Source organism: Anser cygnoides, chromosome 3, assembly GCF_040182565.1.
Source record: "Anser cygnoides isolate HZ-2024a breed goose chromosome 3, Taihu_goose_T2T_genome, whole genome shotgun sequence".
Classification (NCBI taxonomy): domain Eukaryota; kingdom Metazoa; phylum Chordata; class Aves; order Anseriformes; family Anatidae; genus Anser; species Anser cygnoides.
Genome location: NC_089875.1, coordinates 26645781 through 26934138, shown reverse-complemented (window position 1 = coordinate 26934138; position 288358 = coordinate 26645781). Strand labels below are relative to the sequence as shown.

The following is a 288358-nucleotide window of genomic DNA, read 5'->3' as shown; positions in this document are numbered from 1 at the left end:
TATATGTATATACACACAAAACATATATTTAGGGACATGTAAATAATTTGCCTTAGAAGAACAAAACCAATTATTTTAATAGACCATCCCTAGGCATAAAATTATGTTCAAAATGAGACTGAAGGTTTATGTCTTGATTTTATTTGCTGAACAAAGGCTTGAAGGACATCAGCCATGAAGTCTGTAGCTGAAAAAGTTAGTCTAAAAGTGTTCTTTGAGATAAAATACAATTCATCTCAGGGACATAGAAGAAGATTCCTAAATTCTCAAGTCTTGCTCTTGTAATCTGAGGAAGAAAAATTACTATTTCTAATAGACATCCCTGTAAGTCAGTGGGAAATTCATTCTAATTCCATTTCATGTATTTTATGCCACAGAGAATAATTACAAAAGGTTTGATACTCAGGTATTTTGAAATACCAATAGTTCTTGCCCATTGCTTAAAAAAAGTCTTCTGTACCTCTTCACTTTAATTCATCCATTTAATCTTTAAAATCAATTTAACTTTGATGTTTTTATTATTTTGCTGTCATTTTAGTAATTCAGATCTTCAAAGGTAAGAACACATTAGCCATTCAAAGCCAAAAATCAAATAAAGCTACGCTCCCTACTCTCTAATCAGAGCTTTCATCTGCACATTTATGATCTCAGGAAGAAGCCAAATTAGTCCTAATTGCCTCTAATTTAACTTGGCCACTCAAATAGGATATGAGATCACATTTTATCATACTGTAGATATTTTAATCGCTAGTGTACACAGACTGGAGAGTTTGCTGTGCACTGAAAAAAAAGCCTATTTTTTCACATGCAATTTTTCAGCGTGGCTTAACATCTATGTAGAAACAGACCCAATCTCTTTCATTTTAAAACTGTAGACTTTAGACAAAAAGCATTCTTCTGTTTGACTTGCATGTGAGGTTTTAGGTTGACTTACAATTGTGGGCATTTGTTTATTTAAAACATTTAGTTTTTTTAAGCCTCAAGTGGCCTAACTCACCAGTTGCAACTACTTCAGCATGGTGCAGCTTTACACGAGGAGAAGACCTTAGAGACCTTCAGAAAAGGGAAGTGCTGGGAGAAGAGGCACCTGGGAGCTGCTGAGGCAGACCCAACCTGTGCTCCTGGTTGCAACCAGCTGGTAGGAGGGTGAAGCCATAAAGTCCCTACAGCAGCAGATATTCAGGTCTGTCTGCAAGGCCATGTCCATCTGTCTGTCATCTCCTGCTTTGGCTACCACTACAGTTTTGTAGGAGAACTTCGGAATACTTGGGTGTAGTCAAAGGGCTGAAGGAAGGATATTTGCATCAATATGCTGGATCAGCATGAATCAGAAATTCTCTAATTTTGCTTAGCATATGTTAGTTTTGATTTTCAACTCCAAGTGAAATACCTAATTATCACTTCATCACCCTTTTCCTTTTGCTTAATTATCTACCAGCTTACATCTGCTGATAGTATCTTTCATTTGAACTGAGATGATCAAATGTAGTTAAACACTTTTAAAGAATATTCTTTCAAACAGTTTAATGCATTTTGCTTGGCTGTGTTGGTGCTCCTTAGGGAGCCTATGAAGACTGTGGCAAATCAGGAGTGTTCCTGACTACAAACTAGAGAGGGAGCAAATGTTACACATTTACTTTATAAAGCAGAAGAGATGGGTAAGATAAATTTTGTAATCAGAAACCCTGGAACTGGCAAGCCTATTTCAAAGAGTTATGTGTAACTGGAGAACGTGGATGCCATGTAACCTCTGTGTTTAATAAATGTTCAAAAGTCAAGTTTTTATTACTGGAAATTATTGGAAAATCTACAGACCACGCATTATTCATAGCAGTTAGTTGGCAAGTAAATTTGGATAATGGAAGTGTCGAGAAGCAAAGGAGTCACAGTTGTTAGTTATGGGCTATAAGTTATTTTCCTCCCCTACATGGAGGAGCTCAAGCTATTTCACTGGCATTTGTTAAGAAGGACATTTTCAGCAATATAGCATAGCAGTTCAGAGCTTGGTCCTGTGGAAATCTAATTCTCTCCTACTTTTGGACACGTGCCCCTAAATCAACCCACGTCTCTACTGGGTAGTTAAACTGCTTTGGGAGGGGGGAAGAGAAAAACAGGCATATGTGTGAGCAGCAAACTCTCTTCCACCATCCACCTGGATTGATGACTGGTAATTCTCCTCTACTGTGAAATTGAAAGCACAGCACATGGGCATTCTGGGTGGTTTTCTTCAACCAAATCAAGGAAATCTCTTCCATGGCTTCATGGGGAGCCATGGAGAAGAGGAACTATCTAGAACAGGACAAGTTTTACTTATTTTTTCAGGGACCAGGGAGAGGAAGTGACAGAAGCTACAAAATTAACTTCAAAAGTGCTTCCTAGATGAGATTGAACACAGAAATGTTTTCCACTGAAGGCCCTCATGCCCCTTGGCTCTCCAAGGGTGAGAACATCTCCCATTTTAGTTCCACACTTCAAAATTCATTAATGCACACAGCAGCAACGGCGGATAGCTCTAGGTATAAATATAGCATTCCAGCACCACAGCCTCCCACCCTCATCTGTGCTGTTCCAACTTTTATTTCACACAGCAGCAGCCTGAGAAAAACACACCTAAATCTGCGTTAGAACTAATAAATAAGGCATTCCAGCATTGTAAAAGCCATTCTTTAGAAACAGAAAACTGCCAGAGCAGGTCAGAGCTGGGGTTTGCTATCTGGTCTGACAGGAGCCTCCCAGAGAAGGAGGCCAAGCAGCTGCCGTGCTGCAGCAGCCAACTTATTCATTTGGCACCAGAACCTTAGGCAGGTATTTGTGAGAACTTTTGAGACGCCAGGTGGAATACTGCCACAGCATTCAGCCACTGAGTTATAGACTATATGGACCAGCATTTAACGAGTATGCTCTATCGGCATTCTTTTTAAAATACCTGTATTTGCTTAGTACTATTTGGAACCCTTATTCTTGTACACTAGGAGTTAATTGGTTGCAGTTTTGCTAGCAGAGGAGATTGTTCAGTGTTATTGTTTTTAACACCAGCAAGGATAAAAGAAGGAATATTCTTTAAGGAAGACTTACAAAATTTTTAGGGAAATAGATAGAAGTAGTCAGTATTACAGCCTTGGATGGGCCAAGTAGGAGCTTAGTCATGGCTTGATAACTCTGGGATGAAGACAAGACAGCTCAGCCAAATCAAGACTTTTCTGATGGTCACATCTGTCTGAGGTAATATATCAAATGGGAAAAGTGTGCCCAGAATACAACAAGTGGTTCTCCCTTTCCCACCCTCCCCCATGGTTCAAGTGAATAGCCAGGTGCAGGTTTTCCACTCAGAGGATTCTTGGCTCACAAAAAGATCTCTGGATGATTAACTAATAGTTTCCCTAGAGAGGGGAATACTTGGGAACAGGATGAGAGAAAGTTGCAGTTGCAAGGCTCACAGCTCAACTGCTCGCATTTGGAGCTTATGGGATAGCAAATGGGAAGCAAAGGCAGCGGTCAGAACACCTTCCATCTGCTTCTCTCATCTTAGGGAAACAAACAAAAATACCCAGTGACACTCAGATCTGCCAGCACTAAGGACAACCTAAGAATCTCAGGTTTCCAGACTTTAAAGGAATTTGGATTCTTGTTTTAAAATGTAATTCAGTAAGAAGCATTTGGATGTTTCTTTGTAGTTTAACAAGAAATATGATCTTTTGATTCCAAATTATCCTGAGAAAGTTGGGTATTTTGGAAGCAGAAAATTTTCTTGCTGAACTCCTTCAGAAAAGTGGTTTTGTATCAGATTTAACCCATAGAGTCCTCACAACCAAACAGAGTTAAGATTGATATTCACCATTTTGACTAGCTGATAATAGGCATAACTTCTCCTTGTCGTACAGCCTGTTTTGCATGTGTTGGCCATTTGAATATATTAAACATGATTTAGATACAGTTCTGTTATCATATTTCTTACAGCTCTCACTGTTTTGTGCTACCATCATTGCTCTATTGTAGAAGATGTGTTATTACTTGACAGGCTGTGTTGGTGTAAGTCAGTTTATTTTCCCCTTATTTTGTTTACTGCCTTGTGTGGGAAGACAATCAAGCACCAGATACGGAGAAACATACATGGAGGAATAGCACAGAGTAAGAGCAACAGGACTACTCCTGTCCAGATCACAAGCCTCTCTCTCCCCTACTTGAGATTTCAGAATGATTAAATGTTTTTCTCAGGTGAATCTGAGACTCCACCACACATTCAGATTTTTAGTTGCTAGTTCATGACAGAAAGCATTACAGCTAAGTCTGTAACAACTTGGCAAATTTCACCTCCTTACTGCTCAGAGCATCAGACTGCTGGCACCAATTAGTTGCTTGCATCTTATTTGTTTCATGAGTCAGATATACATGTTCATCCTGACCTGCAGGGGATGCTCTCCATCACAAGCCTGCAAGGTGGCACTGCTGACCTCCTTGCTTTCTCTACAGGAACCCAAGGCATAAAGACCTGAAGGGCGCAATGAAGTCCTGCCAGCTGAAAAACTGCTGACCTCAGACCTGGGATTTTTTTAAGCTGAGTTCCTAACCACTCACTGACAGTTGGCCAGTAAAACTGATTAGAAAAATCATCATGATGGTCGTGCCATCTGAATGCCCATCAACAGTTATGTAGGCATTTGGTTTCCAAGTTAAGTAAACTCTTGAGCTACAGGAGAACAAAACAGTACTGGAACAGTGGTTGGACATACAATAGAGCATTAACATCACCATTTCTAAGGCTACACTCCTTTTGTCCAAACTAAGCTTGTATTATTCCTAGTGAAAATCAAATCCTCCTACCCCAGCCTATTCAATACTCAAGTGCTCATCTCTGCTGCTCTTCATGCTAGCATGCCTTTCATACACTGTATACTAAGCTGGTAGCCAAACAAGATGAAAAACTCATGGCTTTTTTTTTTTTTCCCCTTAGCTTTTATTTGGGCTTGGGAAGAACAATCTAACTGTAACAAAATTTCTGCTACATAAAGAAGCCAGCTGGAAAATAGTGAGATATATATAGAGAGAGAGGGATGGGAGCAGAGCCACCCCATGGGCATCTGTATGAACTTTATGAACTTTCTCAGATTTAAGCTATTTTGTAAACCCCCAGAAAAATGTAACCTAGAAGGTTTTGAAAGACAGAAATTCTGCATTTGCCTGCACACCCCAGATGACTTGATTGGGGATTTTAAAAAAGTTTTGACATTCTAGCACTAGAAAAGTTTAGGATCCTTTGTTTAGTGAAGGCTAGATAATTGGCTCCATGTGCCTTTTGAAGTCTTATCTATGGTTGTGCCTAAATCTGTGACAGTCAAGAGCTGAAACATTTCCCGTGATCAAATCAAAGTATGGTAATTACATTAAGAAATAGCATGAACATGCACATTACCAACAACTGGTTAAGGAGGCAGTGTGTTTATTATAAAGGTAGAAGATTACTTTCCACTTGAGAATTTTCCTCTTCTCTTATGTATCTTTGCAAATTTGTCATAACTACACAGACAGTTTTCCTACCTTACAAGGTTGTGTCTGTTTAATGAAGTAAAGCTAAATACGTTAATGGCACAGCTGAGATGTGACTAAAAATGATATTATCTATACACCATTATCTCAATTGCATTAGTCAGGATAATTCATATTTTCTCTGTTTGGCAATAGAGTGTAAAATATTAATTAAAAGAATTGCATACAATGTAAGGATGAACTCAACTATGTTTCAGGTTTAAAGAAGAGTGATGGAAGTATAAATCATCCTTTCAAATAAGCATAAAGTATAATAAAATGTGTTAGCAGATCTCTTTAGTTCCAAATGTGTTCTTTTGTTACAGATATGGAGAAAAACTCACACAATATATATAGTGTTAGATAGACAGATATAGATAGTATTTCATATGAAAAAACTCAGACTAAGAGACAAAGCTCCAGGTTAAGATTCTCAGATCCAAAGTATTATTTGCAAGGTTGTTCTCTGGTCAGAATGCACCAAAGCCATGGATGTCATCACACACATGTTGATGTCATGCATTTATCCTTTAACCGAATCAAACAGTTTCTTAAAATACATCATAGGAGAACTTGCCCTGTATAACTGCCATGTTTTTAGTTCTCTGTCTTAGAAATGTGCGATAAGCAGGACTTCAGTATCTCACAATTGCTTTCTCAAAACAACAATTGTTTAGCTGAGGAAGAAAGCATAATAGAAATATTATTCATTTCTTTACAATATTTAAACCTTGTGTGATGTTTTAAATACATCATTATGGAGTCTGATTGCTCCTGAATTCTTCAGGGACTACACATGAACACACACACACCAACCCCCCCACTTGTATTCATTTTCATTCCGGATCACTTATTTTTTCTCTGCAAATTTTTTACTCATTCTTTACTTGTCACTTACTACCACTCTTAGGGGAACCCAGCTGGCAAGACCAGTAGAGAGGTCAAACTGGGGCTTCAAGCTGACTGCTTCTGAAATTCTCTTGTAATAGTTATGAAATTAAATTTTAGCTGAAGCCAGTAAGATCTGAAGTTTAATTCTAGTGGAAATTTTGGCACTATATAGATTAAAACTTGTTTAAAAGTGCCATTTAGTGTTATTAAGCCAAACGATAATAAAAATATTATTTCCATGTGCTTATATAAAATTTTAGTTTACTAATAGTATCAGAGAATGATCAGAGTATCAGAGAAGTATCAGAGTATGAGAGACAAGGGTCTAGGCAGGAGAGATTAAGGATCATATCAAAGAAGTTGTAAGAGTCAGGAAATCAGGAGTTTAAAGGAAGATTAATTTAACAGCTGCATTTTGAAAGAAACAATGTTTTACAACAGGTGGGGAAATAATGAAGTCAGAAGGGCGAAGATGTGGAGTTATCTATATGCGAGGGAAATGACCCCAGCCCTGATCTGAATGCTGTTGAAGAGGAAAAGGGAGAAAAGGCATGAAGGAACAGGACATTTTTGGTACAGAGCTAAATCAGTAGTACTGACATGCAGAAGATAAGTTCAGAATGGTAGCCCTTCAAGGAAATTCATGCTTGGGTGTTAAGTGATTAGATTTTACTTTAGCCTTATTTTCTCTGTACCCTTCCTTTAGAAAGTCTTGTGTGGTCCCAGTTTTCTTCAGTTCCAGGCAGGAAGAATAGTTGTTTGGAGTCAACCTGCTGATTAGGTGACAAAAAGATGAAGAACAGATAAGGTAAAGAACTGTGAAACTCAAACCTTGCCCAAGACTTAAGGCTGCAACAAAATAATGACATGAAAGAAATCTAAACAGCATCCAAATCTAGGGGGCATAAAGCAAACCTTCAAAATCCAGTTGACTGCTGCCAAACTCATACATACAAAAAAAGTACAGTGAGAGGACTGGTAAAGACTCCATTGCCAACATTCCTTGTTCTGGTAAAACCATGTAGGCATATGTCATGGCAGTGAATGAAATCTGAGTTCAAGGGAGTTAAATCAATTTTGCTTAAAGTACCTATCACTTTATCCTTCCATAGGGTCTCACACTGAATTCTGTTATTTCAATAAGCACACAGCTGTCACATAACAGGTTTGCAGAGCAGAGGTACCACCCCACATAAGGTGTCCACAACTCTTGCCACTGCTCCTAAATGGCTGATACCTTCTCTTACTTGACACCACATACTTTGTGGAGAACTAGGTCCAAACAATAGTTACAACAAGAACAAAAAAATCCTTTTGTACCACCAGCTGCCCAATAGGTTTTTTTTCATTGTGTTTTTCTTCTCACTACCAAGCCAATGAACAGTGAATTCTGTTTTAAAGTGCTAACTTTTTAAAAGTGTTAAAAACAACTCAGACTACACCATGCCTATTATACTACAAGGAGCTGTGAGGAGTAGAGTTGTAAAATGAATGGCTCCGCAGTGGTGGAGCAGAGACCAATTAATGTAACTGTACAGCCCTTTATATGACAGTAGAGCTTGGAGATACCACCTTATGCCACAGCTGCAATTCCAGAAAGTTTTATGGACTACAACTGAAAGTAGGTAAGAAGTCTGTGCTAGTTTTCAAATGATAAAAGCAAGCAATTGGAAAAGATTCACCTAACATAATTATAATCCAAGCACTACAGTAAGGGAGTTTTCAAATACATGCAAATCCCATCACACCTAATACATTAAAGCACATTTTACTGGGCAACCCTAAGCTGCTATAGTGTAGGACATGAGAAGTGAAAAAATAAAACCCCGGTATGCAGCACAGCTATAGTCTATTTCCATACCAGTTGATGTTCATGGAGAAATTGTTTGCTGAAATACTTGGCTGGTTGTTACAGCAATCTCACAGAATGCTTTGGGTCAGAAGGGACCTTAAAGATCATCAAATTCCAGCACCCATGCCATAGGCAGGGACACCTCCCACCACACCAGGTTGCCCAAAGCCCCATCCAACCTGGCTTTGAACACTTCCAGGGAAGGGGCATCCACAGCTTCTCTGGGAAACCTGTTCCAGTGCCTCACCATCCTAGTAAAGACTCTTCTCCTTAGATCTAGTCTGAATCTCCCCTCTTTTAGTTCAAATCCATCACTCCTTGTCCTGTCACTCCACCCCATGACAAAGAGTCCCTCCCCGGCTCTCCTGTAGCCCCCCCTTTAGGCACAGGAAGGTCGCTGTAAGGTCTCCCCAGAGCCTTCTCTTCTCCAGCCTCTACAACACCAACTCCCTCAGCCTTTTCTTCATAGGAGAGGTGCTCCAGCCTCTTGATCATCTTCGTGGGCCTCCTCTGGACTTGTTCTAATACTCCCATGTCCTTCTTGTGCTGGGGGCCCCAGATCTGAATGCAGGACTCCAGGTGGGGTCTCACAAGAGCAGGGCAGAGGGGAAGAATCACATGTGTTGCCCTGCTGGCCACACTGCTTTTGATGCAGCCCAGGACATGGCTGGCTTTCTGGGCTCCAAGCACATATTGCTGGCTCATGTTGAGTTTCTCATCCACCAACACCCCCAGGTTCTTCCCCTCAGGGCTTAGGTACTAATGGTACTAATCACTCAATAATTTTAGTATTTTCCTTTTTGACGCAGGATCAAGGGGTTTCAGTTGAGTCCATTAGGAGAAAGAGTTGAAGAACAGGGGTGTAATTCTGCTCATTTACAAATTCTACCCCCCCCCCCCCACACACACACACACTTTGCTGAGGGCAACAACAAGCAACAGCAGCATGTTCACATCTCCAGGCAGGAGCTGACAAAAGATTGTGAAGTACTTTCTAAGACCTATTGAAGCTCCTTACTTACTGACTACCCCACAGCTCTCCCATTCTGTCTGGGTTTCTCACCAACACAACAATTTTCACTGACCAGCAATGGCTTCACATTTAACTTACAGCATCTTTGCTCTGATCAACAGCATGTGTTTTAGATGAGGTTTCAGAAGTGAGAAGGTGACCTTTATGAAGCTGACATCATGTTCAAATGGGGAAAATGAATTAGAGTGAATTCTGGCCAGTTAGATGTAAAAACATAGCAAGGCAGGCCAAAATAGTTTAAGGAACAACTTAGAGAATGCATAAAGAATAATAAATCATTTTTACAAAACCATCAAAAACCAAAAGTCTGCCAGCAAGCCTGTAGAATAAGTGGTCCAGACACAAAAGAGCCATTCAGAGAAGATAAGGCCAGAACAGATAAATGAAATTAATTTTTATACATAATAAGCATGGAAGAGTTTAGAAAATTCTCCCACCAAAAGCTTCCCCTGACACACATACATTTTTGTTTTAATGGAAAGTACCTCAAAGGTTCTGCATTCACCTGAACTTCAGAAGAGACCATAAAATAGGTTCATCAGGACCAGAGGGTATTTATCCAAGAGCTCAGAAGGAAATGAAGCATGAAATAGCTTAAGTAGTAGGTGCAGTGTATGATTTCTTATTTAAACTGCCCAGGTACAAAAACAGATGGAAAATGGGACAGAATTTTAAAAAGCCAGGTGAAAACAAACAAAACCCAACCCACACTGTCCTTTCTATTGTGTTAAGTGGTTTGAACCATAAGAACAGAAATTGTGGATGTATGTTAAACGGTATATCAAAGAATCAGCACAGCTTTCTGGAAAGTCATGATACCTGAGGAGTTTGAAGATGCCAGGAGCTATGTAAACAGAAAATGAAGTTGATGCAGTCTCTTGATTTTCAAAAAGCACCAGCCCCTCAAAGGCTCCAAAATGAAGCTGGGAGAAGCAAGTGGTCATCACTTGAAAAAATACCTGGTTAAGATTTTCTAAATCTGAACACTAATTATCTGTTAGCTTTTTGGTGGAGGATGACAATTTGTGGTCCCACAAGAATTACAACTCTGGAGCAGGACATTATGACAGTGTCTGTTTGCTCAGAGACAGCAGATACTCTTATCTGTTTTGTAATAGGTCCTCATAGTATTCATGTCATTCATTTTTATGTTTAAAGGAATCTAAGCAGAGCTGCATGGCCAGGGGGGCTATGCTAAAAGAGGATGCACCTTCTCCAGGGCACAGCAGAGCATATTTGAGAGGCTGCAGGGTTGTAGCAGGTCAAAGGTGCAAACAGGCCAAAGGTCCAAAGAGGGGACATTTGTCTAGGTAAAACTTTGCTCTGACTTGACCTCAGTGCCCCCTTTTGTCCCTTCAGACACCACAGATTCTCCAGCTCTATCAATTCTTAAAGAAACATAACTGTTCCTCATAAGCTATCCTAAATGAAAAGCCAAGATGTGAAAAAACATTCCTATAAACATTTACTTTTTAACATTTCTTCTCTTCATATATAGCATATATTAAAACCATTACAATAAACCAATGATTTCTGAAAGGGCAGGTGACACTGATCTTGTACAAAGTGAGCTCTATTCTCTATTTTCATAGTGGGTAACACAATTTTGTTTTGAAGCGTTCATTACTCATTGCTCTCATGAGAACCCACCTGGAGCCCTGCGTTCAGATCTGGGTCCCTTGGCAGAAGAAGGACATGGGATTATTAGAATGAGTCCAGAGGAGGCCACGAGGATAATCAGAGGGCTGGAGCACCTCTCCTATGAAGACAGGCTGAAGGAGTTGGTGTTGTACAGGCTGGAGAAGAGAAGGCTCTGGGGAGACCATACAGCGACCTTCCGCTAACTAAAGGGGGCCTGCAGGACAGCTGGGGAGAGACTCTTTGTCAAGGGGTGTAGTGATAGACATGGAGTTATGGCTTTGAACTAATGTGGAGATTCAGACTAGATATAAGGAGAAAATTCTTTACAAGGAGGGTGGTGAGGCACAGGCTGCCCAGAGAAGCTGTGGATGCCCCATCCCTGGAGGTGATCAAGGACAGGTTGGATGAGGTTTGGGCAGCCTGGTCTGGTGGGAGGTGTCCCTGCCCATGGCAGGGAGTTAGAACTAGAAGGTCTTTATGGTCCCTTCCAACCAAAACCATTCTGTGATTCTATGATTACCTATGTGTTATAACATTTACAGTCTCACTTCTACTTACCAGCAAATAACCTAAAAGATGCATGCCTGTATGAAAAGCTGTTTTCCCAGTCCATTATCACTATATAGAAGTTATCTTTTTTGATCTATAGTGACCATAAAAATCTTCTAGAAGCTATTGTTTTTCCCATGACTCTCAGAAAAAAAATATTTGAATTGCACCTGAAAGCACTAACAATTTAGCCCTAAATAATGTTATCCCTCTGTGGCCAAATTTCACTGCCTTTCAGACGAGGCATCTCCAGTGCTTGCAGTTCAGCCTCAGGTTCTCATACCTTCTGGTCTTTATTCTTCCTTATTATTTCTGTAACTCTAGCAGCACATTAGGTACTCCACAGACAAACATGAATAACAGTCAGATGTTTCTTTATGGCCTAGCATCTGTGCAGTCACTTCACATGCTCAGGGTAAAGCCTAAATGGGACCATTATGTTTAAATGGTAATTTATACCTAGTTTACATTAGTACAATCAGATTCATACCCCAAACACAAAACAGAGTAGCACAATATTGCTTATATCTTGCTGGTATGATGAGCAAGTGAAAATAATTAGTGTGCCTTTCACCCAGCTCTCTCAAATGAAGCATTTACAGGATATATTTACATATTCTGAGCTAGAACATCACCACAGCTGGCACAACTTGCCTGGCTCCAATACAGTAATTTGTGCCAGTTGAGTAACCAGCCAAAGTGACTGGCCAAGCTGATGTAGAAGACACTAATGCACTCTTATCACTCTGCAAATATATTACAGCTAGTGGTGAGCGTTTACCAAAATGAGCCTTTGCCTTCATCAGAAAAAAAAAAAAAGTAATTCTACATCCTGTTTGGTCTGTACAGCATCTAGAACAAAGCCAAGCCAACAATTCTTTGTTACTGCTTGTAAAAAAAGAGGAAAAAGAACATTGTAATGGTTCGGTGATACTAAATAAGGATATGATTGATGGAGTTGTTTGATTCACTTTCTGCAAGTATGTTACAAAGCTTAGATGCAACTCAAGGGAATGCTCTCATTCTTCAAGAAGTGGTAATATCTTTCATGAGAGAAAGCAGGTGCGACATTTTCCTTAGAAAACTGAATTTACTGTAGCTGTAAGTCATTCTTTCATTTTCCTCTATGAGAAAATAGAAATACAAACAACAGTGAACCCAAAACATCCCTCTTGTGATTCTGTAAAATGTTTAAAAGAAGCCATCGTCACCCTTGATTTAGATCCAGCCATAGGTACTTTTTGCCTTTCTCCTGAGGCATCTGAAAGATTAGTACACAGTTGTAGTTAAACATCACAAGAATCACTATCTCAGCAGTCAGAGCCCAGTGGTCAACTCTCAGTTTGTAGCTGGGGAATGCTGTAAGAGGAGCTCAGAATGGATTTCCTGCAGTTCTGTACTAGTTCACTAGATGGGGAAAATGATCATTCTCCAGTGGATGCAACATTTCCTGAAATGTCCTGTTGGTGAATGCCAAGATCTTCTAGCAGAAATTAATATTCAAAGGGCTACTTATTTACATAGCATTTAGAGGAGCAGCACAGATGCCACTGTAACTACAGAAGCACGTAATGCTGCCCTTGTTTCCACGAGCTCTCCAAATCAGTTCTCTTTTAGAGACCTCCCTGTGATCACCTACAAGTTGTGACTTGCTATGTTGTTGTGATCAAAAGAGAGTAGTAGTATAGAACTTGCAGTCAATAAAAATAAATTCAGAAGTGAATTCAAGAGAGTCGTCTCTATCTGGCTCATGAGATTACAGTGAAAAACCGTCCCTAATACAGGTCACTACTAAACCCATTTGCTGTTCTACTTGCTATGCAACTGCTTTCAAAACACAACGAATGGCAAACAGGTTTTAAAACAAGGTTGCTCAGTAGCAGTGAAGTGAAAACCAAGATAAAAGCTTCCCAATAACACATTTTAGAATTCCTCCTCGAAAGCCCATTCAAATTGTGCATCTTCCTCCAAAAGTCTGTGGCAAACATTCTGATCCTAGCAGAGACATTCAGGACTTCAGACTCCTATTGCTACTTCTAGAACCCACCTACATTTTGGCTTGAGGAAACTCACTCCAATGTTTTGTCCATTTGTTTTCCAACCAAGGAGAGGGGAAAAAAACAGAGGAGTGGAGGGAAGAAATTCCTTTAATTGAGAACATCTACACTTACTACTCAGCAAGTGATCTGCATCAGCCCTAGATGATTTGGAAGATGCATGCCCTTGTGTTCTAGAAGTAATGCTTTTGAAAAGGAAGCCATTAATGCTCAATTCCAGCCCTTAGAAGGTTGTATATAACTTGTGTGGGTCAACTACTTCTCAAGAGATGCTTGGTTCCCACAAAAACATTCACACAAACCTCACTAAATCACAGCTACATGCATAAGGTAAGATTTGCTTGAGATTGCTAGCTTTGTTCAGACTTCAACCTCAGTACAAAATTCAGAGTAGGAATGTACCGGGACCATATACAAAACTAAAACATCTCCCAGACTACAGTGATAGTGGAAGTTTGTTTCTTTAGTGACCTTATTCTATGCACAATCCTGAAATACCCTTCCCCAGAATCACCAAGAAGTTGAATATTTTCCTTATGCAAAGACCTTGCCAGTGCGAAAGTCTTAGTATTCCTCTTGTGGTGAGCTATGAAGGGTTAAAGTGTCCAGCAAAAAGTAAAGGGTCACAGAAGAATACCTACCTGCCAATTACTGACAAATCGGAGTAATAGCCACCTTTTAAAAGATGTGCTGGAAGTTAGGAAACCTCCAAGCAGAAGCAAAGTTCCTTTCTAAAACCAGGGGGAATTTCCTACAGACCAAAGGCAAATCAAACATCAGCACATAAACTGCATATCCATTAACAGCTTGCTCTCTAGTCTTCTTTTACCTAGTGTGCCTCTGAGAGGGGCTTGGGGGATGCCCACAGCCAGCCTTGTGACAGAGCGGTGATGGCCTCCAGGGGACAGCTTGACTCAGTGACCTTAAATAAATGCATGCATCAGAAATCATCAGTTTGTATCCTGCCCCTTTAGTGCATCTGTCAGGACAGTTCTTGATCACATAGCTCTTAAACAAGTTAATAAATGCACAAGTCAGGGCAGTCAGGGGGATGTACAAGTACAGCCATCCTTTGTGCGAGATTACATATTCCCTCATGCTCTGAGGAGCAACAATCTTAAAGCTGTGACTCTGTGCTGTAAACAATTTAGAGGGATGCCATAACCATGTGGGCTCTGGCTGAGAAAGGAACTAGATTTGACTGCCCATCTCTGGGCAACTGCTCAGGCTGCAGCAGTGTTGACAGGAAGGTTTCACCCCCCTCTGGTTTCTGTGCAGAGATTGTGCTCTGGAAGATCATGAGGAAGCCCCAGCAAAAGAGGATTGGGAAACGGATTTGGAATGGGCAGAAGCATAGCATACTTGTAGAGTCATATACATATAACTTAGTGTAATTAATATGCTATATAAAGTTAACACATATGTATGCCAGAAAATGTATGACAAATGTATAAACATTCGAAATAATAAATCAATTGCATATAATTTAAATATAAAATCCAACTTTAATGTTAGTTCTACTTTATGGAGTAGGCTGTCCTAGATGACCTCCAGAAGTTCATTTCATCCTATGCTATTCTCTTATTAGCTCTAGAAGTCACTCACTACTTTAAGGTCCCTGCTGTAATTACATGCTGGTTATATAAAAGTGGCTAGTGGAGCCAATGGCTTTTTAAACAAACTAACAAACCCGTATTTAGTGAAAGAAAGATTGTCATAGCAAAAGAAAACAAGTCATAAACACTAACCGTAAGAATATATAAAAACATCTTCACCTGTCACTTTGAATTCTCTCCTTTCTGAGTGAATTCAGATTCACCAAACATGAATTTAGTCACATTTTGTGAGTAAATCTACACACCATCCACCCACCTGAACTTTTTGCCAGCCTGGATACCACATTCATAAAAAGCAACTTGAACGATCAGATGGAATAGGTTTGACACAGCATACAGAAGGCATTTAATTTCAGTAACATTCAAAATCCTTACAGGGTAACGTTTCAGTGGTTGAACAATCACTTTTCATAGACACAGGCAAGGCTAGAGTGGGCTGAAAAGGAAATTCAGTGATTTAAGGTGATTACTCAAGTAGGCATCTCCCCCAGTCTGGAATCCTACCCTTTAAGTCCTCTTCTGGAGTTAATTCTGGAGTAATATTCTGCATACCAGAGAAAAACAACATTGCAAATTCAATAGCAGACATTTATCTTGGAAGCCCAAGAGGCAAAAAATAAGGCACAACCAGACCACTAGCAAATTGCTTCACAAGCCCTCATCATGCATAACCCTATTGCTTCAATACGGTGATACCATCACAGCTGTACTGTTCTCCACAGAGCAACCCAAGAACAAGTATGATTGAAGCAGGAGACTACAAAACTTGTATGCAACCTTTGCACTGGCTTGCACTTGGCATCAATACTCAATGCTCACAGTAGAGAAAGGAGCACATCTGCCATGGAGGCAAAAGCTGTCAGGTTTAGGATTATATATAGTGACGGATGACACTGCACAAGGACTAAAACTTACAGGTGTCAGCTGGCTTAAAGGAAAATGCCTGGAGTTCATGGATCATTTCACAACCACTTAAAGCTTTACTTTCATTAGACTGTGAGCATTACAGTTTTTGCACATTAGAGAGGAGTAATCTGTAAAATGATCCATTTCTGTCCTTGTATTCCTGAGGCTAAGACTATTTGTTTTACATTACATTTGACAATCTTTAAGTTGTTACCAACCTGATAAACAGACTAGAGGAAACAAACCCAGAGTGCAAAGGAAGCTTTAATTTCTTCTTTGCCCCATATGCAAACCGAATGCTGATTCTGGTAAGGGGAAGTAGTAAAAGTTTTATATGGAAAAGGGCTGCAGCTAAGTTAATAGTTAACATATTTGGTCACTCATAATTGCAAATAATTAATAATTTAGTGATTAGCTTACAGTAAATCAAACACTGACATGCAACACAGAGCAGCACAGCATATATAAGAGAAATGAACAGTGGCCTTAGAAACGACAGTATTAATGATAAATTTGGGACTACCACGGAGAGCTCGCTTACCCTTCTTTAGTAGAAAAGGAAGGCGACATGGTTGACATAGTACACAAAAATCTTGCACTAATGCAATATTTTAACATAATTACATATGTACATAGGTACATAGTTACTTCCCTAGACTATAACATTTTCCAGTAGAAAATGGTCCAAGAAAGAATAAGTACTTCTACTGATAACTTTTGAAATACAGTTATTTAGTCAGGAAAAAAATATACAATAAGATAGGTACGTTAAAAAATGTTAGACTAACACAAAAGCTGTAAGGTTGTTTAAATTGATTAAATATCTGGCCTCCAAATAACATGTTTCTATCTCCATTCTGACTTTGATCTAATGATCTAAACTGTTTTAACTAATAAAAAACAGAAAATCCTCAAAACAAGGTACATCAAACTTGTTACGAATAACAAATTATTTCCAACATCTGATAAGAAAACTAGTAAAAATTATAGAAACTAAGGAACTATTCTCAAGGCCAGCAAAACTTCAGAAGTCTTCAAAGGAGCAATACATCAACACCCAGAGGAGCAGTCAGCTTGAGGAATCTGGGTCCTGCATAGCAGCTCTCCTGTCCTGCAGCCAGCCTGGCTGCTTTAACATTCCACTTAACAAAAACCATGTTACACAAGCTGTGATTAAAGCATTTCTTCCTAAACACTAATGCTTCCTAAATTCTTCTTGTGCTTTGCCATTAGGACAGGTCCTTTGAAGGTTCCTGTAAGGTTATGGTCCAGGTCCTCTGGACCATCATCCCTGCACCAGAGGACAGCAGCGCTCAGGAGCAGGGAAGGGCATTGTTGAAGGCAGATGACTTTGTTGACCACCAAGTCCAAAATACCCACATGGCAGTTTTATATGACATAACAAGATGACTATGGGAAATACTGTATTCAAAAGTCAATTATCCTAATATTTCTCTTCTAAATGACAGCTGTATCATAGGATCCAGAAATAGTAAATTATGTGATAATTAGTCACTGGATTGCCTGATCATTTCCATTATAAATTATTCCAAGGAAGCAACCACTTAAAACATGCATCTATTTATTATATATTTGCTTATAATTTAATAGATAGCAACTGAGATACTTTTCAATTATTTGTAAGAGTCAAATGGCATTGAAGAATTGCTTATAGAGTTATCCATCAACCTCTGGTAAACCTGGTAATAAACTGTATTTCTTTATTCAAAAATGTACTCAGGCTTTTGAATGGAGCTCACTCTTAAATTGTTGAAGAACTTCAACAGAACACAGTCTGGAAATATTAGTCTTTCTTTGAAGTTGCACCCGTGGTAGCTTGCTATGGTTTCAGTGCAGCATGCCCAGCATTTATTCATTTGAAAAGAGCTTAGATGTAAACAGTTGAAAAAGCACTTTCAAAATAGATGCGGAACTATGAAACAGAGGGTCAAGCTTAACACTAGTGTGAATTGATATATTTTTACTGATTGCCACATAAAACAATCAAAAATTGCCATGACAAGACTGTTTTTATAAGATGGTATTTACTTGCAGTTTTATTCATTTACTTCAATCTTTCCCCCCATCAGTAAAGACCTGATTTGAGAACAAGTGAGGTTAATACAGAGGTCTGTTCTCTGCCTTTGTGCAATGGGAACAAAGACAGCATGCAATTCTTTGCCAAATTACAAGCTCCTACAATATATTTACCAGGAAAATAATTTTCGTCTTGAAAACAGAGATCCAAAATTAAATCAGTGAAGTGTATTATTCTAATTATAATGATCTAATCTAATCTAAATGTAGATAAAACATCAATCTGTCAATGCTAAGACACTTGCAAAGAAAGCGGTGAGGAATTTCTGACCAAAGAGATCGAACATGGCCACGCTGTGCTTGCTCCTAGCCAAATTCTGTGTCCCTCCTCCCTGACCATCTCAAACAGGCTGCAAACACGGTCTGCAAATGCAAATGGCAGGACAGAAAAAACATTCCTGTCAGCATCACAGAGACATGAGAACTCAGATGTTGCAGAGCAGAACTATTTTACAACCTCCATGAATGTAAGCTAAGGAGGAATACCTCTCTGAGTCAATTTTTAATGCCTGAAAACATGCATTACTTTTCATTCTATAACAGAGAAATGAGCCACCATAAAATTTATATATTAAGAGAGTTAATTTCTGGGTGTAATATAAGACTGAGATACTTGTATTAGAATGCAGAATCCATGAAGTCACACTTCTGCCAATATTAATTCATATTAAGCTTCCTTAATACTCATCACAGAAACACCAATGTATGCCTATCTCTATTAAACCTGTCCTGCTCTCTTTAGAAATATATTTTTTAAAACCAAAAGATTTATTCAATGTTAAGTAGACGTGAGAGTTTATTCACCCTCATCCAAGAGGGATTCACCCTGTTATCAGGCAGAGCATGCCAACATGCCAGCCCAAGCAGAAAAAGCCAACATCACTGTTCTTTTTAAAACCCTTTATATAAGAATGTAGCAGTATCAGAAAGTAAGCCAAAGTAAATAAGCATCTGTTCCCACAGACCATAAAGAACAGCAGCATCTTATTGGTCATGCATGGGAAAAAGAATTAAATTCTTCTTTCAGTTTGGTAGACAAAAACCTAGAAGTCCCAAGTCACAGCATTTTTTTTTCTTTAATTAGTTTGAATCTCTCTTTTCCTAAGTAATTTCCACAACGCTATTCATAATTCTATGTGTTTCCATACATCACAATTAATTATTTAAAATAGCACATTAAAAAGTATGAATAGCAATACACAAATGCCCTTACCCGATTTTCTACTTGTAATCTACTCTAAACATCCAATGAAAACAGCCACTTTCAATTATCAAAACAAAAAGTAACAAAAAATAACTCTAGCCCTCCTTGAGCAAACAATTACTGCTTAAGAGCAGCCCCCAAGGCCCTTACGTCTCCTGCCTCTTTTCACACTTCTCCTGTATTTTTGTACAGGGTTACTTACTTTTTGCTAATGTCCAGTGGCTGATTTCAAAAATCCTGGTCATAGAAACATAGAATATCCCGAGTTGGAAGGGACCCATAAGGATCATCAAGTCCAACTCCTGGCACCGCACAGGTCTGCCCAAAAGTTTAGACCATGTGACTAAGTGCACAGTCCAATCTCTTCTTAAACTCCAACAGGCTTGGTGCAATAACTACTTCCCTAGGGAGCCTGCTCCAGTGTGCAGCCACCCTTTCGGTGAAGAACCTCTTCCTGATGTCCAGCCAAAACTTCCCCTGCCTCAGCTTAACACCGTTCCCGTTGGTCCTGTCACTGGTGATAACAGAGAATAGGTCACCTGCCTATTGGCCATCATCTCCAAGCACAGGACAGCTACACTCCCACCTTTCTAGCCATACCACTCCTATTTGTAATCTGGGGTGTGTGGGATGTGTGTGGAGGGGTGTTGATTCAAGGGAGGAACAGAGCAGGTGGGACTGATGATGAAGGTGATGTCCTCCACCTGTTATATTCATGTCTTTTCTGAATCTTTCCCTGACAAAGGGAGGAAATGAAAGGGAAAAGGGGATTTTTACTTGTATGTTTGTGGTTCAGAGTGCTGGTTTCACAGTAAGGGTTTGAAGACCTTGCATACCAATGACCGTGATAGACAATGCAACATTATAGAGATGGTCTTATAAATTTTGGCATACTTTTCCTTATTATTAACTATTTAAAGGGAAATTCCTTTGTATTTCTCCCTCTGGTCAAACCTCAGGCTCCTGTAAGGGACAAGGAGTAGAGTCCAACTGTAAATCTCTCAACTCAGTGTGAGACTTCTGGACACCTCATACCTGAGGTATGCACAAGAAACTGCAGCAAGGTGGCAGTCTCTCAGACTTGTCTGACAGCCCTATCCTTCCCAGAGGCTTCCAGGTGACTTCTGGTCTCAGAGGACCAGAGAACCTACTCTACCCAGAGGAATAATAGATTAATCTGTGAACTTTAGCTAATTTTGACTACAGCCAATGACCTTAGTTTCAACACATTGATTCTACATAAACAAACAGAAGTACCACCAGGATCATGGAATAGTTTGGGTTAGAAGGAACCATAAAGACCATTCAGTTCCAACCCCCCTGCCATGGGCAGGGTCACCTCCCACCAGACCAGGTTGCTCAAAGCCCCATCCAACCTGGCCTTGAACACCTCCAGGGATGGGGCATCCACAGCTTCTCTGGGAAACCTGTTCCGGTGCCTCACCACCCTCCTAGTAAAGAATTTCTTCCTTATATCTAATCTGAATTACCTCTCTTTTAGTTTAAAGCCATTACTCCTTGCCTTATCACTCCACCCTATGACAAAGAGTCCCTCCCCAGCTTTTCTGTAGCCCCCCTTTAGGTACTGGAAGGTCGCTGTAAGGTCTCCCCAGAGCCTTCTCTTCTCCAGCCTCTACAACACCAACTCCCTCAGCTTGTCTTCATAGGAGAGGTGCTCCAGCCATCTGGTCATCTTTGTGGCCCTCTGGACTAGTTCTAATACTCCCATGTCCTTCTTGTGCTGAGGGCTCCAGATCTGAACGCAGGACACCAGGTGGGGTCTCACAAGGGCAGAGCAGAGGGGAAGAATCACATGTGTTGCCCTGCTAGCCACACTGCTTTTGATGCAGCCCAGGACACAGCTGGCTTTCTGGGCTCCAAGCACACATAGCGGCTAATAGAATCATAGAATCATTAAGACTGGAAAAGACCTCCAAGATCACCTGGTCCAAGCAACCCCCTACCACCAGTATCACCCATTAAACTATGTCCCTAAGCACCATGTCCAACCTTTCCTTGAACACCCCTGGGGATGGTGACTCCACCACCTCCCTGGGCAACCCGTCCCAATGCCTGACTGCTCTTTCTGAGAAGAAATGTCTCCTCATTTCCAACCTAAATCTCCCCTGGTGCAACTTGAGGCCTTTCTCTCTAGTTCTATCACTAGTTACCTGTGAGAAGAGGCTGACCTCCAGCTCCCCACAGCTTCCTTTCAGGGTAGCTGTAGAGAGCAATAAGGTCTCCTCTGAGCCTCCTCTTCTCCAGACTAAACAACCCCAGTTCTCTCAGCCGCTCCTCACAGGACTTGTGTTCCAGGCCCTTCACCAGCTTTATGGCCCATTGAGTTTCTCATCCACCAACACCCCTAGGTTCTTCCCCTCAGAGCTGTTCTCAATCCTATCTCTGCCTGGCCTGCATTTGTGCTGGGGATTGCCCAGGCCCAGATGAAGAACCTTGCATTTGGCCTTGTTGAATTTCATGAGCTTCACAGAGGCCCACTTCTCAAGCCTGTTCAGGTCCCTCTGAATGGCATCACTCCAGTGTGTTGACATCACCACTCAGGGTATAAAATTGCATACTTCTGTAGATGATTTTAATGTTAGGCCTGAAAAACTACATGTGAGTTGAACAATGACAAATCTAGATTCATGCTATGTTTGCATGTGTGCTGCATGCTGCATAGTCTGCACAATCAAAATGATTAACTGGTAACAGACTTTCTGGTTCTATTTGCATAAGATTCTATTTGCTAAAAGTTTGTCTTCATAGTAAATGAATAATTTTATACTTATTGTCACACTAAAATTAAATCCTCTATAATAATGTTAGTCTCAAGTGCAGAGGTGTTGCTATTCTTTATGTTCCATGCTGACCAATTAACGGGTTTGATTATGGCCATAAATTAATTTAACTGAAACTATAAACTGATTTAATAGTTCAGATGACAGATTGTTGTGTTCCTTACAGAGCACTCTGTACGACACAGTAGCATAGAGTGTTGGCAGTAATCAACTCTAATACATACTTTCAGGCCATTCTACAACTCTTGTTTTCTTCTTTATGTATTTCTGTCTGTTACTGTCTGTATTTTAAGGTCTCATCGTCAACTCTTAGCTCTGTTAGAAACTATGATGCAGCTTATGCATTGTGCTTTTCTCCCAAAGCACATAAAATAGATGAAAGACTCCCTCAGAGGACTTCGTTTGACCTTGACTTTAATGAGCAGGGGCAAGAAGGGATTACTTTGATAAACAAGCTTTATTGTGATGGTTTAAATAGACTTCTTTGGCTCAGTACTTTGTAAGACTCCTTTGAATTTGTAGTGTGTCAGCAATGTATTAGCTGTTGTTTATATCTCCTCTGTCTTGTTGGAAGGATATATGGAGATTGATGCTTTTTTATTATTATTTTAAACATTTTTTCAGTAATGTAACTATACTTATGACAGGAAAAGCTAAGCTCAGAAAAATCTAAATCAGATTATCAATCATAAAAAAATAAATTAAAACTCTAGTGGAGCCTGGGGGATTGAGAAATCTCTGAATATGTTACATTGCTGCTTTACGTATATTATGATAACAGTGTCAGCTCTATTCCAGACTTAGACAAGTAACAGAAGCCTTTGTTTGAACTGAACACTAAATTCTCTTGTGAAAAAGATCATTTTCTTTTGTTGTACGGTCTTGTTTTCATGGATTTATTTGCACTGTTAAGCTGCAGGGTTTCTGTCGAAGAATATTGGCAAACCAAATAATTATCTTTTTTGCATTTCTTGGTAGCTGACACATGCTCTTAGAATCCATTTCTTGCTCCAAAGACCCAATACAAACCCATCTGAACTGGCACAAGCTCTTGAGCATTTGTTAACCTTGAGGCACTTTTGAGCATATGGTATTGCTGTTTATATTCAAGACATTAAAAGTAATTTAGTAGACTGCCATAAAGCATGGTAACATCCATCTGTCTAATGGTATCTGTACTCAAAACAGAACTAAAAACAAAAAAATGTACTTAATAATATCAGATCCTTTTAAAAAAAAAAAAAAAAAAAGAACCCACAGAACATTTCACTTAATCCTGATCTCTTTTCTACAGTTGTTTAAAAACACTCACTATTAGCTCTTCATTTTGACAGTAAAAACATTTTCTAAAGCCTTGCTGTCAACAAAAAGATGTTAAAAATATGTAGGTTCAGCAGGATACATACTGATACACACTCCTAAGAGTCCTTATTTAGTCAACTAATGGTCCTATTTCTGACCCCTGTATTCAACAAGTGACAATAAAGTATGTTCAAGCAAGATTTATCTTCACATGTGATAATCCATTGCTGTACCCAGGTAAAGCCTGATGATTTTCAATCCTTACCCACCTGAACAAGAAAGAGTATGTATATGGTATAAATGCCTTAGATGGTATGCATATCTCCCTTAATGAGTTTCTGAACTTAGGATTTTCAGATGAAAGATTTGATTAAGAGTTATTAATTTATTTAAAATTGTGTTAAGTGTTAGAAAATTTCTTGGGACTTTATTTGCCATATTGGCACATTATTCTTTCATTTAATAATTTAAATGTTTAGTAAAATGACAGTCTGTGTCAGAAGTAGTATATGATAACCTCAAGTCTGTCTTGATAATGAATCAGAATGACTTCTATGCATATAAATAAGAGGTTGATGGCTACATGTGTTATAAACTCTGATTGAGATCATAATTAGAGCTAGCTGAAAAAGCTGACATGGACTAATTTTAATATGGGGCTAGTTTGAGCACACTTCATAGTGATACAGCACACATACAAGTGATACAAGAAAAAAAAAAGTGTGAAGAATAGAAAAGCGCAGGCCAAGGGAAGCCACACTCTCCTTCCTCATTCTGCTAATGCAAGAGTAAAGTGAGGGTATCCTAGTTTTTAAAGACTATTTCAAATCTTTTTACAACTGTATTCAGGAAAAATTCCTATTGCGAGAGTAAAGAAAGAACACGTGGAAAACTCATACGAAGAGTTAGCCCATGCCAGTCTGTCTCAGTGTTCTGCACCATCTGCAGAAATAGGCAGGCATCGCTGCCTACCGTGTTGGTAAGGGGCTTGTTTATCTTACCCTCCATTTCTTTGTCTCTATTCTCACAAGATTAGGTGACTAATTTTTCATTATGCATAAAGCTGAAAACCTGGAGTGCAAAGTACAGCAAATAAGGGAAAAATTACTGGCACAAAGACTTGCAAGTTGGTCCAGTAAGAACACCCTCCAAGTGTGAGTCAAGATCTCCCTTTGCCATGTATTGGACCTAAAAGCCTTTGTGTTTGAGCTGGAGCCCCAGAAGATTTGAATAGAGGTTAGTACTTGCTCATAGTATTTCTTAGAAATCCAGTGACCTGCAAGAGAATGGAAAGAAGAAAACAACCACACACATACTAATTAATTCAATGAGCTTTATACATTGTGTTGAAAAAATAGAGAAGACCTGTAATCTTCATCTTGAGTTTGGCAACAGAAGCCTCTGTGGTGGAGCCAAAAGTCAGCATTGCTGATGGAGCACAGCAGCAAAGGTTCCAGTTTCATAAAGCATTGGAGGAGAAGAGCATCTTGTCTGAGCCGAACAGTAACTTCCAGGGAGAGAGGAAGTGAGGCTGCTGGATCTTGGTTAGATTAAATTTCTGCTGTTAAAAGGAGGAAATTTGGTGCTAATCTTTTTAAAGCAATCTCTGCTGTAATTGACTCTTTGTGAAAGCAAGAATCTAATAACGAGGACAGCTCAGGCAAAAACCAGGCAGCCCTCCTCACATCTGACTGCCAGCCTGCTTAGGGTGAGGAGCGGCTGCATTCCAGGGCAGCCACTTCATCACAGCCATCCCGACAGGTACGCCTGGCCAAGCACTCCCATCTTGTGGCAAAGCACTCACCGCCAAAACCCATGTTATCGCATCCACCTGCACAGCGAAGGGAAATAATGCCACCTGATCCTATGCTAGTAACAAGTCTCCTCTGCTGAAGGCAGGTTCTCATGCTTAGTTTAGATAGTCATTGGTAAAATATTTACTGCAGATGACTAACATTAAGAATAAGGGGAAGCAGGAAGGAGCTTCACATCGTTGGGAACATATTTAATGACTTGCAAAATATTCCATCATATTATCTCATTTTATGAGGCCATGAATCCCAGTAAACACAGTGACACTTGAATGATACCTTTGCTCTCTAAGCTTCTTGGCACGCAACAGTAATACTTTCTTTTTCCCAGAGATGAAGATACTGCATCGTTTGCCTTTTCACAAATCAAGATGAAGTCTGAAGTAATTTTCCACACTGCAGGATAGAGACATCTGTTATCTCATCCTTACTTCTTCAGGGACATGTCCACTTTGATAAGAAGAATAATGGAGACTGAAATGTGTGGGTACTATAATCAGTATAGTGGAAGTAGTTATTTGCTGAACACAGTTCTTATCTTGGAAAAAAGGATGACTGACTAAGATGGATGACTCTTAAGTACAATGCATGGTTTAAGCCAAGATGTTTTAACCCCCTACAAAGCTTCACATTCACAATAGTTTCACTACAACAATAAACACATTAAACCAACTTTTGGTTAATAGTATTAAATTGTAATAGTACACAAAAATGTTGTCTAACATCCATTTCCTGTTGTTCTTGTTCTTTTGCATTTAAAGCTAGAGCCTGGAATACATACAAAAGTGTTATACACTTAAGGGAAAAATCACTGAATATTCCTACAGCTTTTTTGTTGTGAATATTTTTTAATTGCATATTCTTCTATTTTATGGATCCAGGTCATATTTTGTGTTACAAATCTAAACAGTATTTAAGCTGTGTTGTTCACATTTCAGACTACTGAATGCCATGGTTTAGCTGGGACTCTTAACCTAACACTGACCTTGTGGAGCAGAGTCCCTGGTAGCGGAAATCACTACAGTTCCATTGATCTCAAAAAGAGCTATATTCAGTTGTACAGGTTTAGAGTATTTTCACAGAATCACAGAATCATCTAGGTTGGAAGAGACCTCCAAGATCATCCAGTCCAACCTCTTACCTAATACTAACAAGTCCTCCACTAAACCATATCACTAAGCTCAACACCTAAACGTCTCTTAAGGACCTCCAGGGATGGTGACTCAACCACTTCCCTGGACAGCCCATTCCAATGCCTAACAACCCTTTCAGTAAAGAAGTACTTCCTAACATCCAACCTAAACCTCCCCTGGCGCAACTTTAGTCCATTCCCCCTTGTCCTGTCACCAGGCACGTGGGAGAATAGACCAACCCCCACCTCTCTACAGCCTCCTTTAAGGTACCTGTAGAGAGCGATAAGGTCACCCCTGAGCCTCCTCTTCTCCAGGCTGAACAATCCCAGCTCCCTCAGCCGCTCCTTGTAAGACTTGTTCTCCAGACCCCTCACCAGCCTTGTCGCCCTTCTCTGGACTCTCTTGAGCACCTCCATGTCCTTCTTGTAGCGAGAGGCCCAAAACTGAACACAGTACTTGAGGTGCGGCCTCACCAGAGCCGAGTACAGAGAGACAATCACTTCCCTAGACCTGCTGGCCACGCTGCTTCTTGCACAAGCTAGGATGCTGTTGGCTTTCTTGGCCACCTGAGCACACTGCAAGCTCATATTCAGCCGACTATCAACCAGTATTCCCAGGTCCTTCTCTGCCAGGCAGCTTTCCAACCACTCATCTCCCAGCCTGTAGCGCTGCTTGGGGTTGTTACGCCCCAGGTGCAGGACCCGGCACTTGGCCTTGTTGAACTTCATACAGTTGACCTCAGCCCATCGGTCTTATCTTAAAACATCAGCTATTTAAGAACTCCAATTTCCTTCCTTCATTATTAATTGAATAGAAGATACATATGCTAATCCCATAAAATGTGAATTATCACCTATCACTCCTAACTAGTTAAACTGTCACATAATGATGCTGAAGTTAATAATGCTATGCTGGCTGAAAGACACAGTCTTTACCATGGTATGTAAACTTGTTTCTACTACCCATGGTCTAAATAAGAGCTGATCCGTCACTGAAAAACAAGGCACAATGAAGTAATTTCTACAATAGGCTAGATGCATATGAAATATGAAAAATGTCCTAAGGAAAGAATCTAATTACTTAGAAAGACATTCCTTTTAGAAAAAAAATGGAGAACTGGCCAAGTTCCATATTGAAATCAAAATCGGAGCCTACATTAATATGCTAAGTATGCTTTACAAGGCTGTTGTAGAAGAAAATACTGTGCATACAGAACAATTGTATCTTCACATTTTTTTAAAAATAGTATAAATTATCACACAGATATATTCCTTTTGCCAAGATTCATTTTTTTAACTATTTTTTTTTAAAGAAGCCAAGCTAATAAAACCATGCTTATAGCTTCAGTATGAAGTCCTCCTGCCTTTCCCTAGGTCAAAAATGTCTGTCAGATGTCTTTAGAATATGAGTGTCCAGAAATGTACAGAGATTCATGAAGGTTTGACCATTTGGTCTCAAGTACATAAAAAATTTTCCAAACACATTTTTAACTCTTTTAAAGAAATCCCAGGATTTAGTAACGCAAGAATACACTGTTTAGATAGAGAAAAGCAATTATGTCATATTATAGAACTAAAACTCCCCGAGGTTGTACAAATATATCAAAAGCAAAATTCATGATGACATGTCACTTTATCGACACATTTAAAATTCTTTGCCCAACACAGTTATGCCGCTACCAATGAATAGTGTGAATATTCCTAACTCACAATAAAATATTTACATAATAATATATAAGAAGCTGTCATCAGATGGTTAATATTATAAAGCTGCTATGTGAAGCCCAGATAAAAGGATAGTAAGGTGATTACAATTTTATTTTTTTTCCTGGCAAATCTTCACGGAAATAGAACTTCAAAAAGCTAGTATATCAATAACATCTTCGGGAGACATCTGCCAGCTTCCACAAAACCCAAGATTTTCAAATCTGAGAGAAGTCTGATGAAGACCTTCAATTCACTTAAGAGAAGGCAGACTGGTTTAAAGGCGCACATGTTGTTGTAGCAAAGCTACCCATCTGCTACCCATCCCTTTCCAGCTCTGCCCACCCAGCTCCCATATGCTTTATCTTCTTTCTTATTTCCAGACTCTTTTCCTTGCTAGTTTATTCTCTACAGGGTTCTTTTAAATTACCGTCTAGACCCTTTCTTTTCATTCCCCATGCCTATCTTCTCCTCCCTTGAATTTCTTGTTTTTCCACCTAGATGTTACCGCTCAAGTCTCAGCAAAACTCCAAAAGGCTAGTTGTCCTTTGAGGTGCTTTTTGGGTCCATCTGGATTTCAGCCGTCTTCTTCAGACTATTCTTCCCTTTCAATAGCTATTCTTTCTTTCTCTTTGTTTTTCTCCCCACTTTCCTCTGTCATAATTTGGTCTTGGTTATCTTCTAGTGTTTCTTGATGGAAAGAGTGTCGGCACCATACCATTTAGTCCATTGTCCAGAAGAAATATTTAACTCCTTTGCTGTAAGGGCCAGACAGAAGAAATGCTTTTATTCCAAGGTTGCCATACAGGCTTGGACACAGAAGACCACAGACTCAAACACATGGCAGCAGAGGAACTGGTCAGCCCTGTGGATGCCCACTACACTATCTAATACAACCCCAACAGAAAGATCCCAACACATCCTTTATTAAGTGTCTTTTTTTTTTTTTCTCTCTCAACTTCTCTCAGTTTGGCTGAGCAGCCAGTACTTTTTTGAGAAATAATAATTGAACTGCTATGGAAAGAGGAATGTTCTCACACTAACATTACTCCTTTCCCTTCTCTTGATGGAGGGACCTGCTAGGTCAGAGGGTAATCTCCTGCACAGGCACACGTCCATCCCCTCTCTGAACATGAATAAGATTTTATAATCTTGTTCTACATGATAATTCTCTGTCTTGAAGTTATCAAGATCAAATTCAATTATTCACTGATCAACTTCCAAAAAGGCGTAAGTTAAATTACGGGAACATTTTATATGTTCCCCCTGAACTAGGAAAAGTTAAACAGCCTCTACAGTCCCTTTATGGAGGTGGTTGTTTTTAGCAATTGCACAATGACATCTGGTGTATATTTACAGAGACTGTACTAATGTAAACAGAAGACAAATAACACCTCTTTCTTAGACAGATGTTAAAATGACTACGAATTATTATTATGAATTGACTTTGTAATTTATTTTCGAATCCAAAAAATGTTCACTGTGAGGTTTGCTTTTCCCACTGAGTACTAAACTCTGACTGGACAAGTAACTTGTTCTGTTTCTGTGAAAAGAGGACTTTTAAAGACACCCATCATGGATAATTGCCACTTGTATGAGGCCACCAATTTCTCTGAAGTTTGGTCTCCTCCATTAGGAGAACAGTACTTTTTCATGGGATGGCCGAGGAGGGGAGCAGCCCCTTTCCACAGAGACTTTGTGAGACGCACTTGATATCAGTCAGTGCTCTTGAGAACCAAACCTTTTTCCTAAGAAGCCCTTTCAGATAGACTCAATTACACAAATATCTGCTTATACATAGAAAGGTTTTTAAAGAGAGAAGTTTTCTCCATTTCACAAATGAAAACCCACTAGAATTAATTATAATTTTTATGGAGCTAAGAACCAAGTCCTCACAAATACAAATCTCCAAAGTCCCAAGTAGCCAGAACCATGGTTTTGATTAAGAATAAGCTACTAATTAAACTCAGCCAATTTTAAAAACTCTTCACTGTATGTGAAATTCAATCTGCAGGGAAGAAATCCCATGTAAAATGGTTTAAGGAAATATGTAATTTCTAGATGAAATTGTCCAGGCAATATAACAAGAGATATCTTTATCCCTCCCAGCCTTTCTGCTTCATACTCTGTTTATTCTGTTACCCAAACACTGCTCTTGATGGTAAACTCCAAGAAACTAGGTGCAGAAATGCCAGTCATCTACTATTAGAATATAAAAGGCAGCTGTTAATGCTAAAATAAATCATTTGTTGTTTTGTTTGAATAATTTTTATGCATTAAATATCTCTGAAACAGAGATTAGATTGATTATCTAGTGCTCATCACTGAGTAAAACACAATTGTACCAAAAAAGATTTCACAAGAAGGTATTTTATTAGAGTGCAATATGAAATCTATTTTTCCCCTCTGGCTTCAATATTTGCCTTGATTGGAGGAATTTGTTTAATTTATTCCTGCACAGCAATAGCTAGTATGGAGGTTTAGTAAAGAAGTTTTGAAATATATCAAAGGAATCTTATAGAAGATCAAGAAGAAAAATGTTTTTGTTGTCTTGTGTAACACAAGTGGGCTATCAAAAGCAGACATTTCTATTCAGTGCACTGCATAAATTTAAAGTAGCATGTGCACCCTTCAGCGTTTTTCCTCCTCTTAGTTTAAATAAAGTCCATCTCAATCTAGATTAAAGAATAAAACTTTTTGACTATTTAACAAAATTGCCACTGTTCAGATTTACTACCGTGGAAGGTGACAATTCCAGCAGGTAACAGAAATTTTCAAAAATCTATAACGTTTCCCCAGTGAATATACTTTTTACAACTTAAAATTTAGGGAAGACCTGCGTTTTTATTATGGGCAAATAATAATAAAAGAACTCCACACGTTTCATCCTTTTAGTCTCCTAACTTACATGGAATGTAATGAAAAATTATTATCAGCAGGGTTTTAGAAGTGGGCTGTATGATTCGATAGAGAATTTAAACTCTGCCAGAGGTGTTCACGGGCCATTAAAAATTTAAAAGAATGTAATTCCATACTCTGCAGGAATAGATCAGCTCCAGCTTCAGGTTCTCACTGGAACTGTTTACATTTTGCTTTTCACCTGAAAAATGTGTGAACTGGATAGTCATCAGCTCTGGTTTCAATCACTGACTTTCCCCTGCAGTGAAACGTAGCTGAAACAGTGTACCTGTCATGCATTGCACAGCACTGAATCAAATGATTTATGAGTGTCTGACAGTGATCTGATGCTTCTAATTTGTCAATCAAAAGTGTCAGCTGTGACAAAAATCAGATAGCTTTTGTTATTTGCAAACACACCTGGGGAAGATCAGTCTTACTTAATTTCCCCACATACCCAGTAATGTGCCCAGAAACGTGTAAGGCAAATGGAAAACTATTCCTGCTCAGCCTTAATGGTTACCTGAAATTATTCTACATGATTTACACATATGCAGAATCCTTGTCTGAATACTATACGTGTAATGAAGCTGCTTCCTGCTAGGCTTATGAAGAACCCTGGGGATGTGCATGCATGCATGTTCTTGCCCTCCCTTGCTAAGCTGTCCCAGGGGTGCCAGAACCACCAAGGAACCTCCGCAGGTCCCGGCTCCGGGCACTGGGGCTGCAATGTGGTGTGAAGTCCCACAAGGCTGGAGACTCTCACCACCAGACTCAGCTGGGAAGTTTTGCACAGGTAACCTTTACAAAGGAAAAATAATGTTTCTCCACTTCTGCAGTCAGTAAATCTATATATGCTGCTTTGCTCCTATATACCTAGAATTTTGTTTTTGTTTTCCCCTCCATCTTGATTTCAGAAAGACCAAGTAAAATGTTAAAACTGTGATAAAAATCTTATTTTTCTTTTGCCCTGTATTTCCAGTGCTTTCCCTGTCCTCTCCATGGTGCTTTTCCAGTGTAGTAACTGTATGACATATTGCTTAAACTGGACTCTGTGGATTACTGAAGTATTTCTTTCTCTTAATGAGAGAAATTGGGCATTTGTTTACCATAAGTCCTTCCTTATTCATTTCAGACTGTGGTAAATGTTTCTTCAGTGTCCCCTAACAGCTACTAACAGTAATAACACATATTCTTGGGGGAACACAATGTCTTGCTATTAAGACAAATGTTCTTTTTCTGAAATACTATTATTTACAAAGCAATTTACTTTCTGTATATTATCAGTGCAGCTGCAAAGGACTAAAGGGCCACAATTCATGCAATTTGTACTCCATCTACAATTCCAAAATTCAAGAGAAGAAATCAAATTTATATAGAAAACAATGTCTCTGAAGATTCACCCTGGAGCAATCATAGCTTAACCTAGAAAATTAGTTTCTCTGAAGCAGCATGTGGAACAGCAAAAGGATGAATAACCTGGATGGGCTTTCCTACTCACCAAAGAGTGTGGCCTGCTGCAACATTTTCCACAGCCATAAAGTATGGATCTGGCCATATCCTTACAGCCAGCTCTGCACTGAGCATAGAAATTTCTTTTTTTGTTCTGCTGGTGAAAACTTGCTGTGTTGATAGCTTAATGTATTTTAAATGTCTTTGTCTGCAGCTTGCTCGAGTTTGCTCGAGTTGTTTCAATGACAGGAATACTTTGCCTAAAAGTTACATGTGGTTTCATAAGTTAATTTGAACTTCATTTTCTTCTTGCAAATAAATATTGATTTAAGACTTCTGCACTTAACTCACAGTTAACCAATATAAAACCATAAGGCTTAGATTCATTAGTTCACGTTAGAAAAATCCTAATGACCATTCGCATTTTTCACAGGATTCTTATCTCACTCACACAGCCTGCTTGGACATCATTTTACAAAGCAGTTAGTAATAGATACCTTGCCATACTGCTGAGGCAAACTGTTGTGTTCGGTACTAAAAATGACAATGCTGTAAGTTAGAGTGAAAAAAGAACAGACATTAAATCTGCTGTACAGCCTTTGGAGACACAGTCATGACTTTTTTCTGGTATTCCAAGTAGCTGGACTCAACACAATCACAGTCTCATTTTAACCCATAACTTAATGGATTTCTCCTTGGCAAGTCCCGGCTCATGGACTCACTGATATGCAGCAATGCTCAGTAAACAGTACTCCAATTTCCTTTCAGACCAACATGTTGTAGAAATGTAAATAAATAAATAAAATGTTTGAACCACTGGGATGATTTTAAGTTAGGTTGACTAAGGCTCTGCCAGAACATTTTTTAGCTTCTTAAACCCTTTTGATTGTGGACTTTAACTTTTATGCCTTAAAATTCTCTGATTATCCTTCAGTCTGATAGTGTTTTCTTTCAAAATTCTCAAATGTTTTCTTAGAGAAGGAGAAGTTCTAGTGCTTATATCTTCAGAAAACATCTCAAAAACATGACTATAAAGACTCAGAAAACAAGGGAAAAGAAAAATTGCATCACTTTTTTTTTTTTTCTTCCCCCTTTTTTTTTTTCAGTTATATGATTTGGAAGGTAGAAAGTTAGTCATGATTTCTGAAGAACAGCAAATCATCCCTCACGATCTGTTATTGTTTTGTTGTGTGTTCCAGATGAGTAAAGTTTTCCTACTGTATCCGGAATTTACGCTAACAAATCTAATAAGAATAACTACAAATTTACTACGCTTCTTTAAAATAAACAAACAGAAATGTGCCAAATTCCTAGCATTGTCTTAGTGAATTAAGTTTTCTGATGAATAACTAGTTCAGGAAAAGACAGAGTCCCAACGACATGTTCGTCCAAAGACTAATCAGAACACAGGCTCTTTCCTGAAAGGTTAACATCAGAAACTTCCTTGTCACATGCCATAAGCACATGCACACACTCTTGGAAATATCTCTGTCAATCTGTCATCAGATCTTGCACCTTCTACTCCAGCAGGATCTTGCCTTCAGTTTTCATATGTTCAGAGGGATGTCACCACCTTCCCTAGTCCTTCTCGCTGCTTCGCTAGACTCTTGTGACCCTCTGCACTTGAGAGATCATCCTTCACTTGCTTCTTACTCAACTCAAGGAACCTCACCCTGGCTCCCTTCTAATGTCCAGATCTTCTCCACCTTGGGCCAGAAGCCTTAATATATACTCCTAAGCAGTATATCCACAGAGTCCTTCCACTTCCTGCTTCTTTCTCTTGCTAAGCCTCTTCCCTTCAGCCTGACTTCTTATAATTTCTCTAGCTGTTTGATACTTTCTCCCCACAAAGTTTACTAGGGAATGTCTGTACTGCTTTAGAACATATAGGCCTGATTTAAACTTAAAATATCTAATTTAGGTATCAGTAGCAGTTTACTTGTACCAATATCATGTGCTATGCCTAGGATAATTGACCAAATTACCTCACTGTCAAGGCATCTAATTATCCTATGTGATGTTCCATGTGACTGGACTACAACATATACTGGAGATAGATAATTGTAAGCAAAATCAGGCAAATCTGCATGAACAGTGTTAAGTAAAAATGACATAGCAGTAACCACAGTATAGGCAGACCCTTGGGACCAGGACTTTGCATTATCTATCCAGATAATTGTAAGATGCTGCAGTCATCACATCCTGCACTTATCCTCATGGCTAATGAGCCAAAGAGTGCATTTGAGGTCGGACTGCAAGTACGAGCCAAATCCAGCCATTGCTCAGCCCTTGCTGTGTGGGAACGAAATACCAAATACTGGAGTCTTTCACTGGAGGAAACTGTTTTGATTTAACCTGCAGATTCCCTCTCCACATATTATTCCAGACAGCACTCTCTGGATACTGCAGTATTTTTCCTATTTTTAAACAGTGTGAGGCACTTGGCTGGGAATTCTCCGTGCTCTAATGTGTGTTTGATCAAAAATTTAACTACCTCTTATAATTTAATTGTAAAATGAACACTTCCTTCTCCTGCAAATGAAGTTTCCATGGAAACTGCTCATGGTACTGTTGCTACAAAATGGAGGGGTTTTATTAATGGGTCTTTCTATTTTTTTCTGGATTTACAAAACAGCTCTAGCTCAGAGTCTTGAGGCTTCCACATTTCCCATTTTTTACAGAAAAATATATTCAGAGAATGAGGTATGTAAACAGGTCATAATACTATGGTAGAGTAAGAGAGCCTAAATTTTAGCTCCATAGAGCCCAGGCTGAGAAGGGGCAGTTGAGGTGGAGGTGGAATTACATTTTCTATTAAAATTGTTCATGCAGATTGATAAAAGATACTTATTATGGGATCATATATTTGTGATTTCAGAAGACAGTCGTAGGCGTCACTGATCAGGGATATTTTGAGTTCAGTGGGAGACTCCTGAAAAACAAGTAATTTATTTAATCAATATCATCAATATAATCCTCTCTGTAGGAAATGCTATTCTATTCTCTCCTTAAAAGCACTCTTAGCATGCGGGAACCATCCAAGACAACTTCCGATAGTTCTGGTCCAGCTTGTAGACAACTGGTATGTTGAACAACACCTTTCTACAAATACCCATGTGAATACCTGGACCACAGGCAGATCCTATTTTATGACACCAAATTATATCATGTTGTGTCCACAGACATTGGGAGTAAGTGGACTCTGAATTTTTCACACCGTGAACCTTCCACACAGGACAAGGAGCTTTTTGACAAATGAAACCTGATTTGCATCTGTTTCAGTAAGGCAAGACTTCATAGAATCATAGAATGCCTTAGGTTGGAAGGGACCTCAAAGATCACCTAGTTCCAACATCCCTGCCATAGGCAGGGATGCCACCCATTAGATCAGGTTGCTCAGGGACTCATCCAGCCTGGCCTTGAACACCTCCAGGGACGGGGCATCCACGGCTTCTCTGGGCAACCTGTGCCAGTGCCTCACCACCCTCTGAGTGAAGAATTTCCTCCTAGCCTCTAATCTAAATCTCCCCTCTTTTAGTTTAAAACCATTCCCCCTCATCCTGGCAATATCTGATTAAGCAAAGAGTTCTTTTTTTTTTTTTTTTTTTTTTTATAAGTCCCTTTCAAGTACTGAAAGGTTGCAAAGAGGTCACCCCAGAGCCTTCTCTTCTGTAGGCTGAACAGCCCCAGCTCTCTCAGCCTACCTTTGTAGGAGAGGTGCTCCAGCCCTCTGATCATCCTCATAGCCCTCCTCTGGACCCACTAACAGATCAACACCGTTTCTGTGCTGGGGGCTCCAGACCTGGATGCACTACTGCAAGTGGGGTCTCAATTCAGTTGGAGACCAAATGCCTCACTTCAGGCCTCCAACTAGGAAAAATCTAATGCAAAGTCTCTTTCTTTTCTATCTGGCACCATACAAAGTTGGTGTTGTGGTATTAAGAGCCATTCACAGACAAGAAATTTGGCATGTCAACTCCATCCACTATTAACTGATTTTACTGTATAAAGCAGACTTTTGCGCTCACCTAACAAATACCTCTCTGAGGTTCACACAAGGAGACATCAGCTGTGGGTACTGCTCCCCACCTGAAGGTCACCTGCAGTGTCAGGTGGCAAAGCCACATATGTTTATGGTTAAACTATTTCTCAAAGGTTTCATCTACCACCACTAGGAATAAAGAAATATTTTCTAAAAGAAAGACCATGAAAGGGCAGGAATGATACGATGTTCATGATCTCCTTGAAATCTGTGTAGACTTCTAGTTGGTAAGTCCTGGACAATAAGCAAAGAAACCTTTGCATAAAACCTGTTTTGCTGATACAATTTCACGTCCAAAAGAGAAAGAGAAAGTCCTTGTCCAGAAGTTAAACTAGTATTTAAAAAGTAAATATATCTATGTTGCAGAATGCATACATGACAATTTTACTCATCAGCTACTGAATGCAAAATAGTCTTTGTCATCCAATTCCTTTGCATTCTTGCTGTTAATTAGCAAGTCTAGAGAAGAGAAAGCATATTAAAAGGAGTCAACAGGAGACAACTCTCTAATGACATAAGAAGATGTCATGTCATCTGTTAAAGAAATCCCACCACAACTTAGCTAATTATATCTAGAGGTCTCAATTTGTTACTTTTGATCTAGGATTACATGACTTGCTTTCCTCTTGTTAATTGACTAGTTCAGAATTTCCTGAACATTATATGATCTTTGATGCAGCTGCCCTCAGTCCCTTTCAGCTGTCTGTAGATCTCCATATAACAACACTAGCAGAAGTTAATGACAGCTGAAGTCTTGATATCTGTGAGAATGCCAAAGTCATTTTTGACACTGACAATCAATTATGGCAGCTTCTGCTGAAAGATAAAGCTTTCCCTGTTGGTCTTGATGTTTTTGGAAATGTTGGAGATGAGATATCTCATGTTTTCTTGACCCTGAAGTCTGATTTTCACCAGGTAACAAATGGCTTACAATGAGAGAACTCCTGTAGTGTGCAGCTAGGATGAGTCAAAGGTTGGTAATACTAGATGATGGGTACAAATGACTAGTATCACTTGAATTAAATGACATGGAAAGAGCATCTTTAGATATTGCTGCCTCTGTTCTTACCTACCAGTAAATAAACATCATGTTTTCCAAGGCCTTTCCTCTTAGATTCTTTCCTGGGCAATGACATGGGTTTGAAGTGCTTGCCATGCAAACCAGTTTGGGGTTAATTTGTTATCTGGGGATCTTAAGAGATAAATGTCTATAGCATCTGCATCATTTGCTGTGTAGTGTTGCTTGACTACTTGGAAACCATGTCAAAAAAAAAGTATTGCTAAATTTCAGGAAGAATATTCTTGTTTTATATTGATTTTATTTTATGGAGCAGTTTTTTCAGCCTACCTTGCTGATTTGGAAATGAGGAGAGTTAGCAGCACTTTGCCAATATCACAGACTTTAATAATACACTTGCTAGATGAGGAATTCAAATACCTTTCCTGTGGCCTCCTGAATTTTACATCTTTTAAGCCTGAAAAAGAACCTACACCTGTCTGTAAAAGCTATTTCCGTAACACCACATAGAAGAAGGATTACTAGGTTTTATAGCCCAGCAAAGAGAGATTTAAACTGGTCTTCCCTGCTGCTGATTTCAGATATTCACCTTTTCTTGAATACCACTCTACTTTTTTTTTGCAGTGCAATCCTTTCCTTTGCAGGATGTAAAGACAGAACTTGCTTCCACAATCACTAGATATTACCAGTCACCTGTTAAATTAAAAAATGCCAGAGTATGTACCGTATCCTCCCTGTCCTTTTCATGGCCATTCCCGTGCTTGACCCCCCACAGTAGTGGAAATGATACAATTACATACACAGGTGGGTCTGATTCTGACAATTAACTGTAGTCTCCACTGGAAGTGTTTCGATAGGCTGTCTCCCAGCTATAGCACTGCTGTGATTCTGTTCTGTGACCATTTATATTCCTGAGGAGAAGGACCTGGGGGTGTTGGTTGATGACAGGCTCAACATGAGTAAGCAATGTGTGCTTGCAGCCCAGAAAGCCAACCATATCTTGGGCTGTATCAAAAGCAACGTGGCCAGCAGAGCAAGGGAGGTGATTCTCCCCCTCTGCTCTGCTCTGCTTTTGTGAGACCCCACCTGGAGTCCTGCATTCAGCTCTAGGGTGCCCAGCACAAGTAGGACATGGACCTGTTAGAATGAGTCCAGAGGAGGGCTGCAAAGATGATCAAGGGCCAGGAGCACCTCTCCTATGAAGACAGGCTAAGGGGGTTGGGGTTGTTCAGCCTGGAGAAGAGAAGGCTTTGGGGAGACCTCATTGCAGCCTTCCAGTACCTAAAGGGGGCCTACAAGAAGGCGGGAGAGATTCTTTTTAAAAGGGCATGTAATGATAGGACAAGGAATAACGTTTCTAAGCTAAAGAAGGGTAGATTTGGATTAGATATTAGGAAGAAATGCTTTACTCAGACAGAGGGTGGTGAGGCACTGGCACAGGTTGCCCAGAGAAGCTGTGGATGCCCCATCCCTGGAGGTGCTCAAGGCCAGGCTGGATGGGGCTTTGGGCAGCCTGGTCTGGTGGGAGGTGTCCCTGCCCATGCCCATGGCAGGGGGGTTGGAACTGTGTGGTCTTTAAGGTCCCTTCCAACCCAAAACATTCTGTGATTCTATAAAACCAAGCCCACTACTAACACTGCATACAAGAAAATATTCAGAGGCAGGTATAGGGATTTGATGGATTTTCAATTAACCTAGGTGTTTTTTGGGGTGCCAGCCTGCAAGACCTATGTTTTCATGTATTGTTTCTGTCATTATCTTAAGATACAGTGTCATAACTTAGATATTGACAGACTAAAAGCTTCTAAAACTCATTTTATAATAAACAAAGGAAAGAAAGGAAAGGAAAGATTTGCAACACTTTCCTTAGATGGATAACAGAGCTCAATCCATTCTATTTTTCCTATTTTTATATGCTATTTGGACCAATACACCTTGTTTTAGTTCTTTTTGTTGTAATTGGGCAGTAAAAACCTCCCTCATCATGCTTTCCCATCTCAGGTACACTATGGGTAATAAATATATTGTTAATGTTAAGAATTAGTTAATGCTTAGAGAGCTCACTGGAGTCTGGATTATCTCTGTCTCATTACATGTGCCATGGTGGCCATCTGTCTCCAAGACCTAGGCAATGCAAAACAGTAAAGATAGCACATGGGATTCCTGTGAAATAGCAGGTAACAAAGGGATGATATTTCTCCTGAGCCAACAGAAGCTGCTTCTGTGATATTCCTTGAGGGCCAGGACACAAGAATATTTTTTTTTTCTGAAGCTCTAACTCTGTCAGTGCTTACTCCACCTGATGAATGTCTGTTTCTCAGTCTTTTTGGTCTTTTTGTAGTTGTTCTGCCGTTTGCTTTGCTCTTCCTGTCTTAATATCCTCCTTTTTTTCTTTTTTTTTCTTTTTTTTTTTTTTTCCCTTTGGATTTGCATAAAGTATTAGGCAGATATTGTACAAGGTTAGGAAATTCCTTCTTCTTTTAACATTGTAATCACAGTTACTAATTTTGTAAACATTACTTAAAGCACTCTTCTCAAAAGAAGGCAAGATTAGTGAGAACAGTTTTAACAACTTTGAGAGAGATCTTATACCAACAAGGAGCGTAATACCTGTAGAAGCATACTTTTCCCATTTAGAACAGAACTGAGAATGAAGACAGAAGCTGTGCACAAACAAGCAGAGCATTGTAGCTTTGGAGTCTACCAGAAGCAGTGCTTCTAGCATCAGAAATTGCAATCTGCTGTCTTATCCATAAATATTTTATGATATATAATCCACACATTTCTCTTAAAAATATCGAATAGGCCTTTTTTACAAAACAAAACATCCATGACATTTCAGTGTTAAAACACAGATCATTTTTACTTAAAGCCTTGCAACAAAGAAAGATCTTTAAAGCAGCTAAATAAAGTAGCCACCCCATTTTGTCTAATGCATGGATATTGTGACTCAGATCTGCTGGCAACAGCTACCTTCAGAAGGCTGAGTTAATTTATAGCTTCATAAAGAACAACTTATAATGACCTGTGCTTATATGCTGTTTCTGATATTTTATTGATCAGTGTAGGTGTCCGAATGGTGATTTCCTGCTGCCAGCTCCACTGAGTAATAGCTTGTAAGTGCTTTAAATATTAAATATAGCTGGAAGATTTGTTTTCCACAAGCAAGGGGAATCCCATTGTTCAAGCCCTTGCAGGGTTATTGTATTATGAATAATTGAAAAGACTGAATTGAAAGGTTAAGGCTCCAAGCAACTCTCCCACAGCTCTGAGAAGAGCTGGCTAAAAACAAATGGAAAATCACCCAAAGTTTGGCTGTTTGTTTCATTAGCTTTTAAAAATTGGTATTATTCTCATAAGCAAATTATAGTTTGCAATAATCAAATCATGAAAACTGATCTGGAGACATTCCACATACTGATGTCATCAAGATTTCCAATAGTCTGTTTAGTTTTCTTGGCAGGAATCGTAGGAACATAAATCATTCTGATCATAAAGGGCAGGAGCATAGGTGCTGGGAGATTAGAGAAACAAGGTTTTCTAAGGACAAAAAAAAAGCACCTCAGACCTCAGTCTCAGCTCTTCTAACTGGATTAGAAATAAAGATTTCCAAATATTTCCTGATTAACTTGTGGCTGTTGGCTACAAGCTAGGCTATGTTTTCCTCAGTCTAGAATACTTGGTGCCTGTGCTCAGATTTGTTCCACCATAAACAAGGATGTGTTTACAATACCTTTAAAGAAATAGATCCTATGTTTGTCTGAAGATAAGCATGCTTGTCTGAAGAAACATATTTTTCATTCATGGAGTTGTCAAACTACTGAAAGAAAAACACATGAAGGTAAGGTGTCATCTCTGTTGTACCATATGTAAAATGTCTGTGAAACAGAGATGGCTGGAGGGATGAGCTTAGAAGTAGTATATTTTCCAATACTAAAATGGCAGAAAGTCCTCTCCTTCTTATGCAAGAGACCAAGGAGTTTTAAGATTCAAATCAACATTAAAAAAGCAAACACTTTTGTTTAACTGTCTTTAAGCTATGCAGATGAGACTTAATTTCACTGTGAACAATTTTTATTCATTGAATTTCCTTTCTTCCAGCCAAGTTCTATTACTTACTAGAACAAGAAAACAACATTGGCATACTAGCCATTTCTTGAAAATAGAGTCATATTAAGAATGCATTACAGACTCCTAACATCCATATGCACTCATCTTCTTTAAGGAGCAAATAGGCAAGTGTTTAAAAATATCTTGTTTATCCTGTTGCTGCTGAATTTTAAGAACTAAACAGTACCGTGTACACCAAACTGATCTGAATTCCAGTCAGAAATTTCTTATAAGGCACCATGGCCATCATTAAGAAGTTTAGTGCACCGTTAATAGGCCGGAGCTCAACAGCTAAGGAAAGCATCATCCTGGAACGAACCATGAGGTCTCAGTCTGCTTGCCTTTGATTTTTTCATATGAAGATTTTTGCTATTGGCTTTTTATGCATAAATGAAATATTCACATAGATGATCATTGCCACTTTTACCTAATGCAAGATCTTAAACTTTAATCTTGGTTTTATTTATAGGATTTGATAAGGTTCCTCTGAGGAGAGTATTGAGTAAAGCTTCATTTGTAAAAATCAAATTAAATCACTCTGGTAGTCTACAAAAAAAACTTCACTTTTTTTCCACCAGCTGATTTACTATTATATCTTTTCTTTAAACATGCAAGGAATGTTTACATAATGTTGTCTATGCTGAAAAAAATCTGGTAGCACTCACAATAGGTTATGAGGATTTTAACAGCATACAACTCTCGGCAAAATCCAACAAACTACAGAGCAATTAGAAAGGTTTATCACACATGAGTTAAACTGTAAGGAAAATCAAAACAATAATAATAAAAAAGAAAATCAACAAAAATCCCCCCCCCCCTTTTTTTTTTCCTAAAAGAACAAAGAACAATGTTTTTTTACAAGACCGTTCCTGTCCAGAAGTAAGATCAGGAGCAGCACTGTGATTGCTGGCCTATTGTTGTCCACTCTCATGTGTTCTTTCTGCTTTTTTGTGGAATAACCTGAAAGGATGAAGGGACAAATTAGTAACATATCAGTCAAACTCAGTCATCCACCACTTCTGCTTTTGTGGGCCAGTGCATGCAGTAATTTTTTTTTTTTTTTGCAGTCCATGGATATTTTGGAGTAAGATTTGGTGCTTCAGTAGTACAAACTGGCATCCTATAGAACAACCCTGCTCCGCACAGCAGTTCCAGAGCTGCCCCTGTGAATTCAATTCTCCCAATATGTCTTGTGATGGAGGAAATTAGATGGGCTACAATACTCATCAACAGAGATCACCTCTGTTTTTCTCTGGATACTTCAGAGTACTTCAGAGATTTGACAAAGTTGGCGACATCCACAGAAAAATGACCCCAGGCCATGAGAGCAAATGAGCATTACTAAATGTGATTCTATTAATTTTAGTTAATGTACTGAACTCATGCAAATAATTTGCTGTGACACTGTGAGGGCTAAGGAGTAACTCAGACAGGGAACAGTTCTGTTTGAATAACAACTGTCTTCTTTTCATCTTAATCTCTGAAAATATTGATGAAGTAGACCCTGCAGGCAAACCATGGTTGATAGGGTGCCCATGAGACTGATGGGATGTCATTAAGCTAAGTCTTTGCATTAATGTTTAAAGAGCCAATGAATCTGTTGTTTTGTTTAGATCTATGAACTGTTTTTCACATGACAGCTGTTGGATACTGAGCTTAATTGATGGATTATTATGTGTCCTCACAGCTTCATGTATATTAACCTTGAGTAGCCTTTTACAGTTAATCTCAGCTGAAAAGAAATATTTCACTAAAATTTCTGAGAAAATCAATTTTCTCCTCCTTCCCTAGCAGCATTTATCAGACAATAAATTAGAAAAGAATGATATTTAAAGGTTATTTTCCCAGAATTACAATCTTTTTTTTTTTTTTTCCTTTCTTTTAATTCCACTGACAGGTAAAGCTGACCAAGTTGTGAACAGCTTCATTTTTATCAAGAAGAGATTTATTTTAGAGAATGCAGCAACTGTAACAACACAGATCAACTATGCACATATACTGCCTAACTACTGGCTCTGCTGTTATATCACTGATTACATTCTGAATTTTCTTCCACGTGTTGATCCCCAACAAAACATGAAGGGCCCTCCACAGAACAGAAATGCAGCTATTCTTGCTGTGCAGAACACCATGCAGTCACAAATGGCAGAGAAGTAAACCAAGCAGTTCCACCATCCATTATGGGAAGAAGAAAGACCAGAAAAAAATCATTTACCATTACCACTCTGAGCTTAATGTTTTCCACTTACCCATTGTTTTTACCCAAATATGTAGCATGAAATACTAGCTTGGTGCTTTCTTCTGTCTCGTTTGTTATAGGGACTGAATATGACTTCTGCTAAATGGAGTCTGTAAAAATACACTGTGCATGATGTAGGTCTCAGGTGTTCCTCGCCAGGGAGTTCAGAGACTGAGTGCTGCTGGAAGGACAAGTAAACCTCATCAAGTTTCCCAGCACTGTGCTGCAGGGAGCTCCCAGTGTTAAATCCTGCCATCAGGCCAAAGCTTGCTTTCATGACTTATTTCTGTGCCCTGGTCTGGAGTCACCTTCATTTCAGGCACTGTAAAATCATTTTTGTCCGATAAAGACATAATCCTTTCTTTTCTGTCTTGCATGATTGTAATAATACATATCATATGCAAGATGATTTACACCTGAGAGGAGAAAAACATGCTTTAAAAAGCTTTTTTTTTTAAAAAAACATATTTTTTTTAACTTTGAGAAATAAAGAGAACAGTGTGCTTTGATCATGTTAATTCCACCAGCTCCCTCCTCCAGACACAACTCAATCAGAGAGTGGTGAACAAGGTCTGAACATTTTTTTCCATAGAACACATTTCATTGCTTTGCCAGTTATGTTGTTCCCTACCATAGCAAGACAGAAATTTTACTTTACATAGGAAAATTATTCTCCAAGAAAGATTTTTGGTCCTTTATATGTTCATTGGAGATATGCATGTGTTTCACCACGAGGCATCCTTTTTTCTTATGACTGTGTTCCCTATAAGCATAGTCTTTTTCTTCAGTAAGGCATTTCTTTTCTATATCTGATTGCTTCCTCTGAAATCTCTCTTTATTTGGAGACAAAATTCAGCTACCTAGAGAGTCACCTTAGAGCTTGTATTATCTTTCTCAAGCCAGTGAAATTAGTCTCTAAAGACATACCCCAGATATTCTCCTTTTAATTCTGTGTACTGCTAGCAGATATTTTCTAAATACGTGACACTTACAACAAATGTAATGACCTTTTTGTAAAAAATACAGAATTTGCTTGACTTTTAGTACCATAGAAGGACAAAAGACTGCAGGATATAACTATCAAAAGTAAACTGATAGGGCTCTGGATGTGTAGCTTTCTTGTTGTTCATTAAGATTGTAACTGCAGTTCTGTCCTTTCTGACAGTTAGTAAAAAAACATCAAAAACAAATTTGTGGGAAGCTGTTCTCAACTGAAAATGCATCCTGAAGAAAAAAAATAACAATTTATGCAAACATTTATATTGTCCAATAACATTCTCTATCATACCTCAGGAACAAAAAGAGAAGCTCCTCATAAAACTTACACGCAAGTTATGTGACAAGCATGGGTGAGAGGACATAAAGAGGTGATTTATCCACAACTTCTTCTCCCTAGGAACTTTAAGCACTTCATAAAGAGAGAGACAAGTACTATTTCAGAGCTGAAAGGCAAGAAGAGATGAAGCGTTTGGTCCACAGTCTCATAAGTCGATGATGGAAACATAAACGGACATTAGGTCTTCTAGGAATGCCTTCCTTGAGAAACAGCCAGAGGACTGAAGGCTGTGGTCTCTATGTGCTCTCACACAATTGCTTCTTTAAGCTTTGCTTACACTTCACTGTTTCCTGTAAGTTTATTTTATTTAAAAATACTTTTGGATGTTCAGAGCTTTATAGATGGGTGCTAGTGATAGTGTCTGCCCTTCTGTAACTATAAATTATATTTAAAGTCTCGTAGGCATAGGTGAAAATGCACTTGATGAGGAAATGTTGTCTATGAGGCCGTCCAGAAATTTAATCACATACTACATGCCCATTTCCATCTCCTACCATACCTACCTACAAGCAAGGGACTCCGCGTTTATCTATACATTCATAAGAGTTACCTGTCCATTTAAGTGAAAGTAAAGAAAGCAGAGAACAGTAGGTGGAAGCCAGCAATGAGACAAGAAAAAAGCAGAACCACCTGATAGCAGTATTCCACGAAAAGAGCACAAAGGTGGTATACAATATTATGAGTGCTAGCCAACATTTAAGGACCCACCAAATAATTTGCAGAATTATTTTTAGCATATCCTTTCATGAGTGTGGGACCTCAGACAGGGTCAAAATATTCCAAAGATGAAAAACAACTGCACAAAAATGCAGCAGTGTCATTTTACACCAACAAAGTTATTTTTGAAAATGTGGCTTCCAAAAAGGAGTCCAGATTTCATAGGAATAGACCAGGTGAGTAAAATATACTAGTTTTGTCGTGTTGGTTTCCTTGTGGGAAGACTAATTTTGTTTAAGGTGTGTAACTTGGCCATCAGAGTTGTAAAACCAGCAACTGTAAACCTCTTGCATACATACCACTGGTCCAGTTCTGAAAAAAAACAAATTTTTCCTCTCTTTTTGAGGAGTTACATTTTCTTTGAAGTAAAAGGAAAGAGGAAAATGTACCACTGAGCTGAATGCAATACAATCAGAGCCAGCTCCCACACTGAATCCAGACTGGTTTAGAACCTCATTTATAAAATGCTATTGACACTTTCACCTGAATACTCTGTATACCAAACACCCCACTAGATAATGTAGGGAAGATGTATACAGTGTCAGCACAAGGGCTCTTGTAAATCATTAGGAGATTGTCTCTGCAGGATCTGAGAAAGGACACAGAAATTACTGGCCAAGAAATGACATCAGAATACACTTAAAAGAAAATTGAAAAAGGTAGATTGGTCTGCTGTCTTTTATTTATTTATTTAATTTTTTTTTTACTGATCTGGGAAAACCAATGGGGCCTTTATCTGCTATAGTATAGCTAATATAACTGCATTAGAGAAATACATTTTTCTTGTGTAGTAGAACTCAGAAATAATGTCTTACCATCATTTTTCACAAAGCCAGTTACTAACTCTTAAGTTGCCACCATGCTCTTTAAATGCAATTCACTTAAGCTGTGTGAACAGGGTGACACAGCAGGATGGAATAACTGTAAGGATGAGGCTAACTGGAGGCAGCATCCCTGTGGAAATCACCTGGGCTGTGTGGTTTGTGCCCAGGCAGCTCAGGGATGAGGTAGCTGTTTTTGTGCACGTGCTCGTGTATTCCATCTGCCACTCTGCATCTCTGGAACAGATTTGCTTTCACGGCACCATCTGCACATGGACATTTCTAGGAACTGGTTTGCATTTTGGGACAACTTGGCATCTCTTTGTCTCCCCAATTAAAAAATAATAATTAAACAAATAAACAAACAAACAAAAAAAAGAAGAAGCAGTTACTGAATGCCTTTCCTTCACACTGTGTGGAAACCTTCTCTCTGTTCATGCTTGTGAGATAAGCTGCAAATAAATTAAATTAAATGCTCCTGAGTGCTGGTTAACTATGTGACCTAAGCCCACATGGTTGGCACTTTCAGAGATCTTGACAGCTTTTCCAGGTCTTTCTAAAATGTGAGAGGTTTCTGAATACAGGAGGTAAGAAAGTCAGCTGCAGAAGGTGTAATTCAGTTGTTTTTACAAAAGTATTCTGTTTCTGTTAAACAAATTTTCTTTCTGTTAAAGAAAATGAGTCTCAAAGGACATGGTCATCAATGGTACATCATTACTTCATTTTCTTTGCCGCCACCAAAGCATACATAAAGTGTGTAAAGCAGGCCTAAGAAATACCTTGTGCACCATTGCCGTAGGGTCAGATGCAGCCTGGGGAGCAACTCCTGCACTACGCGGATGCCGGCATGTCCATACCATTCATGAGCTGGGAGCCCGCTGGGTGCTGCCAGGGAGGCAGTGGGCAGCTTTTCTCAGCAGATGGAAGTAACACGCTGGTTTCCTAAGCTCGGTCCGACAACCTGAAAGTGAACCCATCAGCACAGGCACAAATTCAAGGTAGGCAAGGGGGATAAGGGATACTCATGCACTGTTGATCACCAGCTGACCAGAAGGATGTGAAAATTACTTAGATTTGACCAGGTGGTTTGCTGTATCCATTTTTGGGGTACCTGTTTATGTTGCAGGCTTTAAACGTAAAATATCCATGTACAAGCTTTTTGTTTCAAGGTACCTGAGTCTTTTTGGTTTATTAACGATTTAATACTATGTTAAAAAAATCCTTTCCACCTGACTACGGACAGTTATGCCTTGAAATTATTTTTCAAATCAGGAAAACTTATGTTGAAGAAGTGTACCTAACTTCAGGAGAAATCTACTTACCATTACAAACAGACCACACAGCTTGTCTGAAAACTGAAAAGTGTAGTTTCTAAATGTGCATAAATAAGGCTAATGCTAGAGTGTGCTAGCATGTGATGGCATTGGGTATTACACATTCAGAATGAAAACCCTGTTAAACTGAAGTAAAAATCCAAAGACAGCAAAATTTGCCGAGAACTGGCAAACATCATTATTTAAAGCACAGTTGCCATCATGATGTAGAAATAGCACACAGGGCTCTTGCACATGACTGAATTCCAACAGGGCTGATGAACAATTCAAATCCACTCTCTACTCCATTAAATCCATTTTATGCCCATGCAATGCCATTATTGTGAATAATGAATAGTAAATAGGCAAATCCATTTGGAAACAACTTATTGATGAAACTGAGTGTAAGTCAAGCAGTTAATATCCTCATTATAAATAAAAGTACTTTGAAGGAAAATCAGTATTCTATTAAAGAGATTTTTGTTCATAATGATCTCTATCACAGTTGTACCCTGAGATCCCTCCTACATGCTGTAAGCATAAAATAACAACCCTTGTCTCAGAAAGTATGCAATCAAAGCTGAAGGATGAAACAAAGATCCATGAAAGTGAGGTGACTTGAATGAAAATGCCACATAGGCCATAGAGATAAGCTTGGAAAGAAGACAACTCTCTTGACACGGTGCCTGGCTGGGCGCCTCTTCATCCTCAGGACTAGCCACCTCCCAGGTAAATAGATGATGCCAGGCACTTCAGGCTAAACCTTCCTGTGCAATAAGAACCTGTTTTCTTCTGTATCTGTAAGCCAGATGGACCACATGACTCCTATTGATCTCTAGCCTAAAGCTGAGGTTGCCTAAAACCCTGTAATAGACTCTCACCAGTAAAGTTTCTGCAGTGTCTGAAGATGCTCTAAGCATCAAAAAGTCTTACTTGTACCTGACTTGGATACCAGTGTATCTGCCAGGCCAAATCCAGTAAGGTTTTCAGATCTTCATGAGTACATTTGCAACAGAAGAGGAGAGGAAGAAAAGGAAATAAGCATGTGCAGCAAGCATTAAAATGGAGAGATTTTAACTGATGCTCTTCATTTGCAGCCTTCCAGTGTAATAATGTTAAGGCAATTAGCTATTCATTCACAGGATGTCCACAAATGTGAAGTGCTAAATTCACTTAAAAAATTGAGACAATCTAACAGGGTCATAAAGGACCCATAATGTGCTTTGTCTTCATCAGCATATCTGGAATTTCCTTGGTAAGTACTACAGTGGGGATGCTGCCATTTGCATTAACATACAAAAAAATAACTAAATCTACAAAGGAAAATGTGAGATATTCTGACACGTAGAAATTAATAAAACTTCTAGATGGGATTATGGATGCTGTTGAACAGGCTGCTAATGTATTTGGATTAATTTCAGAGAGATTCATTATCTCTGGGCAGAGAACAGTAAACTACATTTAAACTGATTTTTATTTCACAAGCAGTAAAATGTTATGGAAAGATAATAAAATGTGATTGTTTAGACTAACATTTCAGATAAGTCCCACAAAGGCAATGAACATTTGTAAAACATTTTCTTTTGGCAAGATGTTAATTTTAAGTTAAATTAATTCACTTGAATGCTTGAAAGACAGTTGAATGGAGTAACCGAGAGGGGATCTAATAATGCAAGTGTCTTGGAGAAGAAGAAACAGGCCATGGATCACCACTGCTCAGGTGCAGGGTTAGATAAAGAGCAAGAGGGGAGGGGATTCACCACAGAGGGACACCTGTGAACTGCAAAGTGGTTTATAATCCTCTCAAAGGACAGGAGAAAATTATGGCAGTTTTTTCCTGTCTTCTCTTTCAATCTGTTGCTATAACTCCCCCCGTCACACTTCAGCAGTAAAAAAGGTGAAATTCCACTATTTTGTTTTGCACCTTCATCCAGGGTTACAGTTTGCATTTTTTGCACTATCATTTTGTTATTGTTTAAATTCTCCTCTCCCTCCACTGTTTCAAAAATGTAATTTATATTTGATTTAGTATCTCCATAATACCACTATGCTTTTAGTCAGCTGATGTCTCTACCAGTCAAAAAAAGAACAACATAGGTCTGAGAGTAAACAAGAATCTGCTGTGTGTTTGAGAGTTCATGCAATTGACCTGAAGCTAAAAGCAATAATATAATATTTGGGCTTGCATTGCTTCTGACAGAAAAGAAGTAAACCTCCCTGCAAAAGTACAGTGAAATTTCTTCAGGCTTCACAAGCCAGAGACTGAAATATATTCTGAGCAGCACTAGGGGACATTCCTAAACACAGGGTGTGCTTTAATTGTACATCCCCTTCCACAAAGGTGTTACTTTCAAGATTATCAGCTTAGGAACTAAGAGACCTAGTTTATCTCTTCTCCACGGCAGTAAAATAAATAAATAAATAAATAATCTTACAAAACTTTATTATGCCTAGTATGGCATAAGGCAGATAGTTGCTTTTGCTTTATTAGCCAGAAATCCGAGAATTTGCTTGTATTTCCTTAGCAGGATGTTGGTTTCTGTAATGAGCAAGTCATCAAGGTTTTGTAATATATTTCTGGAAAATCTATTTTTTGAAGACAACCTATTTAACACTTTCATTTATCTGTCTCTAGAAGAATAATACAATATAAGCCTTTTAATTAGCTTTAAGAGAGTCTATTCAAAATGTTTTATCTGAGAAGACATAAATCTAATGTTTATATTTTAGTAATTTTTATGTTGAATGTCACTTTTCTAAAGATAGCAAAAGCTCTCAAGGACAGGTTCTCTTAATAAGGAGAGGCTTGAGCTAACCTGAGAGCTGCAGGAAAGGTAGCACAACAGGACACAGATGATTTGACTATGTGTTTATTTATGATTTAAGTTAGAAGAAATGGCTGCATGGGCAGCTATTTTGTATTCAAGACTGACAAATAAGGGTGAAATACCCAAGATCCTAAAGGCAGAAGACTCTTTGGATGCAGTATTATGGTGAGCAACAGCACTCAGTGCCATGGATGGAAAGAAAGGCAGGTAAGGTAGGGTGGTGACATTCCTGAAGAAGGGCCAGGGGGGAGGACAGGAGACGCTGTGGGCTGCTGTGGAGGGAGCAAGACCACTTGCACATAACAGATGACACAGAGAAGACCAAGCTGCTTTTTTGTATTAGTGTTCACAAAATTTGTGGCATGCTAAATACAGCATAATATTAGCAGGTAGGTAGAAAGGCAGGCCAGAACAGTTAAAGAGCTTGATAAAGAGAGGATAAATTAATTGTAGTCAAGTCAGCAGGGCATACTGAGATATACCTTAAAGCCGAAAGAATCTCTTGTGAATCATTATCCTCAAGATGTCATGGAAAGCTGGTGAAAGGCAAGCACTGTGCTTCTCTTAACATGGAAAGGATCCAGGGAATTAATATATCAGCTTGTTTCATACCCTGAAAGGGGCCAGAGCAAATGTTAAATGAACAATTTGTAAGTATGAAGATGACAGTAAGTTGATCCAGTGGATATAGCCGTTTTCATGTATACTGTAAATAGTTAAAAAGAATATAGTAGTTAATTATCCTCAAAGGTTATTGTGGATGAAATGAAGAATAATTAGGTTGTTTCACGGCAGGGAAATGTTGGCGGTTAGAGCAACTTTCTACTTAATAACAAGGACAGCGAAGTGCCACAAGTACCTGAAAAGGTTATGAAAACTAAGCTGAAGATTTCCAGAAGCATGTTGGGTAAATACCTGCTAAAGAGCATTTAAAAGAGACTTCCCCTACTTCAAAGCAAGAAGATGAAATAGAAGACTATGATATATCTTCAAGCTCTTTATTCCTCAGATTCTGTGTTTCATATGTAGTAGGTGTGTATCTTCCTTATAGGTTCCAATACATCTGTATTTTTCTTTCAGATTTTCATATATTGATTTTCAAAGGCACTGCCAGATGCCTATAAATCTTGCTAGCTCAGAGCTTTATGGAAACCTTCAAGGTATTCAATGACTTTTAACTCATCATAAGATTTTATAAGAACACTAGTTCTCTCTCTCTGTTTCAAAATACAACTCCCCTCAATATTTATAGTCTTTACAGCTATAAAGAAAGACTTGCCAATATGACCAAAACGTAGGCTAAGACAGAAATCAAAGAGAATGAGATTCTTGTTTTTTAACATTGATTTTTGGAAGCTAGATGGATTTTGAAACATTCATGATTTGTCATGAGACGAAGAGCAATAGATGCTTTCTCGTAGTATCAGAAAGAGTTTCAAGTAAAAAACAAAAACAAATTTAAATTTACTCCTCTTTGCTGGGTTTGAAAGCATCCTATTCTCATATTGCCTTGTTTAATGACTTAAGTATGTATTTCATCAGCAAGATAGAAGGAACAAAGTAACAGGAAATTATTACGCACATAACTCAAGTCTTAGGTTCCTAATGAACTACTTTTGCACTACTGAAAGAATAGAAATAATAATAACAATAAAAAATTAGACCTCCTCTTCTAGGTCATCCTGAATTAAACTTTGTAATTTAGAACACTCTTACATGGGAGCAGGTAGCATAACACGAGCCTGTTTCTAACACAATCATTATTTTTTTTTTCCATTATCTATGTGTAAACCCAGAATAACTGTAAAGTATGCTACATACAACAGCAAGATTGAAAAAAGTGTTATTTGTGATTGTGGTGCTCTTGACATAGTGCTCAGGTAAGTTTTACATGTCACTCCCACCCTGACAGGCACCATTTCATATCTCAGACATGATAGGAGTCTAATTCTGTCACTATGCTCTTACCATAGTTATGCTACTACATGCTAGCTACTACTCAACATACATTTTTTTTCTGCTCTCACTAAAGTCATACAAAAGCTATAAAATCTATGTCAATTTTACCTATTTAGTATTTCTCTTTCACTGTTAATTACTTTTTACATCACAACGATACATTTTCTTTTTTTGTGTGTGATTTTTTTTCCATTTTCTATTTGCTATTTAAATTGTATTTGGGTTTCAATCTTTCAATACCTAAGCCCAGATTTACAAAATACATCCTCTCACTCCACTGACCTTGTTTTGCATATACACCTATGTGTGCAAATTTATTGGTTTGACTGAAATCAAGATAATCTCCTAAACACCATTTGGTTAATCCTTTATGTAGATGTGTATCCTGAACACAAATACAAAAGGTGCAAAACCTGACTTTACAGATAATGATTTAACAAAGCATTTGGGTGCATGATCATCTATAGCGTAAGAATACCACTGTCTGTTTAATGTCCAGTGTTTTGCAAGACTATGCCCTAATGAGCAATTTAAATGATGAGATATGTGTCTGCAATTAATTTTTTCCACAAAAGAAAAAAAAAAAGCAACAACAACAAAAAAAAACACAGGCATGTATTATACAAGCCCAAAGCAAATCTGTGAGCTGGAGGAAGCTGGGCAGAAATATACTAAAAAAATGAGGTTCTGTTGTTCATATGTTTATAAAGCACCCCTTGTCAAACCCCACATTGTTTGTCAGGTGTAAAACTGTTTCAGTCCTAAACCAACGCTTACCCTGGAGAAACTGAAGAACTGGCACACAGGAACCAATATGGCATGTATCTAAGACAACCTGTTAAGGTCGTACAAGAACAATAGTATAATTCCCTAAGTATATAAAATCTATAATTTGAGCACTGCATTTTAGGCAGCTTGATTAGCATAGGAGATTAATTGAGAACACTTTTTTTTTTTTTTAGCATACCAATCCCTCAGAATCAATAACCTTATATTAATTCTGCGCATACAGTTGAAATCTACCATCACCAGTTTATTTTAAACATAACATTTTGCCTTCAGAAAAGGAATGAAGGCAAGGTGTCTTGGTTGTTTGTTCTCCATTGAGCTTCATCCATGCTCACCACCTCCTGGTTCCCTATTTAAGATAAATTATCTTCATTGATTGAAATGAAATAGAAAGAATCTTTGACTGGGAAATGAAGTGATGAAGATAGATGCTTTTACCTCTTCACTTTAAAACAAATACTTTAAAGTGTTTTAGAAAAAAAACAGGACTGCTACAGCAAAATGTAGGTTAGGTACCTGAGAAGTATCATGCAAACTGACAGGAAGATGCTGCATGATGCTGAAATGTAGCTTTTGATTCACCAGCTTTCATAACACTGAAACGATGTTGAAGGACTGCTGAACTAATCAATTACTGTGTGTAACGGTCTCAGAGGAACAGCTGCACAAATAGACTGAACGTTACAGAGATCACAGGTGCTGGGATTTTAAGTCTATCATCTGTGCAAGCATAAACATTTAAGGCCAGCGTCTCACATAACACCCTCTCAGACAGTGTGGAAACAGGCTTATCACAGTCATTTTAGCCATTTCTTACACCAGCAACCAATACTTTCTAAAAGTCTTATCTGCAGAGCCAGAGTTTAGTGCTAACAAATCTCTCTCAAAATCAATTAGATTAGATCCCAATGTTGGAAGATTTATTTGTGGAGAAAGGCAACAACTGTAGAAACAGGAAACATTCTTATTTTTGAACACCTTTTCCTTTCCTTTTTTTTTTTCTTTTCTTTCCTTTAAAAAAAAAAACTTGAAAAATAATACTATATAGGTGCTATATTTCTATCACAAAACTGTAAAAAAAGTCAGTTGAATACTCAATGGCAGTATATTTATGGTACCTGCCATAGAAATGATAATGACCCCTTTTACACTTATAATCAGTGAATATTTCATGTTAAATAATGAAATTAGTAAATAAATTATGAAAATATGATTTATTTTTACACAAAGTGGGAAAGCAGAAAAAAAAATCCAGCTCAGAAAAAGAAAGAGCATTGAAAAGCCATCGTAAGCCAGAGTACCTTGCTCCTCAAAGTATCCTGTTTGGTTCAGAGGAAAAGGTTATCAAAGCCTGCATCTTGTATGTGACATTCTGCAGAATAATTTGTACCATTTAGAAATTAGAAGAATAAGGATATGTATAAAATGAGATAGAATAACATTTAGAGCAAGCCAGTGTTAATCCTAACAAGACACATCAACACTTTCAAAGTGGTTGCTGCCTGCCGAGATGCTCCATTGCTCTGTTTTCTGCTGTAATGCAAAGGATGTGTGAGCTGTTGCAAAAAGTAAGACAAGGCAAATCGCTGTGTGTTATCTGGGTCTCACTGCAATGTCCAGACAAAGTGAAGGAACACAGACTGAGGCCCTAAGCAACTCACTCTAAAAACTAGCAGAACTGGGGTAACTTTCTCTGCGGACATAAAAGCAGGCAGTAAAATCTTAAATGCCACTGCTCTTGAAAACACCTTGATGTATCTTCTGTGAACTTAAGAAGCAGATTGAGCATTATTTATATTCCAGAATATGAAGAACTCTCCACAAAGGCCTGAATTTCATTTACATGTAGCTTAAATTAAACAGGATATATCATATTATTTCACAAGACTGCCAGTGACTGGGACTAATCTGGAGCAATGTTCTGATACCGCTGAAATCAAAGACTAAAATCCTATTAATTTCACTGTAGCCATGCTTTTATCCAGCTGCACACAACAGGAATCCGCTGGGGAAGCTGCAGCGCATCCCAAGAAGAGGTAACTAAAATGCAATCATTCATAGTTTTGTTTGAAGGCTAGAGGGATGTCCAGATGTAAGGGATATCTATGAACATAGGGGAAAACATGCTGCAAGCCAGTCATCAGGGCTTTCCTAATTGAATCTGGGTCTCTTACGAAACTGAGCTTAGATTTATGTTTGTTATGACTAATTAGCTGGTAAATACCATAAATAAAGGAAATGGTGCAAAGGTTGCAAAATGAAAATAAGCTATAAAAGTGCTGCACTGTCAGAAAAACACAGAGTTTGAGGAAGAAAGCTGATGTGTTGCTCTCTCATGGAGTTTCTTTTGTCTACAGCTTTTGTAACTTGTCAGAATTGTAATTCTGAATCTAAACTCCATTATTAGTAGAAATGAGGTTGATATTTTCAGTGTTTGTGGAGTTAACGAGAGGGTTAAACGAGATGATTTTCTCTCTTTAGTCCTGAGGCTGTACTCAAGTGTTCTGCATCTCATAGAATCATAGAATATCCCGAGTTGGAAGGGACCCATAAGGATCATCGAGTCCAACTCCTGGCACCACACAGGTCTACCCAAAAATTCAGACCATGTGACTAAGTGCACAGTCCAAACGCTTTTTAAACTCCGACAGGCTTGGTGCAATGACTACTTCCCTGGGGAGCCTGTTCCAGTGTGCAACCACCCTCTCAGTGAAGAACCTCTTCCTGATGTCCAGCCTGAACCTCCCCTGCCTCAGCTTGACATCATTCCCATGGGTCCTACCACTGGTGACTAAAGAGAATAGATCGGCGCCTGCCTCTCCACTTCCCCTGTCCTTCTTTCTCACTCTTTTGTGCTATGCTTGGGCAGCTACACTAGGAGACAGACTGGGGCAGATTCATGTGGAAAAAAATTATTCTCCGACTGTATTTTTTCATAATTCTCAAGGTAGGATATAAAACTGTACTGGAAAACCTAAGTGGAGGCAGGAGCAAAGTGCATCTGCTTCAATGACGTTGCAGTAAAAGTTATTTGTTGTACTCACATGGCTCATTAAAAGAAGATGAGGTAGACACTGTACTAGATTAGGTAAGTGGAATGCAATTATTGATGACAGTTTTACCCGGTACATCTAATAGCATCCAGCTCCACATATAACCTAGAGCAATCTGAAGGCTGCCCTATATTTCATTTTTAATGCTCTCAGATACTTTTTCCAAATAGCCATGATTTGAGAAGATCTTTTCTTCCTAAGAGTTTGTTTGATTGATCGATTTTTAACAGAAACAGAGAAGATGGGGTGCTGGGGTAGCGGTTCTTCCTATCCCATAGGAATCCTCCTTGGGCAAAAGTGTTTCAAGTAGGACAGCAAAACCAGATTTTGCAAGTTTACTGAAGGAAAATACCTGCCAAACCACAGATGAAAATCAGAGCTTGTATGCTTTCAGAAACACTGTATGAAGTAAAACCACAGTAAGTGATTCTTGGACACTGAATTGTTGAAATATTGTCATCTTACCAGATGAGGACTTGTACTTTCCTTTAGTGCTGCTTGAGTTACCAGTCTCACTGGATTGTTGTGGCAGGTCCATTTGCACTGCAAAATGGAAATTCTTCCCATGTCTGCAGGATTAGAAGCAACAAAATAAAAATAAATGTCTGAGAGGAATCACTATGTATGTAAAAGCAAAGAATGCTAGAAAATTCAGCTGATGCAATTTGATTGTGATTTCTCTGTATGACCTGACTATTTATTTAGTTTATAAAATCAGAAGAATCCCCTCTAAATTTTCTAAGAATATCTGGATTAAGATTTTTCTTACTGATATTCAATAAAATCTTAACTATTTTATTTTTACTCTGATCAGTGAAAGATTTTTCCAAACCATCCACCCACTATATCTTCACGTGCAGACTCGTGATAAACTAACTCATTAGCTGAGACATGGTAGCTCTCCAAAGACAAGATTAATCTCATGACCTTATACAATTATATTCGAGCTAATTGTGTAGGCTCATTTTAGAGTCAGTGGAGTAGGATTCATCTGCTCATTAAACAGCTATCCCAAGATGAGATGAAGCTCACCCCAGACACACCTGTTTGTTTCCGCTGACTTTAACACGAACTTAGACAACTAGCTTAGATGTAGACATCTCTGACACAGATTTCTAAATTTAGAGTAGTGAACCCTACCCAATGTGCACTCCTAACCCATGGCACACTGGGAGAAATTTGATGCAATGAAAGAGAGTTAACTAATACTACTTCACATTTTATGTGTCGACCCCCGACATGAACAATTCCTACTGTTCAGCTGATACACATCGACAACTTCACTTATTGAGCTGCAATAACTTGCTGTTGAGAGTGAGCTGTTAATCATGCAATGTATTCCAGCTCCTCAGTTATGTGCGAAGACTGGGAGAAACAAAAATGTATTTATTTTTTCTTTTTTAGCATATAGATATGCTGATATTATCATGGGTTTGGCAGGACGGATTGTGATACACTGGCCATAAAATAATCACCCTTTTCATGGAACAATATTACATTGTCTTTTTTTTTTTTTTCCTATAACATCTGAGCCAGCACCAGCTATCCAAACTCTCAGCACTTCTTAATTTTTCTCTCTTGGGTATGCAAAGAGAGAAGAAGATCAGGTAGCTGACTGATGTTGATTATGGCTGAGTAGCCAAAGTTTGGATTCCTAGCCCTGAGCAGGATATCATATGTCCAGTTTGTTTTCATGTCATAGTGTCTCTGTGGATTTTTTCTTCTGGGATTTTGCAGCTGTCTTATTGTATCAGCTTTTAAAGTATTCTCTACTTCACTTTGCAGTCTTGTACATACTGGCAAAGTGAATGACATTCAGACTGAAATTTTTCCCCTCAGAAGGCACATCAGTCACAGTGAATACAAAAATGTCCACCTATTTTCTCAATACCAATTTGTTCTGTGGCATGAGAAATGTTTCCTAGATAATTGCCTTACCTGGCACTCTAACAACTGGACTTTGTATTGTCTATGGTTATCTTTCATGGCACAGTAGGGAATGTTGAATTTAAAGTAAAGCTAACACTAAAAAAAAAAAAAAAAAAAAAAAAGGCATACCCTCCCTGGTCTTACAATACCTTTTATTTTTTTTTTCTTATGAATTCTCAGCTTTCCTTTCAATTCCTTTCTACTGAATTCATCCAAAACCTTCATAAATTTATAGATAAGGATGTAATACCTTGTAATATATATACATACATGTGTATCTATATTAATGTCCTCAAATTCAAGTGCAGAAATGGCCAGTTTGGGTCTAAACACCAGCCGATGTATATGAACGAGGCCTGTCATAGCATTTTCTTTAACAACTTTTGCCAGACCAAAACTTCAGATGTCAGAGACTGAAGCAGGATCAGCATAAAATGCTGAAGTTACACTGAGGTCATAGAAGCTATGCCAATTTAAGCCTGAAGGACACACAGAGCTCTTTCAGGTATACCTGAAGAGTCCTCAAGAGTTCTTCATGCTGAGAGAAGTGGTAATTTACTGGGAATCATAAACCCAGCCCAAGTGGGCTTAACTCATTCAGGTTATTCACTGCAAGGCACCTAAACCCTGGAAACAAAGCTGGTTGGAGGGAAACTGGTATGGTGAACAAAGACCTTAATGTAAGCCTGTTTTGCAGCAGTTTATTTTGTCTTTTCAGTGTGTTGGGAATAGCCTAGGGCAGGGAGGATGAGGGAAAACAGTTCGCATGGCAGCATAAGTTCTGCTTAAGTCTCAGGTATTAATGTGGATGGGATAATGAGTCAACACACCTCAGCTGTGACACTCTGCTACACAGCTACTCCAAAAGCAGGCCTGTGTTCCCTATTGCTGCTATGACACTGCAAGCACACCAAGCAGTGATGCAAGGGAGACTGTTGTCCCCTAAGCCCTCTGCCTCCTCTCCTCATGCCTCCTCAGTAAATCCACCTGAGAAGGGAATGAACTGTGACGGGCATCTTCATAAAAGCTTGATTTAGTGAAAACTCAAATTCAGTTAGCCTTGTCACACATAGTAAGGCAAAAATCCCTCTCCCTTTGTTGTAGTCAGCATCTGTTTGCAGAGCTCCAGGGTAAACTTCCCAAAGTGGCCATTAGGCAAAGTGCTCACTTCAGAGCATCAGATGGAAAGTTCAGCAACTTTTGTCCAAAACCTGATTCCCTTGAGCATGCCCCACACCTCTTCTGACACGCAAGCAAAATGAGTTTGCTCTACCAAATCTCTGTGCATGCTCATCACTTTGTGCACTTGTGCTGTCCTCCCACCGCCCCTGCTGGTCTCTCTTGGGGAAAACTATCTATCAAAGTAAAAGCACAAAAGGGATGTGATAAAAGCCAAAATTCCCCAGACTTCTGAAGGTGGTCTTCTGTTACAGGTAATAATGAAAGGAGCAAAGGATTATAACTGTCAAAACCTCAACTTCTGCAAAAGAACAAAATTAATCGCTTTCCACATAGGTGCCACAAGCTCTATCTTCAGCTGATTCAGGTTGAAGCATAGGAGTTTAGGGACTGAAAGCCAAAGAACAGAAAAAAATAACATTTTGTGATATCAGATACCAACTCAACAAATTTATCTGAATGCACATTTCTAACCTCCTGGCTATGAAACACAAAAAGGAATTTAATTTAAACTAGATTCAAGAACTCTACAAACTCATCCTTCTCTTGCTAAAACAGCCAGAAATAGATTTTCAAATGTCATTTGTCAGAAAAAGAAAGGTGAACAGGACAAAATAGAGCCACTGAATTCCAAATTTTTCTGACCTATGCCCAAAGCTGTGTATACCACTTTAGCTTAATACAGACAGGTCCAATCCAAAAGATAGTTTTATGAAAATACGATTTTTTGAAAATGTTAGTCCTTCTCCTCCAGGGCCTTAACAGATACGAGCTTTTTAACCTCATATTCAACTTTCAAGTTCAATTACAATGAAACAATTTCTGTGCTAATGGTAATTCTTCATGAATCTTGGTTAAGGTGTTAATGAGCTACTATTCAGTGCTAACAGGAACTGCATGCAAATTGTTTTTCACTAAACAATTTTAAAATACTCTTATTTTAAACTTTTTCATAATCATGCATCTCACATGTTTTGCAGCAGAAGCCAGCTAACTCCTGAATTAGATGCTTCAGTTTTCCTGAAGTTGGATGGTTAAATATTTTAGTGTTGTACCTGGGTAATGCCAAGTAGGGCTTATGTCAATATCTGAGTAAAAGGCAGAGAAATGAAGGCATATCGCCTTTAAATGCATATAACATCCTAATAGATTCAGTGCTGGTCCTCATATTTATGACATTCTCTGTCCACACATGAATAATGTTGTAGTGAATCTTTGGCAGAAATTGCATGTGTCTCAGCGTTGATGAAGTTGCAGCAGAGGGGTGGCAACAAAAAAGTGCATATGAGTGTGATTAAATCATTGTCACTGGTGACACTTAGTGGAAAAGGGGAGATCTTTGCAAGTACAGTGGAACCATTTAAATTGAAATATTAGGATGTTATATTAAAAATACTAGGTTATTATATTGAATACTTGGTAAATACTCACCAAGAACGAAATATAGCAGCTGACATACATACCATACAACTTTAACAGTTCCCAAGAGACCATCTTGGACAATAAGATTGCTTTCCAGATTAAAGACCCATTGCTTTCACGTCTGGAGGCAAAGAACAGCGTCTTGGGCTGAGGACCTCATTACTGAGCAGGGCTTCATCTGAGAAAAGAGATCATTGATCAATGCAATTATGTTAAAAATAAACTAAACTAAGTGCTGAGAAACAATGATAAGGAGAGAAATTCTCAATATGCTGCCTGCAGAAAAGGTAATAGATTAAGCCGCGATAAATAAAGGAATTTAATAGCCATGTCCTTTCACCAGAAAGCAAATGTATGTCTTTATTACTAAGTGTAAAGATACTTTAAAGAAATGAGCAGATTTAGATGCACCTCACAAAAGGCCTCATTTTGCCCTCTCTTCCTTCAGGAAGAATGGCCTCGCACAGGGGAAAACATTGTCTCTGTTTGCGAGGAGGGCATGGAGGTGTTGGCCTCAGAAGCATTTCACACAGCTCTTTTGCTCTTCAATATCAAGGCACCTGGGGAATACCCTGGATTTGGAGGTTGCAAATTAGGGCAGTGGAAAATGCAGTCACTGCAACTGCTTTTGAATTCCAATTCACCTGGCAAATAGCTTTAACTCCACAGAGCTTTACTAAAGCACCTTGATATTTTCCAGCTTTATTCTAAAACAGATTGCCTTTAAAAAAACTAAACAGTTTCACTGAGTTTTCAGCTTAGCAAAAGATTTCTCTGGATTTTCAAACAGTTTCTATAATTCAGAAAACACTCCACATAAACCCAGATTATAACCAGATTATACTGCAGCCATACAACAGTAATTCTTTGCACACATTTTCTGTTTGATAGTTGAGGGTTTGGTGATACTTCCTATTGCAAGAACAATAGATAAGCTTCCAAAAATTTGGCATATGTTTAAAGAAATTTTCCTTGTTTAGTTTTTCATAGCCATTTTCATATTTTCATAGCCATTTTTCATATTTTTTTCATAGCCATCATTTAATATTTTCTTGTCCAGTATGTTTGCATCAGTTATTCAGTAAAAGAATCAAACAACACATATTTCTACAACATGAAAGTTTACCATCTATTGACTGACCCCTAGTGGAAATAAAGTGAAAATTAGAATAATTTTTAATTGGTATTGTATGATATATTATGGAGACTATGGGGCTATGGGGGCTATGAATAAATTTAATTTGCATTTTAGAAAAATATAAAACAAATCTGAGTGCATGTGATTTTTCTTCTCAAATTATATTCAAGTATGTTATTGAAATGATAAAACCTGAAACCAGACCCCGTAAAAACAACAGTTGATCACAATGATTGTTGCACTGGACATTGAGAAATTAGTTCATAAGTTTCATTCAAGCTAAGTAACTCATTTAAAAATGCTAGTGTGTAAAAAATATGACAAAAGTACAGACCCAGTGTAATGCTGCTCTGCAACAGGGAACAGACCCTGCTACTTTCTCTGTGCGAGTCAAAATCGGTCATAAATAACGACAAATTTTAACTCAGAAGTCATAGAATCATGGAATCATAGCACATCCTGAGTTGGAAGGGACCCACAAGGATCATGGAGACCAAATTCTGGCTCCACACAGGACCACCCAAAAATCAGTCTCTGTATCTGAGAGCATTGTCCAGACACTTGAACTCTGGCAGGCTTGGTGCCATGACCACTTCCCCACGGAGCCTGTTCCAGTGCCTGACCACCCTCTGACCAGGGTTGAGGCATCACTGAAAAACATTCTTACTATTTTTTTCCCCTTTTCTTCACTGTGTTCCTTAACTGAATCTCTCCTGTAACAATTGCTAGTTGGTACATGAAGGAATAAGGAGTGAATGTATATGTGTATGTGAGATATCAGTTTCTGTCCCTTTTTTCTAGGACCTGGAAGTAATTGAAAACTTGCCCAACAAGCAAGAATGCTGAGGGTATTTCTTCACTACTTATCCATCTTGCCTGTGCCCTCTTGCCTGATTACCAATGAAATTCCACCTCCTCTCCCCTGACTCTGCTGGATTTCAGATACATCTTTGCAATTAAGCCTTTGGTTCTGTAACATATGGCTGTTGATGGTTTTGAATGAGGAGAACACAGTAGCATCTGGAGGGCTTTGATTAAAAAATAAATTGAATGTAAAATAAGCCAAAACAGTTTTTTGTAAAGATGCCTCTTTCAGTCAAATCTCTCTGTTATTAGAGAAAATATTAATGGGTATCACAGAATCATAGAATTGTAGGGGTTGGAAGGGACCTCAAGAGATCATTGGGTCCAAACCCCTGCCAAAGCAGGTTCCTTAGAGCAGGTTGCCCAGGTAGGCGTCCAGATGGGCCTTGAATATCTCCAGAGAAGGAGACTCCACAACCTCCCTGCACAGCCTGTTCCAGTGCTCCGTCACCCTCGCCGTGAAGAAGTTCTTTCGCATGTTGGTGCGGAACTTCCTGTGCTACATTTTGTGGCCATTGCCCCTCGTCCTGTCCCCACAAACCACTGAAAAGAGGTTGACCAAATGCCCCTGTCTCCCACACTTCAGGTATTTATAAACATTAATAAGATCCCCTCTCAGTCTTCTTTTCTCCAGGCTGAACAGACCCAGGTCTCTCAGCCTTTCCTCATAGGGAAGATGCTCCAGGCCCCGTATCATCTTTGTGGCCCTCCGCTGGACTCTTTCCAGGAGATCCCTCTCTTTTTTGTACGGGGGAGCCCAGAACTGGACACAGTACTCCAGGTGAGGCCTGCCCAGGGCAGAGTAGAGGGGGAGGATCACCTCCCTTGACCTGCTGGCCACGCTCCTTTTAATGCATGCTGGGATCCCGTTGGCCCTCTTTGCCATGAGGGCACACTGCTGGCTCATGGTCAACCTGTCATCCACCAGGACCCCCAGGTCCTTCTCCTCAGAGCTCCTCTCCAGCAGGTCATCCCCCAGCCTGTACTGATATGTGTGGTTGTTCCTTCCCTGGTGCAGGACTCTACACTTGCTCTTATTAAACCTCATTTGGTTTCTTCCTGCCCATCTCTCCAGCCAGCCAGGTCTTGCTGAATGGCAGCACAGCCTTCTGGTGTGTCGGCCATTCCTCCCAGCTATGTGTCATCGATGTACTTGCTGAGGGCAGACACTATTCCCTCATCAAGGTCGTCAATGAAGATGTTGAACAAGACTGGACCCAGTACCGACCCCTGGGGGACGCTGCTAGTCACAGGTCTCCAGCCGGACTCTGTGCCACGGATCACCACCCTCTGAGCTCGGCCAGTCAGCCAGTTCTCAACCCACCTTACTGTCCGCTCCTCTATCCCACACTTTCTCAGCTTTGCTAGCAGGATGTCGTGGGAGACAGTATCAAAAGCCTTGCTAAAGTCAAGATAGATGACATCCACTGCTCTCCCCCACATCTACCTAGCTGGTAATGCCATCATAGAAGGCAACAAGGTTGGTCGAGCACGACTTCCCCTTGGTGAATCCATGTTGACTACTTCTCATAACATTCTTCTCTTCAAATTGCTTGGAGATGGTATCCAGAACAAGCTGTTCCAACACCTTTCCAGGGACAGAGGTGAGACTGACTGGCCTGTAGTTTCCCAGATCCTCCTTCTTGCCCTTCTTGAAGACCGGAGTGACATTGGCTATCCTCCAGTCTTCAGGCACCTCTTCTGTTCCAGGTCTCCAGGACCTTTCAAAGATGATATAGAGCAGTTCAGCGATCACCTTTGCCAACTCCCTTAGCACATATGGATGCATCCCATCAGGGTGCCCATAGATTTGTGTGCGTTGAGCCCACTCAGACACTCCTCACCACTCTCTCGTCAACCACGGGGGAGCCTGACTCTTTCAGTCAAATCTCTCTGTTATTAGAGAAAATATTAATGGGTATTTTTTAAGGTTGTTGCATCTGAAAAATTGGTACTTGCTATCTACTCGGGTCAGCCAGACTTTTCTTGTTCCATTATTTGCCATCTTTTTGAAGCTTGGAGAAGCAAACTTGCACTGCTGTATGATGGGACTAGAAGAAAGTCAGGGTGTCTGTGTACTGGGAATAGTACAGCAAGACTGTAGTATGTAAATATTTGACTTGAGAGAGCTATTCTGGCTTTACATATGTGCAGTCCTCCAGCGTTATTACCCAGCAACCTAGAATACACACCACCTTCCAGTTCATCTGTATTCCTTTCTCAGAGCTTACCTTTGTAACTATCACCATGGACTATACCTTGTTTTCTCCACATCCCTTCTGTAACATGTCCCACTCCCCTAAACTGAATCTGTGCCTCTTCTCTTCGCACCCATTTTTCTTATGAGGGGCACCCTCTTTGATTCCCATTTACCCAAGTCAGCTTCACCATCCTGACATCACTACTGACATCTCCACTTCTTTCCCCTAACTTTTTGATTAATACAAAAGACATAACGAAATTACCATGAGAAGGAGCACTGAGAAAAACTGTTAATTGATATTGCATTGGGCTTTCCAAGTACACTTGTTTAGGGTATAAAATGAAAATTATAAAATGAAGATGATTCATACTTTGAGGTTGGATGAGACACCATAATTTTATAATTAATTTAGTTCACATATTTTTCATCACTGTTTTTGATTACATTTATTTTCTAAGAAGTTTTTTTGGTAGTTTTTTAAAGGAAACATTTTGTAGAAGATGACAGAAATAGAGAAATTTATAGCAGCTCATTCACTGAGGATCTTGTAATCACGCATTGTACTACAGACATTGACAAATATATATATTTATATATACAAGGAGAATAAACTGTTTTGTTGACTTTAATAGAGAGATTTTATAACTGTTCCTGGAATTGCAATCACATTTCTGATGGTTTCTCCACTTTTTTTTTTTTTTTTACTTCTTTTTTTTTTTTTAATATTGGCTACCCTCCCCATTAGCAATAACGTGAAACTGTAAAAACTGGAATGTCCCCATTTTTAGTAAAGATTTTAATGATGCAGTGAGAGGAAGAAAAGTACAGTTTTAATCATGGTCGGAGAATGGTGCTTTATATGATGCCATTTCATTCCTTTCATTGTTCACAGATTACATAACAAAGAGCATGAGAATGAACATTCATTTAAATGGACTGTTCTGTAACTTCTTAGTTCTGATTCAGACCTTTCCCAAAATTAGATTTGCAACAGGCATTTATCTCCATTCTTTCTGCCCTTGCTGTAATGATTGTTCCACACTCTACCTACTATTACGGATCTCTTAGTATTTTTTCCATTTTTGTACTGCAAGAGGTCAGATTTCAGACTGTTGAGTACTTTTGACTCCTAAAGACCTAAGTGAATATTAAACGTTTACCTGTCAGATTAAAAAAAAAAAGACAAACAAACCTATTTTGAGGTTATTTTATCACCAGAAACAATATCACATAGGACTACCTTAGGTGTTAACAGTGTAAAAGTGCTGATTATTTCATAAAAAGTCATTACAGACCTTCAGCTGAAATAGGGATCTATCTCATTATCACTTAGGAAAAATGCATCATCTCACAAAATTCCCCTTAATAACAATGTGTACTATGGGGAGAAAAACAAACAAACAAAAAAAGCATTGAACACCAACTATTTCAAACTATCACAAGCTATTTCAAAGCTGTCATCTTCACCTGGATTAACTTTTGCCTTCTTCATCCAGCAGTGATACCCACATGCAGTCTGGGAGATGTGCAAAAACCCTTTGAGAATAGAGACGGGATGGTCTCCAGCAACAGAGCAGCAACCTGCTCTCCTGCCAAGATCTTACATGTGGACCTGATAATCAGGATGCCTCCTTTGGGCTTGAAATAATTATGACAACAACAAAACACTACCACAGCACAAGAACAGAACAGTGTGAGTTCATCAAACTTGCAGCTTTAAGAGCAGAACTACAGTTTGGGCTATGGAGTCACATAGGGATTTTAAGTTTCCAAAAAGCAATAGAAGCCCTGAAAACCTTCCAGGCAAAGTGATTTCTCACAGTACTTGTAGAAATTAAATGACAAACCTAGGCAGGAACAATACAAAGAATGGAAAATTTATACACAGTGATTTATTGTAGCCTTTTTAGAGACAGTTGTTATTTTTCCTACAAGTTTTCTCAGATATCTCACAATGAAATTAAAATATCTGTAGGGCAATTCTGTCTTCTGATTTGCTCTCAGACAATTGTTCATAGTTTTCTAAAAATACTTTGCAAGAATTTACACAACTCTGATTTTGCTAGTAGAATGTGCATCATATGATCAGAAAGACTATGCCAAAATCATAGTTGTTTAATGACTTGGCAGCTAGTATTTGTATTTTTTTTCTCTCTTCTTAGACTACCAAAGGCTGGCTGACTTTAGGAAGATCTGACCTCATTAACACTTTGCAACCTCATTTTCACTTTGCTTCTTCTGAAAAATACATATATTTTATAAATCCACAATATGAGCTACCGTTTCATACAAAAATGAACTACTTCAGCCTGTGATTTAATACTGCTGCCAGCTTTGCCTTTCTCAAGTCTTTGCCATGTTTCCCCCTCTAACTTCTCCAGCATATGCATAAAATCAATGTTACTCTTGGGAATTTTCTTTTCCTCTTCAACCAGAATATTCTCATAATTTGCCACTGAGTCATTAGAATCTTAATATAGGTTTACTTAAGATTTAAAAACTAGTTTTTCTACTTTTTTTGACTTATGTATAGCATTTCTCACATTTACACGGTATTTCTAAAGAGTATATGGATATTTTTATACAGTTTAGCTATTGGGGGTGAACACAGAAATAAGGAGATGCAAGTTAATGCACAAACCAAAAATATGTGCTCGTTTACTGGTTTGAATACAATCTATACAACATCAGATGCATCAGATTTTCTGTATGAAATCAATTTCCTGTAATTTGCAGTATGTCCATGGAAATTGCATGCAGTAAAAACAAAACAAAATAAAAAATTCTTCCACTGTAATGTACAGATTTGAATGAAACAGTAGATTTGTAAATTTTAGTTTCCCACTAAAATGTTTTTTTTCCTCCTCTTTCTTTTTTTCTTTCTTTTCTTTCCTTTTTCCTTTTTTTTTTTTTTTTTTTTAAATTCCTAATCTGAGCTTTATACAAGCAACTTAATCATTCTTCATATAAAACCTGGTCTCCAATTCTATTTGGCTGAAAACCCAAAGGATTACTAGCTGCAAGATTAGCTCTCTAGAGACCATCCTTTCTTCTACTTATCTATCAGTCTTGTAGGCAGTTCAGAAGACTGTGGGCAATTTAAAACTTGATATTAGCTATTTTTTTAAAAAATAAAAATGTGTGGCAGTCCTTTTAGAACTATTTGGGTTTTCTAATGTGAGCTCTGCTATTTTCTACAGCCAGAAAGTATCAGACATTGCTGGAGCTAAGTATAAGAGAGCATTTGAGAGAAAACGTTGTTTTTGTTTTTGTTTGTTTTGTGTTTGTTGTTTTTTTGTTTGTTTGTTTGTTTTAATTTCAAATACAGTCTGTAAAATGTATCCAAAGCTGACTAAAATGACATGCAAGATATTTACACCAGCCAAACCATGCTTTGAATGTTACCTGTTTTTTTTGCACTACTGTCATCTTTGTCCAGACATGTCACCTCTCAGTCTCTGCTTGGTAGGTTGTGCCTTCTCCTCCTTCTCAAGTCTCTTCCACAAGCTTTTGGTGAACCTGAGAGCTTTCAGTGAAGCTGGGTAGCTCTTTTCTGCTGGTCACCATCTGCTGAACCAGATGTTATTAAAAGTCCTGTACAACTCTGGATTTACATACGTGCTCATACGTTCATAGGCATAAAAACTACATGCCTTTTTCCAACAGCCTCTTGGAGGATTTAAGTCCCTTTTTATTAAAACAAAGCAACACAAAACCAAACTAAAAACCCCACAACTTTTGTCTGAGGGTGGTTACATTCTGAAGATAAAGATGGTGGATGTGACCGTATATAAACAAAAGTTTTCGTTATAGAGTTCATTGGATTTTTACCTTTTAGAGAGAATATTTTTGAAGTTTATGGCCAGACAGAAGAGAAATTTTTGGCACCTGGTTCTTCCCATGTCGCATATGTATGTCTGGAATTGTTTCACTGTACAGTAGGGACTCATTACACTTTAAGGGCTGCAGCTATATATTTGAGTCTGTCATATGCTGAGCTACCATGGAATCCAGGGGTTTCAGACAGGCTCTTCCTCAAGAAGAATCACACACTCCCTGAGAGTGGAAAAATGTTATCATCTGGCTCCAACTTGCTTCGTTCATCCCCGGCACGTGTCCCAGCTGTTGATACAATCACACACTGTGCAATGGCAAGGGCTACAAAAGAAAAGAAAGAATAGAATTGATTTTCTTTTCTCTTAAAATATGAGCATGAGAAAGTGTGTCAGTCAACTGCTGCATTATCTTAGATCTTGGGAAACGTATCTACTAGACAGTAATAAACAAAACAATAGGGAGTTAAGGAGCAGTGCAAAATTGATTCATCAGCAGCATGGCTTGAATGTCTGCAAATCCATCCCAAATCAATACCAGACTTCTATTTTGTGTGGCAATTAAAATCTATATTTTAAAAACAGAACAGATTCCATATTTCTGTTAAAAACAAGTAGTGAAAACATGGACCTGTGTGGTCCTTTTATCCCAAGAGTTACCCTCTGTCTGCCAAATGCCAGCAGTTGTAATTCGTGCACTGTTAATTAACAAAGTAACACCGGGAAAAAATGGACATAGTCCTTTTAAAGGACTATTTATATTAGCCTATAACATGAAGGGAAGTTCTTAGATTAGTCTATAAGCTCCTAGCAATATGCTATTATACTAAGCATGATTAATTCAGTTATCTCTTCTTTGTTAGTTTATCCATCTACAGTAATCAACAATTTTAATAGAAAAGGCAACCAGGATTTTTATTTTTTTTTTAATTCAGGAAAAGGTCATCTAGACCAAAAACATAATTGCATTTACTATAAGTCTCTTTTGTTCAGCGAAATATTTAGCTAGTTTAATCAAAATGCAAATTATATCACAACTGAGGAAAAAAAAAAAGACTAAAGAGCTAAATATTACAGGATTGCACAGAACTTGCTGCTAACAATTTATTTTGGAAGATCTCACTCTTAGAGATCAGCCTTATAAATCACGGACTACATTGCTGTGTGCTTTTCACGGCAACATCTCATGTCTGGAAGCAAACCTTTCCAAAGCTTCAGTGCTTGGCATATTGAATGCATGGGCCCCATAATTTTCCTGTACTCCTTGAGCACTGACCAAACAGTAATTCTCTCTGAATTTCTCTCTGGTGATGGTCATAGCATAAGAACACAGTAGAAGTGTTTAAATACAAGCAGTCTCCTTACCCAGAAGCTGATGGCTTCCATCTTGCAGTGGTGGCGTTGGCATCTGCTTGCCACAAAACATAGGTCATGATTTTTCACCTGTGCTTTCCTTGGTAGCTCCACATCGTCTCCCCTCTGCTTTTGTTAGTCATTGGATGAGTGTTCCGTTTTGTGTCCCAGCTGGTGTTTGTTCTGCCCTGTGTAACCAGACCATGGACTTGACAGCAGCTCAATTCTGTGTGTCCCATTGCATTTCATCACTTGTCACACAGAATCCCATCAGCACATCAGAGAGGCAGAATCTGGTCTTTACTTGGGTTCCTGCAGTGATCTCACAGCTTTTCCTGGAGAAATCAGTTCCACATGATTAGTTTCAACATATTTGTCTTGTTTCTGTATACTTTTACCAAAGTAAATAAAAGAATGAGGGAGGAAATATATGTTTCTGTGAATGTTAGACGCCCTTCTTCATTTTAACTCCAAGCCCTTCAGGCTTTCAAATGCTTGAGAGGTGAGGTTATGCTTGACAACAGAGCAATGTCTTTCTCTCTATTCTGGGCTCTTTCATTTTACAACTGAACTTTGGCATCTTAAAGCAAGATAGAAAAAAAAAATCTTTACAATCTGCATTAATAGTTCAAAAGAGTGGGAACACGAACAGGACTATTTGCCTGCCAAATCTACAATCAGGCTAACTGCCAAGGTAGGAATTTAAGGCAGGAATTTGAGGAATTTCATTCCTCAAGACCCATAACTGCTCCCAGAGGTCTGTGGCACTTGGACTGTGATGCCCTGGAAGGCGAGAGGGTGTAGGGTTTGCTTCTGGGGATGCACAGAGTGCCTACAATATGACAAGCCAGAGCTACAAAACTTGTAGTTCCTCAAGCCCTTCTGGGAACTCATTATTGCTCTGGCTCATCGGTGAGGCCTGATCTGATGGACTCAATGTACATCTGCTGTGTTGGACCTTGCAAGGAAAATGAACATGGTGTTCTGCTTTTATGAACTGGCTTCCATGCCAACAACTCCTCCACCTCCTTGCACCTCCATTTCTGTCATTCATCCTTGCCATCTCCTTTTTCTCTCTCTTGATTTTGCACCTCAGATATTAGCTCCAGCACGTCTGTGGTGAGCCACACCTGTAAGCAGTTTACTACATTTATTAGTCTCTTTTCTGGAGGTGGTTCAGCTTCACAGAGAGTATTTAAGTACGTCTTTGGACAGAGAATGATCTTGAGCGTGGTTAAAAGGCGAGAAAATTTATCTTTGGTCAGGAACCTGTCTCCCTGTTACTGCTCCACAGTCTTTTGTATTTTTACTCCTGTATCATTTAGATATTTTTTTAAGCCTGCACTGGAAAAGAAACTGAAATCCAGCCCTTGCTCTCCACATGCCCTGTAGTTTTCAGTCTGTGTTTACTCCATCTAAACTATTAAGAAGTCAGTCCACAGAAAGGGGAATCACATAAGTGAATCTCGATGAGCATCAGCTCAGAAATACAAACAGCCTAGCAGCTATTTTAGTCTGACAGGAACTGGGGATTTAAACCCACTCAGGCAGAAGTTCAGCTAGGAAGCCACCAGCGACCAGCCTCCACAGCATGCAGCTGGGTGAAGCTTTGCCATGAATTCAGCCTTCACTGAGTTACAGAGTGACCATGAAGTTACTAAGCCTGGCCTGAGTTCCGAGGGTGACAAAACCAAAATGCTGCTTTATACAGAGAAATTTTAGCTCAAGTAAAGACATTGGATGTTGTGGGACTATTGCCTTTATTGATTATATAAATGAGGTTTGCTATTGTATCTCCTACAAATAAAAATATATTTCGTTGTGCTAGGTACTCTAAAATGACCGTAGTCAACATTTTTGGTTCTGGTGGGTGTGCTTACATTTCAGTAAAGTAATTTTAAAACACCATGAATTTCACCTTTCTTCAGTAAAGCGTCACCTTTTGCTCTTGCAAGATTACTCAGAGCAAAAACTAGATTTTATCCCAAAAAATCACAACCTGATCACAATGCTTTGTCATATGTTTACTGCAGCACTAAGACAATTTAAACGTGACCACTTTCTCTTATGACGGTGATGCTTTGTGGTGATTTATAATTCATCATCTCTAATGGCAAGTAAATGTGTCTGTCACACTTTGTGTTCTGCCCCATTGGGACTGTAGGCAGGCAGGGTTTAAAACAGATCACTTGCGAAATATATGAGAAGGTCCAAATTCTGAAACTGTTCAAACTGGCTTCAAATAACTGCACCTGAAAGGAATGAAAAGTTTTTACCTTTGGTGTTTCCAGTTCTTCTTTTTTCTTCCTAGTAAACATTACTTAATTGGACTAAAGGGAGTGAAAAATGATTAATGTACACAGGTATCAGGTATTCTTATGCACTTGAAACCCAGTTTGCTCAAGAATGAGTTCCAATGGATGTTGTGTCTGTTCCAAGGGATCCAGCTGAACTCCTACTTACGTCGTTTAGCTTTGTCAAATCAAGCAAAAATACACAGTTTTATCAACAAAGAATCCTTGATCATAGATAGCCAAGGTTCTGAGCTGCTGTGATGATCTCTCACACATGGACTAACAATATGTCTCATTGTATAATTATAATATTTATAAAATTATTAATTTTGTTCAAGATCTAGGCTAACATTTCCCATGGTCCTGAGGGCAAAGACTTCATGCAAGGACAGCACTACAAGAGCTACAGACAGAGCACCCACAAGAAGCAGAGTAAGCAAAGAATACCTTCAGTAATTGTGTATTTGGGGGGATTGTATTCTCACTGACCCCATACAGAACGTTACCATGATAAGTCAAGGTTAACAGCAATATTTACATCCAAAATAGCAGTGTGGAAGATGATTCCATTTGCAAGGAACAAGAATGAACAAATGCAGCCATCAAAAACAATCTCTGGATGTAAACTTATACACTGGTTTGTAGGAAAGGACATTTGGACTGAATCCAGTGTAGTCTGCAAATATTTGAGCACATCTAGGGAATGAAAATATTATTTAGATATCAATTTAAAACACATTTAATACACAATTTTGGTGTAGAATAACATTTACCTTGGCAAATTAACAACATCTTTTTTTTATTATTATTATTATTAAGGATGAAGAGAGCTCTTTGCACTCAGTACAGAATGCATTCACCTGACAAACAGTTTTATCCTGACTGTCTCCTTTATTGTAGCAAAAGACCAGCCCCTGTTTTAGCTAACATTTAGAGAGTTGTATGTGATGGAAACTGGCCTCTTTTATAAATATCCTATTAGTAATAATTCTGGATTTAGTTTTAAGATTTGTTTCTCTGGCATATTTAGCTAATTTCAGTTGAAACCAATGGAAATTGAAAATCAGATCCTAAATAGGGAATGACAAAATGGAGTTGTAGGAAACATTGACTGCACATGAACCTGGAAGTGACATTGGCATATGAAACACATCTGCCAAATTTCCTCATTGAAATATTATGTTTGATAAGGATCATTTATGACAAATTTGTCATATTGCTGAAATTCTCCTTTGCAGCATAAATCCAAGAATGACAATTTAGTCAGATATAGCAATTTTGTAACATATACAATAACATATACATATACAATTCTGGAATCTTTAATATAATCTGAGGTTTTTTTCATCCTCAGGCATAACTTTTGACCATAACTCTTTGTAGGCCCCAGTTCTCTTGAGGTTCAAAATAACAAATAATCATAAAATAATATTCAACCACCTCAAATGTACCAGTCCATCAGGCCTAACACAGTTGTCATCTGGACATTAAAAGAGAATGATGAGTAGGAAATGATGTTCTCACTGCAAAACCAAAATCACAAAGCAGTCCTGTGCAGAGATGCCTGAGCTGGCTGAGCTCTCAGGAGATGCTATAGCTGCCAAGGGTTCTGCCTGATCCAAAACATTAGCTGTGCAGAGAAGGTCAGCAGAAAGGTTGGAGACTGTACGACACATGAGCTGATTGAACTAACACTGCATTTTGCCACCTAGACAAACAGAAGGATTCAAAAAGAAAGGCATCATGGCAAAACAAAGGAAACCTTTAAAATTGCGTTAGAATTTCCAGTAAAACGGATTCCTAATTCTTTTTCCATTGAAGGAGGACAATAATTGGACAAGCTAACTAAAGAGCTGAGCAAGAATTTTTAAAACGGATAGTTTTCTGGTTTTGTTTAGAGTCTGATAACAACTGGAGTGCTGTTGTATCTCAAAATTATGAACACAAATAAAATTGTTGGCATGAAAAGACCTGTGTCAGTATTTGAAAAATTGTAGGTGATATAGGCAGTCTTTCCTGACTTCAAGTAACAGGAAGGGTAGGGCTATTTGTTATTTTAAATCAACACCGTTACCAAAAATGTGCTGCCAGTTATTTCAAGTACTCTATAGTCACGTCAGAAACAAATCAGATTATTTGTTGGCAGCAATGTTCATTGAGCTTTATCTCCTTGTAATCCAGCTTGCAAATGGCTGTCAACAGCTTTGATTGTGCATATCTGATTGTTTTATGTAGCATTTGGCAAATCTAATTTAAAACCACAGATTGCTTGTAAGCCCTGTTTTCTTCAGATGTCATTGAGTAACACAATAACATCTGAAATTAAGTCTTATCTTTTCTTTAATGCTGCCTTCTGGGAACTGACAGAATATTATTGTAAAAATTGGACAAAAGAAAAAATCTGTAATTTGATTGGCCTTAAAAATGAAGACAGTTATTCTGCAAAGCCGCTACCATCTCTCATAGAAGCTACATCTATGAGTTGCACTGATGCTTGCTTCTCCTGTGCAGCTCCCTGGTCAAACTACATCAGAGAGTCTTGTCTGTCCTGCTTAAATAGTGACTTTATTACTGTTGTTGCATTTAAACCTTTCTAACTTCTGGGCCAAGTAAATGCTTGGGACGGCTGATGCACAGTTTCTTCATCTCAGTCTTATTACACCATAAAACCATTGGGTAACCTTCCTTCAACATAAGAAAAATCCCTTTACTAACTCAAGCAGGAGGAAAAAAATTCCTAAATCAAAATCATTTGCAGTGTTGCCTTGCCTATGCAATCTCTAGCATCCCAGTCTCCAGAACACAAGCGTGTGCCGGGGGTCTCCAGGACAGACACAGGAACAAAGCCTGGACAGTAAGAAATCTTGTTTTCATCCCAATTTATCTCAGCAGGCTTTTGGTGAATCAAATTATTTTCTCTAAATTTTACTAAGATTTTTACATTAGCTGTATCTTAAGTACATTCTATATTTTTATATTCATTGTGAATTAAGCTGATAAATAGGAATTTAGCTAACAGAAAATAGTAAGCCTTTGTGAGGACACAAGTAGGCACTGTGCAGTTTTAACATAACTAAATTTATGTAGATTACTATCCATATAGGTCAACTTTTTCAGTTAAACATTTACAAAGCTGTAGCCTATTGAAAGCAGTTTTTATTGATAGCCAGTTCTGAATGACAGTTGCTCTCTAGACTTAACATTTTACTTTGCTATTTCTTTCACACTTTGATTTGTTAAAATTCAAACTCAGCCCCCAGAACAGAAAATTAAAGTTTTCAAAGAAAACCCTTGAAGAGCCTTAAAATCCAAAGATATTAAAAATCCTGTTCATAAGGCCACTGGCAAGATTGCAGCTCTCGTTCCCAAATGTTTTCTTTATTCTAGAACTTCTAATTTAGCAAAAGCTCTGATAGTACAAAGTAAAATCTCTCCAGAATAGTTTATACCGTGACTAAACCTATGCAACACTATTTCTGGTGAACACAGAAAAAAATACACACCCTTGTTTATTCACTGCTACTTCTTCAAGATTTACACGCAAATGGGAACCAATAATAGGTACAGCCCATTGTTTTGACCTGTTGGGAGGTTTCATATACAGCCTGAGCAGTGCATGAATGCATTCACGATGTCTCTGGCTCGCTCCCAGCTCACATCCTGAGGGGATTCCTGCCTACATTTGTGTTGTGCAGACATATATTCCTCTACTCCTCCTCCCCACAGCACATCTGCCACCTGCTGTAATGCACACAAAAGAACAAGCAGTGGCCCACTCTAAGTAAAGCTTATGGCTTGTGTCCTTGACCTTGCTTGCTTTCCTAATAACAAAAACAATAATAATAAATTCATCTTGAACATTCCAGAACCTTCAGTTCAGTTACAAAAGTGAAATTGTTGTCTTTAAAATTTTCTCTATTTTTCCTTTTGTTTTAACCAGCCTTGCAGAACTCATCATAAAAAAAGACAAGGCACATGGGAAGCAGTTATTCCCTAGATAGAGTGGCACCTGGGACTTGTTTCGTACATCCAAATTCCCTTTGCATGTGTGTTTACAAACAGAATGAACCAACTTTTCAGTGTGGACTTTAGAACAAGTGTTTTCTCTATTGTATTCTAAAGATGAACGAGATCTTCTAGCCACATTTTATGATCTGTATTATTAACCTCAGAAACAATTTGTTAAGAACGATTTCAACTACCTGAATCTACCTCGATATGAAACTCAGCTTTGTACTTCAGAGAAAGAAAAGAATAAAATGTAATATGAACTCTTCTTATAACCCCTCCTATCTTCCCATATATCCATAATGTTTTCCTACAGACGCTTCAATATGGTAGCTGTTAGTCCATTTTACCTTAAAAACCTTGCCTCCCACCAGGCATTAAGGCTCTTTTCCAAGTATCTGATGCATAATTTTTTCCACGTCCGCTACCACCTCAGAGCTGTCTTTTCCTTAATATGTCCTCTGGAGGTGCTGCTGAATGCTCTGAGCTGAACCACAGCTCCTCAGGAACTGGCATTACCAAATCTGACAAGGTAAGGCTGTGGGAGAGGGAGAAAGGTCTCAGGTGGTGGCAAAGTACTTCAGCAAACAGATTTTGATCCTGATGAAACATGTGATGTTACAGATGTTACACCTCACAGTCACTGAGCACAAACCACTGAGCAGTTTCCTAAAGCAGCTCTGGGGATGAACACCCGTTCCCAAAGTCCTGTGGTGCACGATCAGCATTTTCACACAGATTTTAGCACAGTACATTCATCATAGGGTAGGAACCCCCACAAGTGCAATAGAGGGTCAAACGCTGCTTACTGTTACACTGACGTGATGATTAATACCTGCAATGACCACAGTCGATTCACACTTAATTTACAAATAAAAAAATAGCTGAAGACATGGCCAGCAGGATTTAATCCTGCTGGAGCATAACAGCTTTGGCAGGTTTGTACTGATGTCAGCAGGAGCATGCAGCATTTGGGACCTCACTCTTTTAATAATGTCTGCAGGTCCCTGGAAAGTTTGCTTTAAAAAAAAAAAGAAGTGTCTTCATTTACTGACTGTGGTATTTTCTTAACCACCCACACAGTGGCTAAAACTATGTATCAGCACTGAGAGGCAGAAAATAACATGCTTTTCTGAAAACCTTGTCTTTTTTTTTTTTTTTTCACTCTACTACAAGATCTGTTTGTAATCTCAGTCTTTTTTTACATAAGCTACTGAAGTTGGGGTTCTTGGATTTATCTCCTAATTCACATAGCCTCTGAAGTCTCCTTTTACCTGTGCTTCTGACCCACCTGATCTCTCTGATCAAGATGAGCTGGGCTCTCAGCCCTACCCAGTCCTCTGGGCTGATTTTGCATATGTCTTCCACCTTCAGCCTGTTGCAACCACCCATGGCAGAAAACCTGGACATCAGTAAAACCTTTGTGCCTCTGTCTTGTAAATGTTGACCTGAATTTTCTTCTGAGAAGTTGTGATGTTTTTGCACTGCTTCTTCCTTGGTCTTTATCTGTTAGATCAATGCATTCTTTAAGAAAATCTTCCTTTCACTTCCTAGATGACATACAGAGTTCATAAAGTTGTTATATCTGACAATCCTTATTTCAGCTTTTACACACTGGCAACCTTTCTGGCACAGAAAAGACTCAGGAGACTTTTTTCTGCCTCAGAAACCTTCCAACAAGAGGAGGAATGTACTTAAGTGTGTTTTCTAGAAGTCTCTACTTTGTACAAAGATGAAGCCATACCTCATTCCTCACATTCCCTTAGTTTTATTGTAATTGTGAATAAAGTGGGCTGCAAATGTCTTTACAATTGTTTTATATTACTTGGATAGATAATTTTCTGGTCGTGCCAACAAATGCATGCTTAGCCTTCAACCAGGGAAAAAATAATACACATTTCTAGCCATAATTGTGTGCAGGTGAAAGAACAAGAATAAAATTTTGATAGCCAAACTGAGTTCCCTGGAAAATCGAGACCTTAACTCTTCTCACCCTGAAAAATAAAAAGAGAAGTTTCAGATGTCACTTTCAGGATGAAATAAATATATTTTCATTTTCTGTATGACTCAAGAAATTTTTGTTTGGGACTGAGAACTCCACAGTTAGCAGGGAAGGAAAAACTTCTAGTCCACATTGTTCAGGGCTGTAGCTTAGCCCTTTGGAAACAGTGCATCTTGCCCTTGCCACAGTACAAGGAACATTGCCCTTGTCCTTGGAAATGCCAGCCAAGTTCCCAAGACATGTACAAAGAAGAAAGCACCCTAGAGTTGCTTATTCTGCCCGAGCACCTTCTGTAGCACTGATCTGCTGAGGTCTTGCCTAGACTGTATGCACATGGGATCATTTCTGTCTATCTCACAGTAATTGCTGTGGTATGTTGGAATAAGAACTCATCATATGGTTAAGTTCAGATGTCCTGGTCTTAGATTTCCATACATTCCAATACTCATGTCTCAGCACTGCAGGGGAGAGAAAAAAAGGTCAAAAAATCACAGTCTCTGATGTGCTAAATGTCAGCATACAGTTAAAGTATGTCCCCAGGTGCTCATAGTTTGCAAACTTGGAAATGTCCCTTATTGGCACCACAGTGGCAACATTACAGGATAATTCTCAATAATATTCATCATTCCACTAGTCTATCACTGAATTATATCTCCATATGTATCTCTGTTTTATCTGTGAATAACAGTAAAACTGTTCATGGGACTTATGTCCACAGTTCTGACACTTAAAAATACCTAATATTACTATCACTATAATTGCTGCAAAATGCACTATATTTTTTTAAATGAAAATGGATAGACATGTAGATGTTCCTTTTCTGTTGGAATAATCATCATCATATCCAAATGCTCATTTATCTTTTTAATCATTAATAAAAGGAATCTATGTAGAAAGCTTCTTATGAAATGTCTTTAGAGTCTTATATCTAAAGAGAGAGAGATATCATCTTCATCTGCACTATATTGACACTTTCTGGTTCTGGCAAAAAAAAAAAAAAATGTACAGCAAATGAAAATAGAATTTAGTTTAAAATATTTCAGTGACCAAATCAAACCTTAGGAGATTAATGTTTCTATGTAATGACATATGGATATTCCCTCAAATGGATATGACATTTGGGTACACTAGATATTATTTGAATAAAAACAACAACAACAACAAAACATTATATTTAAATCTTATTTCTTGACTGGTTGCCCTTAAGGGGAAAAAAAAGTACATAAAAAAAGGTAGTTCTAAAATTTCATTATACTCAAAATACAGTTTCCTAGCTGGAGAGAATGAAAAAAGATAAATAATTTCCAGCCCATGATTTATTCTGTGCTTATCAGTAGAGTAAGAGAGAGATGGGGCTCATTCCAAGGCAGGGCTGCCTAATTAACACCTCTCACCTCTGACAGTCACTGCCTGGGAGCTGACATCCCTAAACACTTCTCCCGCTGTCCCTTGTAACAGAAACAGAACACGCCTTTTCCCCACTGCCTTGGGTAAAGTGCAGATTTTCTGTGTCACTTAGCTATTCCTTCCTCCCCAGAGTCTGCATTTGAGGTGTTTATAAAACAGAAGTTCCTGCTGCATACAGTGAGGATATATGACTAAAATTGGGCTACTTTGCTCCCAGGCACGGAAAAAATACCTTTACCTTTCAACCCCCTGAACTACAGAGCAGCAAAGCCAGGTTCTAGGAAGGAGGCAAGAGATGCAACTTATGTGCGTTAGTGCCTCTTCGTGTTTACTGAAATCATAAAGGTTCTCTTTCCATTTTTATGTTTAACATGAAAATTATCTTATGCTTATTGTGTTACCAGTAATCTGAAAAAAATAAAAATAAAAATAAAAATAAAAATAAAAATTACTTAGGGCATATTTTAAGAATATCTAAATCAAGGTTACCTAATAGTGGTGCTTTTTTTTTTTTTTTTTAAAAAAAAGTTTAAAAGGGTGGGGTTTTTGTTTGTTGTTGTTGTGCACTAAAGACAAGAAAGACAGAGAGTGACAAAAACATAGACCATAGTTCAATAAAGGTGGAAATCCCATCATTACCTCTCTCTCTATAACCTGGCATACAACTGAGAGGGGGATAATTGTTGCCCTTTGACTTCTGTGCTGGATGGTCTAGAAAGTTTAGTTGTGATTACCAGATGTGACATACACAGTGTCATCTATGTGGGTGTATATGCAAACATATGTTAGTAACCATTCCTTTAAAGCTCTTTGAACTCATAAAATGTAGGATACTGGTACAAAATATTAATATGTTCCATGCAAAGTAAAAATGCTATAAGTATGTCATTCAGGAGTTTTTTTCAGCTTTAGTAGAAATTAATATAGTTTAATTAAGCTGTGACTATGAGAGGAAATCACGAACATTCTTGAAATATGGTGTCTTTGCATCAATCCATTAGAGCACACAACCAAGGTAAATTCTGAGTGTCGCAGTGTAATTAACAAATCGTGGTGCTGCAATGTCCAAACAGGACAATCACGCAAATGAAATCATTGGCTGTCCCTGTTAGCAGTCAGTGTAAAACAGAATGAGATTACATTGGAAAACCACCAGAGATTGCACAATCCAGATTCTTCTACTTTGTATCACAACATGCTTTGGCTGCGCTGTGGGGTATATAAAATCATAGAATCGTAATCGTTAGAAAGATCATCTGGTCCAACCATTCCCCTACCACCAGTATCACCCACTAAACCACATCCCTAAGCATCACATCCAACCCTTCCTTAAACACCCCCAGGGACGGTGACTCCACCACCTCCCTGGGCGACCCGTTCCAATGTCTAATACGTGCATCCTTCACATTGCTCCAGTCACACTAGTGAAATTATTACAAGGATGAATTTATACTGATACATCTAATGCAAGAGGAAGTCAAAAGGGATGGAAAAAATAAACAATGTCCATTATTATGTGAAGTATTGTTTTAGTTATTAAATTATCTCTGTTAAAGAAATATCATTGACATAATGAAAAGCTTGAGTTCAGGAGTCTTGCAAGGACTTCTCTTAATTCCTCATCATTGCTCTCAGCAACTGTGTGTAATATATCAATTTTATCCCACATGGGGAATCATTACCCTTTGACTCTGAATTTGCAGAACAGAATTTAAGAGCTGCAGTCTGTTTCCCACATGATAGAAGACTAAATATTTCCATGAGGATTGCCTAGTCTGAGTGATATTTTTTGTCACTGCATTATAAAACTTTAAAAATATTGGGAACTTTTAATGTTCCACTGTGCTGAAGGCATCCCTTATGGATTTACTGAGGCGCCCCAGATCCTTTCATAGTCTTCCAGTCACACAACACAAAATAGTCAGTCTTCCTGTGCACGTCTAAAAATATTATTCACAGCTGTGTTTGGACACACATTTCAGGACTGTTATAACTGGGGCTGAATGTAGCTGCTGGTGGCTGCGACGTGGGTGGGAGGCTGTGCAGTAACGTAGCAATTTTCATCAGTAGACACGGGCAATACTTACGATAGACCCAACCCCATCTCATCCTGGTACGTCTGTGCTCAGCCACAAACGCCTTTATCGTAAGGGGAAATTCTCCCCTTCTCTTTCATCTTTATTTTTATTTTTTTCCCTAGGAAAATATGTATGGGATATAAGAAAGGTGCTCAAGTTAAAACATCTTCAGTCTTCAAAACCCAAGCAACACCAAGTGTGTCGACATCTAATAGCCTCAGAAACACACCCCAGCTCCTGCCCTCAGGCTGGGCTCTGTACTGTGCAGCACAATTCAAAACAGCAGTTTCCTCCAGTTCCCAAGACCCTTGGCCAATGGCCTCAAGATATCCTCATAAATACTTGAGAAAAATGAAAATAACTAAACAAAAATACATGAAGTCTAATGGTAAACTAATCAACTACTAGATCTCTGTAATTGATATTTTTTGAAGACTGCTTGCAATCAACACCAGAAGGTTGGAGGATTTTCCATACACAAGCTGAAAGTCCCATATAATAGGTTGTGTAGCCATTTTGTACCCCATTGCAAAGCATCTCATAACCTCTGCTGGAATCGACCATAACCATCAGGTTCTGAGGCCAGGTAGAGTACCTGAGCATGTGCTTACACTAGGCTAGAAAATTACACATTTCACTGCCTTGGGCTGTATGTCTTTTTCCTGGGCTTTACTACCAGAAACACTACCACAAATAAACTGCATAATGAACCAGACCAAGAGGCACATATAGGAACCAAAAGCAGCAGAGGTATAGGACACATCTTACCAAACCAGGAAAAAAATTCTTCAGATTTCAGACAGAGATCTAAGGACAGGAAGAAATCCCTTAAAGGGATATGTATGCCAAAGCTGCTACACGGTAGTCATCACCCCTTAGAAACCCTGGCCTTCATCAGACTTCCATGGGAGTTTCAAGTCCCTTCTTGGACTTAATTTTCCAACAATCACTAGCTACCTTTGTACAGACATCAGCATTATCAGCAGAGAGCTGATCTTCGGTATCAGTAATGCAATGCACTACCCCAATAATGGGAGGACAAAGATGTATTAGAGAGCATTTAGCATTTGTTTATGGAAGGCTCAGTTTCCTGAAAGCTGTAACTTAGCTGCTGGCAACTCTTTGTTGCTTTTTTTGACATCTACTGCGTATAGAAGTATTTCCTCCTCAAGAGAGATCTTAGGCCATAGAAACAAAAGTGATAGATAAATGGGAAAAAATAGCTGTAACATCGGAAGTTGAAACTATTGTATCACTTGTAACAATGTCCATAAAAAAAAAAAAAAGAAAAAAGAAAAAAAAAGCTTTTTATCATATACCCATTATTAAAATAAAAAAAAATAATCTGGGATCTATTTGATATCAGTTATGGGTGTCTGCCTGCTGGATTTCTACCCCATCATGTTTCCTGCTTGCTTTGCTTCCATGGAAGGGAAGGAAAAAAACTCTGTGAGCCCAGGGGAAATTCTGTGTATTCTCCAGACAGCTCTGCAAACACATTTAAATCCTGATCTACAGACGGAGTATAGGAGCACCTGAAAATGGAAAGGTTAACCAGATGTTCATTGTATTAGATTTTTTGTTTCTCTCTGTTTTTTTTTGTTTGTTTGTTTGTTTGTTTGTTTTTGTCAAATGGCTCGGGACAACCACTGCAAGCACAAAGGAAGCAGACCCCTCTCCCCACCCTCCCTTTTGGGGCACGCTGCAGAAAGATGTCCCCAGCCACAGCGTGGTTTCCCTGCATTCTGCCGCTGTGCCCTCTCTCCCACAGAAGGCAGCACCATTTCAGCCTGCTTGCTCTTTGATATCCAGTGGCATGCTCTCACACTAGATTGGTAGGCATCCCTTTTCATAATGAGCAGGTATGAAAAATAAAGTGACCTGGAACTTGCCTGACAAAAATGAATCAATAAATAGTTGTACTTGCATTGGAAAGGAAGCAATTAATCTACTCCACCACATACATTTATCTACGAAGGTAGGTCATAAAAGCGAATCAAACTTAGGATTTGCTTTCCGACCTTCTGTTCGGCTTTAGACTTACCTGTGTGCATTTCAAAACGTTGCCAGCCATGGTAGTAAAAACAGCAAGTGAGAGGTGATTGAAAAAGGTGTCACAGGACAGTCCTTTAAGACGGACATTGATGGGTGAAGTTACAGTCCATACATGGCATGTGAGCCTCTCATGCAGAACTTCCTCATCTTCCATCCCTCGGGTTCAGCATGTCCTGAGGAAAAGGACCTGAGATAAATAAGGGCTTCGAGTTCCTGCATGAGAGCCCTGGGGTCCCCACCTGCTTGCCAAAGGCAGGAGGCAGGGAGGGAGGGATCTTGGGGTACCTGAGACAGGCAGCACGAAGGTCTGGAAAGCCCAGAGGAGACATTCTTTTCCACAGCAAGGCATAACTCTGTAGAGGAAGCAACTGTTGGTTTTGCATAAGTGCAGACTAGTAACAATGCTTAAACCCAGTTTATGAATTTTGCATCACCATCAAAAGCAACTTTCATGAACCGTTACTATCAAGCAAGCCAAAGATACTCAGCATCTGTCCAACTGACTTCCAATATCTATGGTGTTGTACGTTTGGTTCCTTTTATAAATATACTTATTTCTGCTGCCTTTTGGACTTTGATTACGGACTAAATTATTTCCAGACATTGTCTCATAACCTTAATTGTGTGGTAACAGAACAATTAAGTTTATCTGTGACCCTCTTCCTTCTGACAGAAGCAAACTGTGGAGAGCTCAGGCTTCCCAGAATTCAACCTCAGCACAGAGGTTCTTTGCCAGATCCATGTCTGACATGATGAAAGATGATCTCTTCTAAAGCATCCAGCTCAGACAGTGGAAGAACAGCAAGATACAATAAAATATGAAAGTTTTTTTTTTCCTCATCTAGAGGCAAAAATGTAGACGAGGCACAATTCTAGCCACTCTTTACATTAATTTCATGCTCTTTTAGCTTGTCTTTCATAGAACAAATGCCTGTAAAATACAGAACACATACTTGTAAAAGCAATGGTTGTTAAAAGGGTAACATGACATGAGCCTAATCTGTCCTCTTTAATCAGCAGACAGAGCAAATGGGATATAACATGACTGTTTGCATCCTCTGTGGCTTGAGCTCAGAGAGAAAGCTGATACAGAACATTTTGCAGGGAAAAAAAAATTAAAACACAAAAAAACAAGACTTTTTATACACAAAGCATAGTTCTGTTATCAGGATGATTAAAGCCATTTACTGTAAAATAACAGCTTTCCAGATCCTCTCAGCATCCTGAACTCATTCTGCTGTTCTGTGGTAATTAGATGTGTTTCAAATGTTGTAAAATATAAGGCTGTTTATGGAAAGATGCTCTGCTAATCAAGATGTCTCAGAGTATTTGGTACAAGTTTTCACCTCTATTCCTTTTAACATGTGTCATGTAGGGGAGGTAATGGAGCTTTGCAAAAACATAACTAATACTTCTGCAACTGTAATTTGCTAGAGCTTAAACCAAAACATTTAACAGAAAATTCCATAAGAAAAAAAAGTAAAGATGGTTTGGTTGCCAAGAAAGTAAGAGGTCTGTATAAATTCTGATTGCAGGGACGTGCCTCTGTGTGTTTCTGAGTTCTGGTCCTCTGGGACATGTTGAGGAATGAGCACAAGTCTCCCACAGCCCAGAGAACAGTTCTGACCCAGCTCTTGGTATATACGTATATTAAAAAAGAGATAGAGAGAGAGCAGAGCTACCAGAATCAACAGTTTGTGATCTCACCCTTCATTTCTGTTGCTTTCCTGGCAAGTCAGAGTTTGCAAAGGGAGCTTTCTGGGGACTAAGTGGTCACCTGGTTTTTATTTAATTTCTCTATCAATTTTCTTTTTCCAGGGTTTCCTAGTTTGTGGGGCATCTAATTCTTGGTGCAAATGTAGTCATTGGTTATTGACTACATTTTATTTACTCTGCCCTTCATTTCATTGCCCTGATTCTCCCTACTAATGTAATCACAGTTGTTTTTCTGAAATGTGTTAAGGAGACAAGACATCCCCTTCCAAAACCTCTGCTTCCCAGCCCTTACCAGCTAGCTGTGTTGTCGCCTTGGAGCATACAGCATGACGGACTTTTGCTGCAGGGCCATGTCATCACCCAGGCCGTATTTCAGTCACTTTCTCAGATCATTGAATTCTTTTGGGAAGTTTCCATCTGCAGCTCAGAATTGCAGGTACATCTCCAGCCTCAGAAATGTGAGTTTTCGTTCTTGAGTTTTGACGATGCTTTTTGATAACCTTAATATTTTTAGACTATTTTTAAACATATACACATACACCCAACACTAAAACCCAAACTGATGATTTGGGCATTGATGTCAGAGCACTAAGGGCCCTCTCACTCCATGCCCAGCCTCCCCAAGTCCTCCTGCCAACCTGCCCGTGGACCAGGAGTCCTCTTTCGGCTCAGCTCAAGGCTGTGAGTCCCTGCCCTAGTGACACCACAGCAGTGCCTGACCCACCTCTGGCCCTGCCTCTCAGGTGGACCTCAGTCCTATACTGTGGGTAACCCGTCTCCAAGATGGACCCCTTCAACATACCCTATGGACGTGTTCCCCACTTTGTCGCTGGCTTGTCTCTCCTTTTGCTCCTGGCTGGGCTCCCTGCTCTAGACACCAGAGCGAGTTCATTCCCTCACCATGTCCAGGACAGCTGACAGACCTTATTACAGCAGTACCCTGTTGTTCTTGGATGTGGTGGGACTGCACCCAAGCGGTGATGGCATGGCTGTGCCATGGTCGACCTCAGCTTCTAGCTCCTCATGGTGCCTCGAGACACAAGCTGCAAGAGAAGGGAATGAAACCTGGAAATGACTTGGCATAAACATATGCATCACAGAAGGAGCTAATCAGTGGAGAAGAGCTAGGGACTGAAATATACCTTTTGAAGAGGCAAGACTTGATTAGCAGGGTGTACAAGCAGAAACTTCTCCAGAGGGTTTTTAATGGCACAATATAGATGTACATACATCCATGTACATGTACATGGTGGTTCTGCCTTCTCTAGAAATGAACAAAGCTATAAGTTTCAATGAAGTTTAGAGTTCTCTAAACCCAGTTAAGAGATGAATCTTTTCTGTGACAATTTCTGTGACAATTCTGTAGAAGTTTCTGCACAAACTCAAGGAGCACAAACTCAACCTGCAGGCATTGACCTGCTCTGTGGCCAAACCTGAGCATAGTCGACTGCCAGGCAAGAGAGGTACCTTCACAGTGAGAGCCAATTGAGAAAAAAACTGAGCACCTGCAGCAAACTACACAGTGTAGACAGCTCAAGCAAGATGACCTCAACAAGTCCCCTCTCCTCTTCACACGGCCATTAATCGACCTGGGTAGCATCCCATCAGAGACAGCTCGAGGAAGCTAGCAGTCGTGTCCAAGTGTCGCTGGAAGCTCTGAGTCCAGTTACATTAGGTATTTTATGAGTGAAGAAATCCATGGAATGGGCCTGCCAAAATAAATATCCACACCACATCCCAGGGCTTAAAAACAGATTTGTTCACAGTGACCATTTCTCTCAAGACTGAACAGAAAATTGCTGCCTTACAGTTCTCACCACATTAATGGCAAAAGGGAACAAATAGATACACAAGCAGGGAGAAAGTGGCTGATTAAAATTTTCAGCACTGTAAATAAGACATGCCTATAGAGGACGTGTTGAATTTGTAAAAGTGCATCACTTTCAGGTTTTCTGAATTACAAAGAGCTTGCATCAAGTAGATTAAGTCCATATTAGCAATAATCAATATTAAACTTGTAGGGTTGAGGCTACCATTGACAAAGGAATATCCTGTTCACATCTGAACATCAGAGTGGTTTGGAATATGATATATAAATTACTTACTGTTTTCTTTAGGTAATGCTGTAAATGTTGTTTCCCATAATATTTTGAGCTGACTTCTGTAAACTACTAATTTTTGTGCATCCTCTGGGTGGTAACATAAACATGAAGCCTTGGTTTTCTACAGTTTCAGGAAGTTACCAGCCAGATTTTCTAGGCTGAAGGCATGATAGGCATATCACTCAGTTCCTCCTTTGTTCTTATACCTTTTCTGAAGCATTAGCTACCAGTTACTTCAATAATACTGCACTGCATTTGATGGAGCTTGGCCTGATACATCTGTTCTAGCGTTTGAGTAATTTAAGGAAAATTAATTTCTGAAACAGGTATGTTATTCGGTCAGAAGAAGAGAGTTTTGAACATAATTTCTATGAAAGTGGAAAGCTTATAGTTTTTCTTCTAATTCAAAAGTTTACTTACCTTGACATTTTCACCAGAACAAGTATTTTTAACATGTCAGCATGGATTGAGACTATACAGCAATCTTAAACAGATATCTGAGAAAGAATGAAAAGAGAGCCAGAAAAGAAAGTCACAGAGGTGCATACATTTTCTAAAACAAAAATAAGTGGGGGGTGGGGGGAGGGAAGTTGGGGGTGATGGAAATGAGCTACAGGGACCATATTGTGGTTTCAGAAATACCAATATTGGCAATGTCTTCCCAATATGTTCCATTTGAGGGGGAAATATCATTGAAAGAACTATTTTGGGAATGGTTGCTGTTGTGATTTAGATAGAGATACTTTGATAGACTGGTGGCAAAAACATAAAAAAACACACTCGAGTTTGTTCATAATTAGAACTTCAGCTGATACACAGCTTGGACTGGGGTTTCAGCATGTATGTGCAGATGGACACTATATTCAGAGGGAGGAAATTCAAGCACAAAAAACTGTAGGAGGGTTAGTGTCATAGTGAGACAGCTTACATCAATGCTTTTTTCCTTTTTGCTGCCAAGACACACACACACTAATTTTACTGTTGCCCATATGGATAATTTCCTCTTTGAAAACCAAAATTAGTTCAGAGCAAAGAATAACAAACAATTTCAGGTAGCACACTAGAGATCTGCACCAAGAATATCAATGGATCAATACCATTTATCAATGACTATTGGGACATAAATGGCTCTGTCACATGGTCACAGAGGAAATCATGACCCAGAGTCTGTGTCAGTGAAACAAAATTATTTGTATTTAAACTAAATTATTTCTTCCACATCTATGATATTTGCAAGAGACAAACAGTGATCGTATCACCTTCCAGCTATATGGGAGTTGGGAAATTTCTCTACTTCTTTTTAAATGTTCTAGTGATGAAAAAAGGTTGATGAAAAAACACATTAAGTTACTTTGGTATTTTGGCAGACTGGTTTGGAACTTTCATAAGTCTTTTTATTTGATAAAATATTACTTTTTTTTTTTTTTTTTTTTTTAAACCTGGCATGTATAGTGCAGGAATGAGGGGCCTAACAACCTTCTATTTGTTCCATCACACATATCAGCTCTCTATTCTTATATGACTTTAATTTACCCATCAGTACAAAATGTTTGATTAAAATAGACATGGGTGGGTGGCACAAATTGTACTTAAAACAGCAATCTAAAATGGAGTTAAGAAAAATGATGTCCTTATGATTAATTGCAGTACTTCTTATTTGATGTGAACTACAAGTTAATGACTGCTTTTAAGATATTCTTATTACTTCTTCTTTACTTATTTGTCCACAAAGGCATTTGATTTTTTTTTTTAATCCTATTGAGTAACTGCTGTGAGTGGGACTTTATATAAACATACTTGACAAAAATAGAAGAATAGGATTTCTGTAGGAATGGGTTTCTTGAAGTGACAGATTCTGGCAGTGGTAGTCCAGCAAAGCAACCAAATGAGTACCTCAGCCTTTAATCGTTCTGCACTTTCACATAACTGATATTGGCACAAAAGCTCCATTCTGCAGACAGTGAGTGTTTAAATCATGGGACAATAGAGTTCAGTCAGTACTTTACATGAAAATGTACAAGCAAGCCGTTAACTAGATCTTCCAACATCTGTTTCCATCCCATGTCACTTTAAACACTTCTCTCCTCTGAATGATGCACAAATTAAATTAAGAGGTTTTTTTTTGGTTTTTTTTTTTTTTGGGGGGGGGGGGGGAGGTGAGGAGGAAGGAGGAGGGGAGCGGACAGAAATGGGGTGGTAGCCTGCCCATCAGCATCACATGGTATGGCAAAATTTATCTCACACCTTTTAATGCCAGGGCTGTCTGCAATGCCAGTGCTGTCTGCAAGCCTAGTACATGCTACCAGCAACACCAGGAGTGACTGTTGTTGAACACAAACAACAACACTCCTTCACTTTCCCAGGCACAAACAAACAAGCCAAATCATAATAAATCATATCTATGTTTCACCCTCAATAGTAACAAAAGTAACATGAATAATAGGTAGACAAAACAAGACGACCCAAGTTGTGTTTCTCTCCTGTTGTCCACAGACTGTTGGGAATCTCTGAAATACTTCTACAGAGGCTACAAATTAACTAAGAATAGCAAATTGCTTGTCCACAAGCTTACACCATTTGCATGGAGTCCACATATTTGCTTGAAAACTTTAGGAAAAGTGTTTGAAAACCACACCGGTAAGGCTTTTTCTTTTATGAGAGAGAGAGAGATCAGACAAGAAATATATATGTAAGGATAAATATAGGGGATTATGATATAGGGAAAAAATGGCTATCAAAACAATAGCATGTTGATCTTTATACAATTTATCTTCTTATCTTCTTAAGTCTGGGAAACCTAAAGCTGGGAACTTCTAGCCACAAAATTCTAGTCACAGAAGTCGTACATACTGGTGTAAAATAGATTAAATGTTGAAAAATGGTTTTAGAATCACTCCTTTGTGCAAGAAAGATTATTTTCTTCTCTCCTAAATTGATAAAATACAATTGTGTTTCCTTTCTGAGAATCAGTTTTGACTTCCATGTAACAAAATTTCACAGGAGACCTCCCACGCAAGATAAAGCACATGCCACATTGACCTCAGTGCTGCTCAGCAGCAAAATCCTGCCCACAAAATAGGAAAATATTGTGCACATTCCGTGCTGGAGCATCAGAGGTGTTTAGATTTAAGCCACACACTGAACTGTCAAAGAACAGCCAGGACTACATTTGTGCGATGCTGAAAGTTTGATGCCTAAACTCACACACCAGCCCTGCAGGATTCAGAAGCGCAGAAGCACACTGTTCATACCAGACATCAGTTCTGGCTGCTCTTTCTGGAGGTCTTATGCTGGGCTTGTGTTTGGCAGGTCCTGTGTTTGCATTGGGAAGCCACAGTAGAACCTGTGCTGGGACTGGTGTATTATCTACCTCAGAGTCAGTCAAGGGACATAGACCAATCAGTAGGAAATTCAGATTAGCCCTATTAACTCAGAACACGTTCAGGCCATCTCTTTTCTGTGCTCTAGCATCTGTAGACATGATAACATTTAACAGTTTCTGGGGGAAAGAATTCGCTGTATTAGGAGCAGCAATGAGAGGTAGGAGCTATTCCAAAGAGAAAAGTTGCAACTCCTAGAAGGTGAATGGGTAAACTGAGAAAATACTGGAGAAAGTACTTGAGGCTGACCATCAGCTGGTGGATTTTTCTGAATAAGAGAGGGGAAACAAGTAGTCTGAAGTGTAGAGGCCATGTGAGACAGAATTGATGTGGCAGGGTTCTAGATAGATAAGCAGAGAAATAAATAATGTAGAGATGGGAAGGAGCAAGGAAAACTGTTGAAGAGACTGCAGATGTCAGCAACTAGTTGAGTAGGAAAAAATGACAGAAAACATGACTCCAGATTGTAAAGGAAAGAAAAGGGGCCATAAGATATAGGAAACACGATAAGGACCACGGAGAGAAAGCAGTCTTCTCCTGTCCTCTGTTCAGATATTCGTGTTCTGCATTAGGAGCAGGAGAATGTCATCTCATTCAGCTCTCACCAAAGTCCTGTCTATTTGGCTTACACACACCCCTACCTTCTCTGTCTCTCTCTCATTTCTGTTGAATCACTGGTAATGGAAAAGCGCATCTTACTCTGGTATGTCCGATAAAGCTAAATCGAAAGAGTTGCTTTCTTCCTTCTTTTCAGAGATTAATATTCCCTAGTGAATAAGCCTGTATCCTGTTAGTGTTCAGTTCAGTTCAATATCGGATGGCACAGCAGGTTATATATGCTGTCCTTCAAGTCCTGCCTAAAGCTTCTGTCATTATCTGCCCTCTGAGCAACATCACTGCCCTTCAGGGGCCCCTTCATTCTTCACCCACTCCTGAAGAGAAATCACACTTTTAGCAAATCTTGCAAACACCATGAAATGGCAGCAAAAGGACTTGCATACACATTTTAAAAATAAATAGAATTGCTTGACCATAATTAAACACATCGCGGTGTATAGTCTTCCTCTTGTTCACCGAGCTTGTATTTTTTGAGTCTGAAATAAATTCACCACTCTTCAGTTTGCAAGAAAATTGGTGGCAGTTTTCAATATAATGCTCTGCTCTTGTGACCTGCATGTCACAGTCATTTGTGAAATTCTTCCCTTTGCCAGAATTTTAATCCATAACACTTTATTCATTATTAAATCATCCTAAAAAATATCATCAGCTAAAATTAAGCTTTGGGAAGCAGAAGAAATGGCTGCAAGTCTCCACATTTTATCAGTCTTAATTTTCTTCCCTCCCAGTCTCACAATCCTCCTTCCATTTGTTCCAGTAGTTCACTTATCAGCTCCCTGAGGGGACCACAGACTAGGCACTGCTTATCTCTTTACCACAAATGTGACATTACTTAAAGTACAAGCCTGAACAATGATATCAGTCACTTTGTTTTCCTCTCCCTTTCTTTGCTAATCCACAGTACTAATTCAGCCCACTTGCTTGCACTTGATATTCACTGAAATAAACAGTTAACAAATACAAGCTGTTTTCTGTGCTTTTTTAATAACCAGAATAAGTATCTCCTGCTAGATCATGATGAATTTCAAACTATTTGGCTATGTAAGAGAAGAGAGTTTAAATATTTTTTAATCATCTTTCATGGCAAATGCAGCATTTGACCAGTAAACTTGAGAGCAAAGGCTGACAGCTGGGCTTGTGGCAGAGTAACCTCTTCTCCACTGGGATTACTGGCAGGGCTGCTGAAGAGGCCAAGTTAGAAAACACTCCCACACTGAATATCTGCCCCAGGATGCTAAATCAGAATGCTTACTCCCAAACATAATGCTTTCTGCCAAGATTAGGCAGATGATTTCAACTTACAAGGTCAGGTTAGTAAGTCATCATCAGTAAAGGACTACAACACCCTGACTTCAAGGACCAGATGGTAAAATAGAGAAAAGTTTGGAAGATCATGATTACTCACCACCAAAAATTATGAGGTAAGTATTTACAAAAAGTATAGATTTTGATTAAACTGTTATACTGCAGCTTGCAATGAAGAAAAAAAAAATCTGTCTACTGAGAAATGCTGTCAATGAAGAGCATGTTGAAAAAGAGCTGATCAATACTCAGGTGTTTTATCTTCAGATCCCTAGAAAAATTGTTTTGTCCAATCACTGTACTTTGAGTCATGCACTTAGAAGGCATGTTTAAATAGCTAATCCTTAACAGATTAAATATTTTCTATTGTGACTCACCTGATGTTTGCAGAGGACCTGTAAAAAATAATCATGTTCCTTCAGAGCCCCTGATGAAACACTTTTCACGTGGGAGATAGGTCGCTGATAAGTGCATCCTACCTGGAGCAAAAACCAGAATATATACGGAAATGAAGGCCTTTGAAATATGTTCAACACAGCATCTACCCTCAGTAACAAATTTTACGTTGGGTCTTCTGATTCTTAGCTTTCTGGGTAAGGGATAATACCTCTTCTCTGTGGTTGTAGCAGTCAGCACAAACAACTTATTTGACATCAAAATTGGCGTTGAGAGCTAACACAAGAAAGTATTTATTATTATTGAGTAACCTGGAAAACACAGCTACAAAACAATAAAATTCCGGGTGAGCAGGGGAGAAAGTGCCTGCCTACACCCACTTACAGAACACTTCAGAAGTGATCAAATTTTTAATCCATTCCTGAAAAACAGTTGGAAACAACAGTTATCAGCCCAGAAGAAGGCTTCAGCTTGCCCTGACAGCCCTTGTCCAAGGCTGGAGCTGTGGATGCTGGATGCACCCTGCTGCTACCTCACTAGCAGAAGATATAGGGAAAGGCAGCGTGGTTCCTGATGATGAAAATGAAGGCCAACAGCAAACCTAAGAAGCTACCAATGTTTAGAAGAACCACATCAGCTGCCCAGATCAGTCTAGGAACTCTTACAGCTCTGAAGACCTGGATTACCAGATTTCTTGCATACATCTTAGTTTTTGACCCCAGATTTCATATCTTAATGTCTTTTTCCACATTTCCCTGAAATACATGCTATTTTCAAAAAGTTTAGGACTGATTTGTGAATTTATCAAATAATATTTTAATAACAATAATTGTTAAATGTAATTTCAATATAAAAATTAATTTTAAATGTAAAATAAATATTAATTTTAATATTTGAAAATAATATTTTTGAACTGTAAGAGAGTTCAGAATGAGTCAACTGCTCACAGTTACCAATACAGTATAAACAACCACATAAATATGTATTTTAAAATAGCTTACTGGAATTATATATGACTGGACTAAGTCCTCACTATAATTCTAACTGCATCAATCAAGGCATATGTGTCACTGCAGTTTAGTGAACTGCTTACACTGAAACCTGACTGAATTTTAAGTAGATCAGGAGGATGGTCTGCCTGTGACATATTATCCAATGCAACATATGCGAAGGAGGAAGAGAAGCCCTAAGATTTTTATAATGTATTTATTTATTTATTTAGCTTGGTCAGTTTGTCTAGACCAAGTAAAGAAAAGGTTCTCAATAAACAATTTACTGTGTTACTCATTGAAAAAATTCATCTGGATTTGTTATCTGGCAACTTGGACAGAATTACATGCTTATGTTTCTTTAGGATTATTTAACACTTTTTATCCATGATTACGTAACTGTGCTTTACTCCAAGATAAATTGCAAGAGTGCAGCAGCTAACCCAAGAACCTCAAGAGTTATGATTTTTAGATCCTGTTTGGCCTAAAGGCACCCTCTGCTCTTAGACTGAATCAGTAGAAGCCTTTAGATCTCAGCTGAAGCCATGACCAATGTAGTACTGTTTGAGGCATACCCCAGAAAAAAAAAAAAAGAAAAAAAAAACAGCATTTATTCTGTGCATGGTTATGAAGTTTGGTCAGTTCAGAGTGATTGCACCCTTACACACACTTAAACACTATTTTGTTGTTTAGTGGGACCCTTTTACAGAATTAAATGTGAATACAGGTGAATTATAATCAATCTAGTGTACCAGCAGACCCCAAGATTCACTGCAAAACTCTATGTACTTTGTCCAAAATTGCTGAAATTTTACCCAGTACCACCACCATTTGCAAAATGAAGTTGCTCCTTTGTCATTGTTTCGTTCTTATTGCTCATCTGTATGTCTGGTGTCTTCTAACCATCTCCTCAGAGCTGAACAGTCCCTTTTTATTTGCACAGGCAACAAACAAAGCTGCTCTAGTAATTTTCCCATACTGCAAATACCATATATCCGGCTTTTAGTTACTTTAACTCCTACAGCTGACATGAATAATACTGAACAAATACATTTTAAATAAATTTAAAAAAATCATAAATTCATAAAAAAAATAATTCATAAAGGAAAATAGAGGATATGATTAGGGAAAACTCTAGATATTCAGCACTTCTTTCAAAAAGTTAGTTAGATATATCCATAAAATGACAGTAATTGGAGACAATGATATAGATATTTTTTAGTTTCTCTATAATTATTACAGAAGAGGTGAGCAGTGCCTTAATCAAATTCACAGACATCAAAATTTGCTGAGGCTAGAGTTCTGCCTGCAAATGAGTTTTATGCCCAAGAAAAAGGAAGGCTTAAAAGCCAGAGAGTAGGTACATAGCAGACACCTTCCAGTTCAGCTGGCCTTGCCTAAGACTGCACGAAAAAGACAAGAAAGTGTCACATACACCAGTGTTTTTTTCACAGTTCCTATTCAGAATAAAATGTGATCCATCACACCAATGCTTTGTGATAAGAGACCTCCAATCAATCATCATTATGGTGACAAATGTAAAGCACTATTCACCTGAGCTAAATGTAAATTAGAGACTGCACTATAATAAATCCTGGCTAAAATATTAAACTCAATGAAATTACATTCATTAATTCAAGAAATAAATTATCCCCTGACATGTGAAAAGCTCTATATTGTTATGTGAGAGAAACTGAAGTCTTTGGGGATGGTTAATGGAGAACAATAGAATTTCTTCATGGAAAAAAGCAGGGAAAGTCTGCCAAGTGCAGACGTTCTCTTAGGACACACTTGACAATATGAACAAATACTTTTATATTCATAATTTACAGAATGTTTTTAAATAAAAATAGATTTTATTTTGTGAAGTTCTATCTCCTCATAAAGAAGGGAGAGGAGTTGATTGAAAGAGCATGTTGATTCCCAGGGGTATTAATGAGATATTCCCAGTAAAGACTGCAATTCATTGCAAACCGTATCTTTATCATTTGTTCCCTTGCACGATATTCTCTCCTTTGAGTACTCCTGTTTCGTGCTAGTTTTTGACCTTGCAGCCACTCAAGAAATGTCATGCTAGAGATGAAACTAAAAAGGAGGCTCACTTCTCTCCTGTTTACTTACTCTTCAGTTCATCACCTCGAACCCCAGGACATGTGTCAGTTGGGCCTATCAGCAGTTTATTTCTCTCTCGAGGAAGCAGTCGGTTTTCTGAGGCCAAGTCCCTGATTGCAGCTTCTTTCCAACTTTCCTGATCTGAGAACATGAACTACTTGGCTGTTACTTATCAGACACATTTGGACATATTTTTGGACCATCTGAGCTGGTCGCAAAGACTGAAAAGAATTGTGTGTAAAACACAAGAAAAGGTGAGCACTGTGTCCAGCCTGTAAAAGGCAAGGCAAAGAGTTCACAATGACAGCCAAAATATTTAGAAGACTTCTACAAAAAGGGATGCAAATTCTCTGTTTTCTGTAACAACAAAAACCTTGCTGGATGAGTTGGGTACGAACAAACAATTCTAGAAATTATGGTGGAATAACAGCCGAGAAGATTAACAAAATGGAATTTAAATTCCTAGTCAGGAGGGATTTTAAGACCAGGGCATAACCCAGGCAAAGAAAGGACAATGCAGATGTGAGGTAGTTTTCTCCAGGCCACCAATATCTGGAAGGAGGAGACCAATTTGCAGGATCAGTTTGTTTGCCCTGCCAACCCTACCCAGTACAGGCTTCGTTAAGTGTAAAGAAATCAAATAAACTGGAAATGCAGATGGTCTCTGAGCACCAGTGGCCTACAAACACCGGAGACTGTCCCTCTTACACACCTCACTTTACTCCCGCGCTGCTCAAGAGCACCATCTCCCAGCTGCCTCACCACGGCCATCTGTCCTGCACAGCTCATGAAGTGGAGGGTTTACAAGAAATCAAGCACCGTGGGTTCCTGTGGACTTTCATTTCCTATTTCATAATACTGCTCGTTATCCGCACTGGAATGCGTGATGAATACATCCATACGAGCCTAGTGGAAAAAACATACTGGGCATTATCCACTTTATACTTTTCAAAGGCTCAGAAAGTTGGCCAAATCAAACTCAATTTCCACTGAAACTCTCCAAAGTCCTTCCCAATGAAAGCTATAATCCCTGCCAAATGTCAGTTTTCAACTTTTTGTTGCAGAGCTATTCAAATATTCATTTTTAAATGTTTTCATAAGGGGCAGAAATATTCTTTTTTCTTCTTTTTCTTCTTCCATTTACAAACAGAATACAAGTATCTCATCAAAATTTATTGAACAATGAGAAAAAAGCTGTCTTTCCTAAGCAATATTTTGGCTTCAGAAGGGAAAGACTCTGCCTGAAAGAAAAGAGGCAACTTCAGTGGCCATCTTTGCTACCTGCATCATATGATAAGTCTCCATTTTTGCAAGATCACTGGACTAAGTTCATAATCAACAACATTAATGCTGTCTGCTTTGCAGAATAACAACCGTGCCACACTGCTATATCATACCCTGACCAAAGCTTTTCTCTTTAGAGGTGGGTAAAGCATCACCACTAGCATCCCAAGTGGCTGCCCTGCACCTGCCCTCACATCTGCTGGGCTCACAAGGTCTCAAAAGTTGAAGCAATGAACTGCCAAATTGCATTAAAAAATTCAGCACTTAATCATACAGGAAAGACAGACAACTAGCAAGAACTTGATGAGTAACACACATTTATGTATTCGGTTTTGCAGGCTCCTTAAAACCTACCAATAGGTTGCTGTGTATAGGAGTATACTAAACTTCACAAAGTATGTGCAAAGCACAGTGTAATTTATCATTTTCACTGGTATGCTGACAAAACCTTTATTAAGCCAGAAAAGTAGATCTTTCATGGCTTCATTTCATGAAAAGAAAGCAAGTATTTGGTATATTTACATTGTTGTTTTGTTGCACTGAGGTACAAATTCCAACTTGTCAGTTTTTAGAGGGCCCAGGCTTTACATTAAAAGAAAAAAAAAAATACTTCTGACTCAAACTTCCTTAATAAATCTTTCTGACTATCTCGGAGTAAATTTTCTTTAGTGTTCTGGTTCAACTCAAGCTTTCACCTGCTGGTTGAAGGATCTTATATCATTAGCCCGTGGGAGGAACAAGATTAACAGCTGATATTCTGGGGGAGGAAAGGGAAAATGATCATGATTCATTTTGTGCCTTTTTTAAAAATGACTTGTTATTAGTTACTATTTTTATGTGCTTCACTGGAGTGTACAACAGCAAGGGAACTTCCATCTACTTGTGCTTGATGTTTTCGTGGTTTTATGCACAAAATCAAAGCCAAAAGACAGAAGAAGGGGGAGAGAACTGTCCTAGAACAGAAGTTGGAGTCCCTCTCTTTCTGGGTGACAAAGTCCCCAACTGACCTCCTACGTGGCCATGAGTGGCTGCCTCTCCAGGATGCCAATATCTGCAGGAACCAAAGGCATACCACAAACCTGGCCTCACCAGCCCACACCAAAAAGACTGAAATGCTGCAATTTGGAGGGCAGATCTTCAGCTGTAGAAAGCTATTTAGAGAGGGTGAAAATACAATGAAGAGAAAAGTATAGCAAGAAAGTATAGCTAAATCTAATCCCAAGCCCTTCAGCTTTTCCTTTTTTATTTTTATTTTTTACCGAGCAGAGTAGGCAGTATTTTAATGTTCACACTCCATTACCATCTTGTGACTGAGTTTAAAATCTCCTTGACAAAAGCCCTCATATCTGTATTTTACTTTGTTTCCACACTGACATGACATTTCCAACTATGTCAATCCTAAAAGCCAGAGAAAAATTATGTCTTAGCTCATTTAAAACTGTAGTCAAACTCCAAAACAGCTAGATATTTAAGTATGGGATCTTGGCCAATCCTAAAAATACATTTGTGTAGCTTGGGTTGGAGAATGATTGGAGCTGGCATCAGACTTATTTCATAGGAGATTCTCTCTAAACATGCCACCACATTGTCATCACAGTTATCCCAATGGTCTCTAGCAGAGCTGGCAAATTTGGTATGGAAAAAATATAGTGGTAGCTGTGGAAATCTAGGAGATGTATTTTATTCATTATTTCCATCATTACATGCAGCAAAAGGAAAGCAAAAACTAGGGAAGACTGGAGATAATGTTTGCAACTAAGTTGCATATAAGAAAATGTCCCTCAAAGCAAATGCAGGGTCCCCCTCCAATGTCCAAACATCATTCCCTTTCCATTCTACTCAGCAATATGCCATCCCCAATGTCACATCCTTTGGCCATGGATGATCATTTCTCTCCTTCCCTGAGCCTCCAGCACTGTGTAATGTAAGTTTATAAGTATATATAATTTCCAGTATTAGAAATACCTCTCATCTAGGAATTGCTATGCTAAATAATGCTTAGTGCAGATTTTTTAAGTAGTCCCTACTGTTAAATATAGTTTATAGCCACCTGATCTGCATTGTTTTCTTCCAAAACCTCAGTAGATTCCGCTGACAGTCACCCTCTCTATTTCATGTGAGTGCTCTTCTCTACCATATTTCCAGCAGACCAAAATCTAAGGGTTCACTCAGCTCACAGAAAGCAGAGGCTGGTTATTGGACTGAATTACCACCTTGTAATAAAGATTCCCATTCTGAAAACATCTCTCTGCTGTTTACTGAGGCATTTGATAAAATTCACATTGTTTTCAGCTACTGCAGAAAATGTCTAAATAAATCTAGAATCAATTTTAATACTAATTTATTTAAATTAATTAGATAGACATGCATATTAATTGTGTTTTCATTTTTCTTTCAGATATTTTTGGTCAATGGTGAAAGCAGAAGGGAAAACATTTGTTCCAGGTGAATGATGTACATAAAAGCCATCAACAGGAATATTATACGAAAGCTGGCTGAGCCACTAACATTTCTCCACAAGTGGTGTCTAATGCATCTTAATAGCATAAGCCTAGAAACCATAAGAAAGCCTTTGTTTTTGAACAGTTATGTTAATTGAGGTTAAATATACATAATCGGATACAAAAGATAATCTGACAGCAAAGAAAACCAAGTGGATCAAAGATATGAAATTCTAATGAGGCGTTTAAAAAAATAAATGCCAGCTTCCACTTTTAACTCTGTGGTGCACTTGTTTCAGTGTTACTACTCCAGATTTAAAGCAGCATAGCTGAGATCAGAATCTGGTCTGATCTAAGCATTGGTTGAGAATTAAATGGTATCCCAGCAAAGGGTATGCATTTACCCTGATACCTTACTTTTAAAAGTAGTATTAAAACTTTAACTTTTCAAAGCTTCTAGAACTATTTCAGTGCTCTCAAGAACTGGGTGTAAATTTTGAGAGGATTAAATACAGACTCAATTAATGTTTTCCAGAAGCAGAAGTCATAGTAAAAGAGAGGTCAAAGGATATAGGTGTATTATGTGAAAAGCAGTTACTTTTGAAAAATGTGCTAGCTAGTCAGGATAACAAGATATTTAAATTATATTTAAATGACGTATTAAATGAAAAAGTTTTGTTTTTTAAACACAGGTTCGTTTAACCCACTTACTAGTGATATGTGCTCACCATTATGCTAAAAAAATAATAAAAATAAATTAAGGATGCCCAACCATTTTGCTTGCTCTTGCACGTTGCAGGTAGGAGTGATCATTAAGGAGGGTTGCTTTATACTTGCCTCACTTCCCTACAACTGCGATATTGTTAAAAGGAGAGAATGTGCACAGCAAACAAGACTTATCAGCAAACAAAGCACTTTCATTATACAGGTGCCCTTTTATCCCGACCTAATTATTTCCATAAAGCTTTACTTTTTATTCTGGTTTCCACTGCCGCCATTAGGCCAGATCTTAAGCTGGCACAATAGACAGAGGAATATATGTTGAGTTAATTACAAGCTCTGGAGAGCAGCCAAGAAGATATACTGCTATGAAACATTTACTTACATTCCAGAGGTCATGCAAACAACGTTAATGGGATTCCCAGCTTCAAGACCGTGTGGAAATGAAAAGGGGGAACCTCCCATAGGAATATTGAAATGTAAGCTAAAAAATGGAAAGTCAGACAATAGGGAAGGAAGCTTTAAGACTTATTAATGCAAGGAACTAAGCTGTAGTAAGTGAACACACACCTTTTTTTTTCCTTTCTTTTTTTTTTTTTTTTTTTTTATGCAAAGGGTAGATTTTAAGATCTAGCCTGAAAGTCTGCAATGTTAAAATAAAGGAAAAGCATGCTGCCAGTAGGTGAGCCTCCTCTCTCTGGTTTTCTGGCTTTGAGAGAAGTGCTCGGATAGTAAATAGGGAATATCAGACAGAGTTGTTCCAGTCTTCCTTTCTGACTCCTTTCACATTCATTTGATACTTTGAAATGTGTAGCCAAGTTCCAAAATATCTCATTTTGGATTCCCTTTAAAGGAATCCCTGCCTCTAAAATCCCCTATTTCTCTACAGTCAAGCTGCAGGCAACAGGGTTGCTTGGCCGTGATTCCCCAGATCACCAGCAGGACAGACTGACTGATGCACAGACACGAAGAGAGTTAAGATTTCTAGGTACAGTTATACCAGAAGGAGGGACAGGATAAACTGTCCCTATCTCCTGGGGTCAAGAGACCAATCTTGAAGTAAATCTCCCAGTTGATCCCCCTTGCACTGCATTATTTGTGTCACAAGAATATCTCGGACTGCACAAAATTCCTTTAGCATTAAACTCAACTGGAAGATGCACTCCAGGAGTGCACATACTGTGCTAATGGACAGCAAGTCCACAGGATCAGACTACAGTTATTCATAAATAAGTTCCCCCAAAATATACACTGCAGACATCAGAAACCCCAGCAATAATGGTTTTATGTTGCAGATTATCTCCTACTATGCAGCAATTTTTGTTAATGTCAGCATAACCTGAGATGATTCATTAGTTCATTCAAGCCACCCTAAAAAGGAATCAAGTGGGACCTTAAAAAGTTTTATTCTGCCTTGTGTTGTATCTATCTTCCTAACTACACTTTTTTTTTTTTTTTTTTACTGTTTTTCCACCTGTAACATCTCACCTAGAAAAAACTATTTCTTTCATAACTTCTCAATATTTGTCATTGTCTTAGCAAATCCTGCTGACTGCTATGAGAGCGGTTGGGTCTGTCGGCCTCAGACAGTGTACAAACCTAATCTCAGGAAGTACCTTCTGTCCCATGTCCTGACAAAGATGCTGTCAAAGGCACGAGTGTGTTGTGGAATTCACTAATACAGCTTCTAAGAAAGAGATCACCCATCCACAGATTCACTTTTTATACTTGGAAACACTTTTGCCAACATCTGGTCAATGCATATCTAATTCAGCTTACTCAAAGGCTGGTCTGCAGTGAATTGAGAAATTTTATATTAAAAAGAGGAGTCGCATCACAAATCAACGTCTGATTCAATAATTCTGTGTGGAGGAGTTAGAAAAATTAATTTCAGTACTACAAAACATTAAATTGCTATAAAAGTTCCTCTTTGAAGAATAAGCTTGGATCATCTGTTTTGAATACCGCGTTACCTAACTCATATAATTTCACTTCTTCAGAACATTATCTGATCCATCAAAGAAAAAGAGTACATCACAAAGTGATGAACCTACTTATACCCCAGGTAGAATATGCCTTCCTGTGTTCAGCAAAATACTGATGGGCAGGATGACAGTTTACACTTTCCCTGTTCCAGGTGCTTTTGCCTTATCAGTGTTTTCCAGGAAATCATAATTCATGCTTAGGGAGTAATTAACAGTCTACACACACAAAAACACTCACACACACAGAAAAAAAAGAAAAGAAAAAAAAGAAAAAAAAAAAAAAGACTACTTCAGCCTTGTGTCTTCTTGGGGTCCTACTGCCAGGCTCTGGATATTAGTGTTCTCTTTGTTGGTGTTTTTCCTCGAGCCTCTTTCAGAAATCAGCAACTTTTGGGAAGATTCTTGCTTTCACCTCTTGGTCTTTTTTTTTTTTTTTTTTTTAAAGCAAGTGTCTAGTCGTGGTAGCTGTAAAGGAAAGATTGTGAGCCAGTAAAAAAAAAAAAACAAATCTTAAACAAGAAAATAAATTCTCTTTACTGAAATTTAAATGGGGAAAGAGGGAAAGAAAAGAGAGAAGGGACTAAAGCTTAAGCTGTGAATTCTTGTGGTTGACAACTGTTTCATCCAACCCACACGCTGACACAGCCCAGTTACAGTATTTGCAAACACTGTGTGCAAAGTGAAACCTGCACACTCTACATGCAAACCACAGTGTTCTCTCTACCTGCACCAAACTCAGAAGCAGTTCGGGTGTTTTTTCAACACCAAGCACCTGCATGGAGATGCACAGAAACCTTATCCCTCTTCAGATACCACAGCCTGCAAAGCAGCAAAACATTTCTCATTTTCCCGAGCTGCTGCGTGAGTTCTGAATGAGCTAAATTCTCCAGTGTGAAAACTAACAGCAGCTGGTAAGTTCAGTGGCTTCTTAGAAGGTTTACAGCTCCATGTACAAAAGCTTAAAGCAACACAAAAGCAAGGAATTGCTTTGGTTCAAATACTTAAGCATGCAGAAGCTTTTCACGTGCACTGCAGCACATGAACACTGCTGACTTCAACAAAGTTGCTGCTGCGTTAATACACGAAAGATGCAAAACTGGCCTTTAACCTTAAAATGTCTGAATCTTTCTTTTGTCGTTCAGCCAGTGGTACTTTAAATCTGTCTTGCTGACGTCCCGTAGCCACAAAGTACATGCACGCTGTATCGTGCTTTCCAATCAGACATATATATGTGGGATGCAACTGTATCCTTAATGCAGGCCTCCAACAGAAATGTACAGACTATTAAAAGCATTCGTTCCAATTTTAAACAGGATTCTGCCAAAATACTTAAGTATAGCCGGTCAGCAGACTGCACAGTGGTTACTGTGATTAAGTGAGACACCAGCTTAAGCTCTGTCTGCACCACAAATTTAACCAAGCTGGTAACTGGTCAGTGGTACAGTCTGTTGATCTGGGCTCATCTCTCAGTATAATACATCCTCAGTCATACTTGCTTCCATCAACAGAATATCTGAATGCGTCTGTGGCTCCGAGGAAGCATGTGTGTGGGTGTGTGCTATTCACAGATGTGATGCTACAAGACCTTCAGGAATGTGACAGAAGAGCTTGCTGAAGGTTGTTTATCTTCTAATTTAACACCAGTCTTTTAAAGGTGAAAAAATGAAAGACTGGCTCCCAGCACCACGTTGCAATTTGAGACAAGACGAGTTTGTCTTCAAACACTTGGATGATTTACTTTCTGAATTATATCCCTGGATACTACCCTCTCCTTTCTCTTGCAATGCTGACGCAAAATCACTAAAACAACACAAGAGCCAAACGGTAATTAAAACTTTCCATCACATTGCACTGACATTATCAAGTCGTGGGTGGATTCACTGACACAGTAGTGGAAGTACGAAATCAACATTGGTTCCATTCTTTAGAGATGCTGTGCTGCTGGCACTCATACAGAAACGCCTACGAGTCTTGTGAGAATATGATAGTTGACCTAAAATATTTGTATACACTAGGTTATTCAAACAGTTTTAAAGATATTTCTGAGAGAGAGCCTTATTTCAGCTTGATCTCTGGCTCTGTGCTCGAGAAACATCTTGCACTTCACTGAGAATTTGCTGGGAATCTAGATTATATCCCAGTGCTGAATGCTTCGCCAAAGAGGTCTAGGGTCTCTGCCAGCAGAAATATACACTGGAAGACAGGCTGCCTCAGTGTATTTTACCAGTACTCCACCACATATTGGACTGATTTGAAACAACCAATTGCAGTTGTACTCTACCACAAAGAACAGTTAAACCGGGCACATTTCACAACGAACCACCTCAGATGGATTTGAATTTATATGGAAATTTTTGTAATGTAATCTTTGCAGAGAGAGAAGCCATAGCTCATACAAATATTAAAGAAAATAATAACCTTTACACATCAAGCCTTGTACGGATAACCATTTATTTTCATTTATATTTATCTTTCTTTGCAAGCAATCCTCTGGAAAGGAGCACAGAAGTTTTGAGCTTTCTTTCTCTTAAAAAAAAAATAAATCTACAAAATATGCCTGTCTTTCTGCCATTAAAATAACAATAATAATAATAATAATAAAAAGACCAACAGAAGACATGCTATGGAATAGAAATTCAAGTTAATTATTTGCATGTATTTACAGGAAAGAAAATAATAAAGGCAATCCAAAATATCAGAACTGTCTTAAAGCATAAAACAGACCTGGGTTAAAATTAAGGAGAAATAACAACAATTGTAAATTGAGTATTGAGAGAAAATAACTAAATAAATGATATGTATAGATAGCCAAGGAAAATGGCACCAGTCACTTGGGCTTACATGGAGCACAAAAGCTATTTCAGGAATGAGCCTTCAGCGTTAGGAACAGGACCCAAATCACAAACATCATAGACCAACATTAAAAATTCAGCATTCACCAGCAAAACACGTATAGGCACACCACCACTTCATACAAATCACATTTGCCCTGCAGAGGCACCTGCTGTGGGCCCTTCCTTCCCTGCTTTGGGTGGCTGCTCCTCATCTCGGTGTTTCCTCCAGCCCACCACCCCTGCTCTGAAGGGGAGGTGGAAGCACTGCGTATCCTGCAGCCAGGTTCCATGGGTGCCCTGGAGCCTTCCTCTGACAAGTAGGAAGTTTGGACATGCACTTCTATGCGACAAGGAAGAAACTGAACCTTGGGCCCCCAAGATATCTGGCTGAGACATCTAAAACCTAAAAAATTTGGTGCCCGTCTCCTCCTCTGCCAGCCCCATTTTCAAGGAAAAAGAGACAAGCTCTGATCATCTCTTTTAGAAAAAGCTTTTGGCTGCCTTCCCTCTGGTAGGACACCAATCTCTGGTTCCCAAGGGGATGGATACCCTCCAGCAGCCTCAGACATGCTTTTAAAGCTCTGCTGAACATAAGAAATTTCCCCACTTGCCCCAGCTTAACCTATAACTCTCCATCTTCTTCAGTCATCAGCAGAGATGTGTTTGCCCATCTCAGGTCCTAACTCAGCACATGTTGGTTGCAGCATCTCAGTTCCTAATCTACATGAATTAAGGGGTGAGTTAGGCTGAAGTAGCTGAGTGTTTGACTGAATCCAGCCTTTGGTGTTCATGGTCACACAGGAAGTCTGTAACATCAGACTTCAACATCAAAGCAGTAATCCCAGGGCTGGGTTTGTGTCCTGAGCAATAGGTCACCCTTCCTCTCTCCAGAAATAACAGTGACGTAAGATCAATATTTGACAGTCATTTTCCAAGTCACATATTTTTCTTAACAGCATTCACAAGCTGAGTTTTTCTAAGACTCTCCATTTCTCCCTGACGAGCCACACACATACAAACTATCCCATCCATGAATAAAATGGTTCTGAGCATATGCAGTCAGCATAGACGGCATACATGCTACTCTTTCCAGGCCCAAGTGCTGATACAGGGTGAAGGTCTGCCAAGGGCAGCTCAGCTAAGAGCTGGGCTGCATTACTTCTTAACATACACAGAACTTCTGTTAACGCAAATCAGGGAACCTGATTCAGTCCCTGAAATACTTATTTACAGAGGATTTTCACTCGGTCATATTCTAGGAAATTGTTTTACTGCCCATATTTAGCCACATGAGACAGAATGTCAGTACTCACTCTCAGGTGTGTGGTGATTGAGCCCCTCCTCTTCCATTTGTCACATCACTGATGTCATTAGAGCTTGAACAGCATTCCCAGGCAACACCTCTTCCTGGAATTAGGGCTCAGATGGATCACAGCACCTCACTCCAAAGTCTCCGGATTACTCTTTATCACTAGAAATTAATAGAATTGAGTTCCAGAGCTCAATCCTACAACCACCACCCCCATTGCCTCCTCTAATGATTCACCCTGCAGACAGCTCCCAATTGTTAGCCACTACCAGAACCCTGTCCTCCCCCATAGTAAGTTCAACACCCATCCAGGCAATATTTGTCCCAGAAATACACCTCTCTGTTAAGTCTTCACATGCACCATACATTCAGTCCATTAAAAATAACAACAAAAACAACAACAAAAAAAACCGTGGCAATGCAAAGTTATTAAAATTGCAAATTCCTATGTCCTAGTCTTCATTACTCAAAATGCACTATGAACATATAGGGCAGAATGGACATTTTTTTTGGTAAGCTTTCCTAAAATGCCCATCATGTTCTCTACTGTTGTTGCCTTGAATTATTTTAGGTTGTAGCACTTTCCCAAAGGGCACCATAATATTTACCCCACTACAGACCATACCCTTTTCTCAGCAGTAGGTACAAGGAAAAGCACTATTACAATGGATCTAATTTCCTTCCTGCTCCCTCATCCAGTGGGCATTAGAGAGGCTCAGGCAGGCTTATGATCTAGTTAGATTTCCCCTCTTATCACAACATGTGTGCCTATCCTGGTAACTTACTGATAAACCCAATCTCTTTTTGTTGTTCCCATTGCTAAAATGTTTACCAAACTTCAAAACTAAGACAAACTAATTTAGATTATAGCAGACTGCCACCTAGTGCTAAGCAGGTTTGAATTCAAAGGACATGCTCTTATCTGTAAGAAATTCTTGACCAAAAATTCATTTCTTCAGATATATTAGCAGTATAAACTTATGCTCTCTGAGAGGGTGTATGGGAAGTATGAAAAAATAACAGAGGGAAAGACTATAAAAGAGCCTGAACTAATTACTTTCTTTGTGAACCTGACAAGACTCTGCCATTACCTATGCTCTGCAGTTCTAGGTGAGCGCATTTAGACTGTTACACCTGCTCTGGACTTTAGCATAGAACATGATGTACGTAAAATGGAAGAAGAAAACACAACTGAATACTTTCAGACTACTCTGGAAATGCTTAAGGACAAAGGAGAAATAAAAGTCATGCTTACTTCAACCTTTGCTTTATACGATATTTTTTTTCCATGAAAAAGAAAATCCAAATGTCTTACTGAAGCGATCATGTCACATAGGGCAAGGAACATCTTCTGTATTTTGGATGAAAGGCACCTATTGACCCCAGAATACATTAGCTGAAATTCTTATATGCCCCACAGCTCCCTAAAGAGATATGAGGTGAAAACTTTGCTTATGGGCTCTGCAAATGGCCTTGGACATGAACACAGACTAGAGACAGAAAAGTTTCCACTCCCTAAATGATTTTACCAATGTTCTAAGGGAGATTTTGGGCTGGCAGAGGGTGGGGACAGGAAGTTGTTCCTTGACAGTGCAAGCAGAGATTAAGAATTTCCTAGTATTAAGCTGGGGAAAGTATTTCCCTAAGTAGGATGATGTTCCCATGCTGTAGATGTTCTTCTCTGAGACCAACAAAGTTAAAACTGAGAAGCATTTTTTTTTTTTTAATTTCTTAAACATTCAACACACCCAACAGGTGTTTTGTAAAAGAAAATTTCCCAGAAAATGATACCCAGACTCCAGAAACTTCACTCTTGTCTCTTCGTGAGAGCTACAAGTGGTTACTAACAACTGGCTCACACAGACTGTCAGGGTGGAGCACAGATATTCGCAGCAAAACACGATCTGAGGTAAAGTCTATTTGCTGCTTGTTGCAGTCTTCTTCCTTGGGTGTGTTTGAGAGAAAGCTGAGATTAATTGCCATTTATTATGAAAAACACAATTTATCTTTAGGCTAGTATTACTGGGCAGAGTGAATCAAAAAATAATTCAATGAATAAGCTGAGTTTCTGATTTGTGTCTCATCCTGTTTAGTGCTTTCAGACTGCAGCAAAGCCACAAAACACCACTTTAATTGTTTGCATTTGGAACCTGTTATTATTTACAAGTACGGACTGAACCATAAAAGTTATAAAATTCTTCCACTTTGGAGGACAAACAACGTTTCATAAGGGCTTACTAATTTTTTTCCAAATATGGCAATTACTTCCTTGCCATGAGAGAAATTAGCACAATTCATGGGTTGTTTTTTCTTTTCTTTTTTGGTAAAAACAGAGTTTGAGATAGATGAAACGCAAAGGTGCAGCAATTTGAACCCTCTGTCTGCTGTGCAGCTACTACACAAGCAAAAATAGCCTGAACTACTTTCCTTGTGTTACAACCACAAGTCATCAGCTCTGACCCAGAAATCTTATCTTGAAGGCTGAGAGAGGTGCGACTCTGCTGCGACTGTGCCTATTTGCAGCCATTTATACCATGAGGAATGAATTTGGTGGAAGTCCAGTGAGATACTAGCAGCCAGGGTATGGAGGTGCCTCTGTAAGCTAGATGCCTTGGGAAGACTTGCACATGACCACCCATTTGAAGCACCAGCTCATCCCACCACACAGTTTCCCTTTCTGCAAAGCTTGGGATGGGTGGCTCTGGGCAGTATGAATGTTGCACACCTGCCCCCAGCTTCATACCATACTCTTCTCAAAAGCTACAAGTAAGCAAAAGTGCCCTGATTTTTAAACCTCAATAAAAAACTAAAATAATTATCACGACAAAATTGAACGTGAACTGTAACTGAATAAATAAAAATAACAACAACAATATTAACAACGATAATAATAATAAATAAAAGGATGCATTCCCACCCCTTTGTCAGGACCATCCTGGCTTCCCGCAGATAACCTCTGTCTTTCATTAATCTCAGAACCCAACCATCTACAGCCTGCAGCAAGAAATTGAACCTCCACAGCTGGCCCAGCTCTCTGGTCCTGCAAACCTTCTTGCTTGGAGCTAAGAGAAAGGATTAACTCCATCCTGGTTAGTCTTTTGCAAAAGGTTGCTTTGCTCCTTTGCTCTTACAGATGAAACAAACATGCAGACAGATGCAAGGGGAAGAACTGCTGTCCCTCACATTTCCCCTTTTACCAAAAAGGGTTTCTCTCTCCACATAGAGCTGAACCTACTTCAGCCCAAGTACAAGTGGTTCAATGTGCTTTTTCATCACTTAAGTTCCTGGCCTACATGTTGGCTTCTCATGGATATATTTGTTCATTTTTTGTAAATAAATATAATCACCACAACACATATTATTGTATGTACTAAATGCCTATTATTAAATACATATTATTAAATAGTTATCCTATTGATATGATAAAATTCTAGCATGGCAGCACACCCCAGTTTTACAGAAGCGAGATTTCCTCGTTCTATGCACAGGGAAACTGAAAGAAAAGGGTGAAGCCCTTTGGCAACGGCTCCCCATTGAGCTGGGAGCAGAGAACTCGGGCTTCTCGAGCCACCATCTGAGGTATCTCCACCCAGCTGCACTTCTTCACACCAATGCTCCTGAGGCACCATCTGCACAAGGTCAGCCACCTATCCAGGACTCAGGTTTAAAAGACAGGTCTCCATTGGAAAACTGCTGTATCAACCAAGGACCTTCAAATCAAATCCAACAAACAAGTCCTGCCTTACAGAACTGCTCAAACAAAACAAAAGAGCCAAGTCCGAACGAGCCGCGTGATCCTGCACAACGGAATCCTCTTTTGGTTACTGCATTTGAACTGTTCAGACTGAAACGCAATGCTCAGCTGTAAAAAATTTTCTTTTTGGCAGCTCACAATCTTGTTCCAAAGGCACATGTGAAATACATTCCTGGGTAATCTTGGAGTGAAGCGGGCCAGATGGTAGCAGTCAGATGTGACCCAGTTCTTCTTAAGCTCTCATATTTTCAAAGATGTGTGCTTAAAAACCTCATGCTTCTCTCCCACAACAGATATATTTCAGGCAGGGCTTTTGAGGCAGCTGCAGGTACATACAGGGCCATCACCTTTCAGCTGCCTGTGTCCTGGGGATAAGGAGCTGTGCATGTGTGTAAACTAACAAGTCATCCCATCACGATTTTCACTCTGCTTCCTGAAGGAGAGTGGATCAAGGGGATATCAGGCAGCCTCCTGGTTTAAGGAGGGTGAAGGAGTGGAAATACTTTCTTAAGACTTCACTGAAGGGAAACAGATAAAAGAGAGATGGGAGTGGAAAGCTTTTCTAGTTGTTATATCAGCTGGAGGAGTGGGAACAGCTTTCAAAATGGCCATAGAGCATTTTAGTTTACGGTTTAGACTTGTTTTTCTCAGAAAGACTTTACAATGCCTGATTCTTGTTCAATTAAACATGCACACAGCCCTCCTTCAGGAGGGTTCATTCTTTGTTCTTGTTTTCTTTTCATGCATTTGGCATAGGCATCTGAATAACATCCCCAGTGTGTAAATGTTTCAACATCCCTTTAATATTGTGGTACTCAGAGTAAGCTCATGTAGCTAACACAGCAAAACCCATCACAGTAGCAGGGCCAAGCAGGGGAACGAAAAGCCCCACCAGCCTGGATGGCCACTAAAACTGACAGATGCCAGAGCAGGCATAGAGTGGTTCCTGATCCTCCAACATGTGGGACTCCTCACCCACCTCACGGTAGTCAGACTTCAAACTTGTATGCAGAGAGCCCTCTCCATAAAATTTTTCTCCATTAAACTTATCTTTTCATTGGTGTTCTCCCTGATGAGAAACTTGTTAGAATGCAATCATCACTACATCACATAAGAGTGGTCCTTTCAGAAATATAAACCCAGTCTGATAATATATTTCTAATATTCAGAAATATAAACCCAGTAATTCACTACCAAGTCTGTCTTTCCCAGATTCAAAGAGGTAGGCAGAGATGCCCATCAAAATGTCTTTTCTCCCCACCAGGACAGTTCATCAGAACAAATCAAAATGTGCATCACTCCAAAAGCCTCTGCCAAAAATTTCAAAGGTGCAGCACACTAAGAAGAAAACATAACTGATGTTCAAAAGTACCCACAGCCCGCCACGGCAAACACATTTTTGGGATTAAATGTCATGGAGAAAGGAAGAGCAGAGCTCATATATACCCTTTCCGGTGCTCTGCAGCAGCATGGCACTCCCTGCTCAGACTCCCCTGCATGAAGAACAGCACCACCATCATGCTCCAGCCTCATCTGGAGCTGGCACAAACCATTGTGGTTTCACATAGGCACATGAACATCTCACTCGATTTCAAAGTTATACTTCCTCCTTCAGCAGAAAAGCTGGAATAAAGTAATTTATACATTAGACGCTCTATTGGGTTTATATGCAAGGTTTTGGTAGCAGGGGTGGCCTCTGTGAGAAGAATGCAGAAGCTGCCCCATGTTAGATAAGGGCCAATTTCATCTGGCTCCAAAGGGGACCCGCTGCTGACCAGAGCTCTGCCAATAAGTGACGTTGTTTGCACCTCTGGGAGAACATATTTAAGAAAGGGAAAAAACCATGCTGCACAACAGCAGCTGGGAGTGCAAGGAGTGAGAAACAGCCCTGCAGACCCCAAGGTCAATGCAGCCAGGCACGCAGCAGAAGTTCCCCTGCGGCCTGTGGAGAGGCCCCTGGTGGAGCAGGCTGTCCCCCTGCAGCCCATGGGTCCCACACGGAGCAGATCTCCACGCTGCAGCCCGTGGAGGAGCCCCCGGTGGAGCAGGTGGATGTGGCCTGGAGGAGGCTGCGGCCCATGGAGAGCCCCCGCAGGAGCAGGCCCCGGGCCGGAGCTGCAGCCCGTGGAGAGGAGCCCACGCAGGAGCAGGGGGCCTGGGGGGAGCTGCCGCCCGTGGGGGACCCGTGCTGGAGCAGTTTGCTCCTGGGGGATGGATGGACCCCGTGGTACGGAGTCATGTGGGAGCAGTTCTTGAAGAGCTGCTGCCTGTGGGCAGCCCCCTCAAGATCAGTTTGGGAAGGACGGCATCCTGTGGGAGGGACCCCACCTGGAGCAGGGGCAGAGAGTGACTGTGAAGATGTGGTGGAGATGAAGCGTCAAGGACTGACCGCAGCCCCCATTCCCCATTCCCTGCACAGCTTGGGGGGAGGATATAGAAGAGGGAGGATAGGGAGGAAGGTGTTGCTCACTGCTCTAGTCTGCTGGTGATAGGAAATAAATTATATTAATTTGCCTATGCTGAGTCTGTTTTGCCCATGACGATAATTGCTGAGTGATCTCCCTGTCCTTATCTCAACCCTTGAGCCCTTTTCATCACATTTTCTCCCCCCTTCCTTTGAGAAGGAGTGAGAGAACGGTTGTTGTGGAGCTCAGCTGCTCAGCTGGGTAAAACCACCACAGAAGCATAACATGTAACCAAAGTTTCAAACTGATACAAATATTTTATTCTATGTTGTGGCTTATCAGATTGAGCAGCAATGGGACCTTTGGGATCGGGAAGTAGGTGTGCTGGTTGCGTTAGTGCTCCCGAAGCTGGTAACTTCTAGCATCACAGGCACCTAGTGTCAGTGATGGTTATCAAAGTATATGAAGAGCACTAAAGAAAAAAAAAAATGCAGGACTCCAGAGAAAAGCTTTCCTTATTTCCATTGAAACAAAATAAAGGACAAGACTTGAAGCAAACAAACAGTTGGACTTGAATGTCGACCCTTCTCAGCTGAATTTCATTGACAAGACAGAGTTTAGCCTCCCTGCTGACCAGCTGGTGCTGCTGCTTACCGTAAAAGAACTTAGATCCACACAGCACATGTAGAAGCAGACCTGGAGGCAAGAAATCCAATCCACATTTCACCAGTGTGATGGCTTTTCATTATCTGCAGAGATCAATACCTTTGATTTAGTATTTTGCTGAAGGTGTTTTTGTGGAATTTCACTTGCCTTTCATAGTTTCTCAGAGTAGCTGTTTGTGACATGGAGACTGAGTTGGAGAAAAGTGCTCACAAGACAGTGTGGCAACAAACCATTGACAGTGCTAAAGGCTACCTATGGAGTTCCTAGAAAGTGAACAGCTTAAATCTGAGCCATGTAGACTGGCTACATCAAAATACAACCTGGTAATTAAGAAAAAAAAAATCTCTAAATGTACTGTTGAGGCAAAATCCTATTTCTGCAAACTCACAGTCTACTCTGTTGGGAGAAAAAAAAAAAAAAAAAAAAAAAAAAGGAAGCACCTTTTTTTTTGGCCATTGTCCAGACTAGATATCCTTATGATTATACCATTCACTTTGGGGTCAAAGTTTTGTCAGAGAGGTTAAATGATTAGTTTTTACCTGAAGCAAAGAAAAATACCAGATGTTCTGAAAGTGGAAAGTGAATGGGAAAGTAAAAATAAACAACATGAAAAATATATCCAGGCAGAGATATTTTTGGGAAACATTTCCAACACTGAAAAGCAACTGTACAGCACTGTTTAGTTTCAGTCTTAACACAAGCCCACACAGAGCCAACTTAGACAATCATGGCTTTAACAAAGGTACTGTAAACTAATCAAAATAATTCTTAAAAAATAAAAGGGGGGGGGGGGAGTGAATCTACAAAAATGGCTTGAAAGGCTTTGTAGAAATTTCAGCAAAGCACTTCGATTTCCCAAGGTGCACTTTAGCTCCATCATGAGAAACAAAACTGTCTCATTGCACATCACCCTGTACTCACTGGATCTATGATTTTTACAGGTTTAAGTTGGGATGTATGAGCGTTTTTCCACCCAGACAGATTTTCACCTGTTGGTGAGAAAGACAAAAAACTACTGATATCTAGCTCTAACACACTGAAATGGTGAACAGAGACGAGTAAGGTGACCTACAACACAACCTGCAACAGGACTGGCCATTGCTACAAAAGAGTATAACCCAAGTTCTTGTAGGCAAAACTCTAGACTTTCAGATTATAGTGACCAAATGTTTTACTTCTTCAACAGGCAAAGAAAAAAACAAACAAACAAACAAACAAAAAAGAATAGGGGTAGTACACTCTGATACAGCCTATATAATACATGGACTGTCCAGAGGAAACTTGGAGGACAAAGTTTAATAGCTTCAGCTTGAATTTGTAATTCCTCAATGCAGTTCCTCAACTGCAGTGTGTTTCCTTGAAGGACAAACGTCAAATTAACTATATCAGTTTCTCTGTGTTAAGGAAAGTGCTAATACAGAGCCACAGAATACGTGTTGGAGGGGAGATATTCATAACTTGCTTGGGTTGAAAAGCAAAATAATAAAATCCAAATCTCCTGAAGGGTGGAGTGGATGGTGAGGGCATGATTTCTGAAAGGCAAGCTTATATCCAGATTCCATCTTTTTTTTTTTTTAATAAAATAACAACTCAGGATTAATACAAATATCGGAAAATGAGAATTATAAACAAATGCTAAGATCACTATCAAAAGTACATCTAATTCCAGTGTCCCTAGAAAAAGGGAGCACTGAAAAAGTTTGGCTGAGAACTACCAGTGAGGAAAACACTTTACGAAAGTGTGCTTTGTAACAAGTTTTGACAAAACATTGCACAACATACTTCCCATTGCCTTTTGTCTACTAGAATATCAAAGGCCCTTTTAAAGATGGTGAAATTCTTGTAGCTTAAAGAATGAGAATCAGAAAACCAATATTTAATCTGCAATGCACTGTAGGGGTGAGCATACTCTTAGCAAAGTAGGATGACCCATCCATACAAAATCCCCTTTTTACAGCTTTCTCCTTCCTTTCAGCTATCAAATTACTAAGATACATAGAATCATTTCCTTGAATACATTCATTCCTGAACCAACTCAGCAACCCATACCATTGTTTGGAAACCATTTGCCTGTTATGGTTAAGAAAACTCCATGGTGCAATCCCATTCTTTTGTTATTTGTGTCAGTCATCTGAGAACACATTTCCTTTCCATAATTAGCTTTCAGAATCACCTTTCCATTTCAGATCTTCAGTGTGGATCTGTGAAATTTCTTACGTGGATATTTGTTAATGTTTGCTTAAAATTTGCCCAGTATGAAATTGCCTTCCCATGACGAGGCTCATTGGGCTACTCCAAGAGGAAATGCAAGGTGGATGCAACTTTTACAGCATGAGTGAAAATACGCACCTGAACGATCTCTAATGAATATTCACTTGCAAATCTCAGTCAAGACAGGCTGCTTTATTATTATTATTATTATTACTATTACTACTAGTATTATTATTATTTTAAACTGTGGCAGCAGGACCAAGCAAACTTTTTTATGAATTATTTGGTACCTATAAATATTCAACATCTTTACAATACAGAGAGGTGTTTTTTTTTTTTTTTTTTTTTTTCCAAATTAACGTCAAAAAAAAATTACAAGTTCTCATGCGGTGCCACAGGTCAGGAGGTAAAAATTGCCATTAACCTCATATACGGTCATGGGCTGGCGCTCAAGATTTAAGGAAAAACAACTACTGGTGCTGCTCAGCCAAAGAAACTGCTGCAGGCAACTCTAATTGCCATGTCTACATACCTGTACAAAAACTGTGCGCCTGTACTGCACTTGTCTTTTGTTTGCTCTTACTGTTTGGAATTGCCTTTTGCTGTGGTTTAGCTCAGCACCATTCAGATGCTCGCTCACTTTCCTCAGGTGGGATGGGGAGAGAATTGGAAAGGTAAACGTGTAAGAACTCATGGGCTGAGACAAAGACAGTTTACTACGTAAAGCAAAAGCCATGTGGCAGAAGCAAAGCAGAACAAGGAATTAATTCACTACTTCCCATCAGCAGGCAGATCACAGAATCACAGAATCGTCTAGGTTGGAAGAGACCTCCAAGATCATCTAGTCCAACCTCTGCCCTAACACTGACAAGTCCTACACTAAACCATATCACTAAGGGCTACATCTAAACGTCTTTTAAAGACCTCCAGGGATGGTGACTCAACCACCTCCCTGGGCAGTCCATTCCAGTGCCTAACAACCCTTTCAGTAAAGAAGTTCTTCATAACATCCAACCTAAACCTCCCCTGGTGCAACTTTAGCCCATTCCCCCTCATCCTGTCACTAGGCACGTGGGAGAATAGACCAACCCCCACCTCTGTACAGCCTCCTTTAAGGTACCTATAGAGAGCGATGAGGTCTCCTCTGAGCCTCCTCTTCTCGAGGCTAAACAATCCCAGCTCCCTCAGCCGCTCCTTGTAAGACTTGTTCTCCAGGCCCCTCACCAGCTTCGTTGCCCTTCTCTGGACTCTCTCGAGCACCTCCATGTCCTTCTTGTAGTGAGGGGCCCAAAACTGAACACAGTACTCGAGGTGCGGCCTCACCAGAGCCGAGTACAGGGGGACAATCACCTCCCTAGACCTGCTGGCCACACTGCTTCTTATACAAGCCAGGATGCTGTTGGCCTTCAATGTGGCCAGATATTCAGCCACTTCCAGAGCCCATCACACGTAATGGTTTCTTGGGAAGACACACGCCATCACTCCAAATGCCCTCCCCCTTCCTCTCTCTTTACCTCAGCTGTTATTTCTGATCACGATGCCACATGGTACCCTTTAGTCAGCCTGGGCCAGCTGTCCTGGCTGTGTCCCCTCGCAGCTCCTGGTGCACCCCCAGCCTCCCGCTGGCAGGGCAGCACCAGGAGCAGAAAGGTCCTTGGTTCAGTTTGAGCACTGCTCTGCAACAACTAAAACATCGGTGTGTTATCACCACTATTTTCATCAAAAAGCCCAAGTACAGCATTGTGTAAGCCTCTATGAAGAAAATTAACTCTGTCCCAGTCAAAACAATGACACCTTTATCTCTAATGTTCAGCTACTATGTTCAGTACTATGCAACCTCACTGTTCTGATGCGTCTTCAAACCATCAGCAATAGTTTGGTTGATTTTGGATGACAGTCGAAAGCAATGGTGAATTTTACTATTTTTTGAAAGCAAGTCTGCCCTGAAAATGACTGTGGACTGGAATTCCTTGAGAACTTCCTGGAATAACCATCATAGAGGGCCTTTGAAAATTTGAAAAACAAACAAACAAACAAACAAAATGAAAACAAATCAGGCTAAGGATATCAAAACAGTTTCATGTCAGGCTGATCTTGCCCATTCCTTTACACATATGATTCTCATTCCCTCCACTTCTTGCACATTTCATTAAATACATATTTTACAGGGACACAGCATGAGAGATGTGAAAAGACGTGCACAGAGCAAAGTGCCCCTATGCCAAACTCTCAGTGCATGCAACTTCTTGCAGATGTACCTAGTCTAAAACTCAGGAGTCGATTCCCAGAATTTTTGTTGAGACAAGTCTCTAGAAACATTTTCAAATCATCAAAAAGCTGAACTGTAAAGTAAGCCATTTATGGCAGTTCTCCCCATCTACAGCCCTCCCCCCTATACACAAAACCCCTTCCTGCTCTTCACTGTAGAGTAATGCTTTATTCCCACAGGATGATTCTCAGGAGATAGCACATGCGAGGGGGAGATGTTATAGTTGGCAATAATTCAGGGCCCAAAATGGACCCATAGCTTCCCTAGGTCTTTCCTTATAACAGAATTAAAACAGAATGTCTTTCATTCTATCTGTGACATTAAAATCTGTGACCTTGGTCAGACTCCAGAGAGATGGAGGAAATACTGGAATGAGCTTTGCGGTCAAACCTGTGGCAGACCTTGTGATCATATGTTCTTTTGCCCATTTCCAGTAAACCATGTTTAAATCTGTGGGAGAATGAAGAAAAAAAATGTAAAAATCAAGGCAGTAAATGAAAACTCTGAGTACAAAAATTTTTCCCCTCCTCTCTTAGAAATTCATGGATCTTGATAGTCTGCGTGCTGCTGCTAAACTGAAAACACTCTGGGAGAAAGTAATCCAAGTATGTGAAACTGCTCCAAGAACATCACCAGCGTTGATAATGATGACATGCCATAGCACAGTGCTCACGAAAACCAAGAGACCTTGATGGATCTCCATAGTTTGCTGTGGAGCAGAAAGCTGCCCACGGCCACCACTGGATGGTGGGTTAGGTACATGCACTTACATACATACACAGCCAATCCTATTTGGTCTCTACCTGCAGCTTCAGCAGGATGACTTTTTCTTGACAGCTGAATTTTCAGAAGATAATTTGAAAACCATCAAATGGTTTTGATGGTTAGAGAGGCAGAGTTTGATTTAATTGATGGAAATAGCTTGGAATGTTATCATCTCCTGAAGAGAGAAAAAAACATTCAGAAACACTGTAGATAATTGAAGAAAGACCTATCAGAGCAAGGGGCATACTCAGGGAAAGAAATTTCAGAGGCATGCGTTGACAGAATAATCTGGAAGATATTTATTCATGGGGTATTTTTATTCCTAAGGAATTATTGAGTCTAACTCAAAATAATACGGTATAAGCAAAGTTTAATGTGAGTGTACACATGGTCCTGGCAAAGTATGGGATGGATCCTGTCCTGATAAATCTGTCCTAGGTAAGCTTTTCCAACCATTTAAAATGTTTCACATTTTTTTCTCCCCCAGCTGGCAGAAATACCACAAGATTGCCCTTCACAAATTAGGAGATATGTAATCTTAAAAATGCATTGCAGCTTTTGATGTAAGAAAATCAGCTTTGCATGCTCAACTGACATTTAATTTGACATTTGCTAAACTTGGTGCGAATAGGATCCTTTCAAGAGCCCGGTCTATGCTACAGCCACTTCACATTAAACATTTGTGACAAAGATCTGCTTAGCATTAGCAGTGCTGGGTACCTGTGCACAGACAAGATTTTGACTGCTCTCTCCACTCTTAATTCTGTGTTGTCCAAATCTTCAAGGAAAAAATTGAATCAGTGCAATACTAAAAACCATGTTTTCCACTGAGATTCTGCTCGCAGTGGAGCTTGTGGCTTCAGTGTAGAACAAAGTGAGTCCAACAAGGATATAGCCCACACCCACCTCTATGCCAGAAGAAACATAACGAGAGCAAGCTTAGCATATACTTACGTCCTTTGTACGCTACATAGTTCTGTTTTCTCCCTCTTTTCACTGTCAAATTGTTGGATTTTTTTCTGCATTGCTGAAGATTTTTGTTTGTTTTGTTCTGTTTTTATTTCTCCTGAGTTCTGGCTGAGCCTCCAGGCCTCTCTGATGTTGCAATAACATTAAATTTGTTCTGGTCTCCTTTTACCTCAGTCACACATAGTTTATCAAGTTCCCAGTTCTACCGTCAGTATGCACACAGTGCCAGACACAGACCTTCATTTATACAATACAAAATACCAGGAATTATTCCACTTCCATAATAGTTGGCTTTTGAGGCTGCATCCCTTATCGGATGCAGGTGACTTGGGTCTTTCCTCCTCTGTGATGTTCCTGCATGCAGTTACAGAGAAAGTGTGAATGGACAAATGAGACTGAAAGGAAAAAGTATTGCCAGGGGAAGGACTGATCCCTTACTTGATAGAACTGTGGAGGAGGCAGAAGGGAGGGGATGTGCAGATGCTGACTGGAACGACAAGACAGCGTATTTAAAGGAAGCTGAAATAAGTTCTGAAACAGCACTGTAAGCAATAAGCAAATGCCACCTCTCTCACTGTTAGACTGGAAGGGCGATGAGGCACACAGCATGAAGAGTAGGCTGTGTGACAGGGAGGATTCAGCACAAGGTCAGCTTGAGAAACAAGTGGTGCACGACAGAAACATCAAATTGCTGAAACGTCCCACAACAGGGAATATGGTATCTGAAGGGCTAGCTGGAGCACTTATTTGGCTCACCATACAAAAGCATGTTCTAGAAACTAACTCAAAGGCACTTTATCACAAACAACAACAAAAAGTAGGGAAAATGAAACTGTAACTGGATATAATCCACACAAACTTTAAGAAATTATAGAAAATATATTTTACAGAAATCCCAAAGAACCAACAAAGCAAGGTGGTTATCAGACAGCAAAATAACGTGACGTCGCGCCCCAGAGGTGCATGGCAGAGGCTGCTCACAACACACAGGCTTTTCTGACCCCACAGAATGTCTCAGGAGAGCTGGGAAGTGCCCAGAGGTCCCCTGCAGAAGGGGATATGGGGCTGTAAAGCCCACCACTTGAATCACAAGGACACACAGATCACTTGAAGATGTAGACTCTCTCCATATTGAGGGATATTTAATAAAACCTTTTGGGAGAATACAATTTTCTAGAATTATTCATTAAAAATTTAACCCAGACAAAGTCTCCACAAACTTGTTATTTCTCTAAACAATCATTACAGAAGAACTGAAAGTTCTTGCAACCTTTATCGTACAGATAAAAGAGAGGGTTTTGGTAGGGGGGCGGTGGGACGAGAATAGTTCTTTTTTCTTCTTCTTTTTTTTTTTTTCCAGTTATCCAGTGATAATACCACCCCCTTTCTTCCTTAAACTCAGGTTAGTTATTTTGACACAGGGCCTTAAGTAAAGCAACCAGGGGTTTCTGCTCTGCTTTTTCCCCCCTCCTTCTTCAATGGCTGCAGGAGTCCAGCCGCTGGAGTCTCTCCTCAGCAGTGTATTTCACACCCCTCCCTCCCCAGCACTCCTGAATGCACTCAGCTGTGCCAGGAGGCAGCCAAGCTTCCCAACTCCAAGGCCTTTTTCTGTCTTTATAAAGAGGAACTTGAGGGCTATGGTCAGTTTAAGGCAGCATGGCTAACAGACATCCACTTACCGGATAAAATGCCTCGTGACTCTGAAACACCTCTTAGGGAACTTTCACTTTAGGGGATGTGTCAGGAGCTTCATCTCAGCTCATCTCAAATGAGGGCCACAGGTGGACCTGCAGGGAGGGCGCTGGACACTGGGCTGGGAAGCACAGCTCTGGTACAACTGGTGTGCCTCCCTCCAGCCCTCTCAGCTTGCCATCCTGCTGGGAAGGCTTTTCCCCCTGCCCCGTGCTCCTAAACCTTAATTCACTGTAGTGTGAAGCAGCCTACATTTCTCTTTCAAGCATGACAAACAATCTACAGCAGCCATATCTGTTTGATGCTTGTATATGTGTATGCACACAAACACACCGCCGCGTACATTAGTTTAAAACGTGTATGCTGCCCATTCTCATTAATTGTATAATCCTACTGTAAGCAATTTTTCATTCTCAGTTGATTAAAGTATTAGTACAGAAACCATCTGTCAGAAATAAAGATTAGGCAATGGGCTCGGACTTGTTCAGAAAGAAAGCAAACAAGCAGCACAAATATCACACAAGTAAAATCCATCACATGTAATATTAATCCTTTCATTGCCAGGAACCAACATTTCATTGGCATGAGGCAGCGGAAAGGAGAATTTGTTGTTTGTTTGGCCCAGCCAAGCTAAATTTCACAAGGACTTCCTACTTATTTTTGTCCTGATTATTCAACTGAAATACTGCACTGAACTGAAAGAAAAAAGGGGGCATAACTTATCTCATGGAGCAAAACAGAAAGTAGAAAATACATTGAGCAGCATGCTATCATGAATGTTGCAAATTAAAATTTAATTTTTGTTCTATTTTCAAAGAAAATTAGAGCCAGAACCTATGCATTCTAGGGACGATTAAAAAACAAGAGGCTGGAACATAACACACGAGAACTTGATATTTATAATGAGAATTACAGTAAGATCAAACCTAAGAAATGCTTGGTTCATCATTACCCATCTACAGTTGTAGCTTCTTTCTCACTACCCTGGAACTTGTATGGAAGGAAAAATACAACAATATGACAACACATAGTATGTGATTGTATCCATACCCCTCTGTATGTAAAACCTGATTAAAACTTTGCATGACATGATTCTGATATAGATGCATATTGCAAGAATGGAAACAGCATAGCATGACCTTAGGATATCTGCCTGTTGCTCCAGTTCAGAACAACAAACTCAAGACAATTTGGTGGAAAAGAAGCGTCATTGAGGTTTCCAGTCAAACTCAGGGGGTGGCAATGATTTTTTTTTTAATTTTATTTTTTTAAGCAAGGATAAACATAAGGTATTTGGCTATCTTGGAGGTTTCTTCTCCACTCCACCCTCCTTTAGTGAATGACAGAAACCAGCTGCAAGCAATGGAGATGATTCAAAGCCTTATAAAAGACTAAGAATCTTTCACAAGGAATATATTAAGAAACTGAAGCATATTGTGACCTTGTACATCTGCAATTGGACAGAGACCATTGGGAATGTGGAAGCATCATGATACTTAAACATGTTGTTTCCAAAATATGTTTGTACTTTTCACATGACTTAAAGAATCAAGTAGAACCCAGGAAGGTAGATTGCAACGCACATCAGGACAAATACTTATTTGTAATCCCATGATGCCCATCAATTAGTTGCAGGAGGGTAGTGCTAGTAGGCTATTAACCAACAGTGGAAAATGAAAATGTCAGATAACTTTTGTAAAGTAAACAAGAACAATATTTAGGAGTGTCAGCCTTATTCATGTTGCTGAATGAACTTTTTTTTTTTTTTAAAATTAAGTCCAGGAGCCTATCAAGAAAGCACAAGTTAGACAAGGTTCTTTTCTTTGTTTTCTAACACCATAGACCCAGACATTGCATACATGATCACAACATGCAATGTGCATACAGAAGGAGCCAGGATAATACAGAAAAACAAAACAAAACACTGCACTACCTTATTTTGATTATTTTATTATTTTTTAATCTTCAAAATGTTCTGCCTTGAGACAGGAATGCATGATAGATAGAAATGGCTCAAACATCTTCACATGAAACACTCTTAATCAAAATTCATTCACAATTATTTTTCTAAAACATCTACAGTTACATAATCCCACCCATTTCCATCCATTATCACAGATTTAATTATTTGTTAAACAGTAGTTGCCAGCAATTGAAAGCTGTAAGGCTTTTTGCATATTAGTAGAGTCTTCTGAACTACAAACACATGAATATCACAACTATATAACTCTCACTTTACATGGCAACCCCAGGTGACAGATGTTCCAAATGAAATGTGTTGCTTACGTGGAGTTCATAAAAATGACAGAGAGCTCTGTGCCTCATTAGCTCTAAAATCCTTTTTCCTTTACTAGGATTATTTTCTAAACCTACAGCATATTCCTCATTTGGAACCACACACTTTGATGAGTTGATCTTTATCTTCCACTGCTGCTATTTGGCAAATTCGCAAGTCGGGCATACTAGAGCTCTCCAGTAAAACACTATGTACAGAGCACAGTTTAAACAGATGGGTTGCTTGGAATCCGTATCTCCCTCCATCCGGAGGGAACTACTTTGAGGTTTTCTTGAACTGTTGTAAACAAGAGGATATTTTTTATATATATATATATGCGTGTATATATATATTTATATATTTTATATATAAATGTTCTAAATGTCCTTTGGGAGTCCATTTGTTTTTATCTTTCCAAATGATGACTAAATACCTGATCTGTAGCATTTCTCCTGAGAAGATACTAGTAAGGGAATGACAGTTTTGATGCACTTTGGAATGGCACAATCACGTAAACGCTTGCACAATTAAGACTTATGAACTCATCCAAAGTATCTAAACATGATAATCTAACTAAGAACTAAAATACCAGCACAATGCAGCAAGTTAAAAAAAGAAAATTCTATGTAATCAAAATATAAACAAGTACATAGGAAATGGATATCTGTCAGTAAATCTATATCTTTTTAAAGTAGAAAACGTATGCACTTAAGAAAAAACTGTAGCTATCTGACAAACTTCGTAAAAAAAATTTACTTTCCAAATGCATAACAAATGCCAAGATATCCCGTAACTGGCCAGGTATAGCCACATGAGAGCTGCATGGCTTAGAGCAACCCAGGGAGAGGTTGTGGTGGGGGTAATGGTGGAAAAAAAAAAATCACAAAAATAGATCAGCAAGTCGGAGGGAAAAAAAAGAAAATCACATAATCTAAATTACTGTATGCTTATATCACAACTGCTAAAGGAATCAGAAAAAAAAAGAAAAAGAAAAAAAGATTGCAGTTTAATGATTCTTAGAGTTACCTCTAAAAATTAAGAAAAAAATTACCAACTTAATACACTAATCCCAAGCACCAATTTAATAATTTAAGTTAACTGTATTTATATTTATCCTACTAGTGATGGAGCAAGTTCTGCTTGAAGGCTTAAAGTTTAACTCTGGAGCCCATCTGAAGTCTGTGTTCTTGCCGTGCATTCTCTGCCGTTCATATCAAAGTCACTGTAAAGACTCTCTTAAGTTTCAAACTCTCTAGGCAAGCAATTCTCTGAAGAGAATTACATCCTACTGTTTAAATCAACTTTCTGGTCATGAAAAGTGAAACAGACCAGTATTTGGTTAGTCTGTTATTAAATAGTCTGTAAAAATGGAACAGCTGACACTGTTCCTTGATCGGATTTGCCTTAGAACTAGCAGCACCCAGGGCAGACCAACTGTGAGCATGTCCAGACTCCTCTAAGAATTAGTAGTGTTACAAAATTGCATATGTGTTAGATCAAGAAGGCATTGCCATACATGTGGCATCATTGCATTGTTTTTCCTCTATTTTTCTCATTAAGAAAAAACAAAGGAAAACAGCCCTACCAAGAACTTTTTGGTTTTTGTTTGTCTTCGCACCTGGAAAAAGCAGCATGGTGGTACTTAGCTGGAATTGCTCAGTGCTTCTCATCCATTCGGTTCTTTCAAAAAGCCCTTTCACATAGGTAAGGTGGTCTATTTCAGCTAATTCTTAGAGCTAACCTTTTTTCCAGTATATGTTTCATGCCACTTCCTAACAGCAATTTCAGTACTGAAATGGATCTATGATAATGTCCACTACTAACTTTGACCATATCATGACACAAACCATCAAAGCCAGGCCCTTGGGATGGTTCCACATATTGAACTGAAGTTCAGACTAAAAATCTCACCAAAACTCAAAAGCTGGAGTGGTCACCAATCTCAGCTACTTTTCCTTATTTGAACCCTCACCCTGTAATGAAAGCACGCACACCAAGGGAAAATAACAACGGTCTGAGCTGGGAGCATTACGACACCGGCGAGTTATCTTGCTGCTCTTCAGTGACCGTGGACTCGCTGTGCTCCTCGCTTGTTTCGTTGGAGGGCTCCTCGTAGCCCGGCTCGGCAGGATCCAGGCTACTCCCGTCACTTTGCTCCTCGCTTTGCTCCTCGCTAGCCTCTGCGGACTGCTCCAAGTTGCTCTCCAAGGAAGCTGGAGAGCTGCCAGTTGCACTTTCGTTTTGGTTCATTTCACTAAAAGGTTGTGGGAGAGGTGCGGGAGACTGTACAGCGTTTTCACTGGCAGGGATGGGCACTTTGGTTGCACCGATGTCTACGACAATGTCATTTTGTGGTAGAGTTACCTTCTCCACGAGTTTCCATTGAATAATACTCATGTCTTTCCCTCCAGTTGAGATCAAGTGACCATCGCTATGGGTAAAGCTGACGTTTGTCACATGACTACTGTGAGCGCTGTATTTGTGACTTGGGGCCTATTGAAATAAGCAGGAAAGAAAAATCACAATCTTAAGCAGAAGAGCACAGGATACGGAAATCTAAAACTAGTATTTTTGTTCAGCCCTTCAAAAGAGCCCCTTAGTCACACAGGAGTACCAACTTCACCCCACAACACATTTTCTCTTCTCTTCTTAAGGCTTATAACTTGGGACAGATTTAGATCTTTATGTGAAAAGTAAAGGATTTAACACTAAGGCCAGCCAAAGGAAAGTGTCAAACATCTCCTCCAGAACTTAGGGATGACTATTGTTACGTCACTTTTGTATAAATATAAATATTTTTTCACATAATACATAAATATTATATAAATATATATATATAATGTTTTCAAATAATATTATATACTATATATTAACTTAATTGGGAAAAACATGTTTTTGTCTTGAGTACTTTTCTTACAAATTTGGCTGCCAGGTTCTAAAACAACTGGATTGGCAACATGTGTCTGGCAAGGAAAACTTCCCTCAACGCAAACATGCACATAGACCAGTCTGGTCTAGACTTACCTTTGGCTTGGAACAGGGATACTGAAAGAGATGGACCTTACAAAAGTCATCAGCAACTGCTATCACTTTTCGGTTATGGGATCTGACAAGGGCATTTATGTCTGTCCCATCTGATCCCTCAGGCCAAACTCCTAAGAGAGAGCAGAGCAGATATTTAGTGATGGTAGTTTTAAAAACTATTTAAAAGAATCCTTAAACAAAAGTAAAATCTATAAAGCTGTGACAGACAAGCATAACAAAAGGTAAACAGTTGGAAAACGGAACAGGTGTTGAATTAAAATGTTGCAGTAATTTACCCGTCTAATGCTGTTTCCTCAGTCCCTGTCCTCCCAAACCCTCAGCCTTGGCCAGGATAGCCTCTTGGGCTTGCAACTTTTCCTGTTAAAAACCTCAGTCTTGCTTAAGGCTTATTTTAACTGGTAACTGTTAAATTAACACTTGGACTCATGCATAAGCATTTTAAAAGCAAGACTGACATTGAAGCACGGAACAATCCAATGTACTGTACATCATACAGAAGTATTTCATTGTTTGTTTATGTGAAATTTGGAGCAATTTTTAATATTTGCATGATTCAAAGGAGATGATTGATGATACTTTGGACAGAAACCTAGCCTGTACAACTTTCATAGATGAAAGTGCTGTCAAGTGCTTAAGTACAATTCAGTATGCCTTTAACTTAAAAAAGAGAGAGAGAGAGAGAAAGAGAGAGAGAGACTGATATGTCTAGACAAAAGAATAACAACACTGCTTGGATGAACAGCCCTGAATAATTTGGGGATGGGGGACGCTGTAGTTTTAACAAAAAATAAAAACCTCAGAGCCTCAGAGATTCCCATTACAAAACTGGTGATTCACATCTGTGAGAAAGGCTGAATAAAAGATAAACAAGGTATTATAAGATAATATATGCCAAAGATGCCAGATTCTATAGCTCAGACTAAGTTTTTTTGATTAATCACGGAGTTATGAGGAATTGTTCCCTTCAATTCCCCCTCCCCACCCCCTCCCCCTATTAAAAAAAAGTGTGTCTGATTGACTGAGAGGGATGTCCATCATGAGATATGAAAATTTCTTCTTCCCTTATAGTCGCTGGCTTTGGTAGAATAAAAAACACATGCTGTTGACTATTTTCTACAGTACAAGCTGCCAGCATAGCACTGCCTTATCTTTTTCAAACTCCTTCATTTTCTTTCATTTTCAAGTAGCTCAAAATGAATTAATTCTTCTTTCTCCTGCATTCCTCTATAAAACACTGTCATCAGACGTGAGTAATAAATTAACTTCAAATTAGTTTCCTGAAGTTTCAGCTAGCACCTTTGGCAGCTGTGCCAAAAAGCTATGCTATTTCCTCTTCTTTTTAATGTAAGATTAAAAAGACTAATATTCAAGATATTCAGCTACCCAGCAGTAAGCCTCCCAAAAGAATCTGCTCAGAGAAAAGTGTGGAAAATGTGCAGTAAACAAGGGAGTGACTTCAAGTGTTAGGGGTGCAAAATGATGATACCACTATGCCACTGCAATAATACTGACAGCTATTCTCATCCCCACCACTCTCTTCCATGCTCTTTCTTCTGCTGACAACAGTGCGATGTTGGTGCTTGCAGATATACTGCCACAGAGCTGAATCAGTAGAACACATAACCCTGAAAACCAAAACCCCATAAACATAACCTTCTCTCCTGAACATCAGTGAGCAGCCCGTGGCTTTGTTGGGTCGCTGAGCCAGCTCACCCTGGGGTCAAGGCAGACTGCACCTTCGGGCACCAAATATCTGCTAGCTTGACTTAGCTGCACTGTCAGATTTAATGGGAAAATACTTGTCTTTGTCTGGGACCAATCCATAATTTTACAATTCTGTAAAGGGTGTCAGACCACCAGACAATATAAAATTAAAGCACGATGAATCTTGGCTAGGAAGTTTAAATATATTCTGTTCTTCCCCAAAATAACATCACATTAACCTACTTCATTCCCAGCTCCATTGGCACTTTGAAGACTTTTAGTGCACTTGAGACTAATTAAACTTAATCCAGAGTTAGGTTAGAGTTCAGATTAATCCAGAAAGGAATGCAGATAGGATCTGCAGACTTATCCACTCTTTTAAAACAAAAAGTAAAAAGGGTTCTCCAAATGGTGATTATGTGAGCTGCTCATCTCCAGCCTGGCTCCAGTCACCGACAGCTTCTATCCAATAGCTATTAAAGAGAATAAGTCAATGACTCAGATGTGAAACTGAATTCCTTCTGCACTCCCACACCTTGTCTCCTTAGGTCAGGAATGAAGGATGCTTCTGGGAAAGTGCTGGGACTCAGCTGCTCCCCTTATTCTCTCTCTTGTGCCAGCAAATGTAGTGGTATAATTTCAATAGCAACAAAGCCACCTTCTACTACCTCTGAATTTCTGGTAGATATAAGTACTCTGCATAAAATGTAAAATGGTATCAGATCCCAGGCTATGCCTGAAGGAACATTTTGTATATTTGCCTTACAAAGCATTTACATTGCTTCTAGAGAAAAAGGTCACATTAACATGGAACAGAGAGCTTTGATTTTCATTTTATTGTTGCCCAAATCATCTGATATTCCACTTGGAAAAGGCATTTGTGTTACACTATTATTTCAGTTGTACCTCCACAGCAGCAAAGAAAATGCAAAACATTTGAAAAACAGCCATCCACTCTTGATGTCACAGACAGACTGAATAAAAACAAGCACATATACAACCTGGTGCACAGTTCTCAGGCTAATGGGAGCCAGTATTTTCATCAAAACAACACTAAGCTCCAGAAAGTATTCAGCTCCAGAAAGCTGCAAGAGCTACCATCAGCAAAAGCTGCTTGAACTGTTTGGCCACAGTCTCAGACTGCACTATTGAAATCAAATCTGTGAGCTTGGTAATTTTTTTTTCTTTACATGTTAAAAATGAACCACTAGGTAAAGAATCTGTTTTATCTTCAAAGCATTTTTACTCTTTAGAAGCAGTGTGTATTACTCATTCAACTATCAAAGTGCTGTCATGATTTTAAGTCACAACCTTTAACTTATACTTGCATTGTCTTGTTTCTGTCCCAAATCAACATACACAAAGATCAATGTACCTGTACCATATGAGCACTTTAAAATACCAGCTTTTTAGTTCAAAGTCCCCCAAACTGGTAGCCTAAAATGATAGCAGAAAAATCAAATCTACACTTCAAGATTAAATATAAATCAATTATACACTGTCTGTAGAGCATCCACTGCTCTGTATCACAGATAAGTATTGTGGTCATCTCTTTGGTCTGTCCCCTCCATGCCAGAAAGAAATCACAAAAGCACAATGTGAATGAATAGCTTAAAAGAAGGTTAAATGGTGCTTACCAAACACTTGAAAGCCTAGCACACAAGTGTATGTTGTCCAATCTATATCCTTACAGTCAGAACGATTCCTGATTAGCTTGCAGCCACTTGGAATGTCCCCTGTAAAAAAGTGAATGATGAGTTATGGCACGTCACTTTAGATTTATAAACGTGGTCTTTGAAGATGCTAAAACTAATGGAGGTAGTAGCAAAAGGGATCATAAAACCAACCTGGAATTGCAATGTAGAGGCAAAGACACACCATTATCATTATCCCAGACATCTGAAGCTTTGCTCAGTATCTAAAAGCCACATTTACTTCTCATTTCCCTTTTCAGATCAGTGTACCTCAGAAACATTTCCCTGCAGTTTGGGTTCCCTACTGTACAAAATGCCTTAATAAATTCTATAATAGCAGAATGTCTATGCTCAGTATAGCTCCACGGATGTGCTAAAATTCAGTCAAGCATTCAGGAAACTCTGCTTTTAAAACAGTTAGAAACTGCTGCCAGAGGAGTCTTGGACAGCTTTTCAACTTTAACTAGGAAAGGAAAGATTGTTTCCCAAAAGAAAGTCTATCTTTCAACAAACTAGCCCAATACTAATGGGTCACAGCTCTTCACTTGCCTGTACAGGTGGTTATGATCACCAACACTTTCTTTTGGTACATTCAGATACTGCCACTATCCAGATTTGAAACTGAAGCAGTGACAGGCAGAAAGAACATGTTAAGGAGCAAGACATTTAAACTGCTGGCTCTTCTTGCCTGTTACAGGAAAAGAACTACAATCCTTTTGTTCTAGTTAAAACCATATAAAGAATATAAAAAATAGTTTAAAACTAGACTGATATGCACTATGTAAGTTGAACTTGTGATGTAACTACTATATATTAAATTCACCTTTTCATATATTAAAAAGACAAACATGAAAACACTATTACCACTAACTCACTGAACTAGTATTATTGCTTCGCTCAGTTTTCAACATCACCAGCCAAAATCAAGTTTAAAAAAAAACAAAACACACACACAAAAGGAAAACACACACACACAAGAAAACAATAACAGAACAGAACAGTGGCACAGACCTGCTGATTTTATTCCCCCCAAATAACTGGTACTGTTGACACTAATTAGACAACTGTATATATTATTTTCAACCTACGGAGCCTTGGGCCAACATCAAAACGTAGTGCCACTTGCTCTGTAAATTCTAAGCTGTTAACCTGATTTATGACCTTGTAAAGAAGTAAGCTATATTTGGCATTGCCATTAGGTAATACACAGCTCTGAATAACATCAAGATATCAGGTTACAAAAGTTCAAATTAGTTCCTTTGTCAGGGAGAATTTTGCACAGTCTTGATCAAACACCTTCTTTTAAATATTGTGATAACTAATACATATTTCTGTTTCCAGTACATTTGATGTCATACTTACAGTATAGTATTTCATAGTCTCCTGAGTTTGACATTATATACTTGTTGTCTGGGGACCAATCAAGGTGTGTAATATAGCTGGAATGTCCCTAAAGAAGAATGCAGTAACATCAATGTGAAACATACTTTAAATAAAACAGCAACAGCAGTTGCATCCACAGATGGGATGGTTAACAGGAAAAAAAACACTTTCCCAGCCACCCCCCGGTCTGCCACAATTCACTCGCACTCCTTTAAAGGCTGCTTACTACCGAGTGCCATGCTTGCTAACAGCTAAACAAACGCAGGCTGGGCACCCTGCCTCTCTCATGGCACGGCAGATTCCTCACTTGTAAACACTGTCGTCCCTCTTGGGCCACAGTATGATTTACTCTGAGAAGGTACACTGTTAAAATACTGATGACCTCACGTTTGTATTTGCATTAAGAAAGTATACGCTGCAGCTCATAGAGAAAGGCAAGTAAACTTGCAAAGAATCGTTTTTTGATTCCCACCAGAAAAGTGATGCATGGGACTACATTTTATTCCTCTATAAATTCAAAACAATTTCAAATAAATGCATCCACACTCCGGTCATTTCTTTGCTTATCCCAAAAACTTAGGATACATTGATTAATAACCACCATGCAAAACTGCAAGACCAAGGTCCAGTGTTACAAGAACACCTTTATAAGCTTTTTGAGAGCTTCTGTGTCTTACACTGCATGCATGTTAATGCCAGTTTCAAGAGGAGTCCTAGATATAGGCACAGGGTCACCTATATAATAATCAAAACACATTGGCCTGATTGCATAGTTATCACCACCAATACCACATGGAGTGCTAAATACCCATCTTTGTTTCTGCAGAAGCTAAATGCATCTGGATAGCATGCATTTCCTGTGCATTAGTTCTTTTGCTGGTAGTAGCAATAGTAATAATAAAGACATGGGAGCCTCCAGAGAAGCTGCATGTTTCTAAAGGCTAGGAATGAGTTAGTTATTTATAGAGGGACGGATAAGAAATGATGAAATTGGACATCCATTTCATTCTTCTTCCATCCTTCCATTTCTTTTTACTGCTCCTCTCCTCCAGGCAAGACCATTTATTTTCCCTTTCCCTGCCAATCTGCTGGGCAACAACATGCCATCTCCATGACTGACAGCTGCCAATTCACCTCCCTTCCTCTCTCGGTGGGTGTTAGGAAGACACTGTCCCTCCACTCCCCCCAAGGCTACTGGCCTTGCCTGCCCCTGCCGTGATGGGCATCACACAGGACACAGGCTGGTCCAGCTGCCTTGTCAGCCTCTTCTACAGCAAAGTGCAGGAGATGCTGACTGCTCCCAGAGTTAGACATGGAAATACATCCGACCCTGTCTCCCTGTCACCAGGTCCTCTGTGAGATACTCCAAAAATATTTAGGAGAAAAGCTAGCCTTTAAGATTTACTTACTTATGAACCAGTCTGCCTCAAGCAGAGGAACTGTGTATTGACATAAGTGCTTTGCAGTCATAGGTAGGATATATGATATCAACAGGCAAACTTGGTATTTTGAAAATAAATAAATAAATGAACTATTGGCTAGGATTCTTCCCCCCCTCCCTATTTTCCAGGCTTTCAAATTTGCAAGCTAACTCCAACATGGAAAAGAATTGGTCAGTCATTTACTAAATCCTGCCAGACATTTGGCAGCTGTTAAAATTCCTAGGGGTGGTGGGGGAGCGAACAAAGCAATTGGCCGGGGGGCTCCATGCTGGAAAATCCCTTCCAGCAAGCAATCGCTGAATGATGATTGGGAACACAACATTGTCCCTGTTATTAAGAAGGACAATCCCATTTTCTATGAAAATGCTTCTTCAGTAGCCACCGCTGATAAAACAATGTTTTACTCTTTCCTTTTCTGCACCTTTATGTACAATGAACATAATTACATTATCACTGGTGAGTAAAAGTATTTGCTCACATGGAAACCCTCTCCTCCATTGGTAATGTTTATCTGTTTCAGACTCAAGTGGTACAAGGGTCAAAATGGCCACAGCCTATGGGATGGGCACACAACTTATTCAGGTTAAGCCTCGTGTATCAGATATTTGCAGCCCATGTGGTTTTCACCCCCCAGCCCTCTTGGTAAATGCTGAGCACTTGCTTTTCCTTTGCTACCATATCTCTGATGTAAAGCAAACAGAAACAGTGCTGGCTACCCTTGAACTGCTGACACGTAGGAAGTTCATAACCTAGCCCATACCTTCACATTGCTGTCTGCATAGCTGGAGCCCTCGAAAAACAGCTGCACAAGCCAAAGTGGTTGTTACAGCTAATCTGAAATTCCTTCTGATCACAACCACCACCACCCCTCGCTGCAGAGACACGCTCACGGGTCAGGGCCTTGCCTCTCCAGGAGCCCCAGGAAGCCTCACCGTGACTGAAAGGGGATTTAAACGTAACAACGGGAATATAGCCCTTATACACAAGCCGATGTTGGTTCAGTAGATAAAATCCTTCTGAAAGTATTTAAACAATGTTTTCAGCTTGGAAGAAACAACCAGAAGTTGACTAGCAGGAGGACTGAGTCATACTACTTGGAGGTCACTCGCGAGGCTACTGGATGACAGAGCAACGCCAAGATGGTGCGGCGCCAGCGCCCAGGCCCGGGCCAGGAGAGCTCCAGGTCCCAAGCACGCCTAGGTGCCTCCCTGCTTCACATCAAGCCAGTTTCGGCCGTCAGTGTGCCGGCGGGCAGCAGAGGGTGGGTGAAACCCGATCAGCAGCCTCGCCGCACAGTCGGTTGGTCTGTGCAGGCTGCAAGGGCCAGAGGAGCTCAGCCCTGACAGAAAGCAGTCTGCTAATTTTGGCTTCTACACGCTGTCATTCAGAATGAAAAAAAAAAAAGGTTAACAGAAATCTGCTTTGAAGCGTTAACCCTTCTGTCTGAGTATATAAATGCATGTTTCTCCCATCCCAATTTTTACAACCCCCCTCCACTGCCAACGCAGAGGAGACAGACAGACATGTAGATGCTTGCTAAGAGGCTGCATACTGGAGAATGAGAAAGAAAAGGATAAGGAAGAAGAGGAATACTTTTCAGAGGGGTATAATTCAGCACAGCTTCACGATCCTCTGTGCACTGAAAACTGGCTGTTGATCAATATTCCCAGCTATTAGCTGGTTTAGAATTATGAGGCCACTTATTATTCACACATTTACTGTTTTAATAAAGTGCTATTATCTGCAAACTAATTGTTCTCTGAAACACTGTCCTGCAACACAGGGGCAAGGGATCCAAGCATCAGTTTACAATATTATAATATGCTCTCTCTTGAATGCAATATATAGGATATACAGAAATACATGACCTCATACTTCTTCAAAGAATTCAGGGATCCTGAAGTGCATAGCAAGCTAGATATTACATATTTTAAGATTAGAGTGATTTTATCTTTCGTGGTTGAAAAATAAGTTATGGAGTGAAATGCTGTGCTGGGATGTAGCCAGCTGTCACCATCCTGGCTTGCCCCATACCACAACTCTGCCATCAAGGAGTCCCCAGCATGCCCACTGCTCAAGTAGCATTGGATAGTGTGGGGTATCCTCAGCCAAGTGCCCTGAAAATGAGAAATCTCTCAAAGATACCACACATGGCACTACAGGACCTCCTAATGCCTGTTCACTTCCTCCCTGACAAGTTCCGGTGCAAATCTTGTATCAAAGATTCAGAAGAAAAAATCTATTACAAATCACAAATGAGGTTTATGGTCCCCTCACCTCCACTTTCAAATTAACCAAGTTCTCCTATTTTTAAAACTAAAGGAATGCAATTGATTATAAACACATGAAAACTGTTTTCAGCAGGAGATGCATTCTTAAAAATACCACACTTGATATGTGAACCTATTCTTGTAATATCATTTACAAATCCCTCTGAGGTTCAGATGTTCATCATGTTCACGTTCCCTCTAACCTAGAGAGATAGCTGGACTTAAGGCCAGGGTGTTAGACAACTAAAAACAAAATGAAAAATGTATGTCCTTTTTGAACAGATCATTTTAGCAAAGAGACAACATCATGTAAATGTGAGCTCTAAAATTAACTCCACTATTTGCAAAACACACTTATTTACCCCAGACCAGAAATTTATTGGTATTATTTCAAATGCTGTAATAAAAATTGCAACTGAAAACAGTACATATTTGCAACCTCCAAAATTGTATATTCTAATGAAATTCCATCATCTAATGCTATGTTGGTCCAAAAAGTACTTTATCAGTAGTGCAAAAATATCTGCAAACAAGTGTAATATTTTCCCAGAAAGATTTTCAGCATCCAGATACAAGACACTTCTGCATCTTACTGTTAATTTTCCATTTCAGAGAACAGTTAATAGTCTGAGAAATTATTCATATGTAATGCAAAAGTGTTCACCTGGCAACCAACAGTCACAGTACACATTAGGTTGCAGTTTAAAATCAACCAAATGCTGAAAAAGACATAAAAGGTATAACCAAAACTAAAAATGGCAAAATATCAACCTAACAAGATACATTTTCTTTTTGTTACACTGCTTAACATCTTAGTGTATGCATAACATCAAAATGCAATAACTGCTGATTATATTTGCTCCAAAACTTACAGTGCATTTTCCGTATCTGCTATATTTTCTTCCATTTTCTGTTACTATGTAGAGGTAAATAAAATTGTCATGGGATCCAACTGCAAGTAAGGTGCCATCTATAACAGAAGATCAGAATATTTGATATAAATTAACAGAATGTTTATTTTCCAAATTTTAATGATTTCAGATTTATCACTAAACCAATATCCTCATTTAAGCTATTGCTTACATATTGTATTTAATGACACGTAACTGTTTACATTATATTGGTTTTCAGTCAGTATCTGTCTACTTTGTGGCTAAGTTTTTTGGGCAAGTTCTTTCACCTCTGCTCTTTTTAAGTAAATGCCCAATGGACATGGTAAAAATCCTCAGACTGCACTGGATTTCTGGAAATTGTTGATAGCGAGCAGGCTTGCGTTTTCTGTATTACAAAAAACTCAGAACAGTATTTATTCTGGAGCTACAGGATTTTGGGGGGCATGGTAGAGGGCAGATTGCATATAAATCTGCACTAAATAAGCTGTAAAGAATATGTGGATCATTCAAATATTATAAGCGGTTTTCTAAACTGTATTATCTCAGTTTAAAACAAAAAAAAATACATGGTTGAGAGTTGCCTTGAGTCACCATAGTGTCAATGAACAACAGTGCTTTGAAATAAATTGCTGTGTTTAGCAGATGTGGCAGCAGCAGAGGAGCATTTTACTCACTGACACTGCACGTTATCCAAAAGCAAACAAGAAACAGATTTACGAGATTCTTCTTCTATCCAGTTTTAACAGAGAGGATTCAGCCTCTGCGGATCTGTCATGTCACCTCTGAAGAGGAGACCCAGTACTGACTGGGTGTCCATGTAATCCCATAGCAAGTACTTAAACAGCTCTGAGTTTCAGACAGACCTACACTTATTTTTATGGTCTTGTATTAATAAACTTGAAAACTTAACTACAAAGTTTATTAATATATTACTGAAATTCTAAGCTATTTACAGACTATCTGGGTAGACAGGTTATTAACAGCTTTTCCTTTTCTGTTAACCTGCCAACTATTTTAATTGAGAACTTTTAATTTTTCTGGGAGCAAAGCTAATGTATTATGACAGCACAGATCAACATGAAGGAAAGGCTAAGAGAGGAAACTACAAGAACTCCAAGATTTTGCATACAAAAACCAAATCTGCTGTCAAGCATTCAGGTATTATTATTGTTATTATTGAGGTATTAAGTATCTGATAAATCAGTCTTTCCAAAGCTCTGTCTTTTCTAGTGACTGGGGAATAGTTTAACACAGCTTAACAGAACAGACATCTCATTCATCAGAAACTAAAACATGCAATTATTCTGAATGTACGAGTCTGCCCACCTACTGAGTAGCGCATCACTGAGAGCTGCTCATTGCCATCAGTGTGTATTGAAACCAGATCCCTCGTTTCTGCATCCAAAACAAACCACCTGGAGAGAGGAGAATTCCAGTGAGTATCACTTCCATGAGGAAAAAAAAAAAAAAAAAAAGAGAGAAAGCAAAAGAGCAATAATCACTGATTTGCTTCATCTTCTCATGCCAGCCCTTAAGGGCAGCACAGTGAACATCTGTTTTTAATAGAATGCTTTTCTGGTTTTCAACACAATACAAGTTGCAGTTAAAAATATATAAAAGATTTTAAATGCAGCAGATTTTTTTGTCTCCCTTGAACATTGTAGTAATAACCAAAATATCTCCTGGATGATAAATGTGTCACCAGATAACTAGCATGACAGCATCTTCTTATCTTGAAGCCCTAAAGCTACAGCTGAATTTTGAATCTACTACTTCTTCCCCATTTTGAAGAATAGCTTTGATTTAAAAAACTTATATTTTGACTTTTATAAAGCAAAGTTAAAAAAACAAAAATACACAGTAGGAAGGGATGGAAAACATTTCCATACTCATTCAAAACACAGAACCTATGCTAACTGGTATTATTTATTATTTAGCAGTAACTTTTATCCTGCAGTATTAGTTGTGAGGCACAGGTGAAAAACTCATAGATGCTCACAAAAGCCTAGTGGTCTGTACACTGAAATGGCCACTGACAGCAAACTGGGCAAGATCAGCAGAATCAGAGCTTTTTGCAAACTAACTCCTAAAAATACAGCAAATATTACCAAGACAAAGGCAATGAAATTTAATTTAAAAAAAAAGGGGAGGGGGGTGTATATATAAAGCTGCTGGGACCAGGCCACTGTCCTGCTGTGTATGACATACACTGTGACATGTATGTCACAAAAGCCTAAGATGTCAACATGGCTAAATACATTACAGCTGTCTCCAGAGTTTAATTTCTGTGCTTCAGACTTTGTATCTCAGTACTGCTGAAGTACATGATGGCCAGGTTTCTGTACCCAGCAGCAAACAGCAAGCTCAGATTGTGGATATGAGTCAGCCAATTCCACCCACCATCTAACACAGCTACCTAATAGTAAACTCAAGGGAACAAACATATTGCAAAAGCTAGGACTATCTAATACAGCAGAAATGTATATAGCTAAAATAACCCCCCAGGAGCAGCAGCACACATTGGTGTTTTCTATGGATGGAGATGAGGTTCCAGGTCGTGCTGACCCAGTGTCTGGCAGCCTGGTATATGAAAGTGACCTGGTCCCTATGGCTTAAACCCAGCTTGTGGTTAGAGAAACATATGAAAGAAATAAAATAAATAACATACACACTAAAAAACAGCCCCACCTGGCACTCACTGTTGAGCAATCTACATGCAAGACAGATGGAGCAAGTGGAAAACAGCTCATATGTTCTCAATGGACAGCAGCAGAAACCACACTCAGTGTTTCTCTGCTGTACTCCAAAATGCAGACTTTTGATTTCTTCCAATCTATACACTAAAGCTTTGCAGGTTAGCTGAATGCATTAGAAGTTGCAAGTTGCCATTCAGTTTAAACTCTGCCTCTTTGTCCCTGCCAAGCGTTTCAGTAAAACGTTATTTCTCTTATACCCATCTGATAACCATGTGGATATTGAAAAACAAAAATCAACACAAAAACGGTTTGGCATGGAGAAAGAGAGAGAAGCGTACCTATGCCATATAGGTTGCTGCCACTGGGACAAAATTAATCACTCCACGAGAGCAAAACTGCTCTGGAGTTACATCTTGATGGGACAACAGAACTGTGAAGAATTCACATGAAGGCATCACTGAACTGTCGGCATCTGTTTCTCAAGTAACGCTAGAAGCTGGCCCACAGCCACTGCACTGCTGCCCCATTGTAACTTTTTTTTCCGGCACCCAAAACAGCATGGAGACTCCTTACTGCTTCAGCCCAGGTGGGCAACACACCTTTTGTGCATAGACAGCAGAGCGGGAGGTAGAAGACCTTTTGCTCTACCAGAAAGCTTTGGCACTGTATGGTAAATCTGCCTATCTGGCAAGACTCAAGAGCATGATGCCTGTTTATTTCTTTTGAGCATTGTAATTGTGGTGCCTGGTGATAAAAACTAATTATGAACAAGGCAATAACCAAAAGCTGCCTTCTTCCACAAAGTGAACGGGTACCTCTTCTTCCCATGCCACACTGTCCAATGAGGAGAGTGATGATGCTGCACCAGGGACATGCCTGTCAATGCTGGCTCTAAGCCTGGCTCTTTAGGTTCTTGAGGTTGCTACCTGAGCCAGGTAATCCTCCAGTGAACATGTTTCTTATGCAAAATGAAATTCCAAAGCTTGGAAAAGCATGCAAAAAAAAACACTGTACTGAAAGCACAGAGGTGGTATCAAACACAGAGTTTCTGAGGGTCTTAAGAGAGCACGCAGAATTCCATTGGGCGATAAAAGAAAGTATTTCATCACACTGGTCCTCCTCCAAAGTTTATTCTGAACAAAAGATACTAAGAACAGTCTTAGCTGACCGTGGAAACAGTCAGTGCACCGTGACGATTTTGATATTAATTTAGGAAAGGAAGTGCTGGTCACATCTAGTTCAGCTGTTTCTTGGTTCCTCCACCATCTAGAATCAGACATGCTCCCTTCAATCACCCAAACTCTCCCAAAGCCGTGGCAAATTTTGTAATTGCCAGCAAGAAAGCCCATCTCAATGAAAGCTGTCTCCAGTCTAGCAGCTACAGCCGTTCACTGGCATACTGCACACATGCCCTTATCTCCCGCAGTTGCAGTCCACCTTCAGAGTGTGTTTTGGGGGAGGATCTTCTTCCCAGCATGAAAGGTATGCCAAATGCAAACAGCAGCCAACCCTGGAAATGCCACACCTGGCTGGGATCTGCAAAGCTTGGCAGATCTCTCCTAACTCTCGATCTGCAGACTGGACAAAATAAACAGTTGAATACTGCTGTAAAAATAGCAGCTCTTTTACTTTTCCTGATTTGTACTGATTTTCTCACCATTGTTACTGAAAATGACATACTTGACTTGTGAGTTAAAATAAACAAAACTGAACTTTCACCTTTTTCATCTGTTTCTTGTCTTCCTATTCTTTTTTAAAATAACCTATCTGAAAAATAAACTATTTATTTAGAAACAAAAATCCTGTAAACAACTCTTTTGGAAAGCAAATTCTGACCCATTACACAGACATTTATTACTGATAATTTACATCTGTGAATACAGAATTTTTCTGATGAAATCACCAGGGAAACAGTACTCCAAAATAGTGATATGTTTTTTCACTAGGACTTGAAATTTCAACAACTTTTAGGTAATAATGAATGTTGAACCTGTAAGGTATAAAAGCAGAGTGCTGGATGTACAAATGAACAAACCAACCCATCTGTTGGTCGGACTGTTCCCTGGCATGTTTGGGATTCGTCTTACTGCCACAGATGCTGAACTGGTTTAAATCTGAGTAACTCTACTGACTTATTTACCTCCTTGGAGCTCTGGCTTATACTAGTATTGTTCCCCACCCTTCAGTTTTTTTAATAATTTTAGTATTTTTGCAAGAATCTTTCTAGCCTTTTCTTTCTGCTGTGCTTTTGAGCAGTTATATCAGTAGCACTCAAAATATTCTACATTAGTCACAGGAAGATCTACTTCCCATCAAATAATACCACTGACAGCATGGCAAAATTATCTGTATAATGCCTTGAAAAACTCATTTTTCTGGAGGGATTTTCAATTGCCAGCCTATTTTGCTTTTTCAGATCTGCTCTTCCAGCAAACAGCAGGTTCCACAAAAAATATCAGTTCTGTCCAACCAGGCTTAGTCACTGACAAACGATGACCAGACATGCAGCAGGTATTTAAAGAAGCGGGAACAAAACCCGCAGCAGATCATTTGCAGACAGCCCAAAAAAAGCAAAATGATACTGAAATACTCTTCATGGGAAGCAGTATGTGAAAACCAATCCAGAAACATGACGTGTCAGCCTGATAAAAACACACTGCCATGAAACTGCAGACAAGAATGGGAAGAGGTAGAAAATTCAGTTTTCTTCCGATGTCACAATTTTAGTCATCAAACACAACCTTGTCAGTGCTCCCATTCCTTATCCCTGCCTCACTGACCTCTGTGCATGAAGCAAAGCAGCACTAGAGACGCAATGACACACACAGCCAAGGTTTGAGTTTATTGAATCCTAAACAAATTAGACTCATTTAACATTTGCTTTATGTGCTTGGGGCTATAAATCAAGTAAGTTATTAAATGACTTGTTAAAGGCCTGATTCTTTTCTCTCCTGAGGTAATCAAAATTTATCACGCAACCTCATTCCTCTGGGAAATGCCTCCCTTAGACTGGGCTATTTGGCGCAGAAAGCACTAGCCTTCGGTTAGTCAGTAAATCTAAAACTGTTCTGTTTATCTAGATTCACAACTCGATCTATTTCTCATCCACTTGTGCACTTACCAGACCCCACTTCAATTCAGTTTATGTCTCAAACCTATAATTGAATCATGCAATTTCAGAACACAATAAAACAGAACAGTAAAAACGTAACTGCTTAGAACTAAGAACTTGGTAAAAAAGCCACCACCACCACCACCAAAAATAACACACACAAAAAAAACAGAGCCATCAACATAAACTTATCCAATACAGTGTAAGTGGGTTGCCTCGAGTAATTTTTCTTTTTAAAAGAAGAATTTAAATTGAAAACTGCTGAATTGAAAAAGTAATGTTAAACCCTCTGAGAGGAAAAAAAAAAAAACTCTGTCAAAAGCAAACACCAGACTGCATGCTCTGACCACTCAATATGCCTTGATTGTGCTTTGATGTAATTTCAAAAATGCCTAGTAGCTACCAAGAAATGTGGCTTGACCTTTTTTTTTTTTCCTGTCTCGAGTTCTATTATGCCAGTATCTGCTGCTCTGTTTAATGAAAGTAGAAAACACTTACTCAGTTTAATGCTCTAATTAGAAAGAGATGAAAATATTGAAAGGCACAATGTGGAAATCAAATGTACAAGAGCTCAGCAAGATTCTTCTTGGGAGGGTACACTAAGTTCTAACCTGATTTTATATGTAATCTAACCTGATTTTATATGTAATGTATTTAGTGCAGACTGCATCATCATCTTGGATAAAGAAACACCTTGAAAAATATTTAACATTTAGGTTTTTCCAGGAAAGCTAAAGGGTATTGCACATGCTTAGCAGTTTTTAAAACCAAACCTTAAATGGTTTTTAGGCATGTTGTTATGTATATAAAAAAAAGAATTCTAGGGGGCAGATTTAACACAAAAAGAAAATTTTCTTACGTGTACTACATGTTATTTTACTAATATATGAATAAGAAATAGAATAAAAATTTCCTAGCTGCTCCTCCAACCTTCCTAATGCTATGTATATAATTTTTTTTCATTTATTTCCTTTTAGTTAATACTTGCTAAGAATCCATCACATGGAACTCCTTTCATGGCAGACGATACCAAGCCAGAGAGAGTTTGGAAATGAATTGAGACAAATTTTTTTCTACCACTAGAAGAAGCCTGAGTTAAAGGACTTGGCTTGTGCTTTGATAGCTTTGAAATAAGCAATGATTTTAGGATGAATATGAACTGCTGTAATCAAGTACTATTGAGCTATGTGACATATTAACCTCTCTCTTACACAAAAGCAGAATACTACAGCCTGTTCATTTGCCTATGTCAATTTAACAGGTTGCATATGTGTTTGATTTGGAAGGGAGAAAGATCTGTACTGTACCTGTCTTAAAAACTGATGTTATACACACACACGATAAAATATATGATACCTGGTAAAGTCAGAAAGGAGTGCTCGTGAAACCCTCCCAGCACACACACACACAAAAAAAAAAAAAGAAAAACATCAGCTGTCCCCATCTCATCCCTATAAGAAAGATCTGTCCCTCTCCCCCAACTTTTCATGTTTGTTAACTTTATGCAAAAGAATAAAAACCAAAAGATATATACATGCCAATATACAAGAATCATAGTATCAAAACTTCTCCTTTAAACTTTTGATCATCACAACTCAGCTGATGCGCTGCTACCTTCCCTTACCTTCCCGAGTGCGTTCCTATTGCAACCACCGCTCCGCTGGGATGGAAGTCAGCGCAGTGCCCCGGTTCCTAAATAAGGAGGCATGCACATGTTATTTTCCTGTCCACTTTACACACCAAAGCTACCCTAAAAGCCTAACATGAATTGACAAAAGAAAATCTACTTAGCTAGCACACTTACAATCCACAGATTTTTTTTTTTAACATATCACTGATGTACTACACGATCTTCTCCTAAGTAAAAAGCTGAAATTCTGTGTAAAAATATGCTTTTCCTTGTACAACAGGACAGAATTAGTCAAAATAAGATAGAAACAATGACAATAAGGAAGGACTTCTGAAGCCATATCTTTCACATCTGCATGATGACCTCTGCAGACAGATTGAATAATTGGGAAAAAAAGCTAAACTGTAACAAGTACAAATGACTTGGAGTTTTATCCTGACTTGGATTGCTAGAATGGCATTGGACAACGATAATCAGATAATAGTATATACAACATCTGAAGAGCCGTGTTAAGCTTATCAAAGCTTCTGAATGGCTTTTAAATGCCATAGTTTCAGGATTTTTGCTTCTCTCAATGACACAGGGCAAGGGCGCTTCAGATAATTAATGCTTTTTCCTATTTTCCAGCTTTATATTTAATGTTAAAGGGTTGACATACATCTAGCAGCCTGGTCCATTCCAGTGTGTGGTCCACAGAGTTCCACATACAAACTTGCCTATCTTGAGCACATGTTAAAAATAAGTCCTTGAAAGGATGCGATGCCAGTCCCCAGAGTTCATCTGTATGACCCTGTAAAGAACACGTATGTGATTTAATAATAAATAACATAAAGAGTCTCAAATTAGCACACCATCAGGGAAGCTCTAACAATTTTGAGTAATCATTCAAAAAAAATCAGTGTACTCACCTGTACCTCTACTAGGAAACCATCATTAAATGTTCCCCGCAAAACAAAGTTTCGTGAAGTACCCACTAAAAATTGATCTGCTTTTCCTTCTGCTACTGCTCTGATTGTTCCATATTGATCAGGAACCTAGGAAGAGAAACGTTTATAAAGCCACATCATGTATCTTAATAGGCACTTATTCTGAAGTCTATAAATAGCACACAATAACAGTACCAGAACTGCACTTCTCACAGCACAAAGGAATAATCTAATCACACATACAATAGATCAGGACTTGACCCAAAACTTACCTCATTTATTTGTTCAGTACAGGCATATACAACATGACCTCTCTCCAAAACAATCAGAATTATGCCATTTTAATAGGTATTAGTAGGAAAAAAAATACAAAACGAGTTCCACGGATTTTTAAACAAAACACACCAAATAAATGTACTCCACATTCTTACAACTCATCATATAAGGATAGGAATAATATATATTTAGTTCCTGTTTACTTTTCAAAACACATTGCGAAAATTAAGAAGGATCTTGTAGCCCACAGTAAATGCTTCCTGATTTTCTTAATGCTTCCTGATTAACCTTAAGTAAATGTTCATATGCCTTATGTCAGCAATGACTCCAAGTTTTATTGAGTTTGCCTATTGCATGCTTGAATTCTAATACAGTGCTCTACTTTACAGCATACATGTTTGTTTTTCTAAATGATTTTCCTTTAGAAAACACACTAACTTTAATATTAGCCACATAGGATAGGAAAATCTTTATAATTGTTCACAAAGCTATATACCAGGGCTCTGGTAATATTTCTCAACATAAAAAATTAGGTTTAACGTAACATATTAAAAAAAAGAAAACAGAGACACTGATGTGAATAGTGTGTTACTAAAGCCTAAGAGCTGTACAGGGTAACTCAACATGGACTTACTCTCAGCCAGGCTTTGTAAAGGTCAATGCTGGACTCAAGATAGCAACAAACTCTTTTACTTATGTGCTAAGTTTGATCTAAATGTTTCTAGAAATGGACACAAGTGGAGTAAACTACTACTAGAAAAACTCTTTCAGAACACACTATTTCAAAAGGTTATCTTATTGTGAGGACGAAATAAGTATTTTCAATTCCAAAATATATATTTTTTTCCAGTTCATCCCCATCACTGTCATACTGCCAAATCAGAGACATACATCTTTACTAAATACCTGTTTTTAAGATAAAGTCAAGAGAAGTTCCTCAACCTAACTATTTTTTGCAGAATAGCCATATATATCCTACTGGTATTTCTATATAATGTCAAAAATTCTATATGAAAATAAAATCTTGGTAACATCGCCTCTGTCCAGACAGACAAACTTAAGAAAAACATGAACAAATTAATGACAATCCTCAAAAAATGGGTGAATAAAAGAAACTAAGGAAGGAGAAAAGAAAAACCCCATATGGGTTTATTTCAAGGCTGAAAATTGATACACTTATTATAAAACACCCTCATCCACTTAAAAGACAGAAACTAAAAGACAGAAACCAGAAGATACTCTGTCATCCTAAATACTGATACTCCAAGGAGTGGGGAGGGCTCAGGCTCAATTGATTGAGCCCAGGCTCAATCATACCTTGAAAATGCAATTTCTTTGTCATTCTTGCCTTCTTACCTCAATTTCCCTTTCGGGATTCAAATCATGATCCCACAGGATGATCTTTCGGTCTTTCCCACCTCCCGTTAGCAGCATTCCATTCCTCATCTGACAGAGGGTAAATACACTGCCATCATGAGCTTTGATTTGTCTGCTTATCTGATATACTCCTATATGCATGAAGAAAAAGTAATACAGAACACTACTTGCTTTTTCACCCGAGGTTTACAAGAAACTGTGCATTTTGGCATAAGAATAAAGTAGCAGTGTACAACCAATAATTACAATTGCACTTCGGGCTATTAGTATTGCATTAGTACTGCAAACACAAGGTGGTAGTGTTTTCTTACAGGATAAAGGGATAAAACAAAAGGCCTCCCTTTTTCAAAAGAAACTTTTTTGAGATTGACTGCCCTAAAACTTGTGAAGGCAAGAACAATTGTTTGCAAAATACTTTAAATTTTCTGCTATCCAAGGGAACACAATTTTTTCAGATGCAAGGAAAACTGTCTTTAAGTGTCGAAAAATATTTAGCAAGCAATCATTAGAAAAGAATTAAAGTTATTTTGTTAAAAGAAGCTCAAAGACTTGTCTGAAGTCTCATGGGGATAAAAAAGGGGGAAAAAGTACATTATTTAAAGGAAAGGTTCCAGGACGCATGATTCTAATATCGACACTTGATGTTGTCTCACTTTAAAAATAATAAAACAGCATTTGGCATCTATCAATATAGTGGCCGACCCTGAGGAAAATACTTGAAAGAATGACAGAGAGGAAAATTGAATGACAAAACGTATTATAAGAAAATCTTTTGCATCCCAATTGTGTCTGTATTTGAAAAGAATTGCTGTAGAAAACTGTTTTAATAAAGCAAGATTCTGGGGCTTTGAAGATTTGCATACATACAAGCAGCAATCACAGGAAAACTCTAAACACCACCCAAATAAATGCCAACTTAATTAAGCTGACTATGCCTACAGCTTAAGTCAGTTCAAGTTGGCATGCTCTCACTTTGTGAAAAAGTTTGAGATAAGTCCTGTGACTAATTCTAATGTGATGAACCAACGAAAAGATCCCATATTCAGTTACACTGATGTAATAAATGTTCTATTTGTTAACTTTTAGGATTATACAGTAAAAGGCTATTTTGCATAAGAAGAATCTCAAAATTAAACATCAGCCAATTTGTTAAATTACTTTTCCATTGCAGTTAGCTTGAAAGAAAAAAAAAAGATCTACCTACAAAAACAGACTTACCTTTAAATATTTGCTTTTTACATGAATGTTTTCCTGGCATACCAATTTAAACCAGTGTGTTTGAAATAGCTGCCAAGTAAAATAAATTATCCTTGAATTTATAAGTTACCTTAGGGCTCAACTGTGCCAGGTCTGCATAAGCTTGGTAACAAATAGTTTTTTCTTTCTTTTCTACAAAACCTTTGCCATAAAGAGTAAGCTTAACTCAAAGTGCAAATAAAATGGGTTTTAAACTATATTTTATAGCCAGGACTTACGCACTGTCTTAACTAGATACTCTTATTTGCATAATTGGTATAGATGTAAACTACATTTTCCCTTCACGCACAAGTCCTCTTAACAATATTCTCCTGAGACCTAGCATAGTACAACATTAAGTCTTAAGAAGCAAATTTAGCCTGCACAGCCTTTTTCAAGTCACAGGATGAAAGGAAATCTGATTAACTTCACAATTTTAAAATGCAAAACATTTAAACTAGTTTTCATTCACTTCAGGCACAGTCTCATAAATTAATGATAAACTCTAGATTGTGTTTAAGTCACCAAATTCATGAGACCTGAAGGAATTTAGTACCAGTTGTTAATATAAGAAGTGTACGTGCACAGCCAAGTCTTTTTTCCCGTTACTTTTCTAATGCAATTCTTTATGTTTGTCTTCTACAGACAGTCTAATATGCAATTAACTGTGAATGTATCCTACCTTTGGGTCCTTTTCCTGGAGTAGATTCTACAGTAGTTTTGCCCCATATAAGTATTATCCCACCTGAGTCTCCAGTGAGCACATCACCATTTCCCAAAAAAGCCAAACACTGAACAAATTTGGGTTTTTCATATTTCTGAAACAAAATAAACAGAAGAAAGGGATAATTGCTTTATTCTAAGTAATTATAATAACATATCCATTCCCATATAACTCTGAAAACACAAAGAGAATTTAATCTTTTTTTTTTTTTTGGGTTGTCGTTTGTTTATCTCTCTGCTCAAACAGTATAAGGTGACAACAGAGCAAATTTGTAGATAGCATGAACAGATCATTCCACTGATTTAAAACTGACCTCATATCAAGACATTCTTACCCCAAATATCCCTTGCTTTCTTGATAATGAATTGCCACTCCAGGTCCAAAAAAATATATGAGATTTGCCACACGTTATTATGGTATTTGCATCAGTTGGATGGAATTCCACAGCAAGAACAACTTCATTTGTAGTCTGAAATAACAGAAATAATATTTATTCAGATGTTCATATTCTAATTTTACTAGAAACTCATGTAAAATCACAAGTTTCAGAACAAAGATAGGAGGAACTACACAGGATATTGTATGTATACAAAAATCCATAAGTGTTCCCTGCTAAGTTGACTGTCTGAATGACTGCACGTATCATTTAACTATTGCTTTTCCCCATATTCATAAGGTGTTTTTTTTTAATTGCTAATAAAACTTCATTAAAAAGTACAGTTTTAAACACATTCTAAATTGCAAAAGCTTTTGCTTTCTGTAATAGCTAAGACTTTGGCCATGTGAAGTGAATGAAATATTAAAAAGACTTTTTTGGGTTGAACACCCTGCTTAGTTTCTGTACTAGACTAATTTGTTATTCTGGGTAATAAAACTGTGATAGAAGCAACTCAGAAAATCCTAGCATACCAGGATTATATCCATCATTCTCTTTCTGAAATTCAATAAAAAAATCCTTCGGGTTCTTTCTTCCTCTCACGTTCTTTCCTCCTCAGGAAGAAAGAAGAAAAAAAAAAGCCCACACAAATCAAAACTCTGAAATACAGAGTCCCACCTTTATATTTTTACTGGCTGCATGTACTTTTACTGAATTATTAACACATCAGTGAATATTTTATCCCTCACCAATAAATTTTACAAACAAGCTAACCTGTCATTTATCTCACTACTAAAGTAAATTCAACTAAACTGTCAATGAAGATCATTTCCTGGAGGCAGTTATTGTACAAAACATTTAAGTAAATGCATCAATGTCCATTTATGTCTATGTGATTTAAGGACACACTTTCACGGAGTACACTTAAGTATTGTTGAATCAGCACCTGCAGGAGTACAGAAGCTTGGCCCTTTCCCACTCTACCATTTTTGGCTCACTTTAAGAAAACAACCTTCTTAAATTTCATTTTTTCTTGATGGCTGTATTCATTGAATTATGCTTCACACTCACATTTTCCTCGACATGAGTTGATCTACTGCATCCAAAAATCATATGGAAACTAAGGACTGAAAAATTTAACCTAATTCAGCTGAGAAAAGGCTTCTGTTTTGCACAGTAGGTCAAGGGAGGAAACTCCCTCCTCACAACAAACCCAGCTGTTGTCAAAGGTGCTTAAGATAGTATAAATTCAAGTCCTAAACATGAATAACTGAAGGGCAAGTTGTCCTTGCTAAATTGGTTTTAGCTGATTCTGAAATGCCAAGGAACTAACTCCCTGAAGAGTCAAAATACGATGTCAATAAAATAGGAAATATAAGGAATATTGCAAATAGTTTCATAATAAATATCAGCAAGGAAAAAAAATAAATTTAAAAAGCTGACACAGAATTATCATTAAAACTTATAGAATAGTGTATATTTATTATGAGTCAAAATGATTTAAGAAAAAATGGGTCCAAAAGTTCTGATCTTATTATTTGGAATTGCAAATTTGTAATCATATAGACATATATGCTTGTAGAGTCTTCTATTACTGACTCACGATTAAAAAATATTTTTTTAAAAAAATAGCTCCACATCCATATATCCGATGCTGTATATATATCAAGCAGATGCTTGATACTGTAAAAAGTTGAGCAACGTGTCAGAAAACATGGAGTTCAAAAGCAAATTATTACTGGATTGGATGTTTTCAGTGGTATAAACTTTACACCAAAAATGACTGCAACACCTCTGAACACCTCTCTCTGAACAGAAATTTCAAAGTTTATAAAGAAAACTGGAAAGCAGATCAGACTGCAATCTACAAAAGTACATATACCACGAATCAATGTCTGGAATTTGATTCAGACAAAAATGAAAATAAGGAATGTCTAGAAGCATGTGTGTGTTAGTGTGTGTATATATATATATAAAATTAACAATTACAGGTTGAACCATCACTTCAGCTCCTTAAAGTGTCCAGGATTTTTTTTTTTTTTTTTAATTAGGAAAATGTTAGAGAATTACTTTATTTGGATTGGTCCTTAGGGAAGAGTAAAATTTAATTATAAGTATTCCAGTATTCAAAACCCTTCCAGAACACAAATTAAGAATACATTTCTTTTGTGCCCTTATACAACCCAGCAGAATTACACAACTGTTTCCATGTAAAATCAAGTTTGTGTCTCACAAAATTATTATATTTTTGTGAATGAAAGCATCTGCACTTTAGAATAGGTATTTTTGCAATATTTACCTTTATTTCTGCTACTTTTGATTTCTTCTGCCAATCCCACACAGTGAGCATATGCTCATTAGAGTCATCAATTACGCACAAATGAGTACCAGAATCCTAAAGGAAAAAGAAATGAGGTGCTGAAAAAGAACTATTAAGCCCCCTTCAGAAAAGGGACATGGCAGTAATATTTAAAAGACACAAAAGTACAAATATAAATTTAGCAACTCCTTTTAAAGGGATTTCCTTTTTTCTTAGAGGTAAGACATATTTTTGCATAATCTCACCACATATCACCATGCTTCAAAAAATATTCTAGGAAAGCTTTAAAGATACCCAAATCTATCTCTCTCTCTTTTTTTTTTTTTCCTCCTTTCTTTCTTTCTCTTGTATTATTGTGCTAGTAGCATAAGTGTTTATTCCTTTTTCTAGTCTGCAAATACTTTGTTTTTCCTCAGGTCCCAGAACACACAGTTCTGCTTGTGGTTTTCTTTCTTAAATGTCACTGTCACATACACACAACTTTGCAATACTAACATTTTGAAAGGACATCTCTTTTTTTTTCCCCTCACAGAACGTTAAGTGCTAAGCAGTTTCATTACGTAGTTGGTAAAACTGGAGCGAGGGTAACACTTTCTGAATAAAAAGATGTTTACAGAAGCAAGAAGGCTGGCATCTTCTGTATTAAATAACTGAAATGTCTTATTTTAAAAAATTCTACAACAAAACAGAAAATGTAGCTATGTAGAATTAAAGGAATAGACAGAGATTCTTAGAACAAAAACATACTTATTCACAGCAACACATACTTGCACAAACCAGTTGTTTCAAGGACATTTGTAGAAAGTTTTGGTAGAGGCCTTATTTATTTTAAAGTTCATTCTTGCAGTTCAGCCTGCATTCTCTAACAAATTATGAAAATAGAGGTGGCTGAAATTTCTATTCCCAAATACTAACACTATTATGAGCAGCAATATGCAAACATACTTTCCAATTAAGTGGAAAAAAACCCTTGAGACAGTATTGGTGATATAAGCAGTTCTTGCATAGGTTAGTGGGATTATGTGATTAAAAACACAGTTCTAGATACTTCACATTCAACCTTCAGTCTAATAAAAGCTAGAATATAATGTTCAAAAGATTTCCTTAATGTTTTTTTTTAATTATTATTTTTAATTTTTATTATTAAGTGGTGGAACATGCATTTATTCATCTTAAAAGAAACTTGAGTTTAAAAATTTCCTGATTTGCTACGGCAATAGGAATCACAGTGTTTCTCTCACATCATTTTATTTATGCTACACCCTATCTATAAATAAGTTTATATCCTGGAAGTCAATATCTATACATGCAACAATCACAGTGTGGGTTTTCAAGAGGCCTGATACGTCTTAATGTTTTGGCAAAAGTGCAAAGGTAGCTTAAATATTAAAATACATGTTTTTTTACACAAAATAAACTCAGCAGCAGTTTTGACATTAGAATTTTATCAGTGCCAAACAACACATTTCTGTTTACTACTACTACTTCTGATAAATTTTGTGGGCTCAGTGACAAGACTTCTATTTTTTATTCTATGCAAAATTAAGAAGCATGAGTTGAATAAACTATACCTTATGAAAATGGCACAAGATTTTTATTTATTTATTTATTAAGTTTCCTGTTGGTGCATAAAAACCTACTCCAGTTGTGCAAGCAGAAAAGTTACCCTTTCCATTAAAACTCACTAAAATGTCTTCATGAACCTCAGTAACAAACTTGTTTTTAACATCTAAATAAACAAAAGCTCCCCTTCCCCACCAAACCCAGCACAGATTTCAATTTCTAGTCAAGGTATTTCTGTGTCTGCTTTTTATATATAGTGCTAGTTTGTTGCCACAACTTTACATCTGCAATTTCCTGTTTTTCCACCTCACTTGCTGTCAGCTGTTCTTATAAAGTATGCATAAACTTTACTGACACACTTTTAGTACCAAAGCAGGTCAGGTAGGCAATCGTATTCAGAAATCTCAGTTGAGAGACTTGCCAGTTGACACAGGGTCGGATAACTGAGGTAAAACACCAGGTAGCAGCACCTGTCTTACCGCTTTTGAAAAATCCAGGCACCCCACTCCACGCTCAAAAGTCCCCAGGCCAATAACCTGTAGCGTCACCAGGCTCACCGAGTCCCACACTCTAACATGGGGCTGCAAGGGCTGCGTAAAAGCAACAGGACAAATGGGTGTCACCAGTGGCAAAAGTGTCAAACACAGGCTTAAAGTTATGTCAAGCTACCCAAACTGCAAACTGTGGACTGAAATGCAGATGACCTCTGTTGATGCTGCTGCTGGATTGTATTTTGAACCACAAAAGGCAAGAGTCAAGACGGTTTCTGCCCACCACGTGCAAGCCGCATACATCAAGAAGGCATTTGGTAGCTGTGCAAATAAATCTCAGCCCAATTCAAACCATTGAACAAAAATAGAAGAGTCATCTTGCATTTCAAACCCCAGACCTAAAAATCTCACACAGCAATTGAAACAAGTGATCAAACCCTATTTTTCAAAACACAAAAGTATGCAAAAAATAATACTAAAAAAAAAAACCGCCAAAAAAACAATGCTGGTGCACTGAGTCATCTAACCATAACCAGCGAATTAAAACCTCCATGGCAATATTTCATCCAAGCGCTATCCCAAAGCAAGTTAGCTGCATAAATGTGAAACAATTATAAATGTAGTGGGAATTAAATTGTCTTAAGGACAGCATTTACCATTTAAAAAAAAAAATCGTAACATGATTAAACAAATGCTCAGTGGAAAATAAGACATTAAGTTAAACACCTGAGAAAAGGTTGTACTTAACATGTTTCTGCACTTCAGAGTGTCTGATTTTTTTTTTTCCCTCCATCTGTAAATTCAGGAAGATAATCTCATTATTCAAATTGTGATAGAGTTTAACAACAGCCAGGGACAAGAGCATTTAACTATGCTTGTCCTCAACTGAGCAAGTTTGTAGAGCAGCTTGGTACACCTTCCACAGACTCCCAAAGTTGGTTTCCTTTCCCATGAAGCCTTAGGAGTACACAGACCCACTGTACTGGGGACTTGCTTTCCTCTGGGAAGTTATTGAAAAATATGAGACAGAAATGATACGGCCTTATAAATCAATTACAAGGTCCAGATTTGCTTGCAGAATTAAAAATGAGTTTCTCAGATAAAAGACTATGAGCCTCTACTCTTTTTGATGTATGGTTGAGTGCTTCCATGGTACTATCTTTTGCTAGAGATACTACTGTTACCTTAGAAACAGCACAATATCTCAGTATATGCAATGTATTACAAAAATAACTACAAAAGAAGGTGATGATGAAATTAAAAAAAAACAACCACAAACACAAAAACAAAACAAAACAAAATATTCCTGATTTTCAGGACAAGACACTACTGCTCGACAGCTCTATTACTTACCCTTCCATCTTTATCCACTCCAGCTAACTGTCCTGTTGCAATTCTAATTTTGTCTGGATGAACTGCAAGACTAAGACAGACAGAAATATGACTTGCTTTTGCTGTCATTGGCCTTGAAAACTGAAAGTTTTTTTTTTGTTTGTTTTTCAACAGAAGCCCAGGAAAACACTTATGATCCTAGATCCCACTTTTAATGAGACAGCTTGAATGCGTTCCTTGACAGACCATTTCATGGCATATTGTACTGCAAAATCCTGATGGGTTGATCAGGTTTTTACAACGGCTGCAGGCACGCAACCAGGAGTGCCAGAAGAGCCACCTTCACATGTGCTCAGACAAATAAATCTCAGGTTTGCACTATACTGGGAGTCCACTGTAACAAAACAACAACGTCCCCTGTTGAACTTCCAAGACATTATTATTTGCCATGTTTATAAGCACTAGAGCATACTTCATGCCCAAATCAAGAGATAGCATGAACCTGAGCAAAAATGGTTGAAAAGATGGCTGAGGGCATGTGCACCCAGGAGTCAGGGCTTACTGCCTCTTGAATCTTGAAATGAGTTACTGATATAATTGTACTAATGAAAATCTCCAGTATGGTGCACTCTTAGCGTAAGTCAAAATCTGCTTTTGTTTTGAAGACCATGTGAAAAAACAGATACTGTAATTTCAAAGTCTATGTCCTCTTACTCCTACTTATTTTTTGACTAGCCTTCTCATTTGCTTTCTCTGTAATATTACAAAGGTGAAAAAAACAACAACAACAAAAAGAAACTGGCAAGGGGGAGCAGTGGAGGGGAGCTGAAGAAGTCAGAGTGATGAGCACCAAAATGTTTACAATTCAGTTGTGTTTCTTGAATGAACATGAAGAATACAAGACTAATAGCATTACTCCCATAGGAAGCAATTACAGTTATCAAAGCAGAGTCAGGAGAAAAGAGGTTTAGGGAGCAACTCCTTTCTTCCATTCAGGTACAGCAAGGAGTCTATATTTGCCTTAAAATCAAAGCCCTACGCTACTCTTAAGACTAACATTGTAAAGTGACGAACCTTTGCACCAACAACGATGTTCGCTTCAATTTTCCTGTTTTTATGTTTTGTTTTCAAGTGTCTCTCTCATATCTCAGATGGTCTTAATACTTGGATGGGGCATCCATTTAAAAAATGAGACAATTATTGCTTAGTCTTACATTTGGTTTTCTAATTCTCCTTTAAGTCTACACCTTTGCCATATTGCCTTTAAATCCCTGATCTAGAATTAAGCTGATGACCATTTTTAATTATTGGGACATCTATTTAGAATAATTTATACTGTCTCTAATCTGGAAATCCTACAGTATCTATGTATCGAATTTTATATTTAGACCAGAAAACCTAAGCTAATGTGGACTGTTATATTACCATTCATTTGTAAGGCACTTACTACAGTGATATCTACAGGGACTGATGAAACAGAAAATAACTACAATCATGATGACACTAAGGAGATCATAGATACAGTGAGAAAATTTTAAAAATAAATACATTCCTGAATTATGACACACACACACACACACAAATGTTTTATACTAACCATTTAACGCAGTCTGTATGACCCAGGTAGTGTCGCTGAGTTCTCTCCTCATAGTTAAATAGTACCACCACTGATGCTATGAAATATACAATTTCTCCGGTAGGAAGGAGGTAAACATTGGCTCGACAATCTCTTCCACGATACCCATATCTATACATTTATATATTTTTAGAGTCAAGGCTTTCATAATCACTGTATATCACACACAGAAAAATTCCAACAAATTTTGAAAGGATTCCTGGGGAGCTCTCATGCCATGAAGTGCCCTTTATGTTTTCCTGTGAAATTACAGCACAATTTCAGTAACAGTTTTAAAAAAATAAGAATATGATCAGACTTCAGAAAACCAATCCACTTAAAGTGATATTCATTGATGGAAAAATAAAAATATATAATGCACACTGAGGTAAAACAAATGTAGCTGTGTCACTTTATAAAAATCCTTAATATGAATTTTCATTAGGTAACAGCAAGACATCATGGTACAGGCTGTGTATCTTTTACAGTAACAGAGCTTGGGCAACTCTATGCCAGGGACCAGCATATTGGTTTTGTCTGACCTTTCAAAACAAGCGTGTGAAAATTCCTAACACCCTTCAGAAAAAGGCAAGCTTCAGCACAGCAGCTGCCAAGTCCAGGAAATAGTTCTTAAGAACATTTTAGAGTATTTTTAAAGCAAACAAATCTCAAAATGAACTGACACAGGGAAAAACCCAAAATACATAAAAGGGATGATTCTTGTAGAAAACCTGTATAACTACCATGACACTAACAACATTCAGAAGTTTTATATGCACTGCAATCAAAACATGGTTTAGCACTGATCAAATGTAACTGTATCTTGATATGACTTTGAAGCTGGTGTGATTTTCTTCATCTAGACTATTAATGTGGCTGTCTGCCTGTGTTTCAGTTTCAGGGTCACTGTTTACTACCAAAATCAACACTCAGACTTGGACAGCAGCTTTGAAGCCTTAAATACATATATATATATATATATATATATATATAAAAAATTTTCTCATTATGTCCTGCACTCTTCAGAGAGAGGTTCCCACTTTAGTACCAACTAATATACCTAGAACAGCAGGAGATGCCTTAAGCAACTTCAGGTAAAGGATTCCAAGGTCTTGGTTAATGAGATAGATAGGATGAAGTAAAAGACCAACACGAAGACAGCTGGATGGGTTAAGCTGGCCCTCTCATAATTAAAAGTAGGTGCAGTAGAGCAGGTTTTGGAGTATTTAAACCAAAATCTCCTTGCTTGACAGCCTGGCCTCTGTTCTCGGACAAGGACTACTTCTCTAACAAAAATACCACTCAATTCCACCCTCTACAACCAAAAAATGCCCCACAACATGAGTAGCAAATATAGGTCTTTCCTCTTTTGTAGTTCCTGAAACTACAGGGATGTAGTCCCTGTAGCCCATCAAACTACAAGACTACTGTACCACAAGAACACTTGCAAAATTAAACATGTTCATTAAATAATGTAAATAAATAGTGGTTCAAAGAGGGACACTGCATTCAGTTATCAATTAAGTCTTTTTAGAGTAAGGAAAAGAAAACAGATTTCTACCTTGCTGTCTTCCCTTTACTACAGAAGAACACAATGGCTCCTCTGAAGCTAAGCTTGCTTAACAAATGATGTGAAGAGAGATGCTGATACAACACAATGCTGAGAGCAGGAAAAAGGATGCTTCAGTTTCTCCTTTATCAGTATTTACCTTCACACTAAATTTTCCTCTCCTCTTTCAAACACCAGTGGAACAACAACAAAAAAAAACACCTCTAGAATGGACCTTTACAAAAGCAGAACAAATAAACCAGACCAGTGAACTTTCAGAAATGACGGGCTATAAACCAATGAAAATATTATTTCTATACAGAAGCATGAAGAACACTATTCTAAATAGCATCTCAGAGGAGAAAGGCAGATGCTGTTGATCTGCTGTATATAATAGGCAATGTATTGATAAGGATTTCTTGTGATCGTCATCTTTGAACATCCATCGTTTCATCTCAGACATTTACCATGTGAAGCTACGGTTACATATTTTGGCACCCTCTGTTAAGCTCTGGCATTCATGAGGTTGCAAAAAACAGTTTTGTTTTCTCAGTCCATTCCTTTCCTTCACCCTCCTACATAACAATGTACCAAAGAGTGGCTGCATTTTCTAGGAGCATGTAAAGCAACAACCTATTTTGTGAGAGAATTTTTTGCTTTCTTCATGCTCCATCCCAGGCATCTTGAGAAAAAACAAGAGGTGTTGCTGCTCCACAGCAGCTCTTTCCTTCTCCGCACTCTCAGAACAAGAGAGCAGAGATACATTAATACAATGATGGATCATCTCTCTGCAGGAGAAACAGCAATACAACTTTGATGCTTAATTTCCACTAAATTTCAATGTTTATCTTTCAGTAAGACATGTTTCAATAAGGCTGAAGGAAATTCAGTCTTAGTATTGTGAAGGTTTGGACTGTTTTGTCACCAAAAAAAATGATATACTTAACAGCTTTTAGTTTTGTTTGTTTGTTTGTTTTATTTTTAATATGGTAAAAATAGCCAAGGCCCCCATGGAAAGTGATCTGCTGTACAACAGCATTCAATAGTATCATTACCACTGACTTGAATTATTCTTAGAAAGAAGAGCACCAGTGTTAAAAATAAGCTTATAAAGGGAAGTCAGAAATTCCCTTGTAGAAACTGAGCTACTTTACACTGGAAGAAAGAGGCTAAAAAGTCACTGCCTATCAACAGCAGCACTGACAGTGATCTCTGTAGCTTCTAGAGCAGGCCATTTCCCTCTTAGTAGGAATGCCTGATATTCTTTAACCAGTTCTGAAATGCAGTAAGCCAGATTGCACTGCAAAGCAGGGATACTCAAACTAAATTTACAGGAAATCACTCAAGAACCAGAGATAGTCAGCTCAGATTTCCCCATGAACTATTTCATCTTGCCAAGCTGTTTACGTATTTCTTTAATTGTCAGTAATCTGCAGGGCAGACAAAAGCAAAGTGTGTTCTGTTGAATCTACAGTACCAGGTATCAGTCGTTGAAAACACCCACAGGACACAGCTCATCTAAAAAGAAAATTCCACCCCCACCTCCCCACACAACAACAAAGACCAAAAACCCTACCACACAATCTTTTGCCTCTGTTCTTGCCTTGAAGTTGTTTATCCTCATGGTTCATCAGCTAGCCTGTAAACAGCATCCTCCAGGATGGTAATATCAAAGGAAAGCCCAATTACAAACAACCATCCAGAAGGCAATTGCTGGAGAATTAAAAGGTCTTCAAAACAAAGCTTACCAGCTGAATTATTCAACACTCCATTAACCTTTCAGTTGCGAAACACTGACATTATTAAAATACTCTGTGAATCACTGGCCCCATACCTTGTTAATAAAGTGTACAATCTTCAATCTGCCATTACATTTGGCAGTTATGGCAGGCTTGCAGATTTCTCAGCTTTTCTAAGCCTGTACACAAAGTACATGATCTGCTGCTGGAACTTCATGTCTCCAAAACTGAAGGCCAATTTTGTTCAATGTCATATGGATCAGCAGTACTCCCTCAGAAATTTTACTGCTTTTTCCTCATTGTTTTCTTCAACATTATATCCAAAAGATATCCTATAGCCAGAAATATAGCAGTCTGATTTAGAATGACATTTCCTTAAACAGATTCCAAAAACATGTGGACAATTTGTTTAGACTAGATTTATTTCACTTTAATTAGCCCACAGCAGGAAACTGATTTAACCTGAACTTAAGGTCCTTGGACATTAAATAAATGTGTCCACATAGGGATTTGCACCTACTTAACTGAGGGTATGATTTCATGATCAGTTTTCATCAGTCCAAACTCCTCACTGCTGCTGAAACAGTAGGTTGGCCCTTCCTCTAGTGTGTTGATCCTAGCCCCTGCATGTTTGTGGGAAAAATCAAATTAATGAGTTGATCCCGCTGAAAGTTAACTCCACAAAAAAAGATTGCATTTCAGCCAGATCAGCAACTGACCCAACCCATTACTTCATGGTCATATGAGTGCCAGCATCAGCACCCAACAGTGGTGACAGTAGGAAAGAAGATCACCACAACTTTGCAAAGCCTGAGTAAGAGCTCAGTTTTCTTTCCAACCAGACTTTTAAAATAAAACATTCTTCTTTTATGGTCTAAGCTTTCACAATCTGTCTCCAAAGTTCAGAGGACGCTAGCTCCACAGCTGCTTTTTCACAACTGAATACACAATATCATTGATTTCAAACATCTAAAAGTTAATAAAAGCAGAGAAAATAATAGAGAAATCGTCTTTCCTTAACTGAGTAACAAAGGGTGGCTTAAAATACATGCCTTATGCACATACACGAATGGAGGTATGGGGAGACCCTGTCTGTACATATCCTGATATATGACAGCGCATCATCAACGTTTATAAAAATCTTCTTGCTTTCAGCAAGATCAGAAGGATCAAACCTGGGATTATTACACCAATTTGAGTGCTGTCTAGACCTGTTATTCTACTGGAGGACTAAAAAAATTATATAATCACAGCTTACAGGAAGAATCTGCAGAGATGAGAGGGGGGTGATGGGAAGACCCAAATGTGTGCAGAAGCATGTCTCTTATGAACTTCTGATCTACTAAGTCTGAAGAACTGCCGTCAGCCACATACCAACTCACTTCTTCATATGATATATTTGATTTATTTAATATATTTAATGTAAATGACTGTCCAAGAAATCAACCACTTCATTTCAGAGCCAAAACAGAAGTAGTGCAAAGAATTGCACTTATGTGCATAGTTTTTTTTTTCTCCTGTTAATATCCCCTCCCAAGTAAATTGTCACTGAACAGAGAAGACACAAGGCTGATACAGAGAAGAAAGGCATGGCAAGACAAAAAAAAAAAAAATAGTTACTGATATCAAGGATACACCCACTCCAGTTTTAACTTCTCAGGAGGCAGCTCTGTCCTAATATCATCATAATTTTCTACATCAGAAGGAATGAACATTGTGATTGGTCGACCCCGCATGAACATCTTGATATATTCTCCCTCTGTTGAAACAAAAAGTATATTAATCATATACAAGTTTACACAAGAAATGAGCACAAAAGAAACTAGTAATTAGCACAGAGATGCAAATAATATTTGTGATATAACAATTATTTTTGAAATGTGAACTTGGTTAAGGCTGAGACTTTTTTTTTTTTTTAACTGAACACTAAAACAACATGCACACACACACACACATAAACACAGGCACAGTAAGTGCTAGCTGAATTTAGGGTAACTCTCTGAATAGATTAGGCCTGTAACATTTTAGACATGTAAATTAAAGAGCAAAGGTAAATTTTAAATCTAAATTAAAATATGAAATCGAATAAATAAATTATCATGAAATCACAGGATATGATATTTCAGGTTGAACAGGGACCTCAGGACATCTTTAAGTCCTACTTCTGGCTCAAAGCAGGCTCAGCCACAAGGTCCAACAGGAACGCTCGGGATTTTGACTGGTTCAGTCTTGCCAAGCTCCAAGGATGGAGATAGCACAGCCTCTCTGGGCACCTTGCAGCCTGCCAGCACCCCCAAGGCCTTTCCCACAGAGTTGCTCTACCCCCAGCCCCTTTGTTCCCAGCCTGCATCCCTGCCAGGGGCTCTTCTTTCCCATGAGCAGGACTTGGCATTTGTTCTTGCTGTTTTGTGAAGTTACTGCAGGCCCACCACTCCTCCAGCCTGCCCATGTCCCCCGGTCTGCTGCCATCTGTAAATTTGCGTGCACTGTGTTGGCTGCTGCAGGTCACTGCAAAAGTTGTTTAACGGGACAGGTTCAGGACAGATCCCTGCAGACTCCACTTGTTACCTACTGGCCACAAGGTAGAGCAGGCCCCAAAACCCACAACCTCTGAGGCCAACCATCCAACTGTGTCTTTTACCCTCTGAGCTACCCACTCATCCAAACTAATAGCCCAACTAAGACACTTGAATGCTGCAAGAAAAAGCATCAAAAGCTTTGCTGATGAATACAATCTGAAATTTATGAACTAACTAATAAACTAACCTGAATTATGAATTTATTAAAATCATTTAAATTGTATCCCATTGCATATTGCTCCATATCCTAAAGGATGGAAGGATGCAACAGATGACTCCAGCTCTAACACTGTCTTCAGTTGTGACAAAAAAATATGCACATTTATCGAGGCATCTGTACACTTTACAAGTCTTTAGAAGTTCCTTTCCAATGAACATCAGATTTTTTTTCCACCAGAGAAAACTAATTACAGAGCAGCTCAGTGGCTTGGTCAAACACGATAGCTAGTCGCTGGAAGGTAACTCATCTAGATTTAAGGAACAGCTCTAACTAGTATATGAGGTCCTGTCCTACAAGAGTTTTCCTTCCACACTACGACAGAAATTATTTTTCTAACTTCAAAAGACCAAAAAAACCCCACCCACAAATAAAATCTTTGAAGGCTTTTAAGGGTCTTTACACTCCACCCATGCAGCAAACACAGCGTTGTGACACAGTTAAATCAGGCCTCGAATAAACAAGAATTAGTGCCAACACTTCCAACTCTACTGACACAGGAGCTGCATTTCAAAAAGCACTAATTAAGAGGGATCCAAGTATTTCTTTAATTTTGCATCGTGTTTTGTTTGTTTGTTTTTAAATCAGACTTCAGCTTCTTTAGTGACTAGTATCCATTGTTAATGTAACTAATATCACAAACCTTAAGTATTATAATACTCTGCTGTGAACCTTGAACTTTCTATTTTATTTTTTGGAGTAAGGACTTGAAAACCATAGCATAGAGAATTAAAGAGTTTCAAACCAAAGCATAAATAGTTGACTAAGACTGGATTAGAATAGTTGAGAATTAGCTCGAAAGTATGAAGAAATATCTAATCACATTTGACATTAATAATATTGAGCTCTAAAATTAAGATCTTTAAACAATTGTTTTTATATTTCTTTCAAAAGACAAACATGAGACAAACGTCCTGTAAATGTCCAGGTAATGCTTGTAAATATTTCCTGAATTAAGCTGTAAGATTATTATACAGATTGTATGAAAGTGGAATCTACGTTTTGCATCTGAAATATCTAAAATTGAAATTATGTGAAACTCAGACTTATTCTGATTGAATTCTAGATTGAACACAAGTAGTTTATGTCAAATTTGGATTATCTAAAAAGGCAAGAGAAAGCAGGTAATTTCAGTGATGACAGCAAAAATAGTCTCTTGCATATCAAAATATTTTAGAAGATGTAAAGATTGATAAATAATCAAAGCTGTGACTAAGATCAGAAACATATTCACCAAGCTTAAGCTAGGGTCCCTACCCTCTCTCAGTTTGAAATAGATCACAGAAACATATTTTCTTAAGTCTTACCTACAGTCAGAAGAGAATGCGAGGGGAAAAACCTGTGACTATTTTACTGTACCAAAGATACAAAACAGTGTTGCACAGAAATATACACTAGAAACATACACTGTATTTATATTCCAAGTATTTCACTCATTCCAATGGAATGCTTTTAATTAGGTCAACGAATCCGTGTACCTGAACACAAGCTAGTTAAAAGTACTCTATCACACGCACAATATTTACTCTGAAGATTTAACAAAACAGAAGGCTTAATTTATCAAAACCTTTCTGTTTTTTGCTCTTAGTGCATAGTAATTTTAATTTCTTGATGTTTAATGATTTCTATAAAACTTTTTTTTTTTTTAATTAACTGATGAAGTAGATCCCAGTTTATCAAATTTATGGAGTTCCCTGCCTTAAAGGATATGATTAGTGTGACTCATTTTCTACTTCTAGCATGCTCAAATCAACCTTCCGAGACCAAGAACTAATTTTACTTGAATTTTGTATCTCTCTTGATCCTGGTAGTGGGTTTACTCTGCCCTGGAGGAAATAGAAGTGAATTTCCCTGTGAGAGTCCAAATAAAACTGAAAGCCACTGAAAAGAAATAAATAGATCGATCACATGCTAAAAGAAATACTTCTTGTGCAGAAATTGCAATAATGGAACATGGTAAAACTAGCACAAGCATAAAGGTTTTTCCTTATTTTGGATATTAATACAATGAAAGTTGAGCCATTTAAGTATCAAAGGAACAAATACAAAGAAGATGAAAAACAGTTGTCCCATTTCTTTCTAAGAACAAACACAGATCCTTTGAACAAGAACCCTGTAAGTCTGTCCATTGACAACAGTAGAAAACTTGCCTCAGATCAAATATCAAAGAACAAAGAACAAAGAAAATCACTTCCCAGTAGATAATTTAGAAACAATAGTTGTTTTACCAAATGTGCACTGCTTAATTACATTGCTGAGAAAAGAAAAGTCTGTGTTGTAACTAGTCTGACAGAAATTTTTAGATGACTATTCCAAATTAGAAGTATGTCTCATTTTTTCCATGAAAATATTTTATAGTATGTATTTTATAAAGAAAACAATTTTTACCAAACCCAAGGGTAATCTATCAATAACGGCCTTTCTGCTAAAATCTGGTGCTCTTGCTCTTAAAACATGATGTAACCTGAAGGTATTTGAAAAAGACCACCCACTTCTGCAATTCAAATTCTCAGTTTAGCACTCATCTTGGCACTTCTAGTTCTGTAAGATCAGTGCAAAATGATGCCCCGAATTTAGGTTCAAATTTCTTATTGCTGCTTAGAACAGCGGAGACAAGCTGCAACTGAAATGCGTATGGATGGAGGCAGTTGCACCTGTTGGACCCTATGGACAAGAGAGTCTAAGAAGAATTTAGTCAGGTCTTTGGTCAGAAGATAAGAGGTCTTGTGGAGCCTGGAGAAAAGACTGCAGTGCTGTCAGATACAAGTCAGCTCTCTGAACTGCCCTGTTAAAGAAAGAACATTTTTGGCTTTTATTAGTTAGCTGTGTGTATTCAAGACTACCTTTGAACGTACATGTTTAACACACTTGTTAGAGAGACATAGATTAGGTATAACTTGATTAAGCCTCTCCCTACAGAAGAAGGAGGATGAAAAAAGCAGACAGACAACCCACTGAAAGGTTTTTGTCTAAGACTGTAAATTTCCTTTCTTCAGAATAACCTGTAGGGCAGATATAATATTAATGTAAAAATCTTTTGAAATTCTAGAGATGATGGCAGCATATCAACAAAACCATTCTTCAACAGAAACTAATTGCCTAAGGCCAAATTCTTGTAAATGCAAGTTAAGAAAACCAGAGATTTAACTCTTTCATATCCTACCAGCTCAACTGCGTACTCAAGAGCATCACACTGTTTCTTTCCTGTATTCTCGCTATTTCCAGATACAGAGCACCATGTCAGATTCTTTTTTCCTCACTTCACCTTTGGAAGTAAAGGGTCTTTGCCATCGCATAATAGAAATGTGGGAAAGTGGGTATTAGGGGGAGAGAAAGAAGTTATAAGGAACTTTGAGGGAAAAAAATAATAATCCAACACTTCTCTTATCCAGCAGCCTGAAAATGACAGGTATCAAACTAAAAATTCTCTGCTCCAGGTGAAAAGATGTTCAGACCCCTCTACCCAATGTGCAGAAGCATTTTGGGGGCAGGGGGAGCAGAAGAGGACACCTGAAATGACCTTTGCGCTCAATAAATCAACCTGCAACCACAGATGTCCCATAAATCCTTTCAAATATGGATCAAATGCACCTAAAAAACACAGTTACAGCTCTGCAGGCAGCACACCCAGGTGCTGTGGATTATCCACACCAGACAAAGAACAGCTCAAGCACGGAGCTGCTACAAAAGGCCGCATCACGTGGATGCAGCACTCTGGCTTCAAGGGCCAACACTTCACTGGGAACAGCTGGAGCTGCTTTTGTGAAGCTTTGAGCTCAAATTCACAGCCCTTGCCAGACTCTGCTTGGCTCCGCAATAATTCACCTCTGGAGCCTCAACAATGTCTTTGCACAAGTGCCAGGGGACAGAGGACCAGCGCTCCCAGTTTTTGCTCACAGGCTCAGCTCAGGCATATGAGCCTCACGTGGGAGCCCTCTTGCTGTGCTGGACCAAGCAGACTCCACACGGGCCCCTGTGGGATCCCCAGAGGTGCGGGGAAATTAGTAACTCAGCCCCAAAGATGCAAGAAGGCTTGATCCAACACACAAAGGTGCTCAGGCAGAGCGATGCAAAGACAGAGCCCTGCAACTCCACAGAGAGAGCAGACCTAAAGCTGTGCTGTCAGCCCACGAGGCTCTGCAAAGCCACATCAGGAGCTGGAGCTGCCTCCACAGCCAAGGCCAGCCCTGCCAGTGACATGAGCCCTGTGCCACCCTGTATGACATGTCTCCTTGTGCCCTCCCCATCTCCTCTGCTCTGGTTTTTACACTCAGGGTGCTCCAGCACTCGCTTCAGAAAGCATGGTCAGGCTGTTTACTTTTTTGTGTGGTAGCACGGCTGCTAACTTCAGCACAGGTATCTGCTGTCTAAAAGTACATCAGGTGAGAATGAAAACCACAATCATGCTCTCCCTCACAGCCTTCCTTTTGCAAAAGTCAAAATATTCTGTTCTTTAACTGTCCTTTTGCATGGCGAGCGTTAAGTCTGTTACCATGTGGCCACAAAATTTACCTTTTAGGAATGTGGGTGGCAATAACTGCATGCAGTGTTACAGAGGAGAACCTACCAGGGTTTTGATGCGTTATTTTTTCCATAAGGCTGTGCGCCTCTATTAGAATTACTTCTGGTACATCCTGGGATTGCATTTATATTTTCATAGTAAGTGGTTCAGTCTTTGCATGATTAACTAGCACATTAGAGCCCTCTTCCTCATCGTTTCATTTTGGCAGACAACCTAACAGGCTTTTACAGCTAAAATGTTGCTAGCAACTCCTGCATATGTGATCCTGCACTTTGAATAATTTAATTTTGTCTTATACTAATCCAGGGCTCAGGAACATCTAGGTCTTACTGTATTAAACTGCCAGCCTCTACCGTATCAGTTTGGTTGCTCAGCTTCACATCATCAGTGAAATTTCCTCCATGCTCCTACTTTCCTGTGCTAAGTTCATTAGTGTAAACACTAAGCCAAATAGGTCCCAGCAGGCTGCAAACAGACTTTTGCAACCAGAGTATCTACTCTACTGAGGGTTCTCTGAAAGTTTATGGCCTGCTAGAAAAGAGAGGAATAAATACCTTGATGAAACAATGTTCTGCTGCTGAGAGAGAACCTGAGAAGCCTGCCTGATCTGCAAGCAAACAAGTGCATCTCCACTGACAGGCACTGTAAACCAGTGAATTTACCTGGCATGCAGGGAAACTTGGTAAAACATGCAAGATATGGCAATACAAGCTATCTGAAAGGTTGAAATCAGTGCTTATATGAAGTCAGAACAGGAAGACTCATGCAATTACACTTAAGCAATTTATTACTTTGTGAATCATATTCTTGGGGGAATATGGAAGGTTTTCAGATGAAAATAAGTCAGAAAATGAGTGGGAACTGAAAAACAGGAGAAAAAAGATCAAAGAGATCTTTGTAGATTAACTAAGAAATATCTACAGAAAAGAGCAATTCAGGAGGCATCTTTATATCCTTCAGAAATTTGAAGAGTGACATAACTAAACCAAAATCCTGACCTACAAAAAACATGCCTCTAAATGAAATCATCAAGGAACATACAGTAGTTTCCTAGAAGGGTGTGAGATGCCCTACCTCTTACTGATTTTTACAAGAAAACTGGAGAAAATGTTAGAAGAACAAATTTTATATCACTATTCCTCATTACTTAGGCAGACTCTGAGGTAGCCCTGCAAGTCTATGCTGTAATTAACTGCTCTTTGGCTAGCAAGGCTACGCATAATAGGAAGTCTAATGAGCATACAGCTGCTTTTTTATTTATGTATGCATGTGTACGTATACATACATACACCTAGTAGATAAATAGTGGATAAATAAAATTAATTGTTCATCTAAGTTTAATTATTAAAAAAATCATTAATATGATCCTGTCATGCAAACTATTAATGACTATTTTTCAATAATGCCAATGGGAGAACAACAGGAACTGATGAATCAAAAACCCACATCTCAAAACCTGCAGCTCAGATCTACTTGTGTTTATCATCTGAATCTTAACCTCAAAGCAAATTACAAGCAAACGAAAAACCTCAAACATCTCCAACTAGCTTGGCCAAGAAGAACTCTCTAATAATATGCAATAAACCACCATATCCAGAGTATATTTATTAATCTGTCTTCACGTTCTAGCTGCATGACCAGTGAAGATATGCTTTTTAATACTACAAATAGCTTCTCTCTCACAAGCTTTCTGCTTTCAGGCCTGTGTCATTAAGAATCTAGATAGTAACAACAGTTACCGTTTAATATTAAACTTGAATTATTGCAATGTAAACTAGCTTTTTTATGTAAAAATAAAAGTCTGACAAAAAGCAATACTGAACAGAAATATTCTCAATAAAACTGAATCTAAATGACTCCTGCTTAAAAAATAAAATCCTGACTTCTTCAGGAACCAATGATAAAAACTCCCAAATACTTCAATGCAAATTTGTTTTTCTGACAATATCTATGGTTTTTAATAACAAGCAATGTGCCTGCATGAGAGCCAGCAGCTCAATAATAACGAGATAGACTGGGTATCTATTTGCCCTCAGATACGTGAACACCTTCAACAAGCATCTGACAGAAAACCCATGTGTCTGACTGATAGCAAAACTGTTCTGAAGTAGCTACTGGATTTTGCACTCTCTGTGAACAGAACACACTGTCAGCAGGGTAAATATTTCCATTGTGGGCTTCATCATTGCCTCATTCTGGGAAGCTAGAACTATAGCGCAGTTAAAACTAACAGAAGAAAAAGCACTGGAAACTAATAAAGCACAATCTAAAAAGAAACAAACTTAGGAATGCAGTGAATGTTTTTCATTAGTGTCCTTTTAAGTAAGCACCTGCTTGTTCCATCCATAACTTTATTGGATTTTTACAGAATTTTAGTACCTCCTAGTATTGGATTTTATTGCAAAAAAATGTCCTGGTTTGGAAGGATAAACAAACAAATCTTGAAAAATAAGCTAAAAAAAGTAAACCCGAAAACCTCTCCAGCGTACGTAAAGAAGTGTGTCTAATCCTTTGCTCATGGGACTGGCATCACAAAAGGGTTCCTGCATTACATCTGCTTCAGCATAAGCCCAGATGCACAGAGCTCAGGACTAACCTTAATGTGGAGCAGGTGCAGCTCAACCCACGTGAGAGAGAGAGGCACCGAGGGAGCAAAATCGGGTGCTGCAACAGAAGGTATGTGACCAATACCAGTAACACACATGGCCTCAGCATGCTGCTATGTAGAAGAAACTCTCAAGTGATTGCCCACGAGGCAGCTGCAGGCTGTGGTCCCCAAGGCTGTGGCTGCTGGCAGGAAGAGAGAAGTGCCCAGGTCTTGGTGATGTTCACTTGCAACACCTGCAGTACACGCTCTGTGGGACTCCATGCTGCAGCAGATTCAGACATAACTAATGCCCTTCATCTATTGAAGCTCACCTAAGATTAAATCTCACTTTCTCCTCATGCCTTTCCTTTTCATAGCTAATACGTCAATAGGAATCACACTGAACATACACAGATGTTCGTGACACAGATAATATTGCACCATTTTATGATGCCAGATAAATAAGATTCTGAGAACTGTGTAAAAACGCATTCTGCTAAATTTTGTGGCACTCTACTGTAGTGATACATTTCAAAAAAAAGGCAGAAAAAAAAGCAAAAGTGATTCCAGGATGTTCATAGCTACACAGAATAGTCATCTTCCATCCCATTATTCCATGCAAATGTCTTCTGCTATGATAATTTGTGTTTGCATAAAGACATCGAAGTACTTTTTTGTAGATTTGCTTTGAAGCCCAGCAGTTTGCACACCAGCAGCCCTCCCCAGAGACCCCTTCACGCAACTGCTAGGAAGCGCTTTGACACAATCATTAGCGCAGGAGGCGTGTGCTGAGGGCATATGCAGTGGTTCATGTACAGCCCAGGGGAGTTGCTTTCTCTTAATTAACAGCGTGCTGAAGACTGCTCACCTTTAGAGGCAAAAGCTGACAAGCCACAAAGGAGTGTTAGAGCAGCTTTTCTTGCCTTTGGGTTGCAGAATGTGGAGGTCCTGCAGAAACAGCATCAGCAAAGGCTACCTGCCATCCTATCCTGCTCAAGACAACTCTGTCCAGCTGCAAAGGATCTACCTTCAGAAACCATGTTAATTGTCTGAGCAACTCTTTCTGATCAGCTGGGTCAAATTGCAAATGGTAATTGGATATTTATAGGAAAACTATCTAGTAGAAAATAGACTAAACCCACCTGCCCAGGATGTTGCACTGCAGAGAACTGGCTGAGTTATTTCTAAGCTGATACTGGAGAAAGGTAGGGAAAAAACTCTCTGCAACTATACTAACAGGTTAGCTAGCAGGTGGTTACTTCTGTAGTAGTAAACAAAACAAAACCTAACACACAACCCAACACAGGCACATAGAAAAAGCTGTCATAAAATACACACACACACAGAGCTGTCACATAAAATACATTCGCTGGCCCATATTAAAAAAACAATCAATCAAAAAAAGCCTTTGTAGGTAGAATCCTAATTGCAACTTTGCCAGAGTTAAAGGCAGAATGATGTCCTGACACTACATGTTTTTAAAATGTTAGTAAATGCATTTTCTGTGACAAGAATTTCTCCCCATCTCCATTATACATAAGGCCACTCATCCACATCATCTTCTTCTTTCATACCAGCCAGGCTCAGAACAGACTAAGGCATGACACATGTGGAAAGGCACCCGTTCATCATTCAGTGAAAGCTCACATCCTCTGCAGCAATGTAATAGATAGCAGGGAAACATTGAGGCCACATAAGTTAGAGCCACCAGGAGGCGAGAACCAAAAGACAGCCTGTTCTTGGTGGGACACACAGAATTGTACAAGCACATTGTAAGGAAAGAATTAGTATTAAAGGCATTTTAGCTGTATGCAATTTGGTATTGTGAAAAGTTGAGTTTGGTAGAAAGGGCATTTTTAATTTAAAATTTTGATTAATTCTTGCAAACCTAAATTGCAGCTGATCTGGGTGCTACTGCAACTAGCTTTCTTTTTACAGTAACCACTGCTGCACATATATACTCTTCTACAGCTGGCATAAAGATCCCTGGCATAAAGCAACAGTTTGTTGTTCCTGAAGCTTATGCATCCCTTTTTACCCCTAATCTTTTCAAATGATGTTTCTGATAAAAATCAATTTAGAATATTTTTAAATCTGTAATTTCTCTGTAAATTAGAAAAAAAAAAAGTTATTGGATCCAAGTGATTTTTGCTCATTACAATTCATATGTTAGCTTCCAAAAATTTGAGTTTGTTTTTTTTTTTAAAGAAAATCCAAAGATCAAAAGTAATCAAAATGTAATGTAATCTTGCTTACAGCACAGAATTTGGAGACTACAGATCTGTTAACTAGCAGCAAAAAGTATGAGACAGAACCTCTGTGTATATATGTTGTGCACAGCATGCATTTGGATAACATGCTTTAGTTTTGAAACTGCATGCTTCAGTACAGTTTGCAGGACATAAAAGCAGAGTAGTTTTGCGACACAAGAAGTACATTTCTTTTGTTGCCATGTTCCACCATATTCAGGGAGACCACTCCTATTCTTGTCTGAACAAGCCAGCAGTAGCAGGTAGCCACAGAATGCAAGATTGATCGGTGCAAAGACAAACACTTTAGGAGAGACTCATTTCTCATGTTAGGAAACTATATTAAAGACTTCAGTCTCTGTTCTTTTCTCATCAGTGTGTGTATGTTGTAATATTGGCAAGACAGAAAGCTGAGATAAAACAAATCTTTTAGTTGGCAGTTCTTAATATTCTGATATCTTAGGCAACAATGCAAGACTTCTAGAACCTTATTTGAACATGCATTCCTCTCTTGAGGAAAGTATGTATGTACTAATTTATTTTAGACTACCCCAATAATCCACCCTATACATATGCACATTGTAATGTGTTTCAATATTAAGCTGAAATATAGAGTTATAGAATCATTAAGGTTGGAAAAGACCTCCAAGATCATCTGGTCCAACCGTACCCCTACCGCCAATATTACCCACTAAACCATGTCCCTAAGTATATTTCATTTAAATGCTCAAAGATTTTTAGAGATCATGCACTGATGCTCTTTGATGGTGAAAAGCCAACTAAAAGAATCACGAGAGCGCTAAATCAGAAAGCGACCAACGGGCATAGCTTAAATCTTACCTTGGCTGTTTTTTTCACGAGTTGACATTTTTGCTGGTTATGGGACAGAAATAAAATATCTTAAAACTATTTCTAAATTCTCACTCTAACCTGCTTGGATGAAGACTGGCATATAGTTCAAAACTTAGAAGTTTTACTTTCATAACCTCTCTCCATTTACGCATGTACACAAACAAAAATATAAGGGAAATAATCAAAAAAGCTAAAAAGCTTTTTTTTTTTTTTTAAACCCATAAAAGTAAAATAAATCCTTCTACCTCCCACCAAAATTTTCCATCCTTCCTAAAGATCCAATATGGTGAGGCATTCTCCATAATTTCAAAGATCTTTATAAAAGTCTTGTAAAAGATCTGGAAAGAGCAATTCTTGGAGTAGTTATTAATGCAATTTTAGCTCTATATCCTCATTTCATAACCATCTTTCCAGTGTATTTATTTACAGGAAATACTATTCAGTCAAAGACAAATCTTTTCATCTTCATCCAGTATTTAAAAGTAAATATTTTTATTTACCTTGGCTGACGATGACATCTTTGTGCCTGGGGAAAAATTCAAAATAATATCGTTATTCTGTGAAATAATTATGAAACCCATATCATCTAATTTTATATATTATTCCATTTTGCAATCTCAGAGTCTGTGTACAGTTTAACTGTACTATACGATGCTATATAACTAATCTTGATGAACACAGAACATTTTTACACACACATTATTTTACTCAGGTCTCTGTATCTGTTAAGTCACTTAATGTCTTTGGCACTAGGGCAGGGGTTCCTAAGAACTACTGTGATAACAAAAACTAAAAAGCTTTTTAAAACAAATTATGGCAGCTGTATTCCTTGCACGCAGAAAATTCCATTTTGAGAGAACAAACGTGTAATAACCAAATGTTTTAAGCTGCCAAACACCCTCAGGACTGCATGCAAAGCATTTAACACCTGTCAAAATAAGCTGTCCACATACAACACCACAAAATTTTCTAGGAATTAACCCTGTTGGACATGTGGATTAAATGTAAGCAAGTTGCAGTTTCATTTAAAATGGATCCATGCAGCATTACTGGATATATAGCACAAAGTCTTCTTAAGGAGTGCAGTTCAGATGTCTCTTCTTGCCAGAATCAGGAATGAACTATTCACGAAAAACCTCAGATCTTTTTTGTGAAGAGGGAAGAAATAGTAATTTCCAGTATCAGAGCTACTTCTTATCAGAATAACACTCCTTGATGGGAGAATGTATTGCATAAAAAAAAAAAAAATTGAATTCATTTGAAATTCAGCAGGAAGGTATGAGTGGCATCCAGTATTTTTAGCTGGATGGAGGTCACATTTTTGTAACAGTGACAAAGGGTCAAGGCATATGCATGAGGAAAGTCATCTCTGGCTATTGGTACAATCAACCTTCACCATGCTGCCAAATGACAAATTAAAGCTGGATTCCCTATTTTGCCTGAAAAACACTGAATGATGGGCTGCCGTGGGAACCCTGTTACTTCTTGTGGCTTTATCAGACTGATTTACAGCTCAGTGCTGGCTTAAAGACTGAGCTTGCTAAACAAAGTCCATATCCTGGGCTGGTAGCGCAAAGCATATGTAAAACATTTCTGTCCTGGGGCCCACAATAGGGGCTGAGTTCTACTCCCTTGCATAAGAGTCGGGTAACTTTAGGCAGATTAGGCCAACTTTTCTTAATTGGGAACTCTAAATGCAATATATCAATATGCCTTTGCACAACACAACTGATTCTGTTGGAAATCAGGCATGCAGGATCTGACTAAGAAATGAGTATTAATATGTGGTTTTGAATGCAAATTCTGTTTTTACTATAAATTTGAGCATAAGAACAAGGTACACAATACAGTGTGCAATACCCAGTCTTCAATTCAATAGTCTGCAATTAACAATGTTGGAAGCTTCATTTTTGCCCAATACTTTCAGATACAACAGCTTCAAATTGTGAACAGGTAACTTTCTCTGACAGTAATTAATCCTAATGTTTCCTCATCCACTCTTTTGTTAGATACCCTATTTGCTCTAAGTAGAGACTGTAGAAGGGTGGCAATTAAAGTCTTTCAGAGAAAAAGTAGAATTGCAGGAAAATGAAATAAGGCACCTATTTTGACCTTGCCTGAACCAATACACACAATGGGAATAAAAGTAAAATGTATTTTTCATTATTAACAAATTTAAAGCATAACACACCATGAAAGATATTTTATTAAGATAACAAAAGTCAGAAAAAGAAACTTTGATAAAGTAGAAATCAAGACAGAGGGATTTTCATTCCTAAAAATTATCTAGAAGTGTCCTGCTGTAATTGAAATTGCCAAAGGGCTTTTAAATTCCAGCAGTGAAAAACAATTACAACAGGAAAAGAAGTACTTGCAAAATATGCAACCCATAATTCCTCGCACACAGCACTTCAGTGCGCTGGAGAGCTCTTCAAGCTAGGCATAAAGCTTTTAGTAAATGTGCCGATATCCACACCCAAGATTAATTTATTAAGTTTTTGTTCTTCCCATTCCTAGGGAAGAAGGAATGTACTTGCACCACTCTTGAGTAAGTATGTGTTTGACTTACACGCAAGCTCAGGAGAGCACTACAGACACCATCATGGAAATTAATCCGAACGGCCTGAAGAGTTTTATTTGTCATAGTGGGAGGGGCTTTCAGGTAGTCCTGTCTTGCTCCAGTTAATGACAATCTGAAGATTAACGAGCGGATGTATAAGATCTGCAAGGACATCCAGCTGGAGAAGCTGGCAGCACTTTTGGGGCAAGCTCAGAACTCAGAAGGATCTCAGCAAACAGGAGAGGGCTCAGCCTAAAAGCCAGCACAACACTTTCAACAAAGCGATCAAAATTTCAACAAAAGTCAAGAAGGAAACCACGCGTGCAAATGTGAAACAGGAAGCCCAAGTGGCAACGAGCATCGAGGATAAAAAGTGGGTCACAGCAGGGGTCAACAATGCGAAGTTAGAGCAAAAAGCAAACTCCTGTCTGTGCTGACAGAAATGTGGAAGTAACTGCTCTGAGCTGTTCTTCCCTCGTGAGGCCCCTGCTGGAGACCACAAACTGAGAAAACCCGCTGCTGAAGAAGAGCACAAGAGGGCTACAGAGCATCACCTATGTGGAAGGGCTGAGGAAATGGGGCTTTCCTCTGCGGAGAAAATATAATATAACAGCTAAAAAGTGACAAACTATTGCCACCTATCACTACTCTCACAAAAGGTCATTTTGATTTATATATGTGATGGTTTATATTGGATATCCAGGTATACTTTTTGTCATGAGCAGCATCCCACTACTGACTCAGGACAGGTTGTGCAGAGCACAGCAGGGGAGGCCCTGGTCTCAGCTCAGCACTCGTTGGCCTAGCACGGGGCCTAGCACCCTCCAGGCTCACTCCTCCAGAACTACATAACACCCTTCTCATTAATATTGTGGAGACACGGTGCTCTATGCCTCATCAATGAGCTTAATGAAATAGCCAAACATTGTTGGTTTCTTCAGCTCTACTATGAAGTTTGGTGACACTTGGGTTCACTGGGACAGTAACCCAGGAAAGCAAGCATGTGCACAGTCACTGTGTCAAAATCAGCTCATTTGTACAAATTATCGACAACAGCTGTAAGGTGGGTCTAGAAAAACACTGCAACACTTTATTATTCAAATAGAATTAAACTCTTTTAGAAAGATAGAAGTAACAGAAGGAAAACATTGGCACACTGGAGATTAAGCTGAAAAGAAAATCCCTGCCTCTCATCTAGAAACTGCAAGCAGAAATCTGTTAAACAGTTCATTTGAGAGACCTTTCTGAAATCACAAACATTTCTTTTACAATTACAATCTACTTTAGAAACACACATGTCAAATCCAGTAGATTAATTTCAAGGAAATATACCAGCATTTTCAAATAATTTTTAATCAGCAAAAGACTGGTTGGGAACTTCACAACAGTGGCATTAAGCCATAAATAACAATTCATAACACATAATTCTGCTAACCCAAATAAGCAATATTAAAATATATTTACACTCACACCCCACATTCACATTTTGTAATGATTTTAAGATTCCACAGGCATCTGGAGTGCCACGCTTACAGATTATGCAAGTAATTACTCATGGCGAAAACAACGATGCAAGTGGTCTTTGCATATGCTTATTTAAGTTCACTGAAATTATGCAGTTTCACAATAATTTGACTCTAAAGTTCACTCACTTTTATGCACCAAACTATACATACTTGTCTGCATTCTTTGCCACTTTCGATATTAATTTAGATGTTGATGCTACTCTCAGCAGCTTGTTACGACTGTCATCCGAGCCCTCCCAAGCACTGTGAGGTTTTTCAGCAGTCAAGGATCTCTTTATGCTAGAAGAAAAAAAAAATATATTTTAGAATGACAAGTTAATAAGATAACAATAACTGGAATGGGTATGCAACCAACAAGCAGCAGTAGACAAAAGCAGAGCTAGGTCTTCCTTCAAGCTGAAGCATGAAACAGGAAAAAAAGATTAGTCAAAAAGTTCTAATGGGATGAATGAAAACAATGGAGCAAGACAGTTGCCAAATGTTTTATCCATGCCTTTCCATTTTCACATGCTCTTACATAAAGGCTTGAACAAAAAATCTCTCTACTTCATTACAAATGAAGCTAACAAATTACCAAAAGGGAAAAAAGAGGCTATAATGTATTAGCCTTAAAGAATAAGTTTATAAAAATCACCTAGAAAAAAAGTAGATTTTTTTTTCACTGATTAACTGTTCATCAGCTTTAAAACACTAATTTCTGTGGTGGAACAGTTCTACCACACTATGATTTAATTTTATTTTTTTTCAGATAAAATCTTCTAAATCACATTTATCGCTTCAATCTTTTTCAAAAATGTCTGCAAACATCTTACATGAATAAGGCAGGCTAGATTTTGTCCAATGTTATAGACAAATCAATGAATTCTGATGTAGTTTTTCAGCAATCTCATTGTAGCCAATTTACACTAATGGCAACCTGAAAAGCTTTGCAGTCACTAGTTCATTAGTTTCATACCCATTTTAAATCAGGGAAAACATTCAAACGTGATCAAGGCCATATTACTCAGCCAACTGACTTAGTCTGCATCTGTCCTGCTAACAGCGTTACACTTCATCCCATCCGAAATGCTTTTTGCAGGAGAAAGGTCTGATCTGCAGCCTCAGAACTGGCAAGCTCACCTCCACAACACCTCAAGAGGCTGGAAAAGGTCCTGTGACAAACACGTTAATCAAATCACATTAAACCATTAAGACGCTACAAAAGCATTTTTTTTTCCCCACACTGCAAAAGATTAGTATGCAAGACTTCAGACAAACACCTGTACAGTGAGATACCAGGCAGAAGAACAGGCCGCAAGTTCAGCTTCAGACAATGTAGAGTTTGTGCAAGACATGGAGACAGAGCCTTTATGGAGTGTTATAACATGCATCAGTCAAGTGGAAATTTAAATATTTATTAGAACTGTGAATTCAAGCAATGCAAGACAACAATCTTGTGAATTACAGGAAATTTCAGAGGAATAATTTTCATTTATTTAAGAATCTGAGTCTCCTAAATGACAAACAGTAAAGAATGTCATGCTTCCTAAACAATAAGGTAACAATGAACCAAAAACAAAAAACAAAACCCAAAGAAAAACAACCAAAAAAAATCACCACCACCAAAAAAATAAAAACAAACAACACACCAAGTGATCTGGACAGTCTTTAAATCCAGAAATAATGACTCAAATCTTAAAATCCATTAAAAAAAAAAATTCAATGCCCAATTTCCACTAAAATGAGCGGAAACACAGAGGCAATCCTAAATAAGCTCCTATCTTCAGCCAAGTCAAGCAGTTCTGTAATTTGGGTGTCAAAACAGAAGTGTGAAGAATTAGAATAAAAGCGAAGTGTCCTGCAATCTAGCAGGAATTGAAAAGGGTGGAGGGCAAAAAGAAAAAGCAAACAAATGGAAAAAAAAAATCCAAACTGCAGTCACATTACAAAATAATTTGAGAAGAAAAACATACAAAAAGGTAGAGTTTCAGTAATACTAGCATTTAACAAATGCTGTTACAACACATAGCAAACAGCCATGTGCAAAATACACTCCACAACTCAGCTACTTCAGACAAAACATGTGAAGTGTATTTTGAGAAAGATCAAGTCAGAATCATTGTTATTTATTTTTGAATGACTGATTAGAGGTAAATTAGAGGTAAAGTAGCTTTACCATATAAGGATTTCAATCACTGAGAAAAATCTTATAATCTTAAAACTTTACTCAAATAAAAACTGCATTTTTAGATATTTGCTGTGTTGCAATGCATTCCGAATGCATCTTCTTCCACACAAAAAATCACACGTTAACTTGATCATGAAATTAGAGCTATTTCACATGACTTGTTGTCAGATATGAACTGCATATCATTTCAATCATTTTCTATCTCTGTACTGTGAAAACCTTTTAGCTGGAGCAGAACTCTTGCTTTCTTGAGTTTGCCTGTGTGTTTGGAGAGTCTGTGAGGAGGGCTGGGGAGAAGGTGATGCTTGAGTTTGTGGACTTTGATCATTAGAGTGAGATTCCTCTTTTTTTTCTTTCTGTCCTGGAGGTTTTTCCTTCTTTTTTTCTGTACCGCTGTAAAATAAAGTATAACATAGGGAGAAAAAAAAAAAAAAAAAAGAGAACAAGCAAATAAATTAAAAAGGTGGGAGAAAATGCCCTCTACGAAAAGATGGGAGAAGCATGTCACAACATTATATATATGATCACTAAGAAAAAACTCTGTCTACTCACTCTGTTCAGATTAGCATTTTAAATAAGATTTGGCTGCCTTTTAAATAAGATTTTCTTACAAGCTCCAAAAATAAGAAAGGCAATGGAGGCACGGAAATCTGTTTACTTATTTTTACTGTGTAGATGTACTAAGTTTACACTGATTTAAGTACAACTTTCATTTCAGTACATACTTCATGCTTGGGTGATGTTACAGCATTCAAAGCTGACACAAGATGATGCAGCAGAATTCAAAGGAAATTATCCCTGAAAATTCATCACAATTTTGATCTGCAGTTGAATGAAATTAGACTATCTTGCCACATCTTTAACACCACCAGTACAAAAGAGCTAAGAATCTCCTTATTTTCTAAGAATCATCTTTATTTTCTTATATTTATTAGGTTAACATTTCAAACGGCTTTAAATACATGTCATTCATTAAGGATCTAACCTAAGGTCCACTACATAAAGAGAAAGAGTACGTAAAAGATACTTGTATAGAACAGTGTGCTTTGCAATATACCAAATCACACAAATCATAACAGGACCTGAAAGAGAAGAGAATTCTATAGTACGTGGCATATTTTTTAAGACTAAAAAAAAAAAACAACTCTTCCAAGATAAATTTATCAATGAAACAAATCAAGGTACAAGCACCAGCTAAAATAGGAAAAGAAGGATTTTTCTCTTAGGTTTCAAAATAACCTGCAAAGTAAAGAAATAAAGTGTATCTTTCTGAAGGGAAGTATTTAGATTTCTATTCCTTCACATCACTTCTCCCCCAACCCTTGTATAACCTTAATTGTTTTTCCATTTGCCTTTTTCCACAAAACACTATAAGTGAAAAACAGTAAGTCAATATTCAAAATAAACGAATGAAAGTGGGAGTTGATTTTAATATAACACTCATAGGACCCTCTTGTTTCATTTGTTACTCAAAGTCTGTCATCTACCACTGAGACAAAACCATCAACACTTCAATATTTCTAAATGCTTCCTAAGAAGCACTGAAGACCAGCTTAAATAAATTGCAAAAATAACATAAAACACCAACATTTAAGGATCATTTAGGTTTTCTTCTGTAAACCACATCAACTAGTTAAACGCATCAATACAATACATCAACGTCACCCTTTCCTTTCAGAAAGATGAAAGCAAAACAGAGCATTCACATTTGTGTAAGGCATAAATGTGATCATGGAGAATAAAGCTTGAAGAACTGTGGGGTTTTGATTAACAGTTTATAGCCAGAATTCCCTCATTCACTAGAAACATAAAAATAGAGTTTTTTAAATCTGAACACTCACAATGGTAGATACAAAAGGGCAAAGGGGCACTAAGCAATCTTTTTCTTTTTTTTTTTTTTTCCATTCTCTGGCAAGAAATGCAATGTAGAGAAATAAATTCCATGAATGTCTTATTACTAAAGAAAATAAGATGCTCTTTGTTCCTTTTGTGAGAGGTACACTTGCATTCATACTCTCCTAAACGTAACATTTCTCACAACGACTTCCATCTACTAGGAAAGAACTTTTTTTTTTTATTCCTTCTTTTATTTTTTTCCCTCCATTTTCCCTTTCCCTCTATTCAGGGATTTCAAAATAGTTTAATTAGAGGAAAAGTGATGAGGGAAACAAGAGGAGAGAGAACACACAAATATAATGACTCCACTTACATAACTCCAGTTTGCAAGTCAACAAACAATGGTCCTACATGATTAGAACAATGGTCCAGCAGGCTCCATGTTCTGTTTCAGACGGCAGTATAGAATCATAATGGTTGGAAAAGACCTCCAAGATCATCTGGTCCAACCATGCCCTTACTACCAATGTCACCCACCAAACCATGTCCCTAAGCACCATGTCCAACCTTTCCTTGAACACCCCCAGGGATGGTGACTCCACCACTTCCCTGGGCAAGCCGTTCCAATGCCTGACTACTCTTTCTGAGGAGAAGAGCTCATCATTACATTATTTTTGCTATATCCTGTTTGCTCCCTGGAGCTCCCTGATAACAGGACAAGGGGAGGTTCAGACTGGATATGGATCCAAATTTGTTTACTGTGAAGGTGGTCCAACACTGGAACAGTGTTCCTCTTCCTAGAGGGGTGGTTGATGCTCCATGATTCTCAGTGTTCAAAAGGCATTTGGATAATAGCCTCAACAACATGCTTTAACTTTTGGTTAGCCCTGAAGTGGTCAGGCAGGTGGACTTGATCTTTGAAGGTCCTTTCCAGCTGAACTATAATAATGAGCCAGTGATTCTAAAATTCACCTCTTTATTCCTCCAGCAAGCTCAGGTGAATGCCATCTGCTGACAGCAGCATATCGCCTAACTTACCTGGTTCGTCTCATATTTTCTGTGTTCTTACCCAAACTCATTCAGCTCATCTGATCCACCTCCTAGAAACTATAGGTTCAATGTGAGAATCTCTTCAATATCTTCACTGAACTTGTCAGCTATAGGCTGTCCATTTCCATTTACCATTACTTTTCCTCCTTAGCTTCTCTGCGTCTTTGAGTGCCACTGGACCACTGCTTGCTCTCAGTTGCAGCACGAGGTATACCTGGGGTTCCAATACAGTGTTTTTATTTGGCACCAGGTGGCAAATAGGCTTTTTTTTTTTTGGACTGCCATTTTAATTTGAAAGTAAAATATGTGGATATGTGGCAGTCTAGGTATTGAATATCTGTGTGCTGAATTTATTTGGTTTACTATCTCCTGTTAAAATATTCAGCTTAATCATATTATGACTGCTATTACTGAGTGGCTCTCCCGCTAAATCCTCTTGAACAACTAATACCTCTTGTGCAACAACTGAAACCAAATCAAAGACAGTACCTTTTCTTGTGGGTTTCTAAAGGCTAGTTGTTCTGGGAAGCAGTCATTTAATGCATCCAAAAATTCTTTCCAAATCCCAACTTGATGAGGCATTTCTTCAGTCCACATGTGAGTATTTGAGATCTATTACTATCCTAATTTTCCAGATTCTCCAATTTCACTTAGCCCAATGTTTCATCCCTTGGACCACAACACACTGGCAGTTACTGTGGAGGGTCATCATTCTGAAACACGAAGACTATTCTTACCAGAAGCTGTTTTCAGACAAACGTTTAGTCCTAAAGAAAATTATCACAAGTCTCTGTGACAGAGTACAGTACAAAGTAAAAACGTGTTTCCAACTCTAGTGATACACAAGGTGTGCAACATATTTTTTTGTTGAAAAGCGTTTCAGCACCTCTATCACACATCAGTTCCAGACTGTAGGGCTGAAATTTTCCAAACATACATGACTTCACCTCTGACAATGGGACATCATCTGTTTTTTTCACAGTGATGTTACTCTGTTTTTAGTGCTCCTGAAGTGACAGCTGAAATTTTAGCATACCTTTGCTGAAACAAGACACAATGCTGTTGTGCAGCTACTGAGCCATAAGATCATCTCCATAATGTTACTGTGTTCGGGTTGGTAGAACAAGGATTAAGCAGTCTAGGAAATGAAACTGTTTATTCATGGATGAAATCTCAGATATAGCAAGTTTACAGAGGCCAGAGCCCCAGAAACATGCAATATTAAGACTGCACAAACCAAAGACACTAAACTTCAAGAAAACAACAGTTTGGATACAAGTAGTACTCCTGATATATGTGACTAGATGTATGGCTACCTATATTTAGAACATGCAAAGCTATAGACAGGCTTTGGGGTTGTTTGGTAACTCAAGTGTAGTTCTACATAAACAGATGACCATTTCCACCTGCTGCACCAGTTGAACCCCCATCCTGAAAAAAGGCCTAGACAAGTCAAGGTGAAGTGTCCTACAATCAGGTGATACCCTCCTTTATCCTCTCTCCTTTTCATCATGACAAAAAATGTTAAAAACAGACATGTCTATCCTGACTTTATTAAGAATGTGGGACTATTGAAATTCAATTATGATTCCTAACCCAGACACTATTTAGTACTCAGCAGTTTTGCTGTTGCAAAAAGGAAAGAAAAAAATAACCACCAAAGCCCACATCTTCAGAGCCCGAGAACTGACATTTCCTTTCACCTTTCGTGAAATGGTATTTTTATAAAAGGGCAAACCTATTTTCTTCCAAATACCAGACACTTTTTTTTGGAAGACTGTAGAAATACAGGAGAACAGCTGAGCAGATAACTGAAGATGGGGGGCTTAAACCTTCCTGAAACAAGCCTTGAAGACAGCAGTCACGTATCTTTAGCTGCACGGGTAGTACAAAACCCTCCATCAGGACAATTTGTTTGGGGGCCCAGAAGAGCTGCCCTCCGCACATTGAGGTTTACCTATTTTGACCCATCCAGGTCTCCTTCTGAAGACCTTAACTCAGATGAAAGGGATGCCGGCCACTCCACTCTGTTCCTCTTATGTACTCAAGCATGCATCAGCCAATGAATCAGGAAGGCGATTCAGCGCAAACGCAAACTGAACACTGCAGGAGCTGGACTGGCTCTCATCAACGTGCTAAGAGCCACATGGGTAAGATTAATGGAAAAGTGCTAACTAACAAATACCTTCCTGCAGGAATGTCTTTTGTCCTAGTGCCTGTTGTGCTAGTAGATAGAGACATACAGTGATCGGTTTCTAATTTATTGTAGAAAAATAAACATAAGTATTCAACAAGAAGATATACAATGCTACATGAGAGAGAAGAGTGAAGAACAGGGTATTACCCTTACTTTTCAAATTCCAAAGGGAACTAAAGCTTTTCCTGTTTTGTTCTTAACACAATCTGTATTTGCATGCAGCATTTTTATTCCCTGAAATGTATCATTTCCCTGTCCTGTTGTATAGCAAAGTATTTACATCCATACTAGAAGATAAAACAGCTACTGGAGTTACCGGAGTATGCTACAGAGGCCAAGAAGTTGTTCACATAATTTACACAATTATACATTAAGAGCATTCCCTGTCCTGTGGCTATACCTGGCAGCCTGTTCTTCCCAACAAATATGAATAATTGCAAACTATTGATTAAGCCATGTGATCACTATTTAACAGACCCACAGAAGGAGTAGTTACAGAAACACTTCTCTTGCTGTATGCAGCTGAAACCATTACATGGAGGGAAAAAAAGTTATTGCTTTGTGCATAGCAAACTTAAATTGCAAATATTTAATCAGTGTTATTTTCATACATTTGAGATCTGATACATACATACTTTACAAAGACTAAGACATATTCTGGGTTAAGATTTTAAATTTTAAAAAGTAAACTTCTATCTTAAAACTCACTATTGTTTCACAACTATTTTGCTATTGCCTGCTATTTACACTCAAGACAATGAAGTCACTTTTGTCCTTTAATTTCCTTGGGGAGGAAAAAAAAAAGATGCAGATGAATACTAGAAGGAAAAAAAAATTCCAGTCATATTGGAAATACATTTGCCCTTTCTGTCCTTTAGTGTGAATGCATTTGGGCAGTATACACTAGAAATAGTCTTCATTTATGAATTCCTTTTAGAACCCTGCTGTAAGCAGCCCAATAACATAGTACATTTCCAAAGCTTATTCTTGCCTCAGAGAGCTCTGCTGAAGGTTGTGCAGAGGCAAAAACAAACTCTTGCTCTGTTTCTTTTTGTTGTTGTTTGTTTTTCCATTTTGCTTTTTAAAATATAATTTCAATCTTAATAACAAGTCGGTACCTTTTTGCAGCAGATGAAAGAGTTTCTTTTCTGGCAACAGATACAGAAGAACTGTGGCTTGTTTTTCTGCTTCCCGTACTCCCATTGGTTATACAGGACATCGAGATAGCTTCTCGGAGGCTTGGCTGACCTAGAAAAAAAAAAGAGCGTAAGGGTTTACATCTGCAACTCAAAGATCCATCAGGAAAAAAAACATGAGCTCTCAGAGGTGGACCTGGTATCCCACAGAAGCAAGTTGAAATGCTCAGGACTACCATCCAGCTGGTATCCGGTGACATACTTTCACGAAAGACTTAACCTAGACAGCTGGAGAAGGGAGACCCAAGACCCTTAGAAAGGCAAGAATACACTTATAGGAGTTAGCCTCTCTACTGCCACACTGCCAGCAAATAGCTTACTTCAGTGACATGCCACATCTCTTTCCAGTTGTGATCCTCAGGAAGAATTATAGGTTATGGCTAGCCTTGGTAAATTGGTTAGCTTGGACAGCTGTAGCACAGCAGATCAGATTATTTCAACTTTTTTTCAGAACCATCACAGTTCACAAATAATACCACATGAGGTTTGTTGCTTTCAATTTGTATTTTTCACTGAAGTTCAAAGAAGTTGCAGACAGAAGCACTCTCTGTACTGAGACTTATTAAGTTATCCCTTAAGGAATATCCTTTAAGTAAACCCCTAAGGGTCATGATACTAAGGATTAAAAAGAAAATCAAAGTGTGTTTTTTTTTCTTTTTTCTTTTTTTTTTTTTTTCAGCTGCCCATTCCCATCTTAAGAAGATATCTACTTTTGAGCATATGCAATATGGTAAAATTATTTCCGATATAGCTTTCTCCACTGAACATCTGCCCTCTCCAGTGAATGTTGCAGACCCCCTCCAGGGATGAATCAAGATTGTGTATGTGAAGAAGGCTGTTTGTCAGATGCCCACTTCACTCATTGCAGAAGTTTGAAAATATGCAGTGAATGTGGGAGGGGACTGCAAGGAAGAGGGGGGAGCGAAGGCTCTTCTATTTAAAGAGCTGAATGCTAGCCTGGCAATTGGCTCCTAGACCTTCCTCTGCCACAGACCGTCAGTGAAATAAATAAAAGGCATTTTACCTAAACCTGACATTTCATTATTTTCCATTAATTGTCCCCCTCCCTCCTTTTTTTTTTTTTTTTTGGTGCCTGTCTTATTTTTAAAGACATATACAGAAAAGAGTTTTGCCCCCTCCTCCCTCTGAGTTCTGAGCTTTCCCCTCCGAAGCATTATACGCACTGAAAAGAAATCTGGGCTACTCTCACATTAAGCATCCAAAGATCAGTGCTCACTTTTGACCCCTTCTCTGTGTCACATCTCCGTTGCATAAACAGCAAATTGCTACTGCATCTCAGGGGTTTGTGATGTCCAGTCACTCAGACTTTAGCAACAAGCATGAAGGACACGACTGACAGGAAAATTACACGTCTGTGTTCATGGCAGGCTTGGAATAGTGAGAAATAGATAAGGCATGAGGCCGCACATTGAAGATAAAAGTGACTAGTAAAAAAGCAGTCAGGAAGAATCAACTCTGTGCACGGAGGGCAAACTCATGAGGATGCATTATTAAAACCATACCAGCATTTGGTCAATTTGTCAAATTGCAGTTCTATCAGGCAGGCTGAGAGACAAACTAATTCTTATTTTAAACAAGTTCTTTACATACAAGAGAGATCTGTCAAGGGAATATTAGATTTCAGAACTATTTGGATGAAGGCTGAAAAGGGTTGACACGCATCCTGCTTCAAACATACTGAGCAGCATGTGACCATCTGAAATTCGTATCAGAAGTGCCAAAAGGAACATGTGGAATATCCAAGGCAGAAATGAGACTAAAGGAGATCCAAACAAAGTAAAGACATGCTTAAGTGCAGAAACGCTGCAAAGATCATGGTTGTTTTTCCTAAATGCTGCACAAATCGGCTTTGCTTGATTCCTTCCAACCTGTACTTCTTAAGAATAACTTTATTTATGGTAGACATATTTGCAATATAGATTTTAAAGGTTAATGTAACGTACAAAACCACAAAAACTCAGAGTTTTACCCCTTTCTGTAACTTTAATGCGAGAACAAAATGCGAGCTTAAAAAGCACTTTTAGCATTAGAAGTCTATAAATTAACTTCTTTTATTTTCAGTGACAAAGTAAATCATCTTCTTTGTGGAGATGCATAATATCAAGGCCTATGATTCACTTTTGAACTGCATATGACCTTAACATCTCTGTCTGCTCGTCGTAATAGATCAATGCCTCTCCAACCAGCACTAGGCGCAGCTTTCCAGAAACGTGAATTGGGAGATATAATAATAGCAGCGATTCTCAGTACTGCTGGAAAAGCATTCAGTGAAAAGCATAAAGAACAGCAATACTTCCAACAAAGTACAGAAACTTTCTAAGACTGAAAAAAAAAAAAAAACTCCTTTTTCTTAAGCAATAAGCACACTGATGTTTTGTTCACAGACAGTTTCTAGGATTCCCCCGCTAAGTAGGGAAAGTGCTGGTTCCATCTTGCATCCAGTGACACAACTGATCATGAGTAAAACTGCACATTATTGCATGCTCATGACAAGAATATGCTCTAATCCATGCAATGATGAATGCAATAATTAGGGGGGAAAAAAGTCCATAAGACAACAAGGCAACTGTTTGGGTTAGGTGCTTTTTGAGAAGGGGATTTTGATGGTAGATCTGCAGAATACCTCATTATTTCAACAAGTGCATGTAAAATTAAGTTTGAGATGAAAATTCTTAAATGAAAATAAAAACGATTTTTTTAAAATGACTAATGATTACCATAACGGAGATTTCCACAATCATTAATTTCTTGAAAACTGTAAAAAAACATTTGCACACAGACCAAAACAACAAAATCTGGGGAAAAAAATGAACCGGCAGATTTTTTTTTTTTTTCAAGTATCAAAAATACATCAGCCTCTCTTAGAACCAAGATAAAATCTTGGTCAGTCAGAGTTCATTGTGCCACGCAACGCACAATGAAACAAAAAACATACACAAACAAAAAACATACACACACAAAAAAAATACTCAACACCCTTAAGAAATAAGCCCCCTTCCAGACTCTATGTATTACATAGCAACATGGTATTCTAAAAATGACCGTCAGAAAACCTATTTTTAAGAGGGAAAAAATATCAAGTAAATATCTACTTGCTTGTCAACAAAATATGTTTAAATTTTTAAGCTGTGGTGGAGAAGGAAGAAGGGACACTTTAAGCACCATGCAAGCCCCAGACAGCAGAGCATTAACACCTGGCTCCCCATGGGTTCAGACAGCACCAGGCTCTTTTCAGCCAGGGTCAGAGCCCTGGGGAAGCTGCTCCAAGCCATACAGTCCTCCTCGTGACTTTTAACCAGGGGATCTCTGCAGTCAAATCAGTTTGAAAATTAACTGCATCACAAGCTGTTTCTTCATGACAAAGATAGCTTTTCTTTCAGCAAAGCAGTGTGGCTTCAAAAACCTGTGAAATAATGAAGCAGCTCGGGAGAACACAGATTCCATGTCAATGAACAACTGAGTTGTCCCACCATTCAGATTGCATGTCTCTGCCAATATCATGTTGTACGTCTCTTACTAGCATAAATAGTCTGAAATTTTTCAGGCTGAACAGCACTCAGCTTTATCTGCTGGTTTGGAACAAAAGCCAGACATAAACTGAACGTACAATGAAAGCCAGCGCGTGGTAACCAGGATTAAAGCCAAATTGTCAGAGATCAAAGTGGTAAAAATGTCTTTTATGGATAGTAGATTCATCTCTGTTCTGATAATTTTCACAAAATATTATCCCTTGAGTTCAAAGAAGCATTTCGTTAACATCTGTCAAGTATACAAGTGTGTGAAAGAAAGATAAGTAGGATTAGAAAACACAGACCACAACAAACCAAGAATCTATTTCCAACCCTTTATCAGCCTCGATTAGCTAACTGGGGGAAAACTGAGGTACAGCTGTAAGAGACAGTGGTAAGTTTTGAAAATACATGTCTCGTGATAATTTTTCCTTCTAAACATACATATAACATACTAGAGCTGAAGTTAGTGATTCAGTTCTCTTCTCCAAACTGCTTATAGTTTATTATCGCCTTTACTTGTGGTAACTGGAACAATGATTTGCTGAGTATCTTCATATTTGCTGATCCTGACAGGTAAACTGCCTTCCTTCCAAAGAAATGCCAAACCTTTCTTTCACTTCTTAGGATAGTTTCAATTTCAACTAAGTGCAAGTATGTTAAAATACTTTCTCTTTACACTTCATTCAAATAGATTCAAAACAAAAAAAAAATTCTTTCTAAGAAAAAAAAGATTATTTTCTAAGATTTTTAAAAAAAAACAACAATAAGGCTTATGATAAAGCCCTTCGACAATCTTACGATACGATTTTTTTGCTGATTTTATTTTCAGCAAAACTTGGAAAAGATATCTAGATATCTCAAATAGATTACATACATAGGGGTTTTGTGCAAATAAGTCTGACGTCTTGAAGAACAGAAACACAGTTTAGTACTCATACCAAATAAATGTACAGTATTTGCTCAACCACACTATTAGTCATCAGACAACCCACACAGGTGAGCCACAGAAAAACAGACCTAAATAGTTCTAAGTGCAGCAGAACATAAGGTTTTTATCTGCACTTCCTTCCTAAAAGAAAACCATCAAAACCAAACTTGAAAGTATGACAAATCCTAAACTTCAAGATGTTATAAGACATTGTACCAAAGCAGCTGTAGTCACTTCTTTGTTTCCAAAGTTTCAGAGAACGTCAAGTCACTCAGCTGATGGAAGACTGGCAAAGAAATGGCTTGGGAGCACTGAAGAGCCATTTGAGAAGAGTACTGTATTCTGAAGGGCAGGGAACAATTTCTTTGGTGTTAAGGTTTATTCAATTAGTTCACTTACACTGTCAAATTCTGATTGAGACATCTTAAGCAGCAAAAATGTTCTGTTCTTCTATCCCAGAAGCAAAAGCTACAGGTCAGGGTGTGATACCGCTTCTCCAGTAATGAATGATATGAATTAGGATAAAAAATAAATCAGCTTCCTTTACCACCTATGGGTTATACTTCATCTTGCTAATAATCCAATTTTAAAACAAAATTAAGTTTTGACAAACTTAGTATTCTTAAAACGGTTACATCTACCTGAAAAAGCTTCAGATGCTTTTATTTTTTTATTTTTAATTGAAGCCCAATTTCATAAATCTCAACTGAAAACTGAAAATAAACATTATCCCTCTTTTTCTATTAAAAGGAAAAGTTTAATAGAGGCATGTTAATGTGAAACAGTTTGAGGACATATAGCTAATGCATAAGTATCTTCAGATGCAAGCAAATCTCTCTCAATAGCTACGTTAATTACAATGTTAAGAATAATTAAGCATTTATTTACAGATTTCGTATGCATTTTCAGAGCTATTGACTGAAGCTGTCAATGCATACATTTCTAAAGTGTAACTGATCCTTCTAGACAAAAACTATTTTTTCAGGTGTTACATTCCCAAAAGTCCAGGAGAGTCACGCTGCTGCTCTGACACTTGGCTCTTTGGGCAGCAATTTTATAAAACTACTACCGAGGGAAACTGAAAACTTCCTCGGTTTGAGAGAGCCAACAGCTTATTAAAACAGCACAGACCTTTTCCTCCTCTCTCCCTACCATCCTATTATTTTGCTACACTTTTCCAAAGGCACCATCTACTTCCTCTTCCCATTCCAAGTGAGCTGTATCCAAGCAGAAGAAATAAAAATTTAACTGTGGTATTCTGAAACAATTTGATACACTCTGGCAAACAGTGATGAAAAAGCTACTCAAGTGTTATAAACAACAAGGCAGATTTTATTCTGAAAAAGCTAACTGCATCATTTAGCTACTCCAAGATTGCAATTCTTAGCTTGAGAAGCATCGTGGAGAATAGTAGTGCAGTAGCTCAGGAGAATTTGTCCACACTCTTCTTAAAAAGCACACAAATGCACAGAAGCATGTCCAAAATTGTAAGAAGACTATGGAAAACGAATAAGGGTACTACTGATCACCACAACTGAAAAACACTCTTCTACAGTTGCTTTGAGAATTTTTTTTTTTTTTTATCAACGAACAGGATTATCAGGTAACAGAAATTAAAAAAAATCTACTTTCCTCTTTTTTCTTTCCTCAACTTGGTTTATCTAGCTAATGCCCTTTAGTTCATTAACACTCTCTAGATTCAACTTCTCTGAATAGCTGAAGAACATCAAGAATAGTAAGAAAAACTACAGAAGGCAGAAGAAAAGGAGAAGACAAGAAAAAAAAATAAGGAAGTAGTAAAGAGGAAAAAAAAAAGAAAAAAATTAATGCAGAAAGAACAGATGGCACTAAAACCAGTACCTGGAAAACCCATTAAGACCTCAAGAGTGTCATTATTTGTTATGTGAGCATACAGCCTGCAGACTTCAATTGGACTATTCCCATGAGTAAAACGACACACGTATATGCTTGCCAAGTTAATCTTACTATCATGAATAAGGACCTATAACCTATCTCTCTGATGAACATTTTTTTTATCTACAGTTCCATTTTCAGTTGTTTTAATGTTTAATAATGAGACAACATATATACCCTGTTATTAGAAAAATTATGCACACTAGAATGCTTTTAAAAAGAAAATCACTAATAAAAGCCTATGTTATGCTTTCATTAATGAAGCTTACTGAACACCTGAAGTCAGTTTTTGTGAATATAAAATAAAATGACTTCATGTTATTGAAATGAAACCATTTTTGAGACAAGGTATAAAATACATCGGAAGTGTTTTGTTTACATTAGTGCAATGAGATGGAATTTGATGCAAGATACTACTTCAGAATTCTTCCTATTGAGATGTTGAACAGACATCATTTCACACCTGAGAAGGGAGCAGAAAAGTAAGGCAAACTCTCCAGGTTACTATTAGAAAAATCCACTGAGCAAAGAAAAAAGAATCTGCATTTCCAATATGCAGCTGCTACTGCAGATCCCCAAGATCTCTGCCGTAAGTAAAATAAATGCCTCTTGGTCAGCCAGTCCACACTGTCATAGGAGGCCCTCTCTGCAAATTGCCATCCACTTCTTGAACTTCACTTTGTGACCTAAATTTACACACAAGTTATTTGATATCAATTCTTGCCCAAGGAATAGGAAATATTTCCTATTTCAGGGGTTTAGCCTGTGACAAGCCTCATCATTACTTCCAAGTCCAGAAAAAGGACATTAAATCTGTTTCTCTGTGGGCAGAGATCAGCTGTAACTTCTGGTAGATGGACACTTTCTCAGGCAAGAGCTCCTACCCCAGCAATATGATGAGTCTGAGCTATTTTACTGGTGCCATTGTGCACCACAAACTTGTCTCCACACCCAGAGCCTGAGGGATGAATTCTCCCGTTACATACATTTTGACACCCTGAAAGATTTTAATAGGTTTACCAGGCACCAGCTGTGAGCCAATCTATCTTGCTGGCAGCCACAAGTACCAGACTGCTTTATGCTTTCCTTTTCTTCAGTGTCCAGGTAATCTTTGTTTTGGGAACTTTTTGTGAATGTTAACAGCATCAATCATGCATCAACAGCAGAGACATGTGGCAACAAGAGCACAGAGTTGCCAAAAGCAAAGAACTTCCCAAAGAAATACTTGCCAAGACATCTATAAAGCAAAACAAAACAAAAAGAAAAAAACAAAACACCAAAACCCCAAATGCTCCCACACACTACAACCCACCCTACCTGCCCCCCCTTTCCCCCCCAAACCCTGTAGCTGCTGGGGACCTGTTCCCTAATCATCCCCTTTCACATTTCTAAGAATGTTCAACGTGACCTTCAGTTCAGACCCGACTATTTTGCTGTTCCATAGTTATCCTTAGCTGAGAGCAGAGATACAGAAGTAATATCAAGGCCTTTTTATTTTGAAAAGACGTTCTCTATTCAGAACGGCTTTACACTGAGCAATACTAAACAGGAAGACAAGCCACATCAGAACACTGTCTGCTTTTTGCGTGCAATAGCAGGTGTGCCGATTCTGCTGCAATCCCTGCTAGAGGAGATTGCAGTTTCTCTCTTACAGTGTCTCCACTTCATGTTCTACTAGGAGGCACTAAGGTGCCTTAAAAACCTCACCCTCTGGCTTATCTCATACAGTTTGCAGATCACCTAGCACCATATGAAGAGCAGTTTACTTGAGTCACAGCTAGACAGCCAAAATTGTAGGTAGTAATCTACTAATAGCCCACGGAGTATAAATAAAAATCTACCAATGCCTATGTCAAATTGTTCACCGAAGACTGGACTATATTCAAACTAAGCATGCAATAAAAGTTACCTAGAAAAAAAGAAAAGACTGCAAGAATAATACAAGGAATTCTAGCTTCAGCTATGGCTGATGCAATCAATCAATCAAAAATAAAGGGATAAGAAAAGTAAGAACAGAATTGGCTCACCAGATATGCGATGCAGACAAACTAACAAAGAGGAAGAGATCTGTTCCTACACCAAGTCGGTCTATCAGCTTCAGAATGAGAAAAGTCAGTTGCAAAATGATCTGTATTTGCCCCCTTCAGCACGATTTGGCCTGTTCACTACACTTATTTTGAGCTTATGAAAAATCTCTCTTCAAAGACACTGATGAGCTGGTTACAGAAAAAATTGAGAGGTTTTAGAAAACATTTAGAAAACAGCAGCAAGTAGGAAAGACTCATTCAAACTGGGTTAGATGTCTGCTACTCAGATTAAAAATCTGTTTGATGGAAAGATTCAAGATGGCTTTTTCGGGTACTGTGACTTTTGCAAGTTCAATTTATTTCAGAAGTATTTATCTCACCGTCTTGCCATACTTCAAATTAAACACCTCTCGCAATTCAAAAATACATATGCATCTTTTTTTTGTTGCTCATTAAGGTCAGCATGCAATCAAGCACTGCTGTAGAGACAAATACTTCTGTGAACCAAAGCCTCAGCTTTTTTTTTTAATTAAAACTGTCTACAGTATTATAAAAAGCTATGCATGATCTTGTTTTAAAATGTTTATTAAAATATCAATGTTTAAGTTTAAATCGATACTAATATCAAGTTCATTCTTAAAGTCTAATTTCAACCTTGTAGAAAATTTCAGTGACCATACGTGAATGACCTTTTTCTTTGGTGACATCCTCATACTATCTATCCACAACTGCTTTCATGATAAACAGTGAAGCTAAGGTGTCGCCTGGTAGTATGAGTTAACTGAAGACAATAGGGACACATCCTCCACAAATTAAATACAGTGCCAATTAGTCATAATTCATTTATGCTCATTGTATTAGCTCGTACATGTACATTTCTCCCCCACCCCCACCTCTATCTTCAGTTACGTGCTGCTGTCATTAATTGCTAGAAATGTAATATCAAAATGCTGAAGGTATTTAGATCCTCCATCCTTTCCCACCCTGGGGAATAATTATTTTTCATTGAATAAATTCACCTGGAGAACTCAGTATGGCCACAAGGCTCCCAGAGTCTGTAAGAAGATGGCCCCAAGGCATTCTGCAAAACTCTGCAAGCTTGCCCTGCCTGTGAACTGCATTTGCTGGATATTAGACAATTCCAAGCCAAAGGTCTTTATAGCCGTATTTATGCACATCCCAATTCCTCTGCATGTAAATAGGAAGAATAAGGTTCTAAATTGCATTCATTTTGCCCACAGTTTTCCACAGACATTTTCTTTCTGTCATAATGGACAGCAGACAGCAAAGATTGATTTAGCTGAAATACTTGCTTGAGCTTTATTTAAACGGAGTTAGACAAGGAAGTCTCAATCTTGATGAGACCAGAGATGCACATCAGGCAGATAAAGCTGCATTTATAAGCAGGGTTGACAACAGTCTACCATTTAGCAAGTATGAGAGAATGGCAGGATTCAGAGTCCAAGCCAATTAAGTGTCATCACTTCCTTCCATCTGGCAGAGAGACTGCAAAAACACTTAATTAAGGAATTTGATCTCCCTACCACATCCAAAACAATTCAAACTTTCAGAATTTTCAGCTTTTGCATTTTCAACCTGTATAATGCAGCCACGCAAACAAACATATGCTCTGGTGTGTCAGTTCAGTGTTATGCTAGTGTCGGTGTAATGGGTGTACTTCAAGGCTGACGTATAAGGGTTGAGCACAGTGAATTCTGGGCTGCATGGTTTCATAGGGATAAATGCATTTATGGTGAACTAGAACTGTGAATTATCTGAAATATGACCTAACCTTTTATTTAATCATAGGCCTAACATATATCACCTATGTACACAGCTGTAGTTCTCTCTCTACACACACAATTTTAAGCTGGAGTAAATCCCAATAACAATGCAAGTACTTCTCCAGAACAGAAAAGGAAATGCTCATGGAAAAAACGCAATGCATTCATGCACACATGTTTAAATTAGTGCAAACAGCATCTAGTTTCTTTCCTTTTAAACAATCCTATATATTTCAAAGTTACAGTGTAAAGGTTAGCTACTAGCCACTAGCCCAAAGAGATACTACTAAATGGATGTCCACTTCTTATAAGAAACCTACTGGTGTTCATCCTTGTAGATGAACAAAAATAAACTAGATTCAGAAAACTTCCATTTATTTTTTAATTAAGAATTGAGGAGCAGGGGGAAGCGTAGCCTTTAATACAGCCCTTCAGCTGAATAACTTATAGATGAAGTCAAAGCTCAGACTCAGAGCTCCCCGTAAGCTTCAGAAACCCTGTTGTCAGCTTAAAGACCGCACCTGTAAAGCAGTCCACTGTTTAAATTAAATGAACCTTTTGACAAGAATTAAGGTAAATTTCCAGTGGCCGTAAGTACATATAAATGTTAGAAAACAGCAATATTATTAAGCTTATTTCAAAGAGCTATTAGCCATATACGATAAAGCCTACAATAAAAAAAAATTACCCTGTCCCTCACAAAATATACTTGCTTTTCCAGATGACACAGAAAAGGGGGAAAAAAGTCACCAACAGAGAACATTCTACATGATAACATTTTGACTCTAGAAAGAGTTTACCAAATATGGGCTTACCCTTACTTGGTGCTGATTTTCTCACAGAAGCTACATGGTCTTCAGAGATAGCAAGGCGCCTTAGCACATCAGCCAGCGCTGCTTTTAGGACAGTGATTTCATCTTCTTGCTGCTGAACTCTCAGCTCTAGGGCTGAAAGTCGGTCTTGGACATCAGATGTGCTTGCAGCTGAGATGCTGTCATCTGTATGGAGGGGAAAGAGAGTAGAAAGAGTTTTAACTCTTTTGTTCTAAACCAAAAGCCGTAGAAAGACACTTACAGAATGAGTATGTCTGTCCCATCATTTTGAAGTACTGAAGATGAACAAACATGTTCAGGCAAAGAAGGAAGGGATATTATGTTAAATGTATCATATGAATGCTTCAAGAGAGAAGTGCAGCTAATCATTAGCTTAGACAGAAGGCTTAAGTAGCATGGTTCTACTACAGTCAGAAGAGAAAATTACTTTCTGTTAAAAGTGTAGAAGGAAAAACATGCTTACCAGTAGAAGAACGACTGAAATCAAGTTTATTTACATAGCCAACTGAATTACCCCCAAATTATAAAACTAAGGTTAAAATTTGCAATATATTCTTTTAGAACTGTTCAAGAATTTTATATAAGGTCTTTAGTTTTAAAGCAAGATATAAAATTATAACAAATATATCCACAGTTGAACATCCTAGTATTGCTAGCCATGATCTAATTGCATCAAGTGACAATCTCAATTTAAATGGCCTAGATCAGAGTTCTTAACTCCAATCCCTTCTCTGTACTTTTTTCAGATCACCACCCTGCATGGGCCAAAAAATAAAAAAAGAGAGAAAGAGAGAGAGGGAAAAAAAATGACATTATAACATTTGGCCTGACGTGAACAAAAGTAAATACACTACAAAAAGGTTCCAAAAACTTATTTGGCCACACAAAGATAGATTAGCATTGAAGGCGCAATCCAGCCAAATCTATTCTTCAGTGGTAAAAAGGAAATTACAGCTTCTGCATATTCTTTGCCTTTGACAGTTCTTTGCATTACTTCTGCCAAGCCAAAATAACACATAACAGATTTTTATATTTGGCTGTTCCAATAAGTCAGAGTCCAACCACTAAAAAAGACCCATAAAAGAATATGTTGCTCAATCAAAGTACTGAATTCCTTATCCATCCTCATTTAGGCTTACTAGAACTCAAGATTCAACAGGTTTACAAAATTTTTTACAGCCTGAGTTCTACAAAGAGACACTATGAGTTCATATTTTATGAAACATATCAAAACAGAAAATTCACACATAAGGGAAAATAGCTGGATGTTATTACTGTCAATTTACAATCTAAATTTTAGTTCACTAATGTGATGAATACCTAACAAAGGAAAAATAAGTTAACATGAAGCCATAGCCTTAAAACTCTATTTTTGACTAAATTCCTTAACCTTTGAAATACCTGTATAAGGGCATCACTCTTAAAGTGAATGTTTCATAAGCAAATGAAACACATGCCAAATGCTTCAATGAATTAAATATGAAAGAGATTACAGATTTTAGTGACAACTTCCACGCTTTTAAAGCAGAAAGCCTTTGTGTATGATAATCACTACTGAAGGAGCAAGAATTTAGCCAAGTGAAAAAAAAATCACAATATTACTTTTACAACATGAAAAAACTCCCATAAGGACTTAGTAAAACAAAGTAATAGTAGTTACTAGTGAAATGAAGTTGTAACTATTATTAAACCAAAAGGCATGGTTACAATTACACTGATATGACAACTCTTAAAGAAGACAATTTTGCACAACAATTTAATTCACTATTTTGTTAAACTAAAAGCAGAAGTGCATTACTGCATGGCTAATACTGTATTCATTCACACTAAAAAATAAGAACTGAAGGGAAATTAATAAGGTATGCAATCGGACTGAGATCCAGAAATAGTAAATCAGAACACCTCTGAACAAAATGTCTGTAGTATCACCAGCCACAACAATACCTCATCGATCCAGAAAAGGTCACTTTTTTACAAAGTTATTTTAATGACTCTAAAACCCAACATACTCAATTCTCTCTCAGTAGTATTTTAGAAATCCACACCAGTGACTGCTATTCCAGGTTGGAAAGAACTGTGAAAGATTCTTATATTAAAAATCCCATTTTCAAAACATAAAAAAAGATCTCTTCTAAGGAGTTACTGGAGGTTCCTACGAACACATGTACCTATACAGCATGTTAAAAGGAAGTAAATTTATGTAAATTTACTTCACAAAGTCAAGAAGAGTTTTGACTTTAGGGAAGTGAATTGAAAGAGGCACCATATAATTCACAATTCTATTGTAATCACAATATTAGCCTTTGTATAAATGCAGAGGACCAGCCAAAATGAACATTGGACCAAACAACAACAACTATTTTCAAAGTAACTTTTACGATCTTTGCATCTCATCTTACACTACTAGCAGTCCAAACAAACACAGAAGTTTGACATTTCCTTAATGCTTTTTTTTCCCTTTTTTGTCTGCCAAAGCCTTCAATTAATGAACTATTAAAAAGTCTTATTATGGATAAATTCCCAGGATCTTTAAATATGCAGCAGATTACCATAAAACATCTGTAAAAAGAGTGAGTAGCTCTCTGTAAGCTGTGTCAAATCTTCATTTTAAAAGCTAGACGTTACTGTGCCCCCTGCGTGGAGTCCAAATAATAGTAATTACCAAACCAGAAAAGGCTCCACTACTGGACTCAGTATGATAAGCACAGATAAAAGTGTTCTACTAGAGCTGCTTTTTTTTCTCTTTATTTTTATTTTTTTTTCACCTCCACCAACTACCAACATTTACTAGGCTGCCTCTGCCAAACCCCAGGAAAGGGTTGCAGTAGATGTCTCCTGCAGCCTTCTAAGCCGCAGCTATGCCACTCATTAGAAATCTCAAAGGGGCAGAGGAAAGCAAGTCTTTCTGCCCAGAAGGGTAAGCTGCAATGCTCTGACCTCAACATAAAGTGGCATGGTGAAGTTGGCTGATTCCAGTCTCTGTAACCCATGCTATGGAGGCTCAGACTTTTAGGAGACACGGTGAGCTGAGGCAGAAACACCCTCAAACCCAACAGCCTGTCAGAGGTTGTAGCTCTACAAATGGGGCATGAACAGGAAACCAAGATTAAGCCATTTAGCTGACTCAAAAACAGGCAAAGCGATGAGCTATGTGTGCTTAATGAGAGAAAAGAGGTTTTGCACTGCTGGCGGCTGCTTTGCATTGCAAGGGGGCACTTCAGACACGGTGACTGAAAGGAGAAGCTTGACAGCAGGTAGATCACTAGGAAATCAAGAATATTTTGGTTGATCAAGGATCACAGTCACACGCTGGGAAGACATTTTGTTATCCTCTATCACTCTACAGAAGCAGCATATGTTCTGAGTGATGACAATTACATATTACACTGGGAACTATGAGAGAACTAAAATGAATGATTCCCAACCCAAATACCTTGCCCATGACACTGAATACTCAACTGAACTCCAACATGCCCGTCTTGGCAGCGTCTTGAAAGTATGTCAGTTACAGATTAGCTTAAAAGAAGATGCCTTAAAAGTAAACACAACCGCAATCCTTGAGATCGTTTTAACAAATCTGCACAATACATAACTTTTATTTTTTTTCAAAATACCTGGCTCTTGTGGGTTTCTTCCTTCAAAAATGCATTTTTATAATCCAAAGAACTACTTCAAAAGAAATTTAAACAAAAAGCTTCCTCCAAGGGCATGCCATTCCCCTTTCAGAGGGGAAAGAGCTCTTAATGCAAGTACAAAGACAGTCACAAGTGAAGCGTAAGTCCATCTCCTCCCTTCCTCTTCTCCTATTCCTAAACATCTGGCCATTCCGTCATGCTATATGGGGCATCTATCCAGACCTTCCATGAGCCACTCAGTTTACTAAACCAGAGCGAGATTTATTTATTCAAAGAAAGAAACGGAGTTAGGAAATAGAGCAAGAGACCTAGGTGGAATTGACTATTTATTCCAATTCATTCACTTCATTTTAAACTGAACTTTTCATTCATCTGGTTATTTTTTGTTAAAACAAAACAGCATTAGTTCTGATGTGTCAGCCACACTTCCCAAGCTGTCCATGACCTATGCTCTCAAAAGAGGCAATGGAACATGAACCATTGTGAAAAAAGCACCACTTGCAATGCCTGCTGGTGAAAGTGAGGAGACATTCACATAGATGTGGATGGGAGGTCCTTCCATGTTGGGAAGTGGTATAAGATAAAGAGTACTAGAACTCAAAGACAGCAGATATATGCTAGGTCTAAACATACACTACTATAACTTGCAAAATAAGAAGTCTTGCTATTTTATCATAGTTCACTGTTTGTTTGTTTTAATTTTGGCCATTAAAACATTAACTCCTCCCCTCCTTTTGGAGTAAGCAAGGTTGTATCTCCCAGCAGACTGAACAGATAAACAGGTCTAACAGCCCCTTAGGCTTTCTCCAGAGACTTTGACAGAGGCATCCGATACGTCGTGATGGCACTTAACAATACTCCCAACCCACCTATCACTCCACTTTTCACATGTCACCAACCAGGCACGTGAGGATAGCAGCATTTGAAAAGTATTTCCCTTAAACACTGGCTGCCTAGGAGAAATCTGAACTCTCTACATTTTAAAATGTGTGTGCGCGTACACATACATACACACACGTGTATATTACAACTGAACCATATATTCTGGGGCCCTTCAACAATTCCAGAGCATCCCTTATCACTTCTCTCAGCCAACTCTTGCCAGCCTTGACTGAATGTAAGTAAGAGCTTGATTTTAGACAGAAGCAACATTTCAGAAAAACAAATTCTACAAGCTCCAGCACATGGAAATTTAAACCACAGGATGGAAAATACTACATTTTATCCAATAAAACCACACAAACCACAGATATTTTTAAACCCGTGCCTGCCAAAGCACCCACACAGTTTTCTATGTTTTCCCCAGAGTGCTAAGAGTCTTTTATTAAAGAAATGCAACCAAAATTACCTGCAGTAGTATAAAGGTCTGGATCACAATTTCAGAAGATAACTGGCCCATAAGAACCCTTTCTCACTAGACCTGTGATGTGCCCATGCGTGTAGGACGGTACGTATTTGCACAGCCTGCAATTTTTATCCTGAAGGTCAGTGAATAATTTGACTCTGGCTGAGGGCTTTATTTCCAGAGAGATAACGGACAAATTTGTTTTTCTTACCGTGTTAATTGAAAGAAAAATTCTCTACAGTCTTCTGCCACTTATTTTTCTTACGACTAGCTTATAAAATGTATGAAGATCCTGTTCTGGATCTGTAATGCATAACTCTCTAAAAAAGGAAGAATTAGACTCTACAATCTTTTCCTTGCAGTATCTCCTTCACCTCTTACAAATGTCAGTATACATACAAGCTATCTAGATTTTGCAAAGGACATGAGTCATGGAAGGAGCATGAGAAGAACTAGAATTAAAACATGCAACATGAATGTGGAAAATTAAGCTTGACATTAGCAACAGATACCTTATTCATTTCTAATGTGCCCCTGGAAGCTAGACCTGGTGGCATGGAAGCTGAGTGGGAAGTTCTCTCCAAGTTTTCCCTTGCTGCAAATGCAAGACTCTGGTCTTTAACACTCTGGATTACCCCACATATCTTTTCATTCACTTTTCCTCATTTCCCAATTTTTCCATTCAGAATTAAAACAAAAAAACAAACAAACAAACAAAAAAACCTGCTCAAATTCATTAGGAAATCTGCACTTATTACTGCAGACAAAGGCAAAAGGTGTTTCTTTACTTTCTTGTAGAACAATAATGCAGATGTTTTGAAATGGCTACAGATCATTGACTGCAGACTAGTACCCATCTTGCAGCTTGCAAATGCATGGCATGTTAGTACTTCCAATATGAGTTAAACCTGTTATTTTTCTCTTGCACAGGCATTTATTCAGGTTCTCAGGAAGAAGCAGCATGTTGTCAGCCCCCACTCAACCAGCTGCATGAGTACTATCATGTTAAGAAAATTGTCTTCCTTGTACAATTCACTGGATTGTTTAACATTTCATAGTTCAGTCTTATCTTAGTCCCCTCCACGCTAGTTTAAAAAAAAAAAAAAAAGTATTATTCTCCATTAGCCTTTCATAACTATTTTTAAACTAATGTCCACAGTAAGCTTATTTCTATAGATCCTACACAGAATCAGACCATAAAATTAAAGTGCAATGCCCAGTGGACAGTAAGTGCCTTAAACATTAAAAATGATCATCCTAATGGGTAATCTGCATTTTTAATCATAAACCATATAATATATATAAAACATTTTTCACTTTAAAATACAGCAGTGCAATCCACCCTTTTAACTGAAGGATACAGAACTGGGTCTTAAAACCAAACCAAGCCAAAAAAACCCTTAGTCAAGGCTGAAAATCTAGACTGCATCGAAAAACCTCAGTGAAAACCCCAATAGGAATATGGTTTATACTTTTATGAATTTATGCACGACTTTGATAAATGAAAACTGGCACATCTGGAATAGATCTCTATAGATCTGTATATATCTTTACAAATAATCATACAATCCAAAACTCAAAAAAAACAACAACAATGAAATAACGTTATAAACGATAAAATTAAAACATCATAGCACTGCATTATGTTTTAAAACAATAATATATAGAGATATATAATTATGTATCTGTAGTTAAGATATATATATGTATAGAAAGATACATAACTATAGTGCGCAAAGTTTCATTTGGACTTTTCAATTAAGCATGCTACATATGTTTTGTCTGTAGACGTTCCACGAGAAGATTTTATCTGGGCACATGAGTATTCTGCAATGCAATAGTTGCTACTAATCTTTACAATTCTTTACAAATCTTTACAATTTTCAACTGGTTTATGATTTATTTGAAATGAGCTCATGTCTGAGAACTGCACTATTGCACCACTACATTGCAGAGAACATCACCTGTATTCTGAGGCAATTGCATTTTAAAGAGTTGGTCTGACACATACAATGATCTACCTTTTCATCCCTAATAATTAGTTTTGCTTGTGTATGCTAAATATATTTGTGTACACGGCTTTCATTATTTTTTTCTGACATGAAAAGACAAGGGAAAGAGAAAGATTAAAATACAATAAAAAATAATGAAAAAGTAATTTTGTAATAACAACATTGACAGTATTATGATAAAAATATATATGTGATAATCAAGTATATCTGCTGCTGTAAACAATCATTTTTAATACCGATAATCTAGAAATCTATCAGCATGAAATTCACAGGGTGCAACTCCACCCATGCTGTATCTGACTAACCTGAGTGTTCAGCTTGCCTAAGTTTGCAGTAACTGTTATTATCTACTGGGCACCCAAGTTTAACAAGAAACAGAGCAGACTTCGTACTTGCCAATGCTAACTTTGATAAGCAGACTGAGAAAACAAAACAAAGCCAACACTTGCACACACTTCTCATATTTGGCATTGGTATCCACATAATTACTTGAAGAAGCGGGTAATTATGCTGTGTCTCTCGTGTCCTTTCCCCAACTGCATACTTCATATCAGCTCCACCTCCATTAAGATGCATCTCAATAGTAAGATCATTCACTGTGTTTTCACCATCCACTAATTAAAACATGTTTTTGCTTTGTTTTGTTTTTAAAGTATTTTCTTTTCCTAGTGTCAGTTAGCCCTTGATGCTCCTTGACATTGTTCTGAAGCACAAGACTCTTAAATGCTCGGCCTTTGACCAACAGGACATGCCCTTATCTTTTAAAGAGTGTTTCTGCGTAACAGACGAATGACCTCTAGACACCATATGCAAAATTCACGATGGCTACAGGCACCTGTTTGGGATGCCCTGCATATCTCACTCAGCAGCAATCTCAGTCACCTCAGGCTCTTTTTAATATCTGATGCCACCCTATTTTCACATCACGGCAATAGAAAGAGAGGCAGAGCATCTTCTGTTATCTAACGTACATGCTTGGAAGTTCACACAGGAACCAGAGACTTCTGCAATGAACTGCACATGCCTTCAGAGTAATATTTAGTGCACAGACAGAATCACAGAATCATCCGGGTTGGAAAAGACTCTCAAGATCAGTATTCCTTTGTTGAAAATATTTCATGTTATGCTAGAAGTGTCAGCAATATTAACAATTGTGAACACTTCCTAAATAAAATCCCATTTAAAGAGTTATAAATTAGTAACTTTGCCAAGTAAATTGTTCAGGCTAAAAATGTCAGTGCCAGGAGCTCCTTTCCCTTATCCAGCTCTCACAGGCACCTCACACCCACAGCAATCAGGCTTTTGACATGCACAGGGCTGTCCTGCCTGCACACACTGACAAGCAAGCCTTCAGAGTTTCAAATTGGGCAATTACTTAATTAGAAAATTGAGTAATTAGCAGATGCTTTTGACCTTAATCTCATTTTAACTTCATCTGTTAAGTGCAAGTATCATCCCACACCGCATAAAGGTTAATTAACACTTGTAGGCTACTGAGACACTACCGTAAGTCTGTAGCAAAGTTGGTGTTGAAATTCATGCCTTTCTTTGGAAAGTGAGACTAAAAGCCTTGCCATAAAAATAAGATAGGGAGACAAGCAAAGAAAATTAAAGCAACTCAAAATACGGAGCAACTGCTTTTTAGGCAGACTTGTCTTTTCTGAGTATTGACTGACTTGGGGGAGACTATGATCAAGTAACTAAAGGCTGCACCTTACTGCCCATATGATCCAGAAGACTAAATACAGGCCTCAAGGGCTACCCCTACCCTGGCTTTTATGTTCAGTCTTTGACTTCCTACTCATAACCACGTTCTTTAAACATATTTCGTTACTGCATAAATCTTAAGATAGCAGCATTAATTGTCACTGATCTGGCTCACCGCCCCAAATGATATCGGCACTATCCAGGCTCAGACAGAAGCACCAGGATCCAAAGGAGCTCACAGAGCAGGTCCAGCAAACATCCTGCAGAGTTCACTGAGAAACAAGAGATCATCTGAAACACCGTGGCTTTCCAGGAGTATTTTGCCAACTCATTTACACAAAGCAGTACCCACCAGTTATCTGGAGGGCAAGGAAGTTGGTGTGAGGGGAAAAAAAAAAAAAAAAGGACCATTCATAGTAATCTCAAATTCTCCAACTCCCTCCCCATTGCCCCAGGCAACTTATATATCTTAAACTATTCTTGTCAGAGTGATGATGCTAATTGATGCTGATTCCTGTTTAGAGCAATGTCTGTATATTTAGTTATGCTTTTGAAGAATTTAAATCTAAATTCATACAGGTTACTGCCAACTTTCCAAGACAATTTATTTCATTAATGCGCAAATAAGATCCACTTTGCAAAACCCTCAAACTTTACATTGCAACAACTCAGGCAAAATCCACCGTTTACCTTCACTGTAGTAAATCTCCTCTGCTGCAAAACATTTGCATTCAGTAGTACCAACACAGCTTTAATAGGAAACTTATGGAAACCCTCCAAAACCTTAAATATTTATTGTTTATTCAGGCAACAAATTAATCTGAGTTTTTATTTGTGGCGTGCTTTTAAAAAGTACATTTTTGCCCAGGAGGAAAGTTATGTTTCTGCTCTCTAAACTCACTGTATTCTCATCAGTCGCAGGGTCTAATTTCAGAAGGAAAACAGAAAAGCACTGAAATCATTACGTGAGACAACATCAGCCAAAGCAACATACCCTCTTCTTTTATGAATACAATGTATTTGTACCATGCAGGGTTTATTTGCAAAATGTTACTCATCTCAAATCATGAAACACAGATGAATGATCTTCAGCTTCTGTTATCTAGGAATCAAGTTAGACATTTCAAATGGAAATGTCGGAACACTACTGAAATTAGTTGTCCTGGATGCTCCATCACACTGCTCTATTTTCTTTCCCCCAGAAGTCATAAATAAGTATCTAACTGTACAAACAAAGTTTATTTGATCTCATTCTGTGCTATTCTAAGCCACCATCATAAATGTAACTAGCCATCAGGTCAGGAAAAATAGAGTGTCCTGGCCTATTTTATTAATTTCCCATCCCAAATAAATATGTTTTTATTCATGCTGCGCACCTATAAATCTGTGTACAGGTTGTGCTTCTGCCAGCGGTTGCTTGTATTTTACATGCGGTAGGATGTTATCTTGTAGACTCAGTATTACTTTTACACAACAAGAATATTCTCCTACTGGAATAATGGACATGCGTATAAAAATATCAATATTAGAGTAACTCAACGTTAATGAGATTCATTTCTTGATACTGATATTAAAAACAGCATAACGCATGCTATTCTCAGTCATCATCATCTTCCTTCACACTTAAGGGAAGGTTGCCCAAGCACATCTTTTGTGGTACCATTTCATGGTCAAAATTCAACCTTGCAGTGAATACCCCTGGTGCCATCCCTCCCCAAATCCACAATTAACCTCTTGCAGGTGGGTTCACTAGATGCCATGCTCCTCCCGGGCCACCAGCCCACTGTGACTCAGTTTTGGGCTGACAGCAACCTCAGGGCTCCCCCGCCCAAAACACCCCTTGCCCCTGCAGGGGACATGTTTCCTCTTGGTCTGCTGGAAAGAAGAGGATCCCATGGGTTTCAGTGCTCAGCAGATACATGCATGCACCAGGGCCAGTGCACACATTGCTTATGTGACACAGCAATTTCAGATAAATTGAAAAATCTGCCTGGAAGGAGACTTATCAACTCATTGCATTATCTTAGTTTTCTGGTATTTCAAGTATATGAGTTTTTCCCACTTATTCACAGCCCCATGCAGCCACTGTTTTATTACCTCTCTATAACAAAGATGATTCAGTGAAAGGCCAACTTTTTCTCTGACAAGCTAAAGTGACCTTACAAAGTAATTATTCTCCCTTACATTTTGTTATCCACAAGCTAAGGATGGCCATACATTCCCTTCCTTGTGAAGAAAATATGTTGTAATGAGACAGAAGCACTTCTGGATGAAGTATGTAATTGTAGTTGTAACCCACTGATGCAACCAGGGGATACAACTTAATGGTTTTTAAATCTCTTTGTGTAGGTAAAAATAGACACAAGGTTTGCTTCTGATACATTTTTTAAACGTTCATTGGTTTTTGGGAGTGTGGGACTAGATCTCTCTAGTCACAAGCTAGATCCAGCACAACACTTGTGCAGCAGGCACAAAATCCCACTTTGGTTTACCTCCACTGAGATGCCTCCCCAGCTTCTGCACCTGCTAGCAGCTTTGCTTACTCGAGGTATATCCAAACCACCATTTTTTTGTTTGTTTGTTTGTTTTTGAGTGTAGAAAAAGACCTAAAACTCCTTCGTACAGAGCAGTCCTGGTACAGACACCACTAAGCTATCTGCGCCAGTTCCAGGACAAAGCACAAGCTCTGCGACTCCCACACAGCCAAGCTGCAAGGCAGTATCTGCAACTACTCACTGCACACTAATCATCATCTCCATTTCAGTTACTACAGAGGAGCAAGTATTGAGAAATAAAGGGAATATGTCCATACTATGTGTCACAGAAAACGCTTCAGACCAGACAGCAAGCAGAAATACTGCTTATACTGGTGTAACTTGATAGCCACCCTCAAGAAAGGCAACTGATCATAAATACAATTTAAGAAGTGACTAGTTCTTTAGCTAAGCTCCTTTGTTTCATTATGCTAGCAATTAATAGTCCCAGCGAAGCTCTGAGGTTAGCACCTCCTATAAACAAGGTGTGGGTGGAAAGCATTGCTCACACCTCTCCTGCTGCTGCGGCTGCTCCCACCTGATGCGAGACCTACTGCACAGCAATCAGACCTGCCGTTCTGCAGCACGCGGCTCTGAGCGACTGAGAAAATGATACCAGGTATTGTTTGCCAAGGATATTCTTTTAAACAACTCTGACCACACATTTACCATCAGGTGTTGCCACGTTTTCTTTAATAAGAAGGACACCACCACCAATCACTTTCCACAAACGCTCTAAACCTACGAACAAATAATCTAGCAGTGAAATTAAGCTAATTTCATTCATGATGAGGAAGACTTCTAGAACAGAAGGACATATTCCTACATGTGTTTACATGTGTATTTTAAAAAGCTAAAGTTAGCTACAGATAGGCTGTTTCCACAGAAACTAATACATGAAAATGAAGGCTGCTTCCACAGAAACTAATACATGAAAATGAAGCCAGCTTCAATGATGGTATCAGTTCCTAATCCTGGCACTATTAGGCCTGAGCACAGCTGAAAAAGCGTGTAGTAAACTGAACACCAGCAGGGAAAAAAAAAGAAAAAAAAAGCCCCCCTCCCCCTCAAAAAGAAACAAAAAATTAAAAAAAAAAAAAAACAGATAAGACCTTGTTTACTCTTGACTGAGAGCAAAATAAACAGAATTTTACATTTTTTTCCCTATTTGTCAGCTGGGATGTACATGATCACTACACTGATAAAAAAAATTAGCTCCAGTTACAACCCAGTGATCTTTGCTTTCCCATTTAAAGTGGAAAATTCCAATTGAAAAGGAGGAATTAGGTCTCATCTTTATTTAGGTTAGGGCACGCTTCTGAATCAATTCACCTGCAAGCAAACACAGACACATAAACAGTGTTCTGTGATACTACAACTTCTCAGGGAAAAAAAAAATAGATCACCCAACATTTGGGACTAAATACTTAAGTTAAGAATAACTCGGTTAAGACCTTTCAAAATTTCACCTTGAATGTCTTTTATGTAGAAGTCCCATACAAAATTGAAGTATCATAGTCACTATCGATAAATCATATGAAACCATCATGAATGTGTGCATGAAATTTGCCTGCATGGGAGAAACACTTTCATAGGGATGCCTCTTCCTTCCTTCTCAAAAGGATCCTCCAGAAAAACACATTTCTGATGTGGACTATTTGTCAAATTCTGTAAACATAAAAGGGACTATATTTCTATCAAGTTATTTTTTAACTCCATCATGTTTTGTATCATAAACAGGTTATCTATAATCTATTCATTAGATGGATGGAGTCTTTGAAGTAGAAAAAAAACTTCATGTTTCTTTTCCCACTGTTTGCTACAAAGCAACAGTTTTTAGGTACAAAGAACATCACTATAAATAGTAGGGGAGATGGGCCTGATTATAGATGTGTCTGGCATTGGAAGTAATCAAGTACTGCGGACACTTTATAGAGAACCAAGAATTAAATCTGGTTGTGACTAAATAACACCAGTGCCATGAATCATGAATAAGTGGCTTCATGCTTTGCCCATTTTCTTCCTTATTCCTCCAAATAAGTAATTTAGTTAAGAAATGACACCAATCAAAGTCTCATTAGAAAGAAGGATCGTTCTGTGCATAAGGCACAGATTCACAAAAATTCACAAACAGCAGAAATGCTGAGCTGCAAATGGGCCCCAGCACTTGTGTATGAGCACAGGATGGGTGTGTTTGAAGTCAGCAACACCTGAACAGCATGTTCTAACCACACAACTTTGGGCTACAACCCAGAGTATGGCCACATAAACTATCAGGGAGTGAGGAGAAGAGGGAGTCAACGGCATCACAGCTTCCCTGTAGTAACTACTCAAGCGCATACTCTTACTCAAGAATAAATGCCAGGCTGTTAATCCACATTTACTAACCTGCTGTGTCAACACGCTGTACATTTCCACCTTCACTTAGCACTCCGCAACTCGTGTGCAAGCCCACACTGACTAGGTGTGACCATCCCTTGTGACCTGCGATGTGCATACCGAAAAGTCTTCACAGGAAAGCACAATGGGAAAGGCAGCCTGTGCCTCTGAGAGCCAGGAAGACCTCCTGGTTTTGGCCTGTGGGCGGAGAAGGCAACTCATTCAGCTTCTCATGGAAGGAAATGCTCCCCTCAGTGTATTTCATAGGTACCAGTAACCTCACTGGGTATTCTCATGGTTTTAAGCACTTCTGAACAGCATTACAGGTAAACAAGGGCAAAACCCTTATGCCATTTTAGAGCATATGAAGAACAAAAATGATGGTGGGAGAGAAGAACACAGGCAGAAGACTTGGCACCTAAACTCTATGTTATTATAATACATCAGAACATCTTCTCATCATGCATTAAAAACTGTGACTAATGACTGTCACACTTGGTCCTTCCTTCCATCTCTTCTCCTGCATTTTCTAAGAAAACTAGCTTTCTTAGCACTTTCTGCAACTGCTAAGAAAACGCGAACGGTTGCCCTGCACCAGTCATCATCATCTTTTCAACCCCCTCTTGATGACTAATACATATTCCTAGAACTGTTAGAAGTGAGATATCAAAAGAGGCAAAGCAGAAGAAACATTACAAAAACCAAAACCACATTTCTGAATATTAACTACCAAGTTAAAGAAGTGAGACAATTCCACTGAGTCAGGTAGATATAGCCTTCTTAGCACTGCAAGATGAAAAACCCTGGTGACTTTTATATTTGTGACTTTATTTCATATCTCCATAGCACTGGTGTTACAGCTCAATACAGTAGGTATTTAGTTACATGCTACTGTGTAATACCGCAGGTATCTAGCAAAGTATGTACCAGGCATACATTTTTTTGTTTCTCAGTCACACTGGAATATTTTTTAATGATGCGCGTGTGTAAAACATTGTGCAGCATCTCAGACTGGATGTAGCTGGCAGGGACCTCTGGAGGCTGCCTGCTTCAAGCCCCTGCTCCAGCAGGGCCACTGAGAGCAGGACACCCAGGAGCATGCCCAGGTCTCCAGCCAGCCCGACACCTCTCCTGGCCAGACAGAGCGATGCCTGCTGCCCTGCTGGTGCCACTCTGCTGGCTCGTCCTGGGCACAGGTGGCTCTGGCGAGGCACGTCCCTCGCTCCCAGCTGAATACCTGGAAAGGGGATGGTATCTGGAGAGTAAATAGCACTTTGAGGGGATGTTTAATGGGATGAAGCCTGGAAACAGAACCAGCTGATCGAGCTTACAGGTCACTTCATTAAGCACAGGCTCAGCTAATACATGAAGCAAATAAATATTTAGTCCAACAACACTTATAATTACTTCATATAAGTGCTCAATAATAGGTTCATTTAACTCTGCCAAATGAGTAGGAGAAAGCGAATAAAGCTGTAGTAACCTGATAAGGAAGTATGAAGTAGAATTTAGAAACAAGCATACACTATTTTGCAAACTCTAGTAGGTTTATGGGTCCCTAAGAGGCAGCAATGGTATTTTCACACCCTATAATGAGACAGGATTTTACCTCTAGACCTAAGAGCTGAAGAAGTTGAAACGATGTGGAAAAGGATGACAGTTAGGAATGGCATCTGCCAGCATTTCCTTCTATGAAGTAGAGCATAATAAGTAAAGAAGCATAGTAGAAGGACAGTATCATCTCATCAATCACTACTTTCAGAAAGTCCAATTGCCAAGTACTTAAGGCCTTCAGTGACAGGCATGAATGGCCATGTCTACAAAAACACAACCCCTTAGCACCTTCAGTTTCTGGTGAATGCTGATCTTCTTGGTAGGGAACAGTTTGCCCTTCTGTTGGGGAATCAACAGGAAGCAGAGAAATTTCAGGAAACACAGCCTAAAGCATTTGGACTACAGTAAACCTGGGGAGGGGGAGACACAGCTCTTGTGGAATAGCTGGGCTGCATTTCATTATTTCTAGGAAACAAAACTTTCTGCCTTTGCCTCCTTCACCCAAGAAACCCACTGCAGTTCTTTAAGTGAGATACTAAGACATAGGGTCTTTCTGGAAGACAGGAAAGAAAGCAAAGAGAAACTATTAACACATTTTTAGTATAGGACTATGGCCAGTGCTGCTCTAATGTAGCTTTTAAACCTTTAAAGGCCCTTGCTAATACCACTTTCTGACAGTAAAACTGTTTAAATGAATCTCAGGCCTAAGAGACCGAATGGAGGCAGAGAGGCAGCACCCTCGTGGTCCCATGGCGAGCCCTCAGCAGGCAGCAAGAGCCTGACCCTTGTCTCCCACCGCAAGCGGAGCTGGATGAACAGTGGATTCAGACCCACAGCAGTGCTCGCGGCATGTCGGAAGACTTCTCCCATCTTGCCACCTAGAAATCTCATTTCAGGTAACCCAGCGTGGGTTGGTGAGGCAGGCTGGCAGGAATTGTGCCCTCATTTGCAAAAATATATTAACTGAACAGAAGAACGCGGGCTCTGAGTTTTATTGTTTTGGGAGATGAAAATGATAATGTGGATCAGTTACCTAGTAATTACTCAGAAATAGTAAGTTAAGGTCATTTCAAAGCTAGCCATGCACTGACTCTCACAGAAAACTGAATTGTGTGTGTCAAATATGCTGAAACCTACAACAAATAATAATCATGATGATAATAATAATAATATTATTATTAGATACCAAATATTTTAGGTGTATAAATTGAGAGTATACAAATGCTGCTAATGCCTCCAGCAGCAGCTGCTCCCCACCGTGACACACCACCTAAGTAAATGCTCTGCTCCTTTGGTGTTAAAGATAAAAGTATCAAAATAAACACAGAAGCATGAAAGCAACCAATTTTCCAAATCTGGGGACTCTGAGAGTGGCATTATTTTTTTTCCCCACAACCATTTATAAATGCTGCTCGTGATGCTAAATTTTACTGGAGGCAAATATTTAATGCAAAGCATGCAAAGTTAAAGTTTTGTTAGCAAGTAAATATTTTCCTTGTTCGAACTAAAAATTTCTATCCTGCCCTGTATAACCTAAGCTAAATTCTAGCCCAGATCAAATTTGATAGACAAGATCTTTCTGAAAGGACGTGTCACGATGTAAACCCTGCCTGTATTTTAGTTACAAAAGGCTCATTAAACATAAGTATGTTAAAAAAAATAAAAATCCATAACTTGACACCTAACAAACTTTTTAAAAAATCTGAACAAGCTTCCTATCAGTACTGATGTTCCATTTGTTAAAAAAAAGTTCTAGTTCTTCCCTGCTGAACAACAAATTTGTTTTAGCTCTATCAACAAATGAGAAATTGGATATACGTACAATGATACCCAAAAATAAAGACCAGGAGTACCCCCACAAAAAAAGACATTTTTTTCTTCTTTGATTCTGTGTTTGTCAAGCACCAACACAAAACAAGTCACCATTACAGGTAACACAGGGCAGCAGTAGCAGCTCTCATAACAAAGCATATAATTGTAGAACCTTTATTAAAAATAATAATAAATTAAGAACTCATCCCCCAAACCTTACCCCAAATGCCATATCATTACTGCAAGGTCTTAATCTCCTTCACGTAAAGCAAGAATGAGCATCTGTGGTCAAAAAAAAATAATCTTTCTACAACTTAGTGTCAGGCTCTTTCCAACTTCTTGTTACCAATTACCATTGCAAAAAGTTCTCAAGGCAAGGAACTCTCGAGAATGCAGTCAGAAATTTCATATGAACAAAGCAGTTGATTCTTCATCATACCAGTTTCTTACTGCTGTAAGTATACTTGCCAACCAGGGCACATTCCTCGAAAATTTTATACAAGAGTACATTAGGTTTAATGATGTAAGTAGGAATGAAGTTTTAAATCAGCAGAATACATTACATTGCTAAAAAATATCCAAAGTCATATTTTCTATCAATTACGAATTCTGACGTTAACTTTTACTCAACAAAAACCTCAATCTTGTATCTAGATATTAGTGAAAATTATTTTCTAAGATGCAGAAAAGAGTTAAAGTAGAATGTAATCGTTAAGTAAAGAACGTATTTCTCACACCTTATTATGCTGGATTTCTAGGCAAATCTCAGAGGCCAGCCCATCATGCCACACTTGCTTTTGAAACTCTGCGTATGCCTCGAACTCAAGTCTGAGAAAGTGGTATAGTTCTAATCAGAGGATCATAGAAACTCTTGCAAAAAGCCATTAAAATCAATGGAAATATCTTTACATAAGCCTCAACTCACCAGTAACAATGCTGGCCAGATACAGCCGTAAGAATTTCTCTTCTGCTGAATTTTGTTCTGAAGATAAACAGTTAAACATTAGCCCCTTTTTACTCTTCCACCACACAAAATTGTGCAAGTCTGCAAAAGACTGTATGAAGCACTTTAAAATTTCCAGTTCACCCTCCCTCTTTCCCCAGGGTTGCTACATCTTAAATTCTAAACCGAATGCTTTGAATTCTGAAGCAGATAAAGTTCAGTGTGTTGCTCACTTTAAGAAAGCACGCTGCGGCAAGGTCACTTCTTTCTCCCATTAAATACACTTAGAAATTTATGCGGCGAGTACCTGCCCATATTTGTTTTTTAAGCAAACTCTCCTGTTGACAGATGTATTTTAGGGAGGAAAAAAAAAAAAGTGTAAGATTTTATAGGCAAGATGCTGTACTTATATGAACACTGCACTGCATGAATCAGCAGACAAAGAACTGCTCAGTGAAGTTTGTTTCATTGGGAATAACACGCTTCTCTGCTATATACAAGAACAATACATTTGGTCTCTATTTGGATTTGGTGGTCTTTTTAGTATTTTTTCTTCCTCCTAAAGGCTGAACTCAAACTTTAAGGTTGATAGGGCAAGAATGCTGCAATTAGTTATCTGATTTACACTAAACAGAGGCTGGTTTGATAGCAACTGTTTAAAGAAAGGAAGTCTGTGCTGAAAGATTTCATTTTTACCAAGGCCCCGGTAAAAATGAAAGTGGAAAAAACCCTTACCTCTGAAGGACAAATACATGTTTTACACACACAGACACACACAAATACAGCAACGTACAGAGCTCAGGCTGCAGCGGGCAGAGCTATTTTAACCGCCTACTTTGAACGAATCTTTGCTGCCTCCTGCCTGAGAGGCCCGCATGCAGCCAAAGCTTCCCTGCAGGAGCTTCGTCTTCCTTTTCTTTCCAGAGACACAAAACCGAGGTGCTGCCCGAAGCACGGTGCACAGCAGCGGCTCTGGCCCACGCTTGGGAAGGGTCACTCCGCACGCTTCTCGCTTGGTCCGCGATGCGCTGAGAGCATGCACGCTGCCAAAGCCACCGCGCCAGAAGCATCGTGCCCTGCGAGTATTAACTTCCTAATCACCTCCCCATTATTTTCTCCGCTATACACAGATACCTTTTTTTTTTTCTTCCCCTTAAGTTTTCTCAAGGTTAGGATGCTGCACCACAGTGAGTATCTCAGCCTCTGCACAAGCACACCTTGCCGGCTGCAGTCAACTCGATCACCAAAATAAATATTCGTCCCGTCGCTTACAGCTTTCCCTTTCCCCCGTGCCCAGGAGCAGCCGTACTTTACCCGTGCAGAAGTTCCCCAGCGCGGCGGGATCGCAGCTGGCCGCCAGGCAGGGCAAGCCGCCCTCCATCCCCAGCCCGTGGCCGCCCCGGGGGGCTCACAGCGCAGCCCCTCTGCCCGCAGCCCCAGCCAGAGGCTGAAGGGGGTGGGATAGGGACAAAAATCCCAGGCTGCCGCAGGGAGTGGCTAGCCCTCAGACGTCAGAAATACACCAATAAAGGCACTTACGAGGCGCATGCAGCACAGAAATACTTCACGGCGCGCTGGCTATCCATCAGCGATCCCAGCGTTACGACTTTGTTGGCTTTTTTTTTTTTCTTTAAGGAAAGCAGAATTCACCAGCTGCTCATCGACCTGCTTCAGAGTCGGAAAATGGGCATTGTTTATACACACACGAGGTCCTGCACCACTTCCATTTAAAACCAAAACAATTAGGCTGTCACACGGGCACCCTGCCATGCCTCTTTCAGATGGGACTACAACGCAACGTATTCACGGCAAACATTAAATACAGCTTTAATACTGCGATGTTAACTAGGAAAAGCCAACAGCAGTCTATTTGCCCTCGGTCTGAACAGCAAGAACCACCACAAATAGCTAATGAAAAGGATTTCTGTAATGGATCAATTCAAATAAACTATTATTGTTCCACAGCGTGTCTGTGTGTGTGTTGGAGAGGACAGACCTAACGGCAGTCAAAGCACAACGTGAAATGAAAAGTTCACACGGAGGGGAGGGCAAAGGGGCGGTTGTTTGTTTAGTATTATATTTGAATATTTTTCCTATGACATCTTTCAAGGCGAAAAAGCAATGACATCACTGGCAATATACTTGCATTCATTTCATTAAAATGAAGCAAAATGCCGTGGTTTAAGAGCAGCAGCTTTGCAAAGCCATTGTTCTGTTATGCAGAAAAGACCTCGTATTACAAATGCATTACAATCTATTTAGTATGATCGTGATTTTGTCTGTCTTGCAAGATGAAGCACAGCCAGATGAGAACTAATGAATGCAACATGTGTTCATTCTTTTGGTAGCCGTGCCTGAAGCCAGTTGGCAGAATGAACACAGCAAGATAAATGTCAAAACAAAGCTATTTGTGAATATGTATTGCATAGATTTTGCCTCATCTCTCTATCATGCTTCAAATAGTCTATTTTCAAACTTTGCAAGCATTAAATACCCCTGGATTAAAGTTTTGATTTCCAGACAACAGCAGGATAGTCAAAAAATACACAGGGGAAGTCCATGTCACCATTCAAAAACAAGGAGGGGCAGCACTTTTTTCCACCCCCACAAATGAACAGTTGATAAGAAGGCTCACAAAAACACATATAGTTGAGACAACACACCAAGGGTTTGGTATTCCCTCCTCACCCCGAATTATCAATCTACATGATTTTAGTAGCATCTTCATTCTCCAGCAACTCCTGATACACTGGAGAAATTGACCTCTGCAGTGATTTAAAAAAAACAAACAAAACAAAACACGCGCACACACAAAACAACCAGAAGGACAGTCAGCTGAACCCAGCTCTGCTATATTAAGCAAGACAGACAACTACTGTGATTAATGATCGTAATAAAAAGAGCCTAAGAAGCTGAATGGTGGAAAGTGATAAAGGGTAAAGGGCAAGGGCATAATTAAGGAAACAACCCTAACTAAGCCAAGGGCCTCAACACGCAGCTGCAAGCACGAGGATTGACCAAGAACCCATGCTTTCAACTTGCCCCAGACACTGGGTTGCATCACATCATTAGATGAAACAATCCTCATTGCAAGATGAAACACTGAGTCTCATCTTGTGTGGGCTGGACACACGAAACAGCTTAACGTGCAGACATACATTTTTGTATCTCTTAAAACTTAACATCTTTCCTAATACAGTTACGAAGCCCAGAAAGAAATTGTGGGTAAAATTCCTTCATTATGCCAAAGAGACATTGTGTGTGCTAGTAGGAATGGTAAGGAAAGCAAATGAAGCTCGATTTGCCATTTTAAACGGTTTTTAGTGATCCAAAGGATGACCAATCACATACAATGGCAGGAAGCATTCAACTAAACAGACTTCTAACTAAAAATTTTTTGTACAACTCATTTTGAGAATAAACATGTTGTATAAAAAAAGGTTAGGACCTCCTACTGTACCAAAAGGATATGAACTTCTGGTATTTCCAGAGGTACAAGACACAGACTTTTAGCTCTAAAAAGTATGGATTTCCTCAATATAAGAAAGCAGAAAAAAATAACTGCATTATGGCAGTAAGGTCTGAAGAGCAGCTTCAGGCTGATGATCTGAAGGCCCACGTTTGAAATTAGATAGTTTTCAGACAGCTCACTGTATACTTGCTCACCCTGAAAATGAGCAGCAATCTCATGCCACCCATCATCTATTCTGCCCCCATCTGAAGACCTGGGACACAATTTCCTTGATTTGCCTTTAAATGTCTCATGAAAAACTTAACTCCTCATTAGGATTTTTCATTCTCCTAGCTCTGGCCCATACGTGCTCTTCTAAGCCATCTCCCTGTCTTGCAGCCCTGCTATCTTCAACAGCTATCTTCCTCTGACCTTTTCAGCCTGAAACACCATCTCAGGTCTCTCTTCTCTCCCAGTATTTACCATGGGGGGGGAGGGGGGATAAGGAAGTAAAATACTCCTGTGAAGTATTGTAGATAAGCACAAATGACAAAACAAGTACATAAAACATGACACAGACTAAAACAAAACACACACGAAGCACGCAAGTAACCTTCGCACAAAAAAAATCTCTCCACTTCTTAGCAGTGCAAAATACAATGTTACACTGTGAAAAAGAAAAAAACCTCTTCAACTGATCATCACAAAGCAAGTTAAAAGACCAGGGACAGAGCCAAGGGCATTGTACAAGCATGGTTTGTTTGTTATTTTTGTTCTGGGAGGTTGTGGGTCTTCTTTTTTTTTTTTTTTTGTGAGATTTTTGGGGAGGGGGGACCTTTTTTTTTTTTTTCTCCCCCCCCCCCCAATGGAGATTTGAGGGAACATTACACATCTGGTGAGAACAGTGGATGTCTCCAAGAATGCAGCAGCATCAGATGATGAACCTGAGGAAGGAGTCATTTGAGACACTTCAGTTTTTCAAGCTCCCAAAACCACTCCATCCCCCAGTCTTTGGAGGCTGGGGCAAATGGCTCCTCCGGCTTTTAAAGAGAGCCATGGTAAGTCACGAACACTTCTGAGTCATCGCTTGGATGCAAAGAGGAGGAAGAAGCAGGTCCCCTGCCACCCCCACCGTTGCCTTTCGGTGACCCAGGCCCAGCTGAGGGAGTTGGGGGTCCTCCCACCAAAACCACGGCACCCCAGCCGCACAGGCTGCAGAAAGGATGTGTCCTTCCCAGGGCATCATTAATCTTCCTCTTTTGGCTTCTAGTGACTATCGAGTTTCCTTGGTAAGTGACCCTGCTACTGAGGAAATATCCGCAGTTGCACAAAGTTTGGAAAAGCCTAAGTGTGTTTTCACAGAACCAGGATCTCTTTGTGTCCAAATGCAGAAGACTGTAGAAACCACATCTGCCGCACGAGGCAAACATGTTGATTACGTTATCTTCTCTCCAGCGGATTACTGGAAGCTCTCCCTACCTACCTTTCCTTAAAGAAAAAAAAAAAGAAAACTGTAACTATAACCATGTCTAATCAATATAAACTAATCAAGTATATGGAGATTAATTTAATGACTCTTCGAATTGCAAGACGGCAGCACCAGTTAATTTTATTTCTTCATATATATGGAACTAATCGTGTTTCCAGTGGAAAACAATCCTTCAATTATTTTGCCTTTTTTTTTTTTTTCTGAAAAGAAACCACAACCATGTTTCAGCAGGCAATTGCCTTCACAGCAAAGGGGTACCACCTTCCCACACCTGGGTGCATCTCTGTTCCTGTGTTACCTCCACCCCAGCAAGAAGAGAACAGCAATTTCTTCACTAACGACCCAATTCCTTTGAAGAAACGAACCCATCCAAACTAAACCATGAAGCCTCACCAAGCCAGATTTATGGCACATGGCACAGCGACCAGCGCTATAGCAGCAGGGTGGCAGCACCCGCTGGAAAGAGCGGTGGGAGCTGCTCCTGTCCACAGCAGCTCTGCCTTCTGGTGACGGAAGGTGGTTGTGAAACAGCCACGCTTGTAAACCATGCTTCATGCTTCACTGCCTCTTCGTTGCCAGACGAGCGGAGTCCCAGCATGAGCAGCACCAGGGCAGGGTGTGTAGACAGCACATAGCCGCAGCACCCGCAGGTCCTGGTCCTATACTGAGCTACGGAATTCTTACCTACAGTAAGCTAAAATGCAGAAAACAGGATAAACAACACATCTACATTTGATCTTCAGAAGCCATCCCGAAGCTGCCCTCCACAGCTGAACCATACCAGTGACCATGCAGTCAATGATCTTGGGAAATTCGAATGTAAATACATATTTTTTTTCTCTGTTTTCCACCAAAATATTACCTAACTTAAATAAATAAAACAAAATTTCCTCCAAATGCAGAGCAACCACCTGAATGTCTGTTTCTGCTGGGTGGTTTTTCAGCTGCATCAGCTGCCCGCTGCTGTTTGTCACAGCCCCGCTGAGGTGGCAGCACACTGGCAGGAGAGCGGGAAGGGTGGCAGTGCTGGAGGCTGGTATTTCACCAAACATAACATCAAACCACAGCTGTAGCATGCCTTCCGCTGCCTGATAGCAGCAGTTGCAAAGCAGACTGCTTGCAGCTGCTTTCCTGCCTACCCATCAAAAGCAGTACGGAAACGGCCAACAAACAAGATGAAAATGTATTAAATCTAAAACACAGCCAGGAAAAGGTTTCTCCAGTGAATTTTATTTTGGCCACATGTTCCAGACCACAGCTGTTGCCTATTCTACACAGTGGCCCGTGAAAACGTGCAACCCTGCCCCCTGGGAAAGGGAGGAGCCTGAGCAGCAGCATCCCTGCTAGGGGCAGCCTGTGTTTTTGTGGGTCCGCTGCAATTTCACCTCTGGTCCAGAACCCACTCGGTTTTGAACACAGAAATTTTGTATAAATGATATTTTCAAAGCCAGTGGTAAACCATGCAACACTGTTAAACATGTAGCATTACCATTTTCTGAAAGTAATCAGCAAAATTTTGTTTCTTAATGAAGGCAACTAACTGGTAGTCTTAGTCATACAAAGCCCAGGCTATGGACTAGCTATGGTGAAGTGCCTAGCTGACAAGGCATTCAGCTCATGTCTACAAAAAGAGAAGGGAGAGAACAACTGCAAAGAATGTTTTCTGACAAAGCCCTTTCAAAATAAAGTATCTAATTCTAGAGATATTACACTGTTTATGAGTTGTGTATTCTTTCAAGAAGAGTAAATGCCACTCTTGCCTATCAAAACATCTCCAGATGTTGGCTGCTTCCACCAACACATTGCCACAATGTTGATTATTTTTGCTATTTTAAGTCATTTTAAACTGCATTCAGCATGTATTTTTTTTAAAGCTAGTCCATTATTTATGACAGAGATGCTCATTTGTTATCCGCTTTGAAATGGTGAGGAAGCAGAAGAGCCATTATGAAAGCAACGCTGATGAAAAAGGGCAATCCTGGCCACAGCATTAATGTTCATTAAGGATGTCCAGCACAAGACCTGCCAACGCAGCCGGTGCTCGCACGGCCGGCTGCCTGGCCCAGCAGTTGTGCCAACGTGGAGCAATCCCTGTTGTGCACAGAAACCGACGGCATGGGCAGCGGAGAAGGACTGAAAGCCATCTCAGACTGGCTCAGACGTAACCACCCGCCTCAGTATGGCGAGTAAATGAGGGAGAAAAGCCACAGATAGTATCCTGGCTTTGCCTCGATAGCTAGGAACGCCTTTCAGCTGCTAGACTCCTACGAACACCACCAGAACCCAAGTATCCCGCTTGAGGGGTGGGGTGATCACCTGTATTTGGGACCACGCTGTGCAAACACAGTATCTCCTATTTAAATATTACCTCATACACGCAAATGCGATGTAGGTGTCAGACCTTCAGCTATTACAACACCTCAGAGCTTGACCTTATCAGAATATCATTTACAGCCACACAGTTTTGACATATTACATACAACAGCTGTACAGTCCATAAATTAATTACCCTTCTGATGGCACAGACTATCAAATGAAGTGGTTCAAAGGGAATCTGAAGGGACAGTTTTGTATCTGTGTCGTTCCGTCAAGTCTACTTGTCAGAGTATTTCGTACTCTCAATGAAAGGAGTCATAATAGTAAACACCATAGTCTGTTTACATATATAGGATTGAAATATTGTGAAATCCTAATAAGACAGGGCTTACAACCTATGCTGTTGGAAGAGCATAATAGATATCATACATATTGGGAAAAAAAAGGCAGATGGAAACATTTTTTTTTACTTCTGTTGTTTTTCAGTTTTGTTCTCAGTATTATATTTCACATTCATTTTAAGACTTGGTGAATATAACATGGGAGACTGTCTGAAGCAGATCATAGGGGGGAAAAAAAATGACCACTAAGAACAAGCCACACTATTTCCATGAATTGTTTAGTACAAAACTGTCATTAAAAGGAGCTAGCCTGGTTCACACACAACCAAAGAGGTCAAAGAGACCTTTCATCCAAATCAACAAACTAAATCTGCCACAGTAGAAATCATGTTTACTTGAAAGTTTGAATGACATTACTGAAATGAAATTAGCTATTGATTTCCAATTTATTCTTCCTGCAGGAATGTTAATGTAATACTAAAAACTGATACACCTGATACCTTTGCCAGTGCCTCTGGAGGAAAAAATAAACAAACCAACAACAAAAAAAAACCACAAGGGATAACCAGAAAACAACACACAACTTACCACTGTAATTGGTCAATTGACAGGTCAAGACTGAGGTCAACTTTTGAATACAAAAATATACGTTGATATGGCCAGGAAAAAATATATATATATATATACATCAAGAACCTCTTCCTCTGCACCATCAAATCTGCTATGACAGTTAAAGGTCCAAGCAAGAACAAAAAAGCTAATTAGGGGGAGAAAAAGAGAGAAAATACTTTCTTTGGTGTGCAGTGGCAAAGGTCTAACTGAACTGAGGGATAAAACAGCTGTGGTGTGTGTGGACAAGGACATACCATGCCATGGGGCCAAAAAAAAAAAAAAAAAAAACACATTACACAGCAAAATGGGGGCAAAAAAACCCACCACCACCACCAAAAAAGACAGTGAAATGGAGTAGGTCCTTGGTGACGTTAAGAAGTATAGTTGTATTTTTCAAGAACCCAGCTTACTACTAAAGCTTCAGAGACCTACCAAAGGTCAGAAGTGACAGGAATTTGATGGTATCAGATTACATAAGAGACATTTTCATATACAGCAAAACCATCAGCCCAGTAGGTGATGTTGGCGGCAGCAGTATATGGTCAACTTCACTGTGCCCTTTTCTTCTCCAACCAGAAGCTTCTGTACTCCAGATCCACCTTTGAGTATTTAGAGCTGGAAAACAAGAGTACAATCCAAAACATACTGAAACCCCTAGGGACACATTGACTTTAGCAGAAATTTAATCCAGCCTCAGATGAAGAGTTTATCCATCTGTTCTTTGAGAAGGATGAAAGTCTATGTTTTAAGTGGATAAAATACCAGGGATTATTGGACCAAAATTAAAAGCAACTTCTTCCCTAGCAGAGAAAACAAAACCACTGACTGCTATAAATTCTGAAGGGCATAGGATAAGCAACAAAATTTGCCCTGGCATTAGCAACACATAGGAACTGAATTAGTATTTTCTTAATTTTAAAATATTTTATAAATACAAGTGGATATTCCCAAACCATGTAAGTCAGTAGACTTCATGTAGCTAGCTGCACACTTACATATGTGCAAGTTTACATGATCAAGACTGATGGGAGAATAATTTCACTGCAAGATTTTTAGACAAACTATCTTTATATTTAATTTTTTTCTTTATGCAAGTTTTTGGGGCTTGTGTTCGTGTGCTTATTTTTAAGCACCAAGTTCTAGCCTACAGAAAACTTGAGAATACTGTTTAGTTTTGAATTACATATTCCCTATGAAATGGACTGTAAACACTTTTTCTCCTATCAGCTTGCTAGATGATTAAAGCAGTCCATAAAGCTTTGGAGAATCAAAGAACTGGACCTGGCTATACAGCTTTGAAATTATGGACATTATAAAGCATTGCTATATTTACAGTCTATGTTTTTCCTTAGTATTCCAAACTTCTGAAGTCAGTGAGACAACCTCAAGACAGTCTTCATACATGAAAGATGTATCAAACCTAGTAAAGTGCTCTGAATTAGTTACCAAAACCAAGATTTTTGTTTTTAAAGCATGTATACCATAGGTTCCATGTGACCATCAAAATACTCAGTCCAGTATACAAGACACCCTGAAGTCCCCATATTCTTCCTTTTTCTAATCCCAAGCCAAAACAACTCCACTGTTGTTTTGTCGGTGTTTTTTTGTGTTTTTTTGTTTTGTTTTGTTAAATTTTTAAGTCCACTCAACAGCTTCTGAAGTTTGCCAAAACAGAACTTCAGAAGACAAAGTACATCAGCCATTTATTTATCAATGAGTTTGAAATCAACACAGCAGCTTGGAGGACACAGAGAGCAATTGACAATGTTGTATCTTCAGTACAAGTTTTATTTGGTAGAAATGCTTTGCCTCGTATCTCTATAAACAGGAAGACTCAGCTATTTCCTTCAACCAGCGCTAGAGAGTTACTAAAATAAGATAATAAGCCTGTAGCAAAATCTACTTGAAAGCAACAGACCTGCGATACTGGACATCTTGACAGGCATAATAGTTCTCTGTTGGCTTGTTTACAGCTTGAATATGTTTTTTCTATTTTCAGCATAAGTGAAGGCTACTACAGGAAAGCATACACTACCAAATTATACTGCAGGGCACCAAAGGAAAGTAGTGGTATTAGGTAACAGTAAGAAGACAGACTGAAATATCAAGGAAAGAAAAATCCAGACCCTTTTTCTGAAGTCTGCTTTTGTGTTTTGTGTTTCTGTAGACATCATTTGAGGTTGCATTCAATGTACAAGGCAAGAGATTTGAAGCAACCCAAGAGTCATCATCCAATCAAAAATCTAGCTTGTCGCTTCTGTCAAATTGCCTAGACTCTGCCACCTCATAGGAAAATAAAGTGTAGAGTTACATGATGTCAATCATTAATAAATCATTTGTTGCCAATCACCTAAGCAGTACTTGAATAGCTAAGATATTTACATTTTAAACAACTATGTTTGTATCTCAAAAATAATCATTAATATAACTGCTTTGCTTTTTTCCCACCACCACAATACAACTCCTTGTTGTCTTTGGCCCTGCAAGGTGGCTCACAATGAATCCCAGCCCCTTCCATACAAAGTCAGGAGATAGCAGATGTTGATCACAAATAATGACACTTAGTATCTTTAAAGATTTTCTGAACAGAGGACTTATATCAGATTTTATTTCAGTGGCCTGACAAAATTCAAATAACTTTTTTTTTTCCTTCTTCACCAAAGGAGCATTTTATTAAATAACTCATTTAAGAGGTAATCAGGCAACTTATTTTAACTATTTCATCACTATCAAGTGGTCAGGGTTAGCTCTCATTGAAGCAAATTGCAGGTTTTAAAGCATATGTGCAATCAGATGAAATTGGTTTGATCTTACAGCATCCTTAAGAGTCGTGGAGGATGTAAGTGTTGGAAGGAGGTGGAGAGAAGTGGAGAGAAGAGGATTAAATTAAACAATGGTTTGGAGGAAGTATTTTGCTGTTTTTTGTCTCCACTGATGAAATCAGGTCTATGGCATTAAAAACGATGTGAGAAAACAAAACACAGCTAATTTGCATTGTCTCCTTCCTTTTCTCATTTAAAATCAATTGCTATGTCCTTCAGCAGCAGATGCGTTAAAAGGAAAATAGAGCAAAACCAATAAGCTGAATTTGCATCCTGATCCTAATCACCAGCTCCGAGAGCCACACAAACTGGTCTGTTGCTATAGTGGACAAAGAGAGCTCTCACCAAGGTGAACCAAAGCAGCACCTTGGGCTGCCCACCTCTCTGCCCCACGTGTAGGTGGGCACATGCATGGTGCAGAGCAACTTGATGTGGTCAGGACAGAGCACGATGCCCGCCCTCCCACAGACAGCAGGGAGCCAGGCACTGCCTGTAGGATCAAGCCCAGCCATCCCCGAAACACGCCCGGTAATGCTTCCAGAGGTCTGCTTACAAAGTGCCACCCTTCAGTAAAAGGATTAGAGTGGAAATAGCCCACACTTGGCATGAAGCTCTTCAGTTGGGGTTTGGTTTGGGTCACTGGCAAATTAGCAGTTTAAACTAGATTCACTGTTGGCAGATTTGATTTGGTAGCAAATTTTTAGATCCTGCTGTGCAGTTTTGCAGGAAGGAGTAAGCCTGGGCGGAAGGGGGACACAGCACTTCACACAGGCTGCCTCTTGAGCAAGGCGGTGGACAGACCAGAAGTCGACAAAACACTCCAGCTGAAGGAACAGGGAGCAGGGACTTACCTCAAGACTATTACTGTTTACTCTGCTGTCATTTAACATTGTACGGCAATTCCTACAAGATTTTAAAATAAGGCATTCTCACAGATACAAGATATAAAAATAACATTTTAGTAAAACTACAGCTAAGCAGCATTTGGACAACATGTGCTACCATAAATATTATATGACACTATTACTCCTTCTTTTATAGCGTTATGTTCCCAGTGATTGATTCTCAGAGCTACTTCTGTAAAAAGAATAGCTATTAATATTATTCCATCAGTTTTAAAATAGTTGTTTTTGCAAATTATTCAAGTATTCTATTTTTCTCACATTTGTTTTGCTAGAAAGGAAAATATTTAATAAATTCATAAAGATTGCATAACTAAAATTATGCTGGCTTAATAGTTTCTTAGACAAAAATGCTTTACGGTACCGTAGGGTCAGTAGAAGTTTTACTGACGTGCTTCTTCATCAGATAATTTCACTGATGGCTGTTAAAACACTAGGTGAGTCTAGCTGTGAAAATTATTTCGCATTATATAGTAGTACATTGAGGTCTGTCAGTTTTTTCTCCTAGGAAAATGTAAACCTGAAAATTGGTCCACTGCAGTTCACACATTACCGAAGTCTGAAATACTATTTTACTACCAGAGACATTTTCCTTACAGCAAAAAATGTCACTAATTTGTCATTTATATATTAGCTCCATCTTAAAAATTGAGAAGGTATAATTGAAGTCTAAAAAAAAAAAAAAAAAAACAGATCTTTGTAGTTAATAATAGTCATCTTTTCCCACGTAGGCTGCTGCCCCAGTACTGTTGTAGATATCATCTGTCATGTTATGGAGTAAAATGAACTAACTCCAGAAGCAAGGCATTCCCTTTTTCAATTTATTATTATTATATTGGGTTCCTTGATGATCTAAGCAAAGCAGCACTGTCCTACACAAAACATGAGTGTCCTGAAGGTGCTCTGCTGCCTTGACAACACAGAGAGAGGAGAGAATCGGCATTTCTGGTCCACCTGAACTGGACACAATGACATTAAACACTGATGCATCCACTACTCTGGGTTTGCTTTTGAAATGTTCCCATGCTTCCAGAGAATAGGGATTTATGTGAGGGGAGGAACACTGGCCTCCTATCAGGGCAGGAGAGTTCCTTCTACAATTGCAAACATATTTCTGAAGGTATAGGAGAGCCAAACTGGAAAGAAGCTCCACATAGGTCAGCTGTATACAGACACAAGATAGCAGGCTCTGTTCAACAAGATAGCAACTTGAACAGAACAACTATAAACAGTGTCAGTTTAAATTAAATACGTTTGTTTAAGCCATATGTTATATGACAGGTATCAGCCGCATCCAAGAATGTAAAATTTATGAAGCGGATGTTAAATATAAGGCCATCCTAAAAACGCTCAATTAGTGGGAGGGGGACCATATTTTCTGGTCATCTTTTGTTTGTTAAATCAGGATTCTTCTCAGTTCTGCCCTAACCACCCCTTAACACTGCACCCCTGAGCTGTACTGTTTTCATGCTTTCCACCTTTGCAACTCTGAGGGCTGCTAACTTCCTGGTTTTATTAAATGAACACATAAATCCTCTTAACCACGATTCACAGCTTCACTAAGAGTGGCTTTAGGGAAAATCAAACTCGCGAAGCATTCACCATACAGCCATTTCCCTCAGCAATACAGCTGATGATGTTGTAGAAAATAAAATAATAACAAAGAGCTATGCAAGGTCTCCCCTAGCAGGAGGCTTGCTGGAGCTTTGGCACTGAATGCATAGCTCTTGTTAAAGGTCACTGTAGTTTGGCGTTTCAGAATGCTTACTTTAACATTCACAACAAAATGAACAAAGCGCCTTATTTTTATGGCTCATATTGATTGTTCCAATGCACGCTGATCCTATCTTCTACAAACAAAGCCAGGATTTAATTGCACTGGAGCATTAAGCAGACAGCCTTTAAAACTCTCTTCCATTAAACCTGAGCACCTGTTTGAGCTGCAACTGACTGTGTCAGAAAGGACCACAGCAGGTGCTACGCTGCAAAACAACCTGTTTTCCTATACATGGGAAGAAACACTCCCAAATTAATTTCAAAACACATAACTGAGAAGGAAGAATTAGGAGTTTGCCTTTTTAACCTTCTCATAGACGAACACAATTCCAGGTTCTTTAAAAAAAAAAAAATCCCCATTTCTAGGCATTGCTGCATTATTCCTAGCACAGCTAGTAGGGGCTCCATATTAACAGCAACACATCTAAATAAATTATCAGTGCAAAATTCCAAGTGTCAGCTTAAAACTGACAAGTTGCTATGTGTGCATATATATATATATATTTACTTCTATTCATTCTTCTAGATGTATGCCAAAATTTTGTGCCTGTTAAGATCTTAGTTCTTCTTGGATCACGAAAACAAAGCAGTAAAGCATATCAATGAAAACACGCTCGTCATTTTCCATATTGAGGAAGCAGTCAAATTTCCAGTCCCCTGTAAATTCCGAAGAGGTAATTTATTTGGCATGCCCAGTAACACAGAGGTACAAAATAGCATTCCAGACACCTCAAGCAAAGACCAAAGCACAAGCCACATGTGCCTGGACCACCCCACACCAAACCCTCTCCTACTGACGGGCAGTATTTCTCCACGTTAGCTGGCATTTTGTTTCCCAAACACCAACACCAAGGCCCCTCCTGAGGCAAACCACTCAGCTGCAATGCTTTTCCAGCGAATACGAGGCGAGAGCTGCTTCCAGCTCTGTGACAGACGTGACACACACCAGCCCCACAGCCTCTCCAAAGCAATGACGAGCACCGGAGAGCACCATGGAAAGAGACGCTGTGAACTCCCAGCAGCGCCTGCACGAAGGGTTTGGCTCCATTTCCTAACTCCTCCAAGGGAATCGCCTGTAAATAATGGCACTAAAGCTGCCTGCTGCTCTTTATCGACATGCACAAAAGTTGCCGCTCCACGTTTGGGAACAAAGTGGAAAATGGGTATGTTCAACATTAGGCACCAAAAAGGAAATAATACACACTGTGCATCAGCAGGAGGGGATAACGGAGGGATAACCAAATCCCTTCTTTTTCTTTCAATGTTTCCTTTTATCCTACTGTTTAGGGTGGTGGTTTTTTGTTGCTGGTGGTGGTGTGTGTTTGTTTTTGTGGTGGTGGGTTCTTTTGTTTGGATGTTTTTTGCTTATTTGTTTGTTTCATTACAGTGGACAAGAAGAGGTCTTACTAAGGTAGACCAGCCACCTGGAAAATGACTGACACCAACATCGAGCAACTAGCCGCACCAGGTCCATATTACCTTAAGCCACCACAGCTCTGAAGCAACTTAACCCCAAATTTATTTTAAAAGTTTGCAATTTCAATTTGCATATATATATATATATGAATATAAATATATGTGTGTGTGTGTGTACATATGCATGCATCTGCAACCTACAAAACCAGGTAGCCACCTGGTCACTCAAAGCAGCTCTCTCAGGATCCATAAAGGACAAGGCCAGCACCAAGGTAGATAGTGCATCTGTTCAATGATCGTAAAAGAGAGGAAGGAAGTACTGCGTAAGTGAGAACACAGAATAATATTAATAGGTGAGTCATTTCTGGATTCAGTAGTTTAGAGACCCCCTTTTGGATATGAGCCATTGGTCAAGGGGAGATTACACTCACATCTCTATAGAACTCTAGAAAGAGTAACAGATCTTGACTCACCTTCCTCCTCCTGAGTCACTAGGCATCCTTCCCTTTATTTGCTGGCACTAATATTAAAACCATGCTCACCTGTTCAGGGAGCAGCAACAACAATATGCCTAGGGCTACTTGACTAAATGTCTACAGAGAAGAATCAAGCCTGGAATTGCCTATCAGCACAGAGAGTACTAGTCAAAACTCTCAACTGTGGACAAGACTAAACATTTTCCACTTAGAAAATAATTTGAGAAGTATTATTGCACATGGTGCAAAGATAAATTACAGACCATTAGAACATGTTGTCAGGCAGGTTGTGTCCCACTTCCTCTTCCTCCTCCTCCTCCTCAAACACTGAACATAAATCACAACTAGTTATTTCAAATGTAATCAAACCCTGCCTGGCATCAAGACTTGCTGATGTCTTCACTCTGCCCATCTCTCTTCACCATTAACTCGGGAGGAAAATAAAAAAGAAACTACAAAACACAACAATTGCATCCCCCAAACACACAAGAAAAGCAACAAAGAAAGCCACACTAACAACAACAACAACAAAAAATGTAAAAAAAAAGCCAACAGGCATACATAAGAGGCTGGCAACAACTCTTCAGTGAGGGGAGCATTCGGAAATGGTATACCAACTTTCAGACTTCTTATAACATGCATGAGTTTTAACCTCTCCATGTTTATACATTTTCACAGCAGATTAACATCTACCATCTCACTTTTAGAAAAAGGAGCCACTAACAATTGCATATGCAGCACATGCACTGTCAAGCATATGCATTACTGAGTGCAAGGAATTAGAAAAGTCTGAGCCAGTTACTGGTGTGATTAGATATTTTATACACATCTTTCTATTCCTAAGCCTTCTCATCTCCTAGAATTACAATTAATGGTATAGGGACCACATCTGGAAAAAGAATTGTACAACTTGTTTTTAGACAACCACATTTCTTGTATGATAGCTAAAAACCTTCCAGAATTTCTCTTATAAACATATTTCCAGCAATTTCAGCTCTCCCACGCAGTCTTTACTCCTATAGCAATAGTCTCCTGCGGAAAAGTATTATTATTTTTTTAAATAACTCAGGCACACATTTCTCTTGCATGATGAATAGTTTTCCATATTAAGATGACAACACTAGCACTGAAGCCTCCTATCACAGCAGGCAATTAAGGAAGAGATTCAAATGAAAAAAGTGTTAGTATCGCAAAAGACTAGCTGTTGTCGCATCACGAAATACAAGAAGTAGATTAAGAGAAAGATAACATTTGATAGGTAGCCAATACTTACAACAAAGGCTAAAATTGCCAGGCAGGACGGTCAATGAGGAAGGAGGAAAATAAAGGAAGAGAAGTACTAGCATGCACGAATCTTAATCAGTGCATTCATCCATCCGTCAAAACCACCTAGCACAGAAAGACTCAGCAATTGACCGTATCAGTAAGTTTAAGAGCTCGACTTCCTCTATTTCACTCTATTTCAAGGAGGGCTGAGCCTGGCCACATAATGCAGAACTGGCTGCTGTGCCGCGGTGGGCGACATGACTGCGCACACCAACAGCAACCTGGGTGCAGGCAGCGAAGGCTGCAAGCTGGAACAAAACCAAATCCCAACTGCTAGCAATGGCGTGACAGCTGAAGTAAACACTCCTTTGGTCAACAGACACTGTCACCACCAGTCTCGGGGCAACGGGGATGCTGTTTTAGAGCTGGTTCTGGTATCGGGCAGGAGAGCTGACCAGTGGTTCAAGTGGTTCAGGACTGGTCACAAGCCAACCCTGGCCATGTCAGATCATGCCACAGAAACATGTCAAACTGTCTAGATTTTGGGAAGGGAAACCTCAGGAAACCTACTGGAATTTATTAATGGGGCTGATGAGGCTGAAAATTTTCAGAACATGTTTACAGAGTAACTGAAAGCCCTTCCCAGCCTTTGGGCTTGGTTTTCAGGCTAAAGAACAAACTTGAGGTGAAGAGGATTTCACACTACCTGGTTTGTGATTATAACCTTACTTGTAATGCTAAAGATAAGCAGAAAACCTCCTCCTACAAAAACGGACAAAAAGATTAAGAAAAGCAAGCATGTTTCAGAGCTTATGGGGTACAGAGTAAAAACAGCTAGAAGCCTACTTAAGCTGAACCAGGAAAAAGAAATAATGGGGGTATTACTGTTTCTATGCATTTCAGCTTCAAAAAAGGTAAAGACAGGCAACTATCTACTCACTGAGGCTGAAAAGGATGCTAAGGGAAAAAATAAGCAGGAAGAAACACTGAAACGTACTTTGCCTTCTATTTCAATAAAGATAATAAAATGATACACTGAAAATGAGGCTTGGATAATGGTTATTACCACATACAGTGTGGAAACAAAATTAGAACATTTACAAGAAAGAAATAAGGGGATCTGGATAATCTCCATCCCACAATGCTGAAATAATTGGCACACATAACAATGACAGATACGCCAAAAATCATTAAGAGAGGGAGGGGGGAAAGGAAATAGTTTGGGAGAGAACGAAAGCAATCTTGGCGCTACAAGCATACTAGTATGACCTTGATAACACAAGATCTGAAAAAGAAGTCAAGGAAATGTAGTAGTGAAATGAACAGTGAAATGAAAATGAGGCAAATTTGACTTTAATAGGGTAGTTTATTCATCAAAAAAGGATAATACAGTGAACTTAAACCAGAAGAAAAGCAAGAGCTGATGTGGTCCCTCTTCAAACAATATTTAAGGTGGAAACCTATAAGAGTTGAAAGATGAACAAAGCACTGGCTGAAGGAAAGGCAATAGAAAGATATCCAGAAAAAGAGACAGTACAGTGTTCCTAAGGAACTGTGAAATCAGTTATTAAATAATTTATGTACCAACAAAAAGCAGGTACCCACTAATGACTTCTGGTAGAAAAAAAGTTGGGAGAAACAATTGTTCCTGAAACCATCTCACGGAAATTTGTCAGTCTTTTGGGTTGGCTGGAGCAATGCAAATGCAATGAAATTTGCATACCAAATGAAAGCCTATTAGGAACGATGACTTTTGCTATGGTCAGGGACCCATTAACAGGAGATGAAAGGGAGAAGAGAGATCTCAGAACACAAAAGACTATATATTCCTGTTAGCCCTCATAACAGCTGTTTGATACTGATGCTTTTCAGTTATTCTACAAACAAGAAAATGTATTTTTACTGGAAAACCAGAAGCAATCAATTATATAAAGTACTGGTAAACCACTATTTGTAATTTTATATGGTTGTGGTTACCTAATTCAAAGCAAAAACACAGGAAAAATGACATGCTTCCCCTCAAAAACTATTTAATTGAAACAGGTGCAGAGAAGACTACTCAGAGGGTTGAAAAAACTATTTTATGAGGGAAGCTGAAGCACTTGGAATGCTTTAGACTAACAACTACATGCTAAAAGCAACACAACTCTGTAGGTACATCTTGTGTAGAGCAGAGAAGACTTTATAGGGAAAGGATGGCTTGGTCAGAGTGGAAATGCAGAGAAATCCCAGCTCAGAGAGTGGAACTGCCTTTCAACTGGGATGGGGCAGACAAGGGGCAAAAACTGAAAATCCACTGATTATCTGAGACAGAAAAAAAAAAAATCTTCAACAACTCACTGTTTGGCTCAGGCATGGAAGGGCTCCCTCTACCCTGAAGCAAGAGATATGACTCCAGCCAGAGAGATGGAGGACAAGCTGTACTGTAGTGGGAAAGGAAACATCGGCAAGGTCTGCCTGGCACCTCACTCATATTTTTAACTACTGTTCAGGTAAAGCTTTTCTGGGTCAGACTTCTGTAGTTCAGGTACAGTCCATTCCCCACTTATCCCCTAACAGAGGCGTAAGACAATGTCTCTGACCCTTTATGCTGTTTCCGTGGGGCACACTACAGTTTACTCGCTGTTTCAGTCTTTCATGAAGGCTTTCAATTTGTTAGAATGCACAGAGAGAGCTAGCAACAGGCTTATCAAGATTCAAACTTTTCTTTTTTACATGATTGTTTGGGGAAATTGTCCCCTTCAGCCCTCCAATCCTAAGTCGGCCGTACTTTAATAGTCCATTACAAGAAGAGAAACAAATCTCAATATTTACTTTTTGTTGAACTATCAGATAAACGCTCGGTCTATTTCTGTTCTATTCACATTCTCCCACAATTTCCATTACAAGGTATGCACTGAGCACTTTGACAAGAAGTTCCCCACCACTAAGAATCTTAGTGCTAGAAGAAAAAGGAAATATTTAGTTAGGTTTTGGTTTCAAGCAGAAATACATTTTCAAAATTAAACTGGAATTCACCCCCACATCTTACTCCTTTGCAACACAGGCTCACACATTCTACCAACTCACAGATATAAACTCTAAATTTTGCTAAGTGAATCTGAATCCCATTTAGCTGGAAACAGCTTTGGTTTGTTTAACTGTCCTGAATTACCAGTAAAACCTACTATACTGCCCTTCTGATTAATTTGGTTAGAAATGGTTCATGGTAACTTTTGTTCTCTTCACGAGTTTGCACAGTATCCAGCAAACAGGACTATCTGCACTGTGTACAATATGCAAGATACTGTTGCATCTAAAATGAACTTGTTAATCATTAAATTGTAAAGATAACATTGATATATGCTATGTTGCTTATTTTCATATCCTTAGTAAGGCATAAGACCTAAAAAGGAAGTCTGTAGGATGTATGCCAAAAACGTCTGGTTTTCAGAAAATTTATGTATTATCTTTCACATAGTAAACCCCTGGTCTTAGCCTCTACTTGCTAGTACAACAGTATTCTTCTGGCAAATTAACCAACTTTTTCTTCCAGTTTCTGCTCCTTTTGTTCTGCTTTTTTTTTTTTTTTGAAAACGAGTTCATCTTGCCATACCCTGTAACAGCTTGCAGTAGTTATCTTTGAAAAAAGTTCCCTTTTCCAACTCACAAGCATGACTGCACCCTATTTAAAGATGAACTTCATCTCTCCAAGTTTCTTATTAAAAAAAAGAGTTGATGATGTAATGCAATGTAATGGTAATCCATGGAAAAGGGTTTATAGTTCTCTGAAAGCAGCAGGCTACCGTGGAGTCCAAAGCAGTTCAGAGATGAACTATGAAAGGAGGAAAGCACATTTGATTTGCGTAACTGATTCTGATTTTATCCCTAGTCAGTAGTGACTTTACAGTCAATAAATGAAACAAACATAACTGAAAGAAAGACTAAAATGGGAAAACTAAAAGGGGAAAAGCTATGCAAAACCTACTTTTAGCTTTTATTATTATTTTTTTTTAATTTATTTCCTCCTTCTTTAAAGTATGAGGGTCATACCTCCTCGAAAAACCCTGGCAAGACTGCTATATAAGAACAATTATCACATGCATATAAAAACCTAAAACTATTGTCCTATAGTTAATACCTACCTTTCTTCATTCTATGTTTATGTGTTGCTGTTTACAAGTCAGCAACCTGTATCTCATTCCTCTACTATCCCAAACCTGAACAGAAAAAAAAAAAAAAAAAAAGAAAAAGCCAAGACTTTCCAGCCAAGACTTTCCAGTAGAAGTGCTAGAAGTGTTTCATAAAGACTTCTTTACAGAGAAGCACTGGCTTTTTTTCTATTTTTTGATTAAATAAAAGCATAAAGGCAGTATATAACTTATTCAAAACTTCTGAGAGTATTTGATGTTTCTCTCTCAACAGCTCTCCCTGACTTGTAAGAATGTAGCTAGTACCACTTCGAAGTATTCTGGTCCTTTTCTTTCCTTCCCTTCTACGAAACAAGACGTGGTTATGTTTGACATCACATTAAAACATTCTGTATTTTTTAAACTGGTTTGAAAATATACTGCAGCAAGTTAATTTTGTTTGGGGATTACATGTAGGCAAAAGCAAACACAACAACCATATACATATCAAAAAGCAAACAAACTCATCCTGGACAAAGATGTTAGTTGTATACAACAGTAAGAAAGATCTGTAAAATTCACTCTAACTTAAACATTTTCAAGTTTTCATTGCTACCAGACGTCCCCTGAAGCCATTACCCTCATGCCACTGGATGAAATGGCTGATGGGCAGCTTAGAGAAGGTTTCAAGCTGGCACTACTATTTAACTACTCACATTAAACTCACGTACATCTTTTAAAACACATGAAACACCTATGTATTGTCAACTGCTTTTCCATATAACGTTGTGATTAGCAGCAATATTAGCTCCAGGATCTACTGCCACCCCACTGCATTGCTCGCCTCAATGTCTACCGTGCACAAATTCATACCACCTCATGGTATCACTTACTCCTGCGCCGCAGACCAGTTAGAAAGCTTGTACTCACAAGAAAGGAACAAAATCTCCATTCCTAGCTCAAACCAGCAACTTGATGAAAACAAGCCTGCTCATGGAGGTGTACAGGATTTACCAGCAATAAGGAGCTCCTTCAGAAAACTATAATATTGTTTATAAACACATCTTTTAGGCAACAGGAATTTGATCGTTCTAGGAATCTCAGATGAAGCAATTCTGAAGCACAGCTGACTGGTTTTCTTGACCTGATCCACCCCTGAACTGTATTCGCAGCCAGGCAGTAAGAGGGAGATGGCTGTGAACCTAGGGGAAGACCACCGAGGCTGGTGGGAAGGCCCACTGACATATGCTTAGAAATGGCTTTTGGTAACTTTTGTTCTCCAACTGAGGTTTGGAGCCAAGATCCCTCCCTCTGCTGTATCTGAGCACTACCTGCCGCTGTTCCTAGTTCTGGGGAAGCCAACAGGACCCAGTATCAGCACATGCTCAGTCTTCTAGAAAACACTGTCTCTGCCAAAGGTGGAGATGGATCAGACATGTAGTTAAGGAGAAACAGTTTTAGAAAACACCTCCTCAAATCCAGAAGCTTCACTGAGGATCCTCTGCCTTTCCAGCCTGAACCCTGGCAGATTCACAGGTCCTCAGCTCCTGTCAGAGACAGCTACTCACACACCAACAAAAAAGTCACACAAAGCTCTCATGCCACCTAGGAAAGTCAAATAACTGCAGCAAGCCCACCATTACTGGGCTTGGGAGAAAGCATCAACAAAAAAATCAACATCCTGTTACTGAACTCCCTGAGAATCTATGCTCTCAGTTTCACTTGATTAGTGTCACCATTTTAACTAAATTATTCTCTGCAAGAAGGTTTTCTGGAACAAAGCCCATAAACCAATGATCCATGAAAAACAATTAGAACTATTTCCTTTTCATAAGTTGTGTAAGCAGCAGAGATCCTGTCAGTTAGGGCTGGAAGAAAGTCATCATACTACCTTCTTCTTCTCTTCCTCCTCCTCCCCCCTTATTCTCCTCCACCCATTCACCCCTTCAAATATATCACCCCTCAGTAATAAAGAGCAGTTTTTATGCCTCTATGTATTCGGAACATATCAGCCTTTGACTATGTTAAATAGAGCGCTTCCTCAGACACAGCATCTATTCTGTCCTCTTCATGCTCATACGAGCTCTATCCAAACAATCTGAAGAGACAGGATGTTTAAATTCGGGGGAAAAAAAAAAAAAAAAAACCTCTCTGGAAGGCACAGAAAAGGAGCTTGTTAAAGAGCATCATCTGTTCCTGAAAAGCAATCCAAATTGTGCTACTAGTTTTTGCCTACATTTCATGACCCAGTGTAGCGTCACACCCATCCTAAACAGTTTAATTTAGGGCTGCTGTAACCCCTCAGAGAAGTTCTCCCAGAGAACACTTCTGACCATAACAAAACATTAAGACACCCAAGATGCACATAAGTCTAAACACTATTTATTCTCGGAGTTCAACCCTTCTTCTCCCAGAAGTCAAGGGCAAAGGCTCCACCAGCTCAACTACCAGGACTCTTCTGAATTGTTAGCCTCAACTCTAACCCCGTTACTAGGAAATCCAAGTAGACCTAACCGCCAGCCCTACAACTGAGCACACTAAGTGGCACTGTTTATTTTTGTATGAGGATGGTGCTTCCCTCTTCCGTGTGCCCTGCTGAGTTGGAGTGCAGTACCAATGCTGTATCCACACTTGCTTTGACTGCTTTCTCAGTGGCACAGGGGCAACCTTATATTCCCATCTTACTAAGTGTTTGTTAAGCCAGTTAAAAAAAGTAGTATAATAAGGAGTCTCGCTGTAAATTATCCTCTTCCTGTTCCAGATACAAACGTGTTTTTTTGGAATTTCAAGATTTTCCTCAAACAGAAGGTGTTTACATGGGATGGAATATACAAGAAAGTAAAAATGTTTGTAAAGGAGAAGCATATTGGTGTGATTAAGCCACAAAACCTATACTTAAGTAACAGATTCTCTGTTCCCAGCTCTGCAATTATTTTTTATTGTGCAATTAAAAGACAAATGTGATTTTTTCAGATGCTCTACTGTAGAGAGCTACCCATATAATACCTGAATTCATATGAACTGAGCATCCATCCGCTTGAGTTTTCAAAAACCTGAGAGCCTGAGAGAGGTACATACACATACACACACAAATCTAAAGAGACAACGTAATATGTATTAACTTGCTAACTGCCTATCTTGACGTATAGAAGTCATCTCTTGGCCTTATCATGACCAGGGCTTTCTTTTCCTTTCCTCTTCATATATATATAATGACATATTTCTTCAGCATTAAGCCCTTACACCTGAACAACAGGCTTCAGTGGATCCTGCCACAGACTATATTTCTCTCAGTTTTATGCGCGTTACAAAATGACCCATTTCTGTTGATCACGAGGTAAGTACTTATTAATAGCTGTTTCGTATTTCCCTAGCGGCCCAAACAAAGAACAATGTGATTTTAATCTAAACAAATGTGGCAATATTACTTCATGGAAATCATCACATTTGAGAAGCAGCAGACATTGCTGAGTGTATGTTCACAAAACAGACTCTTCCAGATTCATGCACGCACATGTGAGCACATGTACTCTCAAGAAGTCCCTACTCCCCTGTAGAACAGGCTGACAAGATGTTCCTTAAAAAACATGTTGTACCTACATCAACAGTTTGATGCATCAAAAAGTGCAGAAGCAAAACGCATCTTTCACTGAAGAAATAGCAAACAGATGCACACATTAATTCTGTACTCCTAAAAATCTGTTCACTAACTGCAAAACAGTATAAAATTAGTTTTTCATCCTTGACCAGGCAGTGAAAAAATGCCTGATTTGAAGGCCAGATACGTTGTTCCAGCTAAATGCAAGCCCTAAGTTTTCAACTGACATCTGCTTTGGCGAACTCACACAAATCAAAATCACCCATTCTGCCTTCAAAAAAGGGATTTGAAATTTACTGTGTTAATGGGACATTGTTCATTTATAGGTATGTCAGTTCACACAAACTTGTTTTTCAATGGAAAAAGTCACAGACAAAACTATTTCAATTCCCCTTTAGGAGAAGGGGGAAGCTTTTTGTGAAAGTTGGCAGTCTCCTTTGCCTTTTCTTCAAGTGAAAGAAAAAAAAGTCAATACAAGAGAAGTGGAACTAACTACACAAGAAATACTGCGAAAGCACAGAACAATCTGTCCTATAACCTGCAATTACAAGTCCCAAGCAACCTCCTTTAACCAAAGGACCAGTAAGTGGGCAGTCACAAACAAAAAGCAAAGGGTGTCTATGCGTTTTACACGACAAAATAATGCTTAGAGCTCTGTTTCCCCACCCCAAAAATATAAAGGGGGAAGACTTTATACAGAGTGTACAGAAAGTTGCTGTTAAATCAACAAATAGCAGTACTATGCCCCCATCCAGTCCAGAAGAGAAGTTACAACACGCAAGGCACCACCTTGCCTTGCCATTAAGAAATGATGCATTATAGCATCTGTACAGTGATCTGCTCACTCCAGCATACACTGCACTGGCCACAGATGGCCTTTTTTTTGTGTGTGGGTTTTTTTTTTTTTTTTTGAGATTTTTCCAATCTGAAAAGTCTTATTGTTGCACTTCCACATCTTCGAGGGTCTATTCAACAACTGATCACAACTCTGAATCTTGGGATTAGAAAAGTTTCAAAGGCAGCTCTGTTAAATCTTACCATCCTCTCCCATTTAAAACTCAGCACGTACTACTACTTATTCGAGTAAACTTTGGTAATCTTCATGCAAATGTATTTGGGTGTTTCATTCTCAGGGCAGGTAGTAGAGATGAATGCTCTTTCCATGACTAGAGAACTTTCCTTGAGCTAATTGAAAACAGGCATATTTTGAATAACGAACACTGTTGCCAATAGTCTTGCAGGGAGGCAATGCAAGAATGATTTATGGACTGTGAATATCACGTAAATCTGTCTTCAAGTAAAAGGATCATCTCTGCATAGAATAAATGTAAGTACTCAGTCATCAATGCTCTGAATTTTACATATTTCCCAACTAAGCAAAAAACACAGCATATCCTAACCCCCTCAGAGGTTCTCACACAGCAAGTTATAAATGTATTTATGTCTAAATAGAGCCAGAAAGGCAACGCTCAATTACAACATTGTAAAATTAGATTATATTTCATGTGTTTTCCAAGTCTTCCTTCTACCATCCCATTTTCACATCACCTTTGCATTTACTACTTACTCTGTGGTCCAAGGGGAAGGCAGTAGTCAGTCAATATGCTGGAAGCTAAACGAGGGTTTTTTTCCATCTATAACAGCTGTTGTGAACTTCCTTTTTACTGTCATTTCCAGCAAGTGTTTTTATTTCATTTTCATCTGAGGCCTGCAAATTCTGACTATTACAGGGACGGAAAACAAAAATATTTTTTTTCATGGAAACTTTTGATGAACATCAGATGCTTGAGCAATTCTCCTTATTCATAGTGGAAGTACATTCTACAAACTTCTTCAGAGGCATGCACAGCTTTCTTTTGTTTACCATTTGGGAGTTATCACTCTGAGGATCTGGATCTCACTTCAGGTATCTTGCATCTAACACACATTAGATTTACTCTGAGTAAAGCCAAAGCTACATTCTCTGCAGACATTCACTGCGTCCTAGGCATATGCAAACTCTGACCACGCTGAGCACAGTAGGTCCTCATTTGCATTGCAGCAAGAAAGTCAATCTATATCAATGACTATGAATGCATTCAAAGAGAAAAACTGAAAAGAAAAAAAAAGAGGAAAGCCACAGTAAATACTTCAGTAGCCATATTAAAATCTGAAAAAAAAAAAAAAACAAACACCCTCTGAATCTGGTGATCATTGAGTCAAACAATACTGGACATGAAATAACCTCAATTCTTTACATTTGTTTTGCTGTTCTGTGACTATCATAAGCTACGTTTTAGTTCTTTATGGTACAGAGTACACTTGTATCAGCTCCTCCATGGCACTTAAGAGAAGAGCTGTGCTGAGTAGCTCTGGAAGAAGGTGACTCCGAAAGCAGAAACTTAAGAAAGAAACTTGGCATTCTTGACAAGTTAGGGGAAAAAAGTGCCTTCTTTTAAAAGAAGAAATTTGCATGCCCATTTTGACTCATCAGCTGTGGACCATGCTGATGAATGTCACATTGTATTCAAGATGATGCCATATTTAAAGGTAGCTCACCACAGACAGACTGATTTCCATGAAGCTGTCCAGTTACTTGATGATAATTTGGGGCATTAAGAAAATAAAGCATAGCCAAATACAGTGACAAAGAAACTATAGAGGCTCCACCACCCACTCCTGTTGGTCCTTCACAAACTAATTGCAGAAGATTGATTTCTTTATTTCCTTTTGTTCTAAACAAGAGTTTGACCCCTAGCATTGCACCTGGCTGGAGAGGAGTATTAACAAGGCACTGAACGCTCTCCAAGAGCAGGACTTGATTTCAGCCCTTCCATCCACCCAAGTCACTGTAAGAGTGGGGCATGATGAAGCTCAACAACATCCAACAGAGCATCAGGATTTTTTCAGGTTTACCAGATGTTTAGCAAACAACTTTAGAAGATGCTTAAAGTACTTGCGAGCTTAGCAAATGTTAACTTTGCATCTGAAGGGCAAATTTCAGAGGCTCCGCTATAAAACTGCAGTATTTGATAGATATTAGCTGCATGCATACGGACATACATAAATACAAATGGCTCCAGACAGGAATGGATGGATCTGCTTGTGAAATGACGATCCTTCAGGACTTGATTTCAAGACTCTGGAAATAGCTGTTTTTCCCCAAAGCAGTTAGAACATCTAATTTGTAATTACTTGGTCACTTTCAGTTTAATAATGGAGAGACATTGTGCTAATCGAATACCCAGTCTCGCACTCCCTGGAGTGCAACACGGAAACAGAGGTCATCGCACACGGGCAAGGAGACAAACTCAACAGCTCAGTAGGCTCATAGTGAAATATGCTTCAGAAATGTAATTGCCTTCCAGAAATCACTAATTTTGAAGGGATTCTTATAAATCCATAATTACAGAAGAGCAAATCCTTGTCATAAAACACTGAAAACTATATTCATGCAGTTCTAAAAGAAGTGCTTTCAGCAGCATGGCCCATTGGAAAGGTATTCTTGCATTATGCTCCAACATAAACAACACTTTAACGCAATGCCCAGGAGCCACACTGAAGACTGTATTACTGCAGTGAAGACATTCCGGTTCAATTTGATCCATCATCCCTTCACAGTGGAAGGCAACTGGAGTCCAGTGGTGGCAGTTTGCCTTTTTTTTTTTTTCTTCCAGGTATCAAACACAGCTCAGTATGACATTCTGTTCTGCAAAACTCACACCACCTTCATCATTCAATACTTAGGAATATTTAGAGTTATCCTTACCATAAGGATTGGGAAGAGAGTCCATCTGTCCTTCTATCATTCAGTTACCTTAGCACAAAGCTACTAAAGCCCACCAATCTCAACAGTAATTGCTGCCGATTTTCCTTTAGAACCTCAGCATTCCTTCAGAACAGCTCCACTGCAAGAGACGGAAGAAAACCGCCTCTGATGTTTTGCTGGAAGAGGAATACAGCTATGAACAAAGGTTAAAACTGAAAACTTGAAACTGCTTCGCAGAGGTGTGGCTGCTGAAACCTGACATGGTTGCGTCACCAAGTTTTTACTTTGGCAAACACAGCTTCCTGAATTCAAACAAATCTTAGACAGAACTATCTTTTGTTCCAGCAATAACCAATTATTACACAGACATGCTTTCAAGGTCGCTAGCGGGAAGAGTAAACTACACCAGGATATGTCAGTCACAAGTAATGTTTTAAAAAAGTTAACACCGAACTATACATATTTAAAGCCTCCCACACTTAGCAGGATGCAAAGTGCTTACTTCCTTCGAACTGACCACAAATAAACACGCACAAAAAGATTCACAAAAAGGCAACGCTGGATGTTCATATTCTTCTCTGTTACACCTCATTTCAACATTGCTTACCATCTAAATGATTCTTGGTTTACCTTGGCAATATAAAACAAAATCAAATGTCTTGCTCGAATGATTTTGGTACAAGAATATGTTGCCTTCAAAACAATTTTAAGAACAGGAGGAAAAAAAACGTGTTTACCAAAGACTTTGTTCTCCTTTATATTAGGAACTCTAATGGAAATACAGATTTGGAAAAGAAGCATTTTCACAATTGCTAATACAGGCTATGTAACTTATATTAGTATTTTCCTCCAAAACAGAATAGTGCTCAAATTACAAGTATTGTTGTACTTATGTTAATAAAGACATTTATATTTAATGAATGCAAAGTCAAAAATACAATCATTCCTAAAAGTATCGCTTATTCTCTTCAGGAGTGCATACATGCAGATTATTACTAACAAAAAAAGGCATTAAAAAACACACAAAAAAGCGCCAGTTTTTGAAACAGACATCGTAGACAAGATGAAAAAAAAAAAGTACTTTAAAATGAGACATAAAGCACCCTTCTTAAGGATTTAAAACAACTTCTATTAAGACAAAGGAGGAAGATCACACCACATTTTTTCTGGCAGGGAGGTTTTGTACCTTTCTTTAAATAAGATGATTATGACAGAAGTTAAATACAAGATATAGGACTGGACAAACACCAGCATGTTCTTGTACTAAAGGTCACCAAGCGTGTAGGAAGCTTTACTACAGGCTTTCCTACACAATTGGTAAAAACAGCTTTTTTATTTTTAATTTCAACCTTGTATTCCTCCTTCAGTTACTGTAAACTGATACTGCCAAGTGAATACTGAGTGATAATAAAGAAAACAATGCGATTGCTGTTGTTTTGTTTGGTTGTCTTTGACAAACGCATTAATTGTCACATCTACTGCTTCAGTATATTGAACTATACTTCAGGTTGCAAAACTATACTTCTGCTTTACTGTGCTTCAGAATATATAACAATATTACAAACAAACATCACAAGAGCATTGTTTTGGTTAAGATGCTGTTAACCAGCGCTTACTGGATTTAAAAAATATTTTAAAGAATCTAACAGGAAAAAAACATACACTGGTAGATCTCACTGAGAGCAGAATTGCAGAAAACAACTTGAATTGTAATGTTTACTGCTATCATGAATACATTCTCCATGAACACACACATGCACAATGATTAACTGCCATAATTCAATGCAAACAGTAATAAAAGTTTTTTTTCTCCCTAAGTAGAGAAGTTAAACACCTTCCTTTCGCAAGCTTCAGAAGTATGTATTGAGATAACACTGACATGAGGCCTCCTCATGCCCAAGAAAGTACTTTGCATCCATGACATACGGACTTTGAAGCACGAGTTTTCTGCTTGAACATGCCTACAAAAGCAATTCACATGTCAAGTATTTATACACACATACCTGGGTAAAAAATTAACAAATCCAGTATAAGTCCAGCAGGCATACAAACTGCTTTGCAGACGTACTCTGTAACGTGGTGAATAAGAGTAAGAATACTTGCTAAGAGCACAGTGAAGTTTAAAGACCCTCTGAAAACATTTAACTCCACTTGGTGCTCATTAATGGCAATTGGTTAGGATTTAACCTGAGCATCAAAAGAAAAGGTTATTTTCTCATCAGGAATTATGGAGCTGTCTCTACCACAACAGGTGGAGGCATAAACATCAGATAACATCTGCTAGATTAGATGGGTCTCCAGTGTGATATGCCAAAATATCCACACCCCACTTACAACTCCTACATAATCTCTTGAAGACTTCACAATGGATCTCAGAAATCTGAAGGACTGACAAGAAGACCCAATGTGACACGAAAGGAAAAAAAAAAAAAGGGAAGTGAACGAATGACACCACCAAGGGAACGTTCCTCCAGCCTCTGGAGGACTTCATGACCTGCACACAGAGGTCATGAGCTACACATGTTGTAGGGCTATTCTTCAGACAAAAACTGCCAGGCTGGAGAGAACACTGGTACACCTAACCAACACCATGTTTCTGAAAGCGGTCATTATTTGCTTCTCCATTTATGTCAATAACAAATTCAGAGACGCTTCCTTCTGAAAAACAAAAAAACTCAGAAACATGCTTATGTCGAGAAGTGTGATAACTCTATAGTTTTCTAAAAATTGATTATTTACTGTAACACCTACTTGTTTCCTATATGAAAGTCTAAATCATCTCAATTCTCAGGAGAATTTTCTGCTTTAGTAGTCTCTGCAGGAGATGTGTTTTTCAATGTAAACATTAATTCTGTGAGAACAAGGATAGAGAAAAGAGTGGGTGGGAGTATTTCCTTTTCCTTGGATTTAGTTTCACCGGCTGCTCATTGTTTACAGGCGATGTTCTACCTTTCCATTGTTTCATACATTTCCCCCACCCCTTTTCTTGATCCCTTAGAGGCAAGCACTTAGATAAAGCGATCTATTTTCCTCCCTGTAGTTAAAATTTGGTTGCCCAACTCTGGATTTATTTAAACCAAGGTCCTGTTTTGATCTGCACACTCATGTCTGTCCTGCTTCCTTCCTTCACAAGACAGTAATTAAGCCTCTGTAAATCCTCTTAGTCCAATGTGATTTTCTTGTCTCCTTGTCACTCCCTCTTGCTGTTTCATCAGGTTACCCCGTGTTTCTTGATAAGCTTGGCTAGTCTTAACTAAATTAAATAACTGACAATTCTTACACAATTTTTGTCATTTCATCATGCTAATCACATTCAAGGTAAAAATGCACATTTTTGGAACAGAGCAACCCCTTCATCCTTAAATTCTACTGGAACTCTTTGGCATATTCAGCTGGCCATGACATCTTCCTATGCGAGAGCTTCACTGCACCAGACCGAATTACTCTCAGGCTACAGAATGTTAAGTAAAGAGATATTTGTTCTTATTAACCAGACAAAACAAGTAAAGCCCACAGAACTGGAGTACTCACCACCACAGCCCCATCTACTTTTTCCTTTAACTACCAATTAGAAAAGGAAACATTTCATTTACTTTCTATATTTGTAAGGTGACACATTACAGTGCAGACCATCTGCTTCACAGACCTATCACCCTTCTGGTTTCCCTCCCATACGTTTATCTCAAGTATTTTATGACTTCTTGTATTGGGTTCAATTCCCTTTTTCTGAAGGATCCCTGTTGACTCAGTCTTGCTGCATTACTACCAGCTTCCCTTTTTTTTTTTTTCCCCCCCTCCAGACATGTCTTCTCTCTGAGACCAGATGTTACTTAAACTTTTATGATCTAAATTTAATTATTCGAGTTTCTTTCCTTCCTAAGTTAGAGGCATGCCATCAAGAATTTTTCTGAAGGGGTAGGAGGGAGGGAAATAAATCTTTCCTCCACAAATTCGCTGGGCTTGTTTGGGCTGGCATCAGTTATCAGCTCAGAGCTTCCACTTTAGCTGTATTTTTGCGTATTATTTACGACAATTGGGCAACTATTAACAGCCTTGATGTTCACAACAAAACCACATATTGCCTGTACTAGGACTGACAAACATCGTGACTTAGTTTCCTTTTTCTATTACAAAGATTTTCAGAACATTTTTGAGTCCAAGCTAAACTTTAGCTTTAAATAAGTAAAAGGTGTGGGGGTGGAGACAGAGGAGGAAGACCTTTTTAAACTGCTAACTGAAGTGTTTAAATCATGGCTGACACATCTAAGTTTAAATAATTACAACTGTTGTAATAGAATTTAGCAAACCGCAGTCAGGTGTCTCTATTTACTGCATAAAAAGGCAGGCATTCAAAACCGAGGGAACCTGTTAAAGCACGTTGTACAGCTTAGCTCATCTTTCCAGATCAGTAAGACCAAAATCCAACAAATACCTTTTAATGCAGAATTCTATTTAAAAAAAAAAAAAATCCTTTGGTGGAGGAAAATACAAGTCTTCCCCCTTCATACTCTGAGTTATAAGAAACATAGAATAGCAAAAGACTGTATCTGTACTTTTGAATGACAATTTTAAATCCTACAGCTAACCAGAATCAGTGTAAAAAAACCTGATGTATACCACAAGCAATAAGAAAGCAAAACACCCTAAGGCACACAACTTTAATTACACCTCTGATATTATCTGTATCAGTGATCAGCTAATGTTGATTGTATAGATACAGCTTGTTTATTTCTAACAGACCTTGTACTGTACGTACAAAAAAAGAAGTAAGGAGCACTGGCCTGTGATTAAGCCCCCTGGAACACAATTTGAAGTAAAATTCAAGCAACAAAAATGAAATTAATTTTATTTCACTTTAACTGCAGTCTAGTAGAGTTCCTCACAGTATCAAGACATCATTAGGTATAATTTCCAGCCCACACATTTATATGAATTATTATTATTAAATACAGCAATATTTTAACACTATTTAACAGTACTAATTGTAACTTCAGACTCCCATATGTAGCAGTATCTGGAGATCTTTAATTATTTAGAGACCCTTAAAATCAATTTTGCGCTTTTTATTCTCCTCTGTGAACCACAGTCAAGTTCAAATTTTAATTCAAGTTCAATGATTCACATGAAGAAAATAATCATAATAAAAAGCCTCAATTTATTACCCCAGTTCACTTTGTCAGATGTGCCAGACTGTTTTACAAAAGCACAAACAGTAATGCCAGCTCCCCATGCAAGCTTTTTAGGCATACACACTCCTTCCTTCAAAACACCTTATACAGGACTCATTTCTAACATTTTAGAGGGTAAGGACCTTCTGTCCCATGCCTACGTATTCCCTGCTTTTGAGATCATGAGCGAGCAGCCTAGGTACGAGTGTAATTTTCTGCTCTGCCACTCTGCAGTATTACAATAGCAGCACAAAACATTTCACTTGCTTCTTCACTGTTGTCTTCCAAGTTGAATGTAATCCTGCTTTATCGAGAACAGGCATTACACAGTGCAGTACCTCCCCAAAGCAACTCATAGCATGGGCTGTCGCTACCATCCCCAGACACTTTCTAAATGTAAGCCAACACTGCAACACGTACTCATGAGTGTATTTCAAGCAGGCGGGTCCCTGGAACAAGAAGGGTTCAGTTATTTGCCTGCATTATTCCTTCCATTGCTGCAGTCCCAGGAAGGGCCAGATGATGAGGAGGGCTGAACCGCATAAAGCACAGGCAGCCAGCAGGAGCTGTCCTAGCTGTACCTGCAGAGCTGATGGACAAGGTCCACTGCCCAGTCACGGCTGCTTTCAAACGGCCCAGGAGCAGCCAGGGGATGTACCCTGCTCAGAAAGCTCCAGCTGCGGGGATGGATGCACCAGAAGGAAAGCACTGGCTTGGAACCAGCGCACATGAACTTGCGGTTTAAGGGTCTGTCTTAATGAAGGCGGAATTACATTTCCATTGCTTATTCTTAACAATGCCATTATTGTTACTTTACACCTAAAAACTCTGTGAGAAAGAGTGCAGAAAATAAATCAGTGCCTCAAATATAGGAGCTAACAGCTCATTTATGTAAGTTCTACTTTAATCTTAAGTCTCCAAGCTAAGCCTTAATGTTTAGGTCAATAGCTACTTAGCCTACTGGGAACACCATTTATGTTCTTTTTTTAAATATCAACTACATTCAAGCAAAACACAAAACTCACCAAAGCAGAGAACAAAAATATTATTCTACAACTAAAGCAAAACAGAAAAGAGGAATGTCTGGTTATTTTTAAGCACCTCTATGGAAGTCATACAAGATACTTCATACTGGCAGTTGCTTTGGTCAGCTCAAGAGGAGAACACATGTGGTAACACACAATCAGTATTTTCAGGAAAGACACATTTATTACTGAATCTCCAGAAACTGCAATCAAGAGATTCTGGCTTTAGCACACAGAAGTAGAAAAGACTGTTTCAGGTCAGTCCTGTTACAGCAAATTACAACAAAAGCCTCGTAATGGGCCTTTCCCCGAAAAGGGTTCATTTTGCTCCACTGCCACCATTAGAAAAGATGTTACAATCTGTTTCAGTATTGTCCCAAACATCAACAAGTGCAACAATCATTTCAACTTGGAAAAGCAAGCCCTTAACAGAGCTCAGCAACACCTTTTAAAAAAGGTCTCTCTTCCACAAACAGTCAGCTGAGGGTTCAAATTTCTTCTGCATCACTGACTGACTGCCCCTTCCTTGTGCCCCTTCCTTACCTTTTTTTGTGCTGACCCATGAACAGGCAATACATCATTTCCAGAGTAAGCAAATGCTGTAAGCCCCCTCTATTCTCCAGAAATCTAACACTGCCAATACAGCCATATAGGATTTCAGTCATTTGTTTTTTGTTTGTTTGTTTATTTTTTTAAAAGTACACCTTTTAACATATACCTAACACATCCATTCTCCAATTCTTGGGGGACAAAGAAACCAGAGAAGTACAGACACCTAACATCCTTTTCAGAAAGCATTCGTGTAATTAGATGAGGCTTCAACTCACAGTGATCAAACTCAAAATACTATATTTTAGTTAAAGCTAACACCACTGTTTCTTCCCACTAGCTTCTCACACAAACCATTATTAACCTTTTCTTTCTGCAAGAAACTGCGAGCAAGCTTTCTTTGCCCCAAGTTATTTGGAGTCACCTGTTACTCACACCTTTTGACAGCATTTGGATTCTTTACTATATTCAGTGCAATTTAACCTGCCCCTGAAGTGCAGATCCTCCCGAATTTAGAACAAAACATAAACATCGAAGTGTCACAACCACATCTTCCTGCGTTACCTGAGGAGGGATGAACGAACCAGACTACCACTGTGAGGAAAAAGAGACTGCACTGGTCAAGACACTCAGGTTTACAAAAGAGAGGACGTATCTGTCCAATGACCGCTGCCCCTAAAAGAGCTGCTCTGTCCTAGCATGAGCCAGCAGCCCTCCGTTGCTGCACTGCCCTAAACCAGCGTGTCTAACCCTCTTAACATTTTCTTTGGGGTTTCACCTAGCTTCATTACGCCCCCCCCCCCCCAAAACCTGTATAGTGAATGCAGCTTTCTACAAATGACCTGCGTGTGTGTGTACATGTCAAGGGGTGGTTTTGTTTAGTTTGGAGCAGTTAAACTTGTCAGGAGACTTCAGAATATCAGCTAAAGGAGACATGTTCTTGCACATGACATTAGTTTAAGCATGCTGAAAACTGATGCAACACACAAATGTGCATCTTCCTTCATTATTTTTAGCACGGGGATCCACCTCCCCACTGCCCCAAGCTACACCTAGGGAATATTCAAATAATCTTCCTGTAAGCAAGCAGGAATTGTACATGCTTACTAAGCAGGGTAATTACCACTGTCATTACAATACATGGTAATCATGCATGGCCTCAGCTGGTTAAATAAGCACCTTTGGAGATTTGCCACTGGACTTTCAAGGCACACAGAGTGGAAAAAAAAAAAAAACAACTGTTTTTCTAACTACTTAACTGGAAGTGAAAATGGCAAGGCTAATCACAGCTGTCACAGCTTCACACACCTTGATCCACTAACAATGGGAAATATTGAGACAATACAGACATGGGAGGCTTGCTATCACTCACAAAAAACAGACTGGAACAGACTGCAATGTAATTTCCCAGCTCCTAGAGCAAGTGCCCATTTGGTATCTTCAAATCCTGCCAACAATCCCTGCCAGCAAGTTGTTTTAAACACCTGCCTGCACCTGGGGGAATGAAGAAATGCAGCTGCTAAGCCCCGGAGCACAGCAAGATGTGGTGGGTACTGATCACACAGAAGTCAGTGAGTAGGTGTCTTAAATTGCCTTTCAATTCAGCTTCAACCTTGTTTTTAATTTCATTTTTTTCTTCAGTTTTCACTCTAGCTATGTTCCCAATTTCTCTCACAGCTTCCAGATATCCCCTGATGTAATTCACAGGAAAAAGAAAAAGTTTTGCTTTTTTCCATATTAGGTTTTTCATCCCCCTTCACAAATGAAGTTTTGTCTTCTTTCAGCACGATATTCACTGAATGCAAAATGGCACATGGTTATGGACTAACCATCAGCTCCAGACCTGCTTTGTCTGCACAGGAGGAAATGCTAAGAGCTCCTGCATTACAGAAAGGGCATTAGGCAATTCCAGATGAGACCACTGCATACCAGGAAACTTACAAGTCGCAGTTTCCAAACACAAACTTTTGCTTTATGTTTCAGCAGCTTGCAAAATAACAACAACAACAAAACCACAAACAAAAAAACCCACACACTCAAAATGTCATCACCAGATTTCTTCCTGACAAGGTATTATAATCTGACATTTTTAGAGCTCAAGTGCTTTAGTTAGAATCCATTGCCTTATTTCTGCTGAAACCACAGAATCTGCTAAAATTATGCAAAGCTTTGAATTAAAAAACAAACACAACAACAACAAAGCGTATCTACAAGAACACCACCAGTTACCAAAACTAAATAAAAAAACCCCACAGTATATCCTCAAAAAATGTGTAGTAAGAATCATGCATTTAAGGTTCTGTATCCTCTAAGGTATTAGGGTGTTTTTGGAGGACCACAGTAAAAGCTTCTAGTGATTATCTTTCTCAAAATAGCTACTAACATTTAAACCTATGCAACTGACAAAAAGGGTACAATATTTATAACCTGCCAGTAACACCAGGGAAAAGTATCAGAAAGACTCTCACCAAGCTAACAATGCCCTCTTAAGGGAAATAATGTATAGAATCCCACAGGCAGTCTGGTAATTTCCTCCTGTGGAATTTCATATGAAGCTCCAAGTTCCCACTGCCACACCTGGCTGAATCCATGAAACCACTCTGTCCAAAGTCAGTCACACTAGCTCCATCAGCCAACACCAGCTCTCTCAGCCTTTCTTCATAGGAGAGGTGCTCCAGCCCTCTGGGCATATTTTCGGCCATCTTCTGGACTCATTCTAATAAGTCTGTGTGTCCTTCTTGTGCTGGTGGCCCCAGATCTGAATGCAGGACTCCAGGTGGGGTCTCACAAGAGCAGGACAGAGGGGGAGAGTCACCTCCCTCACCCTGCTGGCCATGCTGCTTTTGGTGCAGCCCATGATACGGTTGGCTTTCTGGGCTGTGAGCACATATTGCTGGCTCATGGTGAACTTCTCATCAACCAACACCCCCAGGTCCCTCTCCTCAGGGCTACTCTCAATCCATTCTCTGCCCAGCCTGTATTTGTACTTGGGATTGCCCCAGCCCAGGTGCAGGACCTTGACATATGCCCCCTCCTCACATCCCCTGCCTATCCTCCCTAAAAATCCTGTGTTTTTCCATTTCAACACCCCAGTTATGGGAGCCATCCCACAGTCATGGGCGCCATCCCATCTTCAAACCAACGCTGCCACAGTTACCAGATTACTAGTAGATATTAGAGAAGCAATTCAATTCTCCAAAATTGATTAAAGGTGTTTAAAGAATCTTGTTCTGTCAATCTGACTGAAATTTAAAAATCAAGTTAAACTGCAAATTAATGCTTACGCATGGGCACATGCACCCCATAATCAACAGAACTACATAAAAATTAGCTGTCTTCTGCAGATAAACTAGCTAAGGATTTGTGTCAGAAACCTGGAGATTGCACATGATCTTGACTAAGTCAAAAGAAAGACTAAGATTTCCAGTTTCATATATGTATATTACATTACGGTATTTTATTTATTTTATTATCCACAGCTGGATAAGATTCAGGCAACATGTAGAAAGGAAAATATAAATAGAAACACACCACTCACTTTCCACACCTACCACTGCTCCCAACAATCAAAGTAAATAAAATAAATCACACACCTTCCATTAATTTTCAAGACATGCTAGGTTGCCAGCTGAAATAGCTCTCACTTTTTCCTGTGTATTTGGTAGGGGATTAATTTTAAGAGTGTGACTACTCCTCAAGGTATGGCAAGCGGGCTTTTACTCAAAGCAGAAGGCATTCTTCTCTCTATTGTAAGTATTCCTGCTGGCATCAACCTATTCCTCCAGCACCTTAAGCAACAGAAGATCATGATTTTATTCTGTGCTTCCAGCAAACTGGATTTAAGAATAAAAGGTCAATGTGTCTCCAGTCTCTTTTATATTTGACATGGCAATAACTCATACTAGTACCATGTACAGCTGTATAAACTCATACGTAGAATAGATTTTTCCAAATTCACTGCAAGAATTTTAAGTTTAAAAAAAAAATAATAAAGACTGTATTTGGAGAGAAAGTGTTACCTAGTTTGATCGTAACCTTCAAACAAATTGTATCAACACTTAAGTGATTCGTATGGGAATTTTCTATAGCAAAGTATGTATTTTTTGCTCATTCAAGAACACTAGTTCTGATCTGTGACACAATTTTCTTTTGCAGGCGATGTTCTGACCATCAAGTTTGATAGTGAGTGAGTTGTGGTATAATGAAAAATAACGTTCACTCATCATAATGTCTCATTAAAGAGATTTTACATAGACACATTTAATTCATCTACCAAATGCTTGCGTGCTTGCAAAGCCAACATGCTTCTGTATCTTTTGACAATAAAAGCTACTTGGCACAGTTAAAAGGCATGCAAATACATCTTTGTTATTGTGCAAACTTTTCTAAGTCCAACTCAAACAAAAAAAAAATAATGTGCAAGTAATAATGAATCTAGTGAGGTTAGCAAAATGAGCGTACTGACTAAGGCACGACAGTAGGATTTTACCTTAATTACACACAGGTACGTGTGCATATTTGAAATAAATACATTAATTTGAACATAAGTACCTGTCAATACTTTCTGTGTAACCCAAAGCAGTAGAGAAGTATCTCTAAAATGGCAATACTTCCCAAAGATGCTACAATACAGAGATCTAGTATGACATAACCAACACATGCACTTGAACACTTTCCTGTGTCACAAACAAAATCCCTCTCACACCTCCCCCCATTTCCGTCCCCATTTTCTCCCAGTGCCCACACCTGGCGAGCCAGACAGCTGTGCTACCAAACCCATGAGGTGTGCTGTATAGAAACGGCCACACTGCATCTGTGGAGCAGCACGGCCAAGCTCACAGCTTCTCCCCTCTGCAGTACAGCTGGTTTTAAGGAATAGGAATTTCCCACTTCTGTGCTAGGATTTAAGCTCGCTATCCTAGTAAGTACCAGTCATAAAACAGCAGATCACCGTGGGCTGTGGTTAATTTTTGGAGGAGGGAAGGGGGTTGGAGAGGGAGATGGCAAGGAAAAGGAGCAGGAATGGAGGTGTATAACCCCGACACACAAGAAGGAAGGACCGTCATACAGACCCTCAGACCTTTCGGACAGGATGGCTGGGCTGAGCCCTGCAGCCTTCCAGCGCAGCTGCTGTGCTGTGCTCAAAACCCTTCCTCTGCACAGCGCTTTCCCCCATTCGCAGCTACATTCGTCACGTTTGCGTGGTGGGAAATCGCTCCACAAAGCTCACACACATCAACCATTTCTGAGCTGGAAACACGTTTCCCCCATCCCCGTTCTCTCTCTAGTAAGTTCACTGCTCAGTATTTTTCAGCTGCAACTTCCTAACGCCCACTATGATGTCTGACTGAACAGAAAGCAATCCTCTGGCAAAATGTCAAACACAGCAGCCTTACAGAATACAGTAAAGAAATGTGGAGCCCTGCAGCAGAGGGATAACCCCACGGAGCAATACAGGCTGGGGTTACCAGTAGGGACTCAGGCGGGCAAACCGAACAGGAGCCGTCGTGGCACCCTTGAAGTCATTAAGGCTGACCACACATTCTGCATGAGCAAAAGTGTAGCCAGCAGGTTGGCAGAAATGATTATTCACTTCTGAACGGCACCTATGCATGTGTCCAATTTTGGGGTCTCCCAGCATAGCAAAGACTGACCAACCAGAGAGAGCCCAGTCAAGGATCATTAAGATGGCAAGCAGGCTGCCGCATGTGATGAGCTGTGACACCAAGAACAAGCTTGTTCAGCCTACAGAAAAGACAAAGAGGCATCTAATTTTCATCTTCACTACCTCAGAGGAAAGAAATTATGGAGAACAGAGTGCCAAACTTCTCAGAGGTATACAAAGAGGCATGCATGAGGCAAACATCACAAATGGCAATGAGGGAAACTCCAGCTCAGCAACTTGTTGTAGTGCTTAACCATTCTTAATGCATATTTCTTTTTTTCCTTCACCTCCAGAGAAGTTACAGCATTTCCATTCTTGGAGAAGTTCAAAACTCAGCTAGGCCAAGACCCCGAGGAAGACAATCAGTTTTGAAGCCAACGCTGATAGGGGCAGAGGGGTCTTGGTCCATATGGCTTCCAGAGGTTTCAACCTACGTTTTTCAGTGATTCTACGATCTATTCTCAGAGGTCATGCTTAGTATAGGATTACAAATGTAGTATACCAACAAGACAAAATGTACTGCCAGCCAAAATGCAAGAGTAGGTCTACACTACAGTCTTTTGACATAGCCTTGTCAGCAGATGCTCCAAAAGGTTGGGTCACCACTCAACACTCACTCTTAAGGGCAACGGTGGGACAGAAAAAAAAAAAAAAAAAAAACAACGAATACAAACACAGTTTTTCTGATATATCCATACGTACGGACATCTACGTTACATACAGAAGATCATACCTTTCCATTGCTTACCCTTAAGCAACAGACAAGAGGTAGCAAAGATTCTGGCAGTACAGACTCGACAAGGAACACACATCTGGGACAAACGGTAAGTAGTCTGAAATGGAAGTTTTCTTTCCAAAATGCCCTCTGTTGTTTTACTCCCACTAGATCCTGTTCTGAAGTCACAATTCAATGACTAATTTATCATTGTTTCAACAAATTTGGTGTCACTTATTAAATATGTATGTATCACTCAATTTATCTGCATCAGAAATACTTCACTGTGGAAAATCTTCAGATAAACCCAGGGAAATGTGATAGCTAGCCAAAATCACAATAAAATGTGTAACAAACTATCCAAGGAAAATAGATTTCTGTAACACAGCTGATTCAACAAACTTTGCTCCAATGTACATGTCCTCCTGGTGCCTCACAGAGGCAGTATTGCTGTGTTTGGGAATTGAAACTGGACATGGAGGGCCAGAAATTCAGCTGATGTTAATCAACAGAACTCCATCAGAGAGAGAGGAACAGTACAGATTTACACTCGATATTACCCAGCCTGCTGTGCTTTTGTTGTGTGTACTGAAAAAAATATCAGTAAAGCCTGTTATGGTAACTTCAATTTATGTTGGTGGACAGTCCTCACTACAGAAGGCCTGCTAAGGAGGAGAGGCTGTCCTTTCAGTGTGATGGTTCAAATTGGAAGTGGATGGAAACATAGTAAGCTTTCAAACAATATGAATCATTCTGCTCTACACATGGAATACAATTTTTTTTTTCTAATAAATAAAATGAAGATACTGTATGTCTGAAGTCCATGTTAGCTTTAGGAGACTAACTGAAATTTACTTTTAAGTCTGGAATCCAACCATAATTTACTTTTCCTAGCAAGGTGAAATGAATTACAGAAACCTACATAGGTGAAAAATGTAGGACCCAGTGCACTCAGCGGATATTGAAGGTGTTATCTATTACACGTAGGTCACAACAACTAAACAAATGAAAATCCAGCCACAAAGGAGAAAACATAAACATTTAGAATACCAAAGGCTTAGCTCAGCAATACAAAGGTAGAGATGCTCAGCATAGATTTTCCCTTTTCTTAAGAAATGATGTTGAGAGATGTAATAGAATTCTGAATGAAGAACTGACACTTGCTCGTTTCCTCACTGAACTCATGATGACCAATAAAGAGCTTTGCTTCAGGGACAGTGAAGATCTTCAAGAGATTTAAAAAGGAACCCGAACCTTTATACACAAGAACACACACACACACACTGATCTTCCTGTTACCCATGAGTACAAGGGCACACCTCAACCAGGCTAATGAAAATGCTATTTTCATATCAAAACTGCTATTTTGAAGGCTGGTCCAGTACTGTAACTCACAAAAATATTGACCCTCACAGCAATGGTGCTTAAAGTTGTGGTCATTTACAAAACAAGAAGCCCACAAACAAATTGAGGAGACAGGTGACTAGGCATAGGAAAAAGTAATTTTAGAAGTTACAATACTGACAATTCATGTACTAAAAGGAGAAGGTCTGTAATTTAAATAAATATATAAACAAATAAGGAGATTGAGACACAATGCAGAGAGAGGGTACTCAAACATTAGTAAGAACATCAGTATTGACATCTGGAAAACATAGCCTTTATTATAAGAGCTTCTATGTGAGCTGTACAAAAGGTACTGAGTTGGGTGCAATTTATCTATGCAAGAAAAATCACAAAAAAGGAGGGGAAACTAGAGAAAGTTCCAAGTCTTCTGGGACATCTGACAAAATGAGTACCATAGAATGTATTGAATTGGTACTGCTGGAACACCGTAAAAAACATGGGAAACACATTAAATGTTAAACTCCTCACCACTCTTGCAGAATTGCAAATTAACACTTTGAGCATTACATCTACTTGAAGCAAAACCACCTACACTGATCATGTAAGCTATGCACATTAGTTCCAGCAGGTTTTGCTCTTTCGTCAACTGTAAAAAAAATAAATATAAAAATAACCCAACTAACACATCTGCAAATTGGCTAACAAGCAAATAATAAATCCTATATGCACAGATGTAAGGTGAAAAAAAAACAACACACACACTGAAGTTCGTAAAGCAAGTGTGGCAGAGCTTGATCAGTGACTAAAGATGCCAACACTTATCAGTTTCCAAATTCCTGTCTGTGTACTCGTAAAGTGTCATTTACGAAAATGCATTCTAAGTGAATGAGAGGCACTTCATGACTCAAGAGAGAGCAGCATCAGAAATTCAGGATTTAAATAGATACATCTTAGTTAAACCATTTAGAAAATGGACTAAACTTAGACATTTGAAGAAAGTCAGCAGTCGTGTCTCATGTTGGTGTCGTGATTCATTAAACTTGGAAGGTCAAACAGACTAGAGGTTTCTTTGCCTCTACTAGACGTATCAAAAAACCTGAATTACACAATTGCACACTTTTGTCCCCCAGGGGTCTCCATGTGTCACTCAAGTTGTTCTTATTTGGACAACCAAAGACCACCACAAAAAGCTGGTGAGACCACTGTCTAAGCCAAGCTTCTATATATTTAAGTGCTCTATGGCTATTGCTTTATTAAAGTTTGGCGCTTTTAACTCACCGCTTTAGGATTGCAACCTGTGAACACCTTCCTGTGGGTAACTTCTAAGCAACTGCAACTCCTTTTGTGAGCAATTTTACTGAGTTTTTTCAGCGAGTTTTTGCAGAATCAGGAATGTGCCTACCATTTTCCTCTTCAGATATCTCACACTAAAAATTTCAAACACTTCTACAGAAATAGCAAAGAAATCAAAGGTATTTTTTGGAATGTGTATTTTTCAGAAGCTGTAACATCTTTATCTATTTATAAATATATTTGTGCCAGAAGCCTTATTTTTTTTTAATAAACCAGATAAACTTCTCTACGAAATTAATTCTATCACATTCAACTATGTCATTCAACAACAGGAGAAAATAAATCATTTAAAATACCCTAGATTTTTATGCAATGCAAGCATCTTATCTTTCAGCACATTTTGGTTACTGCAATTGCCTGTGGCAACTCAGACTATGAAGTGAGACTACATAATACTTGAATATCATAAAAATTACTACTTATTAAAAAAAAATACATACTCATGTAGCAGCTTTTGCGCTATAAGAGAGGACAGTATGGATCATCAATTTGTAATAATATTTGGCACTTCTTTAATTAATCTCAAGTAAATAAAAATCCCACCTGTCATCTCTGCCATCTCCCTGTAAGAATTTAAAGGCATTGGCAATGTTTTTTAATAGTCCCTAATGCATCCTCTCCTCCCTATGATTTGCCTTCAGTTTTACATAGATTAACATATTTTAATTCCATCTTTAAGCATTTACTTAGAGATATAAGTCTGTCTGTTGTATTCTGCTAGCCCACATTCACCTGGGGGAGGCAGCTTCACCTCCTGTTATAGCACCCCCTTTCCTTTTTCCAAATTTTAATTCCTCATAGCTCTAGTAAATTACTTCCACATGGGCCTGTGCTCTTCATGCCCAATTTCTAACCAACGGCAATTCCTGTGGAAACACTGAGCGTAACTGGTTCATCCATTTTTTGTTTTGCCTACACCCCACGGACATTTTCTTGGTGCTCTGAACAGAAAATTGGTGCAGTCTACAAATTTCTGCTCCAAACACGGTTTACATAAGTTACTCCAAAATCTAAGGAGCACCCCCACACACCTACATCCCTCACAAGAGCACAAGCTAGAAGATTTTGCCAGCCTGCAACAATTTTGCTCAAGGGCTTGTGGCTCTTATGCAAAATACCGTCACCTTGCAGAATGATCTGAACCAGTGCTTCTAAGTAGCTGGATCCTACCAACCTTGTAGGAAATGTGAGGCCGAGGAGTCCCTAGAGAAGAAGGAACTGTTGGTAGGTGTGGTGATAGTGTCTTCCTGAAAGCCTGCTGCTACAGAGGAACAACCAGAGCTTAAAAAAAAAAATGCCAGTGTTTCTCTGGTGCCACATGAACTGCTAAAAAACAAACAAAAAAAAAAAACCACACAAGCAAAGAGCACCCCACTGGACTGCACATGTGCACCTTTACGTGTCAAGGCAAGTTTTCCAGGTTAACTGATCACCAAGCAAGTCATCTTTAATGCTAAAATGAAAGGAATAGCACTTAGGATTTCACCCGCAAAGTAACATTTCTGAGGGGGGTCCTACAACAGCGACCATGATAAAATCAAAGCCAAGTACAGCAAAAGTTATTTCACTCCTTAGTTTCTCAAAGCAATTCCATGGAAATACCCTACCCCTTATCCACAAGGGCTTGTGGACGTGTTTACATTCACACACCAACGGAGACACAGTTAAGCCAACAGGAGTATCTAACTGCACAGAATTGTTTTCACCTGCTTAGATGAAAGACCTGGGCCACTTTTTATGAAAATGACAAAACCCTTTAAAATACAGAATTCAAACAAACAAAACAAACGGAAAAAAAAAAAACATGAATAAAGATGGCCACAAAGGCACATCACATTTCTGGCTATTCCTCCTAAGATGTTCTAAGCAATGTAAAGACTACTATGTAAAAATGGGACGAGCATGAGAAAATGCTTACCATTAGCAATCACAGTCCTCTCCATACTACTAAATTTTGCTCTACTTCTAATCCTGGCCTCCTTCCTAGTGGCATTTCAGAAATAGCACTGTACAGCAGGTTCTGTACTCCAGAAGCTATTTTACTCAGTTGCACTTTTCCATGAACATGATATAAAATACAATGCTTCTTGAGAAATCAGGGTAATTTCTCTCTTAAATTACATGCTCTTGTAACATCGGTAGAAGTTGATCTGAAAAAATAAAATTGTTCACATTTTATTCAAGTTTACATTTATTATAAAAAGGATCTATCACAGTCTTTTTCTGTTTTCTTACGTTACATAAAGAAAATCAGCATTTTGCAGACATGAACAGCTAATACCTCAAAGCATGGAAATAACCTCTTTACTTAACAACCAGTTGAAAGTCATTGGGGCGCCTTACCAAGGTTTTAAAGCTACAAGGCTCAAAAATATCCTATTTTATACTTCACATGACTTCTGAATAATCAATTATCAATGTTTTTAGCCCTAAAAAGTAGTAAAAGAAGCATAAAGTTCTCACCCATGAAAATCAGTTTTCCAGATATTCTGATTTTGCAATTGTCACGGCCAAGACTAAATTCTCTATCTTCATGAAATAAATACAACACAAAGCACATAGCCTTTCTTAAACTCCAGAACTTGACTGTGACAGCAGAAATAAAACAAGGGAGGATGAAGTTGAATAAGCAACTTCGAACAAGCACTTTTGATGCCAAGCCCATCATCCACGTTATTAATTGGTCACACATGAACCCCATGTGATGTTCTGAATGAAATAAAGAATCCATTGACATGGATACAGTTAACATTTCCTATAACATTAACTTATAAAACACCGTTCAAACCTTGTGAGGAATGAGTAAATAAAGAACAAGGAACACACGAATAGACATGCTAAGGAAAACCGGCAGTGACCATCCCGTGTTACCAGGGGATATCCCAGTGCCTCATCACAAAGAATAGGCAAACAAGCAGTAACAAGGATCTGAAATGCAACTGGAGCATTCCCTACGGGGATCAAGGATGATCAAGCTGCACAGAGCAGTAGGGCAAGAGAACTGGAGTGCTTATTAAAAACCACTCCTCAAGCAAGGAAGTCCCAAGCAACCTGAGATACAGGAACAACTGCGACTTCATTAACTGTAATGTAAAACTGCACTTTTCCCACCTTGCCAAGTAAGCACAGATGCAATTATTGAGTCTGTATTTAACTGCTGCCTTCAACAACATGAACTAGGCTTATATTTATTTCTAAGGCTCCTTTTGAAACAAATGGGTCTTTAAATTATCTGATAAACATGAAGTACCCTATTATCTTTTGAGCAGGGAATCATTAAACAGAATAAACTGGCAAGCTCTCAAAGCATGTTTCTTTCAAAGCATTTGCAGGGTGCACTAGTGCTGGCAGCCAGAGTCAAGGTTGCAAAACAATTCCATTATAATATTGTTTTCAGAGGTTTGTAACTTTCTCAAATATTTACCTTTTATTTGAAAGGTTTCACATTCACTGTGGGAACACTCTTGATAAGCATATGAATGCACTTTTAAAAAATACTTATTAAAAAATAATCACACACTAAAAATGCGATCACTTAGGGACTATACAACGATAACCTAAACAAAGGTCTACATAATCAATCTAAACCTAACGCATCCCTGAACTGTGACAGCTCAGCTATGCAAGCAAAATGCTGGGGGCAAAGAAAGTAAGTAGGTGAACAGATTAGATTTATACACCTTGCAAACCAAATACATTCCTTCATTCCTTTGTTTTCTTTTGCTTGTACACCTATGAATTCGCCAGTTAAAAAAAAAAAAAAAAAGAATTCTGAAGAAATTCAGTCCAAAACAATGAATTATAAGCCAGCAGACTTCCATCTGGAATTATTCAAAAGCACATATGGTCATATTTATAATGTAGAAAAATTCTGCAATCTGATACTTATTCACCTTTCTTGTGATTAGCTGCTCCACAACATACTAGCTTTAGAATATCGAACTCTCAATCTGGCCTCGTAAATGAAAAAATAAGTTATTAAGTCACTAATTTGAGGTTACTTCCATGCAATATACACATGCTAAGAGACAGAATTAGGTTGGCTGCTTCTTCTAGCACACAAAGGAGTGTAAAACCCAATTAAAATATGTACACATTCCAGGTGAGAAAATATAACTACCATAACAAGGTAGCAGCTAGCAAATAGTGATGGATAGTAGGATAATTATATCATTAGCTGCATTCAAGTCCACGGTTTGTTTGGCTCAAAAAAATATATTTGTTTATATGTTATTTTTAAGATTGCTGTATAAGTCAGCCTACGCTACACATTTCTTTTTCAGAAGGCAAATCCACTCCTGAAGACAGGAGCACCGATCTCTCTCCCCCCATGCACCTTTTTTTGAAGACAATGCAGCAAGGAGAAGGAAGGGAAGGAGTACAAAGAAAAGGAGAGGGAGAAAAAAGGGTATTAGTCTATGAGAGAGGAACAGAGATGTTTAACAGCACTCAACTGGCTCCCAGATTGCTCAACCACCATACCAAGCAGTTTTTCCTCCCTCACAGCATCAGCCCCATGTTCCTCCTCTGCCCTAAGCTACATTTCGATGAGGTATTTTTCACCTTTGGGGCTGAATTGAACCAGATTCACCACATTGACAGAGAGGAGCTCCACAATGGTGAAGGACGGGTCTTTGCAAACATTGACAAGACCACAGACTGACCACACCGGCCAGCACCCAACAGCTTGGTGCCTTCTAATTTCTTCCCCCAAACTCAAGAGCTCTTCAAAACGGTAGAGGCACATCATTTTATGTATCTTCCCTTTCCAAACCAAGGTTTCAGATTGCCTGCCCTCTCACTTCCAAGACCCATGTCTTCTGTCCTCCCATGATATGATGACAATTTATCCTAATGGTAACCTCCTGCACAGCCATGAACAGCAATGCATCTAAGTCAAAGGCAACACGAGCACTACCTCCTGTGTCTGGGTTCCTCATGGAGGGCAAAGCTGAGCCTAGGAAGCTGAAAGTCTCAAAGCTCCTCAGAAAAGCTGCATGGCTTCTTCAGCATAACTTAAAGGATGGAAAAGTTACTGCTCTTGCCCCAAGACATGGAAGAAAGCAGTTGCCATGAGATAAACTGTCTAGCCCAGCAATCCTAAATCGTTAACTAGTCTTTCTTGTACAGAAACATACTTACCACCATGCTAGTGGACATATAGCTAATACATCCCTTTAACCCTAACCATATTATGTATGAGGTCATTTGGACTTCACAAACTCATCTTGCATTTTCTCACCCCTCCACCCTCAAACACGGCCATTAGCCAGCCTTCTTCCTGAAGAGGGTTTATAAGAGCTGACAAGTTAAAAAATACTAGTAACTAATACTTACTACTAATAATAATCCTTTTCTTCCCAGGCCAGGAGAGCCTGGCTCTCAGGATCACCTCCAGACTGGGCCCAGCTTCCCCTGTGTCCAGTAAGGCATGGTACCACACAAATGAGCAAAGCACAGTGCTGAAAGTAGCAGCATATTGTTCTTCCTCCAAGGAGGGAGTGTAGGTAGACTACACCCAGAACTCAAGTCAGTCTGTTTTGCCCTCACTGCCAATTTTAGTAACGTTTTCACACAAACGGGAACAACGACATACTGAAGAACTATAAATACTGCCTCAAAACTAAGGCTGAACCTCTCCTAAATGGCTTAATACGAAGCTCCTCTATAAGGCTTGCTCAAAAGGGAGCTGAAAAAAAAATGCAGTATTCCTGTAAAAGAACCAAATGGCAGTAACAAGATCACCATAAGTAGCAGAGTAGCTGCACTCCCTCTTAATAATTATGATAACTATTCTGTATGGCTTTCTACATTACTTTCCTAGATCAACAAAATACAAAAGCTGCACTAGAAAGCAACACTGCATTCAGTTACAAAGCCAAAGACAAGTTTCCTACTAGTTATGCTGATGTACATTGGGTTCAGAAAAATCTTCTCACTGATAAAGTAGACACAATACAGGTAAAGCAGAGCATGTACAGCAAGAAATCATTAACTTTAACAATGCAAAACATACAAATCAGCTGTAAAAGAAGCGGGGAATCTTCAGTGATCTGATGTTGCGCTTCCTTCTGAAGTTCCTGTTTAAAGTATGTAATTGATGCAATAAAAGTCCTTGGAAAAATTACTCACGTCAAACAAAATAATCAAACCATAATGATTAACAAAGAATTGGGCCATACTTTACAGTAAAAAAACACTTCTCAAATGTAAATGCTTTTAAAATACTATGATGCTTTGTTCTATGCTAAAAAAGCGTAGCCCTGTTTTGCAAAAATTGTGTAAGACTTCCATGGTTAAAGTCATCTTTAAATGACAAAGAAAAAAAATCCATAAATCAAAAACAAACCACCAACAGAATTATAAGACCTTTTGGAAACTCTAGAAGTATTTCACAAACATCAACAAAACAATTTCTTAATCCGCTAACCTGTCCTTAAAAACAAGTAGAAACCTACTTTCAGTGCTACAGCAGGGTGGAAAAAGGTCTTCCTGAAGCACACATGTAAAATTAAAGGAAGGGAAAGAAGAAAGCCATATGGTAGCCATCATCTTATTAAAAAAGAAGAATGGTTCTTGTTAGAGGAGAACTGAAGAGACAATCCGTATTGGACTGAGCAGTCAATATGGTGCAGCAGCAGGAGCAGCAGCCTCCTTCTGCTCTCAGCAACCTGGAAATGGCCCAGCAACACATCAAGTGCTCGGAGAGTCAGTGCAATTCACTTTTCCGTTTCAAAAATATTGATGGTTAACGTAGCACAAAAGCTAAATTGCTAAAACCTCTTCTAACAGCTGCTTCCAGGAGATGGAAAATTGCTTGTATAACACTGAAATCATCCAAAATCTGATCTGTGCCCTCCTCAGATGCTGAAGAGTGACATCACTAGAAACAGCCCATGTCAACCAAGCAGGAGAACAAGGGGAGAATGCTGCGCACCACCAGATTTAAGTTATCACCACCATGAGGTTAGGAACATGCTGCCAGGCAGCCCAAGCCAGGGCAGCAGGAGACCAGCCACCAGCTGGAGCTGAGGAAAACATCAGTGCCATTCAGAGACAACAAGGATGGCCTTCCTATTTCCCCTATTATTTTGTTTTTTAAACGCACAAAAAGAAATCCAAAATGCATGTCACCTCCAGTTCCCATCGCTCTCCCTAGCACAGCAGCCTTGCCAAGGATGACAACAGCATTTGCTTTCTCTGCTGTCAGGCACGCTGACAGGACGAGCCTCTCCTCTCCCACTTGAGGGTGACAGCGTAGCTTTGCAGCTAACAGCAAAAACAGCCAGGGCCCACCTCAGCAGTTTTTCAGCAAAAACTTGAAGCTCAATGGCAGTCAGTGGAAAACTGGGGGGGGGGGGGGGGGGGGGGAACATTCCCCAAGGAATAAGAATTAAAACACAAAACATCCATACAGATATTACGGGGGCGATCTATACGGATATTATGGGGGCGGGAGGGGTGTCTAAAACTTACATACTGTTGGAAAGGCTAGGTATTTAAAGTGACGAGGGCGATGTTACGGCAGCCTAACACAATAGGAAGAAATACGAGTTGCTCGGCAGAGCACCATTCCAGACAGCTGCGGCCTGTCAGCATCCCCGTGACACTTCCCAGAGAGTAGCCGAGGGTGGCTCCCCCAGCCTTTGATTACAGGCCTTCCTTCCAGGGGCAGACATCTGCCTCTCACTTCTCTGCGACGACGCTGCTTGTTCGCAGCGAGCCAAAACTGTATTTAATATCTGATGATTAACATTACCCCTACACCGCGCAAGCACACACAAGTCCCTGCTGTTGCACAAGCGGTCTCCAGCTTCCCCAAGCCACTGCTGAGGACCACATGTGAGGTGGGATTAAACATCCACAGGCATGGCTGTCAGCTTGAGTGACATCTCGAGGGCTTCCCCCTGTCAGATCACCCCAAAACCCCACAGGGACCCAGCCCTGCTCTCCGGCACCTCCAGTGCCCAGATGGCACGTGGCTCGAGACCACCGACCAGCAGCCTGGAGGAGGAGGTCAGGCACAACACGTATTGTGCTCCTTGCAGGAGAGGGGACATCAGTGAACACGCAAAGCCCATAAAACACGGTGTGACCTTCGTGGTGAAACGCTTGTTCCTGTACCTTCACTCTGCAGCAGGGAATGATGCAGATGTAAAGCAAAACCTGGCACCTGAAGCTGTCCAGCCAGTACTCTGTGATAGCCCAGCATCATTAAGGTGATGAAGATGAGCTAAGGGTGAACAGGTGACTCTTAGATGACATCAGCCCTACCAATTTTTCTCCTAAAAATGCATACACAAAGATCATATGATAGTACACAAGAGCTGTTTGCCAAAATGTAGTTTCCTATTCATCTTTGGGAAGCCATTTCTTCCTAGTAAAGATGTCTCTTTTTTTAACCTACTAATTGCTTTGAAAGTATTTGAGTTTTAATCTGTACAACATTGCATGCAAAAGACTTGTAAACAGCAATACTGCAAAGAAAAGGAAAAAGCTACTTCAAAGTCAGCTTACGGTTTCACAAAAGCAAAATACATGCTACAATGATAAGATGATTGAAAATCCATAATCCTGAAAAGAAACTAGGTGGACATATTAATCATACGTCAAGTAGCACCTGAAAATAGGGGTACATAATATGACAGAAAGGTTTCAACTGAAGAATGCACATACAACGCTTCTATATTCCAGTTACAGTGTATAATGATTTTATGCAGTTTTCACAGAAGTCAAGAAGACCTGTTCTAAATCCTGCCTAACATGCAAGACACCACCAGGTCAAGAACAAACTGAAGCAACATTCTTTGAAATGTTCAACCATGAACAAAACAGGCCAGACCTCCCTCAATCCCTTTAAGTTAAACCTGGTTTGGGGAAGGAGTTGTACACACATATATGCACACATCAAATTGTGAAAAATTACCATTTAGTTCTGGAAACAAACAAAAAAAAAGACTAGTCAAATTTTAGATGTTTAACTTCAACTGAAGGCTGAAAGGCAAATGTATGTGACACTATTAAAATAATCCACATGTACTGATAAATACAATGTATGCTATATGCTACAGATACTTTATTGCCAATTTCTCTTTACTTTCTCACAATTCCTTTTGCCATTTTATCAATAGCTTTGAAAAAAAAAAAAGGCCCTTTATGGTCTATAAAAAGGGAACAGCAAACGTTGCCATTAATTCACAAACACAGCAGCCAAGTTATGGCTTTGAGCCCTTTTACTGCTAAAGCTGCTCTAGCTGTATGAACAGGAAATTGAAGTTTCTACTGCAAATAATAATTACGTAAATGTAGATAATTAAAAGCATGTTAGCAAGAAACCCTGCACACATATACCACCTTTATTATTTAGCTAGTCAATATCTGAATCGATATCCTGAGAGCACACAAACAGTAGGTCATGCTATCCATCTCTGAAGGTTTCAAGTCACTGTATTTAGAGATGGGGAGGAAGGAGAGGAGCATGATCAAAGAAGTCAAGTCCCAGTTTGGTTTCAAATCCCACCTGCACAGACATCACTCCCCTCTCTACCCTTCCCCAGCCCTCACCTCAAATCGTTAGGGCCACGCTGCTGGCTTAGGGAAGGTGGGCTCCCTTCAGCTCTCTGCAGCACAGCAGCAAACAGAGGCTCCCTGCACAGGAGAAGAGAAAACCAGGAATTGGAGAATGCCAACAGCAATGGGAACACGTCCAGGGCAGAGAAACAATAGAGAAAATCTCATCTCTGACAACAGTTAAGAAGATACTCATTTTATTTTATTAACCGACTTCAGCAGAGCTGGAACTTCAAATGCACAGTTTAAAAGCCATAAATACTTGAGTTGAAGGACGGACATTTAACTCCTAGGTGACCCACACTTTCAGCACCACTTCAAATACCAAGATTGGACAAATAAAAGAAAACAGAGGGAATGGACTAAATAGAGGGACACCAAAGGTCCACGGCCACTGCAACAGGAAAAAAAATGCCAAGTGATCCCAGTACCCTTGGGGCTCGTAGCACACAAGCGCTGCAGTGATGCCCGGGCAGTGCACACAGCTTTGCCAGGCTCCATCTGGGCTGAGAAGTAAGGCATGTATTTAGCTGCGAGGCTTTGTGCAGGTACAGGGAAAAAAAACTGCTTGGTGCTTGTGTACCTTGCAAGCTTCATATGCTTATCTTTTGAAACACCTTAACGCACAGGGAACAGTGCTAGACAGCTTATGCTCTCCCTAGTTGAAAAGGATCACCACTTCAACATCTAACTATTAAAATCCAAACTAAACACTCTCCTAACCCCATATTCCTCTAAAGGCAAAGAGTGGAATATATGCATAGAACTTTTTTTGTATTAGACACACATATACGATGAATGATCAAAAAGATCATGATTCAAAACTCCAATGACTTCCTACCTGAAAAACTGTCATCGTAGCTTAGAAAACAAAATGCTAGATTAAGTACCATTCAATGCTATACAACTCATTGACAAATTATCCCATTAAAAATGCAACATAAGAGTCCTTCAAGCAAATCATATTCTCCTGTGTTCTCCAAAGCACACCAGGATATTTAATCCAAATGAAACAATTCTGCAGTACACCAATCTTACTGTGAAAGGGCAGAGGAAAACAGAAACAAGCACGTTGATATCATATAAAGCATTGTTGGACTGGCACACACACACACCAAAAAAAAAGACAAGTAAGGATAGGATTTATACTGTAAATGTTTTTAAGTACAAGTTTTAGTAGGATGCTTACTGATGTTCAGAAGCATGGGATCTCAATTCTCCACATCAACAACAGTGACTAGTAGAGCCGTATGTTAAGATATATCTTCAAAACAATTGTCCCAAAAGCAGCCAACAGCAAGTTCAAGACCCACAATGAAACAACAGCGACAATGTTGCTTGGCTTACAAGCCCAGAACAGTACACAGCTGTTTAACAAGAGCCACCCTCTCTCACAGGTAGAGTTCTTGCAAATACCAAATCTAAATGTATGGAATTGTCACTTTTGCAGGACCAAAGAGATATTTTCTTTGTATTGCACAGTCACGGCAGGTTTCTTTTCCCCTTCCTGTACCATACACGCTATGTACCTAACAATTCTAAAGAAATAATTGAAGCAGATAACCTGGAATATTTAACTCTCCTGGCCTGCATCAATATCTTTCCCATTTCCTCTCTCCAATGCGAGTATAAACAATAAGACTTCTATTACACCGCAGTCTTAAAGCAACTCATTAGGTATATTTGCACTGTAATCAAGTACAAATAGGCACTTTCCATACAATGCATCTTAAAAGAGAAGCTTGCATCCACAAGATTATTTAAGTAACTACTAACATCTACAGATTTGGCAACTAAATATGAAAAATGGAAATCTATTTTAGAATTAATTTCATCATTAAACAATAACTTTCTAGATTTTTTCACATCCTGAAGTTTTTTGTTGTTTTTATTTTTCCAGTTCTTGGCTGAGATTGTTCTAAACATCAGAGATTTACAAATTTGCAGACTGTGAGTTCAGATCCACTTTCTTTCCATCTAAACCAGCTAACAAGGAAAAGCTTGAGGACAGATGTTAATATCATATGAAAATTACCTGTACTCTGCACACTTTAGAAGTTTCCAAATCAAGTAAGAATTTACATTGTTTTGCAATACGAATGACCGATGTGCTGGCTAGGTTTCCGAGACGCAACACCTGAGACGCTGCTGCACTTGGGGGTCACCAATCGCTTCCTCCCAAACCACCAAGGGATGAGGACAGAGCAGCAGCTCCTGGCACAAGAGCAACAGAGATGGATATGTGTCTGTTTAAGGCTCGTGCCTGAGCACCAAGGTTAGCTGTGTGAGCTAGCAGCACAGCAACAGCACCATACCAGAGCACTGTTTTTAATGAAACACGAGCAAGTCAGATCAAGTGTTTAGGAAAAAAAATACATGTTTTTCAAAAAATCCGAATTGCTTATGTTCTCTGTTACTATGCTTAATCCTCATTTTCTCTGTTTAAAAGGAAAACAACTCTGGAAATATTTAAATATTGAAATATTTTTTCCTCATATCACTCACCTCTGTAAAGAAACAGAATCACTAAACACTAAAAATATAGCTTCCTTTAATTCCAAAATAGCAATAACAAACATTTGTAGGGTTTGATGGTAGTTTTTGGTTTTCTTTTTTCCCCCCACTTTTTAAAATCAAACAGAACAGAAATAAAAAATATAAAGCAAGACTAAATACTTTCCCATAGAAAAAAAAATCTAGAGAACCCAGTTCCATTAGCTTACTGAAGTAAGGAAATGTTGCTTTATTTGTAGAATTAAAGAACATTATGCTGTTATTCTGAACCCGTAGTCATTAGAAAATATATTAATACCTGTACTAACCTGCCTTTCCAGGTTTGGTCTCATCCCCACTGGCTACTCTGCGCCTTTAGCCTACTACATTTCTCCATAAATTCTGCATCCTCTGTAGCAAAACGGCATCTTTTCGCAGTTCCTATTCCCTCTAACCCAGCCTTTCATAAATTGGGTCCCCAGCCACATCAGCTGCAAGAGAAATCTGGTATGGGATGAGAAACAAAAGGAAAATACAAGCAGGGAGGCGCAACAGAAGAGGCCTCGCTGCTTATTTTCCTTTTGTTTCTCATCCCACACCAGATCCTCCAGGAAGTTTTTCCTGGAACAAACATGTTTTTCTAAGCTCTATTCTAATGAAATCTTCCCCCCACCCCCTTTCTAAAAATCCAAGACAAGAGGTTGGTTAAACGCACATTTTTCAGAATGGAAGTGAAAATGGCTGAGCTTAACAGTGCCAGAAGACAGAAACCACGCAACTGCCTGTGCTGGTTTTTCACTCTGAACAAAAACTGGAAGTTATACATGTGTACCACACTTTGAGACACTTCTTGATATGCAGGTAAAGCACAGCTCAGTTTGAAAACAAATGCACATACCAAACTCACAATAAGATTTCAGGTATTTATTAGCTTCATACTAAATATTTGCCTGAGCTAGAGTAGTTTCTGCAGATCCAGGCCATTAAAAAGGAGTTATAACAAATTAAAATAAAAATGTTGAGAAATAGAACCAGCATCTCCCTGAGCTAACACATTTTTAATGCAACACACACACACAAAAAATAAATCACATTTACATCAGAAATACTACTATCAAGTCCACATCAGCTAAATAAATGGCCTTATTACTCTGATTCTTTAGTGTAAAGAATAAACTCAGAGAAATCACACTATTAATCATTTCACTATACCTACCTCCAAAAGTACCTTAATTATTCATATTAATTAAACATTCACTCCTCTAGTAAGAATTCAGCCCAAGAATTCTGGAAGACAAAGAACAAGCAGATTGCCTCCATGGCCACAGTCTAACTGTTGCCATACCTGTTCTGACCAATCCTTGACCCATCTAAACACCTTTCAGAAATACTGTGGTCACAGATTACTGAAAATATAACACATATTCCACAAATTTCTTCAGGCCTGTCAATCTGACCTCAGTGCTGGGGAAGTTCATGGAGCAGATTATCTTGAGTGCCACCACACAGCAGTGCCATCATGCATCACTTACAGGACAACCAGGTGATGAGGCCCAGTCAGCATGGGTTTATCAAAGGCAGGTCCTGTTCGACTAACCTGATCTCTTTCTATGACAAGGTGACACACAGTGAATGAGGGAAAGGCTGTGGATGTGGTCTACCTAGACTTCAGTAAGGCTTTTGACACCGTTTCCCACAGCATTCTCCTGAAGAAGCTCAAGACTTGGACAAGCGTATACATTGTTGGATTAAAAACTGGGTGTGGCTGGGCCCAAGGAGGTGTGGTGAATGGAGTTAAATCCAGCTGGTCACTAGTGGTGCCCCCCAGGGCTCAGTATTGGGCCCAGTTCTCTTCAATATCTTTATCAACGATCTGGATGAAGGGATCGAGAGCACCCTCAGTAAGTTTGCAGACACCAAGTTAAGCGTGAGTATTGATCTGCTCGAGGGCAGGAGGGTTCTGCGGAGGGATCTGGGTAGGCTGGACTGATAGGCCAAGGCCAACTGCAGGAGGTTCAACAAGGCCAAGTGCCAGGTCCTGCACTTGGGGCACAACAACCCCAAGCAATGCTACAGTCTTGGGGCAGAGTGGCTTGAAAGCTACCCAGAGGAAAGGGACCTAGGGGTATGGGTGGATAGCTGGCTGAATATGAGCCAGCAGCATGCTCAGATGGCCAAAAAGGCTAACAGCATCCTGGCTTGTATCAGAAATAGTGTGGCCAGCAGAACTAAGGAAGTGATTGTTCCCCCGTACTCGGCTCTAGTGAGGCCGCACCTCAAGTACTGTGTTCAGTTTTGGGCTCCCCACTACAAGAAGGACATCGAGGTGCTGGAGCATGTCCAGAAAGGGGCACGAGCTGGTGAGGGGTCTAGAAAAAAGGTCTTATGAGGAGCGGCTGAGGGAGCTGGGGTTATTTAGCCCAGAGAAAAGAAGGCTCAGGGGAGACCTTGTCACGCTGTACAATTACATTAAAGGAGGCTACAGTAAGGTGGGGATTGGGCTCTTCGCCCAAGCACCAAGTGATAAGACAAGGGGAAACAGCCTCAAGTTGCACCATGGGAGGTTTATGTTAGATATTAGGAGAAATTTCTTTACTGAAAGGGTTGTGCAGCATTGGAACTGGCTGTCCAGGAAGTGGTTGAGTTGCCATCCCCAGAGGTCTTCAAAAAACATGTAGACTTAGTAGGATGGTTTAGTGGTGGGCTATAGTACTAGGTTAAAGGTCAGACTAGATGACCTTAGAGGTCTTTTCCAACCTGAATGATTCTTTGTAAATCTAGAGGACAGCAGTGTCAACAAGTCATTTTTCTTAAATGTCATATCATTTTCATGGAAAAATGCCATACCACATCCCATGGTGCTTAGAAACCAGAAATGCAGAAATCCTCCTAACCCCAATGCATGAGAGACTAAAAACAACAGCGATCTCACAACAGGGCTTATCACAGCTATCACAAATCTGTCAGGAGTGACTCAGAGCTCTTTCGTGTTTATCCCATGGAAGAAAAAAAATGCACAGAATTTGGGCTACTTGTTATTGTTGTCTCCCTTCACTCATGATTTTAACATACGTGTTTAAAGTTTAGGAAGAAAGCACTACAGCCACACCGACCACTAATTTCCTGCTTGATACCTCTGATGGTATTTGCATAGCACACACTGGGACAGGAGGTAATAGCAGTTCTATGCAGCACTTCATAGCTAAACAAAGTTCTAATTTTCTTCTTGCTTGAGTTCTTGTTCAAAAAAGCTAACGTGATATTATGCAGACATGAGTATTGCTACGTCTTGAGCCTTGCAACTGAGAAATTTTCATTTATGGTTCTTACCCTTGAAGGTTCCTCCTCCCTGCACCTCTCTTCAAAATCACCAAGAACGAAATTTGTAGGAATGTTCTCCTGAACTTTCATGCAAATTCCAGCAATAAAAGTGCTAAACTGAAACAGTTCCTGCAGTTTCGTTCCATTTCACGTGTTCAGATTTTTCAATACCTACTGCTTCTGGAAAGGAATTTGGTCAACGATACGCTATCTAAAGGACATCTACAATTCAAAGCCACTGCAAAGTTTGTTACAAAAAACAAAATGAGGTTTTTACTGGAGGATGTGTAATAAAATCTTAAGAAACATGGTTATTTTTTAGAAAGTGATGTCCAACCTCGAAAACTGAACCTGCACGAAAAACTTTTGGCTTTCTACTGCCATTTTTTAAATATAACTTGCCAATGAAATTCAGTGGTCTAATTAACTACAGATCCATGTAAAACACACAACAGGAAACCTCTTAGGAAAATGGCATGGTCTACTGGTAACTGTGAATAAGAGGGAAGGAAACAAACTCGAGCCCACCCTCCTGCTGTTGTTTTGTACTCAGATGGGTGCAAAGCTCATCAGAACCCTGGATTAAAGGTGACATTTTTCCTTTTGTTCTCTAAAACAGAAACAATGTAACATACAGTAAGCTGTAAACAAACTAATAGTTCTGCCATTTATTTCATATATATTTGGTGTTGTTAATTCAGTTGCTTGTGAGTGTTTGCTCACCACAGCAGCTGACTGAAATTTAGCATTTTAAAATAGTATCTATTACTCTTATGCCATAAATTCATTAAAAAACATAAAATGTGGTAAAATCATTACCTCTTGTATTTAGACAGCAAATATGATTTTTTCTTGGTAGCAGCCATTTCTTGCTTTTGTGTCCTAATCCAGAATAATGAAATCCAACTATTCTGTCTTTAAAATCATAAAGTTCTCATGAAAAAGCATTTTCATTTCCTTTAGCTAAACCACATTTCTAGGCTTAATTTGCAGCATCCCTTTAGAGAGCCAAATCTTGGGCTTAAAAGCATTTGTGACTTTAATTTATCCACTGGGTTTTAAACTCCCAATTTTCCCAGAGGATTATGAAAGCCTGCCAATTTAGCTTGATGCATTAGAACTGTTTACACAAGTTCAAAATACATTTAAACATAAAACAGTTTGGTTTCAGCTCCCCCTACCCCCCTCTTTTTTTTTAAGCTCAAATTAACTGGAAGAACAAGTGGGAACCAACTCCAGACTGGAACACTGGACTCAAAGTTAGAGGTGAGTTTCAGTGAAACACAAGAGAATCAGACAAGAGACAAGACTGACTGTTTTTCACTAACTTAATACAACATCTGAAATCCAAGGTAGATGAACCTCTCCAAAACTATAGCGTAGCTTTGTACAGCAGATCTGTGTTGGTTCATCTCTTCCCCTTCCATTACATTTTTATTACACGTAAGAGTCATACACATATACAAACAGCTCTAGAGAGATAAATAAAATGTATATAACATGAAGTGTAAGGCTATTTCTACAATAAAACAGATTTGCACTCAGAAAAGTATCCTGCCTAAAGGCTGCAAGACCATGCAATCCACTCCACTAGACAGGTGCGCACCAAAGAAAGCAACTGGATTCTCCAACACTTGCTAAAAAAAAGTTGTCCTTCCAAATGAACAGCACGTCACACAAAGTAGAACAGAACAGACACTAGAAAGTCAGGAGAGCAGTCGGGAAAACAGCAGTTAAAGAACATCAAGACACATCTATATTTAGTAAACAAGTTAGGCTGGAACTATTGAAGATTAGCAGAAAAGGCAACCTACTGAGAGACACAAAAATAAAAAAATAAAAAAAAGTATTTCATCCAATCAAGTAAGAAGTCGTAGGGCAGAAAGCTTAAGAAGAATACTGCTACATACCCTCAGTGAATATTACATGAATACTTAAAACACAGAGCCAAAAGAAAAGAATATTAAATAAAAATAAGAAGTGAAAAGGGAGTGAGAAGGAATAAAAGAAAAATGAAAAAAAAAACAGAAGAGAAAAACATTTCATGTGTTCCAAGATTTAGCAATAAACTCAGACTTTTAATCTCTCTGGTGTCCCTCTTCACATCCCACCCCTCCAACAGCACCACCCATTTACATCCACTGACCGACTTATCAACTAAAGCTGCAAGCTTGTCCACGAACACAACCTTTCTAAATCAGAGCACGTGTGATTCCTAAAGATGACTCAAAACTCTCGGAGGAGCTTGCATGGGGTTTCCAGGTAGCCATCTTTCAGCACCTGATGAAAGAAAACCACAGAAAACTAAAGTTCTGCATTGATTTGAACAAGCAGATAAAGAAAAAAAAATCCCATCAAACTGAGTGCTTGGACTCATTTGTTTACAGAGAGGAAAATCAGGCAAGCAGTGGCTCCACCTGAGCTCGTGGGCAACTGTAAAAAGATTTCTTGAAAAGGAAGTTAGTGAAGCTTATAAAAAGCTGTTTATCAGGTGATTCTGAACTCCTAAACAGAAGAATGTCCCTACTAGAAACAGCCAACACCAGCAACAGCACAGAGACCTGCACTGTCATCATACATGCCACGTGTTACAAAATTAATTACCCTCTAACACCCTCCCTATTACATTATGTGTGGGTAAAACAGGAACAACATTCTTGGCCTTAAAATCACATTCATTAAGGATTAGATTTAGCAAAGACCTAAAGAAAGAAGGGAAAAATAAACCTCAATAATTGATAGAAACCACACTAAGGGAAGCAGCTACTTTGAATAGCAAGGAGTGGCAAACAGAATCTCCCTGCATGTTACTAACAGTACAATTAGCAAGGTAATGCTGTTAAAAAGAGAAAAGTGCTTCAGAGGATTTGTAAGAGTACTGTTCTTGACCAATTTTTTCCTCTTAAATACTTCAGGATATAAAACACAGGGAAAAAAATCCTTATAGAGCAGGTTTTTCAGAAAGAGAAAATTCTGTCAAATAACTATACTTCCCATATCAAAAGTATTCAGTTAGAGAGTATGAAGTACACACCATAAGGCCAAAAATTATACTCAGCATCCCAGGCATTAAAAGCCTTTCTACAGGAGAGAGAAGAGAGACTTTTTAACAGACTTTCCTGCGTTTGGGGTTTATGGTTTCTTTGTTTTTAAAAGCAAGAGTGTTATTCACAACCAGGCTAAATATTGCCAATTGCTCTGTGCAAAAGAGACTGTTTTTTAAACACAGTCCTTTGCTTCTCAGCTGGCGACAGCAAAGGGCTGCTGCTCACTGCCCACCAACTAAAGCCCATGCAAACAAGAGGTGGGCCACCACTGAGTTTCTAAAGCAAATGGCCTGTCTTCTTGGCTGTTCTTGTTTAGTCACCCCGGTACCAATCATCCTTCTCAGGCAGGATAGACTTGCGTCCTGCCAAAGTTTTTATTTTTAAGAACACTAGCACACTGATAATAGCACAAAGCACTCCCATGAGCACAGCCCCGTGAATTAAGTTGAATTCACTGCCTGCGGACTAGAAGGGCAACTGTTTAAAAAAAAAAAAAAAAAGTCTTTATATCCTAGCCTAAATAAATGACAACTTGCTGTTGCATTCCACATGCTCATTTTTCTCGGTACAAAACCCAGCCACAGATTAGTCACAATGCACTTTCTTCATATGCTCTCAAGACACAGCGCACTGGTGACCACTAGATCCTTTCTGCTCCAGTTCTCCTGCCGCCTCCAGCGTACCTGCCTGTTCATCACTGGGGCCAGAGAAAAGCCTTAAAGGACTTTAGCAAAGCCAGAGCTTCAATAAACTCTACTGGCTCTTCAAATCCAGAAGAGGAGCACATCCTCATAAAAGTGCCTCAGCAGTTATCCAGTCCAGCCTCAGTATAGCTATGAAACAGGTATGTTTTCAAGCAACTTTTATGCAATACTCACCATAAGAAATGAGGAAAAAAAAAAAAAAGAAACTGACCTACATGCCACCCCTTCTGTTAGTAGTAGTTAGATATGCTACAGTTAGTAGCAGTACACACAGTGACACAACACATAGATCCCATGTAACAAGAATCACTTTTTCATTTCATTTCTCCAGCTCTCCCTCTAGTAACATGAAAGAAAAGCCTCACTCTCCACTTAGTCATTACAGCTCTCCTTTGTCTTCTTTCTCTGAAAAATAGGCCTAAGCTCAACTACTCTGTTTTTTTCTTTAATCCTTAATTATTTCGTTTGTCTGAGACTTCAAGAGAGGATTGATTTTAATTTCTCTGTGAAAATATTTTCAATCATAGAGAATTTTACAGTAAAAACTGCACCTAAGCTTCAGGGCATGGTGCACAGCTGCACAAAACCAACTGTCAAAATTCGGAAGGTGAGAGCTCTTCATTTACTTCTGTAAGTTCCTATTCTCCCACGGACCTCATTGCTGGAGAGAATCCCATTAAAATGCTTCAGACCACGTTGTTATCATATGCTGGTGACAAAGTTGGAAACAGCTGTACCCTTTTTTTTAATGCATCTGATGAATGTTTCCATATCCGTGTTTACAATCAGTTATTGTTACAGAGCTCAACAAACAGAAGCTTTCTCAGAAGAGAAAACAATGCAACAGCTATAAGAGCAGTGGAAAACTGTCCACCAAAGCACATCTCCTCACCAGCCCATCATGGCTTACTCTTCACAACCCTAAATCTAGGGGGATCAAAAAGATCTCATACCTTAGCCAGCTAACCCTGCAAAAAGTAAAAGGGGTACTACATGAACAGCTTAACAGTTGCCACAGAGAAGTAACACACTGGGAAATGCTTCATGTTAAGACAGCTCTCTGAGACACTTTCAGCTACAGGCATGCATTTGCAGCCCCAAAGAAAGCACCGGTTCCAGAAAGTTAACTTTCCGGCCTGAGAAAGGCGGCAGCATCCTCCATGCTGTGGGAGGTTCGCAATACAGTAAAGCCAACCTAAGAGTTTTGTCCGCAGTGCAGTCCTACAGCCTTCTGCTCGGCCACCCGTTCACTGTGGGCTAACCAGCACCAGCATGAGGGTGAAGGAGATCAAGGGCAGTTGTCTGCAGCACAAAGAGCAGAGATGGCAAAAACAGGACTGCCTTACTGACAGGCTCAGCACCACTATTTCTCACACGGGCTTTTTTTTTTCCTCTTCCCTTCTCTACAAGTGTGTTGTTCTCTTATTTTGGTGGATTTAACATCTCTTTCCCCTGAAGATGCCACCGCTGTGTTGTTTTGATCAGGACCCTAAAGAGAGAGAACTTGGCAGATCCAGAGGCAGACACCCATGCTGTGCTCCTGTCTCGGCGAGGGAGCAGGGCAGAAGCCCAGGCGCTCGGTCCAAGTTTCTGGACTTCTTGTTCCCATTCAGAAGCACATTCTTTCACTTCAAGCGATGCATCTGAAAAAGCGGGTGGCCAAAATTCACTAAGCCCTCAATTCATTGAGCCCTCTGATGAGTGTTGTGTTGGAAATGCTTCAATGTGAGGTAAGGCTGTCTTACTTGACATAGAAAATGGGATTTAATAACCACTTTACAACTGGTGATGTTCAAAATGTACTGAAGTCCCAATAAATATGAAATATTTCTGTGCTTTATCAGGAGTAAATCAATACCTATTGCAGTTGTGGAACTTAACTCATAACACAGATTTATTTTTTTTTCCTGTCTAGAATAATTGCATACTCTTCTCTTATGTACAGTGTTACATAAACATGTCCTAAAACAATAACCGAAACTTTTTTTAAATTACATATTAAATGGTTTCTTTCATCTCTTTATTCTCATAAAAGTTTCAGTGTGGAAGCCAAAATAAAACAGCTGCGTAAAGTATTTTCAACTGCAAGAGACATGTAAGAAGGTATTTCTGCCTGTGCTGGAGGGCATAATCTGTAATAACATTTTGCCTTCCAGATAATGACAGGAGGCATTAAAAGGACAACTTGCTCTCTAATAAGCTCGCTTGACTGGTGGAGCACGCACATACATAGATGGCAGAGTTTTGCCAACAATAATTTTAATTAATTTTTACGTTTCATTCTAAATTACATTAATTTATGGCCTTCCTAAAAGGCGTTTAGCTGACAGCTAATTAAATTCAAGCCATTAGATTTTAATTAGAGATGTTAAAAAAAAAAAGTCTCAAAACAATTCACACATCTTGGTGAACGCTACACGCTTGTTATCAGCAACAGCAAACAAGAGACGATTATAAAAACAAGACAGCATGGCTGAAACCTGAAAACAAGCAGGCCACGTGAAGCTTCGTGCTTCGAGGCTGGAGATTCTGGGCATGCCCTCTCCTCAGCCCCACTCCAGAAAACCACTCTGCACCCATGGCTACTATAAAATCAAAATCGGAGTCCAACTAACAATGAACATCACGACATACACTTTAGAAGGCTGAGCTTTGCTTAATCCTCATTAAATTCTAATGAAATGGCAGCGCCTTCTTGACCAAACAGTGAAAAAAATTAAAGGTCCAGCTGGAGCCTCCCTTAATAATGCAAGTGGGATGCTCTGAGCAGCCGATTGCTGCTCCAGTGCAGGGCACTGGGACATCCAACTGGACTGTCTTACTCTGCAAGCAACCTCCGTGCAGGAAAATAATGCTTTATGATTTCAAAATGATTGTCACCCCCCAGCCACCCTCCTCCTTACAACAGTTATTTCTAAATATGGACGTCGGGGGGGGGGGGGGGGGGGGGGGGGGGGGCAGTACTTCACGAGTGAAAGCAGCATGGGTGCTCTTTGATATGTTGATCAATTTCAGTACTGGGTAAAGAGGCTCATAAATATTGAGCGGGTCGTATTTGCATGTGTCACCCACGGGCACAATTTTCCCGATGAAAAATGAGGACAGAACCCTGACAATTTCTTCCTTTTTGATCGGAAGATATAAAATGACCATGAAAGTTACTTGAGCAAGGATAGTGTATCAGGCCATGAGCCAGGCTTTAAAAGAAAAAAAAAAAAAAAAAGCGTACTGTTAATTATGGTGCACCAGTTTGGTTTGGACAGGTGCCCAAAATGCTGGAGTAGACATTTCGAAAACCTTAAAGGTTAGGATCACACTCAGCAGCATTTAAATGAGTCAACGTTTCCAGAAAATCGAGAACTATTCGCTATTATTTCACAGAGGCATTGTAAAGAGAAATCGATCCGGTTTTTTAGCGGAACTGATTTACTCTTCTCCGGGAGACGGACCGAGCCCGCGGGAGGTGCAGCAGGGCCGAGAGAAGGTGCAGGAGGCGAGGGGCAGGTGGGCGCCCCACGCAGGACTCCCCGAGCCGTGCCATCGGCGGAGCTCGCAGAAAATAAACAGCAACGTGCGCGCCTGGCGAGCCCTGCGCTTGGCAATCGCTTCAGCTCGCACTTTTAATCGGGGCCGCTCCGTGCCGTATGCGCTCCGTCCTCTGAGAGGCTGGGAAAGCGGGCTGCCCAAACGTTTTCCTTAAAGCACCCGGCGGCGATTTGCCGCATGCAGCCTCGGGGAAGTCGCCGAGGAGGCAGCCTGTCAGTTTCCTGGGGATGTTTGGGGCGAACATTTCGGCTTTCGGCGCTGCTCCCGAAGGCCGAGCCCGAAGCGGGCGTCCAGGAGCGAACCCCCCCGGCAAGGAGCAGGTTTCCCCCGGGCCGGGGGTCCCGAGAGCCGCTCCCGCCCCCGGAGGGAGGCAAAACCCAAGGGAATTGACGGGAGCAGGGCAAGCAACTAACTCCGGGGAAGCACAGAACAAAGGAGGCAAGTGCAGCCGGAGCTCTCGCAACAGATGGTTTGAAGCTGACCAGATTTCGCGCTGGCATCCCCTCCCTCCTCCTCCTCCTCTTCGCTTTCCTCCCTCCCTCCCAGCGCGGCCAGCCCCGCATCGTCCCCAGCCCCGGCACCCCCGGGTCCCCCCCAAACCGCAGGTGCGCGCCCCCCACGGAGGGGCAGGAGGGCGGGCAGGAGGCTGCCGGCAGGCTCCCCCCGTGCCGTGCCGTGCCGTGCCGTCCCGTGCCGTGCTCACCCAGGCTGCCGGCGAACCCGTCCATTTTGTGCCGGGGGAGGCTGGCGCCGCAGCCCGAGGCGAAGCCGCTGGCGCCGGCCAGGACAGGTTCATTCACCCGCGGAGCAGCGGCGCCGCAGCCCGGCGCTCATGAGCCGCCCCGGGGCGGCAGCAGCTCCTCCTCCTTCCTCCTCCTCCTCCTCCTCCTGCCGCGGCTCCGTCCGTGCGCCGCGACCCCAGCAGGGCGGCGAGCGCCGAGCTCCTCCCGCCGCCGCCAGCGCCGCCCCAGCGCCCCGGGCCGCCGTGCTGTCGTGCTTCCGACTCCGCCCGCCCCTGGCAGCCGCCGCTTCCCCCCCGGGCGGGACGGGGACGGGCCCCGGGACGCGGCTGGGGACGGGGAAGGGGGCGGCTGATCCGCCGGAGCCCGCCGAGCCCAGCCCCGGAGGGGGGGTGGGGGGGGGGATGCCGCCGTGCGGGGTGCCGGGGGGTTTTGGGGAGACGGTGCCTTGCTCCCGGTGCCCCTTCTCCGCGCCGGGCGGCAGCCCCAGCCTTCCTTATTTCACCCTCAGGAGCTTGCACCGCTGGGAGAGCCGGTTGGGCGACCGAGGGTGATAATCCCAGCCATCAACACAGAAATTCCCATAGGTGGCTGTGAACACGCCCGCTCAAAGCGGGCTGGGGGAGCTTTTGTCCCGCCGGGCGTGACACCGGGGGGGGGGGGGCTGTCACCGGTGTAACCCCGCGGTCCTCACGGTGCCCGCAGCCCCGTTCCCGGCCGTCCCCGCAGCTCCCAGCCCTGCGCTCCGTGCGGGAGAAAAACGGGAAGGAGAACCAGAAATACAAGTCAGCCATGCTGCGTACCCTTAGCCTCTCCCCTCGGCGTGTTAGGCAACGCGGCCGAGCCGGGCGATGCATCGCTTTCTCCCTGGTCAGGAAAAGCTGCATACCCATTGCGACATCCTGTTTTGATGCAAGTGTTTTCCCTTCACGCACTCCGTGGTAGCGCTGCGGTCGTGCAGCGAGAGGGGTGAGTGCCTCGTGCCGCCGGCTTTTGCAGCCATGTCACCTAATGACAGCCCGGGGATGTTGTTGAGCAGGACTGGGGAGGAACGTGGTCTGCTGGAGAGCTGCGCGGCCCCCATGGCTGCCTTTCCCCAGCACCGTCCCTTTAATCAAGCACAAGTGCGGTTAACTTGCTGATCCGCGACACGAAATAAGCCCAAGGCACTCACGCTTGCTCCTTCCCACTGAGGCAGAGCCCTGTGTAAATTCCTCGGGTGGGGATCGGGTGCTTCAGCACGCTGTTGAATTAAACAAACAATAAGCATGCCCAGCTGCCCGCTCGAGCTCTTAGCAGGACCGTCCTCCAGCCACAGCAGTGAGCGAGTTACAGCAAATATGCCTGTAAATAAAGTGCCATCTCTATTTTATGGTCTGGAAACTGAGGCACAGAGGAGAAGGTGACAGCAATAGATGCTTATCGAGAAGTTTAATTACTAGCGAAACTGGTTAGGAGCATGAATGGTTTTGATTATCTGCATCCTGCACAACTTGCACAAAACTACATCAAAGGGTAAAGAGCTGCAAACAGAGCTACTTCTCCATGGTCTTGTTTTAAACACAAGATGAGTGTGGTACTCGAGTACTGTTGGAAACACAAACTTCAGTACTAACATTTAAAAAATAAAGCTATTTCACTGTAGAGCTAAGGAACTGAATAAAACTCAGGAAATTAGGAAGGACATGTACCTCCATGTGACTTGTTAATTGGGAATTTCTGAAGAGCAAACTCCATGCAGGATTTACATAAAAAACAAAAGTCTGTTAAACTGCAGCATTTAAATCCTTGTGCTACCTTCTTCAGCCTGAGTCAACTTCTGAATGATGCCTGAATTTAGGTGGGAACTTGTTTGGGGTGTTTATTTATTGGTTGTGTTTATGGTGTATAGAACAGATGTAATTGTGGTATAGATCAGAAAAGTTTAACCAAAAAATCTGCAGTAAATACGTATGTGGGTGTGGGTATATCATCTTTAACAATTTTACTTGGCTGTTGAGCAAAATAACTTATGATTAAAGCAAAAAATACTTTTTGTGTATGTCAGTTTCAGGCAGGTACTGGCAGATGACTTAACATAGCCTGTAGATAAGCAGCATGACTGTTCCAGGTGCAAACCCTAAGGACAATGTGATTTCTTACCTCTGGTAGAGTACCTAGTACTTAAGTGTGGTGGAGGGAGAAGTTGGATAGTGCTTTAAGGAGATTAACTTCTGTTTGTAAGTTGACAATAATTCAAAAACATGAAGCAAAGAGTTAAAGCAAAGCTTTAAAAACCTCAATGATTATCTCCTTTTAGCTTGCATCTTGAGGCTAAAGAAAGATTACATGATTTAGGGTTAGAGTAAACTCAGTATCTCACCCCAACTTTCAAATCAGCTAGAAGTCCACTGTTTTATTGCATGAGTAGATGGTAAATAGAAAACGACAACAGCAATACCACAGGGCAGGATTTCTGCATCAGTTTGATGGACTCATGCTTTAGGAAATCTGAATTCTTCTCTGCAGCCTTCCCTCTTGCTGCAGGCCCCTTTCCCCAGTGTGGCTGAGCCCAGGCTGGGTTAGGGTGAGGCTCCTCAGAGCAGCTCAGGAGCGATGACTGAGACGGTTCCTCAGCTGCTGTGCCCCGGCAGCTCGGTGTGACTAACTCTGCAGGACTACCCCGACCCCAGCTGAGGACCTGCACACACACGCGGAGTCTCCTCTTACCAGAGGAAAGCTATGGAAAATATGAACCGCAGGAAGAGGTCACCGTGAAGTACACAGTGGAGGCTACATACATTCCAGAGATTTTTACTCTGCTCTTGAAGGAAATAGGCTATTTTCCCCCATTGTTTCATTTCTCTGGCACATTTTCCTTGGACCACAGGTTTTTGAACAGTACTTCTTGTAAGAATACCTCTGCATTTATTTATATATATTAATTGACATAGTTTAGTTACATTCAGCCTGGGAATTGTTTAAAACTTTTTGGTGGCTTGAATGTAAATTGTATTTAAGCGCTTTTCAACAGAGGAAACATGAAAATGATTAACAACTGAAAACAAAATTGCTGAGATTCTTCTGTGTGAAGTTGAGAGCCTGAACCTTTGAGCCACTTCGTCTCACCCATTAGCAAGAGAAACCTACTTCCCACAGTACTTGTCTCCTATTACTTACAATAGTGTGTAGCTTCCTGGACCAAAGTGGAAACACCTGAAGGAAACCTCCATCCTGCATTTTTCCTGGTGCACCTCTTCAGGGCTAGCAGACATTGCTGGTACAAGAGCCAGAACACCCAAAGCCCAGCATCACCAGCCTGGCCCTGCTTTTCCTCTGCTCCCATCTGCAGCCCTAGGATGGAGGAAGCAGTGCTGCTATTTGTAACCAGCTGTGCCCCCCAGCTGGTGGAGGTTTAGGCATCGTGAGATCACTCCCTGAGCTGTGGTGCTCATTTGAGATGTTGTTCTTTTGCAGATATTTGGGGTTCTTTATGGTGCCTTGTTCTAAAGAGGAACAACTGTATTGCTTTACCATACAGTGTGGGATATTGTTAGTTTTCCCAAGTGAGGCTGGAGGTATAAGAAGTTCCCAGGGGTCACTGATGTAAGGGAAAATAATTTGGTGCCTGACCTAGAGGTAGATTAAATTACTCTTTCCTGGTTTATAGAGGGTACTCCCCTTACCTCCAGCACAGAGTCTCTGGAGTTTTCCTTTCTGGGCTGGGATTTTTCCTCCCATGTAAGTTTCCCAAGGGCATGAATCACCTGTAATGCTGAATGCAACAGGATCCTTGCCAGGGATTTGAGCAGAACTGGGGAGGTTTTTTTTTAAAGCTTGATAGGTAATGACGGGCAGTGACTGTATTTGAAGCTCAATGCCAGTGTTGCTGTTAATTATGTGTTTACCTAAAGTCTCACATAAGCCTTTCCAAATGGGACTGAATTTGTTAACTACCGTGTCTATCCTCACCCATTTGGACAAAGACCTCTAGCTGTTACTGCATAATAAATGTTAGTCTTGATGTTGCTGTGTACCTGCTTGACTTTTATATTTGTGGAGCTGAGTTGATGTAAAGAAGTGCTCCATTGCAAATGGAGCAGAATGAGCCAGCACAGTGTGGTGCTTCACAAGCCACTCAGGAAGGTGCCACATCTGTACTGAATCCTTTCACGCACTTTCAGTTAACTTACTCAGTATCACCTTCCAAATGTTTATTAAAGTGAATGGGCAGCTAAACGCACAAATTAAGTGCTATTTAATAGCAAACGGGAGGGGAAAAATAAAAATCCTTCCAATTCCTTAGAAGTCCTTATCTTTTTTAATTATTTATTCTTAGAGGTAAGAGGTTAAGGCATAACTAAGGTTCTCCTGGTGTTCCTCCATTGTTGTGTAAAGTATCAAAATAATTTTTCTTCCAAAACAAAAAGATTAAAGTTTGTAGGAAGGTTTCAACAGGCTAACATCTGTTCTAGGTGGATTTTTTTTATTACTTTTTTATTTTTTTTGTAGCAGGATGGATTCTAGTCTAATTTCTATAATGCTACTACTTTATTGTTAATTAACGTGAAAAAAAAATCTCAAGTTTGAAACAGGTTTGACTTTTGCAGCTGTATGTAGCTGATCTTCTACAAGTTTACTTATACAGTTTATGGCGAATTGATTTTGATCACAGTTTGGAAAGTCATTCCCAAATGTTCAGAAATGGTTTCTCTTAATAGGATAAATACAATTTAATGATGATAAAAATATATATTATTGTTGTTATTGTTATTGTTATTGTTGTTGTTATTGTTGTTATTATTATTATTATTATTATTATTTTAAGATACTAATGATTTTTGAGGGGCCTCCATTATGGACACTCAACAAAGATGTTTCGATTTTGAGGAAGTGCAGAGCACCCGCTTCCTGAAAAATTGAGCTTACATTTGCTGTTTCTTATTGATTATCCCAAAACTGCAATCCCAAGCCATTAATGAAATTTTGGCTAGGGCTGCATAATTTCCTGGTGTCCTCATTAAGTGTACATTTTGGCTCATATGTAGAACCTATAAAAAATCTGTTAGCTTAAGCTAAATTTCACATTACAGAATTAATGTATTTATAAAATGGCAGTTTCCTAGAAATGTGACTACTGAGTAAGAGAAAAATAGCAGAGCTCTGGTGTTAATTCATTCACCAGCCCTGATGGGGAATGAGCAGATGCAGCGTGACCCAAAGCATTCGAAAAATTGGCAGAGTTGTAACAGAGAGAGTTGAAATTCTGTGTGTGCAATGTTTTTTTTTATTATTTTTTTTTTCTAATGGGGGCATAGGAAAGGCTTAGCATTTTCATTAGAGATCAGGTTGAAAATTTTATTCTGAAACTTCGTTGATACTGAGATTATTTTAAGTAAGGAAATCTGAAAAACATTTCACAAAGCTGGAAAAATAGAATCTTATCTTCCTTCATCTCTCTCTAATGGCTACGTGGTCTGGTTTGTCATACCAAAGAGCACACTCGGTTGTTTTCTCAAATTAGGGAGCTCCTCATGAAATTCATACCTTGGTCCAAGCCCTATAAAAGTCTAATGCCTTACATAAGTGCTAAGTTAAGAATTTAGCCGAAGCATAAATTGATGCATTGGCTTTGTATCAGCCATTTACATTAGGATGCATTTTATTCCCTGCCTCAGGAAAAAAATGTGCTTCAGCATGTACTCAGGAGCACCGTGATGAGCTTTTGGAGCAATCTGTTTTTTGTCCCTACTTAGAAAAATTAGGAAAAGGTAAAGCTAATGAGTTAGCGATGTTAACTAGGGATGCTAACTAGTAGGTGTAAAAAGCACTGGAAAAAGAGTTGATTTTTAGACTGAAGAGGTTATAGGGATCCCTCTTGGGGACAGAATAAATTAGCATTGCATGTAGATTTTTATTTTTTTTTTTAACTTAGAACATCTCCTGTAGCTTTGCATTTTATAGAGATCATTATCTATAATAACAAGCTGGTCCACACAATAGTCTGTGTGCATGTGTATGTATCTATAAATAAATGCACTCATATAGATCCTTCTTCATCAATGCCGTTCCCCCCCCTGTGTAATTCTGTTTAGGCTATTATTCCACTTGAACTATTTGTCAGTGAAAGGAAGTGCCTGCAGAGAAGTGATACATTACTGTATAGTTTCTTGCTGTGAAATGTTGATTTTAAAACAGACTGGCAGACTGCAGCTGATCCCATAATAAAAATGAACAGACGTGTTTTAGGAGGTTTTATTTTTCTTTTGTCCTGTTGTTATGTCCAGTTT

At 39.2% G+C, this 288358-nt stretch overlaps 1 protein-coding gene and 1 long non-coding RNA gene across 12 annotated transcripts; both read right to left on the bottom strand.

The window, feature by feature from the left end:
- Positions 1–24787: 24787 nt before the first annotated feature.
- Positions 24788–94654, bottom strand: LOC106031637 (uncharacterized). 2 transcript variants are annotated; one of them, XR_010830140.1, is made up of 13 exons: positions 93955–94654; positions 88698–88774; positions 87681–87884; positions 86468–87218; positions 84745–84812; positions 84449–84632; positions 70628–70950; positions 68835–69587; positions 61266–61402; positions 57160–57263; positions 47532–47713; positions 41263–42599; positions 24788–35401 (listed from the first exon to the last, which is right to left on the bottom strand). It is a non-coding gene; the product is annotated as an uncharacterized lncRNA (long non-coding RNA). The 2 variants fall into 2 exon arrangements; XR_010830141.1 differs by lacking the exon at positions 87681–87884.
- A 29654-nt stretch (positions 94655–124308) lies between these two features.
- On the bottom strand, positions 124309–282264 carry EML4 (EMAP like 4). Of its 10 annotated transcripts, none has more exons than XM_048057788.2 (24): positions 282053–282264; positions 196586–196768; positions 185507–185636; positions 179525–179698; positions 177289–177417; positions 173553–173578; positions 173041–173073; positions 161682–161805; positions 156741–156890; positions 155165–155234; positions 153800–153910; positions 151737–151832; positions 149396–149530; positions 149020–149155; positions 147081–147232; positions 145431–145556; positions 145181–145312; positions 144517–144584; positions 138411–138499; positions 137064–137161; positions 132459–132546; positions 131040–131138; positions 127678–127808; positions 124309–127146 (listed from the first exon to the last, which is right to left on the bottom strand). In XM_048057788.2, the coding sequence occupies exons 1-24, from the start codon at positions 282075–282077 to the stop codon at positions 126682–126684; spliced, it is 2970 nt and encodes a 989-aa protein (XP_047913745.1). In that variant the 5' UTR covers positions 282078–282264; the 3' UTR covers positions 124309–126681. The 10 variants fall into 10 exon arrangements, with proteins under 10 accessions (XP_047913745.1, XP_013029339.1, XP_066849865.1 ...); XM_013173885.3 differs by lacking the exon at positions 282053–282264 and adding an exon at positions 244850–244907; XM_066993764.1 differs by lacking the exon at positions 282053–282264 and adding an exon at positions 242847–243002.
- Positions 282265–288358: the final 6094 nt, after the last annotated feature.

What these genes read in the sequence shown, in the direction of transcription:
- EML4 (XM_013173880.3), bottom strand. Translation starts at nt 210,333, where the DNA reads ATGCACATCGCAGGTCACAAGGGATGGTCACACCTAGTCAGTGTGGGC. An exon ending in CATACAGACTGCGTTAAATG is followed by an intron (nt 155,235 to 156,740) that starts GTTAGTATAAAA and finishes TGTCTGTCTTAG; the next exon opens with TCTTGCAGTTCATCCAGACA. An exon ending in AGACTATGAAATACTATACT is followed by an intron (nt 131,139 to 132,458) that starts GTAAGTATGACA and finishes ACTTTTTTACAG; the next exon opens with GGGACATTCCAAGTGGCTGC.